General features: G+C 40.3%; 3 protein-coding genes across 7 annotated transcripts in view; all 3 read right to left on the bottom strand.

Moving 5' to 3' along the window:
• Nucleotides 1–3395: 3395 nt before the first annotated feature.
• Nucleotides 3396–134972, bottom strand: cpe (carboxypeptidase E). The gene is made up of 9 exons (XM_039759621.1): nt 134430–134972; nt 36168–36364; nt 21036–21203; nt 17385–17502; nt 15936–16118; nt 11698–11837; nt 9774–9873; nt 7888–8006; nt 3396–3537 (listed from the first exon to the last, which is right to left on the bottom strand). Exons 1-9 carry the CDS (start codon nt 134695–134697, stop codon nt 3439–3441), a joined length of 1392 nt encoding a protein of 463 aa, XP_039615555.1. The 5' UTR covers nt 134698–134972; the 3' UTR covers nt 3396–3438.
• An 8458-nt stretch (nt 134973–143430) lies between these two features.
• On the bottom strand, nt 143431–174316 carry msmo1 (methylsterol monooxygenase 1). 3 transcript variants are annotated; one of them, XM_039759624.1, is made up of 6 exons: nt 174297–174316; nt 167492–167792; nt 164921–165069; nt 160389–160515; nt 158403–158557; nt 143431–146975 (listed from the first exon to the last, which is right to left on the bottom strand). In XM_039759624.1, the coding sequence occupies exons 2-6, from the start codon at nt 167744–167746 to the stop codon at nt 146786–146788; spliced, it is 876 nt and encodes a 291-aa protein (XP_039615558.1). In that variant the 5' UTR covers nt 167747–167792; nt 174297–174316; the 3' UTR covers nt 143431–146785. The 3 variants fall into 3 exon arrangements, with proteins under 3 accessions (XP_039615558.1, XP_039615556.1, XP_039615557.1); XM_039759622.1 differs by lacking the exon at nt 174297–174316 and adding an exon at nt 173698–173772; XM_039759623.1 differs by lacking the exon at nt 174297–174316 and adding an exon at nt 173511–173674.
• An 11576-nt stretch (nt 174317–185892) lies between these two features.
• Nucleotides 185893–288358, bottom strand: part of klhl2 (kelch-like family member 2) — a 114914-nt gene continuing 12448 nt past the window's right edge. Inside the window, exons 2-15 of one of the 3 annotated variants that reach the window (XM_039759626.1) lie at nt 256439–256564; nt 248415–248521; nt 244375–244496; nt 223291–223453; nt 216573–216682; nt 216209–216319; nt 208696–208845; nt 207158–207275; nt 202710–202907; nt 200142–200243; nt 196402–196530; nt 193773–193913; nt 191281–191424; nt 185893–187036 (exon numbers count right to left, since the gene is read on the bottom strand). In XM_039759626.1, coding sequence (XP_039615560.1) covers nt 187008–187036; nt 191281–191424; nt 193773–193913; nt 196402–196530; nt 200142–200243; nt 202710–202907; nt 207158–207275; nt 208696–208845; nt 216209–216319; nt 216573–216682; nt 223291–223453; nt 244375–244496; nt 248415–248521; nt 256439–256564 — 1750 coding nt within the window. In that variant the 3' untranslated portion in view covers nt 185893–187007. Of the gene's footprint in view, nt 187037–191280; nt 191425–193772; nt 193914–196401; nt 196531–200141; nt 200244–202709; nt 202908–207157; nt 207276–208695; nt 208846–216202; nt 216320–216572; nt 216683–223290; nt 223454–244374; nt 244497–248414; nt 248522–256438; nt 256565–288358 lie in introns of all 3 variants that reach the window. The other 2 variants (XM_039759625.1, XM_039759627.1) reach the window with 2 other exon arrangements.

The following is a 288358-nucleotide window of genomic DNA, read 5'->3' on the forward strand; positions in this document are numbered from 1 at the left end:
CATTATTTAGGTGCCACTTGTATCTTTATTCTCCATGATTTATATGAATTATTATATTTTAAGTAGGCACCTTTACCAAGGGTTACAGGTATTTACATATATATTTTTTTAATTATAAGAGCACAGGTACTGAAAGTGATCACACAGTGTCAGTGATGGGAACAGAACTACAAGTACACCACACTGTGCACCACACCACCTGATTGAAACAAAGCATGCTGGGACTTTGAAGCTTCAGTATTAACTACTCTATGTGTGTGTATATATATATATATATATATATATACATACATACATACACACTGATTACGTATATATGTATACAGTACAAAGTACAGTGCATACAGTACAGTATACATATAAATATGTATAAACACACACACATACATATATATATATATATATATACTGTATATACACAAACACACTTGCATACAGTATATACACATATCTGTTTATCTGAAATATTAGATTAGCCTAAAATTATCAAACCACTTATTCCATGTCAGAGTTTGTGGAAACAGAACCAATCCCAGCAGCCAGCCTGACTGAGCACAAGCCAGGTGAAGGGCGGTCGTGCTGCACCTTCATTCTCTGATGTTGGATCACATACAGAGAAAACACACTTACAAAAAGATAGCAAATACACACTTTCAGACAACTTAGAATTTTACCTGTGTGACATCAGCAGTAGACAGCTAAAGTGGCAGCACGTCAGCTCATATCTCATGGTGGTAGGAAGCTTTAAAGTCACGTTATTAAAAGTCAAAGTATGTTGGTTTGCTTCCCAGATGAGTTTTCTATCCTGTGGAATATTCATAGAGCTTGATAGCACTGATGGAGACACCTGTAAATTCTTTAAGTTTCTAGGAAATGACGACTGGAGTGAAATAAGAGATGTTTGTAGTCTGCCTTCAAAAGATTCTAATATTGTTCTTTCAAGTTCAACAATAGTCTGTTTGCAAGCAATCATCTGGCTGTCTTTCTGTACAACTCAGAAGCCCAAACCTGAGAAGTGGTACGGGGATTGTTCCTGCTTTGCACACTGTGGTTGCTGGGATGAACTTCAAGCTTTCCCACAACCCTGCTTAGAATGAAGCGGGCTTAAAAGATGGATGGATGGGTACATATACATTATTTATATATATATTTAAAATATATATATATATATATATATATATATATATATATATATATATATATATTTAAGTGTCATGCATGTGTGTTTATGATCACTCTCTGGGCTCATCCCTGGTCGAGAGAGGGTGTGAGTGCTAACCTTCTTCTCTTCCATTTCCTCCGCAGTACACAGAAGTTGCCCAATGAGGGCAACCGACTCCGCCCCTTCCACCCCCCTGCCTATAAATCCCACAGCCACTGGAAGGAGGCGTTCTTGGTGGAATGGAATGCACCACAAAATGGAGCTCCTATCAAGTGACCTAAAAAAACAGCTACATAAAGCTAACGGCTTTTCTTTTCATTTCGGACATTTTTGTTACCCTTATGTCCTTAGCAACTACTAATTTTTGCTTTTATTGGTTGGATTAAACATTTTTGATACACTTTTTTTGTTATTCCATGAGGGAAAATTCTCTTTTCTTATGACCTTTAGGGTTCAGAGCACAGAAGCTCCTTCTGGTTAAAGGTATTACTCAAGGGCCCAATGCAGTATTTATTCCTGGGTCTTGCAGTCCTGTTGGGACAGTATGTGTGTATGTATATATATATATATATATATATATATATAATCTTATATATAAGCGTCCACGTGCAGAAGTGTGTGTGTTTGTCTATTAGGCCCAGAAGTGTGAGGTTACAGCATGAAGCTCAATGAAAGTGACTCTGCTGCCAAAGTGAAACCGCCAAGAAAAGAGAGAAACTCGCTTAGCTGCTAATACACAAGTGAGGCGAGCACATCGGCAAAACGAAACCACAAAGGAGAGAGAAAGTCGCTTAGCCGGTGATAGACAACAGAGGCGAGCATGATGGCAAAACGGAACCTGTGAGGAAAGAGAACCTCGCTTAGCCACTAATGCATAACTGATGCGATTGATTGATTAAAGTGCCAGAATTCATGGTTTCTAGGAGCTCGGGTTTTTTACAGCATAGGCTTACGCAGCTAGTATGTGTATATATATTCAAACATATGAGCACCAGGAGTGTCTAACAGGCTCTTGCAGGAGGAAAAATAGAGGGAAGGTTAAGGGTGTGACACAGGAACTAACCACTCTGTTGCTTCTGTCTTTAGAATGGAGGAACACCCACAGGAAGTTCCCTGATGTCCCTTCCAGAAGAACGGCCATGGCCATGAGCCTCTTCAGTCTGCACAGCCCTATAAGCTTGAACTCGACTGAAAGTCGTTTTTCAGTTTGACTCCAGCTACCCAAGAGGTCGGACCTCCAGGCAGTTTAAATTGAACCCTGCAAAGATTCACCCGAGTTGCTTAATTGCTGTGCTTTGAATCTCATCCTTCCATTGTTTTTCCAAGACATTTTCCAAGACATTAATATTACATTTGTGTTCACTATATATGTATATACTGTATATGGGTAGCACAGCGGTGCAGTGCCGGGTTCGTGTCTGTGTGGGCTTCCTAACGGTGCTCTGGATTCCTCCCACTGTCCTCAGACATGCTGGTGGCTAGATGAATTGGCGACACTAAATTGGCCTGTGTGTGTGTGTTAGTGAATTAGTTTATCCTAAAATCTAGTTTGACCTGTACAATATTCCCATCACAACCTCGTGTATTGTACCTAGTATGTACAGCAGCTTCAAAAATGTGGCCAATCCTCGGTTCACAATGATTTAAAGGGTTAAATCTGATTAAAGATGAATGGGCACTCTTCTAATTTTTGAGACACCCAAAAAGAAAATTGTGTGTCATTAAAAAAAGAAGCCTAAAAACCACTTGGAGGAAATAAAAGACTCCTCAATGCTACACTTCAGCATGGATGTGAAGAGTACATGGATACAACTGAATAAAATAATAACAAGATTGACATACTTACGAGATAACTGTTATTAGTTAAGAGTCAACATTGATTGGAGTTGGGAAAACACTGATTCTCTAGTTTTTGGTTTTCTATAAATAAATGTGATACTACAGTAGAACACGGAGTTTTCGAAGGTCAATCCATACACGGAAACAGAAAAATTAGCAGAAATCGGATAATACAAACTAAAACTTTCAAGTGAATCTCGTGACTCTTTCTGTAAGGTAAACTGCCACTGGCCCCTGAAATACAAATTAATCAGCAAATAGTTGGTTCTCAAAAGGTACAGAAGGAGTCCATCTTATTGCCAATACAGGGTCATTATTTCATGATAGTAAAAGAATTTTTTGCATTATTTTTTTTAAATAAAACACAGCTAACACACATTTGGAGCACATTTTACAGAATCAGAATATCTATGCTTTCAAAACATACATAATGCTGGTTAGAAATTCAAGGTTTCTGACATCATTTTCCACCACTCCTGTAGTTCTTCTCTCTCTTCTTCCTTGCGCTCAATAAGGGACTCTAATTCAAAATCCACCTGCAGGAAAACATTAAGCCAAAGGTAAATGCAAAGCCAAAAACCTAAAAGACTTATCCATCCATCCATCCATTTTCCAACCCGCTGAATCTGAACACAGGGTCACGGGGGTCTGCTGGAGCCAATCCCAGCCAACACAGGGCACAAGGCAGGAACCAATCCCGGGCAGGGTGCCAACCCACCGCAGCCTAAAAGACTTATCCTGTGGTGAAATAATTGTTGGATTAAATATTTATGACAAATAAATGACTCTCAGTATTGTTAATATGCGGGTTAATTCTGTCAAACTGAACGTACTCTTTACAAAGCCAGGGTCCTGGGTTGGAATCAACATGATAGGGGGCGCTCTCGCTCCCTTGAACCCCCGTCCATGACTCCAGACACCAGGTAAAAGTCCAAATGTTGACTTTATTTTTCTTCCACTGTGCACAAAGCACACTCTCTACCACAATACTCATATAATAAATCTCAAATACAATAAACCAATCCTCCAGCTCCCAGACGCGTTGCCACCCTTCCACCCAGCTTAGCTCTCCGTCTGGGAGCTCCCACAGTCCTTTTATATCTCCTGACCCGGAAGTGTTTCTGCCCAACAGTCCACAAGTCCTTATTCCTTCCGGGTCAGGGTAAATAGTCCTTTTCTTCAACCCGGAAGTCTGTCGCTCTTCCTGTGACGAACCTCCGGGTCACAGGGCACGAAGAAGCCCTCGGTCCTCCCTGCAGCTCCCTCCTGTGGCTCCCACAGCATCCAGCAGGGCTTTGCATAAAAACTCCAATGTCCATGATGCCCTGCTGGTCTTCTGAGGACCTCCACGCTGCAAGGAGGGCTCCACCTGGCGGCTTGGGGGTATTGGCCGGGATAAATGGCCGGCCATCCTTCACAACCTCCATGCCTTCATCACCTGTTCTCAAAGTACATGTTTCTTCCTCCTAAAGATAGGATGGTGATGTTAGGTGACATCAAGCTGGGATGTGTGCGTGTGATTGCCCTGTGATGGATAGGCTACGGTCAGGGTTGGTTCCTGCCTTTCATACAAGACTGCTGGGATAGCTCTGGCCCATAATGACCCTGAATTATATGAGGGGAGACCCAAAAATAACCAGAAATATTTTTAAAACGTGTTTAATTTAATTTTCTGTACAAACTACAATTAGTCTCCTTCAAAGTACTCTCCATTGGCGGATATCTAACCGTTTGTTCCATTGTTCGAAAACATTTTTTAAATTCGTCTGAAGTAATGCCCATTAATGCTCTGGTCGTTTCTTGTTTTACCTCTTCGACGTCAGCAAAACGCCTTCCTTTCAAGTCTTTTTTCATCCGAGGGAACAAAAAGAAATCGCACGGAGCTAAATCCGGTGAGTAGGGTGGGTGGTTCAGGGTTGTCATACCGTTTCAATAACAATAGTTTTTGCAACACTTTTTTCAAGAAGAAAACAAAATTTTACTGCCGCGCGTTGCTCACGATAATCAGCCATCGTAAAAAAACGACGCTTGCAAAAAACTACTTTCACAAAGTTCACTGAACATAAGCAAAACCTTCCAGACTGATGGCACTTGGCAGAGTGACTTGTGAGGAGTGTAACTAGATCGCCCTAGCGGCCCAACCACGTACTACAAGTACCAACCTAACAACAACAACATTCCGGTTATTTTTGGGTCCCCCCTCGTATAAAGATAAATTTGATAATGTTACATTATCTACACAAAAATCAAAGTGCTTCCATGGAGCATGTACAACTTTTGAAAAAAATATTTTTTTGCATAAATGAATAGATTAATTTAAAAAAGCTTCTATTACACAGCAGCAAATAGTTCCTTTGCTGATTTAATTTTCCATTAAGGTTGGCATGGTGGCAATGTTTTGAGATTTCAGTTCTGGTTTGCATCATTCAGAAAAAGGCACACATGATACACCTTTTTTATGGAAGTCATTCTTGTTGGTGCCACTTACAGTAATTATATTGAAAGTAAGAGAAAAGATAAAAAATGACCAGGAAAAATGTAGTTGGAAAACAGGCAAAGGTCAGAAGCAGGAGACAACACGATTGAGCATGAAAACTACCAAAACCAGAACTCCAAGTTAAAAACAAGGCCGGAGATTCAGAAACTGAGAAGGACAAAAACATTTTTTTTAATACAGCAAAACAGGGTTTATCTGTCAAACTCAGATACCCCAGAACAACTGAGGATGATCATTGAGCAGTCACTCCAATGACGTCAATAACGTGTGTGCCGCAGAGTACTCTGGGAACAGTTACCAGGGAGAAGGGAAAATAGCGAAAACAAAATCAGAGAAAGGCAAAGATACTTATTTTTGATTAAGGATCAGGAGATGAAATTTAAGTCAGAAAGAGAAAAAAGTTCATAACCAAAAGTCAGTCAGATCTTTTATTAAAGCTTAATATGGAAACCAAAAAGCAAAGTCTAAAAGGAAAAGCAAAAAACATGCAAACCACATCAAAAGATAAACAGGAAAGCACAATGCAAGGAAGGAAGCTTTCTAACAATAAAAAACAAACATCAAAAATGTATTATTTTGGTTAAGTAATCTAGGAAAGATGTAGCATGTAATTTAAACACAGCAAGCCTGTGAAAAATTATTCAAATTGACAATTGCTGCACACAGTAAATTTACACTGCCATATAAATACTGTCATCTAACATAACAGAACGTCCTGAATACTCAGCAATTGCAATTCAAGTTCATAGGGGGCCAGGATCAATTCTGATAACACTTGGTGCGAGGCAGGAAAAAAGGGCACCGGTCCATTGCAGGGCCCTCTTATGCACACTCCCATTTACACAAGGACCAGTTTGGAATTGTAGAGGAAAAAACAACATCTGGATGAGCAGCAGCACCACTACCCACTGTGCCATTGTGCTGTCCACTGACGCCTATATTAGTAAAATGAAGATTATATGTTAATTTCTTAAATTAGTTTTATCTACATTTCTTAACTATATTAAATGTTTGATTATATTATAACCTGTTAAATTTGTATCTCTCTGTGTTTGTTACATCATATATAAATAATTTACATTTTTTGTGGGCTGGAAGATAAGCTACTTAAACTACTGTATACAAAGTACAGTGATCCCTCGCTATATCGCGCTTTGACTTTCGCGGCTTCACTCCATCGCGGATTTTAAATGTAAGCATATCTAAATATATATCACGGATTTTTCGCTGGTTTGCGGATTTCTGCGGACAATGAGTCTTTTAAATTATGGTACATGCTTCCTCAATTTGTTTGCCCAGTTGATTTCATACAAGGGACGCTATTGGCAGATGGCTGAGAAACTACCCAATCAGAGCACATATTACGTATTAAATAAAACTCTTCAATGATATACGATATGCTTCCCGCACGGTGCTTTAGCACACTTCAAAGCTCTAACAGCCCGTATTGATTTTTGATTGTTTGCTTTTCTCTGTCTCTCTCACTCTCTCTGACATTCTCTGATCCTGACGGAGGGGGTGTGAGCAGATGGGCTGTTTGCACAGAGGCTGTTTGCTTAGAAGATACGGACGCTCCTGTAAAACATGCTGAAAGACTTCCTTCACATTGATCCCTTCATTGCGGCCACTTTATCGCGGGTGCTTGCATACTTAAAAGCCCAACAGCCCTATTGATTTTTGATTGTTTACATTTCTCTCTCTGACATTCTCTGCTCCTGACGCGCACACTCCTTTGAAGAGGAAGATATGTTTGCATTCTTTTAATTGTGAGAAAGAACTGTCATCTCTGCTTTGTCATGGAGCACAGTTTAAACTTTTGACTAAAGGGTGTTATTTCATGTCTAGATGGCTCTAATAATGTTAAAAAACATATTTAGAAGGTCGTAAACAGGTTTTCTATGCTCTAACTGCGAAAATATTAGATTTATAAATAAAGAATCCTACTTCGTGGAAATTCATTTATCTGTCTGGAGCAGATTAACCGCAATAAACGAGGGTTTACTGTATAACTGTGCGGAGAATATTTATAAACAGTGTGGGAGAGTTTCTAAGGGCTTAAAATATATAAAAATAACCATACAAACATATGGATTCTACTTCGCGGATTTTCACCTATCGCGGGGGTTTCTGGAATGCAACCCCCGCGATCGAGGAGGGATTACTGTATCTGTAGTACTAGGATGTTATGCCATGTTAGCCATTATGGAAGTAATGAGAAGTCAAGCAAAATTACACCTTAGATTGGCTAACTGAACTGATTACAATGTGCAAGCTTTCAAGACAACACATGTCCTTTCTTCAGGCAAGATGTAAACATTACAGCTGGAGCATCAATAATATGTTAAATATCAGTAAGAAAAAATAAGATTGGTCATCAGTTGGGGCTTACCCTGGTTGCTGGACTGTAAGGAACTGCCACTTTTTTAATCACAGTGATATACCCAGGAGCAGTGGCTGAAATCTTGTAGTTACCAGGAGCAAGAAGCCTCCAGTAATCTCCATCTTTGGCTATTAGAAAATGAAAAGTATTGTTATCAGTGTTCATTAGTGTAATAGGTTCGCTTAAAAAATAATATACAGATATTCTACTTGAACTGCAATAAAGCTCATAATACTAAAAAACTCAAAAGTCTAATTTTTTCACCAACTTATTTTAAGGTTCATACCAGTAATATTTTGTCTAGTTTCACAGCTAACAGATTTTTCACTTCATTTCTATATATAAAATTAATACTATAAACTATAAAAGTGTACTGCTGAATATCTGCTGGGAAAAGAAAGCAATCATTAATGCATTCCTTTTGCTGATGATACAAATCACTCCGAAGCATCACTGGGCTGAAAAAATGACTGAAAAGCATGTGATATTTTGTGAGATCTTTTTCTAGTCTTGGTTTAATGTTTTTCAAGACTCTGTATATTTTACCTATTATTGGACTGATGCCTTTATCCAGGATGACTTACACCATTTAAGAAATGATCGGTTACATTTCTTTTGTTTTTCCGATTGGAGCACTTGGAGATACAGTGACTTTCTCATAGCCACATGGTGTCAGTAGTGGGATTTGAACACAAAACCTCGGAGTTTAAGACAAACCAAAAAAAAAAAAGATATATATTTTTAAATTTTCGTTTCTATGGGTTCAATTCTGTTGAGTGCATCATGAATTAAAATTTAAACCACAATACAGTGGAACCTCGGTTCACGACCATAAATCATTCCAAAACTCTGGTCATAAACCGATTTGGTCGTGAACCGAAGTAATTTCCCCCATAGGATTGTATGTAAATACAATTAATCCATTCCAGACCGTACAAACTGTATGTAAATATATTTTTTTAAAGATTTTTAAGCACAAATATAGTTAATTATATCATAGTATGAACAGCTTAATAGTAAACTAAATGTAAAAACATTGAATAACACTTAGAAAACCTTGAACAACAGAGTTTGCGCTATAGTGCTATGAACCGCTTGCTAAAACCACTATTTTTAATGAGTTTTAAGCACAGGGAAAAAATGAACATTTGAAAAATCCGTAATTTAATAAACCACCAAGAAAAGTAACATTGCAACAATGCACGCTACGAACCGATCGCTGTAAACAGAAGTGAAGTGGAGGTTAAAATCCAATAGAAAAAAGTCTTCATTAAATACAACGAGGTTAAAACAATGCTCGGATCTGTCTCTTTAAAAACAAGCCCGGTGCATTCTTTAACTGCCTTCTCGGCCTTATGCGTCCAGTCGTCTCTCATGCTCGTTCACTCGCGTGTGTGTGTGGGTGTGTGTCTCTCTCTCTCTCGCTCGTGTGTGTGTCGCTCGCTCGTTCGTGCACGTGTGTGTGTCTCTCTCTCTCTCACACACACGATCGTGTGTCTGTGTTTGTGTCTGTCTGTCTGTGTTTCTCTCTCTCTTTCTCTTCACAGGGAATGCACAGGGAGAAACTGAACACGTGCGGAAATCATTGGCACGCACAAACCGAAACGGAAACTGGCTTGTTCGTATACCGAGTATGTGGTCATGAACAGATGTAAAAGTTTGGCGAACTTTTTGGTTGTAACCCGATTTGTGCATGCTCTGAGACGTTTGTGAACCGAGGTTCCACTGTATTGTCTATCAAAAGTGTGTAACACTAAGTGAGTCACTTAATCTACCTATCCTCCATTTGTAAGAAATATAAATAAACATTTGTCATAAAGCTGTTGTCTTGAAAAGTGTCATGACAAGTTGTGTGCAACTTGCTTGCTGCAGTTGTGAGCACACAGCTCGGGTACCTGAGGTAATGTCATGGTTGATTCCTTCCACAGATATAGATGCATTGGAAATTGGATTGCCATGCAAATCGCGGACAAAGCCTTTGACTCCCCGATGAATCTGGAAAAGAAAGAAAGAATGCTGTTAGTTAAATTTATTTTTTTAGTAGTACCTAAAACCTTTATATACACAATTGATTGAATAATTTACACGCACAGCACAGTGGTGGACTTATCTTCATGTAAAATATCAAAGTGTCATTTTGCAATTTGTAGAAATGTCTAGAAAATACAGTGCATAAATGTTTTCAGTTTGTCTCAGTCCATTGTGGAGAAGGACCCAGTCCGCAACGGGGCAGCAAGCAGTTTTACATCATTCGGGACATGACCTGGGTGGTAATGCAGAGTTGATGTGCCGTCGGATATACAATAAAAACACGTTGCCGAGTCAGAAATTCCACATAAACTCAAAGCTGCAAATCCACCTCACTTCTTTGAGGTCACATAATACTGACCTTTCATTTTAGCCAACTGCATTAAATATAAAACGTGACCTGGCTAGCCACAAATGCCGTTTTTTTGATTGAATTGCATTTGGAGCGAAGCAAAATACATTTAATACCTTCATGTTACTCTATATTTCCATGAAAAATGCACTTTATCTTTAATTACTCTTTTTTGCAGGCCAAGTAACAAATCAGAAGTGAGCATGTGTTCCAAATGGAATCCTACATGAATACACTGAACTGGGAAGGTGAAATGTCATAACTGGTAGCTCCAAATAGTCAGATTAACTCATGAATGCAGCAATAGATGCCCTTTCAGAGTGTAATGTAATCCTTGAGCCGTCCAAAGAGAGCAAGCCTATCTACACCAAGGGGTACAGTGCCAGAAAGATTAATTAATTATGCACTTGTAAGAAGGGTGACACTAGTAAGTGTTTACCTAGAACAGTAAAGTTCATCCTATGGATACTGTTGACTAACCATTTAAAACTTAAGAACAAGTCACCAAGAAGTAACAGAGAAATCCTGAGTCCTTCCAATTGGGTTCATCCCCCTTCTGTGCTCTTGCATCCCACTGGTCTTTAAGGTATTCCTGCCTTTCTGTCATCAAGCTCGTCCACTTCCTATGTTTTGTCCAAGGTACTTCTGTGTCCTTACTCTCAGGCTTCTGCTTCTTAATTTGTTCTGACTTCCCCCTGATTCTTTGTACTTAAACTCCTCCTACTTCTCTGTTGTCAGGCTCCACCCATTCCTGTGTTCTAATTCACGTCTACTCACTGCACTCCAAGTCATGCACTATTGTTGTGAGGCTCCTCCATTTCTTTGTCTGTTGACTCCTCCCTACTTCTCTATATTCAGATTGCTCCTCCTTCTTTTTTCTGGCTCCTCCCTACTCTAAAAGTACTCCCCTTTGTCTGGTGTCAGGCTCCACTCATTCCTGTGTTCTGTCTCGCCTAAACTCATTGTGCTCCAAGCCCTGCCTGATCTTGAGTCCAGAACTCAACCATTTGGAGGTGCGTCCATTTACTTTTAACTATATTGTGTATGAAAAGTGGCTGGACAGGCAGAGTTTTCTTTGTCTTTAAATTATACCAAAGCATACACCAAAATTTACAAAGAATGCTCAAAATGCACCTCCTTACATTAAATGGGAGATTTGGTCCACTGAATTGTGTGTAAAGCATGCTGCCATCCATTGAAGAAATTTACAAAAAAAGACGATTCTTCAGCCTGATTGATATTCAATTTGCCTTTCTTAACAGCTGAAGCTGTAAATGACTGTCACTTGGTTAAAAGTGTACATAAGATGCAGAGAAGCGGCAGCATGGCGAACACTCTGCAATTCTCACGTCCAGGTCAGTGCCACATATTTTCTTTATTGCACACAATGTGTGCCATCAAGTGCTGGTGAAGAGAAAAGGACTTTTTTTACATCTTACCTGTTCAATATAATTTACGAGTGAATTTTTGTTTTCATTCCAGTAATTCTTCAAGGTATCTTCTGGGGGAAATTTTTCACAGCTTAATTCTAAAGTGATCTCAAAACAGTTACTGCTTAAGTAGTTGAAATCCTGCATGCCTGAAAAAAATAAATAAAAAAAATAATTGTCAAATACACAGCAAAATCACCAGTGCTAAGTTAAAGTTTGATAGTGTATTTGTGATAATAAGTAAAGTTTCTAGGTATTGTCATGCATGCCAGCCCCTTCGGGTAACCTACCTATACATTCTGCAGCTACCAGAAGGACGTGGTCACTTTTGTAGTGAGCGCACTGCAGGACGGTACTCCCTTCTAAGCTTAATCAACCTTGATGGCTTTTTGTTTTTGAGCAGACTGTCGTGTATTGGCATGCAGAGTGGCCCATTTCGGCTAGTTCTGGTTTTATTTCACAGTGGAATTAAATGGGGACGACCGAGCGGGCACAGCAACATTTTTCCATGGTTCCTTGCAGTTCCTTACATGACTGCATCATACAATCTTAAGTGTTAATTTAACACTCTAAGAGTTTATTTGAGATGGACGTTTTGCTATGTGGTAAGTCAAACTTGTGAAGAATCCCAAAGGACATTTAAAGGATCATTCCACCCAAAAATAAAGTCCATTTTTATATGTTGCTTACTCCATGTAGTTTGTAGTGATGGCTGAGAAAAAAAACTTTTCATTCAGAATGAAGAAAAAAAAGATATGATATAATAGAAGGCAGTAGTGACAAATGCTGCAATCAATATGAAAAATGTTCATGAAAAAAGGTAAAAAAGAAACAATCTCACGTTAGTCGTGTCCAGCGGCGGACCCACAGTTTTGGAGCCTTGTAGTTTGAACAGTTATGGGAGCCACTTAGCAACTAGCAATGAGGTCTGGGCAACTATTGTTATCTTCTTCAATGGGGTTGTTCCATAACAGTTCACCATAAATTTTTAAAAACAACCACTACATCTCAGATTTTGATTAAATTAGCTGTACTGAATTACACTATATTATTATTATTATTATTATTATTGTTTTAAAAAACCTCATATAGTAGACACAAAATATTTAAGAAAAGTCGACTAAAGTCATTTCTACGGTCCCTCCAAGATTAGGGCCTTGAAGCTTAAGCTTCTTTAGTTCCATAGTAGATTAGCCCCTGGTTGTGTCACATAATCTCTATGTCAGTTATCCACTCATATGCTCAAAATGTGCAAAGTACATGTTTTTTGCTAAATTGTTAACTCTACAATAAACCATGCTAATCAAAACATGAAACAAAACACTCATGAGATCCTGTTTCTCCCCCTCATTCATTGGTCAAGAGTCCTCTCTTCCATTCAAAAAGTGTCACTCATGAGGCTTTAGTTCATTCTGCTTGTAAGCACATGGGGTGAGTAACATATAAAAAATATAATTTTGGGGTGGAATGTTCTTTTAACATGCTAAGGAATTCATCCATCCACCAACCCACTCATTCATTTCCGCACCTGCTTATCAAGTTCTACTGTCCATCTCTGCAGCACAGGGTGCAGGCTCAGTACACACACTGCCAAGGCACACATCCACACACGCATTGTTATGAACTGGAGAGTTCCTAAGCAAAAAAGTCCCAATAAACTCCCAAAATGCCCACTAGTGGGGGAATAACCATCAAGCCTCAGCTTGTCACAAAAAGGGCAACAAAGCATCTTTATAAATAAAATGGGTTATTAGCCACAAATATGGCTCTGTAACAAAATAATCTCCAATCTGAGAGCAATAGACACAGAAAGCAATGCCTTCAAAAAAGTCAATCCCAATGGCAATCAGAATCCTAATATGAAAGCCAGTGAGTAATCAAAAAACAGTGCAATGGCATAAACTTTTCAAAAATCACAAAAAGCACAGAAAAAAACTCTAGAGAGTTCACTACGCCACAAGCACGTGTACAATGAACCGCAAGGGACTGTGGTAAGTCACACAGATCATCAAAAAAGATACACAGATACATAGAAACTAAATGAGCAACACTATTAACATAAATAAAGGATTCAGAAATAAAGAAAAAGAACATAAAAGGAGTAACTCTGATTGAAATACAGCACCCATACTCACTAATCCTACTTTTGTTATAATTGGGAAATAACAAAATGGGTGTAGAGGCCACCAAACATACCAGAAAAAAGCAGGCCAGGACCTTTATTTACCAGCCCAGAAGAAGCTCACCCAAACCCAGCTAACCTCTAACTACTAGATGATGTTTTAGCGTAACATAGGCCCAAAAATGAAGAAACTGACTTTTGAAGTTTAAAAATGCTACACAAGAGGGAGAAACTAAAAAAAAAACTTTGGTTTGTTTTGGGACAATTCAAACAAGGAATACTTATTAATGAATATCTCTCTATTATAATAAAAAAAATCCTGGGACGAGACAAGACTTTTTAGCCTGGGACGAGATGTGACATTTTCAGAGAGATACTTTCACGTCCCGCGAGATGAGACTTTGTGCCAAGAGATTTAACCACGCCCGGGACCAGAAATAAAAGACAAAGAGTAGATGTCAAAGTAGAACATCATAAAGAATTCAAAAACATTGGCGCGATACACATGCAGAGCAGGTTACAGATAATGAAAGTACTAAAATTTGAAAGTTTCAAAAAAATGATAGTAAAGATCACATTAGTGCAAACAAAGGGAAATGATTACACGGTAAAATAACAGAACAGCGAAAAGAGATCAAACTTGTAGATCATCTAACTCTTGTTGTCATCAGAGAAAAGTAGTGTTTCTTCCCAATGAAGAGGCGTATCCACGAGAATTAAAAGATTTGTTCTTTGGTGAAAGTGAAATCCACTTATGCAAGCAGCAAAGACGTGACGTGGCTGGCGTGTAGCGCAGGCCAGGGGGTTGTCGAGTGAAGTGAGAAGGGGGGGAAGCCCCCTAATATTCATTGAAAAAGGAAAACAATATCACAAAGGGTTAAAAAGGAGCAAAGGTGTTAACCAAATGGAAACAAAACACAATCCAATGGAATAATCCAATAGGCAGAGCAGAAATAGTCGAATGCCCATAGACCAAAATCATAAACACAGTTAATTGAATTAGATACTTCAAACCTGCCAACAAAGAACAATATAAAAATGTAAAGGCAGTGCCAATGAAAGCCCATCGGTAGCCCTATATGGGTGCACTGTGCCCCATGGTGTCCATAGTAAGTAACCAATATTAGACCTCGACAACTACAGTGTCCCGATCATGGGCATCTCTCTTTAAAAATACCAAGTAATTAATGGAGCGTGTGCTCCTTAGCTATCTTAAACGGTTTTACTAGATTTCGATGACCAACAACCCTGATATCCTATCTGTCACTCTTATGTGTACATAACATAGGCACTTATGGAGCACACACCACTTGACCTCCAGAATGTGTGCTCTTTTAACTTTCATAAATGCCACCCATAATGGATTGATCAGCTCAGAGTGTAATCACCATTCAAACTCTTTTGGTGCCGGCAACCCATGCTGCCCTGGTTACCTGCCCATGTGGCCCATACCTGAGTTCTTCACTTTGTAAAGAACATGGTAAAAATAAAAATATTTACAATGTGAAAATACATGTAAAGGAGCAGGTGAAAATTACAAAATAAAATGAAAGAGGAGTAAAAAGCTGCAAAAATCCTAATATACGTAGTACAGATATAACACCCCTGTATGTTTGGAGACACTGAAACCCCAAATAACAGATTTGACATTCTAGAACTTGGTTCAGAAATTCAACTATCAATTTATGAAATTTCTGAACCTGCTTTTTCCCAATACATGGCTGTAGGTTACTGGTCTATCCCAGCAGTAAAGTAAATCGGGTCCATCACAGGGCACATTCATTGAACAAAGCCACGATGACAAATACTGAGGCAACTTAGGGTTGTCAACTTACATAACAAACACATATATGTGATGTGGACAGTCAGAATATGCCAACCACAAGCAGACACTGACCAGGCCAGAATCATACATTCTTTACCCATGGAGCTGAGAAAAAGCACAGGCAAAGACTGGGCCGCTGTTCCTGGGCTTATATTCTCAAATGACAATTCTGTTCTAATTGGGAGAATTATTTGTTGTATTTTAGGTAGTTCAAGAATATATACTGTACTACAGTCACTACAAGACATTGCTGCACTGCGAACATCTTTGGTCTTTTGAGCAAACCCGTGTATTACTCACCTCCTGGGACGCTGTACCAAGCACCCCCATTGGTAATGCCATCAACAAAGCTACTATCATCATCATTCCTGCGGCATGGTGGCCTGTTAGGGTCTGACATGACTGGGTTGAGGCCTGAATAGGCCTGGGCTATACTCTTGAATATCGCATCATCAGGGCTGGCGCTGTACTCATGAGTTGATCCTATGGAGATAAAATCACAACTGTTTTAGTAAGCATAGGAGTTGCTGTATGGAGAAATTCCATATGGAGGACAATGTTTAAAAATGCAAATACAGTCCCAGTATAGTAATCCAGAGAATTACAATAGCACAAGCACAGTAAACTAAACAAACACAAGTAAAGTCGCTGGTTCCCTAGCACATTCGATGAACCGTCACAAGCTGTGGGAAACCCTCCTCTTTATAGAGCTCTGGCCACTTTCTGGCCAAGATGGGCAGGTGATTCACCCTCTTGGGGAACGACCCATAAGACACAAGGCACATAACAAAAGCTTAGAAACAACATTAAAACAAAGAATAAAGCAATAATCAACAAAAGTAGCATTGGCATACATAAATAAATAAAAAAATGAACAAATGGACATACAACACAAAATTGAACCCCAGCCAGGGGAGGATCTCCTGAGTGTGAGTGTCCTTCTGTTCTTCAGTTGTTTAAATTGACATCGTCCAGTGATTAGATCAGCAACGGCCATCAACATGTCTGACATGCCCATCAACTAAAAGCCATCTAGTGGGGCATCGGATTTACTGATTAGGAAAATGCCTAACAACAATGCTTTTACAGTATGTGCGATATTTAATGTGCTGTTGTTACTACAATATGGGGTTTGTGTAGTGTAGAATTTGCTTCTATATGTATGGTATTTCTTATTTTAGTTTAGATTTGATTAGATTACATTAGATTAAATTAGATTAGATATTAGTTTAGGTTAGATTACATTTGATTAGATCATCGTTATTAATCCCATCGGGAAATTGAGATGTATACAGCAGCAGAAGCATAAAAAAACAAGGATACAGTCGTACAGGACAAATAATACAGCTAATCTAATCAATAAAATAAATCAAATAAGTAAAAATAAACTTAAGTTTTAGAAGTAAGCGTCACTGTATTAATATTTCCAATTATTATTTTCCTTACGTTATGTGTGTTATGCATTTTGTACCTTTGTGAATTTCTTGTGAACTTATTTTTTTCCTAGATGTATTTGTTCTTTCCTGAAGGTTTTTAAAGTGTATTATTAACCACTTTATTTTTGTCTGTACTGATTCTTTCTTTTCTATTGGTTTTAGAAACATGGCTGCATTCCAGGATACCACACTTGTTGTCTGATGCTAATGCAGATAATTGTCGTCTGCCTGAAGGACTTGGGGAAAAAGAGGAGTGTTAGGATTTCGGTGCAAGGATGGATTCGCAAGGTTTGTTCTTAAATGTTGGACTCACCACTGCGGGTTTCATCATATGGGTAATTAGCCACAATGTCTCCTCCATGCAAATTAGCTGAGAGGACAAAAGGGATATCCATAATCCAATGGATGACAGCTTTGGTTTCCGGAGCCAGCTGAGGGACAAAAAAAGGAGATTTGTCAACAAACAATCTGCACATAGTTGATAGGATCAATCCAATTTAATCTAAAAGCTGATCACTAAGATACTGAACTGGATCTTGAACTTCCTAAGTAGGAGACACCAACATATGTGGTTGGGCAGCACCACTTCAGATCCTCCAGACAGATCTTCGAGACTGGTACAATGCAGGGTAGTGTGCTGAGCCCCCCAGTGTACTCCTTGTTCAATTATCACTGAGTGACCGGACACAGATTCGACTCAATCATTAAATTTGCTCTCAACACTGCCATTATAGGGCTGCTTATCAACAGTGATGAGAAGTCTTACACCAGGGATCTCAAACTCCTACCTTGGAGGGCAGTAAGTTACTCAATCCACTGTCACATATGTGCACCTGAGGATCATCCTCCATGCTCTTCCCAGGTTATGTGACACCACCCCAGGCTGAGAGGGGGCGCTGTTGCTAATTCTCTTATCATTTTCTTCCTCCACTGTGCTCAGAAACTGCCCAGTGAGGGCAACCGACTCCACCCCTTCCAGGCTCTGGGCTTTAAAAGGGTGACGCCCAAAAGGAGGTGTCTGTTGAGCAAGAGCCAACCTCCACTAACGAGCTCCTTGAATATCGTTGAACTAAATGAAAGAGCCCGATTAACGGCGGGCCATTCTCTTTACGTGGTGACTATTTACTTTTCCTTTTTTCACCATTTTGTGTTTGTTTTGCTGAAGATTGAAAGTAAATGGGGACAGCCAGGTTGGCACCCTAAAAACTCTTCAGTTATCAGACTGACAACCACACCACATAATGCACATATCCCGTTGTATGCTCATAATGTCTGGGTACACATGCATTTTTGCCAAAACATTATTACATTAACTATTTCCAGAAAATACTTCTCAGGAGCAAAAGTGCAGCACACTAAAGTGAAAACACACTTTTGGATTGAACAACAACTTATTTTTACATAGTCCAAAAATCACACAAATGGACTTTAACAGGCCCTTTTTAACTGACAGTCCCCTAGCTTTGCCTCTCTCAAAAAACCTGCAAGAAATCAAAAATGGAAGGAATCATGGGAAGGGCAGTTCAAAGAGAGACCCTGCATCCAGGTAGGTTGAGCTTGCAATGGGTGTCAAAAAAAAAGAAAATAGGGTAAATACAAATTGAATTGAAGACCCAACCAAACCTCATTCTTTCAGAACGATCTACCTGTAGACCTCCAGAGCTTCATGATTTAGGAGCTACGCAGAACAACCAGTTTCACTGCAATTCCATTATGCCACTCAATTTACACAGAGGAAACTCTGCGAAGGGGCCTGGCAATGCCCCACGGCATGGCACAACAGTCTTGCTACCCAAGACACAGTCCTACTACACTACTGGTCAAAAGTTCAAGAACACCTCAGTTTTTCTTCAAATTTACCATATTTATGCGTGTACCACCTGCACATTTTTTTCCCGAAAATTTGCATTAGAAAATCAGGTACGTGTCATACACAAGGAAATGTAATTCTGTAATGTTTACTTCTTCTGCTTGGGCTCGCTCACTACTCTCTTTCTCTCTCGCTTTCACACTCGCTCACTCTCTCGCCGCTTGATTTGCTCTCTCTCTCGCTCATGCTCTTTTTTGCTCGCGCTCTCTCTCTCTCTCTCTAAACGCTTCCTATACAATAACAACGCGTCGCATTAATGGGCAAAATGATTTTCGCGTTTTTTTTTTGTAAAAATTAGGGTGCACGTCTTACACGAGGGTGCATGGTACACTAGTAAATACGGTAATCAGTTGATCTGTAATGAGTAATCTAAAATGATGAAAAGGTAACCAGTCACTTGCCAAAGGTTTAAAGTTTAGGTTAGCAAAACTTGAAAAAGGGAAATTTCAGAATGTTACAAATGGGCCTTTTTAGGGATCAACTAATAGGTTACAAGATACAGATGTGCTGCAGCAATTTAAGTAATCAAAGCCTTGCAAATTGAAGCAAACAATTTGCACAGGTGTCCCAACTTCTGTCAATTACTTAAAAACCCTCCGTCTGTCTTAAAGCAGAGCTGGAACAGACTGTGTGACTGTACCCTCTCAGGTACCACTGCATTACCATACCCTCTGGGATTTTTCAGATGATGCTCATTATAGGTGAACATCTACGTCATGTGCACTTTTGGTTGTTTTAGTATGGATGGAGAAACTTCCATAAACAATGAGAAAATGCTATAATCATTTAAAATTCATGAAAACATAGTACTGTAGATGTAGCCTTAGTTTAGAAATTGGTGTTTAATTTCATGTTGGCACATATGTGCTGACTCCACTTTAATAAATCGTGAGTGCTATGCTGGACCCTTTCCCAACTGGGACACCATAATTGAAGGACAGTAGGGAAGGAGGCATAACCCAGTCAGGATGGGATTGAAGCAATATCCCATACAAAGGGATAAATTAATGGATAATATGGGGGAGTTAGTGCATGAAGTGCAGTTCCTCCAGCAGTACAGTAGATGGCAGTGCTCCACTGGCGTGGACCCAATAAGGACTTCCTCAGGGATGTATGGGAGTCGTAGTTCTGAGGGACGGGACAATCCTGTCAGGGTCCTTTGATGCCGCCAGAGGGTGCTGTAGGGAGAAGGACTCCCTGCTTCAGGAGGCTTCTGTTTGGCCCAAAAGTACTTCCATCAGTCTATGACTCTGTACCGGAAGTACTCCTGGGTCTGACATAAAAGCGAGCTGGGAGGCAGAAGGCAAAGCTCACGTGGAGGAGGAAAAGGAGCATTGCGTATTGAAAAGGCTGTGGATTCATCTGTAAAAGAAGGTCTTTTGTGAAAATAAAACCTTTATTTTTGCTCCTGGGACTGTTTTGTGAGGTGTGTCTGGGGCTTTGGGGTCAATGGTGCCCCCTGTCTTTTACAACACTTAATTGAATTATTAAAGTAAATAGTTATGAAGAGTCACACTTTCCTTATCCTATTATCATACACTATAATCATAAAAGGAGTTTAAACTTGTAGTCAGCCCGCCTGGCAGAGTGTGAAATGTAACCACTGACCTGTGCAAGTAAAGGGACATTTGTCTTACACACGAGAGTCCCTACCACTTTCCAAAGTGACAGACAGCAATGACAGCACACTGCGCCTCGTTTCAGCCTTTCTTGTTCAAATGACAAAAGATGTCACAGCAAAATGGATGAGCAGTGATGAGAGCTGTTCCTGTTTTAAAATTTTAAGTTGAAGCCATTGCTCCAGGTAGAGTCAAAACTGAGATCCTGTCCAAATGAAGATACATTCATGTAGCCCCATGAGGCTCTTAGCACATGGACTCCATTACAGTCTGTTTTCAAGTTATATGTAACTCCAGTCCCCAATACACCAGTTATTTATGCCCACCACTAGTTAAACACCATAGGTGATAGGTGCTTTTTTTAAAAAATCTGCTACTTTAAACTACATTTTTTCATATTTTAAATTGCAAGAATATTTCAACTTAAACATTCAATGAACAACAAATAAATGATTACAATCCTTCAATTCATCACCTTGGTATTCTGATCCACAGCCTTTTTTATGTTCTTCAAGAGGTGGTTGTTTGCGCCGCCTTCCTTTTCGTTAATATAGACGATCCTGTCCAAATCTGGGAAGTTTCGATTGAGGTCTATGCCCTGGGCATTACTGCGGCCAACAAACCAGTCTTTCATATCCCCGGGCTGTGTGAAAGAGAACGTGAAAAAGCAAAAGATCAAAAATGAAGCTCCTCCGAGTCCCCAGTGATTGTAAAAGTGACACAGCAGATGCAGTGTGACACGTAAACTGTTGAGTGTTAACTCTGTTGTAAGCACTTTTTTGACCATCTCTTGCTAATGTATCATTTTCTTCAAAAATCCATTAATATAAAGCCAACAAAACACAAAAGGGGAAAGAAATGAAATAAAATCTGACAGTAAGGCAAAAGGATATCAGGAGTGGCCACTAAACACCTAAGATTAAAAGAGCTGAGCCTTTACAGTTTAAGCAAAAGGAGATTAAAAGGTGACATGACTGAAGTGTTTAAAATTCTGAAGGGAATTATTACATTGGATTGAGACTTGTATTTTAAAATGAGTTCATCAAGAACACGGGAACACAGCTGGAAACTTGTGAATGGTAAATTTCACACAAACATTAGGAAGTTTTTCTTTACACAAAGAACGATAGACACTTGAAATAAGCTACCAAGTAGTGTGGTAGACAGTAAGACTTTTAGGGACTTTCAAAACTTGACTTTTGGAAGAAATAAGTGGAGAGGACTGACGAGCTTTGTTGGGCTGAGTGGCCTGTTCTTGTCTAGACTGTTCTAATGTTCTAAGTGTCTAATCCAAACATTTGTGCCAATTATATACCAACCTTAGAGGTCACAGCTACAGTATAGTTAACAGAGATACTGCACCCAAGTGACACCCCTCCAGAATGGAATGAATCCTCTGGGGACCCTCCTTCTCACAGACATCACACCTGTTCATCTCATTTTTCCATTCCGCTCCCTAGGCTTCTAATAAAGAGACTACAGTCTGGCCTCTGTTCTGCCGCAATGCCTGCCACAGCAGGCATTACAGTACATGACAACATGAACAGGAATATTAAGAGACATACATACTACATTTGACCAACGAGAGGAGACCATTCAGTCCATCAAGCCCATTTGTTTAGCTAATAGCTAAGCTGTCCTAATATCTCATCCAGGTCCCTCTTAGTTTTCTGCTTCAACTCCATGTCTCAGTAGTTTGTTCCGAGTCCCATAACACTTCTCCTAGCTTCAGTTTTAAATGCACTTCCCTTAATTTCCATTGACATCCTCAAGTGTCTGATTTACACTTAAGCTGAAAGAATTCTGCTGGATCAACTTTATCAACGCCTTTGAGGATTTTAATGACCAGGATGAGGTCCCCATGCAGTCTCCTCTGCTTGAGACTAAACAGGTTTAATGTTCTAAGTCTGTCACAGTAGAATGTGTCTTTAAGCCCCATGATGCACTTGGTTGCTCTCCTCTGCACAGCTTCAAGTGCTGCTATGTCTTTCTTGTAGTGTGGTGACCAGAACTGCACACAAGACTCCAGATGTGGTCTTACAAGTGCAATTTTAAGTCTGAGCGTAACCTCCCTTGATTTATATTCAACAGTTTTTATGATGTAACCTAACATTTTATTTGCCTTTTTAATTCTTTCTGTATACTAACCCAGCCACAGAAGGTACACAAACCAGTGTGTTTCTTTGTGCCGGTGCCAAGCCCGGATAAATGGAGAGGGTTACATCAGGAAGGGTATCCGGTATAAAATTTTGCCAAACACATATGCGGACAGATGATCCGCTGTGGCAACCCCTAACGGGAGCAGGCGAAAGAAGAAGAATTCTTTCTGTACGCTACTTAGTTGATGAAAATGTTGTGTCAACACAAACCCCTAAAAAAGAGCTCAGAAGAAACCTTCTGAATACTGTTGTAGCGCAATTTTATAGGTTAACAGCGCCGTGATTGACACGTGTGCCGGGTACAGTGCAATCAACATGGAAGCGCTCACATATCCAGTAGATTTGGTTTACATCTGTGGAAGAATCATATTAGGGTAGCATATCATTTATCTTAAATAATAAATGTCAGAAACCTTTGCAGGCATATCAGGAAATCAGATAAAGGTCAAGTGAACAACAAAATGTACTGAAAGATTACTAAGAAATGACCAAGAAATCAGCAGATGTCCTGTAAAACAACCAGAATGGACAGTTGTCATAGGCACAGAAATTTCAAGGGTGGCGGCTCAACTCAAAGGTGTAAGAAGAACCAGAAAATTATATAACAGACTTCCATTTTATAAGTCATGTGGGAGTAAACCAGTGAAACATCCAGAAAAAAATTATGCATAGATTGACACTTTATGTAAACTCAGTAGTTTATAAAATGAATCTCTGTTCTTTGTTTCTCTGATCATTCTGACCAGGCTGTAACAGACTACTTTTGAAGAATGCTCCCTGTAAGGCATTTTGCTGAGGAGATAGATAGATAGATAGATAGACAGATAGATAGATAGATAGATAGATAGATAGATAGATAGATAGATAGATAGATAGATAGATAGATAGATAGATATGAAAGGCACTATATGATAGATAGATAGATAGATAGATAGATAGATAGATAGATAGATAGATAGATAGATAGATAGATAGATAGATAGATAGATAGATAAGGCACTATATATAGATAGATAGATAGATAGATAGATAGATAGATAGATAGATAGATATGAAAGGCACTATATGATAGATAGATAGATAGATAAGGCACTATATGATAGATAGATAGATAGATAGATAGATAGATAGATAGATAGATATGAAAGGCACTATATGATAGATAGATAGATAGATAGATAGATAGATAGATAGATATGAAAGGCACTATATGATAGATAGATAGATAGATAGATAGATAGATAGATAGATAGATAGATAGATAGATAGATAGATAGATAGATAGATAGATATGAAAGGCACTATATGATAGATAGATAGATAGATAGATAGATAGATAATTTTTAATTTTAAACAGACCTTTATTAACAATTATAACATAATTGCAGTCAAATTAACAGTCAAAATTAATCAACATTTAATAACACAGTTTTCCTACTCATACTTTAAGACTAGACATTCATCTTCCAAGGAGCATAAAACATCATTTACAGCCCAGATCTCTCTAAATACATCTAATTGATTAATTAATTTAAAATATTCAAATTCAATTCTCAATCTCCTTTGAAGGAAGACCTTAAACATTAATAGAGCATCAGTGGTTTTCAAATCTTTATCTCGGTTTCTTCTCGTTTTTAACGTTGCCATCTTGGCCTGGCCTAACAAAAAATTGCCAAGTAAACATTGTCTTTTACAAACTCTTGACACGCATTCCAAAAATATAAATGAGGTTATTAAATATAATTCCCAAATCCATCAACAATAAATCAAGAAAATGCAGCAGTGGTTGTAATCTGGTACAATACAGAAATAAATGATAAACTGTTTCTTTCTGAAGGCAGAATGGACACTGATCTGTTGTGCTGGCACCAATAGTAGTTTTTAAAAATGAATTGGTGGCTACTGCCACATGTAGAATCCTCCACTGCAGGTCACCAACTCTTTTCTCAACTGGCGGTTTATATAAAGTCCTCCATACTGGAGATGTCGTGTCATGCAGACACAGAGTGTTCCTCCACAGGGTATCAGTCATGTCTTTCAAATAATAAAATGGGACACTTTAAGACACCAGTCATACAATTCTTTTTTTGACAAATTTTGGAAAGAAATTCCATTTATGTGATTAATTGTTAAAATGGAGTTATTAGAACTGATAAAATCTTTTACATTTGGTTTAATTGTAATTTTACATTCAGGAGGTTCTGCCTCTTTATGAGATCTCCAGAGATATAATCCTCACACAGAGGACCTGCACCCAATTGCACTAAAGAGCCTTTAAGTTTGTTGATTATCGACCCCCCAAGACGGACAGACCTAATCCCGAGCTCATGTGCCACAGCTGCCCCAGACTTCCACTGGTTGCTGACTGGATCAATAAAGTTGGCTACTTTGGTAAAGCCTTTGTTCATTAGCAGTGAGTTTAAACTGACCGAGTCAAACTCCAAGACTGGATTCCATATTACCGGTTCTTCGAGTAACCAGAAGACTGACTCCACATTAATTCCCACTCTGTTCGTTTTGGTGTGCCAAATCAATAACATGTTGCGGTAAAAGGTGGGCAGCACAGATAGCCAATCGCTTGACATCAATTAAAAGAGTTGCCAATCAAAATTAAGATTTCCGACCCTGTGAAAAAGCGAATGCTAAACTCCTCCACAGTAAAGGCTGAGGGGCATACAAGAGACGCTGTAAATCTGTCAGCCTAAAAGCTTCAATTCTACTCAGAATGTCCACCAAGCCCTGACCACCTTCATCCACAGGCAGATGTACCACACTGCGTTTCACCCAATGAAGTTTGTCCCAAAAAAAATCCAGTAATATCCCCTGAATTTCTTTTAACAGCCAAACTGGAGGATCTGCACACCTAAATTTATGCCAAAGCATTGAAGCAATTAAATTATTAATAATAAGCACCCTACCCCGAAAAGAGAGCTTGGCGACCACCCATTTCCATTTGTTCAGTCTCCCCTGAATTTGGTCAATTAAACCTTCCCAGTTATCAGCTGTGGCTCCAGACTTCCCAATGTAAATTCCCAGATGTTTAAATACCTTAGAGTTCCATGTTAAACCACTTGGGAGGTTTGGGGGAGGACAGTCCCAGTTGCCCATCAGAAAGGCATTGCATTTGGACCAGTTGACCCTGGCAGATGACACCATTTGAAACACCTGTAAACAGTCCTGCAGCAGGACAACATCGTCAGATTCAGTGATGACAACTGTGACATCGTCAGCATATGCCACCACCTTAAAAGATTCAGTGGGACACACAGGCAATGACAGGCCGTGAAGACATTGGCGAAGTCTGTGGAGCAGGGGCTCTATGGACAGCGAGTATAGCATACCGGAGAGTGCACACCCCTGACGAATGCCCCTTGTAACAGAAAATGGGGCTCCCAACCCTCCATTAATTTTTAAAACACTAAACACATTCGTGTACATTAATTTAATATATCCTAGAAAGGTCTCACCAAAACCAAACCTTTCTAGAACTTTAAATAAATACTGGTGGTCTACCCGGTCAAAGGCCTTCTCTTGATCTAGTGAGACGAGACCTGCCTTAAACCCAAAAATGTCAGAAGCAGATACCAAATCCCGCACAAAGAAAATGTTATCAAAAATGCATCGTTCAGGACACAGTATGACTGATCAAGGCCACCAAGCAGTTCATGACAGTCCTCAGACGAAGAGCCAGCGCTTTAGAAAAGATTTTATAGTCTGAGCACAGCAGGCTGACCGTCGCCAGTTTTAATGTTGCAGAGATCCCCTTTTTGGTAAAAGAGTCAAACTGCTCTCCGACAACTCACCGGAAGTTCTTTATCCCTGATGCTCTCCACAAACACAGTCAGGAAGTCCTTACCCATGATATCCCAAAAGGACTTGTAGAATTCGACGGGAAGTCCATCGATCCCAGGGGCTTTGTTCTGATTTAAACTCCCAAGAGCACTAGTGAGCTCCTCCAGCGATAGTGGCAGGTCGAGTTCTTCCTTGGTGGATGGAGTCAACTGTGGTAGGTCATTAAAGAAAATTTCTGTGTTTAAGACAAGTCCACTGTTTCTGCAGAGAATAAGTCTTTGTAAAATTTGAAGGCAAATTCCGGATCTCCTCGGTCTCCGTCATTTCAGTCCCATCTGCAGTTTTCAGACAGTGAATGATTTTTGCCTGAGCAACCTTCTTCTCCAATGAAAAGAAAACTGCGTAGGGGCGCCTATTTGGGAAATATTCTGGAATCTCCCCCTGACAATGGCGCCCTTCACCTGTTCATCCAGCAGGGACCTCAGAGAATCTTTTTTGTCTTTTAGAGACTCAAGCAAATTGGCATTAAAACCGGTTTCCAGTTTGGTTTGAATTATCCCAATGTCCTCTTCCAGTTCTTTAATGGCCATGGTGACCTTTCTAGAAGAATGTTCAGAATAAAACTGGCAAAAGAGTTTAATTTGGACCTTGGAGACGTCCCACCATTGCTTCAGAGATGAGAATTCATTTTGCTGAGTCTCCATTTGTCCCAAAAGAGACGAAAGTGTTGAAGAAATAGAGAGTCTTTAAGAAGTTTAGTATTAAAATGCCAGAAAGATTTAAAATTACGCTCAGACCCCAAAGAGAAACGAGTGAGAGCTAAACTATGGTCTGAAAACCCTGTGGGCAGAAGACAAGAGCCCAAAATGAGGTTCAGATTGTGCCGAACGTATAAATCCTGTCCAGCCTTGCCATGGATAACATGCCACTGGAGGCCTTGAGCCATGTGTACTGTCTTGCTGTCGGGTTCGACTCTCTCCACACATCCACAAGTTCTTGCTGATGAAGGACCGACTGCAACACCTTGACTGACCCCGGGTGAGGCTCAGCGCCATTCCTGTCCATCTCTGCATTTTCAGTGCAATTAAAATCGCCAGCTAAGAACACACGTCCTCTGAACTGCACTCAGCTAGCACGTCTTTTAACAAAAGAAAAAGAAACTCTCTTTGCCTTCATTTGGAGCGTAGACATTTAAGAAAATAATGTTTTACCCTGAATACGCAACGACCTTCATGAGACGACCTTTAATTTGCTCAAAACAGTCAATGGACTCGGGAGAAACGCCTTACTGAAGAGCACTGCCACCCCTGCGCTGGCACTGGAGCCGTGGCTCAGAATCGATGTCCCACTCCAGTCCCTCTGCCACTCCGACTCATTCATTGGGTCAGTATGAGTTTCTTGAAGAAAAGTAACATCTAGTTTTTTCTGTTCCAAATATTGAAAAGTACGGCTCTCTTTAAGGAGTCTCTGCAGCCGTTAACATTCAAAGAGCCCAAAGAGAAAACAGGCATTAGAAAGAAAAGAAACGGAGCAGCAATGACAAGAAGAACTTTAACTAATGAAAAAGAGAGGAGCTGGTGTGGAGCCATTATGTGCTGGAGGTGAGAGACTTTCTAACTTTGCTGATAACATTCTTTAACCGATTAAATTCTTTTCTTTCCATTCCCAAAGGAACAGCATTGCGTAACTCGCTTGGCTGAAACCAAAAAAAGTTCCAGGTCAGGAAAATGTTCTACAACATTCACCTTCCTTTTGCCTTCAAGAAAATCCAGAAAGCTCAGAATGCTTTCTGTGCTGTATTCGGTTTTTCCAAGAGTGCCAGTTAAATTGTCACTTGACATACAAGAGTCACTGTCCTCACCACCCTGCTGACTCCCCTCACACTCTGGGCTAATTGTCACCTCTCTGGTACTTAGAAAACGATTCTTCAAAGACACGTCAGCCCCTCTGTCAGGTTCATTTTGTTACTTCTCTTGGCTCCTACTCCACCATCTGAGGTTTCTTTCCTCTTTCTGGGGAGTGTCATCCATTCTTCTTCAACATTCATTTCCTCAACAATTCCAGCTTTTTCTTCCCTAACTGCACTGCCTGAATTAGTGCCTGGTTCAGTTTCTGCCACAGCTTTGACATTTAAGAGAGGGCAAGCAGTTTCACTGTGGACTGTGGACTCAGGACTGGCCTCGGCCTGCTCATCCACCTTAGATGGCTCACAGGTAGCAGCGTCAGCATTCAGACTTTCAATGTCATCCACCTCAGTTGGTGTAGTTTCAATGACAGGCTGCATAACCTCGGCCTTAGCTTGGCCCTTTTCTTCATCCTGATTTATATTCACAGTAGAGGACTTCAACTCGGCCTGGCCGATCCATCCACTTCAGGCATTTTTATCTCAGCTTTCTTTATTTCACTCCTTTCAACTGTGGAGCTACAACTGGGTATCTGATTATCAGAACTTCCTACAGTTGAGCTAAGAGTACCTGTGGATACCTCACAGACAACAATCTGCTGATCTTCAGCATCGGAGTCGGAGTCCTCAGACTCATCCTCTACATCTGACTCACTCACTGCATTTATGTTTCCCTCCCATAGCATGACTACCATCAGCTCTTTTACAGTCAACTGCTTTGTGCCCTGCACGGCCACATTTAAAACATTTCATTGAATCAGAAGATATAAACACAATATAGTCACATCCATCTACTTTGAACTTCAGAGCAACATCTAACTCACTGTAACCTCTGTTGAGGAGCATAAAAACCTGTCTCCTAAATGAGACCACATGTTTTAATTCTGGCTGTTTACACCCCAAAGGAATCATAGTAATGTCAGAAATAATCTCGCCATACCCTCAATTCATTACGTAGCAGTTCATTCTTCAAGAAAGGAGGAATATTAGAGATTATAATCCTCTTTGCAGGAGTTGAAAGCGCAAAACAGAAATGAGGGTTCCATTAATGACTAGGCCTTCCTGAACCAGTTGGTGAACTAAGGCCTCTTCATTTAAAATATCACGACAGCCTTATTCATTCTTGAAGCAGAGATAATGTTTTTACATCCAATTATTTTTCCAATTTCAGTAACACACTTCTCTACTGAAACTACTGGATCAACAATCAGCTTGATGCCATTTCTTCTGCTAAGTTTTTCAAAGCCATGTGGCAAAAGGCCTGGCTGTATCCCTCGGGACACAGCCATCCTAGCCACTTCTTTTTAAAAAAAACACTAAATAAACTTGAAATAATGACTATATATAAATAACACAGCTAAGAATTAAGAGAAATGACTAGAAAAAAGAAATAAAAGAAAAAAATGAAAAAAAGAAAAAGCTAAACTCAACTCACTCTCCTGCTAGCACAAAGGCCACTTCCACTCCAGACCAAAGCAATCGACACACAGAGAAACAGCAAGACAAGATAGATAGATAGATAGATAGATAAGGCACTATATGATAGATAGATAGATAGATAGATAGATAGATAGATAGATAGATAGATAGATAGATAGATAGATAGATAGATAGATAGATAGATAGATATGAAACTACATAATAGATAGATAGATAGATAGATAGATAGATAGATAGATAGATAGATACTTTATTAATCCCAAGGGGAAATTCACATAATCCAGCAGCAGTATACTGATACAAAACACAATATTAAATTAAATAGTAATAAAAATGCATGTAAAAGCAGACAATAACTTTAAATAATGTTAGCATTTACTCCCCCGGATGGAATTGAAGAGTCGCATAGTGTGAGGGAGGAACTATCTCCTCAGTCTGTCACTGAAGCTACTCCTCTGTCTGGAGATGATCCTGTTCAGTGGATGCAGTATTCTTCATGATTGACAGGAGTTTGCTTAGTGCCTGTCGCTCTGCCACAGATGTTAAACTGTCCAACTTTACTCCTACAATAGAGCCTGCCTTCTTAACAAGTTTGTCCAGGCGTGAGGCGTCTTTCATCTTTACGCTGCCTCCCCAGCACACCATCGCATAGAAGAGGGTACTCACCACATCTGTCTGGTAGAACATCTGCAGCATCTTACTGCAGATGTTGAAGGATGCCAACCTTCTCAGAAAGTATAGTCTGCTCTGACCTTTCTTACATAGAGCATCAGTATTGGCAGTCCAGTCCAATTTGTCATCCAGCTGCACTCCCAGATATTTATAGGTCTGCACACAGTCACCTCTGATGATCACAGGGTCCATGAGGGGCCTGGGCCTCCTAAAATCCACCACCAGCTCCTTGGTCTTGCTGGTGTTAAGGTGTAAGTGGTTTGAGTCGCACCATTTAACAAAGTCTTTGATTAGCTTCCTGTACTCCTCCTCCTGCCCACTCCTGATGCAGCCAACTTTTGCACGTGGCAGGACTCCGAGTCGTATTAGAAGTCTGATGTATGTTGGCTGAACAGGACCGGAGAAAGTACAGTCCCCTGCGGCGCTCCTGTGTTGCTGACCACAATGTCAGACCTGCAGTTCCCAAGACGCACATATTGAGGTCTGTCTGTAAGATAGTCCACAATCCATGCCACCAGGTGTGAGTCTACTCCCATCTTAGTCAGCTTGTCTCTAAGGAGCAGAGGTTGGATGGTGTTGAATTCTTACAGCACCACTGCCTCTGTCCAAGTGGGAGAGGGTAATTAAAACATACAATGAACGGCTCTTCTCCTGCCAGATTACTGATATGTCCTTGTAAAAAAGGCCCATGTGCCTTTAAGGTGCTGAAGCACGGTCACGTGAAAATCGAGGAGTGTGCAGTGAGCTTGTGAGTTTGTGAGATGTACCTCTAGACTGTGGATTGGTGGAGTCCAAGCTCTTTAGAGATGGTTTTGTCACCTTTTTCAGCCTGATGAGTATCAACAACTCTTTTTGTGAGGTACTCAGAAATCTCCTTTGTTCGTGCCATGATACACTTCCACAAACGTGTTGTGAAGAGCAGACTTTGATAGGTCCCTGTTCTTTAAATAACACAGGGTGCCCACTCACAGCTGATTGTCATCCCATTGGTTGAAAACACCGGACTCGAATTTCACCTTCAAACTAACTGATCATCCGTGAGGTTCACATACTTTTGCCACTCACAAATATGTAATATTCGATCATTTTCCTCAATAAATAAATGACCAAGTATAATATTTTTGTCTCATTTGTTTAACTGGTTTCTCTTTATCTACTTTTAGGACTTGAGTGAAAATCTGATGATGTTTTAGGTCATATTTGTGCAGAAATATAGAAAATTCTAAAGGGTTCACAAACTTTCAAGCACCACTGCATTTAGAAGTCAAGTGTTAAATGTTAGAGAGAAAACTGTTCTGAATTAGTAGTTAGGTTAACATTTTATGTTACTTAGTTAGTCAGTCAGTCATTATCTAAACCGCTATATACTAACACTGGGTCACGGGGGTCTGCTGGAGTCATTCCCAGCCAACACAGGGCATAAGACAGGAACAAATCCCCGGGCAGGGCGCCAGCCCACTTCAGGGCACACACATGCACACCCACACCCACACTAGGACCAATTTAGAATCCCCAATGCACCTAACCTGCATGTCTTTGGACTGTGGGAGGAAACCCACGCAGACACGGGGAGAACATGCAAACTCCACACAGGGAGGACCCAGGAAGCAAAATGTTGCTTAGTGTTTATTATTATTATTACCGTAGATCCCATTAATACCATTTAGTAAAACAGAGGATGTACTCTGTTAAATATAGATTCAGCCTGTAAATTCTTGGGATATTGCATTAAATCTTTAAGATATGATGTGCATAAATATGGATATAAACCTGCTATGTTACCACATTGAAACTGTAACTGCAAATACCTTACGTTGATAGTGTGTAGCTATAGTGCCACCTATTGGACATTTGTGTATTGCATAGTAAAATAACATTTATATATGTACTAAATGTCTTATTTTGTTGTTTGCCTGTTAGAACCACACACATACTCACCTACCTGTACAGTTGTTCTACTTCATGTGAATTTCTGGCATTTCAACATTAAAGCAATGTTCCTGCAATGGCTGGATTAGTTCCTGTGTTCTAACCGACACACCACAGCGACTACAGCGAATTGAAAGTCTGCCTTCTCAACTTCCTTTCCAATAGTCCTGTTAAGGGATGTTTCTTTCTTTGATAACATGTTAAATTTCTACCACACATCGCATCTCTGGTTCTCCATGACATTCTCATATTTTCCCTCTGCTTGTTGGGGTTTTTTTATCACGTTTTGGTCCGACAGTTACAAAGAAGCGTGTCTGGGGTACGTGGCAGTGCATGAGTTTAAAAACAGTGGTGTGACTCGGACCCCCATGAGTATACAGTAGGTTTGCGGCCATGGAGAACTTGCTCTGGGAATTGCAGCCGTCCCTCACTGAGGCTCCATGTATCATGTGCCGCACCTGTACTCACTGGGCTTTAAAGGAGTCTGAGAGTGAGAAAAGGGAAAAAAGATTGAAAGAAAGCAAGAATGTCAGACAAAGAAAAAGTGGAGGGAACATCAAGAGAGAGAAAATATCAGGATCGAGGCTGAAAGGAGGCCCAGGATTCGCCGTGAGGGGCGAGAGGAGCAGAGATCAAGGGGTGGGCTTGCACACGTTAAGTATCATATGGGTGGATGTGGGAGCTGGGCTTGGTGGTCCCTACATACGACGAGGGATGGTGGTGGGAACAAGAGGCAAGTGCACTTGCTGACATCTTGGCTATGCTAAGCAGCCCAGCAGACGGGATTAGAGAGACATGATGGAGCACAAGGGGCAGGAAGAAGAATTTTGTGTTCATTCTTGAATTTAACCTTTTGATACTCTATATGTTCAATTTCCTCAAAATAACTATTCATGGTGGCTCTAAAATCGGTACTGACCCCTACTCTCTTTTCTGTTTCTTTTTCCGGTTTCTTTGTGGTGGTGGCCTGCGCCACCACCACCTACTCAAAGCTTCATGATGCTCCAACAATGATGGATGGATTAAAAGGCAGAAGTCTACATGACCATCATCATCATCATCAAGCCCTTCCGTGAGAATCCTAAATCCAAAGAGGACTGTTTCATTTATGTTAGGTAGAATGCCCAGAGGGGACTGGGCGGTCTCATGGTCTGGAATCCCTACAGATTTTATTTTTTCTCCAGCCGCCTGGAGTTTTTTGTTTTTCTGTCCCCCCTGGCCATTGAACCTTACTCTTATTCGATGTTAATTAATGTTGATTTATTTTGTTTTATAATTGTGTCTTTTATTTTTCTATTCTTTATTATGTAAAGCTCTTTGAGCTACTGTTTGTATGAAAATGTGCTATATAAATAAATGTTGTTGTTGTTGTTGTAACCTGCTTATTGGATGGATTTATTTAACACCCGCTAGATTAGGGGAATGCGCCAATAGCGTGTTGACGCACCCACCACACGACGAACCACCTGGATTGGGACCCGAGTGCAGGACACTGGCTTTATTGAGGTTTATTTATTGAAGTGCAGTGCGCATTTTGAACATTGTTGGACTTTTGATTGGTGCTGTTAATAAAATGCACTGAGCACTTTTGCACCGACCTTGTTGTTTGTCCTCACTGCCCTAGTCCATCCTTGGTTATGACTATCGATATCCCGGGATCAGGAAGGCTGCAGGCACCTGGAGCACCCCAAAGACATACGCGGAAAGTTATCTGGCAATGCTAAACTGGCCCTGGGTGGGCATAGACATGAATGGACCCTTTAGTGGGTCACTGGTCTTGTGCCCAGTGCTGCCAAGACAGTCTCCGGCTCACTGAAAGGCTTAAATGAAGTAAGTAAGTTTGAGAATACTATGTTTGTAGAAGTCAGATATTAATTTTCTGTAAATTATACTTATGCGATTAATCATTTCATCTTTAATATTTGTAATTAATTTAGACCACTTTGCAGAGACTTGTTTTCATTTCGACATTAAAGAGTCTTTTTATGCTGATCAGGGTCAAAAAAAAAACAAAACAAATTAAAACAAATGTGATATAATGTTGTATAACAATAAAATTAGAAAACTTCCAAGGGGGTGAATACTTATACTGGCACTGCATCATAAAGAAAAAAAAATGTGTATGTGAGCGTCAGTAGGCTTCACGCCCCAGGAACCAAGTTGCCCGAACTATTCTGTAACATTTCAGTAGTTATTTACTGCTGATCTTTCTGATCATAAAATAGGTCATTATGATAGAAATGGTTGGGAAGAATTCAAAATTTAATTGCAGAATGACGGTGTTTGAGGGTTCCTCTCGAGTGTCTCTTTCTCTTGCACGATTTTGCTCAAAAACTAATCAGCATATCGTCATCTCATATTTTTCCTGTCCAGCCGTTTTAGCTCTAGAGCGTCCTCAAGAAATTGTGACACGCAGGCAGACACACAACCATCGTCGAGATTTCGGTATCAGGTGACCCTAAAATGTCGAGATCTGTCGAAAACCGGAGATCACAATTTTTGACGAATCTAAAGCTTTCACTCCTCCCTGTAGATCACGGGTGGGCAGATTCAGTCCTGGAGGGCCGCAGTGGTTGCTGGTTTTTGTTTCCGACCCAGTTGCTTAATTAAAAACCAATCCTTGTCAATTATTTAATTTCATGGGTTGTTAGTGCTTTAACTCTGCCAGGTCAAGTCATTCCTATATCCTAGATTTTTTTTCCTTTCTAAGGATATCATCCAAATGATTTGAAGTTTAAAACAGACGAGTTATTCTCAGTCCTTCACTTTTTTCTCTTCACTTTCCTTCCAAGGATTTAATTAAACCCAATAGTGCATGAGAAATACACACAGAGGTGTAAATGGAAACAAGCTAAATGGAGAAATGCTGGTTTGTTTTGTCATTTGCATGTTATTGCTAATAAGGAGCCACTAAAAAACGAGACTACAATTGTTTAAGACTAAAATAAGCAATAAGGGTTCAAAATCTTAACGAGTGAGACAACTAAAGTGAAGCAGAAGTGTTACTTGAGCAATGAGTGCTTCTTAATAAGCAATTGGGTTGGAGCAAAAACCTGCAGCCACTGCGGCCCTCCAGGACTGAATCTGCCCACCCCTGCTGCGGTTGGGGGTTTTGTAAAGTAATAATAGTTAATCAACAGCACCGCCCCTCAACATGTTCTGCACAAAGCGCCAGCTCATCTGATGGCACAAATACACACACACTAAGTTTTGAGACACCAAACAACCTTGCATGCACATCACTGAGATGAGAGGTGGGATTGCTGGAGCTGACTGTAGGCAGATACAAGAAGAACGTGCAAACTTCACACAGAGAGTGATGGAGCCTGGACTTGAACCCAAAGCTGAGAGCAGTTATAATGTGCTAGCCTATTTTTTGTCATTCTCAAACCAGCTTGATCCAAGGCAGATTTGTTGAGGTTGGAGCCTATACTGGCAGCACTGGGTGCAAGGCACGAGGCAGTCCTAGCTAGGGCACCACTCCTGCACACACATACAGTACACACTGGCACTGGTGCCAGTCAAAACCACCAGCATGTGTTTGGGAATATGTGAAGAGTACCTGCAACAAAACCCACCAAGTTATGGAAATAATGCAGAAGCTTCAACCCCTTCCCATATTACTAATTTTATAACATTTAAAGTGTTTTCCCAGAAATAATCAAAGCAAAAAAAAAATGGATGGACGGAAGGCTCAGCATTAAACAAGTACCTGGGAGGCAGCCTTTTCAAAGCCGTCTGGGTTCATTGAAGGCATGAGGTGGATCCGTGTGCTGTGGATCAGGTTGATGATGGTCTCGTTTCCTTTCTGGTATTCATTACAAAGGTACTGAGCGAGGAAAATAATCAGCTCTCTGCCCACGGCCTCATTTCCATGCATGTTTGCGATGTATTTGAACTCGGGTTCACCTAGAAGAAAGAAAAAAAAATGAAAAGACACTTGTAATCCAAACAGCTCAAACTGTAAGGACTCCTGTATTTTTTTACTAATTGACTGCAAGAATGGCACAGTGGTGCAGTGGGTAGCGCTGCCACCTCGCAGTTAGGAGACTCAGGTTTGCTTCCCGGGTCCTCCCTGTGTGGAGTTTGCATGTTCTCCCCGTGTCTGCGTGGGTTTCCTCCCACAGTCCAAAGACATGCAGGTTAGGTGCATTGGCAATTCTAAAATGTCCTTGGTGTGTGTGTGTGTGTGCCCTGTGGTGGGCTGGCGCCCTGCCCAGGGTTTGTTTCCTGCCTTGTGCGCTGGGATTGGATTCAGCAGATGCCCGTGACCCTGTACTTAGGATATAGCGTGTTGGATAATGGATGGATGGATGGACAGCAAGAATGGAAGATTACCAGAAACGTTTCAAAGTAAAAACGGGTGACAGGTCAGTATGGGCAGATCTTTAAGGTTTGAAATGTTATGCTACACTTCCCTCATTTTGTTCTTTCAAAATTAAAAACTGTACCTCTTTTGATTCCATCTTGCCTGAAGAAGGGGCCTGAGTTGCCTAGAAAGCTTGCATTTTGTAATCTTTTTAGTTAGCCAATAAAAGGTGCCATTTTGCTTGACTTCTCACTACATTCACAATGGCTAACATGGTAGAACATTACTACAAGTCTAATTTAAAATAATGATATCAGGTTAGTAGTGCAATGCACATTTGAAAACTAACCCACTGGCAAAAGCTCCTGTGCCATCTCATGGGGCAGCACGTCCGTCTGCAATGCATCTCATTGTTAATGATGAACCAGCTACCTAAGGGATGATCACAGGGTGAACCATCACATAACGCAACAGTCTCTTGAATTCCAGTTGGTTAACTTCCTGCTGCTCTGTTCCACAGATTGACTTTGTGAAGGAAGGTTTTAGTGGTGATTATTAGAAAAGAAAGTCTCAATTGTGGTGAAGCTCGCTTTTCCAGGACTGCTCTACTGATTGTTAGGTAGAGAGGTCTGAAGGGGAAGCCGATGTTTAATTTCAGTAATGACAATCCTGAAATGCTGTTACCATACCATTTTATATTTGGGTTTTTTGGTACTATTCCAGTTCCAGTACACCATGTAACCCCTGTGTGGATAGCGCTTTGAGTACTGAGAAAAGTGCTATATAAATGTAATGAATTATTATTATTATTATTATTATTATTACTGAACAAATTACACCTGCTTATCCATGCAGTTATTTAATCAGCCAATCATGTGGTAGCAGTTCAATACATAAAATCATACAGATACAGATACATGTCAAACACCACAATGGGAAACAAATGTGATTTTGACCGTGGCATGATTTTTGGTGTTGGATGGGCTGGTTTGAGCATTTCTGTAACTGCTTATCTCCTGGGATTTTCATGCGTAAGAGTCTTTAGAATTTACTCTGAGAAGGACTTGTACAGAAAATATCACTATATGCAGAGAATATGGTACTGTATATCAGACCTACAAAATTCTGTGCCAGCAGCCCTAAAGGCATTAGCTGAATTTCAGAAGATATCTGGACTTAAAATCAAATTGAACAAGAGCGTGCTTTTTCCTGTGAATTCTCTAGCACATAATATCAGACTGGGCACTGTCCCATTTATCTTAGCAGATCGGTTTAAATCAGGGGTGCCCAACTCCAGTCATGGAGGGCTGCAGTGGCTACAGGTTTTCATTCCAACCCTTTCTTAATTAGTGATCTGTTTTTGCTGCTAATTAACTTCTTTTGAATTCATTTTAATTGTCTTGTTTTTAAGATTTGTTCCTTTGAATTGGTTCATTTCTTTCCTTAAATGGCACCCAAACAGAAATGAAATGTGAGGTGAGTGAGCCAACAGAAGACCAACTCAATCAGTGACTTAAACTCCAACCAAGTTCACTCCAACCAGTTGCTTAATTAGGCGCCGAGTCTTGTTGTTAATTAAACCCGTTCTTTAATTCCATGGCTTGTTGCTGCTCTCATTGTGCAATAGCAGACATTTTGGTCTGGAACCCCTACAGATTTTATTTTTTTCTCCAGCCTTTGGAGTTTTTTTATGTTTTTTCTGTCCACCCTGGCCATCGGACCTTACTCTTATTCTATGTTAATTAATGTTGACTTATGTTTATTTTTTATTGTGTCTTCTATTTTTCTATTCATTGTGTAAAGCACTTTGAGCTACATTTTTTTGTATGAATATGTGCTATATAAATAAATGTTGATTGATTGATTTCCGAAATTATGGATTTTCTCTTTCCTAAGAGCAGATCAGCATTCCTGAGACCTTCACCTTTCTTTATTTTCAGATATTGTATGATCGTCACAGTTTGCTGGTCCTGTTTTGACTCATTTTGTATCTCATTATTGTTTGGCTGCTAATTAAGGAAAAAGAAACAATTGAGGGGTCTGAGTCTTCAACAGCAAGTCAAATAAAATGAATTAGCACCAAAAACAAGTCACTAATTAAGAAAAGGGTAAGAATGAAAACCTGCAGCCACTGCGGCCCTCTAGGACTGGAGTTGGGCACCCCTGGTTTAAATAAACCATGTGTATCCCTTCAAGGACACAATTCACCCATTTTCTAATGGCTACTTCCAAAATGATAACGCACAATGTCACTAGGCAAAAAATGATCTCAAACTGGTTTCATGAACATGACAATGACTTCAGCAATCTTCAGTGGTCTTCCCAGTCACCGGATCTGAAAACAACAGAACACCTTTTGGGATGTGGCAGAACAGGATTTTCGCAGCGTGAATGTATAAATGCCGAATCTCCAGAGATAGTGTGATGCAATCATGTCAACATGGACCAGAATGTCAAAGGAATGCCAATTCCAACATCTTGTGGAATCCATCCCATGAAGAACCAAGTGTTTTGAGAGCCAGAAATGACCCTAGCCAGTTTATGTATAGTAGTTTCTAATAATTTGCTCAATAGGCATGACTGGTATTTTTTTTTTTCTTAAAGCAGTGTGTGTGTGTGTGTGTCTTTTATAATAAAGAAGAGAGACGTTTTGAGGTAAGAAGGACAGAAGCTTTTTCAGTGAGGTAGTTATTGTAACTAATCATGGTGTCACAGATTGGAGACATGTGCATGTTGGTTAGCATATGCAAATAAGAATTTCAGAATTCAAATTACACTTTGAATACGGGGCAGAATTGGCTCTGAGGCTAAGGATCTGCATTGGTATCCGGAAGGTTGCCAGTTCAAATCCCCATTACTGACAAATGTAAAATGGCTGACCCTGTGCTCTGACCCCAAGGGGTAAACTAACAAGTTCCTAATATAAGAAAATCTATAAGGTGAAATAAAGAACAATATTTTTAAAAAATTAATAATTAAATGCAGTTCTGTAGCCAGAAGTGAACAAATGCAAACGACATAACTTCCACATGGTGGCAGCAGAGATCAGTAGCTGGTGCAGCTTGAGGAGGTCAACTGAAAATTACATTTAGCATTCACTCAGCATACTGGACTGCATGTTAATATCGAAGAAGGCAAGCTGTGAATTTTAAAGACTCCATCTTTCAAATGCATTAAAATAAATGCATGAATACTACATACTCATTTTATGTTTATAGGGTGGTCCAGATCTAATTACAAGGGTTCCTCGGGTTACAACGTTTCGACATACAACGTTTCAAGTTTACAACACTCACTCCCATAAAAAGTTAAAATAAATTGAGACATGAGAAGGAATAAAGGTAAGCATTTTTTACACTCATTCTTTCTGTTACTACAGTACAGTGTACAGTACAGTATATGTATGTCCTTTTCTTTTTTCTCAGGCTTAGATTTTGTGTTTTTATGTTCTAGATTATGATTTTGCAAATGTGTTAAGATAGGTAAGTGACTTAGGCTAGAGTGTGTTTCGACTTACACCAAAATTCGGGTTACATCACTGTTGTAGGAACGGAACTGTGTCGTAACCCGAGGAACCCCCTGTATGCAATTTTCATTACACTATAACTTATTAAGTTTTTTACATAGAAAATCACTCGAAAAATCCCAGACCATCGAGAAGAGTGGCAACTGACGACATGAAGAATCGTCTTTGTGCCGGACTGGAATCATCCCCACATAAATCAAAGTCATCCAGACGATCTGGATCTGCATAATTAGATCTGGACCACCCTGTAGAACAGCTGTCCATTAATAATTACTGCCAAAGATAATGTTCCAAATATGGATGGATATTTAATGCCTCTTTCATTTCCTGCTGCTTGCTTATTTTTTAGGATGAACCAAGATTAAGAAAGAAGCCGAAAGAGATAATTGTTGACTTCAGGGTGGCCCAAGTTGTCGACTTCCCATTGCACATCAAGAGCTCTGAGGTGGAGTTGGTCATGAGCACCAAATTTCTTGGTGTGCACCTGGCAAGTGACCTTACTTGGTCAATTAACACCACCTCCACAGCCAAGGAGGTGCAGCAACATCTCCGGTTCCTTCAGAGGCTGAAGAAGGCAAGCATGCCTCAAACCATTCACACCGCATTCTACAGGGCCAAACATCGAGATCACGTCTGCTCTGGCATCTGCTGTGTCTCTAACCAATAAGGTCCTACAACAGATGGTGCACACTGCAGAGGAGATTGTTGGGACCTCTCTGCCCTCCCTTAAAGAGATCCTTAAAAAGTGTTGCATCCATAAAGCCTTTAGCAGCACTGTGAAGGATCGTTCCCACCTCTCCCACCGTCTCCTTGTTTGACCTCCATCTGGCAGAAAGTACTGTTGTATCCAAGCAAGTTCTGTCAGGTTCTTCAACAGCTTCTCCACTTTGGCTCTTTGGACTCTGAACTCTGTGCTGCTATCCCACCCATGGCCTCAAATCTGCTCCTAGGGGCTTATTTATGCAGTACATTTGTTACACTTGTTACTATTATTAGTTATTGTTATTACTTGTTTCTCTCTGTTTCAAATTATTACTACCTATTTACTTGCCTATTATTGTTTTATCCATTTACAGTCGACCCTCTATGGGTTCTGCATCTGCGGAATCAAACAACAGCAAAAGCAAAATGAGGGGAAAACAATCCAGAATATTCCATCCATCCATCCATTATCCAACCGGCTATATCCTAACTACAGGGTCACAGGGGTCTGCTGGAGCCAATCCCAGCTAACGCCAGCCCACCACAGCCAGAAAATTCCAAAAAGAAGGACTTGAACTTGCCGCGCGCCGAGCACTACGATGAATGCATGCGAATTGAGTGATATGTAGTCACACTCGACATAGAATTGGAAAAAACGGCTCATAGGCTTAAACTTACAGCTCCTATATAACAGCCAGTTGCTGAGCCACCACACTGCTCTTAGGTTTCCTCTACCGTTACGCGGCAATCGCGTCCTTTTGAACAGAAAAGCTCTTTCTCGCTCACCTATCCTACCTCCGTTTCTGAACGCTACCAATTGCCAATTTAGGAAGCGGTTTCTCTACACTTCTCGAAGTACTGTAGTACAAAACAGAAAAAGACATACAGTACACATCTTCTGGAACATCAAGATACTCAAACAAAGAAGACTAAATAATTAATAACCAAAAACCTACAGAACTCGGACTTCCTTAAAGCGTTGACCCCCAATTCAATTCAGTAAAAATGAGTCCGTCCATCAGCCCGCAGACACCTGGCCGGGTCAGCGGCTTTAATATTAGGTTAAGGTTCTGCTTGTGCAAAATGCTCTATAGAAACGGTATTTGGACCCACACTGGCCGCCTGCATATAATCAGTACACTGTAGATGTAATACTAAAGTTTCAGCCGACGAAACCGCTATTACGGGCGGGGACACGCGTGCGCACAGCTGTAAGCGCTGCCCCGTGTTTTTTGTATCAAAAGCGGTTCCATCATCAACCCCGACAGTAAGGCGCCGTGAGAACCTTGGCATCATATTGTGTGTTTGTTTCTGTGCAAAACGGTCCTTAAAAAAGCAGTTACGTTGTCCAATTAATCACTTAAAGGCTAAAAAGGAAGCGTAAAGTGCCATCACTCAACCAGAAAATAAAAATCTTAGATATTTTGAAAAGTGGCATGTCGCGTGCTGAAATCATTATTCCTTAAATAATACAGTGTAGGCTAATAACTATTTGAATAGCATTTAGATTGCATTAGCTTTTATAAGTAATCTAGAGATCATTTAAAGTATACGGGAGGATGATTGTATATAGGTAATGCGCAAAAACGATACCATTTTATGTAATGGACTTGAGCCTCCTCTGATTGTTTGAGATCCTGGAACCAATCCCTGCGGATATGGAGGTCCAGTTGTATAGTATAGTATAGTATAGTATAGTATAGTATAGTATAGTATAGTATAGTACAGTTCTTTACCCAGAGCCGGATCTACGATTTTTCCTGTCATATAGGCGCCCAGCACCTTCTTTGCTTTGAGACCTGTACATTGTGACCTGGAAACAGCGAAGTATTTAGGACCTCGAATTCACAATTTGGAAATGTCGAGTTATAGACACGTCTGTTTACAAGACTACTTCAGAAAAACACGCGCTTGAGGGGCCCCATTTTCAAAGTTTCAAAGTAAGTTGGAATCGGGCTCTATTAGTAGCCTTTATTTAATGCTCCTTCTGCTAAGCTTCTATTGATGGCAATTTAAAATACCAGCTAAACTTGTGTCTTTTGATGATGGTGATATTTTACATATATTTTTTTTGACTGATATATACCCGTAACATATACAGTACATGTCGTTTAAGTTAATAAAATAAATTGAAAACCTAGTGTAATGACAACAGTCAGTGAAAATGAGACTATAATGATTATTTTTAAATAGGAATCTTTTTTATATTTAAATAATGCCATCTACCTATCCAAAAAAATCGCAAAACTGCTTTAGCGTGCCCAGAGCAAATCTCCTAAATGGCGGTGAGCAACAGGGGACGATATTTGCTAAGTTTTAACACAAATTTTAATGTATGTCCATTTGGGTGACGATCATAGTTTGGGTTGAATGAGCTTTTTGCGATTTACTGTACAGCTACAGTCCTGTTGCCGTTTTCACAGTTTAATTTTATTTCGCCATGTCTGTCTCTTCGGAGGTTATTATTATTATTTGCATCATCATCATCATCATCATCATCATCGTTGTTGTTGTACGGGTTATTGTTGGAATGTGTATGTCGTCAGACGTTAAGACCGAACATCACTTGTATGCCAAAATTACAATAATACAATATAATCGTACATTCGCTTTGCGTCCGAGTGTTCGTAGGTCTGTATTGTTTAAAGAAATGTCACGTCGCCCAGTACCGTTTTTGGGCAGCAGATTGTGCTGCGCAAAGAGCAGACATTGGAGGCGCACAACGTAACACTTTTTTTTTTGTATTCTGGTCTGATCGGGACAAATTTTTCGAAACAAATTAAGAATAGGAATCTCTTGCACCCTGACCAGTATGCCTAGAAACGGCCCTGTCTTTAACTGTCTTGTACTTGTCCAGTTTTTTAACATCTACAGTATGCTGCACCGCGCTCCTGCCACTGTATGCGGTAATGCAGTTCAATGGATGACATGACAATAAAGCCACTTGACCTGACTCGACTCGACTCATTGCATGACAAAATGTTTTTTTTGGTAAATTGATTGGAAATTCAAACCTTGACTTTGAGCTTTACTTTGCCATTAGTGTTCTTCCAATTCCAATTTCTTCCGCAGACGTGAGATGAACACTCGCACAGTCTAGCCGGCAGGAAATGAACATATTAATAATGGTGGGTGAGGGACGCTATGCTGCCTGATAAAGCAAACCTGTGGATTTAATTAAAAATAAAGAGTAGCTGCTTTACAGAGCACAGAAAGTGACCCGGGGTACTGATTTCCAAAAGTGATTTCAGTGATCTCTCGGGCTCAATATTTGCTTTCTTTCTATCAAAGGCGCAGACAATTGAGAGAAAAAAGCTCCGTCTCCAAAGCTGTAAATGCATAAAAAAATAAAAAATTAAATACAAGAACTGCACCTTGGCAAATGAGGGGAAATCCAATACTTTAAATAAAAATGAACACGTCTAGTATAGCGTAGTGCGCAATAAAGATTGAAACTGGAAGAATCTCGTGCAGCACCATAGGTCGGCCTCGGCTGAACAGTACCATTCAAGCGATAATGACGTTATTTGTGAGCTGTATAAAAAATAATTGCTCTTCCCTACCTGACCAAACTACAGCATTCTTTGCCTGTTCGTCCTTTCGGGAAGTCCGATGAGGGGCGCTGTTTATTTGGCCTTTATTTCATGGAGCAGATAACGTTTCTGTCACTTCTCTGGTACTGTTGAGGCCGAGGCCGACCTGGTTATGCGCGAGATTCGTCCCTTTTAAAATTTTAATGGGCACTATGCTATACTAGCCATGTGTTCAGGTTAGAAAATGCACAGACTGGCTGTGACTTCATTTTAGTTTAAATTTTTGCAGCATCCTTGTATGTAGGTTGGGAGTGTGAGCTGATAGCGAATTGCCGCACCCACCACACGATGAACCACCTGGATTGGAACCCGAGTGCAGCGGGTGACACCTCAGCACCACACAGGAGCCGTGTGAGGTTTTATATGGTGGCTGGGGTGCCAATCCTGCCACCAACCCCCAAGACTTCCCTGTTAAGTTGGAAGACTGGATGCAGATTAATGTAGTCTTTCAAAAATAAATGGAAAAAGAGAGATTGAACTTTCATTTTATTAATATTCATTTTCATTTGCTTTTCTGCAAAAAGTACCTCCCATTACAAGAACTCTTACACTTTGGTGGGTCTCCTTTTTGCAACATTCATTTTTACTTTAATTATCTGCATTGTTGCTTGTTTTCGATTTTGCTGTGTTACCGTTGCCTTTGTTATGTGCCTTGTGTTTTATGGGTGGTGCCACAAGGGGGTGTGGTCACCTGTCAATCACTGCCAACACCTGCCCTCCCCCCTATATATCTGGATGGCCTCCCGCAGTTCCTGGCAGTTCATTTCGAATGCGCACAGGAGTGATGAGTTCATCTGCTTTTTGTAAATTCTGTGTGTCTTGTGACTTTTTTCGACCTTCTGCTCTATGTTTTGCCTTTGCTAGTGGACTCTGTATTGGGGCTTATTTAATTTGGATTGCCTTCTTGTTACAGGTAATTCAGTTTTACTGCTGTGCTCCACTGAGCTTCACTGTGATTGTAATACTTGTTTTTGTAAAAATAAATCTTATCAATCTATTATATAAAAAAATCTTGGGACGAGGTGAGACTTTTTCAGAGAGATAATTTCACGTCCCGCGAGATGAGACTTTGTGCCAAGGGATAAACTGAAAACCTAACAGGTCCGAGTGGGGGCAGAAATAAAAGAAAAACAGTAGAAGAAGAAAAGACAAAGAGTAGAAGACAAAGTAGAACGTCGTCAAGTGGTTCAAAAATGTTGGCGCAATAGATAGATAGATAGATACAAAGTAGATAGATAGATAGATAGATAGATAGATAGATAGATAGATAGATACTTTATTAATCCCAAGGGGAAATTCACAACACACACGCAGAGCAGGTTAGGGTTTATGAAAGTACTAAAATTCAAAGCTGAAATTATTAATCGGTGAAATAACGGAACAGCAAAAAGAGAACAAATATATGGCCATAGGTGATATGAGAGAGCTACTGCAAGTTTCATTTCAAAGAAAACACAGTTCGATCAGGTTTATATTTATGATCACGGAGAAGCGATATAACATAGAATCGAAAGAGTTAAACATTCGGACGTATTAGAAATTCTATAGTCAATAATGGATACAAATCCATACATCCAAAAGTATTGGCACTTTGCACAAAATTTATCTGAAAAACATAGACAAAGAAGTTTTCTTGGATTTCTATATGAATCAGAAAGATCACACTCACATATGTAATAAACCAACTTGTGACGAATTGTCAGCGATAATAGTTTCAAAAGACAGAGATATTAAAGACAGAGTTGATATTCGTGTTTATGCAAAATACAGCACTATTCATCGCAAGCAACAGATCCAGGAAATGGCTGGCGCGTGGGCCCAGCACGGGGGTTTGCGAGTGAAGCGAGCAGGGGGCAGAGCCCCCTAGTATTTTATAAAGATTTGGTGCTTACGCTTATTACTAGCCAAAGTTTAACGGCCATATCCCCCTCTATAGTGGATATTATTGGTAGTGTTTAGGACTCCTGGTTCACAACAAGTAATGATTCAGCACAAACTTTAACAAGAATTATAAGAATCATGAATCAGATCGGCAATAATTCTACATGTGTTTTTAAAATCTACCTGCAAAACAAAAAACACCGATGGCATCACGTATGCACCCTAGCAGCAGTTTTTTTGATTCACTAACTTGATTTAAGGATTCACTGAAAAGAGACATTCAAAAATGAATGGATTATTTGCTAAAGCATTAATGATGGCTGACCCTGCATTTTACTGCCCATCCCTGCTGTGTGCTATTTCATTGATTTAATCTACTACGTTTCCACTCCATTCTTCTGTATACTTGTGAAACTAGTGAGAAGTTCAGTCAGGTGGCATTGGTCTTAGTCCCATGTCCTCACCAGGAGGTACTGGACAACATCTTCAGAAAGTCGGGTACAGCCACCATAGCCTGAGAACTTTCTCCTCTGATGACCAATCTGCAGTGAGGACATCTTCACTCGCAACACTTGCCCCTCTTGCTATGATTAGGTCACCAGGGGTCTCATGTATAACGCCGTGCGTAGAACTCACTCTATAATATGGTGTAAGCACAAAAGAAGGAATGTGCGTACACACAGAAAAATCCAGATGCATAAATCTGTGCGTACGCAGACTTCCACGTTCTTCCACTACATAAATCCCGGTCAGCGTGAAAAGTAATGCACGTGCCTGCTGACCCGCCCCAACTCCTCCCAGAATTATGCCTTTTTGAATATGCAAATCAATATAAATAGTCCTTAAGCTCAGCCTTCTGTGAAAAGACAATGGGAAAAGCAAGAGGGAAAACAGAAGAATTTCAGCAAATACCAAGTGGAGGCAAAGAAAAACATACTATTTGTTGGTTTAAACTGTGGTGTAATTAACAAAAGGAAGTTGATCGAGTGACATAGCATGTCGGAGAAACTCAAAAGCTCAAGTTCACAAAGTCGCACAGTGCCCGAAATAAAAAAGAAGTTGTCAGATATCAAAGTCGTCGTGAAAAGGTGAGTCGTAGCCCACCGTCTGAGTGTCATATGAAAGCTTAGTAGGGTACAAACAAATAAAAATAGGCACACAGTGGGGAAAAAAGCACATAATGTCAACTTTAATCTCGAGATTTCCACTTTATTCACAGAGTTTATTTTGTCATTAAAGTAGAACATCATAAACTTCATCTTAAAATCGTTTAATTTACTAGTTCCTCAAATCCCATTGTAACTAAAGTAGCATGTTAAATGCTTTGTTTTGTATTTGATCTTCTATGTGCTCTATGTGTGTGAATCACTACGTGCTTCTGGGCATTCTCTTCCTCCAACAGGACACAGAATCTATTACATTTGTGATATTACAGCTCTCTGAATAATTAAAATACTAAGATTTATATGTGATATTTTCACGATGATAGAAGTTAAATGATGTTATTAAACATGGGAACACGGTGGCGCAGTGATTGTTCATGTCTCACGCAAGATGCTTGCTGCGCCATGCGCGACCTTCGATGAAATACTTTATTGTAGCAGTACTGTATCTTTCAAACGTACTAACCTAAAATTCCTGTCTTTCCTTTTCTTTCTCCAAATACCCAATCACTACACAATCAGCTCTGTAATAGATGTTAAGCCAGATGTAAGCTTAGAATGCCGATTCTTCAAAACTTTTAAGGAACATTGAAATATCTTCGTAGCACGTGTTTAATTATTCTATTCATCTATCCTTCCAGTGTCACGTCAGCACCAGCAAGAATAAAGCGTGAGGCAGGAACAATCTGTGAATGTCGCGCATGCTTCTAGCTAGCGCTGTGTTCTGGCATGTTTAATTATTAACAATATAGATTATTTAAATGAACTTAAAGTTTTATCTGTATAATATAATAAACATATTTTGCTGCATTTCATCTTAAAATGATATCCTCACCATATGTAAATTTGCGCTTTATAAAGTGGCTCAGGTTGTGCAATATTATAACTGTAGTGCAAGTTTACAGTGAGGTGATTGTACTAATAAGTACAAACAGTCCTACAAGGAGTACTTGATGGACTGATTGAGTGTGTTTAGAGCTCTTGGGATGAAACTGTTTCTGAACCGTGAGCTCCGTACAGGAAAGGCTTTGAAACATTTGCCATGTGAGAGCAGTTCAATAAATAGCATGGCTGAGGCAGCGTGTGCTTGATGCTATATACCAATAATTCTCTTTCTCAGCTTCTGTAGATCTTTGATTCCCCACTCAGATACAGTGATATAAATACTCTGAGTGGTGCAGTGAGAGTAATATGGAAAAAGATGATCTGCTGTGGCAACCCTTAATGGGAGCAGCTGAAAGAAGAAGAAGAAGGTGCAGTGAGAATAACAACGGTAAAGCAGCTATTGTATTTAGAATAGTTTGACCATTCCGTGGACCATTATATTGTTACAGGTTAATTACAATCAGATGCACTAAACTAATAAACAATATGTGGTTAGTTTCAGTGTATTTATAAAGCCGCGTCAGGGATGTGGATCTGAAAAAGAAAGGGAAACCACACAGGAACAGTAGCACTGCTTTGACACTGGGTACCGCCAGTCTGCAAAACTGAGCAGAGAACTTGTGTACACCAGGGTATGAGGTGCCGTGGAAATGTGCGTGGCTTTATGGCAAGTTTAGGTTTTATACATCGTGACTTGAGCGTGGAAACGTTTATACGCAACATTTTTGTGCATACACACCATTTATACATGAGCCCCCAGATCATTTCCGATTCTTTTACAGATTTGTGTGCTGTCTGACTGCACGTTATCTCCATCTAATAATTTATGAGATGTTAATGAAGCTCTACAACACGTTATCGAATTAAATTCTTTTATAGGTTTCCATGTGGTTCTACCATACACTACCCCATACTTCACTTCATTTATGGATTTTTTCATAGCTTTACAGGATGTTATCTTAAGAAAATTTCTTTCTGAATTTCTCACCTCATTTTATTTTATGAATTTATGTATGATCTTAATAAATTTGTTTCAACTGATTTTTGTGTAGCTAATAACACCTTACCTACAGATCTGCCTGTTATCTCACTAAGATTCATCACAGATTTAGGTTAATGTTACCATGATCAACTATTACACGAGTTACCATGCTGCTATACCACATACTACCTTACCGAATCGTTTTATGGCATACTGTGCTACTCCTCTGTACATTATCTCGGAACAATCATCGATAGGTTTATGGAAATTCTACCATACGTTATTTCACTCAATCCATTTATTAGTTTCAAAACAACACTACAATAAGACTTTTTACTGAATTCTTCTTTGGGTATCTGATCAACTCTACTGCCCTTTGTTTCCTCCAGCTCACAGACACGTTTGTGTGAAACTCTACTGCAAATTATCTCCCCCATCGCTCATATGATATCCTCCACATGTTATGCCTCTCCGTTCATTAACTGCATCATTATGTCAGTTTGACTTGAAAGTGTACAGTATAGTACCGCATGTGTTGTCATGCACAAGCATCAGAGAGTCACCATCCGGGCTCATTTAAGGTACATAATACCACACAGGGGCAAGAGGGGACACTGACGCTGACCATGACCATGACCAAGACCATTCCCTTACCTCCACAGTGGTGAGAAAATCTGCAGTGAAGGCAGATGACTCCGCCCCTTCTGGTCCGCCACATATAAGTTCCGAGGCTACGGGATGGAGGCGTCATTCTATGATAGAACCACCCCACAGGATGGAGGCCCATCCCTGTGACCTACCTTTGGTTAAACCCTAAGCTGAAGCCCTAAGAGGTGAACTACATTTGTTTGTTTTGTTTATGTCTCTGCCTATTTATTCTGACACTAAGAAAAAGCCTACGAGAATTAAAGGGGGACAACCGGGTTGGTGCCCCAACATTTATTCTCTACAGCTCGTCGTTAAACACTTGACCACAGTGTATAGTACAACATTGTGTTTCTACAGAAGGGTCTTAAAAAGATCTCATGTATTTTGTGAATAATGTTCAATGTTTCACCCTACCACTGACTAATGGGTATATTTTGATATATCTGCATGAAATTATGCAGGTTCCTGAAGCCCATTTCCCAAAGTCCCAGAGGATAACAGTACTGTACATTACCATGGCAATAATCATCATGTGGAAGACCCCTAAATATTTACTCACGCTCTTCCTTTTCAGATCAATAGCAGAACCCTTCCTGACTTCATCAGCCAACATTTTAAATGATATGAAACATACAAGCCCTGCTAGGTGCTCTGTTTCATGCAGACATTTCTGACAGACCTTCATTAACTGCAAATGTTGGCCTGCATCCTCTATCAGTGTAAGTCAGATCTTGAAAAATGAAATGCTGTTTATCTTTGACTCTTTCCATTTCTCTTGTGAATGGGGCCCCAAATCGGGGTCTGGATTATAGATGCAGTTGTGGGGTCCAGTAGAGGAGTCCTAGTTACAACTGAACACCAGCAAAACCAAGGAGCTGGTGGTGGATTTTAGGAGGCCCAAGCCCCTCATGGACCCCGTGATCATCAGAGGTGACTGTGTGAAGAGAGAATTAGAACTGTATGAATTAGAATTAGAACAATCTAAACGAGAACAGGCCATTCAGCCCAACAAAGCTTGCCAGTCCTATCCACTTGCTTCCTCCAAGAAAACATCAAGTCGAGTTTTGAAAGTCCCTAACGTCTTACTGTCTACCACACTACTTGGTAGCTTATTCCAAGTGTCTATCGTTCTTTGTGTAAAGAAAAACTTCCTAATGTTTGTGCGAAATTTACCCTTAACAAGTTTCCAACTGTGTCCCCGTGTTCTTGATGAGCTCATTTTAAAATACAAGTCTCGATCCACTGTACTAATTCCCTTCATAATTTTAAACACTTCAATCATGTCACCTCTTAATCTTCTTTTGCTTAAACTGTAAAGGCTCAGCTCTTTTAATCTTTCCTCATAATTCAACCCCTGTAGACCTGGAATCAGCCTAGTCGCTCTTCTCTGGACCTTTTCTAGTGCTGCTATGTCCTTTTGTAGCCTGGAGACCAAAACTGCACACAGTACTCAAGATGAGGCCTCACCAGTGCATTATAAAGGTTGAGCATAACCTCCTTGGACTTGTACTCCACAGATCGTGCTATATAACCTAACATTCTGTTAGCCTTCTTAATGGCTTCTGAACACTGTTGAAGTTGATAGCTTAGAGTCCACTATGACTCCTAAATCCTTCTCATAAGGTGTACTCTCGATTTTCGACCGCCCATTGTGTATTCAAACCTAATATTTTTACTTCCTATGTGTAATACTTTACATTTACTGACATTAAATTTCATCTGCCACAAATCTGCCCAAGCCTGTATGCTATCCAAGTCCTTCTGTAATGATATAACGGATTCCAAATTATCTGCTAATCCACCTATCTTGGTATCATCTGCAAACTTAACCAGCTTGTTACTTATATTCCTATCTAAATCATTTATATATATTAAAAATAGCAGCGGCCCTAGCACTGACCCCTGTGGAACACCACTCTTAACATCGCCAGTTCTGATGAGGTTCCTCGCACCATCACCCTCTGCTTCCTGTGTCTGAGCCAATTCTGCACCCATCTAAAAACATCACCCTGAACTCCCACTTCTTTTAACTTGATGCCCAACCTCTCATGTGGCACCTTATCAAATGCTTTCTGAAAGTCCAGATAAATAATATCATAAGCTCCACTTTGATCGTATCCTTTTGTTGCCTCCTCATAGAATTCCAACATGTTAGTAAAACACGACCTCCCCCTTCTGAACCCATGCTGACTGTTCAGAATAACTCCTGTCCTTGTCATGTGTTGCTCAATCTTATCCTTAATAATTCCTTCCATTAATTTTCCTGTGATGCTTGTTAAGCTTACTGGCCTATAGTTGCTTGGATCTGCCCTGTCACCCTTTTTATATAATGGGATGATATTTGCCATTTTCCAGTCCTTTGGAATCTCTCCAGTGCACAGTGACTTCCTAAAAATATGTGTCAAGGGTTTATATATGTACTCACTAGCCTCCTTAAGAACACGAGGATAAATATTATCTGGGCCTGGTGATTTGTTTGATTTCATCTTATTTAATCTGAGCAGCACTTCTCCCTCTACAATTTCCAAATCCCTCAGTACCTCCTTAGTAGTTGTGTTTACCTCTGGCAGGTTATCCACTTGCTCACTTGTAAACACCTCAGAAAAATGTAAGTTTAGGGCATCTGCTATTTCATTGTCTGTATCTTTTAATTCCCTTTACTATTCCTGATGAACTTGACCTCCTCCTTAACTGTTCTTTTACTACTAAAATACTGAAAGAATCTCTTGGGGTCTTCTTTCGCCTTATCTGCTATATTCCTCTCCAACTGTCTTTTAGCCTCTCTGATATCCTTCTTAATGGTTGCCCTCATTTTCTCATACGCTACGGTTCTCTTTGCAGTCATTAGTCTTATATGCCTTATACAGCAGTTTTTTCCTTTGCAACTTCTTTTTTAAATCTTTATTAATCCATCGTGGAGTTTTTTAGTTTCCTATTACTTCCAAATTTAGGTATGTATCTGTCCTGCATTACATGTAAAACATTTTAAACCTGTTCCACTGCTCCTCGACTGTCTCCACATTTAAAAGCTTATCCCAGTCTATCCTACTTAGACTTTGTCGCATCTGCTCAAAATTAGCCCTACTAAAGTTCAACTTAACAATTTTAGTCTTTGCATCTGTACTCTTACAAAATACTGAGAATTGTATTACATTATGGTCACTTGACCCTAGTGGTTCAATCACCTCTACACCCTCAATTCTATCCTGATTATTACAGAATACTAAATCCAGATAGGCTTCACCCCTTGTTGGTGCTTTAACATGCTGTGTTAAAAAACAGTCACTGATTACTTCTAAAAACTCCTGCTCTTGTGCTCCTCCATCTGTAAGGTTATCCCAGTTAATATTTGGATAATTAAAGTCCCCATGACTATAATATCCCCTGTAAACTTGCCTTTTGATATTACTAAAAGATGTGTGTTGAAATTACTGTCTGAATTGGGTGGTCTATAACACACTCCTAAAATGAGACCTTTTCCCTAATATTTTCCAGGCGAAGCCACATGTCCTCACTAAGATGGGGCTCATCATCCAACTGAAGATGACTTACATTTAATTCCTGTTTGGCATAAACAGCAACCCCACCTCCTTTTCTGTTCTGTCTATCCTTCCTAAAAATGTGTATCCCTCTATGTTACACTCATCCCCATCTTTGTTATTTAGCCAGGTTTCCGTTATTGCTATAATATCATAATTATGCTCTGCTACATACAACTCCAACTCACTTACCTTATTTTTGATACTTCTAGCATTAAGGCAAGCTATTTTTAATGTGTTAATCCTTCTATCTTTACGTGTTTGCTTAAAATTTACATTACTATGCATTTTTATTTCTACACCATTGTTTGTTCTTCCATGTATAGATCTAAATCTGGCCTGTCCTAAACTCCCTGCCCCCCCATTCCCTAGTTTAAACAATCCTCGACTAGCCTACACATACGCCTCCCCAATACATTGGTGCCCCTCCGGTTCAGATGTAACCCGTCACGCGGAACAGGTCCCATCTGTTCCAAAAGGAGTCCCAATGCCCCATAAACCTATACCCTTCTACCCTGCACCAAGATTTGAGCCACGCGTTAAGCCTTCTAATCTCCTCAATCTTACCTGGACTGGCAAGTGGCACAGGCAGAACTTCGGAGAAGACTACCTTGTCAGTTCTGCTCCTCAGCTTGGTACCTAACTCTTTGAATTTGGATCGCAGAACTGACAGACTACCCTTATGTATGTCATTTGTTCCAACGTGGACAATGACAACTGGATCCACCCCCGCTCTGGCCAAGAGCCTATCCACCCTTCCAGGGAGGTCTCCCACCTGTGCTCCCGGAAGGCAACACACCGTCGAGACTCTCTCTCTCTGGAGCACACCTGCGCTTCAATCCCCCTAATGATTGAGTCCCCAACTATCACTACCTCTCTCTTTTTGGGAACTGGTTTTGAGGTGGCCCGTTGGGGCTCCTCAACCCTGCCTACCACCTCAGAATTATCAGAGTCACCGTCCAGCTCCGCCAGGACATGATAACGGTTAGACACTTCTAATTCTGGGGTTGATGCCCCCGGACAGTGTGCACCCTTTACCTTACGCCTTGCAACCGTGACCCACCTATTCCTACCTGTCTGGTCTGGAATCTCCTCCCGCGCCACCTTAGGGGTGCACACTATCTCTCTAAAGGACACCTGGGCCAAGTCCGCCAATTCTCTATTAGAGTGCAGACCTATAAATACCTGGAAGTGCAGCTGGATGATAACTTGGACTGGACTGCCAATACTGATGCTCTGTGTAAGAAAGGTCAGAGCCGACTATACTTCCTTAGAAGGCTGGCGTCCATCAACATCTGTGGTGTGCTGGGGAGACAGCATAAAGAAGATGGACGCCTAACGCCTGGACAAAATGGTGAGGAAGGCAGGCTCTTTTGTAGGCACGAAGCTGGACAGTTTGACATCCATGGCGGAGCGACGAGCGTTCAGCAGGCTCCTGTAAATCATGGAGAATCCAAAACAGTATCATCTCCAGACAGAGAAGCAGCTTCAGCGACAGATTGCTTTCAGTCCTTCTCCACTGACAGACTGACGAGATTGTTCCTCCCACACACTAGGCGACTTTTCAATTTCACCCAATGGACGTCGATGTAAACGTTAACATCATACAATGTTATTGTCTCTTTTTACCTGCATTTTTATCAATCTTTAATTTAATATTGTTTTTTATCAATATGCTGCTGTTGGATTTCCCCTTGGGATTAATAAAGTATCTCTATCTATCTATCTATCTATCTATCTATCTATCTATCTATCTATCTATCTATCTATCTATCTATCTATCTATCTATCTATCTATCTATCTATCTATCTATCTATCTATCTATCTATCTATCTATCTATCTATCTATCTAAAACCGCCACTAAAGACTGCACTTTTTCTTTTTCTTTCGTCTGCTCCCATTAGGGTTTGCCACAGCGGATCATCTTGTTCCATATCTTTCTGTCCTTTACATCTCTCTCTGTCACATCCGTCTCCTGCATGTCCTCTCATCCATAAACCTTCTCTTAGGCCTTCCTCTTTTCCTCTTGCCTGGCAGCTCTATCTTTAACATCCTTCTCCCAATATACCCAGCATCACTCCTCTGCACGTGTCCAAACCAACGCAATCTCACCTCTCTGACTTTGTTTCCCAATCATCCCGCCTGAGCTGACCCTCTAATGTCCTCATTTCTAATCCCGTTTATCTTCGTGACACCCAATGCAAATCTCAACATCTTTAACTCTGCCACCTCCAGCTCTGTCTCCTGCTTTCTGGTCAGTGCCACCGTCTCCAACCCATATAACATACATAGCTGGTCTCACTACCGTCCTGTGCTGATATCCGTCTGTCACAAATCACTCCTGACACTCTTCTCCACACACTCCACCCTGCCTGCACTTTCTTTTTCTCCTCTCTTCCACAATCCCTTTTACTCTGTACTTTTGATCCCAAGTATTTCAACTCATTCACCTTCGCCAACTCTACTCCCTGAATCCTCACCATTCCACTGACCTCCCTCTCATTCACACACATGTATTCTATCTTGGTGGTCTACTGACCTTCATTGCTCTCCTCTCTAGAGCAGATCTCCACCTCTCCAGGGTCTCTTCAACCTGCTCCCTACTATCACTACAGATCACAATGTCATCAGCAAACATCATAGTCCACGGGGACTCCTGTCTAATCTCGTCTGTCAACCTGTCTGTCACCATTACGAATAAGAAAGGGCTCAGAGCCGATCCCTGATGTAATCTCACCTCTGTCACTCCTACTGAAGACCTCACCACTGTCACACTTCCCTCATCCATATCCTGTACAACTCTTACATACTTCTCTGCTACTCCCGACTTCCTCATACAATACCACAGCTCCTCTCGAGGCACCCTGTAATATGCTTTCTCCAGGTCCACAAAGACGTAATGCAACTAAAGACTGCACTGGCACTCATTAATTACCAGTGTAATCTCCATACAAGGCACTTTAGAATGGCCAGGGGGTATTTTACTAGAAGTTGGTCTGCTGTTGTATTATACAGCAGATTTGGAAAGTATTCAGATCCCTTGGTATTCTGTATAATATTTTGTGTTGTAGATTTAATTTTAAATAAGTATGTAATTTTTGCCCATCAATCTACACTCAAGAATGCATAATGAAGTGAAAACATGTCTTCAGAAAGGTTTGCAAAATTATTAAACATCAAAATCTCTCATTGATGTAAGTATTCAGACCCTTTACTGTGGACACTCCAAACTGTGGTCAGGTGCATCCAGTTTGCTTTAATTCTCCTTGAGATGTTTCTAGAACTCGACTGGAGTTCATCTGTGGTAAACCTAATGATTGTACAAATAAGTACAAGGAACACATTTGTGTATTGGGGGTCCCACAATCATACTGTACGTCAGGACAAAAACCAAGTCAAGGAACTCTGTGTAGTTCTCCACAATGCAATTGTGGTGTGCCATAGATCAAGGCAAGGGTATCAAACCACCTCTAAAGCCTTGAGGGTTCCCTGGAGCACAGTGGCCTCAGTAATTGTAAAATAGTAGACTTTTGGAGCTAGTAGGACCCTTCCTAGAGTTGACCATCTGGCCAACTGAGTATCCAGGCAAGAAGTGCCTTGGTCATGGTGGTGACCAAAATCCCAATGGTTACTCTAAAAGAGCTTCAGGATTCCATCATGAACTGCCCTCCACCCTATGAACTCTGCACATGGGCATTCAGCTCTGTGTTTTGACCTTGCTTTCGGATTCTGCACTGGGACTCCTTGTTCACCTTGTATTGCCTTCCTGTTACAGGCAACTCCATTTTTCTTTTGTGCTCCACAGAGCTTCACTGTGATGGACAAACTTTTTTGTGAAGAAAAAATCTTTTAGTTTGTAATGATTCGGTGCTTGCCCTTATTACTAGATGGGATTTGATGGTGATATCCCCCTTCAGTGGGCATTATTGGAAGTGTCTAGGACTATGTGCTTCGGGACTCTTTAGGCTTGGGACTCCTAGTTCATGACAATTGTGCAATCACCATACTTTTTTTTTTTACAAACAACCTAATTTCTGACAAACACATCATTAAACATGCATTGAAACAGTCTGAATATACGTATTTAATATAAAATAAGTATTTTAGGTAAGCTTTAATTTTTTTGCTGGTAAAGGACACAAACTCATTGATATTAATTCATTTAATTTGTGACAAACTATTCTGTAATAAACTTTGAATTCTGTTATCATTAACCAAAAGTCAATATGTTAATTTTATTTGTATATGCATATGATGCACATATAGTATCAAAAAGATAAGCAAGTCATTCACACTAAAACCACTTATTCTCTGATATGAAAGTTACCATAAATATTGAGACCTGCACTGAAATTGTCTTGGGTATAAATCCATGCTCTGCACATGGGCATTCATTTGTATGCACATTTAGGGAAGAAATGAAGCCCCCTATGAGCTAATATTATGAATATCCCCAACGAATGCTTAACAAACAGCATGAAACTCTTTGTTAACATTATATTTGAAGATTATAAAAGTTACTAATTTCCTGATTCACGCTGGTTCACCAACTGACTAATAAAGAAATAAATGGAAGTTAACATCTGCCTGCTTACTTTGATCACAAACGGCATACATTCTCCATAGCTGCAACCTTAATTGCTATCAGTTTGATAAGAGTAACATTCAGAATCAGATGGCAAATAACCTCTGTTGACTTACATCTAATAACAGCACAGTAAATCGACTGTATTAGGTCAGTGTTTATTTTTATGCTCAAATGTCATTAATATCTTAAATGGTTTAAGCTCCATGTCAATAGGGGGTTAGGGGCTCAGGGTCATTAGTGTTTATTTATGTACAGTGCAGATTCAGTATTAATGGCAGGAAGGTCTGGCTGCTGTCCAAGTCTGGAATGAAAGACTATTTAAACATGGTGAAGCAACACTTCCTGTGTCCTTAGTTTAGTCTGTGGAAGAAAATGTAAATGAGGGAAGAAATCACAACAGAAAAGAACAAGAAAAAAAGAAAAAAGATTTCAATGTCTGACTGAGCCTGGGCAATACAAAAGAACTGCAGCATAATCTGCAATAGGCAGGCTAAAGAGTATCTATCTATCTATTATACAGTAGAGTGCCTTATCTATCTATTTATCTATCTATTATATAGTGCCTTACACATCTATCTATCTATCTATCTATCTATCTATTATATAGTGCCTTACACATCTATCTATCTATCTATCTATCTATCTATCTATCTATTATATAGTGCCTTACACAACTATCTATCTATCTATCTATCTATTATATAGTGCCTTACACAACTATCTATCTATCTATTTTATAGCACCTTACACATCTATCTATCTGTCTATCTATCTATCTATTATATAGTGCCTTATCTATCTATCTATTTATTATATAGTGCCATCTATCTATCTATCTATCTATTATATAGTGCCTATCTATCTATTGTATAGCACCTTACACATCTGTCTATCTGTCTGTCTATCTATCTATCTATCTATCTATCTATTATATAGTGCCTTACACATCTATCTATCTATCTATTTTATAGCACCTTACACATCTATCTATCTGTCTATCTATCTATCTATCTATTATATAGTGCCTATCTATCTATTGTATAGCACCTTACACATCTGTCTATCTGTCTGTCTATCTATCTATTATATAGTGCCTTATCTATCTATCTATTTATTATATAGTGCCATCTATCTATCTATCTATCTATCTATCTATCTATCTATCTATCTATCATATAGTGCCTTATCTATCTATCTATTTATTATATAGTGCCATCTATCTATCTATCTATTATATAGTGCCTTACACAACTATCTATCTATCTATCTATCTATCTATCTATCTATCTATCTATCTACAGTACATCCGGAAAGTATTCACAGCGCATCACTTTTTCCACATTTTGTTATGTTACAGCCTTATTCCAAAATGGATTAAATTCATTTTTTTCCTCAGAATTCTACACACAACACTCCATAATGACAATGTGAAAAAAGTTTACTTGAGATTTTTGCAAATTTATTAAAAAATAAAAACTGAGAAAGCACATGTACATAAGTATTCACAGCCTTTGCCATGAAGCTCCAAATTGAGCTCAGGTGCATCCTGTTTCCCCTGATCATCCTTGAGATGTTTCTGCAGCTTACTTGGAGTCCACCTGTGGTAAATTCAGTTGAATGGACATGATTTGGAAAGGCACACACCTGTCTATAGAAGGTCCCACAGTTGACAGTTCATGTCAGAGCACAGACCAAGCATGAAGTCAAAGGAATTGTCTGTAGACCTCCGAGACAGGATTGTCTCGAGGCACAAATCTGGGAAAGGTTACAGAAAAATTTCTGCTGCTTTGAAGGTTCCAATGAGCACAGTGGCCTCCATCATCCGTAAATGTGGAAGAAGTTCGAAACCACCAGGACTCTTTTTAGAGCTTGCCGGCCATCTAAACTGAGCGATCGGGGAAGGAGGGTCTTAGTCAGGGATGTGACCAAGAACCCGATGGTCACTCTGTCAGAGCTCTAGAGGTCCTCTGTAGAGAGAGGAGAACCTTCCAGAAGGACAACCATCTCTGCATCAATCCACCAATCAGGCCTGTATGGTGGACTGGCCAGACGTGAGCCACTCCTTAGTAAAAGGCACATGGCAGCCCACCTGGAGTTTGTCAAAAAGCACCTGAAGGACTCTCAGACCATGAGAAACAAAATTCTCTGGTCTGATGAGACAAAGATTGAACTCTTTGGTGTGAATGCCAGGCATCACGTTTGGAGGAAACCAGGCACCACTCATCACCAGGCCAATACCATCCGTACAGTGAACATGGTGGTGGCAGCATCATGTTGTGGGGATGTTTTTCAGCTGCAGGAACTGGGAGACTAGTCAGGATAAAGTGAAAGATGACTGCAGCAATGTACAGAGACATCCTGGATGAAAACCTGCTCCAGAGCGCTCTTGACCTCAGACTGGGGCGACGGGTCATCTTTCAGCAGGACAACGACCATAAGCACACAGCCAAGATATCAAAGGAGTGGCTTCAGGTCAACTCTGTGAATGTCCTTGAGTGGCCCAGACTTGAATCTGATTGAACATCTCTGGAGAGATCTTAAAATGGCTGTGCACCGATGCTTCCCATCCAACCTGATGGAGCTTGAGAGGTGCTGCAAAGAGGAATGGGCGAAACTGGCCAAGGATGGGTGTGCCAAGCTTGTGGCATCATATTCAAAAAGACTTGAGACGTGTCACTTCAGAGCAAGTCCAATGCCTTTTAGGCAGCTGTGGGCCGTCTGAAGTATAGAAGGCCTTGCTCAAAAACCATGAAGAAAGGAGCCTGGCTGGACATGAGGCTACAGAATAAAGAGCCAGACAAGGGCACAAGGCAACTGATTTAATGTTGTAACTACAGCAGTTGTATGGAATTTGATTTGGTGAAGCGCATGCATATACCAAAAGGACACCAGTACAACCAATTTAACAAAGGACACTCAGACATGTTCATCAATTGAATGTACAAGCGCCTAAGGTCTAGATGTTCAGTTAATGTACTTCCCAGCTTCTTGGTGCATATTATAATTAAAGTTTAGAACCTAAGCCTAGTTAATTCTAAGCCATTTTCCAGAAAGAGAGTTATGTTACAGCAGGTCATATAATGTCTGTAGCGCTCAATGTTTTAGTCTTGAATGAGATGACGCCATTCCATAATTTAAAGAGATACTGACACACTGCATAGTGATGGAGGTGATGATGATACTCTCATTATCATGCCTCCGGTAAAGCTTGCTTTATCCTTGACATATAGTGGTTGCAAGCGCCACACAGCAAAGATGTGGAGACGCTGGGCTTTCTCTAAGTACGGTGCATGGAATTTTAAGTTGACTACGCATTGCTGCTTATCCAAAATGGCGCCATTTTGGAGGAGAAGCTGGTAGCAGAAGTGAGACGAAATAGGCACCTGTGTGTTTCCTTTCTCTGAGAGCACAAAGATGCTCAGATGAAGACAGATTCATGGAAGGAAATTACAAATAGCGTTGGACAAAATGAACCAGTATATAAGCAGACATGGAAAAATGTTAAGTGACAAAACCAAAAAGAAAATGAAGAGGTGAAATGGAGCTCCATAGAATGAGATGAAAGTTCCTCCTAAATGAGTTGGGCTGATAATCCACATTCATTAAATAGAGAGAAATGGAGTCAAATGTGTCTGAAGACGAGTTAAGTTGCCTGTAACGGCAAATTGTTGTCCCTTGTTTCTTTGGCCAGGTGGGCAAGCCAATCTGCAAAAGCAAAGCTACATAGGCTAAAATTTAAAGAGTAACTGCCAGCCTCTTAGAAAATCCATCGAGGCTTGAGTGGAAGCCAAAATGATGAGAGAAAGGCTGAATAATCATCTTCTAATTAAGAAACCTGTTGGACGGAAATAGGTTGGAGTTGGCTGGTCACCTGTTGGCTTAATTCACATCTCATTTTTATTTGGCTGCCATTTAAAGAAAAAAAAGTCAAATCAGAGGACAGAATCTTTAAAAACACAGAAACTAAAATGAAGGAAATAGAAGTCAATTAACAGCAGAAATTGGTCCCTGATGAAGAAAGTGGCAGGAAGGAAAACCAGCAGCCACTGCAGCCCTCTAGGAACAGAGCTGGATACCCCTGATGTAATCCATTCACTTCCTCTGTCAGGTGTGCAGCACTCACCAAACACTGCCACCTACTGACTAGGAGAATATGGACGCACCGATCAAATGGCCCGCCACAAGTATAAGTGCATTCTGATCACCGACAGCATGAGTGCTTTGTGTCATGGTAAGTATAAATAGGGCTTAACACGAAAAGCTAACACGAAGTAATTTACCCCAAAATGATACTTTATTTAAATGTTAATTACCTAATGCAGTTTGTAGTGGTGGTCGAGAATAATTTTTAATATGATGTTTCCATGGAGAAATTAACTCTTTGAGTTCTGAATGTTTTTTCTGAAAATTTTCTGAAAAGAACACAAAGCAAGGGTTTCACACATAAATCAACATAAAACATCTGGTGCTGTGACTGCTGTCGCTGTCTGTTCGCTGTTTTTGGTGGCAGCTGTTTTCCAATAAGAGGCACTACGTCCCTGGAAGTACATTAATTTTGCAATTGAACCTAAATACAGTGATCCCTCGCTATATCGCGCTTCAACTTCCGCGGCTTTTATATGTAAGCATATCTAAATATATATTGTGGATTTCTGCGGACAATGGGTCTTTTAATTTATGGTACATGCTTCCTCAGTTGGTTTGCCCAGTTGATTTCATACAAGGGAACGCTATTGGCGGATGGCTGAGAAGCTACCCAATCAGAGCACGTATTACGTATTAAATAAAACTCCTGAATGATATACGATATGCTTCCCATGCGGTGCTTCGCATACTTAAAAGCCCGAACGGCACCTATTGGTTTTTGATTGTTTGCTTTTCTCTCTCTGAAATTCTCTGCTCCTGACGCGCACTCCTTTGAAGAGGAAGATATGTTTGCATTCTTTTAATTGTGAGGCGGAACTGTCATCTCTGTCTTGTCGTGCAGCACAGTTTAAACTTTTGAAAAAGAGACAAATGTTTATTTGCAGTGTTTGCCGCTAGGGGGAGCTGCATGGACTCGGCAGCCTGGCTGGATGAATCTTCAGTCCCACCCAGAGGTGCAAATAGGACCAGGTGGTCAAGCACCTGGAACACTTCCGGGTGGGTTATAAAAAGGGCCAGCCACCACCACTCAAAGAGCCAGAGTTGGGAGTAAGGAGACGAAGCTTGAGGAGGAGTGGTGGTAGAGGAAAAAAAGTGTGTTGTGGTTTCCGTGTGTGCTTTGGGACTGTGTTTGGGCTGTGTGGCACAGGAAAGACGTGTCCCACAGCTGAAGAAAAATAAAAGTCTTTGTACTCTTTATACGTGCCTCCGTGTCTATCTGTGTCGGGTCAGGCGCCTTTGTTACACAATATAAACGTATGGTTTTTACCTCGCAGATTTTCACCTTTCGCCGGGGGTTCTGGAAAGCAACCCCTGCGATCGAGGAGGGATCACTCTAGTTATATAATAAAGAGGTGATATCCCTCCCTTAGTGATACGGCAGTAAGAAATCACATAAGAGAAAATAACTTAGCTTTCTTTAATGGTGGTTTATGCGGCATAACAGACAGGAAGCGATGACAAGACCATTGCGTAGAGTCTGCTATTTTTGTCTCAGCGTTGGAAGGATTTTCAGGATCGGATGACGGTATCCCCCATCCATCCGTCTGCAATGTTCCAAGGCTTTATACTCTTTCTCTGTGTGCAGGCGCCCACTTAGGTGAATTATGCCATTCCAAACAAGGCAAAGAGAGGATCCAATATCATTCTGCCTCTGGCACACAGAAATAGTGCACGTTGCCCATTTGCAGTTGTTCTCAACTTGTCTTGTCTTAAAATGCTTGCCTAGCAATTCTAAATGCTAGGCCCCTGTACTAAATCTGGCTTTGTGTTAGCTGTACATGTGAGAAGAAAAGAAAAGCAGATTTAAAATATTTGCACAGCGTCTGCGAAGGAGAGGCTCGTTGGTCAGCAGGAATGTGAGGCGCTCCACCTGCCTGGCTGTCTCCACACGGTGGTGGCAGTCGCAATGCGGTGCAATCTGCTTTGTACCTCTTGTCATCGTAAGTGGTGATCCTACTAAAGGTGCATCAGCTACACGAATGTGTTCAGCACCACGAACAGCTCATGCCGGTACCTCACTTTCATTTTCAATCTCCATCTCCAGATCACTTGCACCAGAATCGGAGTCTGACAAGTCAGAGTGCGATTCCGCGATAATACGCAAAACGTCGTCCACCGAGTATTTTGCTTTGTGCATTCTCTTTGGTCTCTCGTCAGATGTCGATGGCCTTTTTAGAGGTTGATTACCTTTCGTTACTCAGGCATGCACATGGAATTGAGGTCAAATCATCAAAGCTAACTTTCCTTCTAGCAAAGAGAGCCAAACAAAAATGTAACGGTGAGTTAGTTTTGTCGCCGTTGATTTACTATCCTCTACCCCTAAATTTCGACAGATGTCGACATCCACCCTGAAAGAGTTAAAAATTTAATTTTTCCAGCTCAATGTGGTCGATAGGTCACCAACTCCATATAGTGGCAAAGGATATGAAAAAAAAAAAACTCCATGGAAAAATGACAAAAAAAAAAACTCATGGAATATGTGTTATATAATCCACATGTCCGGAAACCATTTATATGGTGAAAAATGCGTGCATAAGATAATTATTAATTATTAACAGTCAGTTCCAGAAAACTTTGTATTAAATGTCAAGAAGGAGGACGTCATTGTCACAATGCCATGCGTTTGAACTGAAGTTCTGCCTGGTGAAGAATCCTGTATTTAATTTTGATTGGTAATTTTAAACTGTGGAGAAAATTGAGGGAAAAATGTGTCTCTGTCCCAAACCTAACTGCACACGGATGAGAGTGTGACTTTACTTAATGTCCTCTTGCCGTTCTTAAGGGTTCCCCATTAAACCAATTCAGTTAACGTCTTCCTGTCCTGTCCATGCTCTTGTCAGAAACGCAGACGAGTCCCACACGAGTGGTGCCAGCAGTGAGCTTACAGATTCAGCGTATGAAATAAAGGACGTGAGTAACCCGAGAGCCTTTGACTTAAAGCCAAGGATTTTATTCCAGTCCAGTCTTCAAAAGGAAATCTCTGACTTTTTTATACTCAGCTTTATCTTAAATCATTTTACTCGTTTAACTAAAATCGCACCCTGTAACATCTGGAAATGTTTTTATTTTTTTCTTCTTTTTGTTCCACTGTTGTATTTCCAGCAGTCCTGGGATATAAAACAAAGTGGAAGTGATCACGAATGTAAAGTTTATTATTTCCTGGGTATGCGTGTTAAACCTTTTAAAAAGTTTCTTGCTATTTTTATGCAGGTAAACCTTTAGCGACCCACCCACAGCCCCCCATCCACTGTCCTCTCAAACATCATGGCTAAAAAAGAGCTACAGTTTAATGCGGCCTGCTTCAGTAAACCCGATGCCAGCATTCGGTAAGAGCTCACAACGATTTGCCCTTTTCAGTGATGCACGTTTGTCATCAATTACTGGCTTATGACGCATCTCCGGGGATAGTGTGGGTGGAAAATGTCACAAACAAACAAGTGAACAAAGGAAATGGGCAAATAATTGCCTCAATCCTTAAAGAAAATGGGATGTGCTCTGTACGTGCCACATCAAGAAATCAACTCTACCAAATTAAGAGTGAGCCCTGAGATGGACTGGCGCCCAGTCCAAGATTTGTTCCCTGCCTGGTGCCCAGGGCTCACTGGGAGGATTAAATCTAACAGATGACCTGGGAAAGCCTTGGGACCCCACAGTATGAGTTGTCAAGTGTAGCTGGGAAAAAAAGGATGAATGGGCCGCACTGCTAAGACTGTTGTCCCTGTGAGCCGGCTTCAGATAAGCAGTGGAAAAATGAATGAATTAATGAATGTTATACGTGTTGTATATTTTACATGTCAGTTATCCAGTTGTATGCTTAAAACATGCAAAATGAACACTTTGAGATAAACTAATGTTCAATAGATACTTCCGGAATATTCAGCACACATCATAAATAGGAAACTAAAGCAGGGTGGGAGTGATGGATGAAGGGCGATGTGTGGGTTTATTTCACATACTGTTTGAATCTCATTTAGAGATATTTTAATTATCTCTTATATATATTTCTCTTCTGGTTCGTCCTGCTTCCTCTTCAAAACTGGTCCCCCCCCACAAGCAGCCCAACATTTCTCGATTCTTATTCCTCCTCTTCCAAACCCTTCCCCACGCTGCCTGCGGCCTCCCATACACCCCCACGCCGCTTTTCTCGATTCCTATTCCTCCTTCGGTTTACCCCATTCCCCGCTCCTCTCTCATGACCCCATTGGTGTCACGATATCTAGCCTGACCGCGTGACCTTTCACTTCAGCCATGTGTGCGCCTGGGAGTCTTTTCCATAGCCTGCTACAGGATGGTACTCTCTCGACCACTGCCATTGGTTTCGTTCCTTGCTATTTTCGTTATACTGCGACGGTTGTTTCCTAAGCGTTTGTTATAAAATGAACGACAGTATCTTCTCTGTTGACGGCTTTTTGTACAACTTCATCTCTATTCCGGGATCCGACAACTGCCTGTTCCTATTAGTGGGTTATTTCTTGACATAAACGATTGACGAAGGCAATGCACTCTCACTACGACATAGGGTAGTAGATTTCGTTGCATCACATTGGGACAGATTTGGAGACGTTCTTCCTGTTGTTCTTTCCAACGCAAGTAGAGTTTCCACAACAAGTCACAAGTACTATCAGTACATGGCAACATCTGGAGTTTATGGTGGTGAAGCTGAAATTCGAGCTTTTTCCGAGATTCTCCATGCTATCATTTTCATTTACCCCAACATCCCGCCTTGCATTACATTTGCTAAGAGTTGCGTTAATCTACAACAACCAGTCTTCAGCCACGGTCAGTTGTACGTGGCTTTTTCTAGGGTTAGATCTTTCGACTCATTATCTATCGTCTCCAGCAAAACACCTATTCACAACTGCGTCTTTCAAGAAGTATTTCTTTCTTCTTGATTTCTGAATTGCTTTCTCACCATTTTCCGTTCCTATTCTTACACCGCCGTATGCTACGGCGGGCGTCGGCTAGTTATTATTATTTATACAGTATAATTATAACTATTGTCACACACGTGCGCATGAGAGGCAGCTAAAGGGCTTGAGTGGAGGCAGTTCTGAGGCATGCCGGGATGTGGCAGAGTGCACCGACTCTTTTTCTCCCTTTCCTGTAGACCATTCCCGGGAGATTCCACCTGGCTCTCTTGACGTCACTTCCGGGACCGAGCCAATGAAAGTAGACCTTACCAGCTCCGGCCCCTCTGATGTCACGTCCGGGCGTGATCCAATGATTGAAGACCACGTGCCTGATCCTTATGACCTCACTTCCTGTCTTCCCCTTTAAAAGCCTGCCACTTTTCCCTTTTCCCTCAGTTCTGTATTGGACTCGGTTTTGAGCACAACAGTGCTGCCATTTAAAAAGACGATCTGCAGCAAGGATACCAAATTATACGGGTGGCTGCCCCAAACCTTGCTATGTCTCATTGTGTGTTTTGTGACACTATTTATATCAATAAAAAATCCTAAAACGAAATTCTTGACTAATTCCGAGTCGTGTGTCCATCCTCATTTGATTATCGGAGTATTGCTAGGCAAATGTAAGCAGAGATACACTGAACGGCAAACAGATATCTGGTCAGCCCTGTTCAGCCTGTTACCAGTGAGACCCTCGCTCAGCCTGATTTACAGTTGTTGTATTGTATTATTGTGGATGTTTCAGGTTTTTCACAGGTGTCCACCCAGGCAAGTCTACAAGGCTGATGCAGCTGCAGCTTTTTCGTGAATTTTCTGCTGTTTGCGAAGTTAATTCAATTTCAACACTTGGGGTGGTGTACAATGTAGTGACACCCAAGAGCAGGTAAATTCAACAGCTTAAGAGGGTGGATCATAAGGTGGGCGAGGCGTTTCAGAACACACAATGTAAACCTGAGGTAAACAGGGGTCTGTCACAGTAACACTGCAGAGCAACTTACACAGGGTTACAAAGATGTTTTTTAAGCTTTGCAGATTCCATATTTGCTTTTCCACATTAAGGGATGGCTCCAAGGGGAGATTAACAAAAATGTTAAAACATGTTAAAGTAATTTCCAATTTGTAAATCATACACTGAAACTTAACAATTATGAAATACCAACTGAACGTAAAACCATTGAATAACCCCTAAAAAGCTATTTTGATATAATTTATTTACTTCTTGTCTCTGGTGACTATTCCTATGAAGTCAGTAGACGGATTGGGAGAGCATGGGGGGTCAAGAGGTCACCTGAAAGGGGTGTGTGGCGCTCCTGATATCTTTAAAAAAGGACGAAGGTCCAAGTCTTTAGAGTCCTGGTGCTTCCTGTCTTGCTGTATTGGTTGTGAGACATGGACGCTATCCAGTGACCTGAGATGAAGACTGGACTCCTTTGGCACTGTGTCTCTTTGGAAAATCCTTGGGTACCGCTGGTTTGACTTTGTGTCGAATGAATGGTTGCTCATGGAGTCCTGAATGAGGCACATTACCTGCATTGTGAGGGAGCGTTAGTTACGGCACTACGGCCATGTGGCACGATTCCCAGAGGGTGATCCGGCTCACAGGGTCCTTGAGCAGCTGGACCAGGCCAAGGGGATGCCCACGTAACACCTGGCTGTAGCAGATGGAGGGTCATTTCCGTAGTTTGGGATTGGACCGTGTGTCTGCCTGGAGGGTTGCCAACCAGGATCACGGACTGCTTTGTCTTGTTCCCTAACTCGACCTGACCTGACCTGACCGGAAGGAGAACTTGGCATTTATATAGTATTTGGCAACTATTATACTTCACAATGTTATGTTGTGTGATAAAATAATTGAATGTTTTTCTTGTCTTCATGTAAACAAGGAGATTATTCTTGTGTTCTGTTAAAATGTTTAATTCTACCAATAAATAAAACAGAGAAATGATTAAGGGTAGGTGACCTGCCAGGTACTCCGTTTAACACGTGGAACTTGAAGTGAATGTGAAAGATGAAAAAGAATGGATGTCTATCATCTCATGTGTTTTGGTCTTGGAAACAAGGTCTTCTCCATCATGAAGTTTTGTTCACTAAGTGAGCGTGATTCGAATGGCTTCTGAGTTCAGGTGCCTAGTCACTGTTTAAGTAGCTCATGGGGTAGAAGAGACAGGACATCCAGGGCAATACCAGAAGTGGCATCACAGCCTGTCTTGGAACTCATTCTCTGGTCGGTGAGTAAGGGAGAAAACGCTGGCATCGATAGCTTTCACCTCGACACTGTGAACCGTTGTCTTACCTCATTAGAGCGTGTGACAAATGATCCTTATCTTATCTTCTGTTATGATTCCTGTTTCTAATCTCTTTTGCTTATAGATTCAGTTTTGATCATGTTTGCACGCATCAATTTCTAGCAGATATAAAGTACTTGATTACTGTTATTTTGGTGGTGCCATGTTGTGCTGTGATTTTTGTAAGGTTGCTGACAGTTTGCTCACTCACAGTTGCTATGGATGTTGTTTGTCACATGACACAGTGGCAGTGTGACATCATCGGGCCAAAGATGGCTGTGTGGCAGGGTCGTCATTCTAGCTCCAGGATGAATTCAAAACCTTGTGCCTCAAACATGGCAGTGACATTTCTAGTCCAGTATTCATGATTATTTTGGTTTTCTTGTCTTTTTCCTTACCTTGGGCTAAATCGTGTTTGTTTCTTCTTTTCTTTTTGTTTTTTCATTTTTTAACTAAGTCTGCTCCTTTTGCTCTTCACATCCCAGTCTTTTTTCACATTTAAAATCCCATGTTGTGGATACCATACCTTTGTATGTTGTTCCACTACATAACATACATATATTTTTTAAAATGAATTCACTCCAGGCTTTCTATACTTGTCACTAATGTACAGTAGTCAGAATCGTAACAATGATACCATATTGATTTAAATAAAACTTCACACGTGAATGTATAAGTTGTCTATAATGGACTAGCATCGGATCCCAGACTCTCTTCTGCTTTACACAAAAAGCTTCCAGGATAGCCTGCACTACCCATCATCCTGCACTGCTGAGTTTGAGAATAAATACATGTATTCATACTTATTACATATGCGATTTTGTGTATGACACACACAGCGTCATTGTGGTTATTATACAGCGTCTATAAAATGTATTCACCCCCTGGGGTTTTGATTAGAACATTAGAACAATTTGGACGAGCACAGGCTGTTCAGCTCAACAAAGCTCAGCAGTCCTATCACTTAATTCTTCTAAAAATGCATCACGCCAAGTTTTGAAAGTTGCTAAAGTCTTACTGTCCACCACACTATTTGGTAGCTTATTCCAGGTGTCTGTGGTTCTCTGTGTAAAGAAAAACTTCCCAATGTTTGTGCGAAATTACCCTTAACAAGTTTCCAACTGTGTCCCTGTGTTCTTGATGAACTCATTTTAAAATTAAAGTCTCGATCCACTGTACTAATTCCCTTCATAATTTTAAACACTTCAATCAGGTCACCTCTTAATCTTCTTTTGCTTCAACTGTAAAGGCTCAGCTCTTTTCATCTTTCCTCACAATTCATCCCCTGTAGCCCTGGCATCAGCCTAGTCGCTCTTCTCTTGACCTTTTCTAGTGCTGTTATGTCCTTTTTGTAGTCTGGAGACCAAAACTGCACCCAGTACTCCAGATGAGGCCTCACCAGTGTGTTATAAAGGTTGAGCAGAACCTCCTTGGACTTGTACTCCACACATCAAGGCGCTATATAACCTGACATTCTGTTAGCCTTCTTAATGGCTTCTGAACACTGTCTAGAAGTTGATAGCTTAAAGTCCACTATGACTCCTAAATCCTTCTCATAAGGTGGACTCTCGATTTTCAGACCTCCCATTGTGTATTCAAACCTCACATTTTTACTTCTTATGTGTAATACTTTACATTTACTGACATTAAACTTCATCTGCCACAAATCTGCCCAAGTCTGTCTGCTGTCCAAGTCCCTCTGTAACAACTCAATGAATTCCAGATTATCTGCCAATCCATCCAACTTGTCACTTACAGTATATTCCTATCCAAATCATTTATATTTATTAAAAATAGCAGCGGCCGTAGCACTGACCCCTGCTGCTGGTCACCACTCTTAACATCACCCAGTTCAGCTAAGGTCCCTCACACCATCACCCTCTGCTTCATGTGTCTGTGCCAATTCTGTACCCATCTAAAAACACCACAGCCTGAACTGCCACTTCTTTTAGTTTGATGCCCAACCTCTCATGTGGCACCTTATCAAATGCTTTCTGAAAGTCCAGATAAATAATATCATAAGCTCCACTTTGATCGTACCCTTTTGTTGCTTTCTCATAGAATTCCATCTTGTTAGTAAAACACGACCTCCCTCTTCTGAGCCCATGCTGACTGTTCAGTAAAACTCCTGTCCTTGCCATGTGCTGCTCAATCTTATCCTTAATAATTCCTTCCATTAATTTTCCTATGATGCATTTTAAGCTTATTGGCTTATACTTGCTTGGATCTGCCTGGTCTCCCTTTTTATATAATGGGATAATATTTGCCATTGTCCAGTCCTTCAGAATTTCCCCAGTGTGCAGTGACTTCCTAAAAATATATGTCAAGGGTTTATATATGTACTCGCTAGCCTCCGTAAGAACTTGACGGTAAATATTATCTGGTCCAGGAGATGTATTTGATTTCAGCCTGTTTAATCTGAGCAGCTCTTCTCCCTCTACAATTTCCAAATCAATGAGTACCTCCTTAGTAGTCCCATTTACCGCTGGGAGGTTATCTACTTCCTCACTTGTGATGCTGATCAATAGAAAAAGACTCTTTAGTGTCAAAGTGAAAGCAGATACAATACAATACAATACAATTTATTTTTGTATCACCCAAAATCACAGGCCTTGCCTCCTGATAGCCTCCCAGCCTTGACTCTCTAAGAAGACAAGAAAAAACTCCCAGAAAAACCTTGTAGGGAAAAAATGGAAGAAACCTTGGGAAAGGCAATTCGGAGAGAGACCCCTTTCCAGGTAGGCTGGGCGTGCAGTGGGTGTCAAAAAAGAAGGGAGTCAATACAATACAATACACAGAACAGAACAAATCCTCAAAGCAGTACAAAAATAAAAATATTACAAGTACAGAGCAGAATTTAACAGTACATGATATCCCATAATATGATTTGGTTTTGTTTAGAGTCCTGGAGACCTCAGCCATCAAGCTGCCTCTCCTATTTGGCCATTCCACAGCTGAAACAGTGCTGGGCCAGCCAATCCAATGAAAGGACCTCCCTACCCCACAATTCCTGCGATCTTCCATCAGGGATGACTTTACCTTATCTCATCACAGTGGTCTTAATTAGTTCAAATATAAAACACAAAATAATCGATTTCCTGAGTATTCATGCCCTTTGAACATGACACACCTGAATCATCATTGGTGTGTGCAGTCTCAGAATTAGCTCAATGGAGATCACCTGTCTGGGGTTCCAATTTATCGTAGTACTAATGCCCCCGCCCCCCTGTATCTGGAAGGGCAAACATGTGGGGAGACAGTATGGTGGCTAACTTAAACAATGAGAAAAAAAGAACACACCAAGCAGCTCCATGAAAAAGGGACAAAAATTCACAAGTCAGAGGATGGAGACAAGAAGACAGCCAAGTCACCGAATATCCACTTAAATCAGTCACTAAGAATTGGAAAGACAAGTGAGGGAGACCACCAAGAGCATCAAGAGACACAGGAGTTACAAGTTACAGTGACTTTGAAGACAACAGAAGAACCAAAGCTGGAAACGCTGCCAAAGGGGCTTCTGCAAAGTCCTGAATTAAGGGTCTGAATTAACATGTCAATGAATGAGTGATTTCAGTTTTTGATTTTTAATAAAGTTGGAAACCTTTCTGAAAACGTGCCATTTTGGGTTAACAGATGTAGATTGATGGGCAGCAATTTCAAATTAAATCAACTAAACAATAAATGGCAAGTGAAGGGTTCGTAATGCTTTCTGAATCCACTTTTCTTTGTATTTCTCGCTACCTTCACCCTTTTTGATAAATGAAGGGAGTCTTGCTCTTAAGTTAATGATCCATTTTCTCAGACATCTTTTGTACTTTTAATGTAAGAAACAGATGCTCATTCATAGGTTTAGGCCCTTATTTCACATCTGGAATTGGGACGCCCACTGTGTGTAGTTAACACGTTCACCTTATACTTTGATGAATTTGCACAGGTGGTTTGGGGATTTTCTTCCACATCCGAATGACATTTTCTCAGGTAATCCGATCACATAAACCATCACATTTGTACCTCTACTCCATTGACGTCTTGAGTGCCAATGCATAATCTTACCATACAAAAATATTTTTTCCATTGCAACAGGTGATATTATCTCCGCACACTCGTCACACACTCATATGTTTAATGGGGGTCTCTTTTCGGCTGTAGACTGTTCATTGTAAACAGAAGCTTGCTCTCTGACAAACAAGGTTAACAAAAACACTGCTGCTCTTTGCAGTTCAAAATCACCGCCCCTACTTGAAGCTCCGCCTTCATGACTCATGGGATTGGTTTAGAAATGTGACACTCAGGGAGCCGTCTGATTGATCCCACCCACTTTTAAGCACAATTCACTTGTGGTTTTTCTCCAGACACGTCTAGCTCTGTCAGACTGGTTTGCAAGTGGATAGCTGGCATAGCACAGGATTCTCCAGTCTGTAATTTTTGAGTGCACCATCTGTTGGATTAATGAGCAAAAAATGAGTAAAAAATAAAATAGGAAAATGTGACGTCATCTTAGTAACATAAATTAAGCTCACAAGATATGAAGAATTATATTTTGATTATACTTCAGTGTTCGCTTCTCTTCTTAAATATTTTATGTAATTGTTTTATTTTTTTCTTCTCTCCCTCTCTTAAAAGGCACGATACAATGTTATTTTTAGCACTGCAGCCTTTATCATTTTCCCACAGGGTATTCCTCCTCCACCTCCTATTTCATGCCTTTTATTTATTATTCATATGCTGTCAAATCCAAACACCACCATGCATATGAAATACAGGATTTTTGAGCCAATCAAACAGGCTTCAGATGGAACCGATTAGACGGCGGCAGCAGGAAGGTAAATGGGACTACTTTTCAAGATGCAACTATAAATAAAAAACACTTAATCTGTAAATATCTGTCAAAAACACATGAGGGGCTAAGATCTGCTGTCAGATCTCTGTGTTCTAAAAAATAAAGTGAGAATATAAAATACTGCCAGGCAACCCAAAAGAGCACAGAGCTTCTTATGCTTAATTAGAGACTCTTGTCCAGTGTTAAGATACAAGATATCATAAAACGGCTTTACGGGAAGTGGATCACTGTGATAGGGGTGTCACTCCATCACGGGACACTCGACCAATTTAACGTCGCCAGTCAAGAAATGTACATGCGTCTGTCTGCATTGAGGATACAAAAGGGACAGGGGCAAGATGTAAACTTGACACCAGGGTCAAAGTGCTGGGTGGCAGCAGCGCCACCATGTTTCTCAGTGTAGTAATAAGCTCCGTTTGTTTAATTGTTAGTAAAGGAAAGAGCATCTTCCATTTAGTGAGATGGCTATATGGGGTTTGCTCGCATCAGCCCATTTTTTTTATTCTGTCTTCTTGTTTTTAATAGTGCCGGGCAGCAATTAGAATTTTTAATCGTGATTAATCGCATGATTCTCTGCGATTAGACAATCCCAACAATCACATTGTTATGTGTAAAATTCAATAATGAACTCAAAAGTAGTGTATTGTGTGTATTTGGTTTGCAAGCACTTTAAACAAGTAAGGTGCCTTTTAACAGCAGTATTCCCTTCACATTTAGTGGCATGCATCGTGGACTATCTTACAGACAGACCTCAGTATGTGCGTCTCAGGAACTGCAGGTCTGACATTGTGGTCAGCAGCACAGGAGCGCCGCAGGGGACTGGACTTTCTCCGGTCCTGTTCAGCCAACATACATCGGACTTCCAATATGACTCAGAGTCCTGCCACGTGCAAAAGTTCGCTGACGACACTGCTATCATGGGCTGCATCAGGAGTGGGCAGGAGGAGGAGTATAGGAACCTAATCAAGGACTTTGTTAAATGGTGCGACTCAAACCACCTACAACTGAACACCAACAAGATCAAGGAACTGGTGGTGGATTTTAGGAGGCCCAGGCCCCTCATGGACCCCGTGATCATCAGAGGTGACTGTGTGCAGAGGGTGCAGACCTATAAATACCTCGGAGTGCAGCTTGTGGTGTTATGGGTCCACAGCTCGTTGAGAAAAGGCCATTTTTTTAAATAAATAATCACCGCACCCGAGGCGGCTTCGTGAAGGCGGGCGATGTTGTAGCGAGCCGCGGGGCAGTCGTTGTTGTGGGCGTTTCTCACAGTGTGCACAGGTGAGGAACTGCCCACATCCGTGATTGCTCCCGTGGCTAATGCTACAGCTGTGATGGCCCCTCACGTTTTAAAAAAGAAGCGCAAGTCGGTTGAAGGGGGTGAAAAAGAAACGATCAGAGAGAAAAAGGAAAGAGGACGGAGGTTACAGGGAGCGAGGAAGCATGCGGTGCAAGAGAGACGGACAGGCGGTGCGTGCGTGTGGTGAGCGCACGATCGAGGGCAGCTGTAGGGAAGCTGGGTGTTAGGCCAACACCCAGACGTTTGAGTTGATGTTGCTCCCGCTGAGTGACCAGGTAGCGGGAGTGCCTAGAGGAAAGCGACGGGCCGCAGAGAAGCCGCGGAAAGGCAGCGGAAGTCGGGAGGCTTGGTGGTGGAGTCCCCAATGTGTGCGTCCTGGTCATTGGTGGACATCAAGTCTCGGGGACTGGGATGAGTGCCAGACCGAAGCCAGGGATCGGGAGGTCTCCAGTCTCGCGTGTGCTGGAGGGCAGCTGCAGAGAGCGTCTTGCCTGTTGCGAAGCCCTAACGGGATAAGCAGGTAAGACGCATACAGAAAAGAAGCACCAGAGTTGTTGTCGTTTTAAGACTGCTTCCTGATCATTTTAACCTCTCGTTTTAAAGGATTGCTTTTTTTCTATTGTTTTAACCTCCACGTTTTCATTTTATGGATTATTTATTGAAACTGCACTATTTATGGAACACTGTTTTTGTTGACTGTTTTTAATAAAAGCACTTTTGCACTTTTTGCACCACCCCTTGCTCAATTGTTTATTTGCCTCCACTGACTAGCTCACTCGGTAACATTATCGACGGTGTTGGGTTCAAGGGTTCCCAAACATCAAAGGGAGTGTGGAGCCAGAACCCACATCGTCACACAGCTGGATGATAAATTGGACTGGACTGCCAATACTGATACTCTGTGCAAGAGAGGACGGAGCCGACTATGCTTCCTTAGAAGGCTGGCGTCCTTCAACATCTGCAATAAGATGCTGCAGATGTTCTATCAGACGGTTGTGGTGAGCGCCTCTTCTACGTGGTGGTGTGCTGGGGAGGCAGCATAAAGAAGAAGGACGCCTCACGCCTGGACAAACTGGTGAGGAAGGCAGGCTCTATTGTAGGCATGGAGCTGGACAGTTTGACATCCATGGCAGAGCAACGGGCGCTGAGCAGACTCCTGTCAATCATGGAGAATCCACTGCGTCCACTGAACAGGATCATCTCCAGACAGAAGAGCAGCTTCAGTGACAGACTGCTGTCACCGTCCTGCTGCACTGACAGACTGAGGAGACCCCACACTATGCGACTCTTTAGTTCCACCTGCGGGGGGTAAACGTTAACACTATACAAGATTATTGTCTGTTTTTACCTTCATTGTTATCACTCTTTAATTTAATATTATTTTTTATCAGTATGCTGCTGCTGGAGTATGTGAATTTCCCCTTGGGATTAATAAAGTATCTCTCTCTCTCTCTTTCTCTCAGTTAAAATATTTCTTGTAAATCTCAACTTAAACATCAATGTAATCAAATCAAATATAAAAACCAAAGCTATTTGCCACTGCCAAGGAATTAACATTTTATCGAGTTTGTTATAGAAAGACAAGTTACCCTCAGAGTCCAAAGCCACGATCACAACATTATAACAGGCATATTCTGAGCAACAGCAAGTTCACATTTCTAAATCTGTTTTCCTTTTTATCTGAGCAGATACTAGCAGAAACAGGGAGCAGCACAAACCGTCGTATGTTCAGTAGCAACTCTTTGAGGGCTCATATTTTTTCCAGAAAACTCAGTTTTCTGAAATGCACAAAAAGCAATGTTTCACACATAAATCAACATAAAACGTCTGTTGCTGCCTGTTGTGCCTGCCGTCGGCGCCTGTTTGCAGTTTGCGGCAGCAGCGGCTTGACAGGTTAGCAGGAATGCACGATGGTCTGGCTGCCTGGCTGTCTTTCTGAGACGCAATGTGGTTTGTACCGCCTGTCATCATAAGTGTCTGTCCACCCAGACGAACGTGGCCATCGGTGCACCAGCTACACGAACATATTCAGCACCACAATCAGCTGAGGACCGATCTGCTGATGCCGGTACCTCACTTTCATTTTCGATCTACATCTCCAGATCACTTGCATATCAAAATCGGAGTCCGACAAATCAGAGTCCAATTCAGCGATAAAATGAAAAAAGTTTTGTTTGGAGCATTCACTTTGGTATCTCTCCACACGCCATTTTAGAAGCTGTTTGCTATTTGCTACTCACGCACGCGCAGGGAATCGACGTCAAATCAACGAAGCTAACTTTCCTTCTAGCAAAAGCGTATCGAAAAGCGCTGTAACAAGAAGATCACTAATCTCTATCGGTCGCTAGAGAGACTGAGGCTACCAAAATAATAACAAAAACTAACAAATAAAATAATTGTCAGCGTTACTGCGTTAACGTGATAATAATGCGTTAACTTGCCCAGCCCTAGTTTTTAATTAAACCTTCAGGAAAGTAGGCTGAAGTGGTAAGGACACGGGACGAGGAGAGGCGATGAATACAAGGTGTGATCAAAAGGTACAGTGAATGTTGATACAGAGCACCATCCAAGAGCAACGCAAAAAATTCAATGCAGTGTGGTGGGTGGCCAGCAGCTTATCCCTGCCAGGACACCCCTGAAGTGGAAGGATGTGAGAAGGCAGCTTTTTCAGGACTCTGCCTCCCCCAAAATGCTAGATGGCAGCTCCCCTGGACAGCAGCAGTGCCCCAGATTCTCGCAGAGCATCCTGGGACTTGGAGTCCGGTTTCTCAAACCTGTTGGGTACCAGGGGGAGCTATGAAAGGATCTGGGGAGTAATGCTTCCCTTGCAGCCTGGAAGTGTTTGGAAGTCATGAGGATGGAAGCTCCACAGTACTTCCGGGCTGATTAAAAACTTGAGATTGTCCATCTGACCTGGAAGTGCTAGCAAGTCACGTGGGAAGAAGAGCAGGAGCACTTCCGGGTCGAGAACTATATAAAGGATTGGTGGAGACCCAGCAAGGAAGCTGCAGTTGGGAGATGATTTGACAGAGCTTGCTGGGAGAAGAGGAGGAGAGTATTGTGTTTATTTGTAGTAGTATTATTATTATTGCCTTTGTATGGTGGTGGAGGTGCTTTGGGGCACAACATAAAGAAGAAGAAGAAGAAAGAAAATAAATATCTTCTTGGTGATTTTATCCCATGTCCTGCGTACTGTCTGTTGGGAAAAAGGTGGGCAACAGTGCCACCTGGTGTCCATTTACTTACAACAGGTTCTGACAGGTCCATCCTAGACTCGAGTTTGTGACAAGTTTCCACTTGTTTGATACTGTCAGTCGTTTGTGAGCCACTGTTGAGTGTGCTTTTCAAGTTTGTCGTTAATAATGGATATCGAGCAACGCATTAACATGAAATTTTGTTTCAAATTGCAAAAAGCTCAGGAAACCCATCAGATGTTAAAATCGCTTTATGGTGACACTGCACCAACAACTAAGACTGTTTACAAGTGGTTTGATCGATTTCGTAATGGATCTGACTCGGTTGAAGATGAGTAAAGATCAGGACGTCCTTCAACATCAACAACCGAGGAAAATGTTGAAACGGTTTCATTCTGCATCATGACAATGCTCCTTGTCACACATCCATTCTTGTACGACAATTTCTGTCGAATAAAAACATTACGCTGAGTCCGCATCCACCTTATTCACTGGATCTGGCACCGTGCGACTTCGGGCTGTTCCCTAAATTGAAAATGACCATGAAAGGCAAACTATTTCAATCCATTGAGGATATCCAGGCAGCCACGACAGCCCAGCTAAAGACACTCTCGAAAGAAAACTTCCAGAACTGCTTCACAAAGTGGCAGGAGCGTTGGGATAAGCGCATTCGAAGTGGAGGAGAGTATTTTGAGGGTGACTAGTAGTTGTAAATCTTTTACTGCAATAAACGTTTCTTTTTTAAAACATTCACTGTATTTTTTGATCACACCTCATATGTGAGCAAAAGAGTGATGGGAATGGAAGTACAAGGGAAAAGAAATCAGGGAAGGCTGAAATGGAGGTGGATGAAAGAATTAAAAGATGTGAAGGAAATGGTTTGACGGGGAGGAGGTGCTGGACCGAGCTGTATGGAGAAAATTGGTCAAACTCATCAACCCCACATAGAAATGAGAAAAGATGAAGATACAGAAGAAGAAGATTTGATTGTGATGCAGTGGACAGAACTTGATTGGACTCCCTTTTTCAGTCTCTTCTATATGACAATTCAACATTTTCTGGGTGTTGTTCTAAATGTCTGACTTCATTGAAACTGGGATAGGCTCCTACTCCCCAACACCATGGCTGCTGCTCTCATTGTGCAACAGCAGACATTTCCGAAATTGTTGCTTTTCTTGCTTTGAGCAGATCAACATTACTGAGACCTTCACCTTTACTTTATTTTCAGATATTGTATGATGGTCTCAGTTTGCTGGTCATGTTTTGGTTCATTTTGTATCTCATTATTGTTTGGCTACAAATGAAGGAAAAAGAAACAATTCAGGGGTCTGAGTCTTTAATTACAATTAATTCAAAAGACGTTAATTAGCAGCAAAAACAGGCCACTAATTAAGAAAAGGGTCAGAATAAAAATGGAGCGGGGGACCCCTATATTTGAGATATCTTCAAATAGATACCCAGTTATTTTAAGATACCTGAAAATGTATTTGAGATATCTTGAAATGAATTATACATGCCTCAAAATGTATAACAGATACCTGAAAATGTAAAGGAACATATTTTGAGAAACCTGAAATGTGTTTCAGATCTCTCTATTATAAAAAAAATCTTGGGAGGGAGATGAGGGAGACGGGACATGATCTTCTCGGAAGACACTTTGACGTCACTCAAGACAAGGCAGTGAGACGAAAGGTCAGCTGCTGTACAGGCTTTTAAATGACTGACGTGCGGCGCAACAAGAACACGCAGCTCAGCAGCAGCAGCAGCAAGACAGCAGCTGATCCGACTGCATCTTCTTAACGTCCGTTCATGCCCCTCCACCCCCACAACACGAGCAGCGTTATACAACCCGCAAGAAAGACATTTAACCACGCCCAGGGCCAGAAACAAAGGACATAGAGTAGGTGACAAAGTAGAACGTCGTAAAGAATTCAAAAATGCTGGCGCGGTACACATGCACAGCAGGTTAAGAGATAATGGAAGTACGAAAAGTCTCAAAAAAAGGATAGGAAAGATCGTATTAGCACAACCAAATGAAAATTATTACTTGATGAAATAATGAAACAGTGAAAAGAGATCCAAAATATTATTTGGATTTAAAATTTAAGTCGGAGACTTGGAGATCGTCTAATCCGTGTTGCCAACGAGAATTAAAAGATTCCAAAAACGTTGTTGCGGTATGAAGTCCCACGAGACGGTGACCTTTGCCATTAGATTCTTTCAAGTCACGCCCTACTTACAGCTACTTTCAAACAAGACCACGGTTATCTAACCTCTCAGTCGTGTGAATGCTTTTGTCAAACACACTTCCTGCGCTCTCAGCTCTTATAAATTTTAACAAGACAATTTTATACGTTCTAGATGACACATCAACGACTAAGCGAAGAAGAGCATGGACAAACATTCGAAAAAGTTGTTTTATTTATTAGACAGAAAGAAACGATAGACACCCACAGGCAGATATACGTTGCATTGTCACAATGTAAGTCCAAACATGGAATCAAAATTCAATGCGATCTTCAAGAAAAGTTCATTCCAAATATTGTTTTTACTAAACTTTTAAAGTAAAAGTGAAAATAATGTATATGTAACAATTCCCATGAAAATAACAATCTCTTTAAATTGTATATCCGGTTAATCAAACCCGGGGTGGGCAAGCGAAGCCCCCTAGTATTTTAAAAAGTAAATTTAATTTTAAGATATCTTAAATTCTTTTGGAAATATCTTTAAATGTTCATTTGGCCTGCTATATACAGTACTGATTCTTACTACAGTGACAGCCCTAGTTCTCCTGCAATCATAAATGCCACTAGCAGTTTGCCATTTTAAAATATTCCAAAAAAAAAAAGATTCTTATCAGCTCGGGACCCTGGTTTGCAACACTCCATGCAGTCCAGTCTCACCCCTCGGAAATGACCCTCTATCTGCCACAGCCAGGTGTTATGTGGGTGTCCCCTTAGTCTGGTCCAGGTGCGCAGGTCCTCAACAAAGAGAATACAGTGAGCAGGATCACCCTCAGGGAAACGCGCCACATGGCCGTAGTGCCGTAACTGACGTTCCCTCACAGTGCAGGTAATGTGCCTCATTCAGGACTCCATGGGCAACTGCTCATTCGACACAAAGTCAAACCAGCGATACCCAAGGATTCTCCAAAGAGACACAGTGCTGAAGGAGTCCAGTCTTCATCTCAGGTCACTGGATAGCGTCCATGTGTCACAACCATATAGCAAGACAGGAAGCACCAGGACTCTAAAGACATGGACCTCTGTGCTTTTGTAGAGATATCAGGAGCACCACACACCCCTTTCCAGCGACCTCATGACCCCATGCTCTCCCAAGCCATCTATAGACTTCATAGGAAGAGTCACCAGAGACATGACTGTCACTGTCACTGCCGAGGTAAGTGCACAACGAGGTCGACTCTCTCTCTGCAAACAGACACACTGCTGATAGCTGTGCCTAAGAGGTCATTAAAGGCCTGGATCTTTGGTTTTCATCTGGACCCTCGCAAATCCTGACACTCAGACTCCTCACCCAGTCTCTCGAGAGTCTAGGTTAGAGCCTCCATTGACTCTATGAGGATCACAGCATCATCAACAAAGTCAAGATCAGTGAATCTCTCTTCACCAACAGATGCCCCACAGCCGCTGGACCCCACGACTCTGTCCAACATCCCGTCCATACAAGCATTGAACAGAGTAGGAGCAAAAACACACCCCTGACGAACCCCAGGATCAACTGGGAAAAATGCAGAGGTTCTGGCTCCACTCTGCACAGCACTCAGTACCAGTGTACAGGCCGGCCATGATATACAGACAGGAACAAAAACCGACGTACCCAGTTGGAATTTTCACTTGAGCTTCCAGTTGGACAATTCAGAGAATGCAATGTTACCCAAATTCTGTACGTTGTTATGCTTATCTTTAGGTTCAGTCAATGATATTGTAGCACTGCTCACTTCTTGCACTGTTCATTTCTTAACTCTTTTAGGTGCTTTGCTGTCCTTAGATGGATGTTTCACTTAGCCACACCAGTTGGAGATCGTGCGACTGTGGCATCCTTGCTCTTTTCTACAAGCTACCCTGTGGTGGGCACTGAAGCTTCTCATTTGAATGATAGAATGCCACCTTATACTCCTGGTGACTCAATATTGGAGTCATCCCCAGGCTGACATAGCTAATCAGTGCTATTACAAAATGAAGAAGAAGAAGGAAGATCAGCCAGAAATGGCATTTGTGGTTGAATTGTATTAGCAGCAAACAAGTACACAACACTTTTAATGGATTTAATTTGCCCTTTACTTTAATGAAAAAATTCAAGCTTATCTCCAATTGCATTTTCTGCAGACCAAATGGCAGATCAACCGTGACCATGCATTTCTCCTCAGAATCACACAGGAAATTCATATGAATGCCTTCAAGTGGGAATCATCGGTGGGAACTCTTGTATAGCCCAAGTTATTATACTTTTAATTAATGTTTCTTTTCCCTTTCTGTGGCACTGTGGAATGGCAGTTGTGTTCTCGTTTAGAAATCAAATACCTCTTTGTTAAGTCTGTATAGCCTCTGGATGCCATAGCACATCCATGGTGTAAAGGCTTGACCAAAGGGGCAGTGGTGTCTCGTACTTTGAATTTAATTCATTTTCCTACCTTACAGCATAAGTAACTAAGGTAAAAAAATTGTGCCAACCATACCCATCCAAGATGGCGGTGATACTGGTAAAAAAAAAAAATAACAACAATAACCTAATGGCAGATTCATGATGTGTAGCAATGAAAACACACAATCAGAATGCAAGGTTTCACCAAATGAACAAAGGAAACAAAGAAAAATGACAAAAAATAAGTTCATATAACAGTTGGAGTAGGGGTGAAAAAACAATAGTTCCCAATAACAATAGCACAAGCTGTTTTTCTATGCTAACAGTCAAGGGCATGTGGGGATGTCCACAAGTGTCCACTATGCATATGATTTTCAGGATCCTATATAAATTAAATGTATTTTGCTTTAATTCTGAGCAGTTTCTCCTTATTGGTGTTTCTATAAGCCTATTTTTTTTTATTATGTACATTCCTTATTGTCACTTTGTTAATAATGTCATGGCGTGTGTGTCACACTTTATATCTAAAAAGGCTTCCCCATTGCTGTGATGCCACTGTATATGTGTTAATTTGTGGTGTGTTGACTCCTGTTTATTTATGCACAAGGGGCTGTGAAAAGCTCTTATCACTTCTTTGACTAAAAAATCAAAATGTATTTAAAAGAACAATTAAGTTACAACTTCTGGTATAAATCTTCACTTCTAATCAACTTTGCTTTCTGATTTTGCTACATAACAAAACCTGCCTGATTAACCAAGTTTTGCCTGTCCTGTGGTTACAATTTCAGGGTTTTGTGCTCGAACTTCTACCACCCACTTGAATAAAAATACGTGTCTGTCTGTGTGCCTGTCTGGTTGTTATGTCTCTGATGTTCCAAAAGATGGTACATCACCAACATTTTTAGTAATAAAATGCATTGTATTTGTCATTCCAACAGACGGTGCATCGCAAACATTAACACTGCTTTTACAAAATCCATACCAAAGACTCATAACAGGGACAAACGCATTGCATGGTGCACTGCAAGTGTTAACACTGAGGTCTACATTGATTATTTGGATTTCAGCCTGTCTTAGACAGGTAGCACAGCTAGTTAAATAAAATAAACTAACAGCAAGATTCTCTTACGTCTTATGAAAGGCACTCACCTGATCACAGCTTCAACATTTTCTTATACGTACCAAGTCACAAAATGCAATATCATTCAAAACTGACAGTATGATCAGCTTGGAAATGTAAATGTCAGTGCTTGCTGCTCATTTGATGGATTAGCCAATATAAGAGTTTTATAAAATCAGATATATGACTTTCGATTTATGCTTGACAGATAGATAGATAGATAGATAGATAGATAGATAGATAGATAGATAGATAGATAGATAGATAGATAGATATGAAAGGCACTATATAAGAAAGATAGATAGATAGATAGATAGATAGATAGATAGATAGATAGATAGATAGATAGATAGATAGATAGATAGATAGATAGATAGATAGATAGATAGATAGATAGATAGATAGATAGATAGATAGATAGATAGATAGATAGATAGATAGATAGATAGATAGATAGATAGATAGATAGATAGATAGATATGATTCCTTCTACTTGTAATTCTAAGATTTTCCCATCAACCTCTGCCTTCAGCCTTGTAGTCAACACTTTATTAAGCAATAGAAAGTTTTAAGAGACATTACCACAGCCATTCATAGTCACTGTGTGTGTCTATAAGACAGGTGTATTAAGTAATGGCAACTGTGAAATGTCTCAGTATGACTGAATATTGGTGAGTGGGTAGAAGTGTGCCATGAGAAGAGGTGGCGATCACTCCAGGGCGATTTTCTGCCTTGCCAATATTATTTCCGGGATAGTCTTTGACACCTAAGCCCACGAGCTCACAGGTTCAAAGACTGAAACTTTATTTCCTTTTTTCCATTCATCACTTTATATCGCTGCTAGTAAACCACCCTTTGATTCTCAAACCCTGTTGATCAAATTTAGGACACACAGCCTTTAAGAAAATAAAGGAGGAGACAAATGTCTTCCATGTCTTTTGTTAATTTTAACAGCTTGTTTGTTTACAGGTTTAAAGAATGTCACATAATAATGGTTCTTTAATGGGATGTTACTGGGTTGTGTGGTTCCTCGTAGAGCCATTGAATGACCAAGAACCATTTCATTCTGAGTTCTTCGGGTGTTAAAATTGGTTATTTGGGCTTTGAGAAGTTCCTACTATGTGGACAAAGCAGAAATCTGTAATGTGTAGGAGGCTACTTTGCTGGAAAGACCACAAAAACCTGAACTTACCCCGCATTACCATTTGTAGCAAGAGATGTTTTTAAAATCAGAAGCCTGCTGGTATTTCACAAATCTGTTATCATCTATTCAGCTATTTATGTAACTTGTGATGGATCTAAACAAATTAATGGTCTTTGGGGAACTTTCATGTGGAAGGTTCTTGTGGGAACCAGCAATGGCTCCGCTATGGCATCACTCTGAAGACCCACTTTGGCGCCTTCATTTTCGAAGAGGGTATGTGAATTCTCCCCTGAGGGGTGCGTATTACTGCAGTATCCTGCTGGCACTCGTACCCAGCATGTTCCAGCCTCGTCTAATCTCCAACACAGTTCACACTCTTCACACCAGACTGACAGTCTACTTACTGCATTGAAAAAGCAAATATATTTTTGGAAAAAAACAAAGCCCTGCTTATGCATTATCCTTGTCTATATTTGTCCTCGTCCGCAGAATGAACCGTCTGGCTGGCTTTGCTGCACTGCCTGCATTTTCTCCTTTGAGAGCTCCTTAACCTACGCCTCCGCTGCACTCAGCACTGCCTATCAATACCTTATTGGATTTCTTTAGAGTTTTAATGGTGTTCTTACGCCATTATGATGGTCCCAGTAGTCAGTGACCGCTGTGAAGGGTGCTGTACTCAATAAGGACAGCAGAATTGATTCATAATTGACGTATTTCAGGTGTAAGTGTTCGGCCGAGTAACCAAATTGGGAAAGCCCACCCATCACTGTATTATCAATAGCAGGAAATGAAGTACTGAGTCACAGGGGACTTGCAGTGACAGGGGTCTATGGTGGCATCTGCTGAGGCTCCGGAGGGGTGTACATGTGCATTGTAGCACTGTGGATCAGCTGCAAAGTGTTGATGGGGAGATCGATTGATCGTGCGTCCATGTGCAGATATGCACGGTTCAGCTGATTGTCTCATTAGTGTTCCTGGGTCTGAGATCAGAGCATCTGCATCCCCATCAGTATAAAGAGGAGCCTGAGCAGGACAGTAGGGAGAGAAGATTCAGATCGGATAATAAACTAAAAGGCAGAATCAGAAGTGCAAGCAGGGCAGAGTGGTCAGTAAACCCCTGGGGAGGAATGAGCAGACGGCGCTCTGAGGAGTCTATTGTCCTCTTTTGCCAGAGCGAGGGAGATGATGAAGGCTCCTAGAGATCCAGTAGACATCAAGGCCAGTCCTGGAGACGCCGGCGTAGGGACCAAGATGTGAAAGTCCGGCTCTGACTGCTCTGGCAGACACCAAAGGAGGCAGCAGGATCTGAAAGTTCGGCTCTGAGCATTCAGGCTGACGCTAAAGGAGGCAGTCGGGACAATAGCTGGAGAGAAGGACCACAGACATCGACATCTCTGGCCAGCTGCAAGACCTGTTGGGTGAGCTGGGGAGACAGGAGAGTAAAGACGCGCTGGGCTGACAGGAGCCGAGGGAACCAGATGTCTGCCGGGTTTTTTTGTTGGAATTTATGGTTATTGATCGGGGGTTTAAATTTAACCCCAGGATGCACACTGCTTTTATGGAATATTTATGTGTTTGAAGCACTGCACTTTTGTACTATCCTCTTTAATAAAACCCCTGTGTGCATCCAGGTGTCCGTGTGTGTGTGTCTTCTGGTGAAGTGCGCGTGCGCGGGGCATGATCAGTCTCTTCCTCTGCAGAGAGAGAGAGAGAGACACACACATACACACAGGCGTGCGAGACACACACAGGCGCGGGAGAGAGAGAGAGACACATACACACACAGGTGCGCGAGATACACACTGACACACACACAGGCACGTGTGCGAGAGAGACACTCACACACACACAGGCGCGCGAGACACACACACACAGGCACGTGTGCGAGAGAGACACTCACACACACAGGTGCGCGAGACACACACACACAGGCGCGCGAGAGAGACACACACACACACAGGCGCGCGAGAGAGACACACACACAGACACACACACAGGCGCACGAGAGAGACACACACACACACAGGCACGTGCGTGAGAGAGACACAGACACACACACAGACACACAACAACAGGCGCGGGAGAGAGAGTGAGACACACACACAGTCGCATGAGAGAGACACACACACAGTTGTGCAAGACACACACACACACGCGCATGTATTGTTGCAATGTTACTTTACTTGGTTGTTTATTAAATTACGGATTTTTCAATTGTTTATTTTTTTCCCTATGCTTAAAACTCATTAAAAAAATAAACTGTCTTTAGGGAGCGGTTTGTAGCGCTATAGCGCGAACTCTTGCAGTGTTAGTGTTCTCTGTTGTTCAAGGTTTTCTTAGTATTATTCAATGTTTTTACATTTAGTTTACTATTACGCTGTGCATTCTATGGTATAATTAACTATATTTGAGCTTAAAAACAAAAAAATATATATTTACATCCAGTTTGTATGGTCTGGAACGGATTCATTGTATTTACATACAATCCTATGGGTGAAATTACTTTAGTTCACGACCAAATCAAGTTTCGACCAGAGTTTTGGAACAAATTATGTTCATGAACCGAGGTTCCACTGTATTACTGTCAGAGAAAATTACAGGCATTTTACAGAAATACAAACCAGTATTACTGCGAGAGAAAATTAAAGGCACACAATACAGTGACGCATATTACAGCCACATACAAGGTCCCTTGCCATTTAATATAGACTGCTCTTACTAATGGTTATGCACTACTGTTCTAGCGCCCGTTATTGTAACGGGCTTAATGTCTAGTTTGTTAATAAAAGCACTGAGCACTCTGCTCCATTACACCATCTCTTGCTTGTTTGTGCCCGGCTCATCACGGTCATGACTATCGACGGTCCTGGGTTCAATAGGGACTTGACAGCTGCAGCCAATATAGAAAATTGCATAGTAGAAAAGTATTATAAGCACATGAGAAAGTAAGCATTGTTTTATACTAAGCATTAAGATGTAAGAGTTAAGACTGAAAAGACTTAATGCCTCTACATATTCTTTATTATTTTGTATGAGCCAGAAAACATCAGTTTTTCATAAGCCAAAGGTCAGACGTGCTAGAGAGCCGAAGAACGGGCCCCTCGTTTAGAGAACTCTTTGGCTGTAAATTATGTTAGCAAGCGGCGAGATAGTAGGGGGGAGAGAATAGCCCTTATGAAACAGACAAGATGGACAGAGTGGGGTTTGACACTAAGAATTATCGATGGAATTAACTAGAGGAGTGGAATGCTAGAAGTCGGATGAGGAAGAATAATGGTCGAAATGATAAGAATTGTAATAAAAGTAACAGGTGCCCATTGCTGGGGCTCATTGTTCCATCTTCAGTGAATCTGGATGCGCACCATACAATAAAGCTTAATCCTGCTGCCTGTCCTGACTCTCCGAGTGCCTTCACTGGTGCTAATGGTGCCCATGTCAACCTGCTTCAACACTAACCCAGACCATCACAGGACTGGGTCCAATCCCAGCAGGACTTGGCTCAAGGCAGGAACCGGCCCAGTCCACCACTGGCCACACTTACTCATACAGAGCCAATTGAGAGTCACCAATTAACGTAACTGGTGCGTATTTGGGATGGAGGAGCAAAAAAGTGAAGTGTCAGTAAAATAAAACTGAGGCGCACACAGAGAAGCATGAGCTCAGTTCTGGGCAGTGTTCCTATTGCGTGTTCTGCTGCTCTTAAGAGTATTTTTATGTGTTATATGAAAGCACTTCACAAGTTTGGAAAATGTCCTGCTGTGCTGCTCCACTTGCAATAACATTCCCGCCTTTGAAACGGAATCAAAATGAAATCTACGCCCTTCTTCTGCCAGGCAGCATACTTTTCACACTCTTAAAAATACTTGATTAAGCTCATCAGGCTCAGGGATAGAGTGTTTTGCACATTTCCATTGAAAATCTGTTTTATTATAACCCCATTTCAGCAGTATAAGGGTAATAGCTGCGCCCACTAAATGTAATGAGAAACAAATGACAAAAAGTGAGGCTTCAATGTAAAAGCCGCAGTTCTCAAAATGTACGGCCAAGTAATTTCATATCCTGATTTTGCATTGGCAATTACTTGTTTTACTACAGCAATTTAGGGTGGCGCAGTGGGTAGCGCTGCTGCCTCGCAGTTAGGAGACCTGGGTTCGCTTCCTGGGTCCTCTCAGCGTGGAGTTTGTATGTTCTCCCTGTGTCTATGTCTCCCACGGTCCAAAGACATGCAGGTTAGGTGCATTGGCGATCCTAAATTGTCCCTGGTGTGTGTGTGCCCTGTGATGGGCTGGCACCCTGCCCGGGATTTGTTCCTGCCCTGTGCTGGGTGAGATAGGCTCCAGTAAACCCCCATGATCCTGTGTTAGGATATAGCAGGTTGGACGATGACTGATGACTGACTTTGTATCGAGATGGGCACAGTTAGGAGACCTGGGTTCGCTTCCTGGGTCCTCTCTGCGTGGAGTTTGCATGTTCTCCCCGTGTCTGTGTGGGTTTCCTCCCACGGTCCAAAGACATGCAGGTTAGGTGCATTGGCGATCCTAAATTGTCCCTGGTGTGTGTGTGCCCTGCGGTGGGCTGGCGCCCTGCCCGGGTTTGTTTCCTGCCTTGCACTCTGTGTTGGCTGGGATTGGCTCCAGCAGACCCCTGTGACCCCGTAGTTAGGATATAGCGGGTTGGATAATGGATGGATGGACTACAGATATTTATGTGAAAGTTGCTAAACTAATAATCCAGCAATACAGGATATGAGTTTCACCAATTGGGATTTTAGACAGGGTAACAGGGTGGTGCTCCTTTCTAACCCAACTCGGTGCCACGATGAGGAGCACAGAAAATGAACCACCTACAGTCAAAGGAGACCTCCATCTGCCCAAATGACTAATCGGGCTTCCAACAGTGAGGGTGTCATTCAGGCTTGTTGCATTAGAGCCCCCCTATATTACTCATTTATAATAATCCCTTCAGCAGTGTACCGGTGGGCAGGCAGATGGCACTGATACAGCTAAAGTGGAGCATGTCACCAGCCGCATGGAATCTGAAGATTACCTTTGCCAGGGCTAGGGATTTCCAGGATGACATCAAGAGGAACTGAAAAGAGAACCCGAAGCAATGATGGAGTTTGCTCGAAACTGAAAGATACTGTAGCACCCCTGGGTCTAGACCTAAGAGGGACACACTCCTTAGGTGGTCACAGACTGTCCGAATAGGCAGGAATACCAAGAGAAGCAACCCATAAAGCAGCCCCATGAGCAGCGGGTAGAGGAGAGCACACAGACATAACATTTAGAGGGCACTTTGGATGTGTCTTCCGGCTACTGACGCCCATCAGCCCTGATGCGTGGTCATCGGTAAGCCTCAGATGTGGACCCTTGGTGCCTTGAGTCAACTTACTGACTTGCGGGATCGTATGGAATAGGAGCTGCTTCTGACCCAGGGTGAGGGGAACTGGGACAAAGCCGAGTGGAGCACATGAGTGGGCAAAGGGGCAAAGCAGCTAGGAATAAGTGGAGCTGACAAACATCTGTGAGAGAAGCAGCCGCTGAAGAAGCCAAATGGTACAATTTAGGGCTTCTCACCAGGAAAATGCATGATTCCATTCCACCATTGCTCACATCCCATAGGATCATTAAAATACATTTGAGTTAGACAGGAGACAGGGAATGATCACTTAAGCAAACGGGAGCAGAGCAGGAAGGAGAGCGCGTGAAGTCAACACTGATGTAAGGGTTATAAAAGAAAGAATCGAGACACCGAAGCCATGAGTCCTCAGTTCCTTCTGAAGCCTTTACTTTGTTGGGTGAATAGAGCATACATAACTGTCCATCATCTTCCTCACCTCTCTACTTCTCTAGATTAGATGAGATTAGATTAGATTCTGCTTTATTTGTTCCTAAATGCCTCTCAGGTCCGGAACTAACTGAGCTACAATCTCTTTTGATTTCAACCAAACTCTACCATTGCTTGGTTCTCTAGACCAAACTGATACATTTACACTGTGCCAGGAAAGAGAAATCAATTGAGAGATCACAAACAAATTCAAAATAACATTATTTGTATTTGCGAGTACCTGTATACTATAATGTGTACAGCTTAATTCTCAATGGAATGAAAGCAAACTCAAATCTATAACATATGTCTAACACTGGTATCTGTACGTAGGAAAATCTACTGGCATGATCCATGGTGGTGAGTTTAGACCCATTTCTCTTGGACTTACTATCAGGGGAGAGCACTTAGGAATGCAGAGGTTGGGTGTCAGCCCGATTGCTTTTGAATAAACACCTAAGCAGGAACACATTGGACCAAAGTGTTCAGGCAATTTAAGAGTCACCTCATGGTATCTTTTTATGTGGCATCTTTTATGGAAGTGGTTATGAAAAGTGTGGTCTACAAGCCTAAGTCAAGAAACTAATTATGTTGTTGCGGATGGCTGGCACCCTTACCTGGCTGAGATGCCATCGTAACGGAAAAACCTGGGGTGGAGGGACATGAGCACAGGGCATTATCTCCCCCGGATTGCTAGATATTTTAGCTACTCGGGTTGCTACATCTCCATGGATTCACGCAGGGCACCATGGGACATGGAATTCTGCTTCTTAGCCCTGTTTGGGACCATATGTGCCAGGGATTGGACAGCCCTATATATATATATATATATATATATATATATATATATATATATATATATATATATATATATATATATATATATATATATATATATATATATATATATATATATATATATATACACTCACCTAAAGGATTATTAGGAACACCATACTAATACGGTGTTTGACCCCCTTTCGCCTTCAGAACTGCCTTAATTCTACGTGGCATTGATTCAACAAGGTGCTGAAAGCATTCTTTAGAAATGTTGGCCCATATTGATAGGATAGCATCTTGCAGTTGATGGAGATTTGTGGGATGCACATCCAGGGCACGAAGCTCCCGTTCCACCACATCCCAAAGATGCTCTGTTGGGTTGAGATCTGGTGACTGTGGGGGCCATTTTAGTACAGTGAACTCATTGTCATGTTCAAGAAACCAATTTGAAATGATTCGAGCTTTGTGACATGGTGCATTATCCTGCTGGAAGTAGCCATCAGAGGATGGGTACATGGTGGTCATGAAGGGATGGACATGGTCAGAAACAATGCTCAGGTAGCCCGTGGCATTTAAACGATGCCCAATTGGCACTAAGGGGCCTAAAGTGTGCCAAGAAAACATCCCCCACACCATTACACCACCACCACCAGCCTGCACAGTGGTAACAAGGCATGATGGATCCATGTTCTCATTCTGTTTACGCCAAATTCTGACTCTACCACTCTCTTCACAAATGCTTTGCTGCATACCTCAGTTGTAACAAGTGGTTGTTTCAGTCAAAGTTGCTCTTCTATCAGCTTCAATCAGTCGGCCCATTCTCCTCTGACCTCTAGCATCAACAAGGCATTTTCGCCCACAGGACTGCTGCATACTGGATGATCTTCCCTTTTCACACCATTCTTTGTAAACCCTAGAAATGGTTGTGCGTGAAAATCCCAGTAACTGAGCAGATTGTGAAATACTCAGACCCGCCCGTCTGGCACCAACAACCATGCCACGCTCAAAATTGCTTAAATCACCTTTCTTTCCCATTCTGACATTCAGTTTGGAGTTCAGGAGATCGTCTTGACCAGGACCACACCCCTAAATGCATTGAAGCAACTGCCATGTGATTGGGTGATTAGATAATTGCAGTAATGAGAAATTGAACAGGTGTTCCTAATAATCCTTTAGGTGAGTGTATATATATATATATATATATATATATATATATATATATATATATATATATATATATATATATATATACTCACCCAGAAGTGCTTCCAGACCACAATTACAGGACTCCAGAAGTACTCCCAGGTGTTACATAAAAGAAGCCTGCTGCTGCAGCTCAAGGAGCCAAAGTCGGGAAGAAGACGACAAATCTTGCTGGAGGGAGGAGGGGGCAGAGAGGAAGACAGAAAGAGACAGAAAGAAAAGAAGACAAAGTGCTCTGTGCTTTATTCTGTGTCTTTCTATTGAGCTTGTGTGGGAAACACTTAAGGGAAGAAGTTCCCATGAAACTAAAAGCTTGTGAGTGTTGCTGACCTTGTGCCTGTGTCTGCCTGTGTCAGGTTTGGGGACCTGGAGCGCCCATTTCAGGCTACAGTGTTAACTCACAGAAATACAAAACAATAGAACAATCTAGACGAGAACAGGCCACTCAGCCCAACAAAGGTCGCCAGTCCTATCCACTTAATTCCTCCAAAAAACATCAAGTCGAGTTTTGAAAGTCCCTAAAGTCTTACTGATTCACACACATAGAGAGCATAGACGTTCAAATACAAAACAAAGCGTTTAATGTGCTACTTTAGTTACGATGGGATTTTAGTTTATGACGTTCTACTTTAATGACAAAATAAACTACGTGATTAGAGTGGAAATTTTGAGATTAAAGTTGACATTTCGTGTTTTTTTCCCAATGTGTGCCCTTTTTTTTTCTCTGTACCCTAATAAGCTTTCATATGACACTCAGACGGTGGGCTACGACTCACCTTTTAACGGCAACTTTGATATCTGACAACTTCTTTTTTATTTCGGGCACTGTGCGACTTTGTGAACTTGAGCTTTCGAGTTTCTCCAACACTCTATGTCACTCGATCAACTTCCTTTTGTTGGTATTCACTGAAATTCTTCTATTTTCCCCCATGCTTTTGCCATTGCCTTTTCACAGAAGGCTGAGCTTAACGGCTATTTATATTGATTTACATATTCAAAGAGGCGTAATTCTGGGAGGAGACGGGGCAGGACAGCAGGCGCGTGCAAGTGTGTTACTTTTCACGCTGACCGGGATTTATAGAGCGGAAGTTGGATTACACATAAATTTATGCATCTGGATTTTTTTGTCTGCAGAGGGCTGGCGCCCTGCCTGGGGTTTGTTTCCTGCCTTGTGCCCTGTGTTGGCTGGGATTGGCTCCAGCAGACCCCCGTGACCCTGTAGTTAGGATATAGCGGGTTGAATAATTGATGGATGGATGGATTTTTTTGTATGTAAGCACATTTCCGCTTTTGTCCGCACGGCATGTTATAGTGTGAATTCTACGCATGGCGTTATGCATGAGGCCCATGGTGTCATCAGCAAACTTATCCAGCTTGTAACTTATATTCCTATCTAAATCATTTATATGTATTAAAAATAGCAGTGGGCCTATAAAATAACACTGACCCCTGTGGAAGATGACACATACAAGATGAAACTAATAAAATACAAGTGTAATTATAATTAGTAAGCACCAGATCTTGTTAATATTGATTCCCAGGAGCTATGGAAGCAGCAGCGTGAAGGTTTGCTTTAATGGACATTAAACACTCGACACCAAAATCTCTTTTGTGTGGCAGAAACCGTCCTGATGGTGCGATAACGGACTGTGAATCGTATTTACATATCTCAGAAATGATCACTCATTTTACATGCAAATTCCTGAGAGGCACTAGCCTGTGTCCGGCACGTTCATCTGAAGTGGTTTGGTGCTTCTGCTCATTGTACTTTTTTATTTCCTCTCATAATGACATAACATTTAGATTCCAGTTGAACTTCTCAAGGTTTACAAACTAACTGGACAGATGGATGGATGATATCTGTGGCATTGTTGTACCCAACCCCTCAAAACAACACAACATACACCTACAGTATAATGTAATGTGTGCCACCTGTAATGCGGTCACATCACTTGTGAAAGCTTGGGGGCGTCAGAGAGCCCCAAACTCCAAAACAAACACACCAAGCCAGTCCTGGGTTCAAATAAATGGATGTTTTATTACAATACCCCACAAATGAAGCATAAGAAACACCGCTATCTCTCCTCCAGTTCACCTCTCCTCACTCCACCACACTGCCCTCCCCCAGATGAGTGTTGCCCATCTTCCTCCCAGCTCCAACTCTGACTTGTCCATGTGTGGCAGCGGGCTTCCTTGTATGCCGGGTCCAGGAATGCTTCCTAGGCCATGCCACGTCTTCTAGGAAGCACTTCTGGTCCATTATGAAAGTAGGGAGGTCCTCCCTTGACAGCACCCTCTGTTGATCCAAAGGACCCCTACAGGGCTACACTTCTGGACTCCAACTCCAACTCCCTCCCGACTGGGTCCTCAAACAAGGACCACTGCCACCTAACGCATGAGGGAAGGAACCCCTCTCAAATTCTTGCTTCTGTTGGTCAATCCATTATTTAATACAAGATGGACACAGAGTTATCTTTCTACCCAGCTGACCAATCTGTCCATCATTCCTCTCAGGCCTCCCATCTAGTTAATATCCCATGATTCTCCCTGGCCAGAATGCCCATTCTAATCCTACACAACTTAAAAAGTAAAGAAGTGCATATACTGTACAGAATTCCAGAAACTGACCCTCACCTCTTCTTCTTGACTTTTCTGGTGCCTTTTATATCACGGACCATAGCATTCTCCTGAAATACAGTACAGTATGTTGTCAAAATGATGAGCAGTAGGGCTTCATGATGAAGAGACAATAACAATGGGGCTCCAAAAGTGGCAAGATCACCAACTATAAGTAAGACCACCATCTCTCCATGTGCAGACTTCGAAAACCTGATCTGTCTACTAGTGATGCAAATGACCTGGGATGTTTAAATAAAATCAACAGACAAGACAAAGGGAAAGAGATAAGAAGTGAGAAAAGGGGAAGATGATGACTACATGGACACACTCCTCTGGATCAGGAGTTCAGCAACATGATCCGTGAATTATGCTTCAAAGAGATCAGAAAAGAATTGATTTAATAAAAAAGGGAGGCTGGTTTTCCCTGAATCTTTCACTAAAGATGGTGTCAGCGGTGGGATGGTGTTGAAGTGAGTATAAAAGAGAAAGATCCCAGTTCTAATCCAGGGTGCCTCCTGCATGGTGTTTTCATGTTCTCCCTGTGTACAGCTGAGTTTCCCTGCTTCAGGTTGCTCTACAAACCAAACAGTTTTGACTTGTAGAGGATCTGATTGTCACTTTGTAATATTCAGTGTATTAGTGTGAATGGAATCTTTTTCAAGATTGACTTCAGCACACAGAACAGGTAAGCTTCTTCATGTCTGTGAAACAAATGGTTAAAATGTCCATGACAGGCACCATTATTTCCTTCAAGTCCTTATTAACCTGCTCTCTAAGATGGAGAGCACACAGCCTTGAGAATTTTCAGTTTGTCTCTGTTAATGAAAAATCCGAAGTGTGCTCATCCATCTTCATGTAATATGACCCTACAGCGGGCCAACTGTAAAGCAGAGCACGCCAGAGGAGCCAGTGGACGGCACACGTACATCGACAGTGAGACAGGGCGGCACTGTGTTGTCATACTGAGATGGCATAGGGCAATAGTCTCAAACTGCGGTTCTGGAGAGCCACAATGGCTGCAGGTTTTCATTCTATTCCTTTTCTTAATTAGTGACCAGTTTTTTGCTGCTAATTAACTCATTTTCCTTTCATTTTAATTGACTTGCTTTTTTAATATTTGTTCCCCAGAACTTCTTTCTCGTTCCTCTGAATTGCTCCATTTCTTTTCTTAAATGGCACCCAAACAGAAATAAAATGTGAAGTGAGTGAACCAACAGAAGACCCACTAAGTCAGGGCCTCAAACTCCAACCAGTTTCACTCCAATCAGTTGCTCAATTAGGTGCCGATTCTTGCTGTTAATTAAACCCGTTCTTTAATTCCATGGCTTCTTGCTGCTCTCATTTCGTAACAGCAGACATTTCCGAAATTGTTGATTTTCTCTTTTCTATGAGCACCATTAAAATGTTTTGGAGCCCTGAGCAGATCCTCATTCCTGAGACCTTCATCTTTCTTTATTTCCAGATATGGTGTGATGGTCATAGTTTGCTGGTCATGTTTTAGTTCACTTTGTATCTCATTATTGTTTGGCTGCTAATTAAAGAAAAAGAAACAATTAAGGGATCCGAGGCTTCAAGAGCAAGTCAACTAGCAGCAATTAGCAGGTCACTAATTAAGAAAAGGGTTAGAATGAAAACCTGCAGCCACTGCTGCCCTCCAGGACCAGAGTTTGAGAACCCTGGCATAGGGCATAGGACATGGCATTAGCACAGCAACAGGGTCAGTAGAAGACAAGGAGCTTTGAATGATCTGCTGATATTGAGTACGACACTGAGATTAAAGGAATACTCCACCCAAAAATGATAGTTGTTTTAAAAATTATTCTTACCCCCATGTACTTGGTAGTGTTGGTTGAAAAAAATTTTAAATTAATGTTTTCATGCAAGATGAAAGCTAATGAAGTTTATTGTTCAATGTAAGTGGACAGTGGCTGGTATAGGTAAACAAAATCAAAGCGTCCATAAAAAAAAACAAACACTTTACTCGTGTCGCTTAATCCATTGGTAGTCAACCAGTCGAATACTCAAAAGCATGCAAAACGGGTACATTTATGGCAAAAATATTATTAAATCGATTCCTCCATGAAAGGAACAGTGTGGTTTTCGTCCTGGTCGTGGAACAGTGGACCAGCTCTTCACCCTTAGCAGAGTCCTGGAGGGTGCATGGGAGTTTGCCCGACCGGTCTACATGTGTTTTGTGGACTTGGAAAAGGCATTCGACCGTGTCCCTTGGGGAATCCTGTGGGGGGTGCTCCGGGAGTATGGGGTACCGGACCCCCTGATAAGAGCTGTTCGGTCTCTGTACAACCGGTGTCAGAGCTTGGTCCGCATTGCCGGCAGTAAGTCGAGCCCGTTTCCAGTGAGAGTTGGACTCTGCCAGGGCTCCCCTTTGTCACCGATTCTGTTCATAACTTTTATGGACAGAATTTCTAGGCGCAGCCAGGGTGTTGAAGGGGTCCGGTTTGGTGGACTCAGGATTGGGTCACTGCTTTTTGCAGATGATGTTGTCCTGTTTGCTTCATCAGGCCGTGATCTTCAGCTCTCTCTGGATCGGTTCGCAGCTGAGTGTGAAGCGGCTGGGATCAGAATCAGCACCTCCAAATCCGAGAGCATGGTCCTCAGCCGGAAAAGGGTGGAGTGCCCTCTCAGGGTTGGGGGAGAGATCCTGCCCCAAGTGGAGGAGTTCAAGTATCTCGGGGTCTTGTTCACGAGTGAGGGAAGAATGGAGCGTGAGATCGATAGGCGGATCGGTGTGGCATCCTCAGTGGTGGGAGCTCTGCATCGGTCTGTCGTGGTGAAAAAGGAGCTGAGCCGTAAGGCAAAGCTCTCAATTTACCAGTCGATCTACGCTCCGACCCTCACCTATGGTCATGAGCTATGGGTAGTGACCGAAAGAACGAGATCGCGAATACAAGCGGCTGAAATGAGTTTCCTCCGCAGGGTGTCTGGGCTTTCCCTTAAAGATAGGGTGAGGAGCTCAGTCACCCGGGAGGGGCTCAGAGTAGAGCCGCTGCTCCTCCGCATCGAGAGGAGTCAGATGAGGTGGCTCGGGCATCTGATCAGGATGCCTCCTGGACGCCTCCCTGGTGAGGTGTTCCGGGCATGTCCAACCGGGAGGAGGCCCCGGGGAAGAGCCAGGACACGCTGGAGGGACTATGTCTCCCGGCTGGCCTGGGAATGCCTTGGGATTCTCCCGGAAGAGCTGGAAGAAGTGGCCGGGGAGAGGGAAGTCTGGGCCTCTCTGCTTAAGCTGCTGCCCCCGCGACCCGACCTCGGATAAGCGGAAGAGGATGGATGGATGGATGGATTCCTCCATGAAAACGAAGTAGCCCACAACATGGAACCCTTTCACACAGGGTCTCACGTGTTCAAATCGAAGTCCCATCTCTCCCACTGATACATTAGCCGAGAGTCCTGTCTTCAAGGTCCCCACAACGGCCACCCGAACATTAGAACTGGATCATGGAACAAAGGAAGAAAGTGGCTGGTCTGCTGAATCACATTTGCTTTTAGATCACGTTGATGGCCAGGTGTGTGTGTCGTTTACGCCGACAAGAGATAGCAACAGGATGCACTATGGGAAGAAGGCAAGATAGTGAAGACGGTGTGATGATCTGGCCAATGTGCTGCTGGGTAACTGTCATTCCTGGCATTCGTGTGGAACCTACCTACCTAAAGAATGATGCCAACCACTGTCACACACGTGCGCTTAGGAGACAGTTGGTAAGCTCAAAGGTGAGTGAAATAACGCGAGATGAAGGGTTGATATACGGTAACGATGCCGCTCTCTCTTTCTTCTTGTCAGAAAAATGGAGGAAAAATAAACCCATTCGAGAGGACTTCAAAGATGGCCGCCAAGACGTCACTTCCGTCCAACTCCAATGACATATCTCCCGGCTCCTCCTGATGACATCGCTAAACATACCACATCACTTCCGGTTCCTCCTCGATGACACAGCTTCGACATCATCTCCTGCCAACTCACTTCTTGTCTCCATTTTGTTTTGTTACTGTATAAAAACGCCATTTTACTGTAGCACAATTGTCAATTACATACCGTTTTTGGATCCTCAGAAAGTCTAATTTTTGCATTTCTTTGTCCTTGGACATTATATGGGGACAGTCCCCAACCTTTTTGAATTGTGAAAGTCTCTTATTTAAGAAAAACATCACACCACGTACACCCCTTTATGGCAATTCCCTGATGGCAATGGCTTCTTTCAGCAGGATAATGCGCCCTGTCACATTTTCAAAAATCGTTCAGGAATGCTTTGAGGAACATGCCAAGAGTTCAAGATGTTGACTTGGCCACCAAATTACCCCGGTTTCAGTCCAGTCGAGTGTCAATGGGATACGCTGGAAAATAAGTCCAATCCGTGGAGGTCCCACCTCACAACTTACAGGACTTAAAGGATCTGCTGCTAACGTCAGACACCACCTTCAGCGGTCTTGTGGAGTTCATGGTCAGAGCTGTTTTGGTGGCATGAGGGGGACCTGCACAATACTAGGCAGGTGCTTTTAATATTGAGGCTGGCCAGTGTATTTGTTACGAACGCTTTGTAAAGTGGGTTTCTGTTATATTTTAAGCACATTTGTAACTGTACAGAATTTTGAAAATGTCAGAATTAGATTTGTTTCTGTCAGATCTCCATGGCAGCACCAAGAAGGAAAAGCATGGAAGGAACCAGCAGTGTAGAGACGGCCAGTCCATCACAGTGCTCACCTAAAGTCAGACACACATGTGTGTGTGTGTGTGTGTGTGTGTCCTCTGAAGGATGGGCTTCTCATCCTTCCAGTTTTGTGCCTGATGATGTCAGAATAGACTCTGGTGCCCAAGACCCCGAGATGGGTTTGCAAATGTTATGTTATGTTGTGTTCTCCCCTAATCTGCTCCATCAACCCTGACAGTTTAAATTGTATGTTTTGCTGAATCTCGAGTCCCCTGGTCAGGCTACACTTCTGCAAAATGTTTTTAAGATCTGCTGGGGATACAATATCTGTGAACTATCATTTTGAACTTCATAGGAGTTGGCCCATCTTCGTATTTCTGTCAATACTTCTTCAAACTATTAAGAATGACAGTTACGTTAGTGGAAGCCTATGTTCACAATGCACTCCACCTTTCAGTTCCTTAAATAAAAGAGAGGGTTCAAATGTGCTACTGCTTTTTTTTTCTTTTTCTACCACAGTAGGAGATTTCTATGGCTTCTTGACATCTCTCTGCACTGTTGTCTCAGGGAGCTTGCACTCCAGTTCAATTCACCGCTTTCTAGCACATGGCATTGTCTCACAGACACTGGATCCTTGTTTGGTTCTCAGTTTACTTTCTGAGTGGGGTGTCTAGAGTGACACATACCAATGTTGTCTCATGGTGACAGGTCCTATGTTCAACTTAATAAGGTCCTACAGAAGACTGCATTTCTCTCTCATGGTGCTTACTGTCCAGTTTAATCCCCTAGTAAAGTAATGCCAGCTGGGCTCAATTTCCCACTGCTGTGCCAAGGACAAAAATGACTGCTGTCTCAGCATGCTTGGTGTAGCGGAAAACATTTATGCCACACTTTTAGTCCATCAAGCTTCTCACTTATATTACTTTTTGTCTAACTGCTCTAATTAGCAGTTAATGAAATCGTCCACGTATGCAGACCCTTAAACGAGCCCCTGACCTTCAGAAGGAGGCATCAGCCATCCCTTTATGTAATCTAAGACAACATGATCTAATGGCCCATTTACAGATCTATTTATATTACTTCAACATGCTATCTGGTATATGCTAAATATGCTTTAATATATTAATCCACCTCATTCCAATAGATGCCGCATCACAAACATAAGAACTGCTTTTACGAATCCATACTAAATGGCATACAACAGAGACATATCCACTGAATGTTTCATTCCAACAGATGGTGCATCACAAACATCTGTAGTAATGAAATGCATTGAGCTTTTCATTCCAGTAGATGACACATCATCAATATTGACACTACTTTTATGAATCCCATACCAAATGACATATAACAGAGACATATCCGTTTGATTTGTCATTTCAACAGAAGATGCATAACAAGCATTCATAGTAACAAAATGCATTGCGTTTTTCATTCCAATAGATGGTGCATCACAAACATTAACACTGCTTTTACGAATCCCATACCAAATGGCATATGACAAAGACATATCCCGTGAATTTGTCATTCCAACAGAAGGCACATCACAAACATCTGTAGTAATAAAATGCAGTTGTTCATTCCAATAAACGACACATCAGAAATATTGACACTGTTTTTATGAATGCCATACCAAGTGGCATACAACAGAGACATATTGATTGAATCTGTCATTTCATAAGATGGTGCATCACAAACATCTGTAGTAATGAAATGCATTGAGCTTTTCATTCCAGTAGATGACACATCATCAGTATTGACACTACTTTTATGAATCCCATACCAAATGACATATAACAGAGACATATCCATTAAATTTGTCATTTCAACAGATGGTGCATCACAAGCATTCGTAGTAACAAAATGCATTGCGTTTTTCATTCCAATAGATGGTGCATCACAAACATTAACACTGCTTTTACGAATCCCATACCAAATGGCATATGACAAAGACATATCCCGTGAATTTGTCATTCTAACAGAAGGAGCATCACAAACATCTGTAGTAATAAAATGCATTTTGTTTTTCACTCCAATAGATGGTGTCATCACAAACATCTGAACTGCTTTTAGGAATCCCATACCAAATGGGATATAACAGAGACATATCCATTAAATTTGTAAGTTCAACAGATGGTGCATCATAAACATATGTAGTAAAAAAAAAACAATGCAATTTTCTTTCCAATAGATGGTGAATCACAAAAATTAGCATTGTTTTTACATTTCCCATACCAAATGGCATATAACAAAGGCATATCCATTGCATTTGTCATTCCAACAGATGGAGCATCACAAAAATATATAGTAATAAAATGCATTGCATGTGTCTGTCCAACAGATGGTGCATCGCAAACATTTTTAGCAATAAAATGCATTACGTTTTTCATCCCAATAGATGGCGCATCACAAACATTAACCGTTCTTTTATGAATCCCATACCCAATGGCATATAACAAAGACATATCTATTGCACGGGTGCACTGCAAACGTTAACATTGTGGTCAGTGTTGACTACTTAGATTTCAACCTTAGATTGCTTAGATGGGTAGCACAGCTAGCAAACTATAAATGCTTGGTCTAACAAGGGATTGTGAGAACTTCTTCTTTTTCTTCTTTCGGCTGCTCCCGTTAGGGGTTGCCACAGTGGATCATCTGTCCACATATGGATTTAGCAAATTTTTACAACTGAGATTAAAATGCAAAATAAACTTCCTTCAATAGTGTGCTCCAATATTTAAATAAATGTTAATGTTAATAAATGTTAAATAAATTCCTTATGTTTATGTGTTGCTTGCAGCTAAAGACCTTTTTAGCACAGAACTGATTTTCCCATAACTTTGGTCCCCAGGTCAATCTACTGTTGGATCATGGCACTCAGACCCAAGTTCGCCTCACTGCTAACTGCACACAGCACATGGCATTGCCACCTTACACTGATTTGTCCCCAAATTGACCTTCTGGGACCCCAGGTTTCCTCTGATGCCTGTGCGACTGCACCCTGTGAATACACAGCATCTGAACCCCACTCAGGTTCCCCAGGATCCTCTCTTTAAAAAAATGACATCCATAAAGTTGTTGGATGGATTATTATAACCTTTCATGCCAATTAAAGAAACACACTTTTCATAAAAATCTTTCCATGAAATGTTCTTTCCTGAAAAAGACCCTGAAGCCCATTTAGTTTAGTATGAACATTTCTAAAACACATGCTGGGTGTCAGATCAGATAAATACAGAAAACCACAAAATCTCTGTCAAATAAATAAGCTTTTTAATACACTGTGTGTGTGTGTGTGTGTGTGTGTGTGTGTCTCCATTAGCAACGACTAACTAAACACTCGTGACAGAATGAATGGTCTCTCCTCTCACTTCTCATCTTTAATATTCTCTTGAGCAAATTGCTGCGGTACATAATAACAGTCATTACACGTTCAAAAACAAGCATTACACTATTAAATATTCAGCAATCATGAACTGATGCAGAAAATGATCATGCACTAATAATCAGATGCTTCAGTTTTATTATACGTTATTTACACAACAATCTCCCCACCTTATATTTAAAGAACGTCACGTCAAGAAAATGACAGATGTGAACCGACTCGTTACTCCCCTGATGGATTAGAAAAGAGCAGGCAGTCGTTCTTAGTAGAGGATGGCGTTACACAGAGCTAGGAAGGCCATCACTGCGTTTCTTGAAAATTTTAGCAGGAGCGTCTTTGAGGATAAAATCTAACTGCAGTCTGCCTCCATCATTCTGACATGGACTAATTTGTTGGTCCCCCTTACAGCTCATTAAAAAAGTGCTGCATGCCGCATGGAAAACAATTGTCCCAAGTGTACCTTTGTGCCATTGAGATGACATTGAGTGAAGCAAAGCACATTTTTTGTTGACAATTCTCTTTGCACCAAGAAACAAAGCTCCCCCCGACTCCTCTCCCTTTATCAATACACCCCATAAGTGCAGAGTCCTTTGAGAATTTCTGCAACTACCCTGACCTGCTGCTGTTATATTTATAGTCTGCAGTGATACACAGTGAAGAGTAAAGCAGACAGGCCTGTACCTTGTGGTGCTCACATTCATATCAGATACACAGTCTTTGAGCCTCACAAAATGGTCTGCCCGAAAAGGACACCACAGGCTCACCCACCTGCATATCTCTGAGTTTACCCCTTAACAGGGATAGATGGATGGAACTGAAGGTGCTGGAGAAATCAAAACACATCATTGTCACAGTGCTGCCATCCTCCACTCCAGTCTTTGTCTGATAGGCAAACTGCAGTGACTCCAGGTGGTCTACCACAAGAGAGCTCATATAGGCCAGGACCAGCCTCTCAAACGTCTTCATGATGTGAGATGTTTGTAGTGGGTTCGGGTGGTCTACTACAAGAGGACTCATATAGTCCAGAATCAGTCTCTCAAACATCTTCATGATGTGAGACGTCCACAGTGGGTCTAGGTGTTCTACCACAAGGGGACTCATATACTTCAATAACAGCCTCTCAATGGTCTTCATGATGTGAGATGTCCACAGTGGGTCCAGGCAGTCTACCACAAGAATACTCATGTAATTCAGGACCACCCTTTGAATGGTCTTCATGATGTAAGACATCTGCAGTGGGTCCAGGCGGTCTATCAAAAGAGGACTCATATAGTCCAGGAGAAGTCAATCAGTCACTCCCCACACCACTGCTATCCTTGTTCATAGCCTTGTCACTTCTCATCTGGATTATTGCAATTCCCTTTTCTTTGGTCTTTCTTACAAATCTCTTTATAAGCTTCAAATGGTCCAGAATTCATTACTAGAGCCCCCTCAATTCACCATATTACTCCCGTCTTGCAGCTGCTTCACTGGCTTCCAGTGAAGTTACGCATTCAATTCAAAATTTTCCTGTTAACATTTAAGGCTCTCCATAATCTTGCTCCTCCATATCTGTCCAGCCTCCTCCATGCTGCCATTCCCTCCTGCACCCTCAGATCCTCTTCCTCCATCCACTTGACTGTCCCCATCGTCCATCTTACCATCACGAACTGAATGCTCTGCTCCCCAGATTTGGAATTCATTAGAAATATTGATTCATTCTCACTTTTCAAATTTAAACTGAAAGCTCATCTGTTTAGATGTTTAATGTTAGATCTGTACCCATGCATGCCTTCGGGCAAATTTCCTCTACCCTAAGCCTAACCCTAATTTCTCAATGATTATAATTGCTCTGCCTGATTTTAATTTTTGTATTTTTTTAGTTTTGTTTATAATGTGTGTTTTTCTATTGTTCAGTGTCGAGTGTTTAGAAAGGCACCCACGAATAAATAAAATGTAATAATAATAATAATAATAATAATAATTTTAAATGTCTTCATGATGTGAGATGTCCACAGTGGTTCAGGGTGGTCTAACACTCTCAAAGGTCTTCATGAGGTGCCACTGGTCTGTAGTCATTAGGTGACATGTATATGAAGTGTATGAGTGTGTGTGTGAGTGTGTGCTTAACAGTAGGGTGGATATAATGTGACTGGACCCTTACCTTTTTTCTTAACCAGGCTGCCCACCTAAAACGAGACCTGGCCTGTCATACAGAAGTAATTGGCTATTTAAAAAAACACATTTGGAGAATGTAGCCGTTCAGTCCATTAACGGTTAGAACACGGTGTGACTGTACGCGATGCGAGAGCCATTTGTCACCAGCAGAAAAGCTGCAAGTTTGCTTCCACGTTGCCCTTCATTTTTCACCATTTGTTCAATAGGGGCCATAATAAGTGAAAGAAAATTGTTGATCGTGGCCATATGATCCATTAAATTCCGACACTGTGATATATGTTATTTTTCTTTTTAACTGTAAAAACATTCCATTCTGGCAATAACAGAGTGGTGCCTTCAACATCCTTAAAACACATCGTGAGCACCTTGGCAGGGGAAGCGGGAAGACATGAATCACGTCAAGTGAGGTTCATTTATAGAGCAGCTGATTAAAAATAGCGTCCAGACCCTGGCAGGCTTTAATAAAGTCTTATTACATTTCTCCCTACAAAAATAACGCTGGTGTTGTTTAGAATCGGAGAAAAATAAAATGATACTCTACACGCATACCATGGGCAAAATGGAGCTGAAAAAGACCATGCTGACATTCCCCATTTTCAGGCATGACGTAAGCCAAGGAACGCCCGGCACAATCTCTTTGTCTTTATTCCAGTTGATGTTTGTCAGCCTGGTGCACATCATAGGCACATATGGGGGATCTCGCAGAAAAATTCTGAAGCTTCATCATTCGCAGTGGTCCAGACATAACCTACATGTTGAGAAAAAGGGTGGCATGGTGGCGCAGTGGTAGCCCTGCTGCCTCGCAGTAAGGGAGACCCGGGTTCGCTTCCTGGGTCCTCCCTGCGTGGAGTTTGCATGTTCTGCCCGTGGCTGTGTGGGTTTCCTCCCACAGTCCAAAGACATGCAGGTTAAGTGCATTGGCGATCCTAAATTGTCCCTAGTGTGTGCTTGGTGTGTGTGCCCTACGGTGGGCTGGCACCCTGCCTGGGTTTGTTCCTGCCTTGCGCCCTGTGTTGGCTGGGATTGGCTCCAGCAGACCCTCGTGACCCTGTAGTTAGGATATAACGGGTTGGACGATGACTGACTGACTGTCGAGAACATAAACCCCCCCACCCCATCCTTCCATTCATTTTTAAAACAGTTTAATTCAATTCAGGGTCATGGGAGCAGTAAGGCAGAAACTTTAGAACAGGGGTTCTAATTGTTACATATCACTATGCTGAAAATGGGTCTTTTAAGTTCCTGCGCCCTGGGACCTGTTCTAAACATCAACTGACTCAACTATCACACTGTATCTTAATTATAGCAAGAAAGTTCTACCTCTTATTAAGTTACAGGAGGTAAAAGGCTATACCATTGTCTAGGGCCATGACTAAGCAAACACTACCGTATATTCTTCTTTCGGCTGTTCCCATTAGTGGTCGCCACAGCAGATCATCTTCTTCCATATCTTCCTGTCCTCATCATCTTGTTCTGTCACCCCCATCACCTGCACGTCCGCTCTCTCCCCACCCATAAGCCTTCTCTCGGGCCTTCCTCTTCTCTTCTTACCTGGCAGCTCTCTGTTTAACATCATTCTCCCAATATACCCAGCATCTCTCCTCTGCACATGTCTAAACCAACGCAATCTTGCCTCTCTGACTTTGTCTCCCAACCTGAGCCGATCCTGTAACATCCTCATTTCTAATCCTGTCCATCCTCGTCACACCAAATGCAATTAGCATCTTTAACTCTGCCACCTCCAGCTCTGTCTCCTGCTTTCTGGTCAGTGCCACCGTCTCCAGCCCATATAACATAGCTGGTCTCACTACCGTCCTGTAGCCCTTCCCTTTCACTCTTGCTGATACCCGTCTGTCACAAATCACTCCTGACACTCTTCTCCACCCAGTCTACCCAGTCTGCACTCTCTTCTTCAGTTCTCCTCCACAATCCCCATTACTCTGTACTGTTGATCCCAAGTATTTAAACTCATCCACCTTCACCAACTCTACTCCCTGAATCCTCATCATTCCGCTGACGTCCCTTTCATTCACACACATGTATTCTGTCTTGGCGGTCCTACTGACCTTTATTCCTCTCTTGTCCATAGCAAAACTCCACCTCACCAGGGTCTCACGTTTAAGTTCTCTATCTATCTATCTATCTATCTATCTATCTATCTATCTATCTATCTATCTATCTATCTATCTATCTATCTATCTATCTATCTATCTATCTATCTATCTATCTATCTATCTATCTATCTATCTATCTATCTATCTATCTATCTATCTATCTATCTATCTATCTATCTATCTATCTATCTATCTATCTATCTATCGGTTTCCTTTACATCTCCAGCCGAGCTTTGTCCTCTTTCTCTCCTGGATGAGGTCGAGTGGTCTCTCCTTTATCTTGAACCTGGCAGTACTTCCGGTAAAAATTAACTTTTACACCAGGAACTTTATAGAGGACAAGTTGTGATTCCAGAAGGTTCTCCATGGTGCTTATGCTTAATTCACATGCCATGGGAAATATGAGCTTTCTAGTGGGAAATTATATTTGAATCCACAAGATGTGACCTAATTCTGACGTCCCACCGTAATTCATGATATGAAATAGAAAAAACAAAATAATCAAGTCAGCCAGGAGGATTTTTTTAGGAACTTCTTTGTGTTTTAGTTTCACAAAATAAATTACCGCTTAGCGTTCATTTTTGCTTATGTAGATTGAACAGCAAATTAACAGCAACTCAAAGCTCCAAGAAGAAATGCAGAAGAAGGTGGGAAGGTGTTACCTCACAAAAGGTAACTGCAGAAGATCCCAGAGTGTGTTAACCCTGCACACTGTCTTGAGCACCCAGCACTGCTCGTGGGTCCTGTGGTCGAATGAGTTCTACCAAAGGCTGATGTGCCAGCCAGACCACCCCGTTGGACACGGACAAAAAATCAGAAATGAAACAACAACATTAATTTCCATAGCACGTTTTCATACAAATGATGGAGTTCAAAGTGCTTTCTAATCCTGTCCATCCTCCTCACACCAAATGCAATTAGCATCTTTAACTCTGCCACCTCCAGCTCTGTCTCCTGCTTTCTGGTCAGTGTCACCGTCTCCAGCCCATATAACATAGCTGGTCTCACTACCGTCCTGTAGACCTTCCCTTTCACTCTTGCTGATACCCGTCTGTCACAAATCACTCCTGACACTCTTCTCCACCCATTCCATCCTGCCTACACTCTCTTCTTCAGTTCTCTTCCACAATCCCCATTACTCTGTACTGTTGATCTCAAGTATTTAAACTCATCCACCTTCACCAACTCTACTCCCTGAATCCTCATCATTCCGCTGACGTCCCTCTCATTCACACACATGTATTCTGTCTTGGCGGTCCGACTGACCTTTATTCCTCTCTTGTCCATAGCAAAACTCCACCTCACCAGGGGGTCTCTATCGTTATCTATCTATCTATCTATCTATCTATCTATCTATCTATCTATCTATCTATTATATAGTACCTTTCCTATCTATCTATCTATCTATCTATTATATAGTGCTTTTCACTTCTATCTATCTATCTATTACTGTATATAGTGCCTTATCTATTTGAGATGATTTGTTGAGCTCAACATAATAGAAGAGCATGAAAGGAGAAAACTGGGCCACCTAGGACTCTACCTGACTAAACAATAACAGCACAATGGATTCTTTTATCCTTGCAAAGCCAAACTTCACCTTTAAACCAGCTGTTTCAGCATTTAAAAAGTGACGAATCTCATTTTTGTTTTACTCAGCAAACAGTTTTTGTCACTGATACCAACACAGCCAGGTTTCACTTGCAGACTCGGCAGAGCATCAACTGTGAGATGTCAGCTCAGCCCCAAAGTGACCGGCGATGTTGTTGTTTTAACAAACACTCTAACGGGCAGAGAAGCTCAGGAGACGTCATCAGCTTTCCTAACGTCTTGCAATGTCAGATGCTCACTTTAGAGGAACACATCGAGGGAATATTAGATCTGGGGTCTCATTTACAAAGCTTGTGTATGCACTAAAAGAGGGTCAAATGCGTCCCACACAAACATCAGGATTTATAAAAGAAAACTTGACGGGAGGGAACATGCGTACATTTATGGCCACTCTGACCCATGCATATGCAACATTTTGGGAAATGGGAAACGGATGGCAGCCTTGATCGGGAAATGCAGGTGAATGAGCAAAAATGGCAACTCACATGCATAATAATTCATATCATGAATAATAATATTAATTTACTATATTTTCCATTTATAATTTCTTGTAGACAGAATTGATTTTTCGCACACCCCGACTTGCTCAGAGTTTCTGGGGTCAGCTGTTTGTACAGCTCTCCTGGAACAACCACAGATTGAGGGTCTTACTCAAGGGCCCAATGGAGTAATAAATATCTCCTCGTGCCTTGAACTGGCAATCTTTGAGTTAACAGCACAGACCTTTTAACCACAAGGCCATCCAATCAATAAGCCACTATTACAATGTGTGTTAACGTTATAAACATATGTAAGGGACGACCGGCAGCCCAGCCCGACCAGGACACCCAAGAAATGGAAGGATCGGGGAAGGCAGCTTCTTTAGGGCACTGCCTCCCCCAGAACACTAGATGGCAGCTTCCCTGGATTGCAGCGGTGCCCCGGAATCCCACAGGGCACCATGGGACTTAGAGTTCTAAATCTCAGCCCTGTTGGCTACCGTAGGTGCTGTGAAAATGGAGGAGCCGTATGGCATGAGGGTTCCGCCCAAACCAAAAGTGCTTGCAGACGATATGGGCGGAAGAGCAGAAGCACTTCCGGGTTGGCCAATATAAGAGAAAAGGAACAAGTCAGAGTCGGGTGGTCAGTGGACGGAGCATGCTGGGAGGAGCAGAAGAGAAAGAGAGCAAGAAACAGAGAGATAGAAGAATACCTTTGTGCTGCACCAATTATTTACTTGCAGCTATGGTGGTGGGAAACGCTTTGTGAAGAGTTTTCCTCATAATAAATTAGCTCTTTGTGCATTTAACTTATGCCCTGTGTCTGCTGTGTTGGGTTTGAGGGGCAGCAGTGCCCTCTAGTGTCCACACATATTACACCTCAAAAGTGCTAATTGTGACGTACACACTGCATTTCAGTTAATACGTATTTAGTTAATGAAGAATGTTTTCCGTTTTTTCCGTCAATTTTTTTATCTGTTGTCACTTCTGAGGAAATTGGCTGACAGGTCATTTTGGAGAACGTGGGAAACGGATGGCACCTTTGATCAAGCAGGGAAATGCAACCAAACCAGCTAAATGATGACTAACGGCTATAATAATTCATATCACCAAGCCGCTATTATAATGCGAGTTGACGTTATAAACACATAACACTGCAAAAGTGCTAATTGTGATGTACAGAATGTATATGAGAGGACCAATACTGCGTATTTGCACCATTTTTGGCTTTTCATCAGTTTATATCGGCTATCTGTTGTCACGTCTTAGGGAACTGACTGGCCGGCAGGTCAGGAGCATCTGAGCCAAGCTTTACCCCATCATACTAACCGACCAGCGAGGCTCTGCACCCAGTTTTGATATGGTGGGGTTACACACACATAGAACATGTTCTGGCTAACATAAAAAGGTCATTTACGCCAGGTTTTCCTAACATAATCAGAGCAATTTACTGCACTCATGTTGCAATAAGGGCACCTAGCGAGAATGAAGCTGCTTTTGTTAGCGGTGAGCAGTGACGATCCATTAGCATACAAGATAAGACTGGAAAACATGGTGGGTCGGCGGGCTGGGTCAACCTGTGATTCATTTATTTTGAGGCAAAGTAGCTTTAATAGACGTGATGGTGCTGTACAAGATGAATGGCTTGTTGGTAAGGTACAGTAACTGGCCGAACTGTCAGTTTTTCATGAGACCATTACTATTCATCGTAGCAGGTAACAGCAGCCACACACTCAGACGCTGGTGCCTTACGCCTTCATTAAACCCTTAGAATGCAGAGGAGAGGCGCTATAATGGAGCACATGCTCTTGCACTCTTAGTTGCAGAGCCCAGCCTGATAAACTTGAATGCAGGTGTTGGGGTCTCAACGCGTCAGGAGGGAGCTGCTCTATCAGCTAATCGAGATGGCGTATAGTCAACTCCAGAAATAGTGGCAATCCTCAAAAAAGTGAACAAAAACAAAAATGTAATATAGATAACACATACAATGATTGTAAATTTCTTCAAATGTTTAGGGAAATTGCGAACTACGTATTTAATAAAAACAATTCCTGCATGAGCGGTGTTATATCTTCGGAATAGTCTATTTTGTCTGTTTGTGGCAAAATTATTGGCACCCTTGAAGAATCTTATATTTAAACGTCTACACGTAGAAGTGCATGTGTCTGTCTGTCCGGCCCAGAAGTGCGAGGTGGAGTCGGGGTAAGGAGGAAACAGAAAACTCGCTTATCCGCTAATACACAAGCGAGGCGAGCACATCGGCAAAACGAAACCTCAGAAGAAAGACAGAGTCACTTAGCCGCTAACATCGGCAAAACGGTGTCCCTTTTACTTTTCTTCCTGCCATTAATGCACAAGTGATGTGAGCACGTCAGCAAAATGAATCCTCCAAGGAGAGAGATGCCCAGAGTCATTCCTTTCAATTACCTGACATCTCTACATTTCAATTATTTTTCTGACGTTTTCAATAGTTTCTTGGACCCTGGGCTTTTTACAGCTAGTCTTATATATCAACGTCTACGCGTAGAAGTGTGTGTGTCTGTCTGTCCAGCCCGGAAGTACAAGGCTACAGCATGAAGCTCAAAGAAAGCAACTCTGTTGCCAAAGTTTAACTGCCGAGAAAAGAGAGAAACTCGCTTAGCCACTGATACACAAGCGAGGCGAGCACATTGACAAAACGAAACCTCTGAGGAGAGAGAAACTCGCTTAGCCGCTAATACGCAAGTGAGGCGAGCACATCAACAAAACAAAACCTCTGAGGACAGAGAAACTCACTTAGCCGCTAACAGACAACGGAGGTGAACACTTCGGCAAAACAAAACCTCCAAGGAGAAAGAAACTTGCGTAGCCGATGATAGACAACGGAGGTGAGCACTTCTGCAAAATGAAAAAGCTGAGAAAAGAGAAACTCGCTTAGCCGCTGATGCACAAATGAGGCGAGCACATCGGCAAAACAAAACCTCGAGGAGAGAGAAACTCACTAAATTGCTGATAGACATTGGTGGCGAGCGCGTCAACAAAACAAAACTGCCGAGGAAAGAGAACTTTGCTTAGCCACTAATGCACAACTGATGCGATTGATTGATTGATTGATTGATTGATTGATTGATTGATTGATTGATTGATTGAAGTGCCAGAATCCATGGTTTCTAGGAGCCCAGGATTTTTACAGCACGGGCTTACACAGCTATTACTATAAATAAGACCAAATAAATTTGCATGTTTGGGGAAAAATATTTCTTAATGTTGCTTTTAGTGTCTAGGAACTTTGCTATCTAGGAACTATTGTCTATGGCATTTTCCTGTTTCAATGGGATATAAATATGAGGTAACACCAAGGTAAAATCCATTTCTCATCCATCAACATGCGTAAAACCAAAGAGCTCTCAACTGAAATGAGAACAAAAGTTGATGAGCTGCATAGATTATGGAATGGCTTAATTATTAAATACACATTTAATTGAAATTACCAGTAAGAGCAATCAGGGCCATAATAAAGAAGTTTGAAAAGCTTGGAAACTTGCTAGGAAGGGGCTGCATCAGCATATTGCCCCCACGCACAGAGAGGCAAAGAGGAGCCCAAAGATCACAGTGACGGAGCTCAGCCAGACACGACGAGGCTACCCAGCCCACCTCGCTAAGAGTTTTCCCACATAACGAGACAGGCTCCGAAGCACGTTTTCTTTTTTTTTCTTTTTTTGCTTATATCCTCGCACAATAAAAGGGATGCCTGAAAATTTCTGGGTGTCTCAGAAGTGTTCTTGCCACACTGTGTATTTATTTATTTATTCATGTACTGCATTATGTCTGAAAAATTCTTCCATATTGGGATTGGTCTTGTGAAGCTGCAGCACTAACCACTGCGCCACCGTGCCGCCCACACGATTAATTATTTAAGCAAAAGGGGCAAATAAGGAGTAAGAAATAAATATTGGAGAAGAAAAAAAAAAAAATAAACCCAGCTAGCATCATGATTAAATGACAAACAAGTGGTAAAGTGGAGACTTCACGCTGATCCATCTCTCGAAACAGAGGAGGCAGAATACACGGCCATCTGTTCACTTGAAACAAGCAGCTTTAAAGCCTTCATAAATACGTAATGACGGCCGCATTGTGTCTTTGTATTCTCTTGCATAATTGCCCGGCGTGAGCGGGCGGTATGCACACACTCTTAATAATGGCTCAGAAATGGCACTTTACTGGGTGGTGGGGGTCCCTGCTTGACCCTAACTTTACTCTGAGAAGGGCTCATTGCATATAAAGTTGGTTCTTTGGGCTTTGAAAAGGTGGCCAAAACAGAAATCTTTAATGTACAGTAAGCTAACTAGCAGGGTACTAACAGATCAAGACAACCTGAACTTTGGCCTGAGTTATTGTATGCAGTGAGAGTCCATTAGAATCACATCCACTGGTATTTCATACACAGTACCTGGCATCTTCTCCTCAGAGCTCATTATGGATCCTGCTAAATTCTGTGTGGATGGTAACCAAAATCGGTTTCAACTATGGCACTGCCCTGAAGAACCTCTCTGGCACTTTTATTTTTGAGAGTGATAGAAGCGCTCTGAGACTGGCAGGCATTCTCTGGGAGGCTGGTTCCATACTATGCTTCTGGGATAGGCTTTAATTTCCATAACCTGTAAACTGGAATATACGGGTGCAAAAATGGATGAACAGATATTCCTGTATTTAGTATCTGGCACTGCTGCTGCTGTGCTCTCTGTCTTTCTGTGCGGCTGTGTGTTCAGTTTTATTATACTGTAATAGATGGCATGGGTTGGCTGGCATCCCGCCCGGGATGGGTGGCTCATTACCCCACTGGGTGTCCTTTTTGATTGGAAGATTTGGATGGGCACCCTGACCGGGTTGGCTAGTGGTACTTTTCTTGGTTGCAAGGCTGTTATAATGAATAGACAGATGGAGACTGGTCCCTTAGTCAGGGCTGGCACCACCATTAAGGTGAATTAGGCATTCACCTAGGGCACAGATCATAAGGGGGGTTACTCAGCCACATGGGTTAGCTACACTATGGTTGGCGCACTAATAACCTTTGCCTAGGGCTCAATATAACCTAGGACTGGCACTGCCTCCAGTACACTGGGTGATGACATCCCTCTGCCCTGCTTCCCCCACGTGGGAGTTGTAGTTATGGTGGGCTGCCTTGCTGGAGTCCTTGGGTGTTGCTAGTGATGTTGCCAGTGTGCCATCTGTATGTTCTCACTGTGTCTACGTGGTTTTCCTCCAGCTGTTCCGGTTGGCTGACTCTTTTAGAAATCCTGTCTCCTATGGGTGGGTCTGTGTGAGCCTGGTGAGGGACTGCCACCTTCTAGGCATATCCTTTTACCTTGTTATTTTGTATAGTTTTGAAAACAAAACCTTTTTCTTATATGAAGATTCTTATTTGTTGCCCTTTTTTACACAAGCCAGGGTTTGATGGTAATGCCCTCCCTTGTGGGGCATTCTAAAGATTTTCTTGGGACTTTGCCATTGTTTCAAAGCTAAAGTCCTATTTCACCTGGAGTAGACAGAAGCCAGCCATCGGAGTTGGCAGTCAGGCTGCCTGGGAGTGAGCCTTATCTGGGCAGGTCAGAAGGACTCTGGTCTGCTTTTTGGCCCTCATACCATTTTGCCATTCTTATGTGTGTGAATCCGAACACCTATTAAGCATCTTGAGTTGGTGAATGCTGGTAATAGTACTCCATAAAATAAAGGCTGCTTGATTAACTGATTTAAAGATTGGTATGACTGAGGCTACATCCACGCTTTCAAAAGCCGCAGACATTTTGTCTCCATGTTCACCTTTCATCCACACCACTCTAGACTTTTGAAAACACCCTCCAGAGCCGCAGTCTTCTGAAAACACTGGCTCCCCATTGCAATGTAGACATATGGAAACATAATCATTTACAAAAGCAGACTTTAATTGAACTCTGATTTGTTTGTGCCTAATACGTAGCTCTTCCCTGATTGGATCCTTTAATTACAACGTCTCATTCCCTGACTGATCACACCTCACAGTTAGAAAACCATATGGCAGCATAGCGGACATACTGTAGGAGAGCTGCTCTTCTTAGCTCTTGTTGTGTTGATTACCTCTATTTGTTTAATTGGTGTTTTGTAAAGTTTAAATGCTATACAGATGTACAAAAACAAATAATTTACCAGTCACTACAGTTTTCAAATTGTAGTAAATACCGTGGTCAGTGAGGTTATCATTTGTATTTTTAATCTGGGGAACGGTACCCTTATTTACCAGCAGAGAACGCTACCATCAAAGAAAGAAGACCCCAAACCACTAGATAGATAGATAGATAGATAGATAGATAGATAGATAGATAGATAGATAGATGTGAAAGGCACTATATGATAGATAGATAGATAGATAGATAGATAGATAGATAGATGTGAAAGGCACTAGATAATAGATAGATAGATAGATAGACAGATAGATAGATAGATAGATATGAAAGGCACTATATGATAGATAGATAGATAGATAGATAGATAGATAGATAGATAGATAGATAGATAGATAGATAGATAGATAGATAGAAGGCTGGGACTGGTATACCTGCCAGAATCGACTTAATTCCCATGCCTGGCCAGGAGGCCCAGGTGGCCAATAGACATGGATAGATGCAGGAGGCCCCCTGCCTACACATGATGTCATCTGGATGCCATCTGAACAATAGGTACACTGGCCTCCGGGCACTCCGGTTTCCTCCCACAATCCAAAGACATGCAGGTTAGGTGGATTGGCGATTCTAAATTGGCCCTAGTGTGTGCTTGGTGTTTGTGTGTGTCCTGCAGTGGGTTGGCACCCTGCTCAGGATTGGTTCCTGCCTTGTGCCCTGTGTTGGCTGGGATTGGCTCCAGCAGACCCCCGTGACCCTGTATTCGGATTCAGCGGGCTAGAAAATGGATGGATGGATGGATGGGTATCCTGGCAGGTTTAGATGGAGGAACATTACACAGCTAGGAGGCCAGCCTGAAGGAAGGACAGAGCGGTTATTCAAGCTACACGTTCCCCCAAACTGTTAGGTGACAGCAACCCGGTACACACAGGGCATTCTGGGAGTTGTAGTGCCGTAGAGCAGCCCTATTAGGGGCCCTTACTTTCACCAGGAGGTACTGCTAGGAGCTGTGCTCCATGGTTATTGGGACTTCTGATTGACTTGGAAGTACTTGCATTGAGCTATGTCCTGGCACCAGATGTACTCCTGGGTCCAAGACAAAAGAAACCATCCTGCCATATCCAGGCAAATTGAAGTCAAGAGGAAGGAGGACAAAACTCACCTGGAGGTGTGGAGGACAGGAAAGACAGAAATAAAAGAGGAATTGTGTGTATTAGAGAGGCATTGTGAAGGTTTACTTGAACCCGGGAGTTGTGTTTGTGTGGTGGTGTCTGAGGGTTGGGGGACTGCAGCCCCCCCAATTGGTCACAACAGATAGATAGATAGATAGATAGATAGATAGATAGATAGATAGATAGATAGATAGATAGATAGATAGATAGATAGATAGATCATCATGGTAGAGTTAGGGTTAGGGATCAAATTTTTCCATCAATATCGCCTGATGGTCATTTTGTTTAGACGTCAATCTGCACTGGACGCCAGGCACTATGTCAGCACCAGCTCAGTTTAAGATGAGTTGTATTGTCACCTGTGCTGCTCTTCTTAACATCTCATAGATAACAGCAGATGGATTAAACAAACGGCTCGGCAGAAGGCTGAAATACACGGATGCGACTCGAGTGTGCGGCTGAGCCGTGTAGCCAGCTGACACCCAACATGGCTTACTGTGATAAGCCTCTCTGTTTCCATGGCAACGTCATTTGGATGGACCTTTAATCCGAGTGCAAGTAAACAACATAGAACCACACTACAGAAGCTGCGGAGCTCCTGTTATAAAATAAAAAGGCTCTTACCCTACTAGTTACAATAAATATTCATCTGAAATGAGCAGCTAAGGTCGGTTTAAAAATAAAGAAAACAGATGATGCTTTATTTGATAAAAGATAAAGTAGGAACGATCAAAGTTAGTAATTACTGTAATTCATTCAATTTATATAGTGCTTTTCTAGCTACTCAAAGTGCTTTTCATAGTGAGTGGAGGGCTACCAATGTGTAGCATCCACCTGGATGACGTGACAGCAGCCATTTTTGGACCAGTACACTCACCACACACGAGCTATTACAGCAGGTGGTGACAGAGATAACCAATTAGAAGCAGGAGATGATTAGGGGGCCAGAATGACTAGGTTGTGGTGGGCTATTTAGTCAGGACATCGGGATAAGCTTTACTGTTTACAAAAGATGCCCAGGGATCTTTAATGACCACAGACAGCCAGGACTTTGGCTTTGCGTCTCATCCAAAGGTTGGCACCATTTTTACAGCACAGTGTCCCCATCACCACACAGGGGCATTGGGATCCACACAAACACCACAGGGTAAGTGCCCCCTGCTGAACTCACCAAGACCTCTTCCAGCCACAACCCAAGTACTGGCCAGGCCTGAACAGGCTTAGCTTCAGGTGGATGACCTGCTCTGAAGTGTGGGTGGCATGTCTACAACAAAATGGCATAACACCAGTACACAGCTGCCATAAACTGGATCAACATAAAATCGACACGTTTTAATGCTTTACGTATCCTTTTTTAATAGACTGACACAACATTTCCTGGGCGTGACATTATGTGCATTAACAACATATATGGATTCCATTGCTTTAAACATCAGCAACATTCAGACAAGTGACTTCCTTCTGCAGCTCCACCTGCTACCCCAGAAGGTGACCCACCTCTGCAGCTCCACCTGGTGGTGTCCAGCTACCCCCCAATGTGACCTCCTTCTCTGCAGGTTCACCTTGTGGTCCCCAACTATACCAGCCGGGGCTGCTCCCCAGGACTACAGCTCCCAGGTTGCCCTGTACCAATGGTGCCATTCACAGGAGTGGGCCGCCGACTGCCTCGGACTCGCTACGATTATGTAAATGAAGTCCATGACTGAAAATGGTGTTTAGTGTGATGGACTTTAGTAAAATAAAATGCTCTTACACAATTTATGTGAAGTGTTGAAATCTAGTACCACCATGAACAGTTTACAGACCAGCTCTTCTCAACAAACAGTCTTCTAACAATAGCATTTTTAACACAAGTCCTTTTATCACTAAGATTATATAAATAAAAGTTGCGACTTAAAATCACTGGAAAAGAGGCATCATGTGACATGAGCTTTATCTGACAGCACTCCCACCCTACCAGCACGCCTTCATCCCACCTCCCCTTCTGGCTCTAAGGACTGCCGTGCATGTGAACCAGACAATCGCCTCCTGGGCTCACCTGAGGTATGCAATACCACTCTTGGACAAGAGGTGGCGCTGTTGTTTAATAGTGTTATCTCCTTTCTCCCTCACAGTGCCAAGAAGAAGCCCAACGTGGACAATTGAGCCAGAGAAGCCACGCCCCTTCTGGATCAGACGGTAGGTGGCATCGCGTTTTGGACCTGAGCAGCCAGGGGTTATGGAGCTCCGCCAAAATGCCTGACCCAAGACCTACAAAGCCCTAGCGAGACATTAATCTAAGCCATTGTCTATTTCTTTTGTTTCGTATTGCGCCAAAGAATGCTTGTTTTGATCTACAGTGGTGTGAGAAACTATTTGCCCCCTTCCTGATTTCTTATTCTTTTGCATGTTTGTCACACAAAATGTTTCTGATCCTCAAACACATTTAACCATTAGTCAAATATAACACAAGTAAACACAAAATGCAGTTTTTAAATGATGGTTTTTATTATTTAGGTTGAAAAAAAATCCAAACCTACATGGCCCTGTGTGAAAAAGTAATTGCCCCTTGTTAAAAACGAACCTAACTGTGGTGTATCACACCTGAGTTCAATTTCCGTAGCCACCCCCAGGTCTGATTACTGCCACACCTGTTTCAATCAAGAAATCACTTAAATAGGAGCTGTCTGACACAGAGAAGTAGACCAAAAGCACCTCAGAAGTTAGACATCATGGCAAGATCCAAAGAAATTCAGGAACAAATGAGAACAGAAGTAATTGAGATCTATCAGTCTGGTAAAGGTTATAAAGCCATTTCTAAAGCTTTGGGACTCCAGCGAACCACAGTGAGAGCCATTATCCACAAATGGCAAAAACATGGAACAGTGGTGAACCTTCCCAGGAGTGGCCGGCCGACCAAAATTACCCCAAGAGCGCAGAGACGACTCATCCGAGAGGTCACAAAAGACCCCAAGACAACGTCTAAAGAACTGCAGGCCTCACTTGCCTCAATTAAGGTCAGTGTTCACAACTCCACCATAAGAAAGAGACTGGGCAAAAACAGCCAGCATTGCAGATTTCCAAGACGCAAACCAGTGTTAAGCAAAAAGAACATTAGAGCTCATCTCAATTTTGCTAAGAAACATCTCAATGATTGGCAAGACTTTTGGGAAAATACCTTGTGGACTGATGAGACAAAAGTTGAACTTTTTTGAAGGCAAATGTCCCGTTACATCTGGCGTAAAAGGAACACAGCATTTCAGAAAAAGAACATCATACCAACAGTAAAATATGATGGTGGTAGTGTGATGGTCTGGGGTTGTTTTGCTGCTTCAGGACCTGGAAGGCTTGCTGTGATAGATGGAACCATGAATTCTACTGTCTACCAAAAAATCCTGAAGGAGTATGTCTGGCCATCTGTTCGTCAACTCAAGCTGAAGCGATCTTGGGTGCTGCAACAGGACAATGACCCAAAACACACCAGCAAATCCACCTCTGAATGGCTGAAGAAAACAAAATGAAGACTTTGGAGTGGCCTAGTCAAAGTCCTGACCTGAATCCAATTGAGATGCTATGGCATGACCTTAAAAAGGCGGTTCATGCTAGAAAACCCTCAAATAAAGCTGAATTACAACAATTCTGCAAAGATGAGTGGGCCAAAATTCCTCCAGAGCGCTGTAAAAGACTCATTGCAAGTTATCGCAAACGCTTGATTGCAGTTATTGCTGCTAAGGGTGGCCCAACCAGTTATTAGGTTCAGGGGGCAATTACTTTTTCACACAGGGCCATGTAGGTTTGGATTGTTTTTCTCCCTAAATAATAAAAACCATCATTTAAAAACTGCATTTTGTGTTTACTTGTGTTATATTTGACTAATGGTTAAATGTGTTTGATGATCAGAAACATTTTGTGTGACAAACATGCAAAAGAATAAGAAATCAGGAAGGGGGCAAATAGTTTTTCACACCACTGTATATGCTTTTGGCTTTTCGATCTCCATGCTTCCATTAGGTGAGATTATCTCAAGGCATAACGTGAGTAACTGTATTTATCAATAGCACCTGATGACCCCGACTCTCTTGGTTCACTGACACAATGTCTTACTTGTGTTTCTAAATGGATGAGTAGTAATTTTCTCAAACTAAAAAAAATGATTGGAAAAAAATTTATATAATGAGGGTATTAGAAATAAACTTCATCCATTAGACATAAAAGTTAAGACCGAGGTAAAGAATTTAGGGGTAACTATTGACTCTGACCTGAATTTTACATCACATATCAATCAGATTACTAGGACAGCATTTTTTCACTTAAGAAATATAGCAAACGTTAGACCTCTTATAACATTACAAGATGCTGAGAAATGAGTTCACGCTTTTGTTTTTAGTCGACTAGATTACTGTAACGCACTCCCCTCAGGACCACCCAAAAAAGACATCAATCGATTACAACAAGTGCAGAATGGAGCTGCTAGAATCTTCAACAGGAAAAGAAAATCTGAGCACATCACACCAGTGCTGACGTCACTACACTGGTTACCTGTGCCATTCAGAATTGACTTTAAAATACTGCTTATGGTGTACAAAACCTTAAATCATCTCGCGCCATCCTATATCTCCTTACACTCCAAATCGTAACCTTAGATCTTCAAATGAGTATCCAAGAGCTAAACATAAAGAAGTGGTGAGGCGGCCTTCTGCTTTCTGCACCTAAAATCTGGAATAGCTGACCGATAGAAATTCACCAGGCTAATATGGTGCTAAAAACTCATTATTTTAATATGGCTTTCTCATAGCTTCATTTTAGTGTAACCCTGATATTCTGTATATGCATTTAATTATCATTATCATTTGTGGGTCCACAGTCCATACTAACCCCTACTTTCTCTGTTGTTCTTTTTCCGGTTTTCTGTGGTGGTGATCTGCGCCACCACCACCTGATCAGAGCACCGTGATGTCCCTACATTAATGGATTGAAGGCCAGAGGTCCACATGATCGTCATCATCAAGTTCTTCCACGTGAACCCTGAATACAATGAGGACTGATTGAGGTCATTTATGTCAGGTAGAATGCCTAGAGGGGGCTGGGTGGTCTCGTGGCCTTGGAACCCCTGCTGATTTGGGTTTTTCTTTTCTCCACCCCTCTGGAGTTTTTTTTTTGTTTGTTTGTTTTTTCTGTCCTCCCCTCGCCATCGGACCATACTTTATTCTTTGTTAATTAGCATTGCCTAATTTTTATATTTTTTTGTTTTTTCTTTCTTCATCTTATGAAGAAGCACTTTCAGCTCCATCATTTGTATGAAAACGTGCTATGGAAATTAATGTTGTTGTTTCATTTCTGATTTTTTGTCCGTGTCCAACGGGGTGGTCTGGCTGGCACATCAGCCTTCGGTGGGACTCATTCGACCACAGGACCCACGAGCAGTGCTGGGTGCTCAAGACAGTGTGCAGGGTTAACACACTCTGGGATCTTCTGCAGTTACCTTTTGTGAGGTAACACCTTCCCACCTTCTTCTGCATTTCTTCTTGGAGCTTTGAGTTGCTGTTAATTTGCTGTTCAATCTACATAAGCAAAAATGAACGCTAAGCGGTAATTTATTTTGTGAAACTAAAACACAAAGAAGTTCCTAAAAACAATCCTCCTGGCTGACTTGATTATTTTGTTTTTTCTATTTCATATCATGAATTACGGTGGGACGTCAGAATTAGGTCACATCTTGTGGATTCAAATATAATTTCCCACTAGAAAGCTCATATTTCCCATTGCATGTTAATTAAGCATAAGCACCATGGAGAACCTTCTGGAATCACAACTTGTCCTCTATAAAGTTCCTGGTGTAAAAGTTCATTTTTACTGATAAATATGATTTTCACTATTTCGATTATATTGTGTAATGGATGGCATGTAGAGACTGGCACCCTGGCTGAGACTGAACAGGGATCCTTACGATTGGGAGGCCAGCATAATGGAAGGCCGGAGGAGACAACCTGGTGATGCAACTCACTCCTCCAACACACTAGATGGCAGCCTCCCTGGGCAACACTACCAGTATGGACGCCCACAAGTCATGTGGGAAACTGGAGTCCTATTAAGCAGCCTTGTCAGGTTCCGTGGGTGCCACCAGGGGTGCTGCAGGGATACGTGACCCATACTCTGTGGGACTTCTGACTGACCCGGAAGTACTTTGACTGGGCTATGCATTAGTACCGGAAGTACTGCCAGGTTCAAGATAAAGGAGAGACCACTCGACCTCATCCAGGAGAGAAGGAGGACAAAGCTCGCCTGGAGATGTAAAGGAGACTGATCGATAGATAGATAGATAGATAGATAGATAGATAGATAGATAGATAAGGAACTATATGACAGATAGATAGATAGATAGATAGATAGATAGATAGATAGATAGATAGATAGATAGATAGATAGATAGATAGATAGATAGATAGATAGATAGATAGATAGATAGATAGATAGATAGATAGATAGATAGATAGATAGTCTTTAAAACAAAGCCCGGTGCCTTCTATTACTGGGGACTGACTCCCATCCAGGCTATGCACCAGGGGAGGCACCCTACCTGCAGCTGACCTTCTTCACTCGACTGGTCTGGTGGCTTCGTTCAGCCTGTGCCAGACCGAGACTTGGCTTTCTGCAACGTCCAGGATGCTCACGCTGGGGTTCCACTCCAAATCTCCGACTTCCGCAAGCCAACCTTCTCCTGGTCACTCCTGCTCCATACAAGCACTCAGCAGGAGTGACCATTACTGTCGGCCAAACACCCCGCTAGGGCTCACCTCTCCGAGCTGCCTGCATACATCTGCAGCTCACACACACACACACAGGCTCCCTCGCCTCCAGCTGCCTTCTTCCTTAACTTCCTTTCCTCCTCCTCCTCCTCTTTTTGTTCTCTCTTTTCCTCTCTCCCTTCCACACTCACACTCCTATTACATATAACGGGGGCATGGATCAGGTGTGGCGATTAGCAGCTCTTGGCATCGATTACAGATGCGGACGACTCCTCACCTGTGCACTTAAGCGAAGACCACCAGCATCACAAAGCTCCCGGGAACCTCTCCGGCCACACTACCACTACCCCCTCGTTAAGCGATTATCTATTTAAAACTGGCCTTTTCAATCTGAGCCGTGGACCCTCTATACCACAGGGACGTGAAAGTGTCTCTCTGTCTCTCCTCCAAAGATCACGTCTCGTCACGGGAAAAAAGTCTCATATTGTCACAAGATTTTTTTTTTTTTATAATAGAGAGATTGGTAAATGAATACTTCCAGAAAACGAAAGAAGCCCACAAGTCCACGGTGTCATGGTTTGAATTGAGGAACCCCAGTTCTCATTAACTGGTATTCAATTCAAAGGCATGACCCTGTGTGAAGGGGGAAATCCTGGATATCTTCCAGGCAGTGGTGGTTCATAATGAGGACCCCCAATATTTTTAAAAACTCTGTTTAGATAGATAGATAGATAGATAGATAGATAGATAGATAGATATGAAAGGCACTCTATGATAGATAGATAGATAGATAGATAGATAGATAGATAGATAGATAGATAGATAGGACAGGAACTATATGATAGATAGATAGATAGATAGATAGATAGATAGATAGATAGATAGATAGATAGATAGATAGATAGATAGATAGATAGATAGATAGATAGATAGATAGATAGATAGATAGATAGATAGATAGATAGATAGATAGATAGGACAGGAACTATATGATAGATAGATAGATAGATAGATAGATAGATAGATAGATAGATAGATAGATAGATAGATAGATAGATAGATAGATAGATACTTTATTAATCCCAAGGGGAAATTCACATACTCCAGCAGCAGCATACTGATAAAAAACGATATTAAATTAAAGAGTCATAACAATGCAGGTATAACAGACAATAACTTTGTATAATGTTAACGTTTACCCCCCCGGGTGGAATTGAAGAGTCACATAGTGTGGGGTCTCCTCAGTCTGTCAGTGGAGCAGGACGGTGACAGCAGTCAGTCGCTGAAGCTGCTCCTCTGTCTGGAGATGATCCTGTTCAGTGGACGCAGTGGATTCTCCATGATTGACAGGAGCCTGCCCAGCGCCCATCGCTCTGCCACGGATGTTAAACTGTCCAGCTCCGTGCCTACAATAGAGCCTGCCTTCCTCACCAGTTTGTCCAGGCGTGAGGCGTCCTTCTTCTTTATGCTGCCTCCCCAGCACATCACCGCGTAGAAGAGGGAGCTCACCACAACCATCTGGTAGAACATCTGCAGCATCTTATTGCAGATGTTGAAGGACGCCAACCTACTAATGAAGTATAGTCGGCTCTGTCCTTTCTTACACAGAGCATCAGTATTGGCAGTCCAGTCCAATTTATCATCCAGCTGCACTCCCAGGTATTTACAAGTCTGCACCCTCTGTACAGTCACCTCTGATGATCATGGGGTCCAGGAGGGGCCTGGGCCTCCTAAAATCCACCACCAGCTCCTTGGTTCTGCTGTTTGTTGTTCAGGTGTAAATGGTTTGAGTCGCACCATTTAACAAAGTCCTTGATTAGGTTCCTATTAGCTTCCTATATAATTAGGTAATGTAAAATAATCATGAAATAAGTGTGTTTTATTGTGTTAATGTGTATGTCAACGTCCATTACAAACCGGTTCTGGCACTTTGCTGTGTTCTAGCTAACTTACACTGATTATCTATGCAGCACATGACCACCAGTTTCTCACTGTTGTGTTTTAGCCTAAAAATGCAACCAAGTTTTATTTCTCTTGTTAAAAAGTGAACATGTCTTTTTGCGGCTGGCTTTCTAGAGGTCTGATGAGAGCGTAATTGAGAGGGTCTGGGATACTCCACAACAACCTGCTGCTGTTAGAAGGATTTTCAGTGAATGACACAGCTAGGATTTCCAACAGCAGGACGTCTGGAGTTAGGATACTCACAGGGAGCCGGGGGCTGGTAAATGGGGGATTCAGGACTCATGAGAGAAGGAAAGGAAAGGAAAAGAAAGGTCACCTTCTGTGAGTGTGGATGATCATGAAGAAAAAATGGCAGGGTGGGCACAGCTAATGGAAATGTAACCATCTGGCAGTAGATTACGAGTTCAAAGCAAGCAATTACAGTTATATTACAATTATACAGAAAAGGAGAAGGTGTCTGACTGGCAAGAGAAATTTCCTGGGGGCAACATATAACGTTTCTGATAGAATGATAAGGATAAGAATAGAAGAATAAGGAACCATAAGGATAACACAGGGTAGTACTGGGTCCCTGGAAAAAGCTCTGAAAGAAGACAGAAAGAGAAAGAGAGAAACGATTTGTGAATGCCAATGTGAGAGCACAGGGCACCGCTACAGGGTGGTATGCCCTACATGTCAGGTGCACATCCCTCAGAATGGCATCAGCCTGGGCACAAGCATGAGGGACACAGAGGGGGAGAGGTGGCCTGGGAGAAGGAGGACGCTAAAGGGTAGGAAACATGGCAAGTGGAAACAACCTCTGGCCACTAGAGGACGCACAGTTTAGCTGAGAGGCCTGGTCAAGAGTACAGAATAACTGAGCAAAAATCTTATTTGAATGTCTAATCGACATGCAACACATCACCACTCTCTGGCACTACCATAATCAAGAATGTATTAAGACACATGACTTCTTTAGGTTTAAACAGTTATTCTTACTTCTTACCCTCTTTCCTTACTAACTATTCATTGACACCTTCAATGTGTGAAAGTTTGCAGTAACGTGAAGTTGAACATTCATCTTTGCAAAACATTGTATAAAGATTGATTCCCAAGAACAGATGGCAACTATAATGTTTTTGTGTGTATATATCGTATATATATTGTCATGCATGTGTGTCTGGGATTACCCTCCTGATTCATCTTGGGTAAGCAGTCCCACCCCAGCACAAGAGGGGGCACTGTCACTAATGGGACCATCTCTTTGTCTTCCAGCAGGCCAGTGGACGAATATAAAACATAAAAACGAGACGTCCACAGAAGGTGGCATCTCACTCTGCACCCCCTCTCGTGACAGAAGGAGCTCCAGACCAGACCGGATATGACAATGATTCATTACCGTGGGCATTTCTGTTTCATTATTGTGCTATTGTGCACTGTGTTGTTTATTACAGCAATTAATATTACACAAAATGAACCAGTATATATATATATATATATATATATATATATATATATATATATATATATATATATATATATATATATATATACATACATGGTGAGTCAAAGTTATGTTAACATTTGAATGGTGGAAAAAATTTACTGACAAAACATACTTCATATGTGCAAAATGATTTACAGGAATGTCTCAACCTGTTTGCCATCATGTTCATTATATTAACCATATGTGGCACATAAATTGACCACAAAAATTGTATATATAAGTATAAGTAAGTAGCACTACCATTAGTGTTAACATAATTTTGACACACCCTGTACATATATATATATATATATATATATATATATATATACAGTATATCTATCTATCTATCTATCTATATCTATATATATATATATATATATATATATATATATATATATATATATATATATATATATATACACACACTGCTCACAAAAATTAAAGGAACACTTTAAAGAAACACATCAGATCTCAATATGAAGTCGGATATCTATACAAATAACGACAGGGCAAAGTCTTAGGAACAAAAGGATGCCAAGTCTTTTAATGGAAATAAAAGTTTTCTGCCTACAGAGGGCTCAATTGTGTAGACACCCTAAAATCAGAGTGAAATGAAGATGTGGCAGGCTAGTCCATTTTTCAAAAACTTAATTTCTGCTACTCAAAATGCTTTTCAGTATCTTGTGTGGCCCCCACGAGCTTGTATGCATGCTTGACAACGTCGGGGCATGCTCCTAATGAGACGACGGATGGTGTCTTGTGGCATTTCCTCCCAGATCTGTATGAGGGCATCCCTGAGCTGTTGTACAATCTGAGGAGCAAGGCGCCTAATGGACCGAAACATAATGTCCCACAGATGTTCTATTGGGTTTAAGTCAGGGGATCGTGAAGGCCATTCAATTGTTTCAATTCCTTCATCCTCCAGGTACTGCCTGTATACTCTTGCCACATGAGGCCGGGCATTGTCGTGCATTAGGAGGAAACCAGGACCTACTGCACCAGAGTAGGGTCTGACAATGGGTCCAAGGATTTCATCCTGATACCTAATGGCAGTCAAGATGCCGTTGTCTAGCCTGTAGAGGTCTGTGAGTCGCTCCATGGATATGCCTCCACGATCATCACTGACCCACCACCAAACCAGTCATGCTAAACAATGTTACAGGCAGCATAACATTCTCCACGGCTTCTCCTGACCCTTTCACGTCTTTCACATATACTCAGGGTGAACCTGCTCTCATCTGTGAAAAGCACAGGACGCCAGTGGCGGACCTGCCAATTCTGGTATTCTATGGCGAATGCCAATCGAGCTGCATGCTGCTGGGCAGTGAGCTCAGGGCCCATTAGAGGACATGGGGCCCTTGGGTCACCCTCATGAAGTCTTTCTGGTTGTTTGGTCAGAGACATTCACATCAGTGGCCTGCTGGAGGTCATTTTGTATGCTCTGGCAGTGCTCATCCTGTTCCTCCTTGCCCAAAGGAGCAGATACTGGTCCTGCTGATGAGTTATGGACCTTCTATGGCCCTCTCCAGCTCTCCTAGAGTAACTGCTTGTCTCCTAGAATCTCCTCCATGCCCTTGAGACTGTGCAGGGAGACACAGCAAACCTACTGGCAATGACACGTATTGATGTGCCATCCTGGAGAAGTTGGACTACCTGTGCAACCTCTGTAGGGTCCAGGTATCGCCTCATGCTACCAGTAGTGACACTGACTGTAGCCAAATGTGAAACTAGTGAAGAAACAGTCAGAAAAGATGAGGAGGGAAAAATGTCAGTGGCCTCCACCTGTTAAACCATTCCTGTTTTGGGGTCATCTCATTGTTGCCCTCTAGTGCATCTGTTGTTAATTTCATTAACACCACAGCAGCTGAAACTGATTAACAACCCCCTCTGCTACTTAACTGACCAGATTAATATCCCATAAGTTTCATTGACTTTATGCTATACTCTGATTAAAAATTCTTTTGAGCAGTATATATATATATATATATATAGAGATAGATAGATAGATAGATAGATAGATAGATAGATAGATAGATAGATAGATAGATAGATAGATAGATAGATAGATAGATAGATAGATAGATAGATAGATAGATAGATAGATAGATAGATAGATATACACACTAGGGGTCTTTGCCGCCTGCTTGCTTCGCTCGCCAACCCCCGTGTTTGGTTTTCCGGATACACACTTTTAAGATTTTTTTTTTCTTTGAATTGTTGCTATTTCATTAGTTTCACTTTTTTTTTCAGAACTTCTTTAAAAACAACATTTAGATTCTTTTGAGTCCCAACATGCTGGATCTTTTAAATGAGCTCCGTGAGACGTGTTTAATGACTTTGTACCATAATTCAGGATAGGTTTCTCGGTTTGGAATTTCAGCACAGACAAAACGATCTTCATCATCAGCAGTTAAGAATTTTTTTTTTTGCAAAGTAACCAATAAATGTATGTGACGTAAACTCCGTTTTTGAAATTCTCTGACTTAAACTTCAAAGCCTTACAATATTTAAATACTTCAGACATATCACTTACTGTATGTCCGTATTTTCGATCTCTATTCGCCTTTTCGTTATTTCTCCGAGTAATAATTTCTCTTTGTTTGCGCTGATGTTTCTTTGGTGTGACACGGTCGTTTTTTTCTGTATCTCGCTCTGCATGTGTTTCGTTTTTTTTGAGTCTTTTGAATTCCACTGCTTTCATTTTCTCTAACCTGCTCTGCATGTGTTTGGCCCCCTTGTTTTTTAACCACTTTATGATGTTTTACTTTGTTTTCTACTCTTTATCTTTTATTTCTGACCTCGCTTTGTCCTGCTATTTTTTCAATTACACCTGGTCCATGATGATAATTTTCCCTTTATTCAAGTAATAATTTCCTTTTGTTTGTGCTAATGTGATCTTTACTATCTTTTCTTGGTACTGTAGCGACCTCAGTGTCCAGCTTGAAAAGACAAGAAGTAAAAAAAAAAAAACTGACAGACGTAGTGAAGGCTCACAAAGGTTTTACTTGAACAATCAAGAAAAAGAACGGCGACTTCATAACCCGAGACACAGCCTTCTGGCACCCTCTCCAACCCCAGTGCATCAATCAATACCGGCTGTCAGTCTTCTGTGCTGCACTCCGCCATCCCTCAATCAAACCTAACAGTCGCTCAACAAACAAACAAGGCTTCAACCTGGCTGGGACGCTGCAATGCTTCGAATTGTGCTGCTTTCATATTCTTGAACTTTCTGCACATGTGTATCGCGCCATCGGTTTTTTTGAGCCTTTCGAATTCCACTACTTTCATAATCTCTAACCTGCTCTACAAGTGTATCGCGCCAACATTTTTGAACATCTTTATGAATTTCTACTTTGTCTTTTAATTCTGAGCCCGACTGGACGTGCTTTTTTTGTCAATTCCACTTCTTCTGGGCTGATTATTACTTTCCTTATTTTCTGAATTTGCACCTAGATTATTCTTTTCTCCACGCTGCTCTTTCTTCTTCTCGTAGTCGTCGACACTTTATCTATAACGTCTTGTCCTTAGACGCTTTATATACGCTGACAGCCCAGGTTCTGTGAGTACTCAAAGCCTTGACACGACTGAGTGTTTTGCTGCCCGTGGTCTTATTTGATATTTCTTGTAAGTAGGGTGTCTTTTGCAAGAATCTCATGTTCTACACCCCCGCGAGTCGGTCCTGGGACAATCTCTTGGCACAAAGTCCCATGTTTAAGGTCCCCGCGAGATGCTCCGTGGCTAATCTCTTTCGTCTTGCGGGTCTTTTAAGTGTCTTCTGTGATCTTCACGTGAAGATCACGTCTTGTCTACCTAGTCTTTCTCTCCCAGGATATTTTTTATAATACATAGATTATATTATTTTATATATCCATCCATTAGCCAACCCGCTGAATCCGAACACAGGGTCACGGGGGACTGCTGGAGCCAATCCTATTATATTATATAATAATATAAGTACATATTATGGAGGTCTTCCTTGGCCTGGCAGTCCCTTTGTGATTACTGAGTGTGTTCTTTCTTCTTCATGATATTCCAGACTGTTGATTTTGGTCACCCTAAGGTCATACTGATGTCTCTAATGGTTTTATTCTTGTTCTTCAGCCTCCTAATGGTTCCTTTGACTTTCATTGGCACAGCTCTTGTCCTGTTGAACAATGGCAACTACAGACTCCAAAGGGTAGAAGTGAGCCAAGGTATCCTATGAAGCCATGAAACCCACCTGAGGAATCACAAACACCTGTGATGTCAAACATGATGGTGCCCTGAAATGGGGGGACCGTGTAGAACAAGTGTTGTCTGCAAATCCCCTTAAATAAAGTCTGCAATGTGCTCTTTAATCACATCGGAATTGATCTGTAACTTTCAACTGTGGGGCAGAGGGCGAAATCAAGGAAAAATGTGTCTTTGTCCCGAACATTATGGAGAGCACTGGAAATGTAACAGTTACAGGAGAATCATCTCTCTGAACCCTCACTTAACTGGTAAGCAGGGGAATAAGGTCAGGGAACATGGTCTCAGCTGTGGAATGGCCACTAGGGGGAGGCAGCTTGATGGCCGAACAAATCCAAATCATATTCTGGGATATCAGCTGCTGTTAAATTCTGCCCTGTACTTGTAATATTTTCATTTTACTATTATACTGTATTGAGGGTTTGTTCTGTTCTGTGTATTGTATTGTATTGACCCCCTTCTTTTTGACACCCACCTGGAAAGGGGTCTCTTTTTGAACTGCGTTTCCTGAGGTTTCTTCCATTTTTTCCATACTAGGATTTTTTTGGGAGTTTTTTTCTTGTCAAGAGGCAGGGCCTGTTAAAGCCCATTGCGGCACTTCTTGTGTGATTTTGGGCTATACAAAAAATAAACTGCATTGTATTGTTTTGTAAATTGTGAAAAATCGGTTACCTCATAGTTCATTGTTCTGACCATAATGGGCATAAATCTACATTTACAATTTATCCATCCATTATCCAACCCGCTATATCCTAACTACAGGGTCACGGGGGTCTGCTGGAGCCAATCCCAGCCAACACAGGGCGCAAGGCAGGAAACAAACCCAGGGCAGGGCGCGCACACACTAGGGCCAATTTAGAATCGCCAATGCACCTAACCTGTATGTCTTTGGACTGTGGGAGGAAACCCACCTAGACAAGGGGAGAACATGCAAACTCCACGCTAGGAGGACCCGGGAAGCGAACCCGGGTCTCCAAACCATAAGGCGGCAGTGCTACTACTGCGCCACAGTGCCACCCACAATTACAATTTATCCATCCATCCATCCATTTTCTGAATCCGCTGAATCCGAACACAGGGTCACGGGGGTCTGCTGGAGCCAATCCCAGCCAACACAGGGCACAAGGCAGGAATCCAATCCCGGGCAGGGTGCCAACCCACCGCAGGACACACAGAAACACACCCACACACCAAGCAATTTAGAATCACCAATCCACCTAACCTGCATGTCTTTGGACTGTGGGAGGAAACCCTCGCAGACACGGGGAGAACATGCAAACTCCACGCAGGGAGGACCCGGGAAGCGAACCCGGGTCTCCTAACTGCGAGGCACATTTACAATTTATTTTACCCCAAAAACACTCTTTCATAATAAATACGGTACTATTGAACTAAGGGGTAAACAGTAGTTTCTCAAAGGGCACAGGCACAAATCAGAACACACCGCTGCTCACACTCGGGGTCCCGTTAGGTGTGCGGTAGTAGAGCTAACCGGTGCGCCATCTTGCCACCCTCCGACCGAAACATTTTGTCAGACCGAATCATCTAAGCTCAGTACTGACACATCCCCCCAAACACACACCCCGACTTCAAACAGCGCGATCCATTCCCTTTATTTAATTAGAGGCGCTCTTTTTTTGGTCCCAAAAGCTCTGTGACAGAAATCCAAGTCGGAGCGGGACGTCTGCCCATCACAAACACCGCACAATTTTGGACTTGCAGCTCTCCTTTCCCGGTAAGTTTTTGATCCTCCGAAATGAACCGCGAACGTGACCCCACCATGTCGTGCGCAGGATAAATCTCATTTGTGTATTGTGACGTCATTTATCCTTTCCTGTCGCTTTAGCATCAGTCCGCAGAAGCCATCTGGGTGCGTATTGTCAAAATGCACTGATGCCCCACTGAAGATGCGGTATGGAAACCTAACAGAAACAACCTGCGCTCGACGTGTTTTTCTTTTTTTTTTAATTATTAGGATCATAATTTCCTCCGATCCACGCAGACTCTCTTTATCTCTCTAACGATCCGTCGGCCCCTCGTTTTATTCCCAGCGTTCCAACCTCCCAGTCCGCCCACGTTCTCTTACCAGGTTCGTGCTCCCCGGGGTTGTCGGACATCTCCAGGACCAACAGCTCCCTCCCTTCGTAGCTCTGGCCGATGGTGTAGATCCTGCTGATGGATGGGCACTGCAGCCACACCGACACAAGGGCTTCCCTCAGCTCCGGGTAGCGGTGATACTCGAATGAAATCCCCCCGTCTCGAGTGTACCTTTTGTCCACCTTGTCAGCGGCTTCATCCTGCACCGCCAGGACTGCCAGCCCCCCGCAGATCACCAGTAACACAAGCGCCTTCATTTAGGAGCTCCTTTCTTCTCTAGCGTCTCCCTTTTATTATTATGTGGCCGCACGATTTCTTCTTGAGGTGTCTCTCCGTCCGCTTCTCCGCCTAAGGCTATGACGCACTGCCCCCGATACACTTGGTGTCAGTCTGTGCGCCGCGATACGTGAGAGAAACACAGCATCGAGGATCCGAGGACACCCCCCGACCGCGCCCCTCCCTCCGTCCGAGGCGGAGTCACAGGGTAGCTGCGATCCGCTCAAAGATGAGCCTCAGAAGCGCCTCGCTTGGATGCAGAAGGCACTGTAAGCAAACGTGCGCACGGCGTCTACCTGTCAAAATGAACCCAGGCTGCCATTCGTGCACGTCACAGCGAAGAGGAAGAGATTGGCGAAAAACGATAAGGCGAACGTCATCACCATCGTGGGCAGACAGCAGCGACATGGAAAATAAAACATAATGCAAATTTTAGCAAGAGGCGCACAATTACAGTTATATGGCACAAGCGGTGGACCCCTGCCGCTGCTCACGTCGCGGTGGCATCGTGTTTTTCGGTCAATCTCCCATCCATTTTCCAAACTGCAATGCATTAGTATAATCCAGAACTGGCCTGGAGGCCGCTGCGTCTCTGAGAAAGTCCACACGCACACGGGCAAATTATTGGGAACCCCTTTATGCCTGCTTATCCAGTAAATTATGGAATCAGCCAATCACGGGGCAACATCGCGATGGGTAAAGTCGGGAACCTCAGTTCATGTTCACGTCAAGAGCCAGAATGTCGAAATACCTGCGATCGCCGGAACTTCGGCAATGGCGTGAGTGCTGGTACCCGGCGAATTTCTGGAACTGCTGGCCTCAGCGGTCTCTAGAGTAGTCGCTCTCACCCTTAATGGCATTGGGATGCAGTGCTATCTGTTTATGTTCAGTGACCCTTTATTAGCAATGATTACAATTTTCCACTGAATGACGCATATTAACAAATAACAATAAATACACATTCATAAGTTAGATACAGTGTACATAATAAATGAAATACACAGGGAACACTCTTAAAAATAAAGGTGCCAGAGTGTTTTTCAGAATGAAGCCAAAGGGTAACCATTTTTGACAGAAAGATAGATAAAAACTAATATATAATAGATAAGAGGTGATTAATGATAGATAGATAGATAGATAGATAGATAGATAGATAGATAGATAGATAGATAGATAGATAGATATGACAGGCATTATATAATAGATAGATAGATAGATAGATAGATAGATAGATAGATAGATAGATAGATATGACAGGCATTATATAATAGATAGATAGATAGATAGATAGATAGATAGATAGATAGATAGATAGATAGATAGAACACTATAAGATGGATGGAGAGAAGGTACTTAACTGATGTTGAAACTTGATTAATTGAGGAGGATTATTGCTACCAGAGTTTACATGTTCTCCCCGTGTCTGCGTGGGTTTCCTCCGGTGCTCCGGTTTTCTCCCATAGTACAAAGGCATGCAGGTTAGGTGCATCGGCAATCCTAAAATGGAGCTTCTGGCAGATTTGACACCCGTCCATTGCAGGGGCACAGACATGTCCTCTTTATTTCAGTGAGGTAATGGTCATTTATTCTCATAGACAGATAGAACTTTATTTGTCCTCAGGGGAAATATGTCTTTTTACAAAATCACAATAAATAAATTACCATATATATATATACTGCTCAAAAGAATTAAAGGAACACTTTTTAATCAGAGTATAGCATAAAGTCAATGAAACTTCTGGGATATTAATCTGGTCAGTTAAGTAGCAGAGGGGGTTGTTAATCAGTTTCAGCTGCTGTGGTGTTAATGAAATTAACAACAGATGCACTAGAGGGGCAACAATGAGATGACCCCCAAAACAGGAATGGTTTAACAGGTGGAGGCCACTGACATTTTTCCCTCCTCATCTTTTCTGACTGTTTCTTCACTAGTTTTGCATTTGGCTACAGTCAGTGTCACTACTGGTAGCATGAGGCGATACCTGGACCCTACAGAGGTTGCACAGGTAGTCCAACTTCTCCAGGATGGCACATCAATACGTGTCATTGCCAGAAGGTTTGCTGTGTCTCCCTGTACAGTCTCAAGGGCATGGAGGAGATTCTAGGAGACAAGCGGTTACTCTAGGAGAGCTGGAGAGGGCCATAGAAGGTCCATAACCCATCAGCAGGACCAGTATCTGCTCCTTTGGGCAAGGAGGAACAGGATGAGCACTGCCAGAGCCCTACAAAATGACCTCAAGCAGGCCACTGATGTGAATGTCTCTGACCAAACAACCAGAAAGACTTCATGAGGGTGACCCAAGGGCCCCATGTCCTCTAATGGACCCTGAGTTCTCTGCCCAGCAGCATGCAGCTCGATTGGCATTCGCCATAGAATACCAGAATTGGCAGATGCACCACTGGTGCCCTGTGCTTTTTACAGATGAGAGCAGGTTCACCCTGAGCACGTGACAGAAGTGAAAGGGTCTGGAGAAGCCATGGAGAACATTATGCTGCCTGTAACATCATTCAGCATGAGCAGTTTGGTGGTGGGTTAATGATTGTCTGGGGAGGCATATCCATGGAGGGTCACACAGACCGCTACAGGCTTGACAAAGGCACCTTGGCTGCCATTAGGTATCAGGATGAAATCCTTGGACCCATTGTCAGACCCTATGCTGGTACAGTGGCTCCTGGTGCACGACAATTCCTGGCCTCATGTGGTGAGAGTATGCAGGCAGTTCCTGGAGGATGAAGGAATTGATACCATTGACTGGCCACCACACTTTCCTGACCTAAATCCAATAGAACACCTCTGGGACATTATGTTTTGGTCCATCCAATGCCACCAGGTTGCACCTCAGACTGTCCAGGAGCTCAGTGATGCCCTGGTCCAGATCTAGGAGGAGATCCCCCACAACACCATCTGTCATCTCATTAGAAGCATGCACCGATGTTGTCAGGCATGTATACAAGAACACAGGGGCCATACAAAGTGCTGCGTACAATTTTGAGTTGCTGCAATTCAATTTGGGCAAAATGGACTAGCCTGCCACATCATTTTTTCGCTCTGATTTTTGGGGTGTCTTTGAATTCAGGGCTCTGTAGGTTGATCATTTTCATTTCCATCAAACGATGTGGCATCCTTTCGTTCCTAACACATTACCCAGTCTATATCAGTATAGATATCCAGGAGGATTTCTTTTACCCATTGAGATCTGATGTGTTTTCAAAGTGTTCCTTTAATTTTTTTGAGCAGTTTATATAAATGACCATATAAATTACCATATAATACTGTGGTCACCAGGGGGTACACCAGCTCCCCAAACCCAGCACAGACACACCAGGCACAAGTCTTTGCAACACACACCAGTTCAGTACCTAACACAGTACAAAAGCACATAGCCCTGCCTCAACTCCTCCTCCTCCTCCCTCTCTCTCTCTCTGTGTATATATATATATATATATATATATATATATATATATATATATACATATGTGTGTGTGTGTGTGTGTATATATATACAGTATATGCAGATAGATACGTTATATATATATATATATATATATATATACACACACACACATCCATCCATCCATTATCCAACCCGCTATAGCCTAACTACAGGGTCACGTGAGTCTGCTGGAGCCAATCCCAGCCAACACAGGGCGCAAGGCAGGAAACAAACCCCAGGCAGGGCGCCAGCCCACCGCAGGGCACACACACACACACACCAAGCGAACCTGGGTCTCCTAACTGAGATAATACACAGTATACAGTATATACACACACACAGACTCACACCAGAATGACCACAAAGGAAGAGGAAAATAAAAAGCAAACGTCTGACTTGGCTATCATAGCCCTGATGAGATATTATACAGGCACATTGCTGTTGGTATAAAGGAGCCCCCTTTGCATTTCTTGACCCACTTCTGCTGAATAATTCACTGACTGAAAGTCCTCAGAGTCGGTGTGTCACAGAGAGGATGTGCAGCATTGTTCATAATGGCACTCAGTTTTAATTCTCTCTTTTGCTATGACCTCCAGGGGGTCCAGAGTGTGTCCCATAACTGAGTTTGCCCTTTTTAATTAGATTGTTGATTCGGCGGGCTTCTCATAAAGTGCTGTTACCCACCCAGCACAACCACAGTGTAGAAAATCTCACTGGCCATCACAGAGTTATAGAAGATGTGAAGGATGTCACTTCTGACAAGGAACACAGTCACCTAAGGAAGAAGACCCCCACCTTGCTCTTTCTTCTGTTATTCCTCTGTGTTCTAAGACCAGTTCAACCAGTTATTATTGTGGATCCCCAAGTATCTGTAGGAGTGGTCCACCTCCACACCATTTCCCTGAACAGTGACCGGACGCAGAGACTCTTTGGTGTGGTCAATAAAGAGTTTTTTTGGTTGTTCTGATGTTAAGTTGCAGACAATTCTCTTTGCACCTAAAACAAAGTTCTCCCCCCAACGCCTCTCCTCTCTCTCATCCCCTTATCTCAGTACACCCCATAAGTGCAGAATCCTCTGAGAATTTCTACAAGTGACCTGACCTGCTGTTATATTTCTAGTCTGCAGTGATGCACAGTGAAGAGTAAAGCAGACAGGCCTGGTCCTGGTGGTGCCCCAGTGTTGCTCACACAGTCCCCCACACTGTGGTCTACTTGACAGATAGTCCATCAACAGGACACCACAGGCTCACCCACCTGCAAATCTCCGAGTTTACCCCTTAACAGTGATGGCTGGATGGTACTGAAGGAGCTGGAGGCAGATGGGCTACAACAGCAGAACAGCAAGCTGAAGCTGCAGTGGGTACAGACTCGTCAAAACTGGGCAGATGAAGACTGGAGAAATCGAGAAGGGTCTAGCTGCAGCGTGCAATACCTACTGTATGACATAAATCAGGTAAGACCCACGACGTCAGTCACAAGACGCCCTTTGACTCAGATAACCCTAATCTTAACTACAGTGTAACGGGGCCCTAATGTTAACCATACTCTAATGCGATAGATGTTACGTGACTGACGTTGAAGGCATTTCGTGATGTTGGGGCTTTACATGACTGACCTCATAGGTACCGCGGTCTGCAATTACACTCTGTTGGAAAAATCAGCCTGGTCTGATAACTCTCCATTTTAGCTGAGGCACACAGATGGTGGGATTAGAGTTTGGCACCAACAGAATGAATCCATGCACCCGAACTGCCTTGTCTCAACAGTCCAGGCTACTGCGGCTGGTGGTTTAATGGTGTGGGGAATGTTTTCTTGGTACTCTTTGGGCCTGTTAACACCAATCAGTCATCGCCACGGCCTATCCGAGTATCACTGCTGACCATGTGTATCTCTTCATCATCATCATCATCATGTTCTTCCATGTGAACCCTGAAAACCATGAGGTCATTGATGTTAGGTAGAATGCCCAGTGGAGGCTGAGTGGTCTTATAGACTTGGAACCCCTGTAGATTTTATTTTGTTTCTTCAGCCATCTGGAGTTTTTGTTTTTTGTCCTCCCTGGCCATCAGAACTTATTTTTATTCTATGTTAATTAGTATTGTCTAATTTTATTTTGAATTTTTGTATTTTATCTCTCTCTTCTTCCTGTAAAGCACTTTGTATGAAAATGTGCTATAGAAATAAATGTTGTTGTTGTTCATGGCCACCATTTACCCATCTTCTAATGACTACGTCTAGCATGACAATGCAAAATGTTACATGAACACAACAATGAGTCCAGTGGTCTTCTGTGGCCCTCCTAGTCACCCTTGGGATGTGGCGGAACAGGAGATTGACACCACAAATGTGCCGATGACAAATCTCCAGAGATAGTTGAGATGCAATTACATTAGCACGGACCAAAATATCAAAGGGATGTTTTCAACATCTTGTGGAATCCATGCCACGGAGATCTGAGGGTGTTTTGTGGGATAACGGAGGTCCTACCCAGTGTTAGCAGAGTGGTCCGGGGAATTTGCACAGCGAGAGTACAACACTGGAAAAATGAATGAATGATTAACTCATTCTGCAAGTTTCCAAACCCACTTCAACTACTAGTGAGCAGTTCCCAGTGGGGGGAAAAATGAACAAACCCTGAATGGGATGCCATTCTACCATAGGCCACCATTTTACAATCACGCCCAGAAATATTTAGTTACTAGTGAACAAAACTTATCTTTGGGAAGTGGGAAGGAAATTTGGAGTGCACAGTGAAAAACCCAAGCAGAAAGGGGGAGACCACGCAGTCTCTACAGACACAACGACCCGGTCCAGATTTGAACCCAAGCTGCTAGAAATATTCTTCCAACAGCACAAACACTTGGCTCATATTTAGTCAAAGCGTGAGCACAGGAGCCACTACAGAATTCAAGTAAAAAAAAATATTTTACCATAAAGGAATTACCGCCTCTGTGGTTTCCAGTGATGGTTAAATAAATAAGTAGTGCATGAAAAAGGAAAGCCACCAAAATGGGATCAAGCTTTTAAATTGAAGACAGGACTCCTGACCAATGAATGAGGGGGAGAGGCAAACCTTCATTCAAAAGCTTTGATCCCATGTGTGTGGGCTTCCTCTTTATGCACTACTTGGATTTTTCTGAAAATATTTATAGTTTAGCAAAAATGCATGTGTTTTGCACAATGTGAGCATACGACTGGGTCGCTTCCTATAGTGAAGTGAAATTTTGGTTTGGGGTCTGTGGAAGAATGATTTTAGGGTAACATAGCATTCATCTTAAAGAAATAGCATAAAGGGTTAATATATGTCAGAAACCTGTTCAGGCACACCAAGAAACCAGATGAAGATCAAGTGAACCACAAAATGGACACTGAAATATAAGAATTGGTTTAGGATGGAATATAAAAAAATGTACTGACGCATGACTAAGAAATCAGCTCATGTCTTAAAAACGAGAATGGACAGTTGTTACATGCACAGAAATTTCAAGGGTGGTGGCGCAACTCAAAGGTATAAGAACCACCAGAATATTATACAGGGTGGCGCATGAAAAACCGAACCGTCTCCGACCGGCTGGCTCGAGCTATTATACCAGGCGGGTGCCGTCGCGATTGTGGAGCCTCGTTGTTGAGACGGGGTCAGCAGCCCCAACTGTGCATTAGTAAGGAAGCTGTGAGCCAGTGGGTACAGCCGTGCGTGAAAGAGATCCGGAAGATGTATTCTCTGTAGCAGAGGACTGGAATAGTGTAGGCGTATGTGCCTACCGGTTCTTTTAAGGAAACGCGGGACATTTTCACACAGAAGTTTCCTGGCGTAAACCTACCAGCAAAGAGCTGTATTCATGAGTTGGTGAAGAAGTGTCGTAAGCCTGGATCACTTGCAAACTGCAAAACGAATCGGGCCCCATCCGTTCATACACCTGCTGTCGCAGCAGATATTCAGGGACAGATGGCCAGAAGCCCTAGGAAATCGACACGTACTGTAAATTGGCAAAACAAGCAAATGTTTCGTGCAAGTCTTGTCAACGTGTGTTCCACTCACTACAAATGAAGCCGTACAGAAGGACGACGACAGTGAAAAACGTGGATTTTATTGCACGTGGCTCCTTCAAACAATTGCAACTGGATTTTTGTATTGCACTTCTTTCGTTTCGTGTACGGGACGTTGGAGTTGGAGATTTTCGTGTGCTACCCTGTATAACAGACTGCGCTACAGGCCAGCAACTTCACGTCTCTGCCACTCGCGTATGTGGATTTCACTTTCATGAAATCACAAATCTTTTAATTCTCACGGATAGGCCTCTTCATTGGGAAGAAACATTACTTTTCCCTGATGGCAATACGAATTAGACGATCTAAAAGTCTCCGACTTAAAGTTTAAATCCGAACAATATATTCAAACTCTTTTGGCTGTTCCATTATTTCACCGAGTGATAATTTCTGCTTGTTTGCGCTAATGCAATCTTTACTATAATTTTTGAATTTTCGTACTTCCATTAACTCTTACCTGCTCTGCATGTGTATTGCGCCAACATTTTTGAATTTTTTATGACGTTCTACTTTGTTACCTGCTCTTTGTCTTTTATTTCCGGTCCCGGCCGTGGTTAAATCTCTTGGCACAAAGTCTCGCCTCACGGGACGTGAAAAGTGTCTTTGAGAAAGTCACGTCTTGTCTCTCTTCCCAAGATTTTTTATTATAATAGAGAGAAATCATTTGGATGTAAACCAACCAGAGTAAAATGTATGCATTGATTGACACTGTATGTAAATTCAGTAGTTTATAAAATGAACTTATGTTCTTTCTTTTCTTGGACTATTCTGACCAGGCTGTAACAGACGCTCCCTCCAAGGCATTTTGCGGAGGGGTAATTAAAACATACAATGAACAGCTTTTCTCCTGCCTGATTACTGAATTGTCCTGTTACAGGATGTTTCTTTCTTTAATAAGATGTTAAACTTCAACCACAGGTCAAAATATTCACGCCTGGACTATGTATTTAATGAGTGCACCTGCACTTTATTCTACCCTGGGCAGTGCCAGATACCCCTGCTAATTTGCTTAGAAAGTTTATAGTATCTGTGCCACTTCCATAGTATCTGTGCCACTTCCTAAAACATAACTTTTATTTCAAGGGACTGTTTGGTTATTGTATTTTCACCTTTAAATGCGCAATATTGGATCTACAAAATTCGTATCTATTAACAGGACAATAAACAAAAAAAACATTACTACAAACACGATGAAACTGCCCTGTGAAGAAACCAATACATGAAATACAGCACTCAATCATGAAAAAAGTTTATTTTACAAATTTTTGCAAGTTAACATTCCACAATTTCCAGATGTTGACAATGAATATAACTTTTAATGAATGTAAACATTTAGTTATATGAATTTGTCCATCCAAATTAAAATATGTACAGTATCAAGCAGGGTAATATCTAGTACTTTCTATACATGGAATAAAAACTATAAGGTTATGGTATTCTGTTCTTTTAAAAAAAATAATTGTAAAAGTTGCTTTTTTGAATGCTATGCAGTGGTAAGTGGGCAAAACAAAAACTATTTCACAAATATGAATGAAAGACTCCCTTTCATTTATCCTTTGCAAAGAAGTTTTAAGAAATTCCCATTTAAAGAGTCTTTTGTACATACCAATGTACTACAAAACAAAGAAACAAGAACCAGAATAACCCTCATTGATAATACAGAAGACCCAAAACAGCCTTATGAACCCCACTTGATTGTTTCCAAAAACCTCATATTGCCTCTGTAGTTCTCAAACAAGCACACCTCTTTTTGTCATGACTCTTGATTTATTTTTAACTTAGTTACTATCATTTTAATAAACATAACTCTGAAATACTGCAGTAAAATTGTGTCAACTGCCATAATGTGTTGTCACGCACATGCGTATGGGAGGCAGCTAAAAGGACCAAAAGAAGGTAATTCCACGCCAAGCCAGTGGGTGGCAGGGTGCAGTAAACCTCTCTCTTTTATTCCTGCAGACCAAACACGGGAAATTCTGCCTGGACCCTATGTTGTCGGTTCCAGTTTCTGGCCCAGATGGTGTAACTTCCTGTTCCGGCTTCGATTACATCACTTCCTGTTCCAGTCACGATGTCATCACTTCCGCCAACCTGCCTTAAACAGTCAACTGCAGCTTGGGAACTCAGTTGTGATTTGGACTCAACCTGTACACTGCCGTACTATCAATTTTCATTTCTTTGCAGTGGGCGGCTGCCCCAAACCTTTTTCCTGTGTCAAGGCGTTTCCTTTCACAGTGTATAAATAAAATCATAAGCATTTTGTTAATCACGCAAAAAAATCAGCTGAACCGAATTTCACAAAGTGTTGCATGTTCCTTGTCCTTTGTCTGACTTAAAATACAGGCTGTGTGTCAGATCTGAGAGAGGGGTTAGAATGGTAGGGGGGCAACCCAAAAACCAGCGCTGAAGCAGGGACTACAATTCCCATCAGGCTGCAGGAGTATGCTACGGATGCTGTAGAATTTCGTAAACGGGATGCACAACAAAGTTTTTCACCAGCATAAGCGCGATCTTAAAACACCACCAGGTATGTACAGCATTTTCTTTCCAGCTAATTTGGATAACAGTTTTATTGTCTTGCTGGATTACAGCTGTTGTCTAAGAGCACACCTTTTTGTCTCATTTTGGGTTATGTTTAGCCGTGTTGCATTTCCAAATGATTTTTTTCCCCCCATTTACTTATAACAGCAAGGCCGGGCACTTCGACTGGTAACTTCATTATTTAGTTTCACATTAGGAAACACACAGTACATCTGCAGAGGTGAAATATGTCAAAGTGTTAGGCACAGCTACACTAAAGGTGTACATACAGGAATACCTCGGACTCTCAATATTTGGAATACAAATATGGTGTCTGTCACTACTGCTTGGCGCTCGTGTTTTGCTTCTGCTAAATGATCATTATGGGACTAGCTTTTGTATTCAGTTAGGTTTTTATAAAACAAAAACACCTTCCATACATTATCAGGTTCACTTAATTCAGCAGAGGACCACAGATGATGGTGCGTAGCCCACCAACAAACAAACATTCACAGAGACATCTTATTTAGAGTAATTTAATGCAACTCTTAAGAAGTCCCCTGAAAAAAAAGTTAATTCGGGCATTTAAGTGCAAAGTGAAGAAAGACAGTGCCTGAACTGAGGACTGAATGTAGAACTCTTGTGCTGTGAGGCAGCAGCATTAATCATCTCACCACCATATCACCATTTAAAACAAAACAAGACCCTACGTGTAAACACTACAGACTTTCATATGAAAGTCAAACATGAATAGTATTTTTTTTTATATATAAGTTTTCATAAGTCAGCACTTAAATAATCAGGGATGTCCAAGGCTCCACATATAACAATGACAGAGGCATGGATCTAAACCCATGTGTTCCATTACAGGATTGCAAAATGGCCACAGCCCATTCCTAGCCACACTGGGTGTAAGGCAGAAACCAGCAGTGAAAAGGGAAACCACTCCCTTGCACATCACAGCATTTGGCCTTCAACGTTCATATCATCAGGGTGTTGTCTGTCAGCCCTCCTTTATGTGTCAACGCAGAAAGGTACTTCATTTTTGCCAAATCTGCTGCAAAAACATTAACACTGGGGAATGTCTTAATCATCTCAAAGTACTTGCAAAATAGTAACATATTACAATGACAATATATCGTTTTTATAAAAGGCACCTTTCTGATTAATGAAATTAATTTCCCCCTGTGGCATGCTGAGCACTAATTTCTTGTGTTTCGCTGACACAAAAATTACAATTTGTTCTGTTAATGACAAATCATAGAAAGACTTCGGTATGGATAATGGTTAAACTGTTTCTCAAATGTATTGGTTTAAAATAGCCTGACAGTACGACAACAGACTTTTGATCTACCATAAGAAGTGGTGAACATTTATTTTCAGCCCTTATTTTACTTCACCTTTGAAGAGTAAGGAATTCACATTATTTTGATACCCTGAAGAAGGTTCCGTCATGGTTTCCTTGTTGTGTAATAACCAAATGAAATATAAATAACAAACATGCAGTCTGTGCATTGCAACTCGTACTAAGAGGCTGAGTGACCAAATACATAGGAGTAACACTAGGGGACAGTATAATATTTGTGTTGTATTAAATACCTATCATGTGCAGTATGAAGTGTTGCAAGCTAGACGTTCATTTGTTATCTCAGGGAAACTAGAAAATGCCTTGACGGTAAACCATTCCAACAGAACACAAATACTGTGAAACATTATGGTGACACATGAAACTCTGACTATTATTAAATAAAGCTTATATATTAAAAAGCACAAAAGAACAGCTTCTTTACCTTTCAGGGCTCAATGCAAAACTCAGAATCAGTGCTTTTGAGGTTGTCTTGCAGGCTATTTATAATGTAGCATGAAGAATGATGGAATTTTGTCCAACCACTTATAGTAAGTACTGTATGATGCTTCTTAAAAGCCAAAGCAGGATTCTATAAATGTTCAATTTTCTTCTTCTTATATTTCCTTCCACTCAGTGAGCAATCAGTGCATCATCAAGAGTTGCATGTGCATTTAAAATGCATTAGACAAGTGTTAAAACTTACAAAGTCTTAAAGAATGCTCACTCCGTCTTCTTCTGTTCACATTTTTCTTGATAGGTCTTGTACTGAGAATCTGTGCTGAAGATTTTATCCCACCAAGTAAAGCTAGAAGAGTAGTTCCCAACAAAATTCATGTGGTGAAAATCATGGAAGCGGGCCCCAGCATAGAAAGGCACAAGATGCAGTGGATTCATGGGGATATCATAGCCACTAAATCCAAACACACAACAATAATGAGTACTTTTAAAGCTGCACTACACAGTATAACATTCATATGTTCAGTTTACAAACCCAGTTACTATAATACAGGGTGGCACAGGGAAACAAGAAATTTTCAGTTAACATTTAATGCACAAATAAACACATTACAAAATATATTTAACGATGAACGGTATTGTGCAGGATATGCAATTAATGATGATAATAAATATTCATTCAATATTCATTTTATGTTTTGAAAAAAACATCATGAAGGTGTTGTCCATTTCTCCATACACATTCTGACAGCCTATTGTGGACATTTTACATTTGAGGCATTTCATTTTGTTCAATTCTGGAGCATTTCTTAAGTACACATCTATACTAATAAAAGGCAAAGCCCTGACTGACTGACTCACTCACTCACTCACTCACTCATCACTAATTCTCCAACTTCCTGTGTGGGTGGAAGGCTGAAATTTGGCAGGTTCATTCCTTACAGCTTCCTTACAAAAGTTGGGCAGGTTTCATTTCGAAATTCTACACGTAATGGTCATAACTGGAAGCTGTTTTTCTCCATTTACTGTAATGGAGTTGAGCTCGAAAGCCGTGGGGGGCGGAGTTTCGTGTGACATCATCACGCCTCCCACGTAATCATGCAGTACGTAGAAAACCAGGAAGACCTCCAAAAAGCGCTGAAGTAAACATGCTTTATATAATTGAGAAGGCAGCGAAACAATAAGAAGCGAGCAAGTGGCATATACAACCATATTCATGAGTTCTGCTACTTCGGAAACAAAGCACGGTGTAAACCTAAAGTTTAAATTAAGTTCATAGACAAGCTGCCGCTGGCGTTTGTAATTTAGTGCCTGCCCATATAAGGCGGTCCGTCAGCGGTAATCCAATAGAAACACTGCTGCTAAATATTCACGGGTGAAGGACTGTGCTTATGCAGAGGAAGATGAGATGGTCAGGGTGGTGTTTTGGCACAAACTCAGCGAAACTGCGAGAGAAACTTTTAAGTGCCGGGTCTTAACTAACATTACATACAGCCGTGGACATTCCACGACATGGCACCAGCACATGAGCACCGAGCGGCTCTGAACTGACGCAGTGCACAGATAAAAAGCAACAGTTCCAAAGAGCGCTGAACAAAACCGAATTACACAATTGAGAAGGCAGCAAAAAAATATGAAGCGTCTGATACATACAAGCATATTCATAAGTGCAGCTACTGCGGACACACGGTGGAAAAAGTAAATGTGCCGCTAAAGGAAGACAGCGTAAAAAAAAACAAAAAAACCCGTGCATGCAGTATGTCACGTCTCAGATAAAGAGGAAGACTAGCTGTTTATTGATGCAGTAAGAAATGAATCGATGAATGAAACCTGTTGGCTTTACAACGACTGACAAACACGGAATGTAACTTGAACACAACACATCCTACAAATACGAACCTGATTGAAAGAAATAATGATAATCAAATCCTTGATGACAGCAACACTCAATAACACTCACAAAACAATTACTGTATATTGACAATCATGTTACGTTATTTTTAAAATGTTCCCTTTTCTTTTTCATAACTTCTTTAACTTCCGCTGCGATACGCGGGTATATATATATATATATATATATATATATATATATATATATATATATATATATACCCCGATCTACATACTCGAATAATGGATACTTTATTCACCATCAATGATTGTTTTGGTAAAGCCATACTCAGTGTATTCATTAGATGAACGGTAAAAAAGTAAGAGCGAGGGGAGGGTAACTTACTGAGGCACACAGGCAAAACCACAATAGCACATGGGCTCGATGTACTGTAGTGCGCGTCAACTCGATCTGAATTGCGCAATCACATTCGACAAAATATATCTTTTCAAGTTCTATTTAGTCCATATGTGTCAAACTCAAGGGCCGCGGGCCACATCCGGCCCGGCGTGTAATTATATCCGGCCCGCAAGATCATTTTATATACTGTATTATTGTTATTAAAGCCCGGGTATATGAAGCGCTGGTAACACAATAAACTACAGATCCCATAATGCAGCGCTTCAGCTGCCTTGCCGAACACTTACCACGTTAATCAAGTCTAGCTTATGATGCTGCAAGTTATTGCGAAGCTAGCCCACACAATGCCGAAGAGAAAAGGTGATTCTGAACATAGAGCCTTTAAAAACCGATGGGAGGCTGAGTATATGTTTACTGACATTGCCGGTAAACCTGTGTGTCTCATTTGTGGAGCTAATGTGGCTGCAATTACAGAATTTTACCTAAGACGCACTATGAGACTAAACATCAAGATAACCTGAAAGACCTGAATGCAATGCACAAGATACAGAAAGCAGAAGAGTTAAAGAAGAATCTGACTCTTCAGCAGATGTTTTAACCCGTGCACAATCACAAAGTGATTTCAAGTGAAGCTACTTTTATGGGAGACACAAATGCACCAGTGCAACTTGCCCCACTTTCCCTGTTGCCAAGTAATGTTGAACCAAGTCGTCACTACGGTCTTCCCAAATACGCATTTTGCTGATAAACTGAGCGCACTGCGCACTGAGTTCGCACGGCGCTTTGGTGACTTGAAGAACAAAAAAAGAATTTTGAGTTGTTTCGCAACCCATTTGCCGTCGATGTGGAAACTGCACCTGTGCAGATTCAGATGGAGGTGATTGAGCTGCAGTCTAATGGCACACTGAAGGCAAAGTACGATACTGCAGGGCCCGCACAGTTTATTCACTCCATTCCCGCAAAAATGCTCCAGCTCCGTCTACATGCGGCTCCAACCTTGTGCATGTTTGGTACCGCATATCTGTGTGAGAAGCTCTTCTCAGTGATGAAGACTAACAAAACAGCACACAGGACTCGCCTCACTGATGAGCACCTGCAGTCCATCCTGAGAATCTCCACAACACAGAACCTCACATCAAACAGAAACAAACTTGTTGCCAAAAAAAGATGCCAGGCGTCCAGCTCTGATAAAATGACATAAGAGCAAAGACAACTGAATGATTTGATTTGTTATTGCTGAAAAGAACATATTTTATTTATATTTCCAGGTTTTGTTATGCAGCATGTTCATATTTGAATTTGTATAATTTAGACAGGATATATTTTTATGGAGAGCAAAATATAAGTTATTTAAGGTGGGAGTTGATTTATTCAGGAATAATATTCCTGTCTGTTTTTTTTTCATATTTATGTTCAAAAAAGTTAAGTATTAAAAGTTTAGTTTTAGTGTGTTCAATAAATGTTTATCCTGTTCAGCCTGCGACCTAAAGTGTGTTTCGGATTTTGGCCCCCTGTGCAATTGAGTTTGACACCCCTGATTTAGTCGACACAAATATCTTTGGTTGGAATGTAAGGCTTAATTTACTCTTTACATTTGTATGGTGAAGAAAAATTTATGCAATGATGCCTACATTTAACTTACATTCCTACCAAAGATATTTCTGTCGACTAAATTAAAATTCCTTCTATTTAAAACTAGCAAAATACCCGCGCTTCGCAGCGGAGAAGTAGTGTGTTGAAGAAGCAATGAAAAAGAAAAGGAAACATTTTGAAAATAACGTAACATGATTGTCAATGTAATTGTTTTGTCACTGTTGTGAGTGATGAGTGTTGCTGTCATATATATATATATATATATATATATATATATATATATACACATACATATATACATACATATATATATCTACATATATACACATACATACACACACACACACACACACACACATATATATATATATATATACATACACACACACATATATAAACATATATATATACATATACATACATATCTACATATATACACACACAGCTATTTCGTATCAGTGCAATACGCTGCTTGTTAAAACGGATAACACCCGCTCTTACGTGCAAGTCTGCGTGGATATTATGAACTATCGTATTTGTTCAAGTTCTATTTAAATTTTAAATAGAAGGAATTTTTATTTAGTCGACAGAAATATCTTTGGTAGGAATGGTAAAAACAGACAGGAATATTATTCGTGAATAAATCAACTCAAACCTTAAATAACTTAAAAGAACAAACATTCAAATTTCTTTACTCTTATGTAAATTTATATAAAAATAAACTTAGATTTTAAATATCCCAAAAGATTTTGCTCTCCATAAAAATATATCCTTTCAAAATTATACAAATTCAAATATGAACATGCTGCATAACAAAACCTGGAAATATAAATAAAATGTGTTCCTTTCAGCAATAACAAATCAAATCATTCAGTTGTCTTTGCTCATATGTCATTTTAGAGCTGGACGCCTGGCATCTTTTTTTGGCAACAGGTTCGTTTATGTTTGGTGTGAGGTTCTGTGTTGTGGAGATTCTCAGGATGGATTGCAGGTGCTCATCAGTGAGGCGACTCCTGTGTGCTGTTTTGTTAGTCTTTATCACTGAGAAGAGCTTCTCACACAGATATGTGCTACCAAACATGCACAAGGTTCGAGCCGCATGTAGACGGACTTTTTTTGTTCTTCAAAGTCACCAAAGCGCCGTGCAAACTCAGTGCGCTCAGTTTATCAGCAAAGTGCGTATTTGGGAACACCGTAGTGATGACTTGGTTTAACATTACTTGGCAACAGGGAAAGTTGCACTGGTGCATTTGTGTCTCCCATAAAAGCAACTTCACTTGAAATCACTTTGTGATTGTGCACGGTAAAACGTCCGCTGAAGTGTCAGATTCTTATTTAATTCTTCTGCTTTCTGTATCTTCTGCATTGCATTCAGGTCTTTCAGCCTCACTGATGAGCACCTGCAATCCATCCTGAGAATCTCCACAACACAGAACTCCCTGATGTTTTGTCTCATAGTGCCGTCTTAGATTAAATTCTGTAATTACAGCCACATTAGCTCCACAAATGAGACACACGGGTTCAGTAAACATATACTCAGCCTCCCATCGGTTTTTAAAGGCTCTATTTTCAGAATCAACTTTTCTCTTCAGCATCGTGTGAGCTAGCTTCGCAATAACTTGCAGCATCATAAGCTAAGCTGTGTATAGGCAAGGCAGCTGAAGCGCTGCATTATGGGATCTGTAGTTTATTGTGTTACCAGCGCTTCATATACCCGGGCCATTAATAACAATAATACAGTATATAAAATGATCTCGCGGGCTGGATATAATTACGCCGGGCGGATGTGGCCCGCCCTTGAGTTTGACACATATGGACTAAATAGAACTTGAAAAGATATATTTTTCAAATGTGATCGCGCAATTCAGATAGAGTTGACGCGCACAACAGCCTGCATGCATCAATAAGTCATCCTCCCCTCGCTCTTACTTTTTACCGTTCATCTAATGAATACACTGAGTATGGCTTTACCAAAACAATCATTGATGGCGAATAAAGTATCCATTATTCGAGTATGTAGATCGGGATATATATATATACACATATATATACCCGCATATCGCAGCGGAGACGTAGTGTGTTAAAAAGCTAGAAAAGAAAAGGGAACATTTTAAAAATAACGTAACATGACTGTCAATATACAGTATTTGTTTTGTGAGTGTTACTGAGTGTTGCTGTCATCAAGGATTTGATTATCATTATTTCTTTCAATCAGGTTCGTATTTGTAGGATGTGTTGTGTTCAAGTTACATTCCGTGTTTGTCAATCGTTGTAAAGATGACAGGTTTCATTCATCGATTCGTTTCTTACTGCATCAATAAACAGCTCGTCTTCTTCTTTATCTGAGACCTGACACACTGCATGCACGGGTTTTTTACACTGTCTTCCTTTAGCGGGACATTGACTTTTTCCACCGTGTGCTTTGTTTCCACAGTAGCTGCATTTATGAATATGCTTTTGCTGCCTTTTCAATTGTGTAATTCGGTTTTGTTCAGCGCTCTTTGGAACTGTTGCTTTTATCTGTGCACTGCGTCAGTTCACGTGAGCGCTCGGTGTACATGCATCGAAGTTCCCAGTTGTGCTGGTGCCATCTCGTGCTATGTCCATGGCTGTATTTAATGTTACCTTAGTCCTGGCACTTAAAACTTTCTCTCGCAGTTTCGCTGAGTTTGTGCCAAACACCACGCTGACCATCTCATCTTCCTCTGCATAAGCACAGTCCTTAACCCGTGAATATTTAGTGGAGTTTGCTATTGGATTGCCGCTGACGGACGGCCTTATATGGGCAGGCACTAAATTACAAACGCCAGCGGCAGCCTGTCTATGAACTTAATTTAAAGTGTAGGTTTACATCGTGCTTTGTTTCAGTAGCAGAACTCATGAATATGGTTGTATATGTCACTTTCGCTTCGCTTCTTATTGTTTAGCTGCCTTCTCAATTATATAATGCATGTTTTCTTGAGCGCTTTTTTGAGGTCTTCCTGGTTTTCTATGTACTGCGTGATTACGTGGAAGGCGTGATGATGTCACACAAACTCCCCCACGGCGTTGAAGCTCATCTCCATTACAGTAAATGGAGAAAAACTGCTTCCAGTTATGACCATTACGCGTAGAATTTCGATATAAAACCTGCCCAACTTTTGTAAGGAAGCTGTAAGGAATGAACCTGCCAAATTTCAGCCTTCCACCCACACGGGAAGTTGGAGAATTAGTGATGAGTCAGTGAGTGAGTGAGTGAGTGAGTGAGTGAGTGAGTGAGTGAGGGCTTTGCCTTTTATTAGTATAGATTCAAATAGAACTTGAACAGATACGATAGTTCATAACCACGCAGACTTGCACGTAAGAGCTGGAGTCATCTGTTTTAACAAGCAGCGTATTGTACTGATACGAAATAGCCTGCCCATTTATTATTTAGGAATGGATAAATAAAGATTTTGTAGAAATAATGATTTTCATTTTTCTTCCTTGATGGATTCTGCCACCCCCAGCAACAGTTAACCCCAAAGAGTGTGTGTGTGTATATATGTAGATATGTATGTATATGTATATATATGTTTATATATGTGTGTGTATTGTGTATATATATATATATATATGTATTTGTGTGTATATATGTGTGTGTATGTATGAATATGTATGTAAAGATGTAGATATATATATATATATGTGTGTGTGTGTATATATATATATATATGTGTATGTGTATATGTATAGATATGTATATATATAGGTTTATATACTGTATATGTGTGTGTGTGTTTTCATTACTTCTTTAACACACTACTTCTCCGCTGCGAAGCGCGGGTATTTTGCTAGTAGTAAATATTAGAAAGGCTTGTATTTTTATTACATTCTGAATATACAGAAAGAATGAAAAATCTTTACAACTTCAAAATGTTAAATTTACTGCATACAGTGATGCTCAGTATGTTTTGTCATTATTCAGAAGTTTCCAAAATCAAAACCTCTGAAAGTGAAATTGTATGAAATGAAAATCAGCATCCACAAGTGTCTCTCTTACCCACCAAAAAGACATTCTGGTGCCATTTCTCTAAAGGATGCCTCTCTTCTGGAAAGGTCTATTATACCAGACAAGGTATGAAATGAAAACTGTGCTGTGACGTTTCAGCCAGGGTTCCCCATGAACCTGGGGTTCAGAGGTCTCTTTAATGTCTTTTTTGTTCACTGCTATATTCTGTGTGCTCCCTAAAAAGCAGATCAAGTTGCCCATCATCACAAGGGATTAGCCTCAGCCCTATAAAAGGCCAAGGAAAACCCAGAATCATTTGTGGTTCATTGTGAATATGCTCATGGTGGTAGATAAATCATCCTGTGTCTATTTCTCATGTTGATTATTGGATTTTTGTGACCTTTCGCTCTGCCTTTTGACTACTCTTGGATTTATGTTTGCTATAGGGACTGCCTATTTGTAAGGCATTGCCGTATGCGTCCTTTGTGCTCCTCTGAGCAATAAATGCAGTTTATTTATAAAGATTACACATTTCTCCTTTTTCTAACTAGCCTGTGTCTAATGGTCTTGCTCCCTCTAATGGGCATTTTGAGTCATTGTTCAGAACTATGTGCTTAGAAAATCTTTAGTTCATAACATGTGGTAAGCTTATTATAGGTTTTCCCGATTATATTAGCAGAAGCCACTGTACATCTTCTTTTGATATGGCGGCAAAGAGAACAAAAATTATTAGGGAAGAGGGGTATCTGCCTTTAAAATACATTACTATTCAATACATTTATTATATTGACTGACAATACTGTTTCCATAGTTTAAAATAAAATATATAAAATGCAATATTCATGTCATGCTAATGATATATTCAAGAAACTGACAGCCTTAATAGTCAGGATTTCAGTCTACCCTCATATATATATATATATATATATATATATATATATATATATATATATATATATATATATATATATATATATATACACACACAGTGGTGTGAAAAACTATTTGCCCCCTTCCTGATTTCTTATTATTTTGCATGTTTGTCACACAAAATGTTTCTGATCATCAAACACATTTAACCATTAGTCAAATATAACACAAGTAAACACAAAATGCAGTTTTTAAATGATGGTTTTAATTATTTAGGGAGAAAAAATCCAAACCTACATGGCCCTGTGTGAAAAGTAATTGCCCCTTGTTAAAAAATAACCTAACTGTGGTGTATCACACCTGAGTTCAATTTCCGTAGCCACCCCAGGCCTGATTACTGCCACACCTGATTCAATCAAGAAATCACTTAAATAGGAGCTGCCTGACACAGAGAAGTAGACCAAAAGCACCTCAAAAGCTAGACATCATGCCAAGATCCAAAGAAATTCAGGAACAAATGAGAACAGAAGTAATTGAGATCTATCAGTCTGGTAAAGGTTATAAAGCCATTTCTAAAGCTTTGGGACTCCAGCGAACCACAGTGAGAGCCATTATCCACAAATGGCAAAAACATGGAACAGTGGTGAACCTTCCCAGGAGTGGCCGACCAAAATTACCCCAAGAGCGCAGAGACGACTCATCCGAGAGGTCACAAAAGACCCCAGGACAACGTCTAAAGAACTGCAAAAATGGCCTGCATGGCAGATTTCCAAGACGCAACAACAACAACAACATTTATTTATATAGCACATTTTCATACAAACAGTAGCTCAAAGTGCTTTACATATTAAAGAATAGAAAAATGAAAGACATAATTATAAAAAATAAATCAACATTAACATCGAATAAGAGTAAGGTTCAATGGCCAGGGGGGACAGAAAAACGCAAACCACTGTTAAGCAAAAAGAACATTAGGGCTCGTCTCAATTTTGCTAAGAAACATCTCAATGATTGCCAAGACTTTTGGGAAAATACCTTGTGGACTGATGAGATAAAAGTTGAACTTTTTGGAAGGCAAATGTCCCGTTACATCTGGCGTAAAAGGAACACAGCATTTCAGAAAAAGAACATCATACCAACAGTAAAATATGGTGGTGGTAGTGTGATGGTCTGGGGTTGTTTTGCTGCTTCAGGACCTGGAAGGCTTGCTGTGATAGATGGAACCATGAATTCTACTGTCTACCAAAAAATCCTGAAGGAGAATGTCCGCCATCTGTTCGTCAACTCAAGCTGAAGCGATCTTGGGTGCTGCAACAGGACAATGACCCAAAACACACCAGCAAATACACCTCTGAATGGCTGAATAAAAACAAAATGAAGACTTTGGAGTGGCCTAGTCAAAGTCCTGACCTGAATCCAATTGAGATGCTATGGCATGACCTTAAAAAGGCGGTTCATGCTAGAATACCCTCAAATAAAGCTGAATTACAACAATTCTGCAAAGATGAGTGGGCCAAAATTCCTCCAGAGCGCTGTAAAAGACTAATTGCAAGTTATCGCAAATGCTTGATTGCAGTTATTGCTGCTAAGGGTGGCCCAACCAGTTATTAGGTTCAGGGGGCAATTACTTTTTCACACAGGGCCATGTAGGTTTGGATTTTTTTCTTCCTAAATAATAAAAACCATCATTTAAAAACTGCATTTTGTGTTTACTTGTGTTATATCTGACTAATGGTTAAATGTGTTTGATGATCAGAAACATTTTGTGTGACAAACATGCAAAAGAATAAGAAATCAGGAAGGGGGCAAATAGTTTTTCACACCACTGTGTGTGTGTGTTTATGTATGTATGTATGTATATATATATATATATATATATATATATATATATATATATATATATATATATATATATATATATATATATATATATATATATATATATATATATATATATATACATATACACACACATGAACATGTCTAACCAGATCACAAATAACCAAAATTCTACAGCATTCATTCAAAATTCTTGTAAAGAACTTTACTTGTATATACACCATACAAGAAACTATTTTTGTGTTCCTCTTTTAAGCTTCTTTAATTTTGAGTGCAATAGAGTTTTTACTGTTTCTGCTCCATACTATTTTCAGCATGGGCCTTTCCGTTATCAAAGAAATCTTCTTTGAACTGTTTTGCATTAAATTCAGGCTTCCCCTGAATTACAAACTACAGCTTTATGAAATTCAGGTATACAAAGCCTTTTTTGTATTATGAACTACAGTAATGCTGAAGTTTCTCAATTCCGAAGAGTACAGGATGATTTTCATCTAACGCATTCTTTCAAGTCATTTACAGTCATTCAATGTGCACCTTATAGCAGACTGCAGAAAGGGGCAGGGCTGGATGTTGGTGATGCACAACAATAGTCTCAGTCAGTCATTCTTACAGCTGAAGCTTGCATTTGTAAGCTGTGGTTCAGTTGGCATGTTATGTGTGATGCTCACATCGTCTCACGTTATCTTGAGCATCAGGACTTCAGAAAAAGATTGGGAAATCACTGGAAAAGCCCTCTGTGGTGGGCTGGCGCCCTGCCTGGGGTTTCTTTCCTGCCTTGCGCCCTGTGTTGGCTGGGATTGGCTCCAGCAGAGCCCCGTGACCCTGTAGTTAGAATATAGCGGGTTGGATAATGGATGGATGGGTGGAAAAGCCCAAGAAAGTTCAAATAGCCATTTCTTTGAATATGAAACCAAAAGTGATAAAGTATAGGTGAAGGGTTTTATTATACAGTATGATGAAATAATACCTTATTAGGGTTTATTTAGATGTGTAATGCTATTATTAAACTTATTCTATAAATTTTTATATTTTGATGTTAAGAAACAAAGTGAGTAATTTTTTGGGGCCATAGCACACTTAAAACTTCTTTTACTTAAATTACCCTATTGGTAAAATGAAAATTAACCTTATGAAGCAGGGCTTCAGGAACAGTATATATTTATAAGGCCAGGGGGAGCCTGTATGTTTAGTATATGATCATTTATATTTCCTTGAGGATAGTATATGGAAACACATTTATTCATCAACGTATTGTTTTGTTTCCCCAAAGGTTACAACTAAATTATATCAGAGCTACTGTATAAACCACAAATATATTAAAATGTAATATAATGCAAACAGAAACAAGAGAGGCCTACCTGTGTACATCAATTGTTTCCAGAAGACGAACACATACCCAAGCCCAGAGAAGAATCATGTGATTACAAAATACCATAATGCCAATGAAGAAACCAGCACCCAGGATAATTGTTTCTAAAGGATGTGCATATTCTGCTTGCATTCCAAATGGTGACTGCATGAACAAAAAGGAAATTCAAAATAAAGACAATTAAATTATATCTATAATTTTTCACACAATCTAATAAACTTCTCCTTTGATAAAGTAGATTTTCTGTTGCATATAAACCTTGTTAGAGTATATAGCATGGTGACCAACTATTCCAGTCTTTAAATGTCCAATTTTTAGGCCTAAATTAGACATACTGTACACAACAAATTATATCAATTATCAAGGTTGCCAGAGTTTATAGTAATGAACATTTACAGGACTTGAATGGCAAACTAAACTAGGACAGGTAGTGCTGAAAGGCATATTCCATATTTGACAGAGTGAATGTTACGTACAAACTGAGAATCTGCACTTACAGTAGATTACAGTGAGAAAAGTAGAAACCAGAGAAGAAAGAGGCCAGAAATGGCTAGATAATCTCAATGTCAAAAAATATGCTGGGTTCAAAAACCAGAAAGTATAAAAAAAAACGTTTCTGAAAATACGAGAAGTTAAAAAAAAAAAAATCTAGCCACGATTCTGAAGCCACACTAAAAACTACTAAACACTAAGCCAAAAATGAGGCAAACAATAAAGTTCTGATTTTTAAGATAACATCAAGGCTTGGAGAACAAGCACACTGTACTGCCGTCTTGAGTAGTTGATTTGGGATAACATTGTACGTTGCAATGAATGCCATGTGGCAATAACTGGCCTAGTTTGACGGACTGGAAACTGATTCGAAATGATGGCGGAAAAACGTCACCATCACGACATGAAACAAAAGTAAAATCAACAGGGGACAATCGGCAAACAATAAGGTTTAAAACACTATGTTAGTTAGCATAAAAGCTAATAAGCTTTAATTAATTAAAAAAATAAAACAAAATAAAGGGTTGATCTTAAAATACCATTTGAAGAAAAAAAAGAACACAAAATGGTGCACTTTTTTTTTTTTTAACACGTGCGATCACATCTTTCAGTTTTGTTTTTTTTTACTTTGCTAATAAATAAAAGTGTTTACTTTGTCCTTAAAAGTATTATTCTGAGCATATGAAAAAAGTACAGATGGAAACTAAGACTTTTTACTATTATTAGTAATCCAGCAACATTTCAAAACTTTTAAAAGCTTTGAATGCTGTAGAATTGTAAGATATAATGTGGCAAATACTTTCCTTTTCGGCTTATAACATGAAAACGACTAAGATAAGAATTATTAAGTGAATGTGCAGAGTCTGGGAAGGAAAAGGAATGCAGAGATGACAGATACTATTGTTATTGATGAAAAACGGAAAATGAACTAAGAGGGTTTGAGCATGTGGTGAGCAAGGCAGAAAAATGACTGGGTGAAAAAGTGCATGGAGAAGTTACTAGAAGGGTGAGCACATTAGAAAAGACAGCATTAACTGCACTAAAATTCCTCAGTTTAATCAGCCATTTTTATGAACGGTTTCTCCCGTTTCTTTCATTGCATACTCCAAAAAAAAAAAAAAACCTACAATTTCAATGTCTGATTATAAAAATGAGTGCTATTCAGAAAAGGTGAAACAAACATATATATTTACACAGGAAATGATTAATAGGAGACCAAATATATGTAGAAGGGAAAAATGCAAAATTCTTGTGCTACAGTTACATTTTTAGTGTCCAGTAGTTGAAAAGAATAGTTTCACTGCCCAATGAATGTCCCTTTGTTAGAAAAGGTTGTTATCCAATAAATAAAATAATGTACATTACACTAACAACTAAAACACGTGTCAAAGTATGTGCAGTGTAATACTAATACACCTTGAAAATATTTTACAGCTTAACAGTTTTTTTTTTTATTTAATCAAATTAAAATGCAACAACTTACTGTGAACTCATGATGAACTTTATGGATATATTTATATATTCTTTTATGGTGAAGAAGCCTGTGCAAGAAGTAATGCCATGCATCTTCAATTACTGCACAGCCAAAGCATTGCGCTAAAATGTAAGGCCTTGAAAAAAGAAAAAAAATATATATATATATTCTCATCAGATACAAACGTGTTATTATAAAATTACCCATTTGCATAATTTTTTTCATACTGCATTTTCTCCATCACCCTAACGGTGAAATAGTGTATTTTGGGAGAATAAAAATGCCACTTTTTATGTATTTTATTACTTGTTCCATGTAATAGTTCATTTTCTATTTTTAAAAATTTAATATAAGAATAATTAGCAATGAAAACATGAAATTCTGTACAAGGTCAAACAAAGAGAACATACAGACAGGTACATTTTTAGCTTAAAATGAAAACCAGATGTATAAGCAGAGCTATAGGAATTTCATTTGAAATGCTGAAAGAGAAAGGAAACACATATATATTATATATATTAAAAGGCTGTACCCGGGAAAGGTTTGAATTATATGGCCTCAGTACAACTGCAATTTTCAAAATGGGTTTTGAACAAAGTCTTTTGGAGGTGTGAGACAACCCCACTAATCATAAAAACTGGGTGGGCCGCAATTATCCAGTTTCAGAAAAGAAAATGAACACAATTGTATATATGTTTTTTTTTGCTTATGTGCCTGCAGACCCTCTCTATATAAACATAGTTAAACATTTTGTGCATGGCAAGGCTTTTTATTTTTTGGAAAATCCCAAAATAAAAAAATATTCCTCCTAAACTATTACCTAGTATTTTTTATTTTGTGGAATAGATGTGGCTCCAGAAATTCTTCAGAAAAAATACAGAAAAAAGGTCTGTCATACTCATACAATCAAAAATTAGAATAAGTATACAGAATTTAGATAAAATAACAAAGCCATAGGCTCCAGGTCAGAACGGTGTTTAACATATCCTATAAGAAGTGTGGACATTTTTTTTTTACCTTTTTCCTAATAATCATCCACACACAGGACCAGCTCTGTCTAGGAGCTTCCCTGCAGTTCTTTAGACTTTTTATCCTTCCCTGAAATAACACAATGCATAAAATCTAAACTGTTAGGAAGAGGCCACATATATTGTATCCACAATGAAAAATGGTTATGCACGTTTCAAAATCTCACCATGAAGCTGACAATGCTTTGAATCATAACTGCAGTAGTGTAGATGTAGCCTTGAACAAACCCCACAGTGACACTGACACAGACCTGTTTACTGAACATGCAAGTATTTGGGGAAGTGTGAGAAAAACCTATTTAGACCCATGATCATCCAGATTCCACACAAACAAACCACCAATCTGCTGAACCCCTACAGTGGAAGTTCTAAGTACTGGGCCACCATGACTGATCTTGGACAGTCTTGAAAAAGAGTGATTAAAAAAAAAATTAATTGGTGATTGAGAAAATCTACTCATTAATTGACAATACACTACAAAAATACGGTATTGTGCCCATGGCCTTCTTAATGTCCACCTCAAAACCGTTTAGAATTTCAGCAGGTGGTATAAAGGCCATCATTGCTGAAGAGTGGTTTCAGTGTACCATGTAAATATTTCTTCACATGCTTATCTCTATTCTCTATCCCTTATCCTCTCCTATACCTCTCTTTTGCTCCTAGCTCCTCCCCTCTGTTGCTACGCAACAGTTATTGCGCACTGCTCAAATGAGCACTAGGCATTTCACTGCATATTGTACTGTTATGTATAATTTGTATGCGACAAATAAAATTTGATTTAATCTGATGATGGAGGGGCAGGAGACATAAACTAGGGTAGCTTTGATGCTGTTTTGCTTGAACACTTTGTTTAAGATCTGCGAAAGCCAGTCTGGAGATCTACTTGTTTAGCAGTTTGTCTTCCTTGTTTAGAGTTTTTGACCTTAAGCCTTACCTTTACTGACTGGTTTATGAATTTGCCTCAATTAAATGATCTCTTGCCTGTTTTTTGAATATGGTTATGTAGATTTGTTCACATTGCTTGTCTACTAATTTGTGTATAACCACCTCCTTGTTTCTTTTTGGATCATGGACTTGTGTACTTAAACTTTGATAATTTTATCATGTGAGTGCACCTTCTATAGCACGGGTGTCGAACTCCAGGCCTGGAGGGCCGCAATGGCTGCAGATTTTCATTCTAACCCTTTTCCTAAACAGTGACCAGTTTTCACTGCTAATTAACTCCTTTACCCTTCATTTTAATAGCCCTGTTTTTAAGGATTCAGTCCTCTGAATTGATTCCTTTCTTCATTAAATGACAGCTTAACAGAAATGAGATGTGAAATGAGCTAACAGATGACCAGCTAAACTGGGGCTTCAAACTCCAACCGATTTCACTCCAATTACTTTCTTAATGAGAAGCCGATTCTTTCTGTTAATTAAACCCGTTATTTAATTCCATGGCTTGTTGCTACTCTCATTCTACCAGAGCACACATTTCTAATGCTGTTGTTTTTCTACTTTTTCTAAGAACGCCGTCATAATGCTTTGGTGACCTCGGAAATCAGCATTACTGATTAGACCTTCACCTTTCTTTATTTTCACATATTTTGTGATGGGCACAGGTGAGCTGGTCATATGGCGGCCTGTTTTGTGTCTCACTGCTTATAATTAAGGAAAAAGAAATAACTTTATTTTTAGATTAGCTAACTAAGTCAAGCTAATTAAAGAAGTAATTAGCATTAATTAAGAAGATGGTGTGACGATGTGGGTTCAGGCTCCACACTCCCTTTGATATTGGATGCACATGAACCCAACACCGTCGATAATGTTGCCGAGTGAGCTAGTCAATGGAGGCAAATTAAGCATCTGAGCAAGGGGAAGGTAAAAAGTGCAAAAGTGCTTTTATTTAAAACCAACAAAACAAGTGTTCATAAATAGTGCAGTACTCCAATAAATAAATAATCCATAAAACGAACACGTGGAGGTTAAAATAAATCAATAAATAGAAAAAAAACACATCCTTAAAAATCGGAGGTTAAAATCTTCTCTTGGAAGCAGTTTTAAAACCAACAACAAACAAATCCGGTGCTCTTCTGGTAGCGTCTCACCTGCTAATCCCGATTGGGCATCGCAGCAGGCAAGACGCTCTCTGCAGCTGCCCTCCTGAAACACACGCACGAGACTGGAGACCTCCCGATCCCTGGCGGTATGGCACTCATCCCAGTCCCGAGAACTTGGTTTCCCACAACGGCCAGGTCGCTCACGTTGGGGATTCCCACCACCAAGTCTCCCGACTTCCGCTGCCTTTCCACGGCCAGTCGCCTTCCCTGGTCACTCCCGCTACCTGATCGCTCAGCGGGAGCGACATCAACACCAACACGTGGGTGTCGGCCTAACACCCAGCTTCCATGCAGCTGTCCACGAGCGCTCGATCGCGCGCTCACCACACTCACGCACCGCCCGCTTCTTCTCCTGCTCCCGGTAACCTCCGTCCTCTCCTTTCCTTTCACTCTCCGATCGTTTCTCTTTTCCTTCTTTCTCTCTCCATTTCTTTTTCCCTCCGAACGTTTCTTTCCACACCCTTCAAAACCGACTCGCGCTTCTTTTAAAACGTGAGGGGCCATCACAGCTGTAGCATTAGCCACGGGAGCAATCATGAATGTGGGCAGTTCCTCACCTGTGCACACGGTGAGAAGCGCCCACATCGACGACTGCCGCTGCTCGCTAACAACGCCCCCTCACGAAGCCGCCTCGGGTGCGGTGATTATTTATTTAAAATGAATGGCCTTTTCTCAACGAGCTGTGGACCCATAACACCACAGATGGTAAGAATGAAAACCTGCAGCCACTGCGGCCCTTCAGGACTGGAGTTCGACACCCCAGTTCTATAGCATGTCCCAACCTGCAGTATTATACTGGTGTACACAGCCAATCGAGTATGCACAGCGTTCTGCCAGCCCTTGCAGCTCCTGCCAGAGGGTCACACTGTAGATCTTCCAGCTCCTCTCTGGGCAGTGAGTAGGCATACATCAGACGGCCATGATACAAGGTAAGTGGAAAAAATGATAAAAGTGCAATAAATTAATGATGCATTTCAAACACACATACATTTTCAAAACAAAGTATTGAAATTTGAATTGAAAATTTAAAAATAATTCTCTAACATTTTTTTTTTTTTTTACTCCAACAAGTTTTATGTTTCCTAAAGAAACTATAATGAGAAGAGGCAAATGTTTACTTTTGCAAATTTTCTTTTAAAATTCTTCTGCAAACAAAAAAATGGATTTCAACAAGCAAAAAAAATGTCTAATGGAAAATAAATGCACTGCGAATCACGATGTTATGTTTCACAATAAAAAGGCCTAGATGGCTTTTTAAATGAATGGGAGATGTACTGCTGTGCACATCTGGCACAACTACAGAAGCACCTTCTGTTTGATTGTACCAATTTAACTTTTGTCGGACTTTAAAAAGAGAGTAACAAAATGAATGCAAAGTCTGTTTACAAGTGAATGACTACAATAACTTTACCATCGAGGCATTGTATCCCAGTCATATGGAATGTTGAAGAACTCAGTAAAGTGGTAAGTGCCACAGATCATTGGCAGCTGAATGCAGAAATGGTTGAACAGCAACATTTTGAAGCACTTCCACTGTTTTTCCCAAGTTTCTGGTTTGTCCTGAAAAAGAGCATTCTTTTAGAAAGACAAATAGAAAACTGTAATAGTATTACCTATTTTCACTCTACAAAACATTTTTAACAATAGATTTAATTTCCTTTCAGACAGCAGAGGTTTTGAATAATCTGGATCCCTTCAAATAAGGATTTATTAGGGATCATGGCCTCCAGGCCTTCACTTCCCCTAGTGCAGTCCCAAATGTTGAAAACATGGCCATTCAGGGCAAAAAAGGGACACGGCTGTTCATGATAGGATGAAGAGTACTGGTGATGCATCTTCAATTCAGATTTAAATGTCTGAGATGGACACTTAGAACAAAGAATACACAGAGACAAGGTCCAAAGAAATGAAGTGCAACATATTATGCAGGTAAAATCAGGAAAGACGTAATCTAACGACAGACAAACAAGATCATTACACAGGTTGTGGCAAACACCAAAACTTAATGCCACGTATAGGATGACTCACTTTTAGTTAAGGCCAGAAGAAATGATTTCATGAAGAAAACTCACATTTGCAGAATATGTTCAAATCTGGTCAACTAGTCTAAGCAATTAGTAGAGAAGGACTGCTAGAATGTGTTACGGCTGAAGTACTTTCATTGGTGTGTGCCTGAATAGGCTCTAAAATAGAATGGCACCTTGTCCAGGACTGTTTTCTGCCTTAGGCCTAGTTCTGCCCTGACAGACTTTGGACTTACCTATACATGACCCTAAATTAGATTATGTGGTTTGACAGTATTATCTTGAGGTCTTCACTGTTTGGGTTTCATGAGCTTCAGCTTATAGACAAAGCATATTTACTCACTAAATGACATAGGAGAGAACATTTCCAAATTTTTCCAAATATTCAGCTTAGTAAAATCAAGAATGTGCCACTGTCAATTACACATAATTTACTAGCACCTCATTCAAAAGCCTACATTGCAATATAATGCAGGCCTTCTTAAAATTCAGAAGAGTAAGAAAAGTAGCTAAAGACTCAGCCATTAACACTATAAGGCTACCCAAACTTTGGAATGATTAGAGAAGACACATTGGTCTCAGCATTTAAAGCAAGACTAAAGATTAATTATTCATGTTAGAGCCACTGTGAAGTTTGTGTCTTATTGCTGTCTCACATTACTTTTAAATAAATTGTAATAATTCTTTTAATCACACTAAGTCTTTTTTTTTCTTCAGGGCGTTGAGGGGGTCCGGTTTGGTGGATTTAGGATTGGGTCACTGCTTTTTGCTTAATCAGGCTGTGATCTTCAGCTCTCTCTGAATTGGTTCGCAGCCGAGTGTGAAGCAGTTAGAATGGGAATCAGCACCTCCAAATCCGAGACCATGGTCCTCAGCCGGGAAAGAGTGGAGTGCCCTCTCACGGTTGGGAGTGAGATCCTGCCCCGAGTGGAGGAGTTCAAATATCTTGGGGTCTTGTTCACGAGTGAGGGAAGAATGGAGCGTGAGATCAACAGGCAGATCGGTGCGGCGTCCGCAGTAACACGGGCACTGCATCGGTCTGTCATGGTGAAAAAGGAGCTGAGCCGTAAGGCAAAGGTCTCAGTTTACCAGTTGATCTACGTTCCTACCCTCACCTATGGTCATCAACTATGGGTAGTGACCGAAAGAATGAGATCGCGAATACAAGCGGCTGAAATGAGTTTCCTCTGCAGGGTGTCTGGTCTTTCCCTTAAAGATAGGGTGAGAAGCTCAGTCATACAGGAGGGGCTCAGAGAAGAGCCGCTGCTCCTCCGCATCAAGAGGAGTCAGATGAGGTGGCTGGGCATCTGATCAGGATGCCTCCTGGACGTCTCACTGGCGAGGAGCTCCAGGCACGTCTAATTGGGAGGAGGCCCCGGGGAAGACCCAAGACACGCTGGAGGGACTATGTCTCCAGGCTGGCCTGGGAACGCCTCGGGATATCCTCAGAAGGGATAGAAGAAGTGGCCAGGGAGAGGGAAGTCCGGGCATATCTGCTCAAGCTCTCGGATAAGTGGAAAAGGATGGATGACACTAAGTATTCCCCATTTTCTTTCTCTTTCCAGTGACTGTAGTAGAATTCGGACTGCCTTGAAGTGGATGCATTGTGTCATATAATGGGCCAGTTCAGACTTCTTCTATCTGAATGAAGTTGTCATTGAATCCTTGTAGAAAGATCTTTTTCAGAATGCAGTTGTCCTAAGACATTTGGGATTTGACTTAAAAGTGTATTTTTGAATATTGCACAGGACACAGGGTTTCTCTGGTAATGTTTCGCCAACATATTTCATGGTGTATACTTCATGTCTTTTTTTTTTTTCCATCCTACATGTGTGACCATTGTTTAGAGCACTTCCTCATAAAGTGAAGTATACTTGGTAAGAATAAACTGAATTGAACTGAGTCGATTATGGTCTTTTGGCATTAGATTTAAAAAGAGAAAGAAAAATGTTTCTCACCGGCTGTATTTTATACTTCTGCATGTAAGGAATAAACTGGAAAATGAATCCAGGCAAGCAGAACAAAAAGTAGATGAGTTCATGGACTATTAGAGAACCCCAAGTTGCGATCTCAAACTTAGTATAATTGTTGAGCATGTAATTCCACATATGCTTAAAGGACTGCTGCAGCGGATTGTCTGGCAATACTGAGTCCACATACTCGACAGCAAGGTAAGCAGAGCTCAGAATGCCAGCACTGCTGTTCACCGCCATCTTGTGTGTCTGTCGCTCTGTCAATTGTCCTGAATACTTAAAGTACCTAAAAGAAAAAAAAATAAATTATGTTACTGTAAAGTACTTTTTTGATTCTTTAATGACAAGACCAAGTAGTAAAAGCTATCAGTGCAAGCTCCCAACCTCATGTAGTAAAAGGTTTGCAGTATTCAATTCTAAAAGACAGTACTAAAATACTAGATCTTTTGTACTGTACTTATTTTAACATGGATTATAAATTATCTTATTTATTTTCTATTTTTAATTATAGTTAGACCATTAACAGCACCTTGCACGATAACGTGCAAAGAATACACCTGACTTATAGTTTTCATACTTTTTCTCTATACGTTTAGCATTCATTTGCTCAGAGGTTGATGCGCTTTCTGCTTCCTGAGCCGCTCTTATTTTCTCCATCCTATCGGCCCGCTTTTTCTCTTCTTTCATCGGCATCTTTTCGCACTAAAACTGATTAAGTCAGTGTTTGTGTTGCAATTACTTAGTATGTTCTCCTTATTTTTTCACTTAAGCTGGCACTTCAGTCTTCAATCTGCTTTAAGATCTGATTTAAGATATGAAGAGGCGGGGGAAGTAATGGCGAAGGTGGTAGGGATGAGAACGGTGCCCGTATGCATGCGCCGTACATCCGCCCTGCTGGCCGCTGCCGAGAGCTGATTCTACAATAAAATAAAAATAAAAAGAGGAATAAAAATCATCACCCCGAAAGCGGATAGTAGATGTCACGTAGTATATGTGTACCGAATTTCAGGTCAATAGTTCAAACGGTTTGCGAGCTCCAGGTGATTTAAAATCCTGGACAGACAAACGGACAGCCAAGGTAATATATTATATGTAAAGATGGTAGCAATTTAATTATCCTTAGCAGTCAAGTTGATTCCAGGATTAATAAATTCAATAGGTACTACAGTTAGGGGTGTTGAAATTAATCACATAACCGATGCATCGCGATGCAGACGCGGACGATTCTGCATCAATATAGTCGATTACTTCATAATGACATGCTTGGTGATTTTCTGGCTGCGGCATATATATATATATAATCTTGTCACACACGTGCGCATGGGAGGCAGCTAAAGGGCTTGAGTGAAGGCAGTTCGGAGGCATGCCGGGGTGTGGCAGAGTGCACTGCCTCTTTTTCTCCCTTGCCTGTAGACCATTCCCGGGGGATTTCACCTGGCTCTCCTGACATCACTTCCGGGACTGAGCCAATGGAAGTCGGCCACACCAGCTCCAGTCCCTCTGATGTCACGTCCGGCTATGAACCAATGGTGGAAGACCACGTGCCGGATCCATATGACCTCACTTCCTGTCTCCCCTTTTAAAACCTGCCCCTTTTCCTTTGTTTCCTCAGTCTTGTTTTGGACTCAGTTGAATGCACTTCAGTGCTGATTATTTGATAAAACGACTTTTGCAGCCAGGATACCACATTATACGGGTGGCTGCCCCAACCCTTTATCTGTCCATGTCTCATTCTTGTGACTATATTATATATATATATATATATATATATATATATATATATATATATATATATATATATATATATATATATATATATATATATATATATATATATATACACACACACACACACACACACACACACACAGAGTACAGGCCAAAAGTTTGGACACACCTCCTCATTCAATGTGTTTTCTTTATTTTCATGACCATTTACATTGGTAGATTCTCACTGAAGGCTTTAAAACTATGAATGAACACATGTGGAGTTATGTACTTAACAAAAAAAGCTGAAATAACTGAAAACATGTTTTATATTCTAGTTTCTTTAAAATAGCCAATCCTTTGCTCTGATTACTGCTTTGCACACTCTTGGCATTCTCTCGATGAGCTTCAACAGGTAGTCACCTGAAATGGTTTTCACTTCACTTCACAGGTGTGCCTTATCAGGGTTATTTAGTGGAATTTCTTGCTTTATCAATGGGGTTGGGACCAGCAGTTGTGTTGTGCAGAAGTCACGTTAGTTGGACGATCATTTATTTTTCAACAGGACAATGACCCCAAACACACCCCCAGGCTCTGTAAGGGCTATTTGACCAAGAAGGAGAGTGATGGAGTGCTGGAAATGGTCATGAAAATAAAGAAAACACATTGAATGAGGAGGAGGTGTGTCCAAACTTTTGGCCTGTACTGTATATATAAACAAACACATACATGTACAATATATGCACAAACTTATACATACTGTAAGAGCCAATCTTAGATGTTTTAAGTTAAAATCATATTAGTGTTTGCTTAAATTGACTAGAATACTGTATACTTTTCTTTCATAGCTATAGATTATGATATAACCTGTTATCCCCTGTAAGTTAACGTGAGATTGAACTCTCTTAGCTATATCTACAATAGTGTGTTAATTAAGTCAGTGTGTGTTTTAGAATAGGCTCTGAGCTAGCATGGACTGAAAGACCCATTTACAGTTTTGTAAATAGGATAGACACACAGTTTTCTGACTGTTTAGAAATGGTTCAACTCTATGAGCAAACTTAAAGAATAAAACAAGATACAAGCTTTAAACAGAACTTTTCTTAAACAAGAACTTTTCTTTTCTATATAAATTTTTGTGTGAACTGTTTTACCTTGAATTTTACTAAAGCTTTTAAAAACAAAGATATTTTGCCTGTGGAATCATTTCAACGCGTCAAGCTATTGTCAAAATCCCATGAAGCAAACTAAAGCTGCAGTAATTTTGGGTATGCGCAGCTACACATACATAAATATATTGTTGTTAATTGTGTGTACATATATAAAGTATACACATACATGCACACATACAATTTAAATGGCAACTTTTCAAGCTAATGTATTAATTTACAAACTAATGTTTTCACAAATTTACAAGCTAATGCATTTTAAACACTGTATATTTTAGCCATTCCAGCGCACGACTGGACCACTTTCAGAGTGATGTCTCACTCTCATTGTATTATGATGACAGTCTGTAGATATAACAAAGCAAAAGTGAATCACTAAATCTTAAAAGAAACCTGGTGCAGTTATTAGCACTGAAGAAGCACGTTTTGCTGTAGAACGATAATGGGGTCTACCCAATGTATACCTGGTCTGAGGCAAAACAATTTTTTTCAATAACATGCAATTTGTACACTTAGTTCCACATTAGTGTGCATACTGGCCTGCAATATTTCACTGCTAAACTCACGGCTTTATGAAAGTAAATTCATGTGTAACACATCTCTTTTTTCCGTACTGTATTGCATGGTTGTGGTAAGCAAACATCTTTTCCAGCAGAGTCAGGCACATGGCTGCCACCCATCATGGATGAGAAGGAAACCACAAAAAACAGGCTTAAATACAAGCAGAGACTGTCCTGTGAATCAAACCTATATCCCTACATTATGAAGCAACAGTGTATGTATAGAAGTATTAACTACTTTGACACCACAAAAGAACATATATAACAATATATATTATTAAAAAAAATACTAATTACAATTAACAATTCTGTTTGTTAACATGCTTACGAATGTCAGGATCATTGGTGTTTATCCCAAGAGCATCATGTGCAAGACGGGTCCCAAACCTGGATGAGTAGTTCGTTAGTCACAGGACACACAAACCTGCACTGGCTCATGTCATGTTGGAGCTGCCAGTTAAAATAAAGGATATAGAAGAAAAACTGGAGGACCTAGAAAAAACTTCACACTACCACGTGGAGAACATGCAAACTGCACAGAGACCGTGGCTATGCATGGGATTCAGACCCTTTACTCTGGAGGTGTGAGGAAAGAGCCCAAAGCACAGTGCCACCCAATGAACAACCTGATCTGATAACCTGCTTTGCCTACAGATGACACTTTTCAAGGTTTGACAGCTTTCTACTGCAGAAGCCTTGATTCACATCCCCATTTAAGCAAAAAGGAAACAGGAATAAAGTTACCTTTTAAGGATGTTACTGTTTAACAACATTATTCTTTCTATACAATCAAACCAATCATTTTAACTTTATAGATATGACTTCATATGACCCTGGTGCAAAAATAAATTTACCCTGAAAAGGAAAAAAATTTTTTTTTATATATATATAAAGAAAACAATGAGCATACAACTTTTAAATGATAAAAAGAATGCATTACATGGTAGCCATCTTGAAAGTGTAGCCACTTCTCAGTGCTTGGAGAGAAGTTTCATTCCTGTCTAGTGTGCCTTCGGTGTGAAGCCTTTCATTTTTTCCTTCTGACTGAATGTGTTATGTTAAGTTGATTAGTGATAATAAAGAATAAACTTCCAGTTATTTTGTTAAAATCAATAATGCTAATTACAAAGTCAGAAAGTGGCAACGGGTTTCAAGTAATTAACTCACTGTACTCTGTATCTGTGACAATAAAGACCCCAATAAACCTACAAATTTTGCCAGTGTGGCCCATCTAAGGCTTACTCCTATCTGGAGTTTACTGCAGAAGTACAACAATTCAGAATAATTTCTAAAAGCACTTTTAGATATATTATATGTACAATGTTTCAAGTTACCTAAAAATGATATTCTGGTTACTTTCAAATACATTTCACAATATCTTAAAATAGCAATGTGCATTCTGCAACTGAAGTGCATCTTTAAACTTTTCCAGAATGACTTCCTGTACAATTTCAACAGGACCTCCAGTCATTTTAAGATATTTGCTGGGACGGGCACCAGCGCCCCACAATCCTGCACTACAGTATATCAAGCAGGTTTGGGAAAGTTAAATTATTCTTTACAATGGCAAAATAAAACTTTAAACTGCATGCTATGTTAAAAAGAACACTCCCGAAAATTTGGCATACTGTATAAAATTTACTGATCAAAAGTGTTAGGTCTAATTTAATAAATGTGTTCTTTCTCAAATATATCATTTAGTATTACGTTCCTAAAATAATACAATTAAATACACAATGTATGAAGAAAGAGAGAGAGAGGAAGAATACACCACTCCATCAGACTTAACTTTAAAGACTTGGAAACAAATCTATATATTTTCCTATTACTTGTATTTATGGAATGCATGTGTATATTGATTTATTATTTATTCATTTTTATTTTTTTAAATTAGTTTTTTTTTTTTTTTTTTTTTTAACATCCTGTAAAGCACTTTGAACATCACCCAATGTATGAATAACAGTATGTGCTATTGAAATATACACATTGCTAGTTGTTGGTGTAATTAGTTGCTTTGGCTAAATTTTATATGTGCAAGGTGTCCATAGTTGGTAAATGGGAGGTTAACAACAGAAAAATTAATTGAAATGAATTTCAATTAAACAGTGACTATTAGAAATATTTAAGGAATGCTAAAATTCACTGGCTTTAATTAATGGAACATCTTACAATAGGCAATTCTTTAAGTTTTATTGCGTTTTCAGTTTCTGACTTATTTATGTTTACGTGCAGAATAAATGTCTAACAGTCCTTTCAGACGTTTCCAAACATAATATAATTTTTATAAAGCCGAGTGTCAGAGTTTCCAAGTATGAATTTGGAATTCCTGAAAAGTACTTAAGGGATTCGGTCTTTAGTTTGAACTGTGATGCGCTGCACGTCCACATTTGGTAAATTTCAATAGAAAGCCCGCTTGTCATTATTCGCCTCTCCTCCGAAATATACATTGCAAACAAGCCATCGCGTTGCTAATACAATAAAAAAAAAGGCTAAGACACTGTATTCCTTGCACTGACAGAAAACCCAGATCAGCAGACGTAAAAGTGATGTATCTGTTTGAAGCGTCACCTCCGTTATTCGATATAATTAGACACCGTTTATCATCCTTCCTGCTTCTGCGAGTGTAACATTTCACTACCTTTAACACAGCAAAGACAAGTCTTAGCTCCCCTGCTCGTTACAACAGCAGTCACCGTAAAATCATTAAGTTTAAGCACGTAAACTGCTTGCCAGAAGAAACAAGTGCGGCACTCACCTTGACAGCACGACCGCTTCTACCTGAGAGTGGTGCTGTTCGCCAAAAATTTTTAGAGTTCTCGTCAAAGTGATTGGCTGCCGGCGGATGGACTGGTTGACGTCACGACAAAGCGCCCGTTCTTTTATTGGTCACCAGGATGGAGTGATGATAGTGAGACGGTGAGACTCTGGAGTGATAGCCAATCAGCGAGTGGAGACGGCGCGGCTGTTCCCAGCTGCTATATGGTTCTGGTTCGTTGGGCGTTTTGCAGAGGTGCGTTTTGGGCTGTCGTGGAGAGTTACGTGTTTTTACTTCGATTAAAATTAACTGATTGTTGAAACGGTTGTGCGGATCCTACACTTGTAATTTCCCACTTCTGACGATACCGAAGCCGAGTATAAACAACACGAGAGGACGGATCCAGATATTCCGAGTCAGTATTGGTGTATTTTCATTGACACACTTGTCGTTGTACCTTTTTTGCGGATTTTACTAAAACAGAAGGCGTACGAAATTTAAACTCTCGCCCAGACTAAGTACTTAACAGGATCCTGCACAACTAATACATTAATTTCCATTTTATAAAAACCTTTCCACTGCGAATGCGATCTACCAACCTCTAGTCAATGCAGTGAGAGGAAATACACCACCACTCTTTAAGAAGATACTGGCCCAGTGGTGTTTTATGTCACTTGCAAATGGAATCCCTCAGTGGTTAAAGGGACCAGGCGTTTTTACACATTGAGACTGCTGACTGGTATTCCTGCTAGTTTTTTGCAGGCTTATAATAGTTTGCTGCGGTTAATGCCAAAAGCAAGGGAAGCAAAATGTGGCAAACACTGCTGGCAGATCGCTCGTCTGCTGCACTGTATAGGGTGACCAGATTGTCAAAGTCCTACACCAGCACACTTGTGTAGCACGTATGTCCCTGCACAATGTCCATCCTCATTTGTTTAATGCCTGCAACTCAACATCAGCAAGACAAAAGAGCTCTCACATGCAATGGAAAAACCTAGTAACTGCCATTTTTTTCAAAATTGAGTTTTTTTTTTTTTTTTAGTTTTCGGAGTTACTCAGTCTTTCTTTATGTTATAAAGTTGAGGTAATGGCCAAATGTGTCTTCATTCTGGTCATTGCACGATGGAAGAAGCTAATATGTACACAGTGTTTTACATACACTGCAAGACAAAAACCTAGCAACTCCACTGACCAATGAGAAAAGACCGACTACCAATGAAAACGTTAGATTATGATCATGTGATTTAAATGGCAAGTGTAGTTGGTTCCTGAAAAAAAACATTATTATGTACGTGAAGCTCAAGAAAATTAAATCTAGAGATCGTTAATTATAGGGGTGACATCATTTTCTCAATTTGCCAAAAACTTGAAAGATGTGACATAATACGTTTTTCCATAGTTGGTGAGTGCTGGTGGCGGACATCAGTCAGCATTCATGGGGAGGACATGGAAGTGGTGCAGAACTTCAAGTACCTGGGGGTTCACATAAACAAATCAGACTGGTCTAACACAGCAGCAATGTACAAGAAGGGTGAGAGCAGACTGGACTTGCTAAGGAGATCCAGGTCTTTTGATGTGTGCAGAAAGCAGTCCATAGTAGCCAGTGTGGTATTCTACACTGCAGTCTCCTTGGGGAAGCAACCTGAGCACAAAAGAAGCACAATGTCTGAACAAACGTACCAGAAAGGTCTGCAACATCACAGGGCAAAACCTGAACACACCAGAAGCTGGTATGGAAACGAGGATAGTGACCAAATTGGATGCCATCATAAAAAATCCCCTCCAGGAGGCGCTTTCTTGGGGTACTTGTAGCTAAGAAGCATTATTGATTAATGGATTGACTATATTATCTGTCCCCATGGGATTAACAAAATTGATCTGATCAAATCTAATTGTCATCACAGAGGGATCAGGGCAGGGGAAAAACATTTGCACAAATAAACATGTACGCTTCAACATCAAATCACTGCACATTTGTTTAACTTTATATTTAATAAATATTTGTGATATTCCTTTAAACATTTCAGTGTATTTAACAAATTTCATTCATGGACAAACTCAGTGCAGTTTTATTTATTTTTTTATTAAATGGTCATGTGCGATCACAAGCATTGAGTTATATCCTTTTTGAAACAGCAGGTTCATTTGTTAGCTTAACTTACTGACTTGGTGTGTTAAAATATTCACCTGAATAAACGGATGCTCCTCATAGACGTGTGAACACATGTAGTCCAGGTTCTGTCTGGCGGTGAGCGAAGCGTTGGTTCCTCCGTGTGATTCCACTCATCTGTCCAAGTATTGTTCATTATGGAGAAGATCTTCTGTACATGTACATCAGTGCCTGGTAAGCTCATTGCATATTGAATTGGGAAAGAAATGTTTCTATGTGGGATAAGCTTCTGACTGACAGTGTTGAGTAGATCCACCCCAAGTTCTTCAGCTGGGAATGCACTGTTACACCCCTGCAACTTCTCTCAAGCGTACATAGCTGGTCAGAAATTTTAGAACACCTCAGGTTTTTCCAGCTTTTCTTTAGATTGAATCAGTTGAAATGCAGTGAATGACCTAAAATGGTGAAAAGGTAAACAGTAAATCACCAGTGGTTTAAATTTAAAGTTTATGTTATCAAAATCTGAAAAAAATCTAATTATCAGCATATTAAAAATGGGCCTTCTTCAGGGAATAACTAATACAGTACCGGCCAAAATTTTTTTGTCACACCTCCTCATTCAATGTGTTTTTTTTATTTTCATGACCATTTACAGCACTCCATCACTCTACTTCTTGGTCAAATAGCCCTTACTCAGCCTGGAGGTGTGTTTGGGGTCATTGTCCTGTTGAAAAATAAATGATCGTCCAACTAACCTGACTTCTGCACAACACAACTGCTGGTCCCAACCCCATTGATAAAGCAAGAAATTCCACTAAATAACCCTGATAAGGCAAGAGAAGTGAAGTGAAAACCATTTCAGGTAGGGCTGTTCGATATAACGATATATATCGGATGACAATATGAAAACGTCTATCGCTGCACATTACGCTATCGTTTGTTTCGTGGTGTCGCAAAATAAACTGTTTACGGCAATATTTTTTTCATTGTTTTGATGGCCACCACGTGGATGCAGACACACTAGCATGGCTGATGAAGACGAGGCAACACCAGGTAGCTCCACACAGAAGGACCTTGTTCCTAAACGAGGGGCTACCTCTGTAGTATGGAGATGGTTTGGATTTGAAAAGTCTGACACGGACCAGAAAACGGTACTGTGCAAATTATGCTGCAAACCGATCGCTACCACAGACTCCAACACGACAAACCTCTTCTACCACCACCGCAAAAAGCACATGAGCGAGCATGCAGAGAGTTTACAACTGAGAGGCAGGCCACGTAGGATATTAGAGTTGTAAAGGTACTATTTAAACGAGCATGTTAAAAACTTGGAAGATTAATTGCTACCAAAACAATTTGCTTAAGGCATAATTTTCCCTGCAGCGTTTGCTGTCAGCGTTAATCTTGTTAAAATTACGTTTATGCCACAACTGCATTAACACGGCAAGTCTCCGTTAACGAGTTACCGCGGATCGCCCGTGCTTGGGGCTGGACGGCATCAACACGTTAGCGCCGTCCAGTCCCACGCACGGGGCAATCAGCTGTAACTCATTAACGGAGATTTGCCACACTACGATGTGCAAATTAACATTTTACTAGAATCTAGCCTAAAAAATATTATCTATACTAATAAAAGGCAAAGCCCTCACTCACTCACTCACTCATCACTAATTCTCCAACTTCCCGTGTGGGTGGAAGGCTGAAATTTGGCAGGTTCATTCCTTACAGCTTCCTTACAAAAGTTGGGCAGGTTTTATATCGAAATTCTACGTAATGGTCATAACTGGAGCAGTTTTTCTTCATTTACTGTAATGGAGATGAGCTTGAACGCCGTGGGGGCGGAGTTTCGTGTGACATCATCACGCCTCCCGTAATCACGCAGTACATAGAAAACCAGGAAGACCTCAAAAAGCGCTGAAGAAAACATGCATTATATAATTGAGAAGGCAGCGAAACAATAAGAAGCGAGCGAGTGACATATACAACCATATTCATGAGTTCTGCTACTTCGGAAACAAAGCACGATGTAAACCTACACTTTAAATTAAGTTCATAGACAGGCTGCCGCTGGCGTTTGTAATTTAGTGCCTGCCCATATAAGGCCGTCCGTCAGCGGCAATCCAATAGCAAACTCCCACTAAATATTCACGGGTGAAGGACTGTGCTTATGCAGAGGAAGATGAGATGGTCAGGGTGGTGTTTGACACAAACTCAGCGAAACTGCGAGAGAAAGTTTTAAGTGCCAGGACTAAGGTAACATTAAATACAGCCATGGACATAGCGAGATGGCACCAGCACAGCTGGGAACCCGATGCATGTACACCGAGCGGCTCACGTGAACTGGCGCAGTGCACAGATAAAAGCAACAGTTCCAAAAGCGCTGAACAAAACGAATTACACAATTGAAAAGGCAGCAAAAAATATGAAGCGTCTGATACATACAAGCATATTCATAAATCCAGCTACTGCGGAAACAAAGCACACGTTGGAAAAAGTCAATGTCCGCTAAAGGAAGACAGTGTAAAAAACCGTGCATGCAGTGTGTCAGGTCTCAGATAAAGAAGAAGACGAGCTGTTTATTGATGCAGTAAGAAAGAATCGATGAATGAAACCTGTCATCTTTACAGCGATTGACAAACACGGAATGTAACTTGAACACAACACATCCTACAAATACGAACCTGATTGAAAGAAATAATGATAATCAAATCCTTGATGACAGCAACACTCAGTAACACTCACAAAACAAATACTGTATATTGACAGTCATGTTACGTTATTTTTAAAATGTTCCCTTTTCTTTTCTAGCTTTTTAACACACTACTTCTCTGCTGCGATACGCGGGTATATATATATGTATATATATATCCCGATCTACATACTCAAATAATGGATACTTTATTAGCCATCAATGATTGTTTTGGTAAAGCCATACTCAGTGTATTCATTAGATGAGCGGTAAAAAGTAAGAGCGAGGGAGGATGACTTATTGAGGCATGCAGGCTGTAGTGCGCGTCAACTCTATCTGAATTGCGCGATCACATTTGAAAAAATATATCTTTTCAAGTTCTATTTAGTCCATATGTGTCAAACTCAAGGGCAGCGGGCCACATCCGGCCCGGCGTAATTATATCCGGCCCGAGATCATTTTATATACTGTATTATTGTTATTAAAGCCGGGTATATGAAGCGCTGGTAACACAATAAACTACAGATCCCATAATGCAGCGCTTCAGCTGCCTTGCCGAACACTTACCGTTAATCAAGTCTACCTTATGATGCTGCAAGTTATTGCGAAGCTAGCTCACACGATGCTGAAGAGAAAAGTTGATTCTGAAAATAGAGCCTTTAAAACCGATGGGAGGCTGAGTATATGTTTACTGAACCCGTGTGTCTCATTTGTGGAGCTAATGTGGCTGTAATTACAGAATTTAATCTAAGGCGGCACTATGAGACAAAACATCAGGGTAACCTGAAAGACCTGAATGCAATGCAGAAGATACAGAAAGCAGAAGAATTAAATAAGAATCTGACACTTCAGCGGACGTTTTTAACCGTGCACAATCACAAAGTGATTTCAAGTGAAGCTGCTTTTATGGGAGACACAAATGCACCAGTGCAATTGCCCCACTTTCCCTGTTGCCAAGTAATGTTAAACCAAGTCGTCACTACGGTGTTCCCAAATCGCACTTTGCTGATAAACTGGCGCACTGAGTTTGCACGGCGCTTTGGTGACTTTGAAGAACAAAAAAAGTCCGCCTACATGCGGCTCGAACCTTGTGCATGTTTGGTAGCACATATCTGTGTGAGAAGCTCTTCTCAGTGATAAAGACTAACAAAACAGCACACAGGAGTCGCCTCACTGATGAGCACCTGCAATCCATCCTGAGAATCTCCACAACACAGAACCTCACACCAAACAGAAACGAACCTGTGCCAAAAAGATGCCAGGCGTCCAGCTCTAAAATGACATATGAGCAAAGACAACTGAATGATTTGATTTGTTATTGCTGAAAGGAACACATTTTATTTATATTTCTAGGTTTTGTTATGCAGCATGTTCATATTTGAATTTGTATAATTTTGACAGGATATATTTTTATAGAGAGCAAAATATTATAAGTTGTTTAAGGTTTGAGTTGATTTATTCACGAATAATATTCCTGTCTGTTTTTACCATTCCTACCAAAGATATTTCTGTCGACTAAATAAAAATTCCTTCTATTTAAAATTTAAATAGAACTTGAACAAATCTGATAGTTCATAATATCCACGCAGACTTGCGTAAGAGCGGAGTTATCCGTTTTAACAAGCAGCGTATTGCACTGATACGAAATAGCTGTGTGTGTATATATGTAGATATGTATATGTATGTATATATGTGTGTATATGTATGTATGTGTGTATGTATTTATGTGTGTGTGTATATGTATGTGTATATATATATATATATATATGTTTATGTGTGTGTGTGTAAAAATATATATATATATATATATATATATATATATATATATATATATATATATATATATATGACAACAACACTCATCACTCACAACAGTGACAAAACAATTACATTGACAATCATATTACGTTATTTTCAAAATGTTTCCTTTTCTTTTTCATTGCTTCTTTAACACACTACTTCTCCGCTGTGAAAAATGCTGATTTAATATATTTTTGTCGTAAGCCTTATTGCTGCTACAGTTTGAAGTACAATGTTTACATTTGCTCAAATGTTCTAAATAAAAGAACAGAAATAATTACAAGTTGAGTACTTCTCATTTTTGATTTTTTTAATTTAAATGAAAAAAAAGGAGTGGTGATTATATAAACTACTAGCAAAAACACACACACATACATACACACACATATATACACACACAGCTATTTCGTATCAGTGCAATACGCTGCTTGTTAAAATGGATAACTCCAGCTCTTACGTGCAAGTCTGCGTGGATATTATGAACTATCGTATTTGTTCAAGTTCTACTTAAATTTTAAATAGAAGGAATTTTTATTTAGTCGACAGAAATATCTTTGGTAGGAATGGTAAAAACAGACAGGAATATTATTCCTGAATAAATCAACTCAAACCTTAAACAACTTATATTTTGTTCTCCATAAAAATATATCCTGTCTAAATTATACAAGTTAGAAATAAAGTAAACATTAAAAGAACAAACATTCAAATTTCTTTACTCTTATGTAATTTTATATTTTATAAAAAATAAACTTAGATTTTAAATATCCCAAAAGATTTTGCTCTCCATAAAAATATATCCTGTCAAAATTATACAAATTCAAATATGAACATGCTGCATAACAAAACCTAGAAATATAAATAAAATGTGTTCCTTTCAGCAATAACAAATCAAATCATTCAGTTGTCTTTGCTCATATGTCATTTTAGAGCTGGACGCCTGGCATCTTTTTTTGGCCACAGGTTCGTTTCTGTTTGCTGTGAGGTTCTGTGTTGTGGAGATTCTCAGGATGGACTGCAGGTGCTCATCAGTCAGGCGACTCCTGTGTGCTGTGTTGTTAGTCTTTATCACTGAGAAGAGCTTCTCACACAGATATGTGCTACCAAACATGCACAAGGTTCGAGCCGCATGTAGACGGACTTTTTTTGTTCTTCAAAGTCACCAAAGCGCCGTGCAAACTCAGTGCGCAATAACTCTAGCTTCGCAATAACTTGCAGCATCTTAAGGTAGACTTGATTAACGCGGTAAGTGTTCGGCAAGGCAGCTGAAGCGCCGAATTATGGGATCTGTACTTTATTGTGCTACCAGTGCTTCATATCCCCGGGCCATTAATAACAATAATACAGTATATAAAATGATCTCGCGGGCCGGATATAATTACGCCGGGCGGATGTTGCCCGCGGCCCTTGAGTTTGACACATATGGACTAAATAGAACTTGAAAAGATATATTTTTTCAAATGTGATCGCGCAATTCAGATAGAGTTGACGCAAGACTACAGCCTGCATCCTCCCTCGCTCTTACTTTTTTACCGTTCATCTAATGAATACACTGAGTATGGCTTTACCAAAACAATCATTGATGGCGAATAAAGTATCCATTATTCGAGTATGTAGATCGTGATATATATATACATATATATATACCCGCGTATCGCAGCGGAGAAGTAGTGTGTTAAAAAAGCTAGAAAAAGAAAAGGGAACATTTTAAAAATAACGTAACATGACTGTCAATATACAGTATTTGTTTTGTGAGTGTTACTGAGTGTTGCTGTCATCAAGGATTTGATTATCATTATTTCTTTCAATCAGGTTCGTATTTGTAGGATGTGTTGTGTTCAAGTTACATTCCGTGTTTGTCCATCGTTGTAAAGATGACAGGTTTCATTCATCGATTCGTTTCTTACTGCATCAATAAACAGCTCGTCTTCTTCTTTATCTGAGACCTGACACACTGCATGCACGGGTTTTTTTTACACTGTCTTCCTTTAGCGGGACATTGACTTTTTCCAACGTGTGCTTTGTTTTGGACTTATGAATATGCTTGTATGTATCAGACGCTTCATATTTTTTGCTGCCTTTTCAATTGTGTAATTTGGTTTTTGTTCAGCGCTCTTTGGAACTTTTGCTTTTTGGCTGAGCACTGCGTCAGTTCACGTGAGCCGCTCGGTGTACATGCATCGAAGTTTCCCAGCTGTGCTGGTGCCATCTCGTGCTATGTCCATGGCTGTATTTAATGTTACCTTAGTCCTGGCACTTAAAACTTTCTCTCGCAGTTTCGCTGAGTTTGTGTCAAACACCACCCTGACCATCTCATCTTCATCTCCATAATCACATTCCTTCACCCGTGAATATTTACCCGGTGGCAGTTTGCTATTTGATTGCCGCTGACGGACGGCCTTATATGGGCAGGCACTAAATTACAAACGCCAGCGCCAGCCTGTCTATGAACTTAATTTAAAGTGTAGGTTTACATCGTGCTTTGTTTCCGAAGTAGCAGAACTCATGAATATGGTTGTATATGTCACTCGCTCGCTTCTTATTGTTTCGCTGCCTTCTCAATTATATGTTTTCTTCAGAGCTTTTTTGAGGTCTTCCTGATTTTCTATGTGCTGCGTGATTACGTGGGAGGCGTGATGATGTCACACGAAACTCCGCCCCCACGGCGTTGAAGCTCATCTCCATTACAGTAAATGGAGAAAAACTGCTTCCAGTTATGACCATTACGCGTAGAATTTCGATATAAAACCTGCCCAACTTTTGTAAGGAAGCTGTAAGGAATGAACCTGCCAAATTTCAGCCTTCCACCCACACGGGAAGTTGGAGAATTAGTGATGAGTCAGTGAGTGAGTCAGTGAGTGAGTGAGGGCTTTGCCTTTTATTAGTATAGATTCACTGAATACAAAGAAAATGTACTATATCGTGATATCGGGATATAAAATGAAATATCGTGATATAAGATTTTGGTCATATCGCACAGCCCTAATTTCAGGTGACTACCTGTTGAAGCTCATCGCGAGAATGCCAAGAGTGTGCAAAGCAGTAATCAGAGCAAAGGGTGGCTATTTTGAAGAAACTAGAATATAAAACATGTTTTCAGTTATTTCACCTTTTTTTGTTAAGTACATAACTCCACATGTGTTCATTCATAGTTTTGATGCCTTTAGTGAGAATCTACCAATGTAAATGGTCATGAAAATAAAGAAAACACATTGAATGAGGAGGTGAGTCCAAACCTTTAGCCTGTACTGTAGATTACAACCTACAGATGTTCTGCAGGAATTACAGTAAACTAAGCCTTGCAATGTGAAGCAAACAATTTGCATAGGTGTCCCATCTTCTGTTGATTACTTAAAAAAACCCTCTGTCTTTCTTAAAGCAGAGTTGGAACAGACTGAGTTACTACACCATCTCAAGCACTATCCATCCATTATACGAACCACTAAATACTAACTACAGGGTCATGGGGGTCTGCTGGAGCCAATCCCAGCCAACACAAGGTGCAAGACAGGAAACAAACCCCGGGCAGGGCGCCAGCCCACCGCAGTCTCAAGTACTACTTAAACAATATTCCAGCGATAATGACACGAAAACGGCAATTGACACAAGAAATGGGACAGAGCATTATTACCCTTAGAAGTGTAGGCCGTTCATTTAGGAAAACTGCAAAAAAAAAAAAATATATATATATATATATATATATATATATATATATATCAGAGTGTCAGCGAGTCCAGTGGTGTCCTACACAATCCAAAGGCAACTGGAAACTGGAAGAAACTTCGATAGTAGGAGATCTGGCAGAGCCAATGTGACTAGCCAATCAGAGGACACGTTTCTAAGGGTCCTCAGCTTGAGTGATCACAGGCGCCAAAAAACAAAAGCAAGTGTCAGTTTGTACTATGAAGAGGAGACTTTGTGCTGCAGGTTTGACATGGCAAGTGGCAGGAAGAAAGCCATCCATTAAAGGACAAAATTGGGCCCTAAAATACCAGCTGTGGGTTACTGCTGACTGGGCAGTTGTGTTTGACAGAGGGACATTTTAATGTTGCATTGTCTTAAGTACGCCTACATAATACACTTATACACATAAATTCATATGAAATTCAAATAACTATTTCCCATAAATTAGTAGACATGCAATAGGAAATATCACACCATGACTAGTAATATGAGGGAGTGCTGAGAATTCATTGGAGTTCCCCATTTGACTAATTTTACTGAATAACCTAACTTTGAAATATTTGCTCTTAAAAGGGAACTCAGCCAAGCAAATTTATGATGGCATGTCAGGTACGTTTGGTGATATGCACCCTACCTACTCCACAGTCAAAAACTGGTTTGCTAAATTTAAGACAGGACATTTCAACCCAGAAGACAAAGAACGTTCTGGGAGACCATATGACAACATGGATAACATTCAATCAATGATCTTGATTGAAGAATATCTGATAAAAAAAAAAAAATAGTAGAAACTGGATTCAAGTTTCATCCATAGTAATAAGCCAATACAGAAGTCCCACAGGATTCCTTCTAAAAAAGGTCCAAAATGGCCTGTGAAGCAACCACTGAATCACAATTCTGGTCTGGGAAACCATTTGGATTTGAGTCGAAGTTCTCACGAATGACATAGCCTACACGTTATGCAAAGGGTCTCTGCTAAAACTTGTAAGGTCAACCTAAAGAAAAATATTCGGTGAACAAGATCACCGGCGAATACAGCATATTCCCTAAGAGCAACACTTAGGTGAATTTCGCCGATCATCACTCCTACCTTCTTGTGACACCGTCAGTATGTTTAAGAAGCACTTGAAGTCTCTCTTGTTTGGTGAGTTTCTGTCTGTCTTATAGTAGGTACAGTAGAGATTATGACTCGCTTGTATTTTGTGGTGAGCTCTTCACTTGTGATGATCAATTTTGCAACCTTGTCCTGTAACACTCGGTCCCAAACAGTCCTCCTAACTGATGTCTACCTGATTATGGGGACATCTTTTGCAAGTCGCTTTGAAGAAAAGCATCTGCTAAGCAAATAAATGAAAACGTAAAATTCAAAAGATATACAGTAAAATGCACCAATAAATTAAGAAGTTGAAAAAACTAATAAATAAAAATTCATTAATAACTCGATAAGATGAAAAGATTTGCTCAGTGTGGCTGAAGCTTCTACACCATACTAGAAGATGAGGAGTGGGATCAATCAGGGTTTAAATGTCTCATCCTTATAGAAAAATAAAAGAAATTCAAACACTTCTTCATAAAAAGCCAAGTGCTGTACATCTGGAAAAGCTGTAAGCATGTAGATTTTTCTCATTGGTGAGATTTACTTTTTGACACTAACTTGGTTATTTTACTGTACTGTAACCTAACCCTTTCACATTTTTGCCTTTTAATCATTCAAATTCAATCAATCACATATAGAATTAAAAAAATATATATATATTAACAAGTGTCTTTCTTTGGGGCCAGTGCTGTATTTCTCGGAGAAATATTGCACAGTAATACATGTATGCGCCTTAAATCAGGGGTTTTTGTATAAAAAATGTAAATAAAATAAAGGTGAACACCTTATGTGAAGTACAAGAAGCATATTTATTTTTTTAAAAAACATTTGTTTATAGAGCATTTCACAACATTCCTGACACTTTTGCAATAATAATAATAATAACAATAATAATAATAATAATAATAATAATAATGGAACAAATCAGAGAAAGATGTCTTGAATGGAAATTGGTAGTGGAGATTAAAGCAAACTTTGGTCATTTTTCAGAAAAGATTCAAATCTGCGCCTTTTTTTGTTTTTAATTTTTTTTCTACATCACATTCATTTTTCACTAACATTACAGTAGTTTAAAATCAGCAGCTAAAATGAATTGGCCGTTATAAGACATGCAGATTTGTATCAAATCCAGACAACCAAGGTAAATCTGCAGCATAATTCATGCCATTATCATTCTCATTACCTAAAAGAAAGGAGTGCATCAAAACCTGGAAAAGACTTGAACAATTTGAAATAAATAAGTATAAAAATGCAAACACTGAACTGCCTTTCTGGACAGTTTTGGCATTAGTTCGATCTGGAGTGTGCTGTTTCTGTTATTTTTGCTGTACAAGTGGCTTTAAGGTTAGGCAAACTTTAAATAACTACAAATAAAAATACATTATTTATACAGGATAGACAGATGACATTATTAATATTACCGAGCAACTCTTAATCAAAAAAAGTCCAGAATTTGGACAGAGCAACTTGCAATGGCAAAACGTTATCCATGAAACCACACAAACTGGCTTCGTTTGACTATAAATACTGACACAAAGCAGTCCACCGAATGTTTATTAACATGGTTATGTCCCTTGATGGTTTAATATCTCAACCCTTGAAATTTTCTGTAAGTGATCCTCTTTCATAAATTAAATCTACGCCGGCTCGTCACAATGCCTTGTTTCATCTCTTAGTGTTTTTCTTTTAATTCCTTATATCTCAATTTCCTTTCAAACTAAACAGGATTCTCTTCAAGCAAAGTAAATGTCTGTGCTAAATTTGATCCCAAATAGTGCTCCTTTTAAGTGCAATATCTTGCCGCATCATAGCTCCTCATCTGACGTTTTAAGACAGTGTCGTCTTCTTCTGCGCTGCTGGAGAACAATGCAGCTCACTGAAGATGCAGCCGCCAGATAGCTTCAGATTCACAATAGCAGTAAATCAATGCCTAGTCATAATGGCTTGTCGATTACAGTAACACCTGAGAGGAAACAAAGGCAGACGTTTGACTTTTTGTTTATAGACATCATATTCAGAACAACAAATGAAGGCAGTGTAACTTGAATTTGTACTAGCTGTGCTACCTGTCTAACATGAGTCAAAATCTAACTAATCAATTTAGCTCACAGCACATTCAGCATTAACATTTGCATGGAACCTATTTTGGAATGCATGTAGTAGATACATCATTGCATTGTTCATTTCAACAGATGGTGCATCACAAACATTAGCACTCCTTTTACAAATCCCATAACAAATGGCATATAACAGAGACTATAAGCCACCATACGGACACACAGTTACACAGATTTACACACAGGCACTTGTTTTTTTTTTATTAAGGTAGGTAAGCTACCCATCTAAGATGGATTGAAATCTAAGTAATCAATGCAGGCCACTGGGTTCTTGCAGTGCACCATCTATTGGAACACATTTTGTAATGACTCTAGTAATAAATGCATTGCATTTGTCCTTTTAATATATGGCATATCACAAACATTTGTAGTAAAACATTGCATTTCAATTGTCATTCTAACAGATGGTGTATCACAAACCTTTGTAGTAATAAAATGCATTGTATTTGTCATTCCAACAAATGGCACATCACAAAGATTAGAAATGTTTTTGCAAATCCCATACCAAATGACATATAACAGAGACATAGGAACCGGACGGACACACATATACACATCCTTTTATTAAAGTACTAGACATTAAGCCTGTTACAATAACGGGCACAAGAACAGTAGTGCATAAACATTAGTAGGAACAGTCTATATTAGATGGCAAGGGACCTTGACCTCATTCTGTTTCTTGTCTTAATTTTTTTTTTGTCAAAAATATTTTTTCAAGAAGCCTAAAGTAAAATAATAATAAAAATAAAATAGAAACGTACATGACAATACAGTAAGTATAATTAATATTGCCTTAGTGTAAAAACTTTGTAATAATCTGTAAGACACAATATCTGAAGAAGATATTTAGGTAAAATTTTAAATTTTTTTACCTCATGAAATTTTTCTGTACAATTTCATTATAGACAACATTTCTTGTAAATATTCTGACTGAGTTTGGCAACAGTTTGCCTTGTTCAGGAATCTCTACAATCTTGATAACAACATCTGGAAAACTTCTTACTCTTGATAATGCAACATATAACTGACCGTGGCTGACTACTGGTTCTGGCTAGTAAATGCCAACCTTTTCTAAGTCTTTTTTTCTGAGTCTTTCTCTTTTAGCGTTTTTTTGACGCTCATTTTCTTTTTCTTCAATCGATCTATTTGCTCTTATTTTTCTTTGTCTTTCAGCCTTTCTTTTGTTGATGTCTACTTGTTGAGCTGACCGTTCTTCCAGGAGATGTTGCTTATATAGGATTTGATTGTCTGTGTCTTTTGTCCTACTTGATGTGTCCTTTTTTTGGGTGGCATGTTGTTAGTAGATACGTCCGTAATATTTTCTCCTACAGTAATACTGGCTTGTATGTGGCTGTAATATGCATCCTTTAATATGTCTTTAATTTTCTCTCGCAGTAATACTGGTTTGTATTTCCATAAAATGCCTGTAATTTCCTCTGACAGTAATATTGGCTTTGATGTCCGTAATATGACTTTAATTTTCTGTCACAACAGTGGGCAATCAGCAGAGTGTCCCCAGCAACTGATGTAAGGTGTGGCGTGCTGCTTATAATCGTGCCTGTGGCGTCTCCCCAGCATGTACTGTGCAATTCCCCAGCAAGCATTTTAATCTGTGGGGGCGTGCAGCTGATTATTTAATGTGTGGCGTCTGCCCAACAACGGATTTTATGTGCGCTGCCGCGACTACCCAATCAGCACTCTCCCCAGCAATGGTGTCCTTTATATCTTATCATGCGCGGCCGTGGCAAGGCCATTCACTGTGTGCCCAGCTTCCAGTGTGTGTGCTTTATTTGCTTATCGTGCGCGGTGGCGGCTAGGCCATTCACTGAGCGCCCAGCTTTCAGTGTGTGTGCGTCCACGTCCCAAACGCATGGGCGGGGCACGGTACAATGTGCGGCGCGGCCCGGGCATGCGCACTTCACCAGAAGACACACACGGACACCTGGACGCGTACAGGGGTTTTATTAAAGAGGATTATCTTGTACCTGAAATGTTCAGTGCCAATAAAAATAATTCACCCCTTGGAGGTTTTCACATTTTTATTGGCATATTTATAATTTGGCTTTTTAAACAACGACAAACAGAAAAGGAATTTTTAATGTCCAAGTGAAAACTGATCTCTGTTATGGAGTGTCTAAATTAATTACAAATATGAAACATAAAATACCTGATGACCCAAGTGGTCACTCCCTTCAAGTCAGTATTTTATAGATGCGCCTTTGCAAGCCATGAAAGCCTTGAGTCAGGATTTTATCCTAATGCTGGCGTTTTAATTGCTGCCACTAAGACTTTGGTTTGGAAAAGAGCTCAAAATCTGCAACCTGTTACTTTTGGTATGCATTTGAATTTCTGTGCTGATTAATGATTTGTAATTGACCGTCTGTCCTGTCCTGCACTGAACTGAACTATCTAGTAATATGAAAAACAGATATAAAATAAAGTTGGTTTTATTCACTGTGCTCATAAGAATTGCTTAAGAACGCTTTGAAATCACTTCAGGTTTTTGTCCGGCACCTCCCAACTCACACACATGATATACCAATCAACTTGTCCTGATGGCTACTTATGCAAGATCTTGAACGTTTTGAGGTCCCCCACTATTTTGGTCCTCTAGATCCCAAATTGCTGGACTATATTTTGTGCAGGAAATTACACCCTGATGATAAAAAATAAACCAATAGGTGTGTTCAGCAAAAAAGATCAGAAAGACTTGAAGTTGCGTTGTGCATGACACATAAATGACCTCAGGGGTTCATCTCCTAATGGGATACGAGCGGTCAAGTCCTTAACAAAACTTCAAAAAAATGAGGAGTAGTAACATAGACACGTGGAGCATCGTTTTATGTAAAGTTGGAGGTTATTGATTCCAAATACAATATTTTTAATGTTTGATTCTTTACCGGTGGTCCTAGAACTCTAACAGCCACTCCCAAAATGTCGAAAATTACAGATTTCAAACATAATTATGTGGGCTATCATTTTAGATAATTCAAAAAGTCTGTGATTACAAATAGGAGGTTATGTTTGATTCTTTGCTGGGGATCAATCCCTCCACAAACCTGTATGACAAATGACAAATTTGTATGAGAATCGAGAATATCTGGACTTTAAATATTTAAATTGAAGCACACGTGTTAATATTTGAAATATGTGACAACTATCCTTGTTTATTTTGTTCTTCTACCTCATGAAGCAAATCTTCAGATTTCTTACACCCCAAATTAGACTGGCTTACACTAATTTGGATTTTTTAAAGCAGGTTAACGTGGCTTTGTGAAGCGAATTAAAGAGAATATACAGACATTTCAAGCAAAAATATAATTTTTCATGATACGAGTTCCTCTTTATTAGTAACACATTCATTCATTTTCTTAACTCACTCCATCGAATACAATTTTAAAGACCTGCAATTCCATCCAACTAAGCACAATAGGTGGCACTGTGGTTTATTTTTTATGCAAGTACATTAGTACAACAAAAAAAAAAAAAAGCCACAGTAAGTTTCATTTCTTGAGTCATTTAACGAAATCATTTATTTAAAAAAAAATGAATGGAATCAAACTTGCAGGTCAACTACACCTAGTTCAGGTTCGGCCTCACTGTTCCTGAGAACTGAATTTCAATCCAGCCTTCTCAATGCCTTCATGTCTGAACACGGATTGATGGATAGATTGTTTTGCACATCCACATCTGGCATGGGTTGACTTTGAGGCTAACTGAGTAGTTGGGCAGAACATTTCCCTTAATTCTGCAGTATGGTGGAAGCAAAGGATGGTATTCTGGGTCTAACAAAACAATGTTTTAAAGGGTGTCTCTTTATGTGGCAGAGTTTTGGGTTCTTATACAGTACAGCAGTGTTTTCAGTTCATCTGCAAGTATGTGAAATATAAATTATATTCTCTAGCATCCACATGAATTTATATATATCACCATCATCCCTACATCCTACCAAGATCAAATCTGAATATATTTTTAATTATAGTACTATATTATTTTTTTAAACCACAATTTTTATATTACTTTGCTTATTATATATTTAAATCCCGTATGAGAACACTTGCCTTAGGACTGCATATATTTCCCAGCTTACCTGCATAACTCCTTCCTGTGCTCATGCATGAAGGCAATAGGGTCCACTTATCAGTCACTGGATTATAATGTTCCACAGAAGACAGGTTACAAGATCCATCATCTCCTCCAACTACATACAGAAGACTGTTTATTGCACAGACACCTGCAATAAAAATGATACCAATGTCTGCATCTTTTACACTTTAAAATCTCATTAACTGTAGTGGACGTTGCTCTCTCCCCGTGGCTGTTTCTGGTCATTTGCCCAGTGCTGCTTGGGTTGGGCCCCAGCACCTTTGACTCTAAATTATATGAAGAGGCTCTGAGAGGATTATGTTCTGCTGAAATCCCACTGCGGTTTTAAGCTACTAGCCCCTACAGACATAGGGACACTTTCCCTGCCACTATTTTTTACCTTACAGCCATTTGATTTCTATAACTCCCTCAGGGATTTGCTGCTACAATTTGTTGTGAATAGTTCAAAGCTACCAAATTTCTCCTTTTCAGTTTTGTTTTTATCTGCGATGTTAATGTTATTACACTGATAATTTGATACTGCAGAATGTTATAATTCTGTTAATTATGTACATACCAGTCCATTAGAAAATGTTGTAAATGGTGCAATAAAGAAAGATATATCTAATATGACAGAATCTGTACAATTCACACAATGGAAGAATATAAAACTGTGTATTATGTAGAAACCAAACTGACGATATATGTATTGTGTGGTCCCAGTGACATACTGGTCAAAACTGAAGCTTCACAGCTTGATGAGACTGGGCTGAAATTCTAGCTAGGAAACTGTTGCCATAATTTGTTGGTGTAGGCTTTTCTGAATGTTAAAATTTTCCTTCCACATATTAAAGACTTAACTCATTAGGTGTTGGATTAAATTACATTTCCTAAACTTACTTCTAATGTTTTACTGGTATTTCTTTCAAAAATGAATTTTAAAGATTCAGTGCAAAAGTAATTAACTGAATGAGGAGATTGTGTTCGGTCAGTGAAATGTGTACCTTTTTTTGGCAATTTTTTTAAGAGGAAAAACGACTTAACAAAACATAACCTTCTCAAACCTACTTAATCCATTTCAGTGTCACTTGGGCTGGCAGCACAAGGCAGGGAACAACCCTGTAGAGGGCACAAGTCCATTATATTGACCACTCACACACACGCGTGCATGCACATGCGCACACAATTCGTTTAGATGACCAATTAAAGTATTTTTAAGCAATAATGGATAAAATTAAATTTTTAAATCAAAATTAAATGAGTAATAAGCTCAAAGGAAGTCTGGTATGATAAAGAGCATGCCAATAATATGCTGATCAAATTACTTTCTGTATCTGCTAATCCACATCATCAAGCCAGCGAGCGAGCGAGTGAGTAGTTGGCGCAAAATGTATTAAAAAACACTTTGCCAGGCTTTGATCTGTGATGCTGGTAGACCAAAAGATTACTACTCCATTATCTTCTGATTAGTCTTTGCTCGAGTACAGTAAGTGTACGAGACCTGCAATGTCAGTGTCTTGGGCACCTTCTTATTTCCTCTATAAAAATTTGTATGGTATGCAGATGAGCTGGTGCTGAACTCAAAAATGGTCTCTGAATGTAGTACGAGATTATGGGTTGTTCACTTTATCTCCGTTTCATAACAGATTTTAAATACACAAAGAGTATTTACCTGGCATTAACCCCGAACATGACATCGGCTTGGAATTCTATGCAGCTGCGGTTAACCCTGAGTCAGACTCTGGGTGATGTGTAATGATCCGCTTTACATTTTTAAATCCAAATAACACTCAGGACAATATTCTGCGGCGGCGCGGTGGCACAGTGGGTAGCGCTGCTGCCTCGCAGTTAGGAGAGCCGGGTTCTTCCCTGGTCCTCCCTGCGTGGAGTTTGCATGTTCTCCCCGTGTCTGCGTGGGTTTCCTCCCACAGTCCAAGGACATGCAGGTTAGGTGCATTGGCGTTTCTAAATTGTCCCTAGTGTGTGCGTGTGTGTGTGTGTGTCCTGCGGTGGGCTGGCACCCTGCTCTGGGTTTGTTTCCTGCCTTGTGCCCTGTGTTGGCTGGGATCGGCTCCGGCAGACCCCCCCGTGACCCTGTAGTTAGGATATAGCAGGTTGGATAACGGATGGATGAATGGACAATATTCTGCTGCCCTCTAGTGGATGAAATAACATCATGCTGCAAAGTCCAGATTGCAACATCGGGCTGTGCATTGGTGGCGGTCTTAAAATGTACCACAAAAAGGATGTGTACTAAATCTGCATCATTGCAGCATTGTTTCTGTAACAAGTAATAACATTTCTTTTTGTTGAAAAATATGTAACATTTTTGGCAAATATTTCATGAGGTAAACGTAATGCTAAGGAGGTTAAAACCCAATGTTTTAGCAATGCCTGTCGGAAACTCACTCCATAAGAAATTAGAAGGATCAGTGGTAGTCAAGTTCCTTGCTCTTTCAAGCCCATTATGTGGAATAAAGTGTTAAATTTTCTTACCCGCATTTCTTCTACACATATTCATGTCGGCGACTTGCTTCCAAGAGTTTGTGGCAGGATCATAAACCTCACAGCTCTTCCTCACTAAGGGGCCATCATGGCCACCAACAGCATACAGCAAACCTTTTAAAACCCCTACACCTGTAGACCAAAGAAATCAATCAACATAGAGAGAACTTTACTTGTTCCCTGAGGGGAATCTAGTATATAACAAGTGATTTAAGAAAATATGTCCTTTTGGAGCATCAAAGTTATTAGGTAAGCAATAAGCTTCACAGAAAGCAAGAGTTTTGATAAAAGTTTCTATGGAAGATAAAAATATATGCCATAATAATTCACATTACATTTTTATTAAAAGTATTTAGGGTTTCCGGCCTTTGTATTTCAATACACAGAAATGATTGCCGTGTTTAAAAAGCCACAGAAAAGTGGGGCAGTGCTTTGTGTTAGCTCAGATGCTGTCAATATCAACTTTACAAGGGTTATCTCCAGTCATGTAAAGGATATTCTGTTAGTTTAAATGTTGTGTTTAACTGTCCTGGACAGTTTAATCCTGAAGTTCACTGCTGATGTGGTGAGATCCTGTGACCCTAACGCTATGTCCACACTACTACTGTACAATTTCAAATAAAAATGGTTTTTAAACCAATACAAACAGGCATACAGATGAACACAATAAGTGCCATGGAAAGAAACTCTTCTAATTTTGCTCTGTTGGAATATGGTTTTCTTTGTGGGGTGACCAATCACGAAATGAGACACTGTAATGTGAACGATTTAATCAGGGAAGGGCTACATAATGATCAGGATCAAATCAGTGTGTGATTCTTTTTATTTAAAAAGTAGGAAAGGAATATAAGATCTACGGCCGCAGTGTCCTTTTAACCAGGGTGCAATACGAGTTGTAAGTGGATGTAATAAGGCAGTAGTCTGGATGGAATCTGCTTTAGGGATTTGGATTGAAGACTGATGGAAGAAGAACAACAACAACGGCGGTGCTACACAGTCGCCTGAAAAGGCTCCTTTACAAGAGCTGTAATGCTCTCCTTTGTTGTGCAGTAAAATTAAACTCATCATTATCGGACAAGTCATCGTGTCATTGTTGGTGAGTAACCATAACTAATTTTCTACTTACAGTACTTAGTACATGTACATACATTTAGTGTCACTGTACACACATTTACTGTATACAATTTTTCTTGTATTGTACGTCTTTATTGCTGGTGGCCTGTCTATCGTAATGGCTGTAACATATGTGATATCGGAGACACTCGATATCTTTAAAATAATATTTAGGTTTTACTGTATATAAACAGTGTGTTTACATACATAATTTCAATGACTATTACCTAACAACATAATTTCAATGACTATTACCTAACATCTAAGAGATATACAAAGGGATTATGCTGTATAACTGTGCAGGGAATATTTATAAAGTGTGGGAGAGTTTATAAGGGCTTAAAATATATAAAAATAACCATATGAACATATGGTTTCTACTTCGCGGATTTTCACCTATCGTGGGGGGTTCTGGAATGCAACCCCCGCGATCGAGGAGGGATTACTGTAGTGTGGGTGGGGCCTAATTGAGAATCAAGTGGTTAATGCGGGTCTTCCAAACAATAGACCACAGTGTCTAAAAAGACACTTTGGCGACTATGGATTATACTACATGCACGGCTTGTATTAAAAGATAATTCAAGACAATTGGATTTTATGTCATAATAAATAAAAATAATAATAAAAAAAGCAACTCATATATTCAGCTTAATGACAGGAGGCCCTCATTTAACCAAGAGAAAGCTTTTCTGGCAATTGTACATCAAGTGAAATCTAGATTTCGTGTGGGGGAACTTTTTTTTTTTTCCAAGACACCAGTTAAGATGCACCAAAAAAATGATAAATGCCAAATATGCATCTAAAGTTTATGTAATCTAATTTGTAGGGGGTCGGAAATGGTAAGTATTGTTTTCCATAGTTTAGCAATAAACAAACAAAAAAAAATACAAATATCTACCTTTCCATTTCATCACTATTAAAGCTGCCACTTTTTAAACTTATGTTTTGATGTAATTTTGAGCAAAACTAAACTATACACAACTGTACATTGACAGCTGAGTGGCACTATAAACCCAAATAATAACTGGAGAGACAATCATCTACACTTTGCAAAAAGATGTCATTCAACAGAGTCCAGCTTTTAAAAAGACAGACCACTACTCTAGTATGCCTGACTCAAGGTCTGCCCCCACCTTCCAAGCAACACTGAAGAGGCACATTAGCGAAAACACCCCATAATATCCAGTGCTTTCAACATTTCTGGTCTGATCATAGCCGCACTTGCAGTGATGTCACTATGTGGCACCAGCTGCAAAGTTGACTGAGAGTCAGGTGCATTGTCAGACAAAAGAGTGTAACAGATTCAGACACTTTCAACTTTATGTATAATTCCCCTTGCTTACAGTAAAAGTTTTTTTTTCTCCAACAGTCTATAATAAAATGAATTGGCCATGGCATTGTTGTGCATCTGATTTTTCAGTTTGAACCCTGTTTTGTATTCCCACCCTACAAAAGACAGAAATCCAAATCATACATTAAACAATAAAAATAAAGTAATAGTCCTGACCTGCCCCACTTCGGCGTGTGCTCATCTCAGCCACATAATTCCATTCATTGGTATTGGGGTGGTATGCCTCTACGGTGCTAAGACATTGCCGGGAAGCACCATCATATCCACCCACTGCATATAGTAGCCCTTATATACAAAAAATAAAATAAAATTACATATATAATTTAACACCACATGTATTTCTGTTTTAACAAATAATTTTATATCTGTACAATATGAGAAGGTATAGAAGATCTTAAATATTAAAAAGGAAAACACACCAACTCTTTTTTGACTTCACTAGGCCCAGATTAATCTTTGGAATACTGTAGACCAAAATGTTAAAACTTTTAAATTATCTATCAACAACTAACTTACTCAATTTCAGGGTCACCAAGGCTGGAGCATATCAAAAGCTACTCTTTGAACGACGCCGGGCAAACCCATTCACTTCTTCATCCCAAAAAGACAAAATAAATAGGCACACCGATTTACAAGATAATCTGTAAAGTGACTGTCACAATTCTAGGCACAGCCCAGTGATGTCCAGTTATGTGACCTCAGGATCACGTCTGTCTTTTTTGCAGATGATGAGGTCTTGTTGGTTTCATTAAGTGGTGACATTAGGTATGCACCGGGCCAGTTTGTGGCAGAATGTGAAGAGGGGAGGATGAGAATCAGCCCCTCCAAGTCAGAGATCAAGGTTCTCAGATGGACATGTGCCTTCTACAGGTTGAGGAGAAGGTGCTGCCTCAAGCGGAGGAGTTTAAGTATCTCATGGGAGCAAGAGATTGATCAGAGTGGTGTCAGCAGTTAGGCTGACACATTACCAATCCAAAAGAATTAGAACATAGATACATGCAGTGAAAATGACCTTCCTTCAGATGGTGTCTGGGCTTAACCTTTCAGATAGGGAGAGGAGTTTAGACATTCAGAAGGAGCTTGAAGTAGAGCCAACTGCTCCTCGCATCAATAGGAACCAATGGAGGTTGTTTAGTGGATCTGATTAGATGCTTCCTGGACACCTTACTGTTGAGGTGTTTCAGGCATGTCCAACTGAGACAAGACCTTGGAGAAGATGTAGGATGAGATGGAGAGATTATATCTTATAGCTGGCCTGGGAACACCCAGGTATCCGCACCTGGAGGAGGCATCTTTGCTTAGACTGCTGTCCCTGTGACTTTAACTTTGTTATTTTGTGACATTGCTACATGTCATTGGTGTCAGGTTTTGATTTACTCCCTTTCCTAGCTTTGTACACTTTTAGTTTTCTTTAATGTTACCCATTATCCTCATTTTCATGTTTGTCTTAACCACTAAGGGGCAAAGACTTTAGTTTTGCTGTGGCAATCAATAGTGCAGTCACCTGAAGGAGATTTAAGAGCTGGCCTTTGATGCAGCTGTGGCATCGCCTTTGGCCATTCTACACTTAAGATTTGTTTTCTTTCTACTTTTTTCTCAGCATTGTTTTGTTTGAGTTTCCTAGCTTTTCATTTGGGTATACCTCATGGTTTTATACTCCTAGCTTTGTGAATTTAGGATTTAGAAATAATGCAACTGGATATTGTTTTGGATTTTTGACAATTACCTCCATCATTGGGATTATACTTCTGATTTAGTTAATTAAAAGTCTTGCTTTAGTTTATTAGTTCTACGTATTTATGTGATTCGTTGAAGTTCTTTGTTTTGCTAGTTTCTTATTTTTCCTTTTATTGTTACACCTTTGTTCAAACTAATTATTATCTGCTCCTCATTTCTGTTTATGCATCTTCCAAATCCACTTTTATTCTGAACAGGGTTATGAGAAAGCAGCAGGCATTAGGTACAAGGCAGGAGCTATCATTGCTTTTGTTTAGTTTTATTTTGATAGATGATTATTTTATCATTCCCTAATAAACAAATGTTTTATCTTTTTAAATTTTATGGTTTTAGCCTACTTGTTATGTTTAAACATAACAAAAAGGGAGTGTGGCCTATGCATACACACAACATTATATTTGGAGTGTTTGGTAACATGTTCATAGTGGATATCTTTAAGAGAACAACGTGGATACATCTGTACAGTGGAATCTCGGTTCACAAACATCTCGGTACACGTACAAATCGGTTTACGACCAAAACTTTTGCCTCAGTTCACGACCACACACTCGGTATACAAACAAGCTAGTTTCCCTTTCGGTTTGTGCGCGCCGATGATTTCTGCATGTGTTGCACTGTTATCGGTCAGACGTGCGTGCTTTCGCTGTGAACTCTTTGTGCTCTATTTCATTTCCCTTCCGGTTCGTATGCGCCGATTACTGTATTTAAGCACGTGTTCAGCCTCTCCCTGTTCACTGTTCTCAGTCAGACGTGTGTGCTTTACCTGTGAACTCTTTGTGCTCTACAGTATTTCGTGTGCTTTTGCAGTTAACCATGGCTTCTAAGCACTGTAACCTCCTCTCCACCCAGTTCCTCCTCACTTCATGCCAGAACTCGACTCATGCAAGGTTAGTTTTCTTGGTGGTTTAAGGTTAGTTTTTGTATTACGGATTTTTCAAATGTTCATTTTCGGTTCGTAGCGTGAATTGTTGCAATGTTACTTTTCTTGGTTGTTTATTAAGTTACGGATTTTTCAAATGTTCCATTTTTTCCCTGTGCTTAAAACATTAAAAAATGTGTTTACAGCGATCAGGTTGTAAGGCTATTAGCGTGAACTCCTGAAATGTTACTTTCTTGGTTGCTTGTGGTTTGTTTTTAAACAAAGTTCGGATTTGTTCAAATGTTCCTTTTTTTTACCCCTGTGCTTAAAACTCATAAAAAAAAAGTGTTTACAGCAATCGGGTCGTAAGGCTATAGCGCGAATTCTTGCAGTGTTAGTTTTCTCTGTTGTTCAAGGTTTTCTGTGTTATTCAATGTTTTTACATTTAGTTTACTATTACGATGTACATTCTATGGTGTAATTAACTATATTTGTGCTTAAAAATCTTTAAAAAATATATATTTACATACAGTTCGTACCGTCTGGAACGGATTAATTGTATTTACATACAATCCTATGGGGGAAATTCCTTCGGTTCACCACCAAATCGATTAACGACCAGAGTTTTGGAATGAATTATTGTTGTGAACTGAGGTTCCACTGGATTTAGTCTTTAAATGATGAAAGACTTTGTTTAGTCCTGACTCTGAACATTGCCTAGGGTTTTTGGTTTGGTGACCAATTCTAGAACCTTTGGTTATGATCTTCTCCAGATTCTGACTATTCTTAGTCCTTTCTTTCCAAAGCACTTTCCGACTCAACCACTCCTAACCACAAAAATCTTTGATCCTGTTTTTATGGAAAAACTGAATTGGTCACAGCAGTGCAAAATGTCTAGCAATTGAAATAAGGAGGACGGCACTGCAGTTCTAGCAGTGTTCCTTCAGATCTGGAGGCATTGTTTAAAATACCACCTTGTAATTGATATTAATGTTATAGAAAAATCACTCGTAATGTCTGGCTCTGTAAAGGTATCTGTATGAAATTACCATCTATGAGTAACAGGAGAATTAATGGACAAACGAATAGCCTTGAAAAGGTTTTTGTTTACATGTTAATGGTCAAAAGAAATTTAAGGATAATTACTAGGCCACGGAAATTCTATTTTTTTCCTTTTCTTCATGTGCGTGATATCAAAGCCTTGGTATTGGTATCACTGTAGTAGCCCCGAGGCATAGCAACACTAACGTCAAGAGTCAGACTAATCAATTATTCATGCATATATTCTACTGTTAATCACCTCCGACAACACCAACTCCTACGCTGCTCCGCCTGGTGTTCATTGGAACAACGTGAAACCATTCATTTGTCTTAGTGTTGTATGCTTCGACAGATGATAAACCTGAAATGAAAAAGTAGTCTCTTTAATTTAAAACAAAGAAAATTTGTGGCAAGACAAAAAAATGGCAAGTTGCACTGCTGGTTGTACTTGGATTGTGGTTCATTACATGGCTTCTACCTTACTTTGTACCACTGATTGCAAAGGCCTACGAGAGTCCAACAAATCATAATTTTACATGATCTCATTACATGACAATTTCATGGCGTGAGTGAGTGGATTGAGTGTACAATATAGGTTAATGGCATCCCCTGCTTGGGCGGATTGCTAAGCCCATAATTAGGATACTCTTCCTGTGACTGTAATCTCTATCTTTATATTATTTTGCAAAGTCTCCCAAAAGCACAAAGTGAGAAGTCAAGCAAAATACACCTTTTCTTAGCTAACTAAAAAGATTACAATATGCAAGCTTTCTAGGGGGCTTGAGTTGCCTCGAAAGCTTGCATATTGTAATCTTTTTAGTTAGCCAATAAAAGGTGTTATTTTGTTTGACTTCTCACTATATCCATAATGGCTAACACAGTACAATACCCTAGTACTCCAAAAGCACAAATAAAGATAAACAATGGTTTATTGTTATACTGTATTTTGCCAAGTGAAACACAGGAAAGCTAATCCATCAGACACACTGAAGAAGATACTTTCATCATATTCAGGTCCATTAAGGCCAGGAATATCTTTAAATACAGTGAACGACAGGGGATGGTTTAGAATGCCTAACACAAAATAATTACAACAACCCAAATACTTATAAATATACAAAGTGTTTACTAGAAAAGTAATATGGGGCAGACAAAATACAAATCAAGCAAAAATAAAACACACACCTCTGCTGTCTCACTAGATCTAAGTAAATAGGTAATCACATGTCTACCAGTTTGGTTGGCTTCCTACTTATCCAGCTCTTTAAGCACAAAGCATTTCCACTATCACATTTGTCTGCTTCGTTGCCAAATCCTTGTCTCCCTTTTCCAGCCAATTAAGCCTCTACCTTGGCTATTCTCAAGATTCCAAATTCAAAGCGGCTGTGGTTAAGACAGTGTCAGTCGGTGCTGGAGCCACTTACAGGGCAATGCATGCAATGGCTTCCAGGGACAGGACAGGTTTTTGACTGCAATGAAGTAGACCTCACACAGCCCCTTTAGTGTCCACTGGTGCTCAATTTTAAAGAAGCCTGTTCTCCCCAACACACAACGTGGATCCTTAATGATCTGGAACTTGTTAATTAAATGATGCATCTGCTACTGCCGCTTTTAAACATCTTCTCCCTAAAGTTAACATTTTCAAAACACATTGGAATTGCCATACTTTATTACTCTTTTGATTTCAAGGCTTGGAAAGATTCTACCTCTATTTTGTGGCCATTCATTTCATTTTAAATTCCAGCGCAAACACAGTGTTTGGATTTTCTGTGCTTTGCATATTGCAGAGAGAAAAAAAAAAAAAGAAAACCATATACGGTGCCAATAAAAGTCTTCATCCCCGTGGACGTTTTCACCAGATCCAAAAAGAAGTCTTGTTGTACAAGAGTAAATGAGTAATAGGTGTACTAGCATTAGTAGATGCAGCAACTAAAGTGTCACCTAAGTTATTAATTGGAAATCCATGATGAGTATTTTTCAGTATCATGGAAGCTTAAAAATTCAATGGGGTAGAATTCTATGACCCCCAACAAGAACACTTTGCATCCCTCCATTAGCGAACTGTTAAATTCCGTTTAACGGTCATCAGGCCTATCACAGAAGAAGTGATTATTATATTTACAGTGTGCAGTTTTTTATTACGATTTGTTAATCACATAATTCCTACTATAGACATAAAATTCAAGAACAAAGTGAGACAAACATGATGCTTCAGTACAGTCCAAGGGCTTCCTAATGACCGAGTACACCAACATTCCTCAGTGCAACTTAACTTCAGCGGAATACAAAGTGGATAACAAAGTAACATAACGAACGACAGCAAACTAAAGTAATGCAGTACAATATATACTGTATTATTATTGGACATTTATTTCCTTGAGAATAACTTTCAAACTGCAATGGATTGTGTGAGTCTTGCTTCCATTAGATTTATTTATTAAGGTAACATTTTTATCTAGATTGACTTCCATATCCCAGTGCACGGTTTAAATTCTTAAATAACTGGAGACAACTTCCTCAGGAACACACAGTGAGTCAGGGATGGGACTACACTTGTGAGTTACAGTTCAACACCTTAACCTCTAGGCCCAGAATGCAATAGCCTAGATCAGGGGAATTTAGGGAAAAAGAGGTTCAACAAATTCAAAGTCATACCAGGAGGAATACACTGTCTGAAGAATAATAGAAATGTTAATGCAATTTTCATTTTGTAATATATGTTTAGGTTTATGTAAATACTTGCTTTATTCAAGCTATGGGTCTGGCATAGGTTTTCAAATTGATACAAGACTGTATGATCATCTTTTCATTATTGTAATTCACACACCTGTGCTGCCATCAAAACCTCCAACAGCATAGAGAAGACCGTTTAATACTGCTGCTCCCAAAGTGCTTCTTCTGTCCTGCATACTGGCCACACATAACCACTGGTCTTTGACAGGATCATAACAGTCTACTGTGCGCACTCTTAACGAGCCATTAAATCCTCCAACTGCATAGACAAGACCACTCATATATACAACACCTGTTAAAAATAATAAGAGCATTCAGATGATGCACTGGAATAAAAGATATGGTTACAAAAACATTAAGTCAAATACATGTGTGCTTGCGCTTCTGTATGTTGAACCACTGTAACACAGCATCATACTACAGATAATATTCAATAAACACAAAGCAAAGTGAAATGTTGAGAAAGATCACTCGGACATTTTGTATTTATTTAAATTTTACCACAATAACCCCCATAAAAGTTTCTACTTGATTTTATTCTTTTAAGCTAGAGTTTCTGTTACATCTACAGTGGTGTGAAAAACTATTTGCCCCATTCCTGATTTCTTATTCTTTTGCATGTTTGTCACACAAAATGTTTCTGATCATCAAACACATTTAATCATTAGTCAAATATAACACAAGTAAACACAAAATGCAGTTTTTAAATGATGGTTTTTATTATTTAGGGAGAAAAAATATCCAAACCTACATGGCCCTGTGTGAAAAAGTAATTGCCCCCTTGTTAAAAACTAACCTAACTGTGGTGTATCACACCTGAGTTCAATTTCCGTAGCCACCCCCAGGCCTGATTACTGCCACACCTGTTTCAATCAAGAAATCACTTAAATAGGAGCTGCCTGACACAGAGAAGTAGGCCAAAAGCACCTCAAAAGCTAGACATCATGCCAAGATCCAAAGAAATTCAGGAACAAATGAGAACAGAAGTAATTGAGATCTATCAGTCTGGTAAAGGTTATAAAGCCATTTCTAAAGCTTTGGGACTCCAGCGAACCACAGTGAGAGCCATTATCCACAAATGGCAAAAACATGGAACAGTGGTGAACCTTCCCAGGAGTGGCCGGCCGACCAAAATTACCCCAAGAGCGCAGAGACGACTGATCCAAAAGGTCGCAAAAGACCCCAGGACAACGTCTAAAGAACTGCAGGCCTCACTTGCCTCAATTAAGGTCAGTGTTCACGACTCCACCATAAGAAAGAGACTGGGCAAAAACGGCCTGCATGGCAGATTTCCAAGACGCAAACCACTGTTAAGCAAAAAGAACATTAGGGCTCGTCTCAATTTTGCTAAGAAACATCTCAATGATTGCCAAGACTTTTTGGAAAATACCTTGTGGACTGATGAGACAAAAGTTGAACTTTTTGGAAGGCAAGTGTCCCGTTACATCTGGCGTAAAAGGAACACAGCATTTCAGAAAAAGAACATCATACCAACAGTAAAATATGGTGGTGGTAGTGTGATGGTCTGGGGTTGTTTTGCTGCTTCAGGACCTGGAAGGCTTGCTGTGATAGATGGAACCATGAATTCTACTATCTACCAAAAAATCCTGAAGGAGAATGTCCGGCCATTTGTTCGTCAACTCAAGCTGAAACGATCTTGGGTGCTGCAACAGGACAATGACCCAAAACACACCGGCAAATCCACCTCTGAATGGCTGAAGAAAAACAAAATGAACACTTTGGAGTGGCCTAGTCAAAGTCCTGACCTGAATCCAATTGAGATGCTATGGCATGACCTTAAAAAGGCGGTTCATGCTAGAAAACCCTCAAATAAAGCTGAATTACAACAATTCTGCAAAGATGAGTGGGCCAAAATTCCTCCAGAGCGCTGTAAAAGACTCATTGCAAGTTCTCGCAAACGCTTGATTGCAGTTATTGCTGCTAAGGGTGGTCCAACCAGTTATTAGGTTCAGGGGGCAATTACTTTTTCACACCACTGTATACTAGTGATCAGATATTATGTGTATCATTTCTAACTGTGATCAGACTCTTTTGTCCTTTCAGTTTACGGTATATTATTATGTCAAGACACTCATTATTTGCGGTGTCTCCTTACTTCTCCCCGATTTATGTTATCTTGTCTTCTAAATTGAATGCATTTGCTGTTTAGAATTTCATTACAATAAGCTTTATGAAGTGTCTTGTAGTGACTCTTGCTCTGAAAGGGTGTAATGTGAAATAAATATAGATCAATTAGAAAGTGCCAAAAGCGAGATTAAAACCACTATCTAAGCGCAGGGGTGTCGATCTCCAGGCCTGGAGGGCCACAGTGGCTGCAGGTTTTCATTCTGACCCTTTTTCTAATCAATGACCAGTTTTCACTGCTAATTAACTTCTTTTCCCTTTATTTTAATAGCCCTGATTTTAAGGATTCAGTTCCCTGAATGTATTTCTTTCTTCATTAAATGGCAGCCGAAATGAAATGAAATGTGAAACGAGCTAACAGATGACCAGCTAAACCAATTTCACTCCAACCAATCTCTTAATGAGAAGCTGATTCTTGCTGATAATTAAACCTGTTATTTAATTCAATGGCTTTTTGCTGCTCTCTTTCTGCCACAGCAGACATTTTCAAAACTGTTGATTTTTTTTTGTTTTTTTCTAAGAACATCGTCAAAATGTTTTGGTGACCTGAGCAATCAACCTTACCAAGATCATCACCTTTCTTTATTTTAAGATAATCTGTGATTGGCACAGGTAAGATGGTCATGTGGCAGCTTGTTTTGCGTCTCATAACAGTTTGGCTGCAAATTAAGGGAAAAGAAACAACTAAGGGGCATGAGTCCAGTTAATTAGCAGCAAAAACTGGTCACTAATGAAGAAGATGGTTAGAATGAAAACCCGCAGCCACTACGGCCATCCAAGACTGGAGTTCGACACCTGTGATCTAAGGGGATAAGCAGGATCAAGTAAAGCTGTTGCTCTTCCATAACCAGCTATACTACTGCATCACAATGAACAACATATGTTTTACTCTAAATTAAAAATCAAGTTTCAAAGTATGCTTTTCTTAACTTATTTGTATTCTAAATATATTAAAACATTTTTTAACCATAGAAAACTACATATTATAGTTGATCCTAGCATCTAGTACCTAATACAGGTTCAGAGTAAGGCATAGATAGACAGACAGATAGATAAGACACTATATGACAGACAGACAGACAGACAGACAGACAGACCTGCAATATTAGATAGATAGATAGATAGATAGATAGATAGATAGATAGATAGATAGAACTATATAACAGACAGATAAATAAATAATAAATAAATAAATCTTGTCCAACCCTCAGACATGTCCACACTTAAAGGAATACTCCACCCCAAAATGGTATTTCTTATATGTTACTTACCACAGGTATTTTATAAGGATGACCGAGAAGAGAAGAATGAAGATTAAACGTTTAATAGAATAGGCATCTACGGTGACCAACATTGTACAACAGCATGAAAAGAAATCTAACGTTACTTGTGTCAAAATGTCCATTATTCAGTCATATACTCATAATGTGCTAAACGCACAAATTTTTTGTTAAAATATTGTAAAATAAGCATTTCTGGAAATAAAAAATGCAGGGCAAAAATATGAAGTACATTAACAAGGAACTGAGCTTTTGAACTGATGACTCATGACCAACTTGCTTGGGGGAGTGGCAGTCTGATCCTGAGCTAGAATGATGGAAATGGATGGATCCTGACCAATGAATACAGCAGTGAGTCAGATCTTCAATTCAAAAGCTCAATCACATGTGAATGCATTTCCTGTTTATGCCCTGCACTGATTTTTCCAGCAAGAAATTCATCCATTTTGCAAGTTGATATTGTTTGCTGTTGTACAGCAGTGAACACTAGAGAAGTATATTCTGTCAAACACTTTTCTTTGTCCCCGGTCTACATGAAAACATGAGATTAAAATTTTTTCTTGGGCACAACTAAAAAAACACATGGAGTAAGTAAAATATAAAAAAAATATATATATATATATACCTCTTGGGTGGAGTACTCTTTTAAACTATTGACAGTTTTATTTTATGTATATAAATTTATTTTTAGCATGTAAATTCTGCCAAAACACAATGAAAATTAAGATCAATAGATCCTTATTGTTGAATTATGCAATATTCTCAATATGGGTAAATTCCTGATAGAATTCTGCTCTTACCGGTATTTTAACATACTGTAATGAATGACAGTTATGAATTCCTGTTCTTGTACTCCACCTATTGTAGGGTTTTCTCAGTTAATAAAATCCCCAATCACTATAACATCCTCCTCTAGGTTTGGTATTACTAAAAACGTGTACAGTATACTGTATTAGGAATGCTGTCTAAGTTAGGGATCCATAACAAATTCCAAGTACATTGCCTGCATTGTATCCTGTCACATCAATGTAAGAAACACAGTTATTATATTATCAGACAGACAGACACACAAACACAAACACTTTATTAATCCCAAGGGGAAATTCACAATTTCTACCTGCTCTACATCTTCTGGAGGGCAACTCTGCCACCTGGTACCATTTCTCTTCCTTGAAATCGTAGCACTCAACACTTCGGATAGCTTTGGGAGCCTGTCCTCCAACTACTACCATTACCTACAAAACAAGAAAAAAAAAATGCTTTAAAACTGTGTATATTAAGAATACTGTCCGTGTTCAGGTTCCATAACACACTTCAAGTGTCTAAATTTGCAAACCATTCTGTAAACATGTTTTTATCTTGTCATTTTGGGCTATTGTGAGTAGATTGATGGGCAAAACTGGCAAATGTATCCATTTACAATTAGATCTACAACCCTGTAAAGTGTGCAGAAAGTGAAATGGTTAGAATACTTTCTGAAATCACTGTACAACGGAGTGACTACATTTGCAGTCGGCAGAAAAATATAAACCTTTTCTATAAACACCATCAAATTAAATGAAAGCAATAAGGCATAATTCTGTATTAACTAATGAAATATATTATGCTAATTGTACTGAATTCAGCATTTAGACAAAGTTGGTAGTGATTGATGCACATTAAAAGGATGGCAGCAGGACAAACATGTTTATGTTACAAATTAAAATTTATCCATCAAAGAGACCCCTGTTCTTCCATTCATCTAGCCATCTTAAAATCCCGTCTTATCCATTCCAAGTTTGCCTTCAGCCAAATCAGAAACAACAGATGCAAATCAGGAACTAACCTTGGACAAGACATCATTCTACTGCAAGACGCATTCAGTCACAACAGGCCACTTTAGAGTTACAAATTGCCATCATGCGCTAGTACTTGGAACTGGACTGGAAACTATAGTAAGTGGTGAAAACATACATAGATGGGAAAAGAAAATTCAATTTACACAAAGGCAGTGACTCAGGAATCACAGCCTACCTAGTCTGTAGAGGCGGCAGTGTTAACCCCAGCATGCTGCTCTTTTTATTTAGCAGCATTTTAGTCTGATAATGTTAAGCACAAATCCATCCAAAAAAGGGAATGTAGCCCACACCACAACTAGGTCATCTTAGTTAGATTAGACTTCCAGCTTCATTCTGGCATTAGGATGCAACCAGGTTCCAGGAGGACACCAACCAACATGGTCAGAATGATGGTACTTAAACTGCAACAAAGCAAAGCAAATCAAATCAAGGTTCAAGTGCTCTGAAACAGAAGACTACCTGCAGCAGTCAGCAATTCTGGATAGTGTACCATTATGGCACAGGTCATATGAACGCACAAACTGACAATTTAGAGTCAACAATTAACCTAACATGCACATCTTTAGGATATGGGAGTATCTGGAGAAAAATTCACACTGACATGGAGAGAGTACATATGAAGCAGCAGCACAAAATACTCCTACCACAGAGCTACCTGAGGACATTATTTTATTTAAGCTTAAAAAATGCAATTTTCATGTACCTGATGTATGGAAAAGAAAACAAATTTGTAACGATGATTTAAGATGCTGACATTTTCTTAAAATTTCAATACTGCTTACAGAGTTTAGAAAGCACACTTCTCCTAGGCACTCACCTTTGGAAGACTGACAGGCGTCCTCATTCTGGTTCTAATAGTTTTCATCATAGCCCTTTGTTCAGCAGGAAGAAGGTGATATTTCATAGCTTCAATAAGATAATCTTTACATGCACTGCTGTTTTTAACAAGGGATTCTTCTTCTACTCGCTGTAAAAGATAAATGCAAATTGTAAAATGTAAAAAACCCGGAAGACATATGAGACAATGAAGCAAGGGAGTACAGCACTTAAAGATCTAATTGGAAGAGGAGGACAGGGTAACTGTGGGAGGTGCAGCAGACATATCTTCACATAGCAAGATTCATAAAACCAACAACAATCAAATTATGAATTTAAGAGCCAAAAAGATAAGGAATACATGCACTATTCCAATGATTCTATTTTTAATGGAAGATAAAGGTACTATCTATCCATCCATCCATTATCCAACCCGCTATATCCTAACTGCAGGGTCACAGGGGTCTGCTGGAGCCCATGCTGGAAATCCTTTTATGGGAATTTTTTATTCTTTGCTTTGTCAACTTTAGCCTAGATTGTTAATTATCCAAGGTGGACAAATTTAGGCATAAAGCATGAAAATGTTTTCTAGCATCTACAGGCATACTTATGTAGTTTTGATTTACGCATTGTTTGGTTTAAACCCATCTACTACATTCATAAATCTTAAACATTATTATATATAACTCACAAGAGCAGGTCTAAAAGAACCAATTTATTCTATAAAAAAAGTGAAAAGAAAATCTACTGTATATTGCTTTTTTCGTTGTTTAAAGGGAATATTAAAAATAAACAAATAACTCAAATACTCAAGGACATCAGTGGAAATCAAGGAGAAGTGCATTTAAGATTGAAGCCAGTAAAAACATAATATTTTAAAATAAAATCCTACTTTTTTTTAATGAACGCAAAAAAAATGTGTAAGACTTCATTTTCATTTTTCTGTAGCCATTTCTTGTTAAGCTGTGGTTTTTGAGACCAAGGAATTCAGAACTTTATTTTCTTTTGAATCGTTTTAACGAATGTTTCTTTTTAAAATGTTTCTCCCGTGATGTCATTTTTTTTGTTGTTGCCATTAATGCCACCATAGTTGCTAGGCTTAATAATCAGAGTGTGCGTCACATGATGTCATTGCTGTGACAGGATTAAGGTTGCCGTCACATATTTCTGAATTGGTTTATTATATTAGTTTGATCTCTTGGTTTTGACTCATTTTGGTTTCCTGACTTTGATTCTTACCTCTTGCATTGGTTACTCAACAGTACTTGATTTCTTGACTCCCGACCTTCTCACTATATCCTTTATAACCCAGATTTCTGCATCTGTTTAGGGATCTCTTTAAAATACTCATCTTTTTGGTATCGACCTAGCCTGCTTTTCTAACTTTGTTTCCTGACCCTTAACCAAAAAACATCTATTACTGTTTCTTCATCTGCAGTCATTACAATCTTGAGCATTGGAAACAGAATTCAGATGATTATAGAATTACAGATTTAAATATTACATGCAATTTTCATGAACTTATACAATAGAACTTTTTAAAGAGTGAGGCACAGATACTGTATAATCTAAAAGAAACATTTACTGAAGAAAAATGTACTTTACACAGCTGCTTTTAGAGTGAACATTGGCAATCACAACTGGAAACTAAGCAGAAAAAGTGACTCGCTCAGTGTGTCAAAGGCTACATTCACCTTGAAATTCATCCAATTTACTTTTCTGGCTTGTATACAATTTTGTTCTGCAACTTTTCAAATTAGTTTTTGCAGGAAACCCAAATTTGATATGAGTATGTACAGACAACAATTCCAATTGTGGATGGCATGTGCTCAATTATTAAAAACAAATATGTTAGACAGCTGCAACTAAAGGCGCTTTTCCACTGCATAGTACGGCACAGCACGGTTCAGTACAGCTCACCTTGGTTCGGCTCAGTTCGGCTCGGTTTGCGTTTCGACTGCAGTTTAGTACCGCTTTAGAGTGGGCGGGATTATTCACGTGTCGTTATAGTTGCGCCGCCTCTACTGCCGTGACACCGTGGAACTTTTACAACAACACGCAGACAACGACAACACTTTAGCTCGACGACGCGCAAGGGTAAACATCTAAAAAAAGCACATCACTAGCTAACTTTTATCACTGTTGCAAAGCATAAAATGAACTTAACTGCCAGTGTAACATTAAAATGCTGATTCTGTATATTAAAGATCTTTCACATTTTGCAAAAAAGTCGCCGCAACAGACCATCTGTTTGGGCATTTAACCGTGCTTCAGAGTGGTGGGATGTGATTGTTCCCGGTTTTACAAACACTCAGTGGCTGGAGAACTTTCAAATGTCTGAAGAAACATTCATCCACTTATGCAACAAACTGCGTCCAGCGATGGAGAGACGGGACACAAACTTCCGCATGTGTGTACCTTTAAAGAAATGAATAGCCAGTGACGCAGTAATGACGATTTTCTCCGGCCAATCAGTGACCAGCAGAGTTTACACGTCATGTTTTGGTAACGGTTCGGCGCTTGGAACCTCGGCTGAGGTGGTACTAAAAAAAGGACCAGGTACCAGGTACTGTTCCCAGTGGAAAACCCCCCAAAAGTGAGCTGAACTGAACCGTGTCGTGCCGTACTATGCAGTGGAAAAGCACCATAAGAGCTACAAAGAATGAAGACCCTTTCAAAAATCACATATCACCTTACTGCTCCTTTCAGCCTGCCTAGAAAACTTGTATAAGTGTGCCTTTTAATACTGTATATGAATTGCAAAAATGGAGGGCAGTGTCTTTCTTTTACAATTGTATCATATTATGATTTTAACTAATTTTTATTATGCTTTATTATTATTACTATTTTAATAAAGCATTATTACTTTTATTATTGTTCTTATTCACATTTCACACACATTAGGAATGCTGTTTCCTTCATCGAGATGACCGACTATATGGCAGGTGTTTGCAGTGGAGGTCAATGCATGCATTTCTTAATACTTAAGAAATAGGGGTTGTGGTGTAGCAGGTACACAGCTCACGTCAAGAAGGCCACTTTTTAAATAAATAATTGCCACCTTCTGGCTTAGAAAAGGGGGCGTGGTAGGGGGATGGATCACTTCCCGGGGAATTCGTGATGCGGGCGATCCTCCTAAAGTGCACAGGTGAGGAGTCGTCCACATCCGTAATTGTTCCGGAGCTGCCAACTGCCACATTTGATCCACGTCCCCATGATAAACAGAAGTGCAAGGTGGCTAGGGGAATAAAAAGGAAGATAGAAAGATACAGGAGGTTGCAGGAGAAGAAGGAGGCAGGAAGCAGGGAGAGGAAAGCCAGTGCAAAAGTGAACGAGCGAGTGCAGGCCTTGTGTGCAGCTGAGCATGGGTGTTTGGCCAGCACCCGAGGAGCAGCCGATTGTGGTTGCTCCCGCTGAGCATTTTGAAGAGCGGGAGTGACCAGAAGAAGGATGGCTAGCCGCAAAAGGCCAGCAAAGGCCGTCATCTATACTAATAAAAGGCAAAGCCCTCAGTGACTCACTCATCACTAATTCCCCAACTTCCCATGTAGGTTGAAGGCAAAAATTTGGCAGGCTCATTTCTTTCGGGTTACTTACTAAAGTTAAGTAGGTTTCATTTCGAAATTCTACGCGTAACGGTCATAACTGAATCCTACTTACATACATATATACGTTCATAGCCTGCAGCTCGGTCGCCGTGTGAGGCGGCGTTACGTCCTCCCCCATCCCCACACCTCCCACGTAGTTGGCTGCCTGCCTATATTGTGTTCCCCATCCCCATGCCTCCCACGTAATTGGCTGCTTGCCCATATAAGGCCGTCCGTCACTCCGGTCTTTTCATTCCCTTCCTTGCTTCGCCACGGTATTCATGTCTCCCTGCTGATAACTGCAGCCTTTTTATTTAATCCACGGCTTCTCCACTGTATTATTGTTCGTTTATTACGATTATAGTTATTGTGTAGGTATTTTAGACTTCGTTTACTGTTCAGGTACCCATTTCCTTTACCGTTCCAACCGTACCCCCATTAACATGTCTACTGAGGTGATCACCATCGATCAAAGAACTGTCATTTATCGAAACTCAAACCGATTATGACAGCAGCAATCCAAGCTGTGAGAAAACAGTAAAGAGGAGGCGTGTCAGACGTCATGGTATATTTTCTGATTCAGCTAGACGGAAACAACTTTGTGATGCTGCCGCCAAATACTTGCAGAAAAAATCCACAAGTTAATAGACACACTGTCACTAAATACTCGCAGGCAAATCCACAAGTTCATAGAGATGCTGTCGCTAAATACTCGCAGGCAAATCCACAAGTTCATGTCCTGAAGCCACTCCTTTGATATCTTGGCTGTGTGCTTAGGGTCGTTGTCCTGCTGAAAGATGAACCGTCGCCCCAGTCTGAGGTCAAGAGCGCTCTGGAGCAGGTCTTCATCCAGAATGTCTCTGTACATTGCTGCAGTCATCTTTCCCTTTATCCTGACTAGTCTCCCAGTTCCTGCCACTGAAAAACATCCCCACAGCATGATGCTGCCACCACCATGCTTCACTGTAGGGATGGTATTGGCCTGGTGATGAGCGGTGCCTGGTTTCCTCCAAACATGACGCCAGGCATTCACACCAAAGAGTTCAATTTTTGTCTCATCAGACCAGAGAATTTTGTTTCTCATGGTCTGAGAGTCCTTCAGGTGCCTTTTGGCAAACTCCAGGTGGGCTGCCATGTGCCTTTTATGAAGGAGTGGCTTCCGTCTGGCCACTCTACCATACAGGCCTAATTGGTGGATTGCTGCAGAGATGATTGTCCTTCTGGAAGGTTCTCCTCTCTCCACAGAGGACCTCAGGAGCTTTGACAGAGTGACCATTGGGTTCTTGGTCACCTCCCTGACTAAGGCCCTTCTCTCCTGATCGCTCAGTTTAGATGGCTGGCCAGCTCTAGGAAGAGTCCTAGTGGTTTCGAACTTCTTTCACTTACGGATGATGGAGGCCACTGTGCTCATTGGGACCTTCAAAGCAGCAGAAATGTTTTTGTAACCTTCCTCAGATTTGTGCCTCGAGACAATCCTGTCTCAGAGGTCTACAGACAATTCCTTTGACTTCATGCTTGGTTTGTGCTCTGACATGAACTGTCAACTGTGGGACCTTCTATAGACAGGTGTGTGCCTTTCCAAATCATGTCCAATCAACTGAATTTACCACAGGTGGACTCCAATTAAGCCGCAGAAACATCTCAAGGATGATCAGGGGAAACAGGAGGCGCCTGAGCTCAATTTTGAGCTTCATGGCAAAGGCTGTGAATACTTATGTACATGTGATTTCTCAATATTTTTATTTTTAATAAATTTGCAAAAATCTGAATTTAATCCATTTTGGAATAAGGCTGTAACATAACAAAATGTGGAAAACATGATGCATACATACAATTCTCCTTAGCGTGTGTTCAGCTCACCCCCTTCACAATGCGAGCGGGAGAGACGCAAAGTGGCAGGAGCGTAGCATGCCTCCGGGGGTGTTGAGCGAAGCAATCTAGACCAGATCATCTCGGAGTGACACTTTGACAATACGCAAGACTAGACATCACAACCTTAGGAAGCAAAACCCGTGAGATGGCGAGTTTTGCACATCACATCCTACTTAAAAACAGTTTCAAACAAATTCACGGACATCTATAACTAGCAGTTGTTGGAATGCTTTTGGCAGACACACTTCAGGTGCTCCCAGCTCTTAAAACAATGACAAGCAGAACATGTAGCTCGCCAGCAGCAACAAGCCAGTAGATGATCCAAGCACATCTCCTTAGCGTGCTTTCAGCCTCAAAACCATCCTATCTTTCCCCCCCACCCCCTTCAGAATGCTAGTGGCAGAGACGCAAAGTGGCAAAAGGACAGCTGCTGTACAGGCTTTTAAATGATTGACGCAAAGCAAGACAAGCAGAACACACAGTTGGCCAGCAGCAGCAGCAAGACAGCAGCTGAACTGATCGCAACTCTTTAGCGTGTGTTCAGAACCCCCCTTCACAACGCAAGCACCGTTAGAAAGAGATTTAACCACGCCTGGGGCAGGAAATAAAGGACAAATATTATTTTTACAAAAGTTTTAAAGTAAAAATGAAAATAATGCATACTGTATGTAACAATTCCCATGAAAATAATCTTTTAAAATTGTTTATCCGGTAAACCAAACCCGGAGGTGAGCGAGCAAACCCCCTAGTAATAATAGAAAAAAATCCACGGGGGAGCGATAGCTGAACTGCGATATAGTGGGGGATCACTGTATATTTATTATATAATGATAATAATGATAGTTAACTGTAACATTTATAGTTTTTGTGGACAGCCCGCTCTAGGCAAATTTACAGCTGTCTCATACTCTTTCCATTTCCTAATGGTTCGTTAGCTGGACTTAAGTGGCAAGATTTTTTTTTTTTGCCTCCATCCCTTACATCCCGTGCTTTTCAGTCCTGTATTCACAGAGTTGCTTTGAGTGCTCTTTTGACATCATTGTGTATGTTAGGCCAACATACTGATTGACTACAAGTTGGGCCTTATGTGAGATTGTATACTACAATCAACTGAAATCCCAGACAGGTGATCTCCATTGAACTAATTCTGTGACTTTTAATAAAATGGCTACACCAGTGATGTTTTACAATTGTTATATTAGAAGGGGGTGAATACTTATGTTACGGATTATTTGATGTTTTATATTTGTAATTCATTTAGACCAATTTGTTGATGTCTATTTTAATTGACATTAAAAGGGTCTTTTTTCTGTTGATTAGTGCCAAAAATGCCAAATTAAATCCACGGTGACTCAATGATGTGAAAACTTTGAAGGGTTGAAGAGTTTTTTTTATAGGCACTATAACATTCTGAAACCCACTTGTACCATTTTAAGGACATGTGGAACTGTAGCCTTGGCAGTAGTACACATGTGACAAGAGCCAAACCCTCTCACAGGGTTCACTTACATACACATGCATAAGGAGCCAAATTAGACTATCCAATTTAACTAGCATAAATGTCTAAGATGTGAGGAAAACTAAAGCAGCTAACAGAAAAACAGATTTAAATTAAAATATATATTATATAGTACCATCAGAGGAGAAGGTAAGATTTCCAAAATATATTTAGTTGATAAGCTGACAATGCAGTGTTACTTTACATTTACTTAAATTAACAGCATCTCAACCAAGCGATGTGGAGAGGCCCAAAGACACTAAAAAAAGTTAAAATCAACATTTGTTTTAAAACACTTTTACTGATTGAACTTATTGGATAAAATATGTAATCATGGATGGAGATAAAGCTTATTCTGGCTAAAAACCCTAGAGCTAAGCTACTGGCTTGATTTGTTGATTTGAGGTTGTTTATGACATTTTCTCTCCTTCTCTGTCTGTCTCTCTTTTTCTCCAGTTTAGAACAGACCAAATGTCAAAATAGATTAGCGTACTCTACATCTGTCAGGAAACACAATGATAATGAAGAATTCTGACTTTACACAAGTATACCTGTACCAGATATTCTCTGGAGAGCAGAGGCAGCCTCACATGCTCCATGAGATGAGCCATATGCTCTTGTCGTACATCTTTGTCATGATTTACCCAGGCAATAACCGCTTCAAACACCTGAAATCACAGAGTGCATACATTTAACACGATGTTCACAATAAGCCAAAAATAACTGCACCAGTACAAGATTATATGAAAATAACATAAAATGTGTGGTTTATTTCATCAGTGAGAAGGATGTCCCATTTCATTGTTAAACACTTATATGAATAAATATGAACTTTTTAAATTGAAGAATAAATATAATTTGTTACAGTAATACAATAAAACCCAGCATGTTCCGATGCACAAAAGGTTTTGGAAATCTTACCTTCTCCTCTGATGGTACTGTAAGCTTGTCACTGGCTATGAGGCTGCAAACCTGCTCTATTCCCAAGTTTAGAAATTCTTCACCTTGTACTACATCAGCAAAGTGTAGCTCTGTAGAAAGGAAGAACAAGAAACCAAATAAGTGGATTTTTTCAACTTTAAATCTTTCAACTTTAGTATATAGCTATGACTCTCTTTTTAAAAGCCTTTCTTCAATAATCTTTAACAGATGACAATTCAAATATAACAAACATAAGGACTTTTCTAACCACAAAGCAGACACTAACTTAGAGTTTGGAAGTACCTTCACCTAAAAATCTCTAAAATCATACAACTCAGGGCACTGATCATCTTAATTGATACCATATAAGTGAACAATAATAGAAATCCTCTGAAGCCACGCAGTTAACATGCCTGAAACCACACTGTAATATTTTCAGTGAATTTTTATTTCCAGTAAATACAGAATTTCACGTTTTCCTCATTATCATAAGGTTTGGAGTTCTGAGACGCCTCCTACAGGCCAATACATACAGTAATGAGCCAAAACATTATGACCACTCCATATAAAGCGAATGATGTTCGCTATCTCATAACAACAGCACAAATCAAGGACAGGGAGATACAGTATTAGATGGTAAGCGGACATCAGGTACTTGTAGCCGATGTGTTGAATGCAGAAGATGTGGGCAGGTGTAACAACCTGAGAGACTTGGACAAGGGCACAATCAATATAGTCAGACAACTGTGTCAAAGCATTTTCAAAACAATAAGGTTTGTGGGGTTTTCCCGGTAAGCTGTGGTGCTTACCTACTGACAGTGATGCGAGCAAGAGAGAAAAAAAAAAATAAAAATCACAAACTGCTGACAGGGTGTTCAGTGGCACAAGACTCGCTGATGCAAGAGGTCAATGAAGACCATCCCATCTGGTATGAACAAACAGAAGGGCTACTGTGGCACAAATCATTGATAATTTTAATAGTTACAGGAGTAATGCATCATGGTACACAGTGCATTATACCCTGTTGTGCAGTGGACTGTGTAGCCACACGGAAGTCAGCGCATCCATGCTAACCCATATTTACCATCAAAACTGCCTACAATGGGCATGCCAGTGTCAGAACTGGACCTTATATCAATGGAAGAAGGACACTTGAGCCCATGAATCCTGTTTTCATGTAGACAGCCAAGAACATGTGCGTCATTAACCTGAGGAAGAGATGGCATCGGGACACACTGTGCAAAGAAGATAAGTCAATGAAGGGAGTGTGATTCTTTGGGAAATGTTCTGCTGGGAAACCCTGGGTCGGGGCATTCATATGTACATTAATTTGATGTGTACCTCCTCGCCTAAGCATCACTGCAGACCAAGTACACCCCTTCATGGCAATGGTATTCCCCAGTGGAAGCCAGATAATGCATCCTACCACACTGTATGAATTTAGGAATGGTTTGAGGAACTTGAAACTCAGGACAACATTTTGAGCTCCTCTTCAAGTTCCCAAAATCTTAATTCAACTGAGCATCTTTGGGATGTGTTGGAATAACAAAACCAATCCACAAAGACTCTGCCTCGCAATTTACAGGAATTAGGGGATCTGCTGCTAACGTCCAACGGTCAGATACCACAGGACACCTTCAGAGGTCTTGTAGTGTCCATGCTTTGGTGGCTCAGAGCTGTTTTGAATTCACAAGGAGAAGCAACCTGCATATTAGGCAGAGGGCCATAATGGTTTGGCTCATCAGTGTAAAACATGGATACAAAACAAAGATTTTTTTGAAGCAAATGTCTGCATTAAGCACAATTTTCTCTTCAAGGACTCCTAGCCCTTTACTCCCTTCCAAGGCCTGGCAAAACGCCCAGAAAGGCTGTAACAATTAGATTACACATAACACCTCACAGAGGGCAAAATCAAAATGTCAAAGCACAGCTTTATGTAAGAGTAAAACAAAGAGTAAACTCTGGATGTGCTATAGTGCCTTGTACTACAGTACATATTCAATCAGTTTCCATTAGGAATGCTAAAAAAAATGTGGAATGACATCCCATGGAAAGTATCCAGACCTTCACTAACTCAATGTCAACTCAACTGGTTTAAGTGGGCCTCTAATTTAGAGGTGGATGAACTTAATTTGTTATAACAAATCACTGAAAAATTCTCCCAGAACCTTGCTTGTATTTTTATACGTGGAGATTCACTCGAAAGAGTGCCCTGAATATTTTGTTGCAACTCCCGTTAGGATGAAGCAATCTGAACCAAAAAAAAACCTGCTATATACCTTGATGTATGTGTAATTGATTGCATTACATGCAATGCTGGAAGTGGTTTCTGTTTTCTGCCAGACACATTTCGACGTGGTGTTCCATGTTTCTGAACGTATCAGCAAGTGCCTCAGGGGGCGGAATAGCAGCAATTTCACGCTGGATGTTTTCCTTTAAATCTTCCACAGTGCAAGGTTTGTTCTGATAAGACTTTTGAGCAGACCCCAAAGAAAGAAGTCTGGCGGTATCAGATCAAACGATCGTGGTGGCCAAAGCCCCTTTGAAATTACCCTGTTGCCGAAGGAAGACTGAATTTCTGCCTTGCTCCTTGCCGATGTATGACATATTGCTCCATCTTGCTGGAAGTAACCTTCCATTAACTCATGACCATCCAGTTGACTCTGACACTGCTTAAATGAATTGGTGACCCAATAAGTTCACACCCTGAAGATGCACTGCTCATTACTGTACACCACTATCCTGATGGGAACTCAAGTGAATGAGTTAAGGGGTACAGGTGGCAAGCACCCAGAAGTTGGAAACGGAGGTTAAACATCACAATGGTTGTCCGTCACCTACCTTAATGCTTTGATGCAGGGGCATCCCGGCTTCTTCAAAGCTCAATATACTGAGGAGCACATTGCACGTTGTTTCATTCAGATTGCTTCGTCCTTGCGAGAGTTCTTACAGAATATTCGGGGCACTGCTCATCACTTGTCCAATACAGTCCCCACAGTGAAGCATGGCAGTGGCAGAATCATGCTGTGGGGGTGTTTTTCAGCTGCTGGGACAGGACGACTGGTTGCAATCGAGGGAAAGATGAATGCGGCCAAGTACAGGGATATCCTGGACAAAAACCTTCCCCAGAGTGCTAAGGACCTCAGACTGGGCCGAAGGTTTACCTTCCAACAAGACAATGACCCTAAGCACACAGCTAAAATAACGAAGGAGTGGCTTCACAACAACTCTATGACTGTTCTTGAATGACCCAGCCAGAGCCCTGACTTAAACCCAATTGAGCATCTCTGGAGAGACCTAAAAATAGCTGTCCACCAACATTTACCATCCAACCTGACAGAACTGGAGAGGATCTGCAAGGAGGAATGGCAGAGGATCCCCAAATCCAGGTGTGAAAAACTTGTTGCATCTTTCCCAAGAAGACTCATGGCTGTATTAGCTCAAAAGGGTGCTTCTACTAAATACTGAGCAAAGGGTCTGAATACTTAGGACCATGTGACATTTCAGTTTTTCTTTTTTAATAAATCTGCAACAATTTCAAAAATTGTTTTATTTTATCTGTCAATATGGGGTGCTGTGTGTACATTAATGAGGGAAAAAATTAATTTAAATGATTTTAGCAAATGGCTGCAATATAACAAAGAGTGAAAAATTGAAGGGGGTCTGAGTACTTTCCGCACCCACTGTATCTCACACGATTAAACCACAATTTATTTCTTGCATTGCCCAAAATTACATAATGGGCTTTAACAGGCCCTGTTTTTTTTTTTTATAAACAGTCCCCACAGCCTCGACTCCCTAAGAAGACATGAAAACCAAAAGCCACCATATTACATTTGTAGACTTACTCTAGCTATGTTGAGGACATAGATCTGTTTCTTCAGGAAAAGTGCTCAAAATAAATCCAAACTTTGACAGTTAGCTTTAAATAAAAATAAATCTAATGATCCCTGTGTATGCTGAGATTATATACGAAATAAAGAAATCCCAAGATAGATAGATACTTTATTATTTATTATTACAAGAGATTGTAAATTAACAAGATCTAGAACAGAATGCAGATGTTTTCCAAAAATAAAGAATGAAAGGAAAAAAAAAAAACCCCTAAAAGCGTAGGACCTCACAACCAAAGTAAAACACATTTGATTAATTGCAATAGCTTCCTTGAATTCAGACAAGCTCCCACCTAGAATGTTATGCTGATCTGGCACTGCCTATTATGCTTTACAAAGTGCAGGAAGTAGGAGGTTTTCACATGCAGCAAATGTATGAAGGGAAAGGTTAAAGAGTGCATTTATTTGGGAAAAGGAATCATTTTTCTCCCTCAATTTATTATAACAGTGGCTTTATCACCTCTTGATTAAAACCTCCTTACTGCCATTTTATAATCACATAGTCGTCAGGCAAAAATGATTTTAAGGACACAAAATGGTTCAAAACAAACCATTAAAAGGCAATTGCCATTGTCCTCAGATAGTCCAACTTCATTTACTTCTTATTAAGACTTTGGCCTTCCCTCATTATGTAAAGCCCTGAAACTGAACACCCCACTATAATTAGAAAATGTTGCTTATTCCAAAAAACTGAAATGTTCATCTGTCAATTCCAACAAGGTGTCACAACAAACTTAAAAAATTTGTGTCAAGTGTTGAAATCTAGTACCCACGTGTACAGTTTAGAGACACAGTTCTTCTCTACTGTCTTCTAACAATGTCATTTATAACAAACGGTGGATTTAGGAAGTATTCAAACCCCTTTAATAAAGTTCCTGCAGCACTGAAGGTTTCCAAGTGTGCAGATACTTTCATAATTCTTAAACAGAAGTATGGAACAACCAAGATTCTTACTAGAGCTGTCTACCTGGCCAAACTCAGCATTCATGGGAAAAGGACCAGGGTAAGAGAGGCAGCCAAGCACCTGGTGGTCATTCAAGCTGAGCTTCAGAGAATCCGTGTTGCAATGGGAGAAACCTCCAGAAGGACAAACATCACTGCAACAGCCCACTAACGTGGGCTTTATGGCAGAATAGCCAGACAGAAAACTCTCCTTAATAAAAGACAAAAGGAATTCTGCTTGGAGATTGTAAAAAGGCACCTAAAGGACTCTCAGATTGAAAGAAACAAGATTCTCTGGTCTGATGAAACCACAACTAACATGCTTTCTGGTGGAAACCAGGCATCATTCATTCATTACTTCTGCAATACCAACCATGGTGGTGGCAGCATCATGAAGTTGTTTTTCAGCAGTAGTCACAGACAGACTAGACAGGGTGGAGGGAAATCTGAGCAGAGCAAAGTATAGAGATATAGTAATTAATGAAAACCTGCTCCAGAGTACTCTAGAGCTCAGACTGGACTGAAGTTCTTCTTTTAACAGGACAATGTTCCTAAGCACAAAGCAAAGACAACACGGGAGTAGCTTAGGGACAACTTTGAGAATGTTCTAGAGTTGCTAGGCTAAAGCCCAGACTTGAACCCAATGGAACATCTCTGAGGAGACCCGAAAATAAGAGTTCACGGACAGCCTCCATCCATCCTGACAAAGCTTGAGAGGATCTGCAGAGAACAATGTCAGAAGGTTCCCAAAACCAGGTGTGTCAAGCTTTTCGAATCAGACCCAAGAAGAACTCGGCCTGTGACCACTGCCCAAGGGGCTTCAACTATCTACTGAGAAAAAGTCTGGATACTTGTGCTAATGAGATATTTCAGTTTTCTTACTTTTAAGAAATTTGGGAAAAAAATTCTAAAATCTTTTTTTTTTTTTTTGCTTTGGTGTTCTAGGGTATTGAGTGTTGTAGGATGTGGCAAAAAATTAATTTAAATGATATTAGCACAAAGCTGTCTAAAACAGACAGACAGATGGATAGAGAAGGCACTATATGATTGATTGACAGATTGATAGATAGGAAACTATCAGATAGAAAGAAACACTACATAACAGATGTGGAAGGCACTACATAATAGCAAGATAGCTAGCAAGACAGACATGATAGCAAGACATCTAGCCTGACAGACAGACATGATAGCAAGACATCTAGCTAGACAGACACGATAGCAAGACAGCTAGACAGACAGACACGATAGCAAGACAGCTAGACAGACAGACAGACAGGATAGCAAGACATCTAGCTAGACAGACAGACAGGATAGCAAGACATCTAGCTAGACAGACAGACAGGATAGCAAGACAGCTAGCTAGACAGACAGACACGATCGCAAGACAGCTAGACAGACAGACAGACACGATCGCAAGACAGCTAGACAGACAGACACGATAGCAAGACAGCTACACAGACAGACAGACACGATAGCAAGACAGCTAGCTAGAAAGACACGATAGCAAGACAGCTAGCTAGACAGACAGACACGATAGCAAGACAGCTAGCTAGACAGACAGACAGACACGATAGCAAGACAGCTAGCTAGACAGACAGACAGACACGATCGCAAGACAGCTAGACAGACACGATAGCAAGACAGCTAGACAGACAGACAGACACGATAGCAAGACATCTAGCTAGACAGACAGACACGATAGCAAGATATCTAGCTAGACAGACAGAAACGATAGCAAGACAGCTAGCCAGAGAGACAGACAGATAGATAGATGTGGCACTATAAGACAAACAGACAGACCGATCTAAGTCCTTACAGCATCTGCATGGAGGGAAGTGCAGCTGACCATCAGAAACAGAAAACTGTGTCAGTGTTACACTTGCCTGCAAATGTGTTGGCTTGGTTCAGTAGCTCTGTGCATGCATGCATGTCAGCAAAGGCTCGAATCCCTAAGCAGTTGGTGGGGTGAAGCTGAGACTCCAAGAATTCACAACATGCCTTTTTCACATCCTGGAGCTGCAAGAGTCCAGCTGCTGGAAGCAAAACCTAGAGATGTATAGAGAGAGACAGAAAAATACAGACACATGTAAAAACACTAATGTTTTCAGACAGACATTAGTCTACTAATCATGATTTTCTTGTGTATAGCTTCACAATCACAATGTAAAGACTAAATCATGCACCAATAATGTAAAAATAAGCTCAGAAAAACATCTGCATAAAATAGCAAATTAGTATACAGTAGATCCAGTAATGTCTTATAAATATCCAGACAAAGAAAATCATTTAATTATTATTAAGAAGAAGCATTTATGCTTTTAGTGCAATGCTTCAGCAAACCATGATGGGTGTATTGGATACGACTTCACTAGAGAAAAAAAAGATTGAAAATTACTACTTTTTAATATTTCAAATAAGTAAAGACAGTTTAGTGTGTTAGTGTTCACAGTCATCCATTGATTGTTATTTTTTGCATGTATAAAATATGCAGTAGGTTGAAACAGGGTCTGATATATATTTAGAAAACACCACTGTAACTCTCATGACTACAAGGTGATTTTACTGCCAATACCATCTGCAGCGGGGAGCAGAACCAACCGATGATGCAGGTAGTGAAAGGTCAATGCCTCTCAAGGTGATAAAAGGGAATCAATTTATTCTCTATAAAAGAAGACTCAGAGTCACAGAGAGGGACTTTTCTTTTTGTCTTTTATAAATATGATGTTGAAGTTGTGCCAGAGGGGAAATCCAAGTAAAAGGAAAATTCACTGCTAGAGGTATGCAGGTCAGTTTGACAATGAAGATGAAGTAAAAGTCCTCACTCCCTGTAGTGTGAAATCTCTTTTAAGAGTGTCAGCTGTCTCTCATGTACAATTTCTATCCACAGTGCAATAAAGTTTACTGGGTACATTTTATTGACAAAACACTTACATTGACCACAACATCTTGTGAAGGACCTTGAATGAACAGAACTGAAAATGATAAAAAGACGCAGCTTATATTCTCCAAGTTTTTTTAAATGATTTACTGGCCCAATGATGCCACAGTGAGCTCTGGAGCACCATGACTGAATGACAAGACAATCTCCTGAACTCCAAACTGAATGTCAGAATGGGAAAGAAAGGTGATTTAAGCAATTTTGAGCGTGGCATGGTTGTTGGTGCCAGACGGGCCGGTCTGAGTATTTCACAATCTGCTCAGTTACTGGGATTTTCAAGCACAACCATTTCTAGGGTTTACAAAGAATGGTGTGAAAACGGAAAAACATCCAGTATGCGGCAGTCCTGTGGGTGAAAATGCCTTGTTGATGCTAGAGGTCAGAGGAGAATGGGCCGACTGATTCAAGCTGATAGAAGAGCAACTTTGTCTGAAATAACCACTCGTTACAACCGAGGTATGCAGCAAAGCATTTGTGAAGCCACAACACACACAACCTTGAGGCGGATAGGCTACAACAGCAGAAGACCCCACCGGGTACCACTCATCTCCACTACAAATAGGAAAAAGAGGCTACAATTTGCACGAGCTCACAAAAATTGGACAGTTGAAGACTGGAAAAATGTTGCCTGGTCTGATGAGTCTCGATTTCTGTTGAGACATTCAAATGGTAGAGTCAGAATTTGGCGTAAACAGAATGAGAACATGGATCCATCATGCCTTGTTACCACTGTGCAGGCTGGTGGTGGTGGTGGTGGTGTAATGGTGTGGGGGATGTTTTCTTGGCACACTTTAGGCCCCTTAGTGCCAATTGGGCATCGTTTAAATGCCACGGGCTACCTGAGCATTGTTTCTGACCATGTCCATCCCTTCATGACCACCATGTACCCATCCTCTGATGGCTACTTCCAGCAGAATAATGCACCATGTCACAAAGCTCGAATCATTTCAAATTGGTTTCTTCAACATGACAATGAGTTCACTGTACTAAAATGGCCCCCACAGTCACCAGATCTCAACCCATTAGAGCATCTTTGGGATGTGGTGGAACGGGAGCTTCGTGCCCTGGATGTGCATCCCACAAATCTCCATCAACTGCAAGATGCTATCCTACCAATATGGGCCAACATTCCTAAAGAATGCTTTCAGCACCTTGTTGAATCAATGCCACGTAGAATTAAGGCAGTTCTGAAGGCGAAAGGGGGTCAAACACCGTATTAGTATGGTGGTCCTAATAATCCTTTAGGTGAGTGTATATCCATATATTTTCTGTTACCACTCTTTTTCAAGCAACAGGAACAAGAAAAGGGACCATTCTTGAGCAGGATGTTTTTAGACTGTGGGAGTCCCCAGAAGAACCAATGCAAACCACCGAGAAGAATTGCCACCCAGTAATTAAGTCAGTTTCTAAACACCAATAAATGGGGTCCAAAAAGTCACACTCCCTTACTGTAATTTCATATTCTGCTGATGTAAAGGCTAAAATCATGGCAGACCGTTTTCAACCTTGAACGAGAAATTCTGTTTTTAAAACAGAACATAGGATATACATCTAATTTATGTTTTTGTGTTTACAAGCCAAAGTACCCGGTGCTGCCTGGGTATATTTGTATAATAGATTAAGGTAAGAAAGCAAGCATTCACAATTTTTAAATGTTGACCCTTTTGCTTTTGTTGGTTGAACTGTTAAGTGTCTCATCCGAAATCTAGACTACCTCTCCATCAATTTCTGTGCTCTTGTGAACGTTGAATTTGATTTTTACAACAATGGAGCCTACATTTAATACAGCATCGACAGTAATGTAAATACAAAATTCTGTGAGTAAAAACATAGCCAGTTTTGAGTGATACGTGATTTTTGCGTTGGTCCCCTATTGCACAATAAACTCTGTTATGTCCACTGATGTGGAATGTCGCTGTCAATTCAAGTAGGGCCAAATCTAAACAATATGCCAAATGTATTATCATCGGCTGAACCGTTTTGCCATGATAATGTGTTTTCGTTTTTTGTGCCCCATGAATGTGCTGCAAATCGAGAGGCAGCAAGACAGCATCTACAGTGTACAGTTTACTGGAGCGTTAAATTCACCTTTCTTGCTCAGAGCTGTGCATACAGTACGCTGACTTATAAAAGCAAGGCTGTCAGCTTTCCAAATAAAACCTTTTAATGCATGTAAAAATAAAAAAAAAAAAAGCAGAAACACATTAGGTCTAGAGACAATTGCCTTTACTCTGAAAGGTACAGAGGTCAACTGCTTTCCTAATGTTCTGCAAATGTTTCAATTTGGAAAGTACCTTCAGGCAGTGTGGGTAAGAAAGAGCATTCATAGTCATTCCTCTCCTCAAATGAATTATGCAATACAATGCCAGTAATCTAAAGGCAAGGTGTAGGGTGTGGCAATCCATTCGTTATGACTATAGGTATAAAACTAAAAATACAAGGATGATAACATACACATGGCAGAACATTCAGGTGTATTCAGACACTTGCTCTTAAGTTTAAAACTTAAGAGCATTTTTTTAAAGCTTCGAGTCCCTTCATCAAAGAGTTTATCATCACAGTTTTGTTTATTTTTGTGACAGTGAGTCATATTCAAAAATAAAAGTGGTAATTACATCTATTAGTAGTGTATGTAAATTAAGTTTTTAATACTATCTATTAATAATATTTGGTTGAAATTGCTTTCATAGACATCAGATTCCACCTCAAGAGACGAAAAGATTCATGTGCTCTTATTAATTGTTGTAGGTGGCAGGTCTGCAGCTAACTGCAGTTTAAAGTTTTTCAAAGAAATACAGAAAGAGACTTAAAATCTGTGCTGACAAACATAGGTAGCAGATCATTGTGGTGCTTTACTGATACATTACAATCAGTGAAATACTGAATTATTATAATCTCTCTCTATATATCCATCCAGCTATATCCTAACTACATGGTCACAGGGGTCTGCTGGAGCCAATCCCAGCCAAGGCAGGAAACAAACCCTGGGCAGGGTGCCAGCCCACTGCAGGGTACACACACAACCACACACCAACTTAGAATCGCCAATGCCCCTAACCTGCATGTCTTTGGACTGTGGGAGGAAACCGGAGCACCCAGAAGAAACCCACGTAGACACGGGGAGAACATGCAAACTCCAGGCAGGGAGGACCCGGGAAGCGAACCCAAGTCTCCTAACTGTGAGACAGCAGCGCTACCAACTGGGCCACCGTGCCGCCCCTCTCTATATATGTATATGTAAAATCCAACGTCTGTCTGTATATCTGTCCACTTTTCACGAGAGAACTACTTAACGGATTTAGATCGTTTTTTTACTATAATTTGCTTGAACATTCCGGTTGATTTTCTCTCATCGCGCTAAGTATCATAGTTCACTTGAAGGAGCAACATATTCGATCTAATCCGAGACAGAGGCTATGGGCTGAGGGGAGGGAGAAGCGTGACGTCAGGAGTGGGGAGCCAAGGGACGGTCGTCATCACTCACACGCCAGCCTCCATTCAAATCGGTCTACCTCTGGCCACGTTTTGTAGCGTACTTTGCCTCTGCTTAGTTAGCAGTACCTGTTTGTTTGTCCTGTTTCAATACTACTCAGGCAGAGCCGTGGGGGATAGCTAGTCTTTACATAATGCAGCTATGTGGTTATTTTTAGCTTAAAGCAAATATGAAGCACATATTTTGTCACTGTAGCATAAAGTGTCACGAGCCAGCTTTTATACATTTCTACATAAGTTAAGTCACTTGCATTTCATTACTTTTTTTGGACATTCAAATCATCTCACTTACCCAATTTGATTTCAAAGAGCAAGAGAAGTAACACACTAACTAATAAATTCCTAATACGAGAAATTGCATGAGGTGAAATAAACAACAAAAGTGAGTTGCAGCAACTGAGGTTTGCACAATGTGGCCCGTAGTCACAGAGATGAGTGCAGGATGAGGTTGAGGCAGAAGCAGACTATTAGCATGTAGTGCAATAGGGATGGTACTCACCTTATATGGAGATGAATAAACAAACAAATAATATCATTACTGCCATATTGAATAAACTAAAATCATCATAACTAGTGAATTGAAATGCACACCTAACCTCATACCTTTCTAACTAAGATAATACTTGGTCATCCAGTCCCGCCTACATCTGGCCCCACCCCATCTCTTGTCCTGCAGCAAGGTGTACTCGCTTCAGTGCACATGACCGCAGGTGTGTCAGCAGGAGTGGATGTTGAAGGAGTTCGCAAATTTGCAAAAATTTGAAAAATTTCAAAAAAGTTGTACAGTGTGCTGTATTCAAAATGTCTCAATGAAAACTGAACTGTCTCAAAAAATTTTACTGAAGTGGAGAAAAGTTCAACAAAATTATTTCACTTGGAGAGGAGTTGTTCCTTATTTACACACAGATCAACAGCCATAACTATTTGAGAAGGAGCTTTTCACATTATATGCAAACACACCGAAAATGGACGCTTTGAATTTTACCATCCTGGAGCTTCTTAACCCCAGTACACAAGGTTCAATAGCTAAGCTATTGGTTCACGAGGCACAAACATGCTGCAAAAACTAAGCTGACTCATGGGTAGCTCAAAAGCAAAATGGGGAATTTGCCAAACTATACATTTCTACACAGCTCTCCTTTTCTGCCATAAGCTCTCTGTCTTTGACATATTTGATTTCGCATTTTTGGGATAGCCAAGCATGTATATACAATGCAAAGTAAATGAACTCAGTCCATCTGGGACCTACAGTTGTGCTTGAAAGTTTGTGAACCCTTTAGAATCTATATATATAATTCACTATGGCAAGACAACCATGGAAAGCACGCCGGAAGGGGCGTGGATTCACTAAGCCGCCGACAAGTAAGACACCTATGGCACACGCAGGAAGGAGCCACGCCCACCAACTCCAAGACCATTGGATACAACGACAACTCGCAGAGCCACGCCCACCAACTCGAACGCGACGACACAGAAAAAATGCCGTCATTTATATTCATCTGTCGTAGAGGCCACATGCGTGCAGGTCAGGTTAATGTCATGTGCATGTCATGCACCTCCGAGCTACGTTGACTGTTCATAGAGGCATGTTTCTCGCGGAGGTGAATCGCCATATGCAGCGTGTAAAACGGTTTCCGAGGGGTATCCCATGGGATCCTTAAAACAATCCTTTACAACTGAGGTTAAAGCACAATGAAGTAAGCAGTCTTTAAAAACCAAGTTTTCAGTTACGATGCACGACCGCGTGCACCATAGCAAACTGTTTTACACGCTACATACAGCTATTCGCATCCGCGACAAACATGCGTCTTCTTAGATGCTCCTGCAGGAACATGGAAGACGTTTTCCTGCCCACCAACACTCCTTTTCCACCGGCCGGCATCTACCCTCACTCTCTAGGCATTCACACTGCCTACCCATTTGCCCGGACGCAAAAATTCACCGACCACCCAGTTAGTCCCTTTCGCCTGTGGCAAGAATCCACATGCACGTCTGAGCCAAACGGCGTTTGTTATGCCGCGGGTTCACTATTGTGTTGTATTTTGCTCTCTCCAGAGTTCCATCTTTTCATTCGCTTACTGTTGTATTCTCACACCAACCCGTTTTAGACAACCGTGTCTTTCCAGAAGTGTTTAGCATTCAATAAATAATTATGCATGAGATTGACTGTGTGTCTACCCAGCGCAGAGAGGCATGGGTAAGCCGTTGAACCCCATTCGGGATGCAAGCCGTGGAATTCCCACTAAGTGCGACTCATACGCTCCCACTGGTTGCGTCCCAACCCTTTGTACACACCTCGCTACTACCGTGGTCTGGTGTCTTGGTGGATTATATATAGAAAAGCAGCCAAAACCACACAGAGCAATGAAACGTCTACATCAGTCACAGGTGCATCTGGACTGTGTAAAGACGACGACTCAAGTGATGAGTTGGAGGTGGGCACATGAGCGGGCAGTGCATACTGAACGAGAAATCAGCAGACTAGCATGACGGACGGAGCTGAATGGACGTCCTTCTCCTCTCCTCCCGTTCCAGACTCCGCGCTGTGCACCCCCATCCCTCCGTCTGGCAGTAGAAGGCACGAGGGCGGTCCGCCAGTTTTCAGTCACGGACGATTGTGTGTTGGTTCGTTCCGTGCATTGTTACAATGTTGCTTTTCTTGCTGATTTATTGCATTACCGATTTTTCAAATGTTAATTTTCTCCCTGTGCTTAAAAATCATTAAAAAAAATGGCCTGATTATGCAGCGTATGGTACGCCGCAGGTTGGCTAGTTTTCTATATTTCAGCATAAATATAACCTAAAACATCATCAGATTTTCACTCAAGTCCTAAAAGTAGATAAAGAGAAACCAGTTAAACAAATGACACAAAAATATTATACTTTGTCATTTATTTATTGAGGAAAATGAGCGAATATTACATATTTGTTAGTGGCAAAAGTATGTGAACCTCTAGGATGATCAGTTACTTTGAAGGTGAAATTCAAGTTTTCAACCAATGGGATGACAATCAGCTGTGAGTGGGCACCCTGTGTTATTTAAAGAACAAGGATCTATCAAAGTCTGCTCTTCACCACAAATGTTTGCGGAAGTGTATCATGGCATGAACAAATGAGATTTCTGAGGACCTCACAAAAAGAGTTGTTGATGCTCATCAGGCTGGAAAAGGTGACAAAACCATCTCTAAAGAGTTTGGACTCCACCAATCCACGGTCAGACAGATTGTGTACAAATGGTGGAAATTCAAGACCACTGTTACCCTCCCCAGGAGTTGTTGACCAACAAAGATCACTCCAAGACGTGTAATAGTCAGCGAGGTCACAAAGGACCCCAGGGTAACTTCTAAGCAACGGAAGGCCTCTCTCACATTGGCTAATGTTCATGTTCATGAGTCCACCATCAGGAGAACACTGAACAACAACGGTGTGCATGGCAGGGTTGCAAGGAGAAAGCCACTGTTCTCCAAAAAAAACATTCCTGCTCGTCTGCAGTTTGCTAAAGATCACGTGGACAAACCAGAAGGCTATTGGAAGAATGTTTTGTGGACGGATGAGACCAAAATAGAACTTTTTGGTTTAAATGAAAAGCGTTATATTTGGAGAAAGGAAAACACTGCAATTCAGCATAAGAACCTTATCCCATCTGTGAAACATGGTGGTGGTAGTATCATGGTTTGGGCCTGTTTTACTGCATCTGGGCCAGGAGGGCTTGCCTTCATTGATGGAACAATGAATTCTGAATTATATCCAAGAATTCTAAAGGAAAATGTCAGGACATCTGTCCATGAACTGAATCTCAAGAGAAGGTGGGTCATGCAGCAAGACAACGACCCTAAGCACCCAAGTCGTTCTACCAAAGAATGGTTAAAGGAGAATAAAGTTAATGTTTTGGAATGGCCAAGTCAAAGTCCTGACCTTAATCCAATCAAAATGTTGTGGAAGGACCTGAAGCGAGCAGTTAATGTGAGGAAACCTACCAACATCTCAGAGTTGAAGCTGTTCTGTACGGAGGAATGGGCTACAATTCCTCCAAGCCGGTGTGCAGGAATGATCAGAAGATATCGGAAACATTTAGTTGCAGTTATTGCCGCAAAGGGGGGGTCACACCAGATACTGAAAGCAAAGGTTCACATACTTTTGCCACTCACAAATATGTAATATTCGATCATTTTCCTTAATAAATACATGACCAAGTGTAATATTTTTGCCTCATTTGTTTAACTGGTTTCTCTTTATCTACTTTTAGGACTTGAGTGAAAATCTGATGATGTTTTAGGTTCAGAAACTTTCAAGCACAACTGTGTTATATGATTAATTTTTGTACATTAAATACCTTCCATCATGGTCTATCTCATTTAATTTGTTATAAACAAACTCATAAAAACCTTGATTAACTAGCATTGTGACTCCTGAGGTCGCCATTTACACCGTGTACACTATATTTTTTCCTATACTATTATGTTTTAATGGTACATTGTAGGTTTGTTGTAGTCACATTCTCATTATATTTGCAGTTTCCTCCTACTCCTACTTTCATGCCTTTAAATCAATTTTTAATTTGCTTAGTGAGAAAACAAAAATTGTTATTATAATACACTAATTAAGGTTAAGGTAAAAAATGAGGATAAACACATAATTAACTGCATTCCAATAAAATTGTAAAAATGAAAAAACAAAAAGCTACAAGCAATGTCTTTTGAAATGTTCTACAAGAACTGATAGCCAAATATATAAATTTATTGCCTGGGGAAAATAATTAATTTGCCAAAACTGATAATGTACAGTACTACTGACTAACAAAATGCAGAGTCAAAATAAACTGCTTGATATTTTACTATCCAATGGGCCTCATCAAACACTCAATGATTTTTTAGAAAAGGCTGGAAATCACTGGTGAGAAATGTATTTTGCAAGAAGCAAAGACTGCAAAAGATCTTTCATTTTGGTGTTGACAGAACAATAGTCTAGGACGTTAGCTGAGTCAGTCCACAACACTTGTTATACGTCTTTCTTCAAGTTATTACCACTGAACCAGAATCCAAGACTCAAATTAAAATAGAGTCAGATTTTTTCCCCTTAAATGCTCTTTCTGGGCGGCACGGTGGTGCAGTGGTAGTGCTGCTGCCTCGCTGTTAGGAGACCCGGGTTCACTTACCGGGTCCTCCCTGCGTGGAGTCTGCATGTTCTCCCCATGTCTGCGTGGGTATCCTCCCACATTCCAAAGATATGCAGGTTAGGTGCACTGGCGATCCTAAACTGTCCTTAGTGTGCGCTTGGTGTGTGTGTGTCCTGCGGTGGGCTGGCGCCCTGCCTGGGATTTGTTCCCTGCCTTGCGTCCTGTGTTGGCTCCAGCAGACCCCTGTGACCCTGTAGTTAGGATATAGCAGGTTGGATAATGGATGGATGGATGCTCTTTCATTTTAAGTCATCCTTTTGTGTACTCACACTTCTGAGGCCTTGCTGTACACACTGCCTTCTTTTATGGTGTAATCGTGCCTGCACAGAAGCATAACACATTGCTTGGCAACAATGCTGTGTCTGTTGCCACAAACTAGCAGCACCCATTGAAAAACACATAAATTAAAAAAGGCAAGTAATAAATATTAAAGACACTTCAGAAAAAAATGAAAATGTCAAACTCCGACATTAATGAAACAATAATGAAAGACAATAAGGAAATAAAAAATGTGAATAAATCAATTAATGCACATAGGGAAAAAAGAAAAAAAAAAATCAACCATACATGTTTCTGACAAAATTAGATCTTTCTTTAACCTAAAAGCTCCCTGGGTGCATTCACACTTATGAAAACACATGCAGTATAAACTCTTGTGATCCAAACAGCAGGAATTCTTCTTGCATTATCATAGAATGTGATCTGCCACGGTGGAAGCAGTCAACGAAATCATTTCCCAGCATGCCCTATAAACTCCCTGAACTTCTTTCGATTAATAGAACACCTAACAACCATCCCTGGTCCACTTGAAGAAACAACACCGACAGCCATAAATTCCCTTTGGATAATCCCTGACACAGTCAATATGGGAGGAATGGCGTTAGCAGAAACTAACCACGGTGATACATCACAAACACTCCACAAACCAAAAATCAGAGAAACCACAAACCAAAAATCAGACAGCATGCGACCCACTCATAGTGTAAGAAACTATGGTCTAATGAATTTGCCAAAAGAATTGGAGAATTGCTACTATGCAATTTACCTTTTTAAACAGGATGTTCTTAAAACAAATTATTCATTTATCTCCACATCTGTCGCAATAGAGCATTGCCTTATTACAAAGTCTGCATAAATGCTCAATTAGTTTTTGAACATGTGTGCCAGCTATAACGAGGTGCCTGGAGTCAAAAGCCTAGATAGACACTGGTGCCAAAACAAGGAAGAGTTTATATTCAGCTCTTCTGAATAACAATTTATTTCTGTGCATGGGGTAGAATAAAGGACATTTGTTGTGATTATCATGACACAAAAGGCTCAAACCAAAAAAAAAAAATGGGTGCAGGAGTCAGAAATCCACAAAAAGAAAGACCCACCCTCTTCACTTTTCAGTGCCTCACTGATATCTGGTATCTTCCCTATTGATATCAGCAAGTCTCCTGTGATCTCTGTTCTCAAGAAATCCTCTTTCACAGTATCTGCCACCAAGAACTACTATCCTGTCTACCGTTTGCTATTCCTGTGCAAGACTTTAGAATGAAAAGTGCACTAACAACTCTGCTCTGTTTCCCGATTTCGCAAAAGTCACCCTACCAAGGCAGCACTGCTTTCAGTCACAAATGTTCTTGGGTCTCCTCAAGAAGCTTCTCCTTCCTCAGTCCTTATCCTTCTTGACCTTTAATCAGCTATCAATATTATTAAACACTCCTTGCTTATCTTTATCCTCAATAATCTCTGTTTCTGCTTTGGACTGGTTCAAGTCTCCATTCTGCCTCTGCCTGTCTGCTGACTGCTCCCCCTCTTGGCACATGCGTGAAGACTGGAAAACACTTCTCTGGTCTTGCTTCAAAACTGTGGATTGATCTCCCTTTGTCAATTTGAACTGCATGCAATTCACTCATGTTCATACGTCGTTTGAAAATACACCTTTTTATGAAATATTTTGGAGCTGCTTTAGTTCTGTTCTACAGAATAGCTGCTGCTGTACTAATAAAGCATTTAAATACAATTTTTTTTAGTCTGCCTGCAGTTATAAACTTTATAGTAGTAGTAAGGCTACACTCTTTTATTCATTTTTTTTATGGTTCTCTATGGCTTTTGTTGCAGCACCTTCTAATTATTTTTGTGTATATATTATAACTTGCTTTGTAAGTCACCTTGGATAAATTGATAAATAAATAAATAGGCCTCGGTCCATTGGTTAGGCCTCAACCCAAGCCGCCTTGCCCCAAAATTAGATGGCAGGCATTCAGTCCATGCAGGCCCAAAAATGATGTTAAGGGTTTTAAAAACCAAGTTCTAAAGGTGAACAGGAAAAAACATTCAAAAACCTCTGGTCTACAGGGCAAAAAAAAAAAACTATTTTAATACTTAAAGAATGTACTTACTTAAACAGAACAAAGAGAAGCAATACAGAAAAAAAAAAAAGATCAAAAAATGTTTTGCATGAAAAGTAAAACCTAAGGGCAAGTAAATCTCAAAAGTCACAAAATCAAGAATAGTGTCTTAAACAATAGCCAGAGGGGACAAAAGACAAGAAACCCTATCATAAAAAAACAAATCAAAAACAAAAATCTAAAAACAAAAACATGCAATGCCAATATAGCTGCTGTCTGTCAATTTATGCAGCGAGAGCAGTCCCTGAGCTATATTACTACGTGGTCCAGCCTCCTTGAGCTCACCATACACGAGGCAGGGCAGATAACACAGAAAAGTAACATACAAACATTTGACATAATAAAAAAAAAATTAATATTATAATAAATAACTAACTATAATAATCCATCCATCCATTATCCAACCTGCTATATCCTAGCTACAGGGTCACGGGGGGTCTGCTGGAGCCAATCCCAGCCAACACAGGGCGCAAGGCAGGAAACACACCCCGGGTAGGGCGCCAGCCTACCGCAGGGCACACACACACACACACACACACTAGGGCCAATTTATGCATGTCTTGGGACTGTGGAAGGAAACGGGAGTACCCGGAGGAAACCCATGCAGACACAGGGAGAGCATGCAAACTCCACACAGGGAGGACCCGGGAAGCGAACCCGGATCTCCTAACTGTGAGGCAGCAGCGCTACCCACTATGCCACTGTGCCGCCCAACTATAATAATAGTTAACTAAAATATAATATAAAACTATAATAAAATAATAAAAAAAGATTACATAAGCCAAAAATAAACTTGAGCCAGGGAAACAACCCTAGCTATGCTATATTTGTGTGCCAGTAAATACGTGACTTGAAGAATCAATGGCACTCATGTTAAAAACGTGCACATGAATTCGTAGGACATTAGATTGAGAACTTTGTAAATAATATCAAGACATGGTACACGTGTGGAGTTGGTCTTTTGCATTAGGAGCTCATACCAAGTTACGATTAGGTCAATAACACTGTGACACTGGGGCAGCTGGAATGGGTGACTTTGCAGACAGCATGAATTACATAACAGCAGATGCTCTTTTATTCTCCACTCACGACAAGATATTCTACAGTTCCAAGAGTGGTGAGAAAGAGACTTAGACGGGTTTGATTAAATAATGGCAGAGACAGACCTTCAAGTAAGAACCAAGCACTTCTGTGTTGTTGGCGGTACAGTACAACTAGAGAGAGAGAGATTGGGATAAGTGTTTTTATTTAATGGCATCTCCAAGGTCCTGAAAACTGGAGATGAGGGTAATGTTGCACCAGAAGAGCAGATAAAGGTAACAGTACCTGAACAGTGGCCACTTCCGCATCCATTCTTGTGAGCCACTACAATATTTATAATGCGGTATGAAATATCAAGGTTCTCACTCCGACATGCCACCATTTACTTTTTGTTCAACTTTTTCTGTGGGGTTCTCTTTCTTAACCTTATCCAAATACTGAGAGTCAGTGACAAGCAGTGCAGACACAAGTGCACATGGCAAACTGAATTCTAAAAGAGAGCAGCTATTTCAAAACCATGTTCATCTCTTCATTTCATCTCATCTCACCATCCACATTTTCCAGGTGAGGGTCGCAGTGTATCATGTTCATATCTGAACAAATTATTAATAAAAAAGGCTTAAAGGAATACTTAATAATAAAAAAAAAAGATATTTTAAATATGTTAACAACTTCAGTTACCCCGCAAGACTACCATGGATGAACGGGTTAGGAAGTTGAATGGATGGATGGAATTTATTTTTAACATGTAGTTTGTATTATTGACCATGAAAAACTATTTCTGTTCTTCCTGAAAATATGAAAAGTTTCTGATAGAACAGGTGTCTAGGGTAATTAAGTTGTACAACAGCAAACAATTTCAAAACCGTTTATAATAATAAAAAAAAAAATCCCCAATCCTTGTGCCACATAATCCATATATCATATCACAACATCCCAAACACATGTACTTTTACTGAAATATTGTTAGGCAAACCACTTCAAGAATACAGGGACAACGTTGGAAACTTGCTAAGGTAAATTTCGCACAATCATTTGGATGTTTTTTTTTTTACACAGAGAACCCAAGACACATGGAATAAACAACCAAGTAATGTGGTAGACAGGTGGACTTTAATACCAAGTTGAGTTTTGAAGGTCCCTAGTTTAGAAGAATTAAGTGGATAGCATTAGTGAGTTTTGCTGAGCTGAATGGCCTGTTCTGGTCTCGATTGTTCTAATGTTCGAAACTTCCGATAAATGTTCTCTTGAACAAAAAATAGAAAGCACTTCGACATGAACAAGCATTTCAATTGTAAACTCTCCTCCTGTTGCTCCATTTATATTAATATCTACAACTGGATTACTTGGAGATTAACTTATCTGCAGTCTGTGAAGCCACATAGGTGATTTTATCTTCTGCTTGTTAAAGCATCTCTGATACGCACAAGTACAGGGAATATTCTCTTCCAGATATTTTCACTTACTTTTCTTTAACTTTTAAACTTTAGTTGTAGTCCTCCCTTAGTGAACTCTGCAGTGTTGATATCACCGGAAGCTCAGTACTGGCATAAGCGAAAAAGCAGTTACGCGGCTGGACTCTTGACCAATGAATGAGGAGGGGAAGGCGGATTCACAATTCAAATGCAATTCACGTTTCGGCATGTCCATTTATTTCCAGAAGTGGTTTATTTAAACATCTTTTGGTAAAAAGACATGTTTGGGATGCTGTGAGCATACAACTGCGTGGCCTGACATGGGGATTATGCAACATGACTAACATGAGATTTTTTTCATGAAGGTTTTCATATTGTGACCAACACTGGGCAACAGCAAACAGCAGACACCTGTTCTATCATGAAACCTTGTTATTTCTGTTCTGCATGAAAATTTTACTATATCACTACAAACTATATGGGGTAAGTAACATGTAAAAAATATCATTTTGGGGTGAAGTAATCTTTTAAATCCATTGTTCTCAAGTTATGTCCTATGGACCAACTACTTTTTTTATTAAGCAAGCTCTTATTTTCCATTTACTGCCTTTTTCGGTCAATCCACAATTTAAAAAATGGGCATGCTAAATTTTCACTGGAATGTAGCAAGCATTGGCATTTATTACACTGAGGGGATTTATTTTACTTTCCCTTGCTTTTCAGAATTTTGTTCTTCTTTGTTTTGTGTTTATTTAAGCCTTTTCTTACTAATTAGCACAGAAGTGAATTTTACACTAAAGTAGCTGCTCCTCCTTAGCTTTTATTGTGATTTGCATCAGTGTATGTTCTGCTTGTCACTAATTGTCATTATCTGAAAATGATTAACAGAGCACACTCCACAGAATAGTGAAATAAACAGAATATGGCAAAAGAAATGTAACATTTAAAGCTACAGCTATTTAAACTACTACAACAATTAGAACAATTTGTGAAATTAGTTGGAATGAAAACCTGCAGCTCAGTACTGAACTTGAGAACCGCTACGCTACTCCATTTAGTTTTCTAATGAAGCCTTACACAAGATTGCTATTTAAAGAACATTTCAGAACAGCTCTAATGTTTTGTACATGTGGTATTATTAATATATGTGACAAAGGCAGAAATATAATTCGACCGACACAGAGGCTTTTCGTGGGTGAGTTAAAGTTAGACTCATAATTCTCTGCCTCCAGATACAAATTTTATGCAGACTCACTATCACAAGCACACGACGCTCTCGGTCTCTTTCTGCCTGCCTGACAGTTTAAACCTCCCACCCACACACTCAAGCTGTAGTTTCTAGAATTAAATTTGCTTCAGAAACAGCTGCAGGAGCAGCACTACATTGTAAGTAGAGACCTTGAGACAAGATATCTGATCCTCATTGTAACCAAATTTCAGTTATAAAGCAACTGTTGATACTCTTCTGTCCGATTCTCTGACAAGTGCATTGACACCAACTTCCACAGTTTACTGCAGTGCTAGTGAAAGCAAGCTTGGAAAAACAAAAACACTATAGTCCATTTCCAATATAGTTAAATTCAGTTCAATTTACTCTTATGTAATGGTTTTGATTGAAGACTGTAGGTTACAAAAGAGGCACTTTAGAAGTCAAAATAAAAAAAAAAAATGTCTCTTTGAAATATGTAAGTGCGTGTGTGGACATCAGTATGCTTATTACTTACAATAACACAACTGACTTTACCAGTCAGCTCACAGTGAGATGTGTATACTACAAAATGTGTACTTTGTTAATGTAAAGCAGGTAAACCTGGAGAATAAAAGCGGACATGAAACCAAGAGCAAGGAGGATGTGTACAGTCGATTCAGGAAGTCTTCAGACCCCTTCATTTTCTGCACACTTTATTGTATTGCAGATTTTATTTTGTATTATTACATTTGCCAATTTTGCTCATCACTCTACACTCAATAAGCCATAATGATAAAGTGAGCACATATTTTCAGAAAGGTTTGTAAACGGAGTACAAATCTCAAACTGAAATCTCTCATTCATCAAAGTATTCGGACCCTTTGCTGTGGCGCTACAAATTGTGCTCAGGTACATCCTATGCGTTTTGATTTTCTTTGAGATGCGTCTAGAACTTGACTGGAGTCCACCTGTGGCAAACTGAATTGACTGGACATTTTTTAGGAAGGAACAAACACCAAGCCATGGAGTCCAAGAAACTCTGTAGACCTCTGAAAATTGTGGTGAGGCACAGATCAGGGCATGGGAATAAAACCAATTTTAAAGCTTTTAGTGTTCCTTGAAGCTCAATGACCTCAATAATTGTAAAATGTAAGAAGTTTGGAAGATCCAAGTCTCTTTCCAGAGGCGGCTGTCCAGTCAAAATGGGTAAACATGCAAAAAGGGCATGGTCAGGGAGGTAACCATGAACCCAATGTTCACTCAGAGCTTCAAAAGTTCTCTGCGGAGATGGGAGAACCTGTTGGAAGGAAGATCATCTCAGCAACTCCATCGATCAAGGATTTATGGGACAGTGGCTAGACGAAAGCCACTCTTGAATTAAAGGCATATGACAGCTAACTTGGACTCAGAACATGAGCAAAAAGCAAAAAGTGAACTCTTTGGTCAGAATTCCAAGCACAGCGAATACAAGGCACTGCTCATCACCTGCTTAAGCATGGTGGTGTCAGCATCGTGGAAGTTCTTCTCAGCAGAAGGGACAGAGAGACCAGTCAGGTCTGAGGGAAGGATGAATGCTGCCAAATACAGAGAAGTCCGGCATGCATGCAGCCTCAGACTGGGACAATGGTTCACCTTTCAACATGACAATGACCGAAAGCAGACAGCCAAGATAATACTGGAGTGGCTTCAGATGAGGTGATGATTACTGTCTTTTAGTGGTTCAGCCAAAGCCCAGACTAAAACTCAACAGAACATCTGCGGAGGGACCTAAAGATGACAGCTTACAGACACTTCCCATCCAATCTAACTGAGCTTGACAGGATCTATCAGGAAGAATAGGATGCACTGCCCAAATCCAGGTGTGCAACACTTGTAGATACTCAAACAAAGAAAAGCTTTAATTGTTGCTAAAGAGGCTTCTATACAATATCAAATTAAAGGTCTGAATATTTATATAAATTAGAGCTTTCAGTTTATGATTTTTAATAAATTTGCAAAATTTTGTGAAAACATGTTTTCAATTTTTCATGGGTTACCGAGTGTAGATTGATGGGCAAAAATGGCAACTACAAACACAAAAAAGAACGTGAAGAGGGTCTGAATATTTTCTGAATCCATTGTATTAGAGCCTGGCAATGCATGAACTCTTAGGAGTGGGACTATGGCACACATTACATGCCATGCTGTCTTACACTTTTCAAATGCACCAGTTACCAGAAAGCAAACTATTCAGGGGCACTCAGCCTGTTGACTGGTTAAACAGGTCTTGCGATATTCAGAATAGCTTACCATTAACAAAGGCAAGATTTAAATTGTGTGGATTCTTATTATCAAGAATATTTGTATTGGGTGACCAATCAATAAATGTAAGGACATGTCACTGGCAGAATTTTAAGGAATTATCCCCATTTTTGTAGGAAAATATTTTTAATGATCTTTTTAACTAATAAAAATGTACACAGGAATAAAAACTAAAAAATAATGTAATCAAAATATATAAAATATATACATTTTTAATATTTTTATAGTGATAATTAGTCAAAAAAAATTTAAACCTATTCCTTAAAACATTATTTTCTCCTTATGCAATTATAGTCTTGGTAAGTATAGGGTGTAGATTACTAAAGGACTGCTTTTGGTTTCCATAGAAACAGTATAGCATTTAACAATCTTGACAGACAAAACACAATGTGAAAATTAAAAGCTGCTCAATTTTCTACAAATGCTGTCCAAAGAAATATGTTATAAAATCCAAATACTGGTAAAGAAAAAAGCAGTACATTCATGACTGGATGAGACTTTGGGTAATAACAAACAAAAATCAAACCTGTATACAGCACCCTCGAAAGCATTCAGATCCCTTCAGTTTTTACAAATTTTGCTATATTGCAATATATATGCAATATACATTATATTGCCTTGTGTTAAAATCATTTAAATAACACAAAAAGAGGATGTTAGACATTTTTGCAAATGAGATTACAGCCTGGAGCCTTCTTGGGTCTGATGCCACCAGCTTCACACACCTAGAATTGGGGATTTTCTTACATTTTTCTCTGCAGAGCACCTCAAGCTCTGCCAGTCTGGATGGGTCATTAGACAGCTATTTTCAGGTGTCTCCAGAGATGATTAACTGCGTTCAACTCTGAGGTCTGGCTGCACCACTAAAGAACATTCCCGGAGTTGACCCTAAGCAGCTCCTGTGTTGTCTTTGCTTTGTGTTTAGGGTCAGTGACTTGTTGGAAGGGGTACCTTTCTAAAGGCACTGTATATGCTGTTATAAGGGTATTTGGCAAGGTATAGTAGGCATCATGTTGTGCATATGACGGAAATTCACAAGAACCCATCCTGATATGAAATCAAAATTTTCTTAAATTAACAAATTGAAATTAAAATGTAGCCCCAGATCTCAGGGTAAACATCATTAGCAGATGTTTTTCAGGGCCAAAGTCAGCAGTCATTCAAGGACTTGCAACCAGGACTTGAAAAAGATGGGTCTTTTATCTTCAGAAACACTTAAAAAAAAATGACCAATAGTGGGCTCTCCATTGTGACCGCTACCTTATTTTTTTTTTTTTACTCTTTGGCAAGACATCATTAAATCAACGCTTTATCTTGTCTTGTCTTGTCTTATCTCTTCACAACATAACAACATGCACACATGAATCAAAAAATCTAATATCTTACAGGTGACATTTTCAAAAAGTATAAAATAAAAGTGAACAAATTTTTAAAATGAGGACTGAATCATATTTTTAAATTCAAATTATATTTGGTATATAGAGTGATGTTTATTACAGAGCTGTGTTGTATATTTTTCCAACATCCAATAAACCTCCTCTAGGTTAACACATACTTTATTGGCAGGCATCAAAAAAAAGACTATAAATAGCAGACAATTCAACTGAAAAAGCATGGAAGAGAAACTGTTTTACAAAACTATGACAAAAACATTTGCAAATTCTGTATGCAAACATTCAGTAGGAATTGTAAGCAAATTTGAAACACAAAAGAAAAAGTGCAAAAGTTCGCTGATGAAACTGCTATCATGGGCTGCATCAGGAGTGGGCAGAAGGAGGAGTATAGGAACCTAATCAAGGACTTTGTTAAATGGTGCGACTCAAACCACCTAAAACTGAACACCAGCAAAACCAAAAAGCTGGTGGTGGATTTTAAGAGACCCAGGCCACTCATGGACCCCGTGATCATCAGAGGTGACTGTGTGCAGAGGGTGCAGACCTATAAATACCTGGGACTGCAGCTGGATGATAAATTGGACTGGACTACCAACACTGATGCTCTGTGTAAGAAAGGACATGGCCGACTATACTTAGAAGGCTGGCGTCCTTCAACATCTGCAATAAGATGCTGCAGACGTTCTATCAGACGGTTGTGGCGAGTGCCCTCTTCTACGCGGTTGTGTCCTGGGGAGGCAGCATAAAGAAGAGGGACGCCTCATGACTGGACAAACTGGTGAGGAAGGCAGGCTCTATTGTAGATACAGAGCTGGACAGTTTGACATCCGTGGCAGAGCAACGGGCGCTGAGCAGGCTCCTGTCTCCATGGACAATCCACTGCATCCACTGAACAGGATCATCTCCAGACAGAGGAGCAGCTTCAGTGACAGACTGCTATCACCAGCCTGCTCCACTGACGGACTGAGGAGATCGTTCCTCCCTCACACTATGCGACTCTTCAATTCCACCCAGGGGGTTAAACGTTAACATTTTTCAAAAGTTATTATCTGTTATACCTGCATTTCTATCACTCTTTAATTTAATATTGTTTTTTATCAGTATGCTGCTGCTGGAGTATGTGAATTTCCCCTTGGGATTAATAAAGTATCCATCTAGCATGCCCACCTTTTAGGGCCACCCCATCCCCATCAATGCACCCACCAACTAAGACTGAAGCACAATAAAAATAAAACAATGTCTGACCCTAGCAAGAATTTCTATTTTGTCCTCAACAACATTGACCCCTGACAGGCAGAAGTGATGTACTTTACAGCAGCAGCACAAACCTTCATAAAATGGATGTCTTACCTCACTGGTACTCTTGAATCATTCCAATTTGCATTTAATTGTTTAGGTTCATCAGTATAAACATGTTGCCATATCACACATTACTGAAATTTCTAAGCATATTCCACTGCAATAGTTAACAGTCAGAAATACTTCAAAATTCTAAAAACAATGCACAGACCAACAAGATGTTTAACTATCAACAGAATGAATTTAAGCGAAAGTTGAAAAACAAATAAATAACATAACACAAAACACACTAACATACTGGACAAGGGACGATAAAGGACACATACCTGTACATTCTCCTCTGTGACCTGTATTTCAGCAGTATAGACATAGTCAATGAGAATTCCCAGGGTCCAACCGTCCATTTCCTTAATTCGGACACGTTTGGCTTTGCTCTCACTCATCTCACCTACAACGAAAACAGTAATATCAAGCAAAATGCCATTCTAAGCAGTGCTTATTTAAAATAAACTTTAGAATTTAGCAATTTAAAACAACAAGGGGCTACAGGGAATAAATTATGAGGAAAAATCTGAAGAGCCAAGCCTTTTCAGTTTAAGCAAAAGAAGATTAAGACGAGATATGACTGAAGTGTTTTAAATTATGGAGGGAATTAGACCAGTGGATTGAGACTGTGAACAAGGGGACACAGTTGGAAACTTCCATCCATCCATTATCCAACCCGCTATATCCTAACTACAGGGTCACAGGGGTCAATCCCAGCCAACACGGGACGCAAGGCAGGAAACAAACCCCGGGCAGGGCGCCAGCCCACCGCAGGGCACACACCAAGCACACACTAGGGACAATTTAGAATCGCCAATGCACCTAAACTGCATGTCTTTGGACTGTGGGAGGAAACTGGGGTACTCGGAGGAAACCCACGCAGTTGGAAACTTGTTAAGGGTAAATTTCACACAAACATTAGGAAGGTTTTCTTTACACAGAGAACAAGAGACATATAGAATAAGCTACCAAGTAGTGCGGTAGACAGTAGGACTTTAGGGTCTTTCAAAACTTTTACAAGAATTAAGGGGATAGGACTGGCAAGCTTTGTTGGGCTGAATCGACTGCTCTTGTCTTGATTGTTCTAATATTCTAAACTTCTGATAAACGATCTCTTAAACAAAAAACGGAAAGCACTTAGACATGAATAAGCAATTGAATTGTAAATTCGCCTCTCATTGCTCCATTTATATTAATATCTACAACTGGATTATCTCGAGATTATTTACCTGCAGTCTGTAAAACCACACAGACAGTAGGACTTTAGGGACGTTCAAAACTAGACAATGTTTTTTTTACAAGAATTAAGTGGATAAGACTGGCAAGCTTTGTTGAGCTGAATAGCCTATTCTGTCCAGATTGTTCTAATTAATCAGTATACAGTGGTGCTTGAACGTTTGTAAACCCTTTAGAATTTTCTGTATTTCTGCATAAATATGACCTAAAACATCATCAGATTTTCACTCAAGTCCTAAAAGTAGATAAAGAGAAACCAGTTAAACAAATGAGACAAACATATTATACTTGACCATTTATTTATTAAGGAAAATGATCGAATATTACATATTTGTGAGTGGCAAAAATATGTGAACCTTTGCTCAGTATCTGGTGTGACTCCTCTTTGCAGCAATAACTGCAACTAAATGTTTCCGGTAACTTCTGATCATTCCTGCACACCGGCTTGGAGAAATTTTTTAGCCCATTCCTCCATACAGAACAGCTTCAACTCTAGGATGTTGGTGGGTTTTCTCACATTAACTGCTCGCTTCAGGTCCTTCCACAACATTTTGATTGGATTAAGGTCAGGACTTTGACTTGGCCATTCCAAAACATTAATTTTATTCTTCTTTAACCATTCTTTGTTAGAATGACTTGTGTGCTTAGGGTCATTGTCTTGCTGCATGATCCACCTTCTCTTGAGATTCAGTTCATGGACAGATGTCCTGACATTTTCCTTTAGAATTCTCTGATATAATTCAGAATTCATTGTTCCATCAATGAAGGCAAGCCCTCCTGGCCCAGATGCAGTAAAAGAGGCCCAAACCATGATACTACCACCACCACGTTTCACAGATGGGATAAGGTTCTTATGCTGGAATGCAGTGTTTTCCTTTCTCCAAACATAACGCTTTTCACTTAAACCAAAAATTTTTATTTTGGTCTCATCCATCTACAAAACATTCTTCCAATAGCCTTCTGGTTTGTCCACGTGATCTTTAGCAAACTGCAGACAAGCAGCAATTTTTTTTTTTGGAGAACAGTGGCTTTCTCCTTGCAACCCCGCCATGCACACCATTGTTGTTCATTGTTGTCCTGATGGTGGACTCATGAATATGAACAATAGCCAATGTGAGAGAGGCCTTCAGTTGCTTAGAAGTTACCTTGGGGTCCTTTGTGACCTCGCCAACTATTACACGTCTTGCTCTTGGAGTGATCTTTGTTGGTCAACGACTCCTGGGGAGGGTAACAATGGTCTTGAATTTCCTCCATTTGTACACTTTCTGTCTGACTGTGGATTGGTGGAGTCCAAACTCTTTAGAGATGGTTTTGTAACCTTTTCCAGCCTGACGAACATCAACAACTCTTTTTGTGAGGTCCTCAGAAATCTCCTTTGTTCATGCCATGATACACTTCCACAAACATTTGTGGTGAAGAGCAGACTTTGATAGATCCTTGTTCTTTAAATAACACAGGGTGCCCACTCACAGCTGATTGTCATCCCATTGACTGAAAACACCCGACTCGAATTTCACCTTCAAACTAACTGATCGTCCGTGAGGTTCACATGCTTTTGCCACTCACTAATATGTAATATTTGATCATTTTCCTCAATAAATAAATGACCAAGTATAATATTTTTGTCTCATTTGTATAACTGGTTTCTCTTTATTTACTTTTAGGACTTGAGTGAAAATCTGATGATGTTTTAGGCCATATTTATGCAGAAATACAGAAAATTCTAAAGGGTTCACAAACTTTTAAGCACAACTGTACCTGTTCATAATTCCAAAGTGTGAAACCCTCTGTTTAAGCTTTCAGTCAACAAATCATAGATCACTAGAAATGGACCACAATTCATTGGTTAAAAAAATAAACAAATATACCCATATGTACACCAGCTGAACAAATTATTAAAATCACCTGAACACCTGCTTATCCATTCATTTACTATCCCTAATCAGTCTATCATGTATCAGCAACACAATGCATACAATCATGCAGATACAGGTTAGGCGCTTCACAAAATATTCACATCCCACACCAGAATGGGGGGAAAAAAGGTGATCGCAGTGATATAAACCGTGGCCATGATTGTGAGAGTGCCAAACAGGCTGTGTTTCCTGGCCTCCTGGGATTCTCACACACAACAGTCTCTAGAGTTTACTCAGGATGATGCAAAAAACAAAAAGCATCCATTTAGAGGCAATTCTGTGTACGGAAACGCCTTGCTGATGAGTGAAGCTAGAGGAGAATGTCCAGCTGATAGAAAGTCTACGGTAACTCAGATAACAACTCTGTGCAACTCTGGCGAGTAGAAGTGCATCTCAGAATACACAACATAGCAAATCTTGCGGCAGAAAGGCTCCAACTACGGAAGGCCATGCCAGGTTCCTCTCCTGTCCGCCTAGAACAAATAGCCAAGGCTGTAATTGGCATAAGGCTTACTCAAAATGAACAGTTGAAGACTCAAAAAATGTAGCCTGGTGTGTATAATCTGCTCTGCTGCTGAGGCACACCGATGGTAGGGTCAGAATTTATACCCAAAAAGCACACATACCGGTATGCCAGTCCCTTGCAGGGCTCAATTTGCCAAGCCAAGCAGAAAACAAAAGAGTATGCTGCGTGCAATGCAGTATCAGAAACCTATAACTCAAGTGTCAGTTTATCATTAATCCAGCTATTTGCTAAAGACATGGTGAAACAGTGTGATCAGGTGACACAACGGCCAGCGTTCATACTGTGAATAATCGGTGGTTCAGGTGGAGGATGTAAAAAGAGGATAGACATTACTTTATATAGCACATGAAGAAGGACTAAACGTAATTATAAATCACAAGCCAATTATCACTGCCTTCAAGACTGTTTTCAGATTCACAGTAGCTGATGAAGACATTTAACTTTTTTAGTGCAGTTATAATGACAACGGAGTGTTTTGCCAAAGAATAATTCCCGAGGCATCCTTGCACATGTAAACCTCGTTTTTTAATTGACCAGGTTTCTGCCTTAAACAGGTTACTTACCTAACCCTGCTTGTGTGTGCATGTAAACATGGACAATGTAACATACGTAAAAAAAAAGAAAAAAAAATATAATACCATACCTGTAAACATGGCATGGAAGTAAGGGCTACATGCAGCCAAGACCACTCTATGTGCTGCGATCTCCACATCTTCTGCAACAATTGTCACGTCACACAAAAGTTTCTGACTGGAAAAGAGAAACAATCTAATTATAAATTAGTAATCAGAATGCCTAATTAGTCGATAACAACAAGGACTTTTATTTTACTGCTGGAATGAGATTTTCAGTATACTGTACAAGTCAAAGGAAATAAAGAAATGATGGCAGTTTTAAAAGTGGCAACCATAAACCTCAATAAAAGGACAGATGCCTGTGTGTCTGCCTGGTTACTATGTCTTTCTCATTCCAACAGATGGCATACATCACAAACATTTGTAGTAAAGCATTTTATTACTACAAATGTGTGCCAGATGCGCCATCTGTTGGAGTGACAGATGCAATGCATTTTATTACTACATGCATTACAAAATTCACTCCAGTTGATAGTGCAATGCAAACATTAACACTGACATCTATGTTGATTACTTAGAATTCAACATGCGCAAAGCATACAATTATACAACTCAAAATTATATATCGAGCACATCTGTCTCGACTAAAACTCTCCAAAATGTTTCCAGGGCAAGATCCAACCTGCGAACGTTGCAACCAAGCCCCAGCCTCACTAGGTCACATGTTCTGGGCCTGCTCCAAATTAACATTATTCTGGACAAAAATTTTTAATTACCTCTCAGACAGTCTTGGACTCACAATCCCTCCTAACCCATTAACAGCTGTGTTTGGGGTTCTTCCAGAGGGTCTTAAAGTGGAGAAAGACAAACAAATTGTGATTGCATTCACTACACTGTTGGCACGCAGACTTATTCTGATAAACTGGAAGAACCCAAACTCTCCTCTTTTAAGTCAGTGGGAAACTGATGTGTTATATTATTTAAAATTGGAAAAAATCAAATACTCAGTTAGAGGATCTGTGCAGACTTTTTTCAAAACATGGCAGGATCTAATCAGTAATATTTTGAAATGATTTTATAAAGCACAGAGAATTTGTTGATTTAGGTATTTTTAAAAGCCTTAAATTTTACACCGTTTGGCTTGCTCTCTCTCTCAAGGGTGGGGATCGATCTGTTCTTAGCATAATTCTTTTTTTTTGTAAAAACTTGATTGCTATGTATTGATTGTAATAAAATTAATAAATAAATAAAAAAAAAAAGATTTCAACTTGTCTTAGATGAGAAGCACAGCTAGTGTTTAATACGGACAGCTGACTAGATAACGCTGAAATAAGAACAGAAGGAGATTTAATATTCTAACATCTTAATAAAATTACTAATGGTTGAGATATATTTTTGTGTATTTTCAAGTTTTAAAAGCATTTATTAACTTTCAAGATTAGCTACAGTATGTGGTATCTCAATTTAAATTTTTTTTATATTTATTTAGACAATTTAGTTTCTTTAATTACCATGAAAATAACTAATTCATGCATATCATCAGTCCTAATACAAAACATTTTTAATTAAGCACTAGCTAAGATAACACTAACTGGTTATTTAAGCTCATGTTTGTTATGTATTCACCATACCATTGTATACCTACGTATTTGTCCCCCATACAGTACTGACAAATTTGTACAAGTGAACACAACACTTACCATTAATTTAACATCAAATGACATATACAAGAAACACTCATGCATTTGTCAATAGGAGTGGTTACTGAGAAGCTCTGTGACCTAATGTGAAAAACAGTCCTTTAAAGGCGCTTCTCCACTGCATAGTACGGCACGACACGGTTCAGTTCAGCTCACTTTTGGGGGGGTTTTCCACTGGGAACAGTACCTGGTACCTGGTCCTTTTTTTAGTACCACCTCAGACAAGGTTCCAAGCGCGCCGAACCGTTACCAAAACGTGACGTGTAAACTCTGCTGGTCACTGATTGGCCGGAGAAAATCGTCATTACTGCGTCACTGAACTTGCGACACGAGACACAACAGACCCGCACAGCCAGCGAAGGTTCGGATGCACCATTTTGTTTTAACCAAAAATGGCTGTTTTGTGGTCTATTGAGGAAGTACAGACGTTCCTCTAGTTGGTAGCCGAGCGGATCCGCGAGAGCTGGATGAACAGCGGAATGAAAAAGTTTTTCAGGAGGTCGCTAAGCTCTTGGGCGCACATGGCTACCATCGGACTTACAAACAGTGTAGGGACAAGTAAAAAAAAATGAAGAGCGAGCAGTAGAGGCGGCGCAACTATAACGACACGTGAATAATCCCGCCCACTCTAAAGCGGTACTAAACTGCAGTCGAAATGCAAACTGAGCCGAACCAAGGTGAGCTGTACTGAACCGTGCTGTGCCGTACTATGCAGTGGAAAAGCGCCATAATTTAACAGTATGAGTGCCAATTCTCCATTTGCCACAATTCAGGAAGAAAGACAATGGACTGTGCAGGACAGCCGAGGTCTTCAATAAGAACGGTAGGCAACTGAAGGCAGCAGGTGTTGTACGCTGTATGTCTTGGACAGAAGAGTGCTGTCTGCCAATAATATTCTCTTCTGCCTTTACCTCCTTCTGTAGTGCTTTGTGGTCCTCGTCGGTTCAGGTGTTATATCAGGATGTAATGCAGCCAGTGATAACAGATTTCACAGTGCATCTATAGAAGTGAATGCAGATGAAGACATGAGGGCTTTCCTTGGACTTCTATTAAAGACCTTGGTATACCTTCTTGATCACAGCCAAGTTATGTTATAACCAGTTAAAGTGATTCTTGTTGGTTATTATTTACAAAAAGTTAGCAGGATTTTCAACTGTCCTTTTTCTATTATCTTCACCTTCTTTACACCAATGTCATATTACACAACTTATAAACTTGATGACTGCAGTTGCTGATATTGTCATATTACAAGGCAATGAATCTCAGAGTATGACAAATTAGACAACTATACAATGTCTTTGCAGGTCAGTTTCACATTTTGAAAGTATCGCAAGCTCACCCATTTTTCTGACAGCTAATAACATCCTACCTGACAGACCTGGCTCCCAAGGTATAGCAACTATTTTTTTTTTTTCTTTTCTTCTATTCTGCCATGGTGTGTAAAACATACAACATCATACAGATGAGCCTTTCTTCTGTTTGACACATCTAAAACACCCATGTTTCTTATTTGTCTTAGCTGCATTTCATGCACCGTACTTGCAGGTAAACACTCTTTGGTTGTCCGCTCTCAGACACACACACACACACACACACACAACCCTTATGGATTTAAAAATAAATTAAACCTGCTTGAACATTTTACTGACTGGCTGGACTAGGGTGATGGGTATGTCAGACTACATGACTGCCTCCAACTCAATAAGAATTTTTAAAATGAAGTCTACAACTTAAATTTGCCACAAATGTTATGTAATGTGGCACAGCGTTTTGAGGAAAGACACAGTTTTTTCACATTGTTTGTTACCACCTCCATCCATGCATTCCTGGGCCTGTCGTGGTCCCATTCCATATTGCTTACCTCAAAAACTATCAAACCTAGTCATTCTCGGCCATGCACCTCATGTGCCTAACATGACTGCAGTAAATCAATTTCTCCGAACCACAAACTATCTGCTTCCTAACCAATCACTTTCTTAAAAATGCACTCATCCGTCTCTTCCTCGACAACATTACAAACAACAACCATTTGATCGTTGTAATTGGAGTTCTTTTCTAACCTGCTTCCTGATTCATATGGAGGAATATTTCTGACAAAATGAAATAAATAAATAAATGCGTAAATAAATAAAAGTACTGTGAAATGTAAGCATAAATAAATAAATGTGTCATGAAATGAGAGCCTTAATAAATAAATATGTCATGAAATGAGAGCATAAATAAATAAATGTGTCACGAAATATGTTTTTCGTTGCTTATTTATTTATTTCATTTTGTCCGTAACATTCCTGCAAACCGTCATGAAATACGGCTTGAAATAAAACTGTCACTTTCACTCCTCAAAGTTGAGAGGGTGGGCTCTAACACGCCCTCTAGTTACTGATTGGTGAATCGATAGCACAAGAATTAATTAGAAAAATGCTTACTACTGCCGATGAAATGGATTCTGCCAAAGATATTACATTATTTCAGAGAGAATTGAAGATTTATCGGAAGAAATTACAATGTTGGCGGCCCTTTTAGAACTGAGTATTTGACCCTTGTTTTACGAGTATAAAGTCAGTTGCATATTCGCAGCTACTTTTTCAAACAACTGTGCAGCTCTGATCAGTGGTAAAGTTGTTCAGTTCAAAATATTAGTTGGAGCTGCTTTGGGCATTCCATGTCAAAGTACCTAAACTAATACAGCCGTTGCAGCTTACTGTATATCAAACTGGCTCATTCGCCTTGTGATCGTCTTCTCTGATACACCATACAGATCTGCAATCTGTTGTACTTTTAAACCGCATAACAGAAGGTGTTCTATTGACTCAGCTGGAATGTCAAAGGATGGACGTCCAGAGCAGGGTACTGCATCACCTGAACTGGAGTGTAGTAGAGTCTGTTCCACCTGTTCTTTGATAATTTCAAAAACAGTTTCATCTATATCGGAGTCTAAAAGGGCCGCCAACATTGTAATTTCTTCCAATAAATCTTTAGTTCTCGCTCTGAAATACGTAATATCTTCGGCAGAATCCATTTCATCGGCAGTAGTAAGCATTTTTCTAATTAATTCTTGTGCTATTGATTCACCAATCAGTAACTAGAGGGCGTGTTAGAGCCCACCCTCTCAACTTTGAGGAGTGAAAGTGACAGTTTTATTTTAAGCCGTATTTTATGACGGTTTGCAGGAATGTTACGGACAAAATGAAATAAATAAATAAGCAACGAAAAACATATTTCGTGACACATTTATTTATTTATGCTCTCATTTCATGACATATTTATTTATTAAGGCTCTCATTTCATGACACATTTATTTATTTATGCTCACATTTCACAGTACTTATATTTATTTACGCATTTATTTATTTATTTCATCTTGTCCGAAATATTCCTCCATAGATTCAGTTTCATTTGCCTTACCTTATTCCTTTACACAATATCTGGTCATGCATTTCAATGCCACAAAGGGGCCTTCAGAAGGAGGAATGGTAGACAGTTCTTAAAATTCAGGCTACGGCCGCACTACCACGTTTAAATTTAAAAATTACTTTTTTTTTTTTTTTTTAAAACAAATATGATACGTGTCCATACTAGCATTTTAATATTCTTTACCAAAGTTTCCCGTCCACACTAAAATGATCGGAAACACATATGGCACAGACGTTTGCCTACACCAGGCACGTGTGCATTAGCCACCAGCCTAGGAACTCATTCAAAAATGGTAGCAACAGGTAAATTATTTGCCTTTTGTGCATATATAGCATTCAGACTGTACAAAACACAACTTAGATGCATACAGGCAAAAGAACAAACGTCACAAAAAGCAACTCCACTATGTCTACATTACGATTTTCTTCTGTCAATAGTGGCCAGTCTTGGAATGAACATTGCAATGAGCAGGATGCAATCAGGGATGGGGCCACGTAATAGCATGAGCCAATCAAAGAGTGATTAGAGTCTTTGTTTTTTAAAAAACTGGGATTTTCGGACATCCACACTCAAACACAGAGTTGGCGTTTTCACAAATATATGGATCTGGACAGAGTTTTCAAAAGGATCCACTTTCATGGGTTGAAAATGTTGGGGTAATAAGGCCAAACGTTGAAAATGTAGACCAAGGTGTGCATTGTTAAAAGAAAACGTAGTAGTGTGGACAGAGTCTCAGTTAATATGAAGTTTTTGTTAATCACCAATTCCTTTACACTTTAGCTGAGCACATTTTTTCCAGTCTCACTAATTCCACTTTGTAAGACAGCAACCTAGATTATCTCCAAAACTCTGTAGTTGGGCTCAAAGATTTACTGTTCATTGGCTTTAGAACTGCAAAGATGTAGTCTTTTGAGAGTCTTCATGCAATCCTATCTACTTTATCAAAACAATCATGATTCTCCATTACATTACTTCTTTATTATAACGCTCCTGCTGGCATTTTTCTATCAAATCATTCCCATCTTCTAACATTTATTTTGCCATACCAAATCCATTCATCCTTTCATCCTCATTCTGCAGCTAATCTAAAATCTACTGCCTCTTTAGTTTTTTTGTTCCTACACCATTGTTTTCCTAAAATCTGCTTTACTCCTTCATACCTGGCATGTTGTACTCCATGTTTTGCTATTTTTCCCTATCTTTTTAAGTATTTCTGCTTACCCTTGACTGCCCTAAATGCCATCAAAACCCTCTGTGTATGACGAATGTCATCTGCTACTTTCAGCTATTTTAAATTTAACTACTTTTTGAAACCTTATTTACTCTTTCAACCAATGGATCAGCAAATTTTCCTGTTGCATCCTCCTCATTTAGCTTCCAGATCTTCACCATTCAATACAGAATTCCTCCAACTTTTCATTGGTCTGTGCTTTAAAAATATCCTCCTAAAACTTCATGCACATCACTCTATTGTAGGCACGGAGCTGGGCAGTTTGACATTCGTGGCAGAGAGACGGGCGCTGAGCAGGCTCCTGTCAGTCATGGAGAATCCACTGCATCCACTGAACAGGATCATCTCCAGACAGAGGAGGAGCAGCTTCAGCGACAGACTGCTGTCACCGTCCTGCTCAAACCAATAGACTGAGGAGATCGTTCCTTCCTCACACTATGCAACACTTCAATTCCACCCCCGGGGTGTAAACGTTAACATTATAAAAACTGTTATTGTCTGTTATACCTGCATTTTTATCACTCTTTAATTTAATATTGTTCTTTATCAGTATGCTGCTGCTGGAGTATGTGAATTTCCTCTTGGGATTAATAAAGTATCTATCTTCCTTCCTTGGAGCATCACCATATTTTTCACCACTACCTCCATACTAAGCAGAACTCTAGCAAACGTCTTACACTGCCAGATTCATTCATCATGTTCCAAAACCATTTATTCAAACAAAGACATAAAGGGATAAAGTCTATCCCAGAAACCCACCCCGAATGGGACACAAATCCACTGCAGGACACCACTTCCAGCACAAGGCATCATGCAAATTTAGAGTCTTCAATTAACCCAACATTCTTAAATGTGGGATGAGGCAGACAACTGACCAAGAAGAAAACATGTAAATATTACTCTATTTATGCATGAAACTGGACTTTCATTATTATAACTATTCATGGTGGCTCTAAAATCTGTACTAACCCCTACTCTTTCTTCTGTTTCTTTTTCTGGTGTCCTTAACACCACCATCTACTCAAAGCACTGTGATGTTCCAACAGTGATGGATTAAAAGCCAAAAGTCTGCATGACCATCATCATCATCAAGTGTGTCCGTGAGAACCCTAACTACAAAGAGGACTATTTCATTTATGTTAGGTAGAATGCCCAGAGGGGACTGGGCAGTCCCATGGCCTGGAACCCCTGCAGATTTTATTTTTTTCTCCAGCCATCTGGAGTTTTTTTTTCTGTTTTTTTTGTCCTCCCTGGCTATCAGACCTTACTCTTTTATGTTAACTAATGTTGTCTTATTTTAATTTCTTATTTGTCTTTTATTTTTCTTCATTATGTAAAGCACTTTGAGCTACTTTTTTGTATGAAAATGTGCTATATAAATAAATGTTTCTTTGCGGTTAAGAAGCACACTGCGTATTTCAGGAAGAAGAAGAAAAAAAATCTGCTGTACACAGCATCCGTATTAATAAATGCCACTGCACACGCTGGCTTCATGAAGTCCATAGCGCTGTTAATATGGTATTTGCTGACACTGAATATTTGTGTGTCTTTTAGAGTCACTATTGAAGAAATGTTTCTGGTTATGTGACCAACATAAACCGAAAGGAAAAAAAAATGTATAGAAAATGAGTGTGGCATTAAGTTTTAATTATTTGTTAATCCCGTGACCCTAGGAACAAGTCAACCTTTCATACAGGATCTTAAAAAACAAGAATTTCACAAAATGTGCATAAAAATGCTGGCTTACCTGCGTAGCTCATTCATCACTCTAAAAGCTTTTTTCATGTGACGTGGATTCACTGTGACAGGACACTGCTTCTCAGATACATCATCCTTTAGATCATGGGGCTTATGATGGCACAGCTTTGTGCATCTGCAAATAAGCAGAAATCATTACACTTTAATAAGAGAGTTCACATATGATAGAGTGGAACGAGTAGTGTAAAGAAAACACAAACAGTGGACAGTCTGAAGTGAATTAGGGCTGTGCCACCATTACATTTGGAATATTATTGCAGTGTCCGGCAACAACGGACATCAAATAAAGAACATTTTTCTGAAGTAAATAATGACATTTAGCTGTACTTTGAAGGATATGAGATTCCTCTAATCTGGGTAATTAACAGATTACTGTATATTGCTAGATCTAACATTGAATTATTTGGTTCACCTCTCCAAGGAGGCTTGCAACATTTAAGAGGTACAGTTAGTTACAGTTCTTCTTTTTTGTGTGTGTGTGTGTTTGTTTTTCCATTTAGAGCACAGGCAGGTGAAGTGACTTGCTCATGGCCGCGCGGCGTCAGTAGCAGGATCTGAAAACAACAAGCTCAGAGCTTGAAGTCCAGTGCTTTAACCGCAATGCCATTCTAACCGTTACTGTTTCATGCAGGACCACATCTCGTTGCTGAAAATATAACTGTGTGTATTGATTGACATTCCCCTCAAAAAAAAAAAAAAAAAAACTAACATCTAGCTGAAAATATTTCTTTTAACAATTACTAACTGCATAGCCATAGGCAATTTTCCAAGGTGCGTACGCTCCGGCTGATTAATTTCTTCAGTAAAGCAGACTGTGCTAGAGAAAAGACAGGCACTGGAATGAGCACAAGCAGGGAGAAAACAGCAGACAGCAGCTTCACCACACTCACATGATCCGAACCATTAAAAGTCTGCAGACTTTAAGAGACAAGACATGCAGGGAGCAGTGGGAAGAATTCGCTTCAGCACATTACATCAATTGGTTACAGTGTGAGGAACCATTTCTAAATTAGTTAAGGTCAAAGTGGGGTCCTGCAGGGGTCAGCGAATGTCCTGCTTCTCTTTTTACACAGCATTCTAAAATCTGCTTAATTCAAGTCAGGATCATTGGTAGCCACAGCATATCCAGGCAGTACTAGGTGTAAGGTAGGGGCTGGTCCTGGACAGAGCACTCGTCCCTTTATTTATTCAGAAGGATGCATTTTCTTTTTTACAGAAGCTCAAGAAATAAATAAAATATTATTAAATTATAACAACAACAGCAACCACACCTCCTCAAATACACACCAGAATGATGAAAACTAAAAAAGAAAAAGAACTTCTGACTAGGCTAAAGATTAAAAGAGCTGTCACAGTCAAACTGAGGCATTATAAAAGCGTTTTGCTCTTGGTATTGAGCAGCCCCTTCACCATTTTTTCTTGACACACTTGTGCTGAAAAATTTGTTGATTGGAAGTCCTCAGTGTTGGTATGTCAGAGATAAGATGTGCAGCATTGTTCATAATGGCACTCGGTTTGGTCTTCATTCTCTCCTTCATCCCATAACTTGGTCTGCCTTTTTAATTAACTTGTTCATTCAGGGATTCCTGCTTGAAATGATGTTACCAGCCGAGCACACCACAACACAGAAAAATCGCACTGGCCATCACAGTGAATGAGGCACATTACCAGCATTGTGTATGAACGTTAGTTACAGCACTACGGCCATGTGGCGTGGTTCCCCGAGGGAGATCGCGCTTGTTGTTGAGGACCCGAGTGGCTGGACCAGGTCAAGGGGTCGCCCACGTAACACCTGGCTGCGGCAGAAAAAGGGTCATTTCCGGAGGGTGGGACTGGACTGTGCGTCTGCCTGGGGGGTTGCCAACTGGGATCCCGAGCTGTTTTTTCATGTAGTGGGTGCGGCAATACACTGTACCAGTGCATGCTCCCCAACTTGACTGGACTACCCAAATTAAAGTAGCACAGTCACCTAATAAAAAAGTAAAGAATCTGCTCTGCTCTTTCTTATATAGCTCCTCTGTCTTACCATTCCAACCTGTTGTTGATGTGGACCACAAAGTACCTATAGGAGTACACCACCTCTACATCCATCCTTGAATAGTGACTGGACATAGAGGATCTGGCGAGGTGTGGTGAAAGTCAATGACCAGTTTTGGTTTTCCTGATTTTAAATTGCAAACAGTTCTTTCTGCACCAGGTAACAAAGTTCTCTACCTGACTCCTCTCCTCTGTCTCACCCTCTTTATCAATACACCTCATAAGTGCAGAACCATCTGATAATTTCTGCAAGTGACCTGCTGTTATATTTATAATCTGAGGTGAACAGAGTGACAAGAAAAGGAATTTTCCTTACGGTTCTCAACTGTTACCCCCAACCAAGTCAGAGGCACAGACCTTGAGTCTCATATATTACGGTCTACCCGACAGATAATCCATTCATTATCCAGGACATCATAGGCTCATCCATCTGCATATCTCTGAGTTTACCCCTGAAAAAAGATGGCTGGACGGTATCAAAGGCACTGGAGAAAGTTAAAAAACCATCATCGTCACAGTGCTACAAAAATCGCAGCAGGTATGAAACCACAATGGTGGACGAAATGCTCCAAAAAAATCAACAGGAATTGATGGCAGAATCAGATCCGGTGTCTCAGGGTGTAAAAAAAAAAAAAAAAAAGTTGGAAAATTATCAGAATTGATGCAGAAAATCGAACTGAGAGGAGAAGGAGGGGAAAAAAAAGACAAGTTTGAAAACTGTGATCTACACAACACAAATCAAAGAGGTTATGTTCCTGGGTGGTCAAAAGTTCAAACTCTTGAAAACAAAGTATTGAGGACTCGTAATATATAAAAAAATGTAATGTCCCTCCCTTTCAAAGATCCGAGAGGACAGTGGGAAAGAATCCCTCACTCAAAATCTCAGAAAAGGAGTGGAAGGCAGCAATGCACACAATTCACTCGAGCTCCATATGCACAAAGCATACAATTATTCAAATTAAAATTATATATATATCGAGTGCATCTGTCTCGTTTACAATTGTCCAAAAATGTTTCCAGGATCCAACCTGCGAACATTGCAATCAAGTTCCAGACTCACTGGACCACATGTCTTGGGCCTGCACCAAGTTAACATCATTCTGGACCAAAATCTTTAAATGCCACTCAGACAGCCTGGGCATCACAATCCCTCTTAACCCATTAACAGCTGTGTTTGGTGGACTCCCAGATGGGCTTAAAGTGGAGAAGGACAAACAAACTCTAAATGCCTTTATTTCACTACTAGATGAAATACCAGGCGTTGCCCAGGAGGTAAATAAAGTTTTTTTTTTTTTTATTATATTTTTCTCACAAAATTAAAAAAAAAAACAAAAGACACCTTTAAAAATAAAAATAAATTAAAAAACAATGAAGACTCACTAATGTGTTTGTCTTGCCATCTTGTGTGTATGTTATCATCTAATTGACGCTTGGAACCAGCCAACTCTATTTAATTTGAAAAGCAACAGGGGCGCGGTGGCGCTCAAAACATACAAAATACTGGCAGTCGCCTCCAATTCGCCCTCTGGTGGTCGTTCCAAATGTCAACTTGATGATAACATGCATACATGACTGCAAGATCACCACCCACCCTACCCAGAAGGGGGTAGGTTAGGATTGATTTCACCCTACAGTATTTTAAGTCAACCAATGAGGAACATGTGTACCAAATGTCATGAAAATCGCTCCAGCTGTTCAGAAGTGATGCTCTGGAACATACATACACACCCACATACATTGACTATATATATATATATATATATATACATATATATATATATATATATATACGTATATGATTGGCATTATACCTTATTTTGCTTAACTGGAAGAATCCTAATGCACTTCTTTTAAGTCAGTGAGTAACTGATCTTATATATTATCTGAAATTGGAAAAAAATCCAATTCTCACTTGGAGGATCTGTACAAAACTTGGCAGGATCTGATCAATAACATTTTAGAATACACATTTAAATTGAGAAAGCGGATTCTATCTCCTCTTTTTTTATTCTATTTATTTTTATTCATCTATTTATTTATATATTTTTACTGTTATTAAAGTTTTATTCTGCTGACCTAGCTCTCTTTCTCATGGGTGGGGGTCAATTGATTTCGAACCTAGTTTTATTAAACTTGACTTGCTTATATGGGATGTTATTTTAATAAAATTAATAAAATGTTATATATATATATATATATATATATATATATATATATATATATATATATATATATATATATATATATATAAATAAAAATATATATATACTAGCAAAATACCCGCGTACTTGTGAGAAGTAGTGTGTTAAAGAAGTAATGAAAAACAAAAGGAAAAATCTTGAAAATAACGTAACATGATTGTCAATGTAATTGTTTTGTCACTGTTATGAGTGTTGCTGTTATATATATATATATATATATATATATATATATATATATATATATATATATGACACACAGTGTATATATATATATATATACACACACAGTGGTGTGAAAAACTATTTGCCCCCTTCCTAATTTCTTATTCTTTTGCAGGTTTGTCACACAAAATGTTTCTGATCATCAAACACATTTAACCATTAGTCAAATATAACACAAGTAAACACAAAATGCAGTTTTAAATGATGGTTTTATTATTTAGGAGAAAAAAATCCAAACCTACATGGCCCTGTGTGAAAAAGTAATTGCCCCTGAACCTAATAACTGGTTGGGCCACCCTTAGCAGCAATAACTGCAATCAAGCGTTTGCGATAACTTGCAATGAGTCTTTTACAGCGCTCTGGAGGAATTTTGGCCCACTCATCTTTGCAGAATTGTTGTAATTCAGCTTTATTTGAGGGTTTTCTAGCATGAACCGCCTTTTTAAGGTCATGCCATAGCATCTCAATTGAATTCAGGTCAGGACTTTGACTAGGCCACTCCAAAGTCTTCATTTTGTTTTTCTTCAGCCATTCAGAGGTGGATTTGCTGGTGTGTTTTGGGTCATTGTCCTGTTGCAGCACCCAAAATCGCTTCAGCTTGAGTTGATGAACAGATGGCCGGACATTCTCCTTCAGGATTTTTGGTAGACAGTAGAATTCATGGTTCCATCTATCACAGCAAGCCTTCCAGGTCCTGAAGCAGCAAAACAACCCCAGACCATCACACTACCACCACCATATTTTACTGTTGGTATGATGTTCTTTTTCTGAAATGCTGTGTTCATTTTACGCCAGATGTAATGGGACATTTGCCTTCCAAAAACTTCAACTTTTGTCTCATCAGTCCACAAGGTATTTTCCCAAAAGTCTTGGCAATCATTGAGATGTTTCTTAGCAAAATTGAGACGAGCCCTAATGTTCTTTTGCTTAACAGTGGTTTGCGTCTTGGAAATCTGCCATGCAGGCCGTTTTTGCCCAGTCTCTTTCTTATGGTGGAGTCGTGAACACTGACCTTAATTGGGGCAAGTGAGGCCTGCAGTTCTTTAGATGTTGTCCTGGGGTCTTTTGTGACCTCTCGGATGAGTCGTCTCTGCGCTCTTGGGGTAATTTTGGTCGGCCGGCCACTCCTGGGAAGGTTCACCACTGTTCCATGTTTTTGCCATTTGTGGATAATGGCTCTCACTGTGGTTCGCTGGAGTCCCAAAGCTTTAGAAATGGCTTTATAACCTTTACCAGACTGATAGATCTCAATGACTTCTGTTCTCATTTGTTCCTGAATTTCTTTGGATCTTGGCATGATGTCTAGCTTTTGAGGTGCTCTTGGTCTACTTCTCTGTGTCAGGCAGCTCCTATTTAAGTGATTTCTTGATTGAAACAGGTGTGGCAGTAATCAGACCTGGGGGTGGCTACGGAAATTGAACTCAGGTGTGATACACCACAGTTAGGTTTTTTTTTTATAAAGGGGGCAATTACTTTTTCACACAGGGCCACGTAGGTTTGGATTTGTTTTCTCCCTAAATAATAAAAACCATCATTTAAAAACTGCATTTTGTGTTTACTTGTCTTATATTTGACTAATGGTTAAATGTGTTTGATGATCAGAAACATTTTGTGTGACAAACATGCAAAAGAATAAGAAATCAGGAAGGGGGCAAATAGTTTTTCACACCACTGTATATCTGTATATATCTATATACAGTATATCTATATATCTATGTATATCTCTCTATATATATATATATATATATATATCTCTATATATATATATATATATATCTCTATATATATATATATATATATCTCTATATATATATATATATATCTCTATATATATATATATATATCTCTACACACACACACACACATTATATCTCTATCTATATCTATATCAATATCTATATATCTATCTATATCTATATCTCTCTCCCTCTCTCTCTAGATATATATAGATAAAAAACCTCCCTTCGCAGCGGCGAAGTACTGCCTTAAATGTTTTATTACGAAGAAAATTAAACCTTTTTAAACTGAGGGAAAATATACCAATAATTATTTGTTAAGGATCTCTTTGTATACCACATTGTCAGTTCAGCCCTCCGGTTGTAATATTACCAAGCTGTTCGCGGACCTTACTCTTGAGCATGTAACTTACAGTTGGCCATGTGAACAGTAATCTTGTTTCAAATCTCACAGCTTGGATTGCTGCAGTCATAATCGGTTTGAGTTTCATGGTTTGTTTCAGTTACGACAGCATATGTAGGACTTTTGTTGAAGTGACATTCGGCATCTGTCAAGCGTTTTAAGTATACAACCGGTTTCATCGATAACTTTACATCCAGCTTTTGAGAGTTTAAACATTCATAAACATCAAAGTGTCCACTACTGAAATCGTCACCTGTGAATCTAAGATGTTTAAGAGGCATTGGTGGTTGTCCAAAGGTGTAAAATATTTGGCCATTTCGGTACACTTGAAAGTGACAAACGAACAATTCAGCGGCAGCCATCAACTCACATGCAGAACCATAGGTGAAGGGCTTAAGCATTTCACTCTTCTAGTGCTCCTGTGCAGTATAATTATCTCCTGTACCGTCATTCAATACATAAGACACAATGTTCCTCCGGATATCAAGAGTGAGCCTGATATGGCCGTGAAATATGTAACAAAGAGAATGGAAAAGGTAGCTGCCATCTCCGGGCATGGAAACCACTCGGTAAGTGACAGTTCTTTGATCGATGGTGATCACCTCGATAGACACGTTAATGCGGGTACGGTTGGAATGATAAAGGAAATGGGTACCTTAACAATGTAAAGTAAGTCTAAAATACCTACACAATAACTATAATCGTAATAAATGAACAATAAAACAGCGGAGAAGCCGTGGATTAAATAAAAAGGCTGTAGTTATCAGCAGGGAGACATGAATCCCGTGGCGAAGCAAGGAAGGGAATGTAGAGACTGGAGCGACGGACGGCCTTATATAGGCAGGCAGCCAACAACGTGGGAGGTGTTGGGATGGGGGACCTAATGCCGCCTCACACAGTGACTGAGCTGCAGGCTATGGACGTATATATGTACATATAAGTAGGATTCAGTTAGTGTTGGGAACCCGCGTACCGAATTTCTTGAAGATGGGCCCATAAGTAACAAAGACTGTTGAAAAGTTCAATATGGCGGCCGACAGTGGCATCATACCACCGAAATAAGTACCAAATTTCAGCCTTCTACCTACACGGGAATTTGGAGAGTTAGTGACGTTGAAAAGTTCAATATGGAGGCTGACAGTGGCAACATACCACTGAAATAAGTATGTACATTAGTTTCAGTTAGCGCAGGGAAGCCGCCTACCAAATTTTGTGAAGATGGGGCCATAAATAAGAAAGTTCAACATGACGGACGTTGTCGACCGTTATGACCGTTATGCGTAGAATTTCGAAATGAAACCTGCTTAACTTTTGTAAGTAATCTGTAAGGAATGAACCTGCCAAATTTCAGCCTTCTACCTACACGGGAAGTTGGAGAATTAGTGACATTGGAAACTTCAACATGGCGGCCGACAGTGGCGTCATACCATCGAAATAAATACGTACATCGGTTTTGGTTAGCACAGGGAAGCCGCCTACCAAATTTCATGAAGATGGGGCCATAAATAAGAAAGTTCAACATGGCGGACGTTGTCGACTGTTATCGACCATTATGACCGTTACGTGTAGAATTTCGAAATGAAAAGAACTTTTGTAAGGAAGCTGTAAGGAATGAGCTTGCCAAATTTCAGCCTTCTACCTACACGGGAACTTGGAGAATTAGTGATGAGTCAGTGAGGGCTTTGCCTTTTATTAGTATAGATAATTAATAAATAAATTAAATTATATATATATATATAATTTATTTATTAATTATCTATACTAATAAAAGACAAAGCCCTCACTCACTCACTCACTCACTCACTGACTCACTCACTCACTCACTCATCACTAATTCTCCAACTTCCCGTGTGGGTGGAAGGCTGAAATTTGGCAGGTTCATTCCTTACAGCTTCCTTACAAAAGTTGGGCAGGTTTTATTCGAAATTCTACGCGTAATGGTCATAACTGGAAGCTGTTTTTCTCAATTTACTGTAATGGAGATGAGCTTGAACGCCGTGGGGGCGGAGTTTCGTGTGACATCATCACGCCTCCCACGTAATCACGCAGTACATAGAAAACCAGGAAGACCTCCAAAAAAGCGCTGAAGAAAACATGCATTATATAATTGAGAAGGCAGCGAAACAATAAGAAGCGAGCGAATGACATATACAACCATATTCATGAGTTCTGCTACTTCAGAAACAAAGCACGATGTAAATCTACACTTTAAATTAAGTTCATAGACAGGCTGTCGCTGGCGTTTGTAATTTAGTGCCTGCCCATATAAGGCCGTCCGTCAGCGGCAATCCAATAGCAAACTCCACTAAATATTCACGGGTGAAGGACTGTGCTTATGCAGAGGAAGATGAGATGGTCAGGGTGGTGTTTGACACAAACTCAGCGAAACTGCGAGAGAAAGGACTAAGGTAACATTAAATACAGCCATGGACATAGCACGAGATGGCACCAGCACAGCTGGGAACCTTCGATGCATGTACACCGAGCGGCTCACGTGAACTGACGCAGTGCACAGATAAAAAGCAACAGTTCCAAAGAGCTGAACAAAACCGAATTACACAATTGAAAAGGCAGCAAAAATATGAAGCGTCTGATACATACAAGCATATTCATAAATCCAGCTACTGCGGAAACAAAGCACACGTGGAAAAGTCAATGTCCCGCTAAAGGAAGACAGTGTAAAAAACCCGTGCATGCAGTGTGTCAGGTCTCAGATAAAGAAGAAGACGAGCTGTTTATTGATGCAGTAAGAAACGAATCGATGAATGAAACCTGTCATCTTTACAGCGATTGACAAACACGGAATGTAACTTGAACACAACACATCCTACAAATACGAACCTGATTGAAAGAAATAATGATAATCAAATCCTTGATGACAGCAACACTCAGTAACACTCACAAAACAAATACTGTATATTGACAGTCATGTTACGTTATTTTTAAAATGTTCCCTTTTCTTTTCTAGCTTTTTTAACACACTACTTCTCCGCTGCGATACGCGGGTATATATATATGTATATATATATCCCGATCTACATACTCGAATAATGGATACTTTATTAGCCATCAATGATTGTTTTGGTAAAGCCATACTCAGTGTATTCATTAGATGAGCGGTAAAAAGTAAGAGCGAGGGAGGATGACTTATTGAGGCATGCAGGCTGTAGTGCGTCAACTCTATCTGAATTGCGCGATCACATTTGAAAAAATATATCTTTTCAAGTTCTATTTAGTCCATATGTGTCAAACTCAAGGGCGGGCCACATCCGCCCCGTGTAATTATATCCGCCCGCAAGATCATTTTATATACTGTATTATTGTTATTAATGGCCGGGTATATGAAGCGCTGGTAACACAATAAACTACAGATCCCATAATGCAGCGCTTCAGCTGCCTTGCCGAACACTTACGCGTTAATCAAGTCTACCTTATGATGCTGCAAGTTATTGCGAAGCTAGCTCACACGATGCTGAAGAGAAAAGTTGATTCTGAAAATAGAGCCTTTAAAACCGATGGGAGGCTGAGTATATGTTTACTGAACCCGTGTGTCTCATTTGTGGAGCTAATGTGGCTGTAATTACAGAATTTAATCTAAGACGGCACTATGAGACAAAACATCAGGGTAACCTGAATGCAATGCAGAAGATACAGAAAGCAGAAGAATTAAATAAGAATCTGACACTTCAGCGGACGTTTTAACCCGTGCACAATCACAAAGTGATTTCAAGTGAAGCTGCTTTTATGGGAGACACAAATGCACCAGTTCACCTTGCCCCACTTTCCCTGTTGCCAAGTAATGTTAAACCAAGTCGTCACTACGGTGTTCCCAAATCGCACTTTGCTGATAAACTGAGCGCACTGAGTTTGCACGGCGCTTTGGTGACTTTGAAGAACAAAAAGTCCGTCTACATGCGGCTCGAACCTTGTGCATGTTTGGTAGCACATATCTGTGTGAGAAGCTCTTCTCAGTGATAAAGACTAACAAAACAGCACACAGGAGTCGCCTCACTGATGAGCACCTGCAATCCATCCTGAGAATCTCCACAACACAGAACCTCACACCAAACAGAAACGAACCTGTTGCCAAAAAAAGATGCCAGGCGTCCAGCTCTAAAATGACATATGAGCAAAGACAACTGAATGATTTGATTTGTTATTGCTGAAAGGAACACATTTTATTTATATTTCTAGGTTTTGTTATGCAGCATGTTCATATTTGAATTTGTATAATTTTGACAGGATATATTTTTATGGAGAGCAAAATCTTTTGGGATATTTAAAATCTAAGTTTATTTTTTATATAAAATTACATAAGAGTAAAGAAATTTGAATGTTTGTTCTTTTAACGTTTACTTTATTTCTAACTTGTATAATTTAGACAGGATATATTTTTATGGAGAGCAAAATATTATAAGTTGTTTAAGGTTTGAGTTGATTTATTCACGAATAATATTCCTGTCTGTTTTTACCATTCCTACCAAAGATATTTCTGTCGACTAAAAAAAATTCCTTCTATTTAAAATTTAAATAGAACTTGAACAAATACGATAGTTCATAATATCCACGCAGACTTGCACGTAAGGCGGAGAGTTATCCGTTTTAACAAGCAGCGTATTGCACTGATCTGAAATAGCTGTGTGTGTAAATATATATATATATATATATATATATATATATATATGTGACAGCAACACGCAACACTCACAACAGTGACAAAACAATTACATTGACAATCATGTTACGTTATTTTCAAAATGTTTCCTTTTCTTTTTCATTGACTTCTGTAACACACTACTTCTCCGCTGCGAAGCGCAGGTATTTTGCTAGTATAATATATATATATATATATATATATATATATATATATATATATATATTAATTAGTGGGGAATTATCAGACGGTTGGTCATTGGAAAGTCGGCACTTCTTATTATATTTACTTACTTTTTAAAGATGGTGCTATAATTACAATTTAAAGAAATGGACATGATGTCCATTCAGATCGGGAGTCTGAATGTCTTTCTGAGGTTTGCACAGGTACTCCAACATTTCGTGAAGTGCATTCTATATTAACTACCAACTTTAAATTGAGTACATTTGTGTATGTACATTTATTTTGGTTTACTAAAAGGTTACATATTGCCTCAAAAAAGAAAAACAGCTCTACTGGGAAAGACTCTGGTCAAATCAAGGCCCCTAATTTGCAATAGTGAAAATCTGATAGATGGATAGATAAGTAAATGACAGAGCAAGCTATTGCTTATAAGATGCTTTTTCACTGCTATATTGTGCACTAGTCAAATATTAGAATTTTTCAAATTTCAAGTATCTATATTCATCTTTGTCTATGAGAGATGAAATTAGAACAGGCATCCAGAGATACTGCAGTGCCCTTAAGGGTTGGAGTTGTGCAGTTCTGCTGTAAACAGTAACAGATGCCAGAACCCACAAATCAACCACCCACGGGCCATCAGCACTGCAAGACACAAAACTCAGATCAACCTCTTGCAGACATTGCGAAAACTCAATGAGATGGTTATAAACTGTCATGGGAGCCTAATCTCAAAAATTAGTCATATGTGGGTAGTCAGGAGAGCTTAAATCAAACAGATCGGAAAATCTGTAGACCAAAGAGACCAAACAAATTAATCAGCCTCAAATTCAGTCACCGGAAACAAATGTATAAAACTTATAGATCAGCTCGCTGGCACACAGTCACAATTATTAAGCCTGTGAAAGTAAAAACACAGGAGTCAGCTCTTATGATAAATCAGCACCATATCTCACAGGCCAAATATTTATTGGCATGATCATAAACTCATGGACAAAAATACAAGTGTCATATATTTTGTGAAAAACAAACAACTCTAGGAAAACAGAACATGTAGCTAGACAGTACACTGGTGATCAGAAGGGATAAGCAAAACCTAAAGTCATAAATCAGAAGGTTTAAGCCAAAGAGCAATGTGAAAACAATGGAACACCTAAAGACAAAAAGCACTCAATTCAAACAAATGACACAAGATTAAGCAGGACTAATACTGCCCTGACCTGGTTATTAACAAATAAGGAATATTTTTTAGGGCACCAAATAATCACCGCAAAGAAGCCAGAAATAGCATGAGTACAGAGAGGTGATTAGGAGAGACAGCAGATATGGTTAAGAACTCATGGTGCACATTTGATGATGAGATGCTCCCAACAATCAAAGTTAAAAGAATTCTTGCACTACAGCAACATAACCCAGAAAAAGGATTTTTATACTGCCCAGATTGAAATTTGGAAGACTTTACTGGCCACGTTACTAGGGGAAAACAAAAAAAAAAAAACAGAAAAAGTATGAGATTCTTAAAAGATAACATTGTCTGAGATGTTCAGACCTAATTTAATATGGTTAGAAGCAATGGTGAAAATATTAGTAATTACACAGCAATTATCTCTAGTAAGGTATCACGTCCTGGTGAGCTGAATGACTTCAGGCCTGTCGTCCTGACATCACATGTGATGAAGACCATGAAACGGCTGCAGCTTCACCACCTGAGGCCACAGGTCAGCCATGCCCTTGACCCTCTGCAGTTCGCATACCAGGAGAAGGTGGGAACGGAGGATGCCATCCTCTATATGCTACACTGATTCCTCTCTCACTTGGACAGAGGCATTGGTACTGTAAGAATTATGTTTCCGCACTTCTCTAGCGCCTTCAACACCATCCAACCTCTGCTCCTTAGGGACAAGCTGACAGAGATGGGAGTAGATTCATACCTAGTGCCATGGATCCTGAACTATCTTAAAGACAGACCTCAGTATAAGCGTCTCGGGAACTGCAGGTCTGACATTGTGGTCAGCAGCCCAGGAGCGCCACAGGGGACTACACTTTCTCCAGTCCTGTTCAGCCAACATACATCGGACTTCCAATACAACTCGGAGTCCTGCCAAGTGCAAAAGTTCGCTGATGACGCTGCTATCATGGGCTGCATCAGGAGTGGGCAGGGGGAGGAGTATAGGAACCTAAACAAGGACTTTGTTAAATGGTGCGACTCACACCACCTACAACTGAACACCAGCAAGACCAAGGAACTGGTGGTGAATTTTAGGAGGCCCAGGCCCCTCATGGACCCCGTGATCATCAGAAGTGACTGTGTGCAGAAGGTGCAGACCTATGAATACCTGGGAGTGCAGGTGGATGATAAATTGGACTGGACTGCCAATACTGATGCTCTGTGCAAGAGAGGACAGAGCCAACTATACTTCCTTAGAAGGTTGGCGTTCTTCAGCATCTGCAATAAGATGCTGCAGATGTTCTATCAGACGGTTGTGGCGAGCGCCCTCTTCTGGAGGCAGCATAAAGAAGAGGGACACCTCACATCTGGACAAACTGGTGAGGAAGGCAGGCTCTATTGTGGGCACGGAGCTGGACAGTTTGACATCCATGGCAGAGCGACGGGCGCTGACCAGGCTCCTGTCAATCATGGAGAATCCACTGCATCCACTGAACAGGATCATCTCCAGACAGAGGAGCAGCTTCAGCAACAGACTGAGGAGATCGTTCCTCCCCCACACTATGCGACTCTTCAATTCTATCTGGGGGGTTAAACGTTAACATTATACAAAGTTATTGTCTGTTATACCTGCCTCGCACTCTCCACCTTGCATTTCTTAACTTGCACTGCTTTTTTTTTTAATCGCTCTTTAATTTAATATTGTTTTTATCAGTATGCTGCTGCTGGAGTATGTGAATTTCCCCTTGGGGATTAATAAAGTATCTATCTATCTAATGGTGGTAACACTATAGCAGACATTGGAACAGAAAAAGAGCTCCCACTAATAGCAATTACCGATCCACTTCTGCAACTCTGGACATGGACTTTGTAGGTGTCCCATAATGTCAGCATATAAACAAAAGTCCATGTTACATCAGCAGAGATCTTCATCAGAATTTGCTGTTTGCTGAATCTGCACAGGTTCTTTTGATAGCTACAGTACGGGACCATAAAAAAAAAAAAAGAGGGATTTAAATAGAAATCAAGAGACACAAATTCTTTATATTCAGATTTCAAAATTTGATAACCAAATCAATAATGTTACTTAGGCCCAATATTATCTATAAATTATCAATGACACTCAAACCAGTTAATTTTCCTTTTGATTTTCTTCTTTTGTAGTCATTCTGGTGTGTGTTCAGCCCATTGTGTGCATGTGTGTATATTATATATAGCGAAACGCCCAGTAACAGCGTACTGCTAGATAACATGCAGTAAATACACTTGACTTGAGCATTCCCAGTTTTTAGACTCTCTCTCTGTACTTTTAGCATTCGTTTGCTCAGAGGTTGATGCACTTGCTGCTTCCTGAGCAGCTCCTCTTTTCTCCACCCTAGTGCCCCACTTCTTCTTTTCTTTCGTCTGTATCTTTTCGTGTTAAAACTGATTAAGTCAGTGTTTGTGTTGCAATTACAGGCAGTCCCCAGGTTACGTATGGAGATAGGGACTGTAGGTTTGTACTTAACTTGAATTTGTATGTAAGTTGGAACCGGTATATAAATTTAATAAATGCGATTGTTGACCGGCTCTGCCAATGAATGATGGAGTTTCACGTCTCTCTGACCTTTTTATTATTATTTCTACTTTATCTTCAATGGTGATGGTTTTTCTCTTCTTTACTGTATCACCAGCACTTGCATCAGATTTGTGTTTCAGAGACATTCTTGAAGGGTGAAGACAAAACGTTAAGATGAGCTCTTCTGTAAAGCACTGTACACGCTATCACAGCAGGAAGGCACCCGTCGTCAACACGTCTCATTTACTGACAAGAGACAACTTCCTGCTATGTGTGTAACAGTACAAGCAGGCTTGCTATTGAAAATGACTTGGGTGGGGGTTCATCACTCGCCCACCACACAGTCACCTCCACTACAGTATGCTGCTTGCAGCGTCCGCCCACCGAGAACTAACATAGTGCAGCCAAATGCAGGCAGTGAATCATCCATCTCCAATTAAACAGGCAGCCATCCGAGGCACACTACAATGCTACCCCCGCCGCCCCGTTCACCCTCAATGGCCTTCGTTCAGCCATAACCGGGTCAGCACTTGCAGCATTACCAGCCGTGTGTGCTGGGTGGGCAGTAAAATGCCCCCCTCTTCTCCATCCAGCCTGCGTCCTGTCAGGAGCAATAGCTGCGGCGGCGTAGTGGGCGGGCAGAAAACCATCATCCTGCACACGAGCGATAGCTGTGGCCCCGGTGACTATGGACCATGGGTCACCACTTGCTGCCGGAAGCCGCCCAAGGGACACTACACTGCACAAGCAGTGAAATCGCCCCCGTCCAGCCACCACTTGCAGCGTCCCCAGGCCGAAGATGACGGAGCAGCAGTTACTGAGGCGCATGCGTCACAGCTGTGGCCTCGTTCGTAAGTCGTTGCTCGGATGTCCATAACCTGGGGACTACCTGTACTTAGTGCCGGCTTAAGTGAAAAATTAAAGAAAACATACTTAAGTCTTCAATCTGTCTCAAGAATGATTTAAGATATGAGGAGGTAGGGAAAGTGACAGCAAAGGTGACAGGGATGAGAATGTCGCCCATATGCATGCGCCACACAGCTACCATGCTGGCCGCTGCCAAGAGTTGATTCTACAATAAAATTAAATAAAAATAAAGAGGTATAACCTTGGAGGTCAAGCATCACCCTGAAAGCGGGCAGTAGATGTCACGTAGTATATGTGGACCAAATTTCAGGTTTACGAGCTACAGGTGATTTAAAATCCTGGACAGACAAATGAACAGCTAATGTGGCGTATTATATATAAAGATTTATATTTATTTATGTAAAAAGCCAAAATGTCCTCCTGGTGACAAATGCAAGTTTTGTCAATGTAAAACTCTCAACAACAGACATAAATGCCATATTATTCTAGGAAGTCAACATCTGAAGTTTTAAATTCAAAAGGCATGATCAGGCCAGGTATCCTGCCTACTATTCTATAGCTAATTAGGTTAGATAAAGAATTTATTGAATCTAAAAACACTACCATACTGGCACATCGTGAATATTTTAAAATCTAGATAAGCACTATCCAGAAAGACCCGTTACAGTAATTAAGACAAGAATGTCCTAAAGGAAAAAAAAAAAATGGCTTTCAAAACTCTGTGCTCAGTATACTTGGCTACATCAGGTTTACAGCCAAATGAACAGTTTCAGAGACTAGTAAGTTAGACCCTGACCTCAGACAATGCACAACAGGATTAAACTGCAATCATGGATGACTCCAGTTAAACAGGACATGCAGATGCTGCCAGATCACTACTTCAGCTACTCGCCACATGCAAACAGCGACCAGAACCTGCAACTCTGAGCTGCCCCTTTCCCCTCCTAAAGCCAGTGTCAAATTACACAACTTGACAACTGCAGTTGCCACTCTCATCACTTAATGATATCAGATTACACAATTGGCCATCACTGGGGATTACAAATTAGACAACTTTGTGAAGCCTTTCCAGCCAGAGTCTCGCATTTCTAAAATATTGAGAGCGCCCCCTTTATTCAACTGTCCGATATACAGCCAGTGCTATAAACACACTTTACAGGTATGGCAAAGACAATCACAATCTCTGCACTTCTTTTTGTCCCATTCTTTCCTGGTATGTAAAATACACAAGATCAGACACATGAAAATCTTTTTTGTTTGAGGGTCCAAAACATCCATGTTATTCCTTGTAGCTGCACTACATGAATTGTACTTCTGTGTTAGTGCTCATTGTCTGCCAACTCTTGGATACACATTAGCCTGCCAATACAAGTTAAAGGAATACTCCGCACAAAAATACCTTTTTTTTTTTTTAAAAAGATATTACTGGCCCCATGTAGTTTATAATAATGGGTGAGAACATTTTTTTCATCTCACGCCATTTGTAGAGAATGGAGAGGATAGAGTTTCTTGATCGATGAATGACAGGGAGAGGCAGGTGTTTGATTCAAAAGCTGATCTCAGCATGAATGGGCTTCCTGTTTGTGGAATACTATCTTTTTTTTTTATTCTTTTAAACAATATTTTAGCATTGTCATTAGCACAGGACTAGATGACTTGACAGGCGCGTGTGTGATACAAGAGTAAACGGGAGGCTTTATTATTGACATTTTTAAATTGTTTGCTATTATCTAACACTGGTCACCATTGGCTCTCAAACCATCAGCTTTGCGTGAAAACACGAGGTTAAAAATTTTTCTGTGACATTGATAGGGACAGATAAAGTTCTATCCATCTGTCTAATACAAACTATGTAAAGCAAGTAAATATAAAAAAAATACAATTTTTGGCCAGAATATTCTTTATTGACAAAAATCAAACCAACAGTTTGGGTGGACCAAGTTGCTGGGGAACTGCGGTGGGTTGGCACCCTGCCCTGGATTGGTTCCTGCCTTGTGCCCTGTGTTGGCTGGGATTGGCTCCGGCAGACCCGCGTGACCCTGTGTTCGGATTCAGCGGGTTAGGAAATGGATGGATGGATGGATGAAGTTGCTGGGGAAGTCAGAGGCACGTGCCACAACTGCACCTGACTTTCTAAGATTACATAAATATAGTCTGTGACTGAAAAAGAAATTGCTGGAAAGTTTGTATAATGTAACAGTTTGTTCATTCTGGACACTGATACTGACCGAGTGATCAATAGGCAGATAAGTAAGTAAGCAAGTAAATAAATAAATATACATACACACTTTGGATTGAACACACACCAGAATGACTATACTATAAAACAAGAAAATTAAAAAGAAAGAAAAGTTTTAACTTGGCTGTCCCAGTCACAGTAAGGCATTATGCAGTCATATTGCTGTTGGTATAAAGGAGCCCCGCAGCATTTCTTGACACACTTTTGTTGGCTAAAAGTCCTCAGTGTTACTGTGTCAGAGAGCAGATGTACAGCATTGTTCATAATGGCACTCAGTTTTGCTTTAACTCTTTCAGGGATGATGTTGACTTTTGTCAAAAGGTGATGATGGTAATCAACTGTAAACTGTGAAAAAAACAAACCATTATGTTTTTGTAGGACTCTCGTTGCCAGAAGGATTGATCGAGATTTCCTGCGCTCATGTGAGTAGCAAGGAACAACCAACATCAAAAATGGCACGGACATCTGTCGAGAGATCAAAGTGAATACGTAAAGCAAAATACTCCGTGTGCAACGTTTTGCCTATTATCTCTGAACTGTACGATGCCTTGCCGGACTCTGATTTTGACACAAGTGATCGAACACGAATGTGAGAGATTCCAGCTTCAACTGATTGGTCCCCTGCTAGTCGTGGTACTGACAAAGGTCGCCAGGGAGGACTGTAACTTGTCACAATGATAAGAGGTAGAAACCAGATTGTAATGCACTGCTGTCCCAGCCACGTGAAGAGAGCCAAGCAGCAAACCTGCTGCTCATTCTTGGCAAACTGGCAGCCACAGCATGCAGCAACAGATGTTATGTTGATTTCTGTAAGAAAACATAACTTTCCAGAAACTATGTTTTTTGGAAAAAATATTCGGCCCTCAAAGAGTTAATTCTCTCCTTTGCTACCTCCAGGGGGTCCAGAGTGTATCCTGCCTCAGTCTGTTAACTCAGTGGGCCTCTCTTGAAGTGATGTTACCAGCCCAGCACACCACAGCATAGAAAAATCTCACTGGCCATCACAGAGTTCTAGAAGATGTGAAGGATGTCACTTCCCACATTAAAGGAACGCAGTCACCTAAGGAAGAAGAGCCTGCTCTGCCCTTTCTTATATACAGTAGTTCCTCTGTGTTCCAAGACCAGTCAAACCTGTCATTAACGTGGACCACCTCCGCATCCACTCCTTGAATAGTGACCAGACGTATAGGCTCTTTGGTGCAACAAAAGTCAATATCCAGTTGCAGACAGTTTTCTTGTCTTTGGACAGCGGGAGGAAACCGAAGCACCCGTAGGAAACCCACGTAGACACGGGGAGAACATGCAAATTCTGTGCCTCTCTCTGTAGCATGTACTCTCTAACATACACTGCCTTTCATATTGTTGCCACGCAGTCAGTATCTTTTAAAAAGATATTAATATACTGTATGCACTGCCTGCCTTGTTGTTAGATACTTTATACCACAACATGTTTAATCTCTACATGCTACAGATTGTGTCCTTTGAAGCATGCTGCATTTTTGCTCATAGCCATTAGTCTTTTGACTAATGAAGACTTTATGCTTGCTGTCTACAATAATCCTTTTTGTATAAAACAAGTTTTAAAGGAAAAAAAAAACAGGTGTTTTATTAATCAATTTGTTACCTGCAGATACAGCAACAATAAATTGTTTGAACCAAACACTGGCACTGACATGGCTTCTTGTCAGTACACATGCAAACAGATTACTGAAGCCAGAGAGAACAGGCAAATCCAGTTCATAAACACACAGGCAAGCAAATATAGGAGAAAACATAATAAAACAGACCACGGGATTGAACAGCAGCTGAAGATTCAACAAGGCTTAATTACAGCATACTCAGAATTGCTTAATAAACAAGAAAAATGTGCTAGGGCTGATGGCCGTTGCCAAGCAGCCAAAGATGCCATTAGAAGTACTGTAGAGCAGAGTATTGCAGTGAGAGTGAGAGAGTACCACAATGACCAAATATAAAAGAGAGCAGGTCACAAAACTTGCACACAGTCAAAGGCTATCACTCAGCACATTAGCTGAATCTCATGAACAGCTGCTGTGGAACCAGACAGAGATCCTTCTTGGAGTCTCCCAAATAAAATGACAATTGCCAATATTCTTAAGATTAGAATCCGAGGTGTGTTGGTGTAAAAATCATGTTCGGGCTCAGCCAGTACTTGGATGGGAGACCTGTGACAGTGCGGGTAGGGCCCCACGCTACTGGCTCCTTCTGGTGAGCCACTTGAACCGGCCATCGCCGATAATGTACCCGAGGATGAGCCAGAGGACGAGGACACAGCACACAAACATAGCAAGGTATAGGTGTAAAAGTGCTCTGGTGCTTTTATAAAAAAAAAAACTATCGAAACAGTATCAAAAAAGTGCAGTGCTCTCCTCAATCAATTAAGAATTCCTAAAAAAAATATGAGATTAAAAATGGCAGTAGATCGAGCAGTCATTGGGTCCTTCATGCTCTGTCATACAAGCCCAGCGCAACTCCCTCCTCGTCTCCCCAGCTCACCCATTGCTTGCTCAGCTGGCAGGGACACCAACAGCTGCAGAGTCCTCACCTTCTGAACGGCGATGGCCTGACCTTTTTTGATCAGTTGTCTTTCTTCTCGCTCTCCTTGGATCCCTGAGGTAGGACTCCCTCTGGATCGCACCCACACTCCACCAATATTTAGTGGGGGCGATCCGCTCCTGGAGCGCCTATCCTTCTCTTCTTTGTGGGGCTCACAGCCATGCTGCCCTTAACTGCACTGGATGGCTGCCTCATCCTGCCTCTGAAGATGCTGCTCTCATGGCTCGGTTCTTTCTCTTCATTCTTATTTTTCTTTATCCCCTTTTTCTCATGCTGGCTCCCCCTTATAGGTCTCCGTGGGCACAGCACCTCAATTACACACCGCAGAAAGCAATGAACAAATTGAGGTAGATTGTACTCTCACATGCAGGAACGTTGAGCTCCAATTACCTCACCAACTTCCTGCAGCTGCGTGAGCACACACACCCATGGAGACAGAGCCAGCCATTCAATTATTTAATTAAAAATGGTCCACTAATTTCTCAGGCGCGGACCTGCTATTCCACAAGACCATCTAGGAACAGCTTGGGTTGCTGCTGGAAGAGATGTTGGCGAGGCCGGCAGGGGGTTTTTACTCAGTGGGCTGTGTGTGGATCCCAATGCCACAGTCACTGATGTGGACACCATGCTGTAAATATACCATCCTTTGGATGAAACATAAAACCAAAGTCCTGGTTCTCTGTGATCATAAAAGATACTCTGGCATCTTTCGTAAAGAGTAGAGTGTTTCCCAGTCCTGGCTAAATTGTCCATCTGTATCTAGCAGATGGCACTCACTTTCTCCCCGGGTATTAGTTCATTTTGTGATTGCAGCGTATTACTTAACACTAATTTATCTCGATACCCCTCCCTAGTGATATGGCGGTAACAAATCACTTAACTTTGTTTAATGTCAGCTTACACTGCAGACAGTACAAACACGAATGAAGCCAGTGACAAGACAAGATGGGAGTGGGAGCCCGACGAGTGGAGATTGTTCGTTGTCGTCACTGCAGAGGAGGAATACGGAAGCATTTTCAGGAACAGATGTTGACGTCACCATTACGGCCTGGTCATTCTGGCTTCCTAATGATCCCCCCACCTTTAATTGGTTAGCCAACTCTCTGACCCTTTCACCACCTATAACTAATGGGTGGCAAGCATACTGGTGCAAAATGGCTGCCATTGCATCATCCAGGTGGATGTTGCACATTGGTGGTGGTGGAAGTGGCTCCCCCTTACTAAGTACAGCACTCGGAGTGTCTTAAAAAGCACAACGTAAATGCAATGTCATCTTCTTCTTCTTCTTCTATTCTATGAGGCTCAACTCTCAAAAGCCAGAGTGAAACTGAAGAGCATTCATAATGTAGGATGTAGAATCAATACCATGAAAAATGAGTACTGAAATAATTTTGTAAATGTTACAAATCAATCCTTAGTGACATCCATCCATCCATTAACCAACCCGCTATATCCTAACTAGAGGGTCACAGGGATCTGCTAGAGCCAATCCCAGCCAACACAGGGCGCAAGGCAGGAAACAAACCCCTGGGCAGGACGCCATCCCACTGCAGGGTACGAGCGCGCGCACACACACACACGGGACAATTTAGAATAGCCAATGCACCTAATCTGCATATCTTTGGACTGTAGGAGGAAACTGGAGTACCAGGAGAAAACCCATGCAGACACGGGGAGAACATGCAAATTCCACGCAGGGAGGACCTGGGAAGCTACCCACTGCCCCACCGTGCAGCCTACTTAATGACATTTTGATATGTTTGATAAAACTAATCAATTTGACAGAAATCTACCGAATGAGAGTCTTCAGACATTTCTTAAACACATTGAGGGAGTCGGCAGTTCAAAAAGAAAGTGTGCCAGCTAATTCCACCAGCTAGGAGCTACACCAGAATATAGAGTCTGGATTGAGATTTGATGCCTTGGCACCAACAGATGCCTTTCATCAGCAGACCAGAGTGATTGTGAAGGACGCACAGGACTCACCGTGTAGCTTTGAGATTAATTCAGCGATAACAACCAGCTTTAGAATAATTCATACAAATCACCTTGTTTTTTTTTTTTTTTGAATGGCACTTTCTGGGAAATGCTGGATGCGAGAGTGAAAATCTGGAAAAAACAGATTTGGTCGAACCTTTCCATGGCAAAAGATCCCAAATTCTTGTAGGGGTTAACGAAGTGTTTCAAGCATATTTTAAATTTGTTCTAGGTTCATATACTAGGCTATGTTTTAAATATCTACAATGGGAAATATGCCAGTAGGCATTATGCCAGGTGGCCAAACATTTAATGAAATGGTATGGAAAGTCGCCTCTGCCCAGTTTCTCTCTTGGTGTGATAGCCAGTCTTCTCATGGCTTCCACTACCACATACATCTCTGTTTTTGACTCGTCACTTAGAATCATGCCCTCCACCTCTATCACAATGTAACTCCAAGAACTGTGGGTAATGAGTCATGAGGAAAGACTAAAGTAAACAGATTAAGAGGTGACAGGACAAAAAAGTGTTCAAAATTATGAAGCATGGATGCCAAATGTTACTTTAAAGTAATCTTATCAAGTAGACCACAGGAGGCACAGATGTACACTAAACGTAAAACATACAACCAAAGTTACTTGGAATAATCTACCATGGAGTGTGGTAGATACCCGTCCTGTCTCAATGGCATTTTGACTATACGGACTGTCAGTCAGTTTTAAGGTGAATCGCCTGTTGTCATAACATTTTTTGCAGGTTATTATGTTCCACTTCACCTGGTCATCTTCCATGTTGGTGCCACTACTTGAACCCTTTCGTTTAACGAAAAGAATTATTGCCAACAGCCTAACCATTTCTCTTAATTCAGCCCTTGTCTAACCAAGATCAAACAAAGCCAATGTTTTCTTTATTAGGTAAAGCAAAAAAACAAAAAATTAGTAGTACCCATTTTCATATAGGCCAGAAATAACACCTATTTAGCTCAGATGTACATTTCAAGCTCAAGTAAAACTAAAACTATACTGGCAGTTCATTGTATTTGAAAACATGTGACAGAGTGCTAGTTGACATTTGTTTGTTTTTTTTTTTAGAGAAGATAAAATGTCAAATTAAGCAGATATATAAAAAAATCTGCGATTTAATGATTGAGAACTAATGAACTACTTACCGTATATACAGTACTTGCGTATAAGTCAGGTCTTGAAACCCAAAAAAAATCGATCACAAAAATCAGACCCCGACTTATATGCCCATTCAAAAATACAACACTTATTATTATTTTTTATTTTTTACATCTTCTTGTCTCACATCAGTCAATTTTGTTGCAGCGGCGCAGTTACCTATTTCTTTCGCCACTTCAACGCCTTTAAATTTAAAACCAGCTTCATATTTTCTTCTGATTGAACGCTCCATCGTGGATAAGGGATGCTCTTACGATAAAGTTGCATCAGGGTGAGAGATACAAAAAACACAAAACAGTGCAAACATCTCTTCGGAATAGTTCGGGTATTACCGTGTGGTCACGTAGTCACAATAAATAGAAAAAGAAGGCCTTGTGCTCCGTGGTTACTCTCTCAGGTGGGCGTTAGCATATCATGATCTCTTGGACCAATAGTGGGAGTTTTCCGCATTTGACTTCCATGACCGACATTATAAAATACCAGAAATTATACCTTAATATCAAGCCCCGACTTATCCGCGGGAGAACTTGAACATGAGTATACAGTATATGGTAATCGTCTACCATTAAAACACAGAACTTTGTGCGGATTACAAACAATTTGAGCACTTCTTGCAAAACCTTTATTTAACATTTCAACACATGCTCTTTCACACCAGGTCAATTTACTATGGCTAATCCACCTAGCCTGTCCTGAATACAAAGTGACGAGAAACCAGAATACAATGAGAGTGACCCAGCCAGGAGTCAACCCCTGACGACTGGAGCTGTGAGGAAAAAATACTAGCCACTGTGCCACTAAGCTCCTACAGGTCTTGCTCAACATCACTGCCTGGATTTCACTTAGGATTTGAAATTTAACCGAATATCTACTGCTATGCATTTGCAAATCACACTCTGCAGGGATCTTTGACAGCAGTGCAGTATCCCCTACAAAGAGGCCAACACCAGCACTCACTCAAATGAACACAAAGGATGCTCAGTTTCAGAAGACGCAGTCTACTCTTTTATTATAGCACACACATTTAAAATGCACTCATGGGGCCAAATTTAAAATAAAAAGGGACAGTGGAAAAAAAAAAAAACATACATCAGCTCTGGATCAAAATATGGAAAAAGGCCACAAACAAACATGAACACCACAAAGCTGTTAAAATAGGGGCTAAGGTCTCAGAAAGCACAGAAAAGACCTTCTCCCAGCACATGCTACTGCAGAAGGACAGGTTTCAGAATTTTGTTTTTCTTTTACCCCACAATTTTAGTATTGTAGTTGTCACAACAAAGCTCAGTTTAAATGTACTGGCTTTTCAAGAGTAGTTAAAACTTGGGGCTCTTGGTAGAAGATGACTCTCTCATTTTAAGCAATGGGTTTATACTGATGTATCTCATCATGTCTTAAACAACTACTAGGCTGACCCGCCTTTTAAGGCGACCACTTCTTAAGGCAATTCAATATGTAGATCAATTTGATATTTTATACAAACTCATTTATTTGGTTATATTGCATTTGAGCGTTATTACTTTAATACTCGTAGTTTCTGTTATTTTTGTGATAAAATGTAAACTTTTTTTCTATATTGAGGTCGCCCTTTTGAACCCCCCTGATATTTACTACGCGGTGAGGCATTTGTACTCCATCAACATTAATTATTTCCACAGACATAATTTTGTCTATTTTTCCAGCGCATCGCGCACAAAAGCAAGGGAATGATGGGAGCACCAGAACTCTGCTCACATCATGTCGCTTCGTACCGCAAGCTGCAAGTAGTAAGTCTGTGATAAGCGGAATACCGCTACGCTTTCCACTCACGGGACGGAAGGACAATCCCGACCGCTTTTATATAGTAAGAAAGAAGAAGAAGATATCGCACAGTCTGGAGTAGAAAAATCATCTTTTACCAGGAAAAACGAAACTACAAATCCCATGGTGCATTGCAAAATGGACGGGGCGTGTGTGAAACTCCGCACCTGCTTAGCACTCACGGGACGGAAGGACAATCCCGACCGTTTTTATATAGAAGGAGTATCATACACTGATAATCTCTGTATTATCTATATCTATTATATTACATATCTTACACATCAATATTGCTGCTATTTCTTTGTCCTATCTTTGCACAATGTCTTGTCTTGTTTGTGTTTTAAATTTTTTATTTCAAATTTTTTAATTTTAATTCTATTTTTAATTTATAATTTGCACATCATGTTGTTACACTGTGGACCCTGAGCTTCGCAATTTCGTCTATCTGTATACTTGTATATGGTTGAGATGACAATAAAGTTCACTTTGACTTTGAGAACTCCAGAGTTCTGGGTTCAAATCCTGGCCTGGGAGACAACTATGTGGAATTTCAAACATTCACTTCAACTCCAATTTTGTTCCTACAGTTCAAAGACATATGTCTTAGGCTAATCTGCTGTTCCAAACTGGCTTCATCTCAGAGTGTACGTGTGTGTGTGTGTGTGTGCACTGGGATGGACTGCCACCTTGTCCAGTTCGTGCATTACACTTTGCTACTTTCTTGCATATGAAGTACAGGGAAAGTATTGTAATCATTCAAAGACTTGGTGTCGAGATTTTAATGAATCTCGATGTTTTAGACCTCCCTGACTTCCTCATATACAAAGTACTGTATATGGAAAGTATTGGAATCCTCTAAAAATTCCATTTTGAGATTTTGACGAATCTTGTCATTTTAGACCTCCATGACCATTTTTGGAATTATATCTGTGTGCGTGCGTGTGCGTTTATAAACACAATAACTTGAGCACACTTTCACTTAGGTCAACCAAATTTAGCATACAAGTATTAGGTACAAAACATAGATTTCTATCAACTTTTCAGCTACTTCCGTTAACCAGAAGTGGTACTTTACCTTTTATTCAACTTTGCTTTTAGTAATATATTGAACAATTATTGTAATTTGATTTGATGTTAATGGTTCTCTAATGTACATAATGTGTTTGAGCTGAACACGGGAGACAAACAATCAGAAAATGAAACAACATGGAAATCCAAATGGGAGTCATAACCAAAACGACAAGTCTGCCAAGATAACAAAGCTGAAAATGCAATACATCTGAAAATACATTTATCCATTTTATGTGCCAGTGCCCTTTTCCCCCATCATGGGGCTTCCACACTTTGTATCTGTCCATGCCCAACATAACGCCCATCACCTATGGATGTCCATGCATCGTTTAATTGCTATTAAGATGATCCTTTGCATTGCTGCAATGCTTGTTCACAAATCAATATTCTTAGCAGAATGGTATATCAAATGTGTTATGATGGGCAACACTACTGTGTCACAGTGCAAAGAAGCAGAGCTTAAATCTTGAGTCACTGTCTGTGTGGAGCTTGCATGTCCTTCCCACATGACTCTACTTCAGGATTCCTCCCACATGCCAAAGAAGTACAAGTAAAGTTGTCTGGCGACTGTGCGAGTGTGGGTGTGAACATGACTGTACACTGCAGTGGACTGCCATCACAACAAGCACTGGTCTCTCCCATTCGTCCTGACAAATCCTCTCAAGTATCTTTAGACTGGATGGGAAGCATCTATAAACTTCCATCTTCAGGTCTTGCCACTGATGCTCAAAGGAGTTTATATCTGAGTTTTGGCTGGGCCACTCAAGGATAGTCAGACACTTGTTCCCAAACCACTCGAGCATTTTCTTGGCTGTATATTTCATGTCACTGTAGTGCTGAAAGGTGTATCGCCACCCCAGTCTGAAGTCACATCCACTCTGGAGCAGGTTTTCTTTAAAGGACATCACTGTATTTGGCTTCCCTCAATTCCGGCCAGTCCTTCTGTCCCTGACACTAAGAAGTACATCCATAATGTGAAGCTGCCACCACTATGTTTCACCATAGGGATGTGCTGCCTGGTCTTTGCCATACAAAGTGCTTGGAATTCTGCTCAAAGAGTTTTCCCTCATGCCATCATATGTCTTTTACTCAAGAGTGGCTTCCATCTAGCTGCTCTACCATAAACATCTGATTGATGGAGTGCTAGTGAGAAGGTCATCCTTCCAACAGGTTCTCCCATCTTAAGAAAACACTTCTGAAGGTCTGTTAAGGAGAGCCCATTGGGTCCTTGGTCACCTTCCTGACTAGCTCAGCTAACCCAGCTAGAACGGATTTTCAGCTCTAAAAAAAAATCCTGGTGCTTCAAACCATTTACCATTTCATAATACGGAGGCCACTGTGCTCCTACAAACACTCAAAACTTTAAAAAATGGTTTTATACTGTTGCCCTGATCTTTCACTCACCACAACCTGATCGTGGAGGTCCATAGAGAGTTTCCTAGACTTGGCTTGGTGTTTGTCCGGACATACAGTGTGAATTGTTTGACCTTACATACAGAGGTGTGTTCATTTCTAAATTATATCTAGGCAACTTAGTACACCACAAATGGAGTCCAATCAGGTTCTAGGCAGACCTTAAAGATAATTAAAGCAAACAGGATGCACCGGACCACAATTCTGATGGACACAGCAAAAGGTCTAAATACTTAAAGAATAAGAGGCTTCAGCATTTTAATTTTAATAAATTTGCAAATCTATCTGAAAAACATGTTTTCACTTTTTCCATATGAGTGTAGATCGATGAACAAAAATGGCAAGCTTATCCATTTAAAATGAAACCCACAGCACAATAAAGTGTGCAGAAAGTGAGAGTGAATACTTTCTGAACCCACTGTATGTTGAGTCATAGACCCAAAAGAATTCCTAATTTAGAATCTCAAATTAATCTAACATCCACAATATGGGAGCAGGGTTTTGAGGATTTACGGCAGTTTATTTTTGCATTATTATCACCAATTTAAGTTTTTAACACTCATTCACCGATCTACCCCAGGATGGCCATTTAAGAAGAAGGAGAAGAAAAAAGAAAATTAAATAGAGAAAGAAACATGTGTGCATTCCACATAGACAGTTGACCAGGCTGGGGTCTCTGGAGCTTTAAATCAGCAATGGCAACCATTGTGCTGACCTTTCCAACAAAAGCAAACGTTACACTAAATTCTCAAACTCACTTAATCCAGTGGGGTCAGGGCAGAGGAATGGTTAAGAAATTACTAGACAGGAAAGAGCCATGGAAAGCACACTGCTAAAATAAAAAGCCCACTCCCAAACACACATTGTGACATTTCTTAAACAAAGAAAATTAACTTAAACGTCAGTTACATGTGGTCCATACAGAAGTTACACCACACACAATGGTAAAGGTTCAAAAGATCAGAGACATACAAAACTCACAGACATCAAACCTTCAATCAGAAGCGATCTCACAGATGAGCCAGCTGTGCAAAATCTCAGTGGGACAGATCATATGCTGCCAGCCAGGCACAGAAGTCAAGTCAAATAGATAATCCACTGGTGGGCAGGCTCCAAAGAGGAATTTCCACCGTCAGCTGCTTCTCATACAACAGAGTCAATCACCAAAATCACACAATAAAGCGGTTTTTCCAAAATAAATCACAGCTTCCAACTATAGTACTCATTTATGAAGACAAGTCTAGACGCTGCAGCTCCAATACTGCAGTATACGCTTTAAACGCATTAACCTGAAAAAATGTCAAACTAGTCAGAAAATATTCACTAAATAAGAGAATTTAGCTGAGCATCAGGTAAAAGAAAAATCAGAGTGGCATAGCAAACCTCGTGCAAAGTGGCAGATCAGATCGACTTGGTTTCACATGGCATTTTACAATTTGCAGGCCCACTTAATCAAGAAACTGAAAAGATGCAAGCAGGTCCACAAATAAAGAAAAGTAAATGTATGCTGGGCGTTGTATTCAACAACAACAGTTATAACAGTTGTATTCACAGACTTGGTTAGTTGGATTCAAAAAAAAAATGGAGCATTTTAACATTTTCGAGTCTCTTTATCAAACAGCGCGTTACGACATATTTTCTAACAGTGACAATAAAATCTAGTTCCATGTACTAGACGTGTACATAAAAGATTTTTAAATATCATTTTACAATATAATTTGGCTAAAATAGCTTTCACAGACAGCAGATTCCACCTCAAGTGATGACAAAAAATCCTGTGCTGTTGTTATTTGATGGATGTGAAGGGTCCTGTGGCCAGTTATAGTTTCCATCCATCCAATTTCTAACCCGCTGAATTCGAATACAGGGTCACGGGGGTCTGCTGGAGCCAATCCCAGCCAACACAGGGCACAAGGCAGGAACCAATCCTGGGCAGGGTGCCAACCCACCGCAGGACCCAGTTATAGTTTACATTTCCTAAACATAGAGAAAAGCCAAGCAAAATGACACCTTTTATTGGCTAACTAAAAGGATTACAATATGCATTCTTCTGAGGCAACTCAGGCCCCTTCTTCAGGCAACATGTAAACATAAAATTTTTCAAAATAATCACCAAATCCAGACTTAAAAATTGGACTGAAGACTCAAGCTAAAATTGTTGGCTGCATTTGAAAATGGTAGAGAGAAGATTATTGTGACGGTATGAGATAAATAATAGTGCCCGAGAAATACTGAATCATTATAATCTTCAGCTAATGCAGCTATGAGGATGTTTAAACGTGTATTTAGTATTTTTATTTTTTTTACCACTAAAGTCACTGTAGAATAAAGTGTCACCAACCCATCTTTCATTCTTTTAAATAAGCTGCTTTTATTTTTCGTGGACATCAACATCATGTCACTTACCTGCTTCGATTTCAAGGAGAAGGAGAAGTGACCTGCTGTGACTGAGATTCACTAATGCTGCCGCGTAGGCTCTGAGATTAGTGTGGGAGTGGGCAGAGGCAGAAACAGACTGTTAGCAGGAGCGAGCCCTGCATTCTGGTTAGGGATGCTTCGATGAGGATTTTTAAGGCCAATACCAATCACCAGTTTAATGTTACTTGACATTCGATCAGTATTTTTGGGTTTCCAGCTCTAGCCGAATGCTACATTCTAACAAACTATGATAAAAGAGAAGGAAAACCAGCCTGAGTAACAGAAGATGTTAAAGCAGTTAGAGATTCAATTTCAGGCAGCCAAGGTAACATACTTTAATCTACTACTTCCACACCAGTATTCTATAGCTGAAGCAGGGTGAAAACCATGTATGAGCACCACTGAAGAAAAGAAAGTCCCGAAGCTGTGTGACATCTAAAGCATTGTCCAACCAAAGGTGATGGAGATAAAAGCAGACTTGTGCAAAAAAAACAGGCAAATTTAAAATATAAAATTGTTAAAACTTCTATCAATTTAGAAATGTTCTTGTTTAGGGATGTTAATGATTAAATGTTTCATAATTAATGTTAGAGTTCTAACTGACTGATCTTACTGATAAACCTGCAGTGAAACTTTCTACATGTATCGATAAAACTGAACTTTGAGTTAAATTGCCTTGCTGCAGTGTTAACACCTAATACGATCATTTAAATAGTCATGAGGGCAGTACCTAAGCTACAAGTTAGCTTTTAATCCCAAAGTAGACTAGATGACGGAGTAAATGAAATGTGCTAAACGTAGCATGGTTTGGGAAGCATTCTGAGTAAAACCATAATAAGGCTGCTGCAAACCATTTAATATAGTACAATGCTAAAATATAAAATCAGCACATCTGAAATGCAGGACGCATGGTGGCGTAGTGGTAGCATTGCTGTAAGGAGAACAGAGTTTGCATCCGGAGTCCTCCCTATGTGGAGTTTGCATGTCCTCCCTGTGTCTACGTGGTTTTCATCCCACAGTCCAAAGACATGCAGGTTAGGTGAACTAGTGTGTGTTTGGTGAAAGTGAGAGAGTGTGTGTGTGTGTGTGTTTGTCTTGCGATGGACTGGCGCCTTGTCCAGGGTTTGTTCCTGCCTAGCTGTGATTAGCTCCAGCAGTGCTTCCCTGTGACCCTGTTCAGGACTAAGCGGGCTATAAAAGGACTCATCTGA

The sequence above is a fragment of the Polypterus senegalus genome, chromosome 7 (assembly GCF_016835505.1).
Source record: "Polypterus senegalus isolate Bchr_013 chromosome 7, ASM1683550v1, whole genome shotgun sequence".
Lineage (NCBI taxonomy): Eukaryota > Metazoa > Chordata > Cladistia > Polypteriformes > Polypteridae > Polypterus > Polypterus senegalus.

Coding starts and splice junctions, on each gene's coding strand:
- cpe (XM_039759621.1), bottom strand. CDS start 134,697: ATGAAGGCGCTTGTGTTACTGGTGATCTGCGGGGGGCTGGCAGTCCTG. Junction 36,365..134,429: donor CCCCGGGGAGCACGAACCTG/GTAAGAGAACGT, acceptor TCTTTCTTCTAG/GTGAACCCGAGTTCAAATAC. Junction 9,874..11,697: donor TCGTAAATTATATTGAACAG/GTAAGATGTAAA, acceptor TTTCTTTTCCAG/ATTCATCGGGGAGTCAAAGG.
- msmo1 (XM_039759624.1), bottom strand. CDS start 167,746: ATGGCGGTGAACAGCAGTGCTGGCATTCTGAGCTCTGCTTACCTTGCT. Junction 165,070..167,491: donor AGAAGTATAAAATACAGCCG/GTGAGAAACATT, acceptor GCTCTTTTTCAG/GACAAACCAGAAACTTGGGA. Junction 158,558..160,388: donor AAGTTCATCATGAGTTCACA/GTAAGTTGTTGC, acceptor TTGTTCATGCAG/TCACCATTTGGAATGCAAGC.